General features: G+C 44.1%; 1 protein-coding gene and 1 pseudogene across 1 annotated transcript; one reads left to right on the top strand and one right to left on the bottom strand.

Annotated features, from left to right (window-relative positions):
• Window positions 1-72104: 72104 nt before the first annotated feature.
• SETD7 (SET domain containing 7, histone lysine methyltransferase) lies at window positions 72105-244735 on the bottom strand. The gene is made up of 8 exons (XM_086962101.1): window positions 244425-244735; window positions 167753-167882; window positions 136754-136955; window positions 117080-117269; window positions 112892-112973; window positions 110000-110117; window positions 90467-90624; window positions 72105-75524 (listed from the first exon to the last, which is right to left on the bottom strand). Exons 1-8 carry the CDS (start codon window positions 244462-244464, stop codon window positions 75353-75355), a joined length of 1092 nt encoding a protein of 363 aa, XP_086818227.1. The 5' UTR covers window positions 244465-244735; the 3' UTR covers window positions 72105-75352.
• Window positions 180695-199019, top strand: LOC147728254 (peroxiredoxin pseudogene; annotated as a pseudogene).
• Window positions 244736-288358: the final 43623 nt, after the last annotated feature.

The following is a 288358-nucleotide window of genomic DNA, read 5'->3' as shown; positions in this document are numbered from 1 at the left end:
TTCGCTCCCTGTGCTCTCGTGCCCACCACCAGGGGGCTGAATTGTGGGGCTTTCCAGTGTTCTAATATGCCTCCAGACACTCCCCAGTATGCATATCCTGACTTCCAGGCAATTGGACATCATTTAGGAATTGACATCCATTCCCAATCCATGCCGGGTTTTGTGAAAGCCAGCCTGCTTAGACTTAAATTAAGAATACAAAAGGGGGTTGCTGAACTGTTCCTATGAAGAGCTAGGGAAGATTTAGCTGGCGTGACCAAAGGTGTTAGAGTAACACCCTGGGGCATCCATTTTGTTGGATGGAGTTGCCTCACACACCCAGAAGGGTGTCATGCTTCATCATAGGCGGTTGCTCCTCGTCGGGGAGGCGGTGCTGATGAATCGCAGGCGATTATAACCCATTGCGAGAAACATGTCGACCACTTTCACTCCTAGTCTCATCTAGGGTCACCTGACCTAACTTGTTGACACCTAGCGAGCTAGCCCCTTGTTTTAATTGCAGCCAGGGGACCCCCAGAATAAAGTGAATTCCGGTACCCCTTGCTACATTTTAATATCCCATCCACATTAACACACCATCCTGCCCACACACCCCCACCTCACCATAAGGCTGTTGGATAAAAAGATCTCCGCCAAAGAGCCCCTCTTTGAGGTGAGCCCGTCGGGGATTGCACCGCCTCCCCGACGAGGAGCAACCGCCTATGATGAAGCATGACACCCTTCTGGGTGTGTGAGGCAACTCAAACCAACCAAATGGATGCCCCAGGGTGTTACTCTAACACCTTTGGTCACGCCAGCTAAATCTTCCCTAGCTCTTCATAGGAACAGTTCAGCAACCCCCTTTTGTATTCTCAGTACTAGATACGGACACACGCTGTTACTGGACCTTCCACCACCCTGAGTGGTAAATAGTGTCTGTTGATCAAGTGATCGTTTGTCCTTCCTCCCTCTTTTTGACAATATATGCTTAGACTTAAAGCCAGCCTACTCATGCCTGAAACTCCAATACCCAGAATTCCCTGCTCACTGCTTTGTCTCCACCCCTGCAGGCCAAGGATGGGTGGAGGAATTCAGCTCACCTGTGGCTGGCTGCTGCTAGCCTGCTCACACCTGATGCATATGATTACTGTGAGCACTTTTAAGCCCCAGCTCCCTTCAGGCAAAGGTTGGTCATTGTAGCTGTTTACCGGTGAGACCGATCCTTGGTTCCAGAGTTCCCTGAGCTTTTGCTATTCTTGTTTCCAGTGTTTCCTGAGCTTTAATTATGCCTTGTTCCTGACCTGCTGCTATTTTCCCTGTTCCTGAATTAGCACTGCATGCAGTGCTACCCTGACCTCACAGCCTTGTTATTCCTTGTTCCTGAACTGCAGCAGTTTCCCTTCTCCTGAATTAGCACTGCTTGCAGTGCTACCTTGTTTCCTGAGTTCCTGAGCTATAGCTATTCCCTGTACCTGAATTAGCACTGCCTGCAGTGCTACCTTGTTTCCTGAGTTCCTGAGCTATAGATATTCTTTGTTTCTGGTCTTAGCTATTTCTTGTTCCTGATTTGCACTGCTTGCAGTGCTCTCTTGACTCCTTGTTTCCTGAGCTGTAGCTATGTCCTGTTTCTTTGAACCAGTATTGCCTGCGGTGCTACCTTGACTGCTAAGCTCCAGTAATTTCTCCGTTCCTGAACTAACACTGCCAGCAGTGCTGCTTTGACTCCTGAGCCTTAGCTCACTTCTTGTTCCTGCCCCAGCACTGCCTTCTATGCTACTTTGTTTTCTTGATTCCTTAGCCTGCACTATTCTAGTATACCCTTGTAGCCTCCCCTTCAGTATATCCGTTTCCAGTCCCTGCCTTGCTTCCCATTTCCTTGGTTCCAGTTCAAGTTTGCTGCCTTTCTATTCTGCTGTCTTACTTCTGTTACCTTGTATGTTTGTTACCTGCTTTCTGCCAAGTGTGCCCTGTCATTTCCTTCCTTTCCTGTTAAGCACTCCTCCTTGCTAGCTCCCTGTCTATTGTGCTTGTGTTTAGTTCTACCCTTTTGCTGTTACTGCCTTGCGTGTTCCTGTTTGATCGCCAGGATCCGTGGGCTCAGCTGACTACCTAGGTGGTGTTTCTTGTTCACTGTGAGTTTTGTCTTTGAGTTACATTTATAACATCACTATAGCTCCACAGACCCTGCCTTTGCATGCATATCCTACATGTGGGTATTTGCAGTCAGTATCTGTAACAGCAATTGTGGGTAAGAAACTTACTGAGCTTCAGTCTTACCATGCTGAGCTCCTGAGTGCTTTACCCCACACCCCCCTTTATTGTTAATGTTGTATTATATATCTGTCTTGCACGTCCGTTCTCGGTGTAGTTAGTCTGAATTCTAAATTGCCTTGTGAGTGCCCTTCCTTTCTGAGTCTTACCCATCTTGTTCACTTGTACAGGCTTCCCCTTTGGATCCCTCTTTGTCCTCTGACTCCCTTTATGATCCTGTGCAGCACTGTACTCCTCCTTTCTGTATACATATTCTACCCAGTTCCCAGTCCTTGTCCAAGTCCCTGACTGTGTTCCCCTCATAGTCCCGGACAGTCCCTGACAGTAAGAATATATCCTTTGATTCCTTCACCAGTCTTGAAATGTATTTCATTTTCAGTTGCTATGACCTTATCCTCCCCAGCAAGTGTGTGGAATTATTGCTGTCATTTACTCACACATCAATTAAAACCACACAGCCCGGGGTAAGAGGGTTCGGGGTTGGAAATTGGATGGGAATGGTTTTTTTGGGGAAAGTTTTGTTGAGAGAGGAAAAAACACAGCATGGAGAAACAACAAATGAAGATAAACAAATCTTTGGATACGAAGATATCCATAAATATTTTAAGGGACATAAAGGAAGTGCATGCACTTCTGCAGGCATGAAGTTGATTGCTCAATGGATGGTTAGGTTACTTAAACTAAGTAGTACTTTCTAATGAATGAAAGAATGCGACAGTACAGGCCTGCACTAATTATGCCTATCTCAGCACTCAGAGAAACACTTTGTTCATTAAATTAGTTTGAAAAATAGCAAAGTAAAACTATACAAAGGCTGGAGGGATGGATTTAGAAGCAGAGAGCAAAGAAATGCAGAGTCACACTCATAGAAGTTCACAGCAATAATATTACCTAACCGCATCGCTGCTAAGGATATTTTCCTCATGTGCTGGGCCCCAATGATAACGGGTGTGGTCATGACGGAACCATTCCGTCATCAGTACAGCTCAACCGTGACTGATGACGGAATGGTACCGTCACCAGCATCGAAGGGGCTAAGAGATAAGTAGAAATGAATGGATACTGTTACTGTATATTGTTGTTCTTGTCCTGTTGAATTTGGGAAGTTGCATGCATCAAGCCATTCCTCTTACTTGCGGTACTCCTCCATTCCATCTGACGTTCCGTCGATCAATGTTGGTGACCAGAACACACCCTGTCCACTGCCTGCCTGGCGGATGCTGAATTGCGGGTTGCTAATGTGAAGCCTGACTTCATCCTTTTTTCCATTCCACAGGGTGAAACCTGCCCTGTAAATGTTGATGCAAAAACAGGAAGTGATATTAAAACACCACTGAGAAAAAAATATAAGGTACGTACGCTGTGTAGTACAAAAAGTCACACTTTCAGTTTCAGAATCGACAGTATAGTAGTTTCGAAAGGGCGTACTCTGAGTCTCTTTTTGAAGGATAAATAATTATGGGCGAATTTTGCCGATCTTTCCCCTCAAGCTAGGTGTAGTGTAAACTACGATTTTAGAACACAATTAGACCTTCCCAGCAGTGCTCCCAGACCCTTAAACACAGATGCTAAAATGTAGAATACAACCAATCAGACCACAAAAAACGTGCGATACTGCTACCTGTTTGAGGCCTAGTGGAAAATGGTGACAAAACGTACTTTGAAAGTAAAGAAGGCCCAAATCCCCCCTTTCCCACCATGGATTTTTTTCAAACCAATTGCAACCAAAATTAGACATTTCTCGACAAGTGCTCCAAGAGCAGACCCCAGACCTTAGTTGCCAAAATCTCAAACACCCCAAACACATGCAATACTGCTAACCCGAACGAGCCCTAAGTTTAAAATAGTGTCAAATGCTTTCTTCAACTAGGCCCTAACTCCCTTTTGCCACCATGGATTTTCTTCAACCCTCTTGCAATCAAAAGTATCCATACCCAGCATTGCTCAAAGACCCCAAAACCCACCCACAAACACCAGGAACCCCTTCAAACAGCCCCCCGAAAACGCTAAAGTGAGCGAAAATCCTGAAAATGGAAAAACTTTTTCACCTCCGATTTTCTCGAAACCACTTTTATCCGGTATAGACCTTCACAGCAATGCCCCCAGACCCGTCAACCCAGGTGGAAACAAGTTTGACCCCCCCAAACAGCCAAAAAGGAAAAACAGAAAAATGGGGACTTAGAAATATTTAGCCCTGGTTCCAAAATCACTCCGTGTGCGCTCTGCAGCTAGGCCCTAACTCCCCTTTGCCACCATGGATTTCCGTCAAACCTCTTGCAATCAAAAGTTTCCATACCCAGCATTGCTCCAAGACCCCAAAACCCACCCACAAACACCAGGAACCCCCCCAAGCAGGCACCCAAAAACACAAAAGTGAGCGAAAACTTGGAAAAGTTAAAAACTTTTTCACCTCCGATTTTATCGAAAACACTTTTATCCGGTATTAGACCTTCACAGCAATGCCCCCTGACCCATCAACCCATGCGAAAACAAGTTTAACCCCCCCCCCAAACAGCCAAAAAGCAAAAATTGAAAAATGGGCACTTTGACATATTTCTGCATATTTCCCAGATCACTCCGTGCGCGCTCTGCAGCTAGGCCCTGCTCCCCTTTGCCACCACGGATTTTCTTCAAACCTCTTGCAATCAAAAGTATCCATACCCAGCGTTGCTCCAAGACTCCAAAACCCACCCAAAAACACCAGGAACCCCCCCAGGCAGGCCCCCAAAAACACGAAAGTGAGCGAAAACTCTGAAAAGTTTAAAACTTTTTCTCCTCCGATTTTCTCCAAACCACTTTTATCCGGTATTAGACCTTCACAGCAATGCCCCCAGACCCGTCAACCCAGGCGGAAACAAGTTTAACCCCCCCAAACAGGCAAAAAGCAAAAATGGGCCTACTTCCTTCAATTCAGTCCAAATACGCTGTGCAGCTAGGCCCTAACTCCCCTTTTCCACCATGGATTTCCTGAAAAACAAATGCAATCAACATTAGACTGTGCCAGCAGTGCTCCCAGACCCCAAAACCCACCCACAAAAACCTGGAAGCCCCCCAAACAGCACCCCAAAGACAGGCAAGTGAGCAAAAACGCAAAAACTTTTTCACCATGGATTTGGTCCAAAACACTTGATTCCGATATTAGACCTTCCGAGCTATGCCCCCAGACCCCTGCAGCCACCTGCAAAAAAGCAGAACACCCCCAAACAGGCGAAACGCAAAAATGGGCCTACTACCTTCAATTCAGTCCAAATACGCTGTGCAGCTAGGCCCTTACTCCCCTTTTCCACCATGGATTTCCTGAAAAACAAATGCAATCAACATTAGACTGTGCCAGCAGTGCTCCCAGACCCCAAAACCCACCCGCAAAAACCTGGAAGCCCCCAAACAGCACCTCAAGGACAGGCAAGTGAGCAAAAACGCAAAAAGAAATTCACCATGGATTTGGTCCAAAACACTTGATTCCGATATTAGACCTTCCGAGCTATGCCCCCAGACCCCTGCAGCCACCCGCAAAAAAGCAGAACACCCCTAAACAGGCAAAAAGCAAAAATGCAATAACTCATACTTAGAACGTTTTCAGCTAACCAGTCAACATCAGTCCAAAGGCGCTCTGCAGCTAGGCCCTAACTCCTCTTTCCCACCATGGATTTTCTTCAAATCACTTCCAATAAAAATTATGCTATCCCAGCAGTGCTCCCAGACCCCCACACCCTCCCCCACAAATCTAGAACACCACCAAACAGCCCCCCAAATACAAGCAATACTGATATATTCAAAACATGGCAAATTGCGCTGTTCACAAAACATTGCTGTTTTCAGCACTTCCACTACTTTGATCCTCTTGAAACTCACCTGGACAGTCACTTGTTCCAGCGATTCACAAGAATTTCAGCAAGGCAGAACAAAATCGAACCACTGCGCTCTTTGAAGAAGAAGAAGAAGAAGAAGAAGAAGGTCTACGACTAGTTTTCACTTCGTTTTCACCCAAACACACGTGCCCGCAAAACACCCGAAAAGGCCAAAATTCTGCCAATTCTGGACCAAAGAACACCAAACCCGCCTAAAACATTGCCAACATCATTCTGAACGAGCCCGCATCGGGCCCGAGCCCTAGAATCAGCATGAACCATACCAACTTAAACCCAAAAAGCCTAGTAAAACGCACTGAACCGTAAACCGTAGATATGCTTTGTCTGTCTGTGTCAAAGAGCCTAGGTATGCTACATCAAGAGGATGCTTCACTCAATGGTGCCTGCCTTGACCGTCTGCATGGCCCTGCCGCAAGCATGGGCAAAAAATCCGTTCCGCTCAACAATTTGCGATGTTTCGGTACTTTCGCGAGATTTGCGAAATACCGAAAAACAGCTAATTTTGCAAACATAACGGATGTTTGGTCCAAGCTTGAGGCAGTGCCATGCAGAGGGTCAAGGCAGGCACCACTGAGTGAAGCAACCTGATGTAGCATACCTAGGCTCTTTGTCAGACAGACAAAGCATATCTAATTGTATGCAGCAAGCCACATAGCCCCAATTTTACATGAACTGCTGTCTGGAGTGGACTCTGCCTGGCATAACAACAACAGTACACTGCCTCGCCCTCGACCAATACATACCACAAATAGACAGACATGTAGTCCTGCTGTAGTAGTTGTTGTAGATTGGTTTACCTGTTTGCCACTCACGAATTGGCCATAGTTCTTCCGTAAATCGATGCTGATGATCCATCCATCCCAGTGAGTAACTGTAAAGAAAAAAGATATATTATTTAATCAATCATCATGGTATATTGGCAAGTGAGTCCGCTCCAAGGACATTTTGCATATTTTGTGGAATGAAATATAGTGGCCCCTGAATTTGAAGTACAATTTTAATTAAACAAGGTAAAAAAAAGAGTTGTTGATTGACACGAGTTACAATTACTGTGTGAGAGATTAGATAATATCTAAGACAAGACATATGAATCATCATTTCATGCACAAAAAACAAACAGCAATTGCTTTCATCAGAGCCAGACAGCCATTGCTGTCCAGTGCATGCCATCTTCTCAATTATTCATTACCTGTTCTACTTTTTGTCCACATCTTCTTCGGAAAGTGAGGGCCCACAGGGCAGCCTCTCCTGTCAATTTCAAAGGTAACTCTATCAGCAACCAGCAAGCATGTAGTCAGTCAGTAATTTCAGTCCCACTTGAGGGGACTCGTCGTTATCCATCCATCTGCCTTGAGGGAAATAGATAGGGGGAGTCAGGAGGAGGAGTATAAAGGAGCATGATTGAGTTGTGAACTTGTGAACCTCAGGAATGCAGACTGCGGCACCTTCAAATCAATAAGGAATATATGATGAAGATAGTGCTGCTGATGGACTTGTTGTGATTATGTGATTAGAGTTTTGTTGTGGTAAAAGTTGCAAAACAAAGAAAGACACACAGGAATAAAAGTGAATAAGGACGAAAAAAGGAAGTCATTTTCAGGGCTCAGTGTCAGGGAAGTAGAGCTCGTCCTCCAACTCCATGATTTGAGACGGGAGTAGGTCAGGTAACAGAGAAGAACTTCCGTCGGTGTCCTCTTCTTCCTGCGTGCATTCACGTACTTTGTAATCTGGTGGTATCAAGTGCTGATTCATCTTGATCAGTGTTAACCTCTCCACATTTTTGGCCGAGAGGCGGGACCTTTTTGAAGTTACAATGGCACCAGCAGCACTGAAAACACATTCAGAAGACACGCTTGCGAGTGGGCAAGACAAATAATTTAGAGCCAGGTTGGCGATCAGTGGCCATAGAGCCATTTTCCTGTACCAATACAGCAATGGGTTCGTATGAACAAAGACCTGTGTTGGCTCATCCAGATAGGCCTGCACCATCAACTCAAGGTTCTCCACGGTTGCTCCACTTTGCTTACCATCTGTGGCCTTCTTAGCACTGGACCGAACAAACCCTTGGTGAGTTAGCCAATCCGCTTCCGACAATATTATGGCTGGGCCTGGTGCAGGTGAGGATGATGATAGGGTTGCTGCTGGTGTCGTTAACGGCTGTGAGGGAAAGTGACTCCCTTCGGCCACAGATTCAGAAGTTGAACTTGACGCTGGATCGCCTGCTGATTCAGTTGGACTTCTGACAGCTCCTTGAATTGTCTGCCGATTTTTTTCGAACCGCCTGGCTGACACAGCTATCCAATGTTTGTACTTTGAAACATCTGCCTCATCAAAAGGAATGAATGCTTTACTGGCCACTGCCTTTTTGTACCGTGGATCCAGAATAGTGGCACAAATGTAATGTTGTTCTGTATGTATCTTTTGAAGCCTTTCATTGGCAACTAGGCGGCTTAATAAGTTCTCCGCCAACAGATATGCAGCTTGCTTTCCACCATCATCTCTCAACGTTGAAGACACCGCCTTCAGTTGGTGCTCTAGCATGCGCAACAATGGGATAGCTTTGCTCAAAGAACAGTCCTCCCTGCTGACTTCACGCGTGAAGACCTCAAAAGGACGAAGCATGTCTGTCAGGCTTTTAACTAGCTGCCATTCCTCCAACTCTAGCCTCAGGTCAATAGAACCTACTGTAAAGATATAGTCATTGATTACCATGCACTGCTCAAACAGACACTCAAGCATGTAAAAGGTTGAGTTCCAACGTGTTGCCACCTCCTGGATGAGTCCTTTGACTGGCACTTTACGTACATGTTGAATGCTCCTCAGCTGCTTCCGGGCCTTAAAAGAATGGCTGAAATGTGTGCAGATTCTTCGGCACATAGACAGTAACTTCTTGACTTGGGTTTCAGTTTTCAAGAAATCTTGAACAACCAGGTTTATACAGTGCGCCAAACACGGCACTCTGAAATAGTCACCGTCCTGCATGGCCCTAACTATATTACTGCCATTATCCGTGGAAACATAACCAACTATGCAATTTCTTGGTTGCAGCCATTCAGAGACCTTACTGTTAAACTCATCCAAAATGTTTTTGCAGTATGACTTTTCTCCATGGCAAACATGGCTAATGTTGCATGTTTCCGAGAAGCTTGAAAAACTGTGTCCAGGTCAACAACTGCACTTGACTTGTCTCTAACCCCTGCAAAAGACCCTGCAAAAGAGACCCAGTGTGCAGTGATGCATATGTAATCAAGGGCTTGGCAACTGGTCCACATGTCTTTTGTCAAGTGGATAGTGTGAACAGCACTCTTCTGCAAAGCTGCCCCAATCACCTCCAGCACATCTTGATGTAGTGCTGGAACCGCAACTCTGGCAAAATAGGACCGGCTAAGAACCTTCTATTTAGGGCAGACTGTTGCCACTAATTCTAGAAACCCCACCCCTTCCACAAAAGAAAAAGGGAGAAGGTCCAGCGCTAGCATTTTAGCCAGCTTTGCGTTATACAGACGTACCGTTGGGTGGTTGCGTTCAAATGGTGCCTCCGACCACAACATTGCGCGAATGGTGGACAGGATAATTTTATGTGATGATGATGATGATGACGTCTTCAAACCAGTTAGGCCCATTGATGTAGTTTTTCGCATTGGTGTCTCTCCAACACTCTTAGTGTGCCTCATAGATGTTGCAGGGGTAGAGGGTGTGGGCGATACCACTGCAGTGCTGCTGCCAGGGGTACTGGGTGTACCAGAGAAAATGTCTGTTGCTTCTTCACTTCCCCCCTGCACGATCAGATTCTCGTCATCATCAGATGCAATATCGGGGGATACTTTTGGATTTGTTTTTCTTTTGCCTTCCTCGTATTCCTCATGTGTGCTTCCCACTCAATAGTGTGATGTTTTTTGAGATACCTCTCTGGCCTCCGGTACCATAGTTGGAACCAAGCTTACCCCAACTAATGCATGCTTTACAAATTGAACAAATGACCATGTTTTCTGCCTTTGTGCTAACAGTAAAGAAGTCCCAAACTAGGGACTGGTGATGTCTGCTGAAGGTGGAGGTGCTACTGTGACTTTTAATGCCAGATGAAGTGGAGGATGGGCGTGGCTGAATTCGTTTCTGTTGTTCACTTACAGCACCACTACTTGAGGTCGAGCTGGATGGAGGTACATGCCGGCCCTTCTGACTAAAAAAGATGGAAGCTGTAGGTCGTGTTGGTGTTGTAGTTAACGCTGGTGGTACCAGTGCCACGTCGCCCATATCCCGCTCAGCAGCCATTCGGGCTAGGGTTAAAATGTCTGTCTGCTGCATGCCTGCTGGGGCTGGAGTGACGACTGTGATGACTGGGTCATGGTCAGACTGTTCATCAGCAGAAGTCAACACTTCTTGTTCGTCGTCATCAGCCATAAGTCAAAGCTTTGTGGGAGCCTTCCTTTTAGGCTTAGCTACCTTTGTCGACTCATCATGGTGTGCCTCACTCTCAGACTGCATTTGTGGCTTCCAATCAGGACACGGTCATCAGACGGAAGGGGGCTTGAAGAAGAACTTGTAGTAATAGTAGCCCTCCTTGACCTTTTTCTTGCTGGGGATCTGGAAGACAATGAATCATCATCATGAGGAGTGGCTTTCTCGGGTGATACCTCCTCTTGAATAGCAATTTCCTGATGTGCCCCTACTTCTGGAGAAACAAGCGTTGTAAGCAGTTGTGCCGCTCCATGAACCTCTAGTCGCACCTCTCAATGCACCTGTCCATGCGCCTCTCCTTGCGGCTCTCCTTGCAGCTGTACTTGCGCCTCTACTTGCGCCTCTCCTTCCGGCTGTACTTGCGCCTCTCCTTGCCCATGTACTTGCGCTTGTACTACTTGCACCTGTGTTTGTGGCTGTGGTTGTTGAACATTTGTCAGCTGAGTTACACCCGGCGTTGATTGGATGGTACTTTCTTGTGATGAGCCAAGATCACTGGTCGATGGTGATTCAACAACCAAAGTGGCTGCCGCAGCAGCACTCATGATGGTCTTGGACCTAACTTGGCGTGGTGGCACTGAGCCCAATGAAGCGGAGGTGCTGCTTCCAGCTTGGTCCCCGGCGGACACCGCTGCTACTGCAGGCATAGTCTTTTTTCCCAAATAAGGTGTCGTGGGTACACCAGTCTCCTTGGTAGGTGGTGCCACTTGCTTCTTCTGCTCCTTCTTACTGGCAGTGGCACTGGCGACTTTTTTCGCTGAGGCGCTACGGCCAACTTTCTTTGGGGCCATCTACTTGAGATGTCAGAACAGCAGGCCGTAGTTGCACGAGTTGCAGAGTTGTCTTGTCTGTGGCCACACGTGACGTAACGTGACGTTGTGCTGCACACACCGCTGCAGGACTTCCTCCTGGCACTGGTGGTTCTCTTGTGCACCTAAAAGCAATGGAAGCGGGAGGAACATCAGTTATACAACCCAAAAAGTTGAAAAACACTCAAAAATCCCCACAATCCCATGCCATCCATGCCCTCAATGATGTTTAAATTCAAGACACCCCAGAGAAAGACTAGGCCCATGCACCACTGAGTACCCCTGGGCATAATGGTTGAAAGCAAGGCAAAGTGGGTGCAGGCCTGAGCACATTGCCTGGCTTAAAAATGGCCCCTTGACCCCCACCACATGGCCAGGCCCTGCCTGTCCCAGGCCTCAAAATGGCCCCCACTCACATGGCCAGGCTCCAACACCACCCCAAAAAGTCGAAAAACACTCAAACATCACCACAATCCCATGCCATCCATGTCTCAATGATGTTTAAATTCAAGACACCCCAGAGAAAGACTAGGTCCATGCACCACTGAGTACCCCTGGGCATAATGGTTGAAAGCAGGGCAAAGTAGGTGCAGGTCTGAGCACACTGCTTGGCTTACAAATGGGCCCTTGACCCCCACCACATGGCCAGGCCCTGCCTGTCCCAGGCCTCAAAATGGCCCCCACCCACATGGCCAGGCCCCAACACCACCCCAAAAAGTCGAAAAACACACGAAAATCACCACAATCCCATGCCATCCATGCCCTCAATGATGTTTAAATTCAAGACACCCCAGAGAAAGACTAGGCCCATGCACCACTGAGTCCCCCTCGGCATAACGGTTGAAAGCAAGGCAAAGTAGGTGCAGGCCTGAGCACACTGCCTGGCTTAAAAATGTCCCCTTGACCCCCACCACATGGCCAGGCCCTGCCTGTCCCAGGCCTCAAAATGGCCCCCACTCACATGGCCAGGCCCCAACACCACCCCAAAAAGTTGAAAAACACCAAAAAATCACCACAATCCCATGCCATCCATGCCCTCAATGATGTTTAAATTCAAGACACCCCAGAGAAAGACTAGGCCCATGCACCACTGAGTACCCCTGGGCATAATGGTTGAAAGCAAGGCAAAGTGGGTGCAGGCCTGAGCACACTGCCTGGCTTAAAAATGTCTCCTTGACCCCCACCACATAGCCAGGCCCTGCCTGTCCCAGGCCTCAAAATGGCCCCCACTCACATGGCCAGGCCCCAACACCATCCCAAAAAGTTGAAAAACACTAAAAAATCACCACAATCCCATGCCATCCATGCCCTCAATGATGTTTAAATTCAAGACACCCCAGAGAAAGTCTAGGCCCATGCACCACTGAGTACCCCTGGGCATAATGGTTGAAAGCAAGGCAAAGTGGGTGCAGGCCTGAGCACACTGCCTGGCTTAACAATGGCCCCTTGACCCCCACCACATGGCCAGGCCCTGCCTGCCCCAGGCCTCAAAATGGCCCCCACCCACATGGCCAGGCCCCAGCACCACCCCAAAAAGTCGAAAAACACTCAAAAATCACCACAATCCCATGCCATCCATGCCCTCAATGATGTTTAAATTCAAGACACCCCAGAGAAATACTAGGCTCGTGCACCACTGAGTACCCCTGGGCATAATGGTTGAAAGCAAGGCAAAGTGGGTGCAGGACTGAGCACCTGGCTTAAAAATGGCCCCTTGACCCCCACCACATGGCCAGGCCCTGCCTGTCCCAGGCCTCAAAATGGCCCCCACCCACATGGCCAGGTCCCAACACCACCCCAAAAAGTAAAAAAACACTCAAAACTCACCACAATCCCATGCCATCCATGCCCTCAATGATGTTTAAATTCAGGACACCCCAGAGAAAGACTAGGCCCATGCACCACTGAGTACCCCTGGGCATAATGGTTGAAAGCAAGGCAAAGTGGGTGCAGGCCTGAGCACACTGCCTGGCTTAAAAATAGCCCCTTGACCCCCACCACGTGGCCAGGCCCTGCCTGTCCCAGGCCTCAAAATGGCCCCCACCCACAATGCCAGGCCCCAACACCACCCCAAAAAGTCTAAAAACACTCAAAAATCACCACAATCCCATGCTATCCATGCCCTCAATGATGTTTAAATTCAAGACACCCCACAGAAAGACTAGGCCCATGCACCACTCACTCCACCTGGGCCTACTGACTAGTGAGGCTTTACAGGCACCCCAATTTTTTTTAAAAAAATCAACATATAAGTAGTGAGCTAAATTCCATGACATAAATGAGAATTAAGTTAAAAATCAAATCACAGAAACAGTTGTATCATGCACCCATGATTAACCCTGGGCCTACTGGATACTGTGGCTACCCACCACAATATATATTTTGTTAAAGTTGTGAAAAAAAGTTTTAGAACTGTAGTTGCCTCAACTGCAATGCCCCAAACAAACAACGCCAACTTACTTGTAAAATCTCAAGTCCAAAAGTGATCCAAACTCCAAAGTCCAAAAAGACCTCAAATACAAATCCAGCAGCATTCACAGAAAGTAATCCTTCCAGCTCAACAGCCAAATGAAAAGTGATCAGTACATGCACAAAGCACTGGGAGGAGCCTGCTGGACAGGAACAGGAAGTTGGAGACTCTGAGGCACTTCCTCCCTCCCACCCCACCCCAAGAAATGGACTCCTGCACCAAAAAGTGCAGTCAAATGTCAATCTGAGGAGTTATTCTGATCGAAATCATCATTTTCACAAGGTTCATGCTTCCTGCGGTGGATTTCTTGTGCAGAATTGCAATTTTTGCAATTTCGGGAACACGAGCTGTTCGAATCTCCTGCCGGAAGTCAGCTGCGCGCTGTCGCAGGTTTTTATGACGTACTCGCGTTGTCAAACTCTCGTCGTGCAAGATGGCAAGCCGCGATAAAGTAATTGCGTTCGAAAACTCTAGCGCGATCACGCAGCAAGATCGAAAATGGCGCCGCACACTTAAAACCTGAAGAAAAACAACTCGGCGGACTCAGAATCACGGTAAGACAGCGCCACGCGTGGGATATTGTACTTTTCAAGCATGACCAAGCAAAATAATTTGTAGCTTGCGAATTTGCAGATTATTGGGTAAACTCGCGCCATTTGCGAATCGCGAAATCGTCAAAAATCCGCAAATTCGCCCACGAAACTGATTTTACGCCCACACTTAGCTGAATGACTGCTCGTGACACATATCCCCCCAAGTGTATATCTTAGTTCGGTCTTTAAACTTGTGGAAAAGCGCCTCTTGAAGAAGAGGCATGGCGGGATGATACACCAGCGGTAACAGTGGCGAGTAGAGCATCGGCGCATCCAGCATCTTACTCACATGTGCTCAGGCCGCCACCGTGCAGCTCACCGTGGTCAGTGTCGTATCTCGCGTGGGGATCGGAGTATACACCGCCCCTTCGATGGGGATGGGAAGAGCGAGCCAATGGTCCGCTGCCACCTGAGGCATATAACGTGGCTGATGCACCCAAAAATGCGCATAGTGTGCCTGTGCGCTGTAATAATACAATTCAAAATTAGGTACTCCAAACCCTCCCTAAGAATAAGGCCTTGTCAATACATTCCATGTAATCTCGCGGTTTTGCCCCCCCCACACTAATCGTGTCAGTTCCGATCGCAGCTGTTTAAAAAAGAATGACCCCGGATGAAAGGGTATGTTAAGAAACAAATACAATAGTTGAGGTAATATAACCATCTTAATCAGAGACACACGTCCTGCCATGGAAAGAGGAAGGGTGATCCATTTTGATATATTATCCGAAATACGAACCATAGTGGTCCCGTAATTAAGACGCATCAATTTGTCTCTATCTCTCGCCACACGGATTCCTAAACCTTTCAGTTCGTCCTTGCACCATGCCATCGGATAGTCCAAGAGAAAGCGACTCGTTGCATCAGTAAGGGGAAAGATACTGGACTTACTCCAGTTTATCTGAACCTCTGAAAGCAACCCAAACACTATGAATTCTCGGAAGAGAATATTTAAGTTCTGTTGGGGGTTTCGTATGTAAATCGTAATGTCGTCCGCATAGAGGGAAACAAAAATCTGCTTCATTTTGCATTGCAGTGCTTTGTCACGGTGGTGCTGACGTAATTTAGCTGCCAGTGGTTCCACTGCTATCGCGAACAGTAGGGGGATAGGGGGCAACCCTGCCTCGTACCTCTCGTTATTGAAAAACCCTCAGAGGTTTTACCATTAATCACAACTTTAGCTGTAGGTGAGCAATAAAATAAGCGTATCCAGGAAAGAAAAAGGGGGGGAAACTCCATTCGGGACATCACACCAAAAAAATAGTCCCACTCAATGGAGTCAAAAGCCTTCGTGGCGTCTAAGAAAACCGCCGCCAAAGGTAACTCCGAAGAAACATTGTTCAAGATTGTGAATAGAGCCCGCAAGTTGTGAGATGTTGCACGCCCGGGCACAAATCCCGACTGGTCAGGCAGTATTAAATGTTCCATGAGTAGACTAGCTTAGCTAATATTTTAACATCACAATTGAGCAGTGACAGGGGTCGATACGAATCACAGTGGTGTGGGCTTTTCCCTGGTTTTAACAGGAAGATGATAATCGCCTCTCTCATGGAGGGGGGGAGACGCCCTACCTCCAGCGCATCCTCGTATACCTCACGCAGTATGGGAGCCATCATGTCAATATAAGTTTTATAAAACTCGACTGGGATACCATCTGACACTGTGGCTTTACCCGACTGCATATGCATGATGGCTTCCCTGACCTCATCAAGCTCAAACGGGGCACACAGAAACTTCCGCTGAGTATCGCTCAGCCACCCCAGTGATATATCGTCCAAGTATACGTCTAGGTTCAATTTCTCCATCCTAGTGGTTGTATACAGTGCCGTGTAATGCTCAGTGAAGACATTAAGTATGCTCGCAGTGTCCCTATATAGAACGCCATCCAACCCCTCCACTTCTAGGATTACATTAGAGCCGCGTGGCCTCCGAATCGTTTCTGCCAGCGCCTTTCCAGGCCTCTCCCCCTCGCCATAGCGGTGAGCTGTCCAGTATTTCCCTCAAAATCTCACCTCTCTGCGAGCCTCATCCATATAGGCCGTGAGTTTCGATCTAAACTGGGATTGCGTTATGCCATCCGGCCCAGTAGCCAATCTTCCCTCCAATGACTTAAGTTCAGTCTCAAGCGTACGCAGCGTATTCGAAATATCTTTAAGCACTCCAGCTCCCTTCGCTATGCAAAAACCTCTGAGCGTCGTTTTGAAGGCTTCCCAAATAATTTCCACGCTATCTACCGAATCCTTATTACGTAAAAAAAAATCTTTGACCTCCTCCCTGAGTTCTTCCTGAAACACAGTGTCTAGTAACATAGTAGGTTGCAAACTCTAGCTATTTCTTGGGGGACCAAAATCTGTGGAGGACAATGTAAGCCAGACCGGTGCGTGATCCGAGTATGTCCTGGCTAGGTGTTGCACTCATATGATCGCCGGACAGAGCCCCACACTCAGGAATATATAGTCTAGCCTCGTCCATGTCCCTGCCTGTGCAGTAAAGTGGGTGCCCTCAAGGTCGTTAGGGTGCAAGTGTCTCCATGCATCTATCAGATTGTGGTCCGTGAGTGTGGAGTGTAGCAGGGCGCAGACTTTTGTGTAATAATGGGGAGCCGGGTGAGATCTATCAATATCCGGGCTACGCGCAATGTTAAAGTCCCCTCCCCACACAATATGGTTGGATCCAATGTCCACAATCTTTGCCCATAATTCTGTAAAGAAGTGTGGGTCATCCACATTGGGACCATAGCAGCAGGCCAGGGTGACAGAATCTGACCCCAACCTCGCCCAAGCTAGGCAATATCTCCCCTGGGCATCCCACGAGGCTCCCGCTAGCGTGAAGGGCGTGCCCCTCTTAACCAGAAGCGCCACACCCCTCGCATAGGAAGAGAAGGAAGAGAAGATCCTATGTGCTGCCCATTTACAAGCAAATGTGATGTTACGTCTCGGGTCGAAGTGTGTTTCCTGCAGCATTGCTACGTGTACCTGGTGTCTGTCAAGATAGGATAGTATTTGGCGTCTCTTACGCGGATCTCCCAGTCCTCGTACATTCCATGTAATGATGTTTAGTTTTGTGCTGTCAATGGAGGACATGATCTAAGCATTGTACATCCCCACAGTATTCCATCGGCGAGTAGCGCCTCTGTCTCAGAACCAAGGCCCGCAGCCGCCTAACAACCGTGACTCCAGTACAACAAGAAAGTTGCAAGTGAACATTGATCCTAGTATACAACCATAAAGTAAATTTTGTAGTTGTGCTTATTGACATCCATGTGTACCAAATAACTCCCTCAAACAAAACCCCAACATCCTTACATCTAATCAACAAAAACCGCAAAATCCCTCCCCCCACCCACTGAAGCAACCCAATCTTGCCAGAATCCCACGTCCACCCCCCACCCTGCCTTCCAATTGGAACACCCCTTCCGTTACCACACCCTTATAGTTCAAAATGTGTACTTCGATGGGGGAATAACTGTAGGGGGAACTTCTAGACAGATACGCAGTCCTGCTCTCCTTAAGTTCCCCTCCGAACGCTCCACCGGCCCTAGAAGGAGGAGGGGGAGCGCGCCTGGAACCACAATATCATGTAAGCAATTGAGCCATACAGTATGGATCTCACCTCACATCAGCCAGATTGACTGACCCAGCCCACCAGTCCGTAATAGTTCACTTGAATGCGTGCAGATTACGACACTGGAAACAATAATTCCAAGTCCTCATTTTATTTCATGTTACCATTCCACCCCGGTTCGCCCGTTTCAATGTTCGGAGGAAGTCTTCGACCTGCTGGGGAGACGTGAAGAATCGCTGCTTCCCTTGGTGCGTCACTCTGAGTTTTGCTGGGTAGAGAAGTGCGTAATCAATTTGCTCCGATCGCAACTTCCGCTTGACTTCCACAAACTTGCAACGCTCTTCCTGCATGATAGGTGTGAAGTTCGGATATATGGAAAAGGTCTTACCATCATATGTCAACTTCTGCTTGTTCCTTGCAGCTCTGAAGGCAACATCTCGGTCTCTATAATTAAGTAGTCGTGCAATTATAGGTCGCGGAGGGCTCCCCGTTACCGGGCGTAGTCCGAGGGTTCTGTGTGCCCTTTCCACTATGAACTGTGAGGAAAAGACATCTTTGCAGATGGATTCCAGTAGTAATTTCTCTATATACTCCTCCATTCTGCCAGTATTTGTAGATTCTGGTATGCCTATAACGCGTATGTTGTTGCGCCGACTGCGCGCTTCCAAGTCCTCGTTTTTTGCGGCTATGACACGTGAGTTGCGCTGTATGTGTTGCAGTGACGTCATCAGATTCTGATATACGCCTTTACGCTTCCTTGATGTGGTCCTCGTGACCATCTAACTTATGGGCAATGGCATCCATCCTAGAGGACATCCGGTCCACCTTGTCCACCACTGTTGCAAAGCCTTGCCACATCTCATGTAGTATATTGGCCATGTCGGAGGCCTGCGAATTGGCACTCCCTCCAGCGCGCTCAGCCATGTCCTGCTCCTGGTCGTCAGCAATATACTTGCTACTCTTCTTTGCAGCGTCGAAATTTAGTTTCGGCTGACGAGTGTCGGGCTTCCCCATATTTCAGCCAGAGTATGACACCTGTCGCGTACCTGTCAGGGGGAATCAGCGCCACCACCAGCCGAGGGTGAAGTGCGGGGTCAGCCCAAGTCACCACTTGGACCTCTCGTCGTCAGCAGCTGCTCCTGCACCGCACTCCTGCCGCAACAGCTTTCTCCGTCCACGCTTCACAGCAGTTTCCGCCTCACTGGTTCAGCCACTTGCACCAGTAGTAGCACCACTGAAGCAGCACACCATAATTTGTCCCCTCCATCACCCTATGGCGATTCACAGAGCCACTCTCACCCCACTGATGCCCTGTAGGACACAACAGCTGTAGGTGGCCAGTCCAGAAAAGCACAGCAGCATGTGTCATCCAGCATCCACAATACGGGGGGGGGGTTGAGTACTCGCAATGGCTTGGCAGTTACAGTCCTCGCCTGCTATGTACACAGTGCCACAGTACGTCTCCTTCTCTTCATGGGCATCATCCAGATTGTTCTAGCCTTCAACGGAGGTGAGGGGGTGAGAGCTCAGCTCAGGGTCTCCTCGAAGTTCGTCCCGCACCTCGGAGTGCCCCCCCTGCCACAGGCGGTGTCACAGCAGCCGTTGTAGGATGCCCGGCCACTGCATCACACTTAATATTCGGCCCGGCACACACTGGATCATCACAAGGGTGGAACACTCGCCAATCTTTCGCTACGGCGCTATCCCGGCGCCCCACAATTATACCTGCTCAGTTCTCGCCGCCTCCTCTAGTATGTCCGCATCTACCTGCAGCACCGCGTCTCCATTACGGCTCCCGGCAAGGTCACTCGCGCAGCGGTCTCATGTAGATCTGTGCCTCCGTCCCCAGCAGCAGTGCTTCCACAAGTGTCTCCTTGATGCTCAGTTGCACCAGTAAGCCGCCTCAGCGCCGTATATCAATCCCTGACAGCAGCGCAAACTCACTGTGTTGGTGCCGGACGTGCGGCCCGGTCGCCTCGTGGTAATCCTCGGCCATTCCCAGCCACTACAGCCGAGTCAGGGCTCCTTGCAAAGCAGGCGGGCGGTGCGGTTCGGACTTCAGTCGCCTGCCGCCTCGGCTATCCGCCGCCGATCCTTTCACACTTCACTCCGCTTGTCGCCGCAGGGCAGCGCCACAGATCTCTCGACAATTTAGTTCAATTATCGCCCAATTACTTAGGATAAGTGCAGGATATCGGTCCCAGAAAGCAGGAGCCTCATATCAGTGCGGCCATGCTGCTTGCGCGCTCTCTAGCGCCCCCCGCCATTGCCAGACTTTACTGGTGTTCCAGGGTGTAGAGTGAATACTGAGAAATGTTTGCCGATAAATTTTTTTCAGTTGTTTATGGACGATCTGTTTTTGCCAGATATTGTTGAGCAGACTAATTTGTATGCCAAACAGTTTTTGAGGGACAACAGTGCCAGCCTTAATCCCCATTCTAGAGCTACCCGGTGGACTCCCACAAATCTTGAAGAGATCAATAAGTTCTTGGGATTAACTTTTTTGATGGGCTTGCTAAGGAAGCCATCAATGGCTTCATATTGGTCTACTAGTCCCTTGATGGCAACGGCTATATTTCCGGGAGTCATAAGTCGTGATAGGTATTTGCTTCTGCTTCAGATGGTGCATTTTGTCAATAATGGTTTAGCGTTGCCTCAAGATCCCCCTGATTGTGACCGTCTTTTTAAGATTCGACCTGTCCTTGATCACTTTGTTTATTGTTTTTCTGAGATCTATGCTCCAGGAAATGAAATAGCAGTGGATGAGTCTTTGGTGTTGTTCAAGGGCCGCTTGGTTTTTAGGCAATACATTCCTAGTGAGAGGGCACGCTATGAAATTAAGCTGTATATGCTGTGTGACAGTGGGACTGGATAGGTCTCTAAATTTAGGGTGTACACTGGTAAGGAGTCCAGCATTAACCCCCCTGATTGTCCATCCACTTTTGGAGTGACCGAGAAAATTGTGTGGGAACTAGGTAGAGGATTATTTAACAAAGGCCACCATTTATATGTAGATAACTTCTACACTGGTGTGCGGTTGTTCAAGGAATTAGCCAAAGTGGGCACTGTTGCTTGTGGCACAATGCGCTGTAACCGTAAAGGTTTCCCAAAAGAACTTGTTTGCCAAAAGCTTGTGCGGGGACAGTGCAGTGCGTTGCGATGTGAGGAGCTTCTAGCTGTGAAGTTTTCAGACAGGAGAGATGTGTACATGCTGACTACCATCCATGATGAAAGAACTGCACCTATGCCTGTTCAGGGTTAGGCTGCTAAAGTGCGCAAACCTGTGTGCATTTTAGACTATAATAGGCACATGGGTGGTGTTGACAGAGTAGATAAGAGGTTGGAACCTTTCGCAAGGCTTGCATTTGGTAGAAGAAGTTGGCTATTCATCTTTTCCACTTGGCAACCTTCAATGCTTTTGTTGTGTTCCAGAATTCTTGTCCTGAGCCAAAGATGACTTTTGTTAAGTTTCAAGAGTCTGTAATAGGCAGCCTTGTTCTAGTGGAACAGGCAAGTGTTCCTAGAGTTGGAGTGGTGGAGAATGTGGCTAGACTGAAAGATCGCCACTTTCCTGAATACATTCCTCCCACAACCTCCAAAGACTTTCCCACTAGGAGATGTAGATTCTTTTGGCGAAGAGGTGTGCAGAGGGAGACTCGTATGTACTTCCCCGACTGTCCTTTAAAACCTGGATTGTGTGTGTCAGCTTGTTTTAAATCTTACCACACGCATAAGAATTTTTGGGAGTATCCAAGAGTGGTAAAGTGAACTGCCTGGCCTGTATTGTTCATTTTTTTATTCAGTTTCAAGGTTGGCATTAGTGCAATGTATTTAGTTTCAGATTTTATGTTAGCAGATTTGTATCTATTTGCAATTTGTTTGTGTTATTTTTTGGTTTAAAATAACTCTTAATGTGATGGCGGTGTGTGTGGGCTGGCGCTTGAATGACGATGTACGTGGACTGGCGCGTGGCTGGTGGTGTGCGTGGACTGGCACTTGGCTGGCGGTGTGTGTGGACTGGCGCGTGGCTGGGGGTGTGCCTGGACTTGCGCTTGGCTGGCGGTGTGCGTGGACTGGCACTTGGCTGGCGGTGTGTGTGAACTGGCGCTTGGCTGGGGGTGTGCGTGGACACGCTTGGTTGGCGGTGTGTGTGGACTGGCGCTTGGCTGGGGTGTGTGTGGACGGGCGCTTGGCTGGGGGTGTATGTGGACTGGCACTTGGTTGGCGGTGTGTGTGGACTGGCGCTTGGCTGGGGGTGTGCCTGGACTTGCGCTTGGCTGGCGGTGTGTGTGGACTTGCGCTTGGCCGGTGGTGTGCGTGGACTGGCGCTTGGCAGGCGGTGTGTGTGGACTGGCGCTTGGCTGGTGGTGTGCATGGACTGTTGCTCGGCTGGCGGTGTGTGAGTAGTGACTTGCTGCTGGTCACTACACACACTGCTAGCTGAGCCCCACTCCACGCAATCCATCAGTTGTGTAGTTGCTGTGTCAGGAATGTAGGCGTGTGAAAGTGATGGGCCCTTGAATGGCACTGTTTGCTGGTGTGAGTGTTGTAATGTGATGGGCCTGTGGCTGGCCGTGTGAATGTTTTGTATGTGTCACACGTATGAAAGGTGTATGAATGGCCTTTAAAAAGGTTGGTGCCTTGTCGTGGCTTTACAGCTCACGAGCTGTGAGTCAATGGTTCAGTTTCTCGTCCTTTCAATTATTAACAGTGCATTTTATTTTTGTGAAATCACTTGTTAATACAATTGTGTACACTGAACCATCACTCACCCTTGTGCCAAATCCAACCAGTATGTGTGTGTGTTTGAGGATTAGATGGCTGTGCAATAATATTTGTCTTTTTTGTCTTTCCGAAGCAGGGTGTACCTTGTCGCTTTTTGTGAATGTTGTAATGTGTTGGTTTTGTGTCTGTTGGTGTGAATGGTCTTGTGTGTATCACGTATGAAAGGTGCGTGAATGGCCTGTAAAGCGGTTGGTGTCTTGTCGTGGCTTTACAGCTCACAAGCTGTGAGTCACTGGTTCGGTTTTTTGTGCATTTCATTATTGACAGTGCATTTCATTTTTGTGAAATCTCTTGTTAATATAATTTTATGTACTGAACCATCACTCGCCCTCGTGCCAAATCCAACCAGTATGTATGTGTGTGTGAGGAATAGATGGCTGTGCTGGAATCTTTGTCTTTTGAGTCTCTCTGTCAAGGTGTACATTCCATCTAAGAGTAACCTACCAAATGTAGATATTATTGTTAACCTGTGGGAGTACATGGTGATGGCTCTCTTGTGAATTCTAACAAGTTATTTTATCCACAATTTCCTGCAAACTTAAAAATGTCTGTCACATTTTTCTTGCAATATTGTGCTAAAAATCTCACGCGGCAGAAATAAACACATGATTATGTCAATACCATTTGGTTTTGCAAGGGAGGTCACCTGGGTTTTTGGTCCCGTGCTCGGCGGCCATCTAGGGAAACCTAACATACCCACACACTTCTGTAAACTAGAAACCTGTGGGCTTCCAAGGAGGTATGGCTTGCGTGGATCCCCCAACGTTTCCTTACCCAGAATCCCTTGCAAACCTTAATTTTAGCTGAAGACATCAGTTTTTTCACACATTTTTGTGTGGGAAAGTGTGGCATCACTAGGCTCACACACATTTCCTACCACCCAGCATACCCCCAGGTCTCCCGATAAAAATGGTGCCTCACTTGTGTGGGAGGCCCAAGTAGCTGCGACAGGCAAGGGCCCAAAACGTAGTGAGGCAAGCCATACTTCCCTGGAAGCCCCCGGGTGTCTCCTTTTCATAAATGTGTGGGTTTGGTAGGTTTCCCTAGGTGCCGGCAGAGCTAGGGTTCACAAACAACAGCTAGGCACTTTGCAAAAAAAGGGTAATTTTTCACTGAGAAATTGAGGTGTGACCACGTTGCATTTTGCGCCCTGTTCCTGCTGCGGGCACTAGGCCTACCCACACAAGTGATGGTCCCATTTTTCTCGGAACACTTTGGGGAATGCGGGGTGGGTGGAAATTTGTGGATCCACGCAGATTCAGGAACTTTCCACCACAATTATGTGGGAAAAATCTGTTTTTTTGATAATTTTTTAAGTTTGCAAAGGATTCTGGGTAACAGAACCTGGTGGTAGGGGGGGCGTGGCTTGGATGCCGAGGAGGTAGGCGGCGTGAGCCCGGAGCTCTGCGCCCGATCCCGGATAAAATCCTGTTAAACTGTACGAACTCCGACAAAAATCGATAGCTCTACTGGCTGAAGGCGTCGCGGAGGCATCGGCACCCTGGGTTTGCAACCGCCTGCCGTTAATCACCCAGAAAATTGAATTTGGAGGATACCGGCGGAACGAAAAACCTTGATCTAAGATGGCGGCCCGAGACCTGAGTCGGTGACGCAACGAACAAAGAAGGTCTGCTGATCTGCACCCCAAAGACCCTACACCGACAGCGTTCGTTGGGGAAGCTGCCGGCGCTGATCTCTGAGGGGTAGCTAAAGTCATCCTTCTCTGCGTCTTGAAGAGACGACGACGGCAAAGTGGAAATCTTCCTCAGGGCGTACCTAAAATGGCGGCATCCCCGAGAATTGAAAGCTGATGCCTTTACGAACAAACCGGGGTGACGGGGGCCCCATCGATACTGTTTCGACCAGAGGGAGCCGACTCTTTCCACTGATTATCCAGAAGAGCAGCCCACGCAGTGCACTGCGCCCTGAGGTCAACCCGGACTCACAATTTGTACCGCCCTGGGTGACTGTCCGGAACAGCCGGTCCTGAAACACAGAAAGGCCGACCGGGGACTAGACACAAGGGAGAAAGGAGGTCGGCTACCAGGAACGATCAGATTGCCGAGACTTACGACTGCATGCGCCATTAGCTATTATTGGTCTTGGTCCCTGCGCCCAACGAGGAACCCCCCACCTAATACCCATTGGCCGAACCAGGATGGGGAAACCGAAAGGAAAGGGGGATGGAGCAGCTGGCTCTGAAACACCGGACGGAGCGGATCAAGGCCACACCGACCTCCAACGAATGTAGGACCGCATTCTAGAAGCTATCTCAGCCACGAAGGACGCACTGCAGCAGGACATTGCCCAGGTGGCGACAGGCCTGGGGCTCCTGAGAGCCGAACACGATAAGCTTAAAGATAGGGTCAAGAGCACGGAGGTAACCCTACAGGAACTGGCCCCGGCGCACAAATCTGTGGAAGGGCGGCTGGGAGATACTCTGGACTGGATAAAGGCACTAGAGAGACGAGCGGAAGATGCTGAAAACCGTAGTAGGCGCAGCAACGTTCGCCTGGTGGGCCTTCCGGAAAAAACAGAGGGCGACGACATGACGGGCTATCTCGAACACTGGCTGCAAACTGAGGTGGCACCGGAGGGGCTCTCTCCCTTCTTTTCGCTGGAACGGGCACATAGGGTCCCGGCCCGACCGCCTGCCACTGGCCTACCTCCCCGTCCTGTGGTGATCAAACTCTTACATTATAAGGACCGGGACTGGCTGTTGCAGAGAGCCAGAGAGACAGGCCCCTTCCAGGTTGGCAATAACAAGGTTACCCTGTTCCCGGACTATACATTCGAGACACAGAAACTCCGGTCTAGCTTCATGTCGATTAAACGGGAGCTGCGGGTGGAGGGTATTAAATACTCCCTCCTTTTCCCAGCCAAGCTCAGGATAGTGGTGGACGATAAAACTCTCTTCTTTTCTACCTCGGCGGATGCTTGGGAATGGTGGGACACTTATAAAGCCGGAACGGATGGGGCCAGGTTTAGAGCGGAGACAGAGCAACGGAAACAGGCGACTAGAAAATCTCAGCATCTCCGACAACGCCGACAAAGGCCAGGGAAACCAACGTTGTCACAAACGGAAGAGGAACGGAGAGCCGCTCTTCAAGCGGTGATGGACTTATCAGGGACGGTCAGAAGCCAGTCCGGTAAGGGCTCAGACTCTGATGAACAGGTTACTGGCTCGGAAACGGACCTTTCGGAACTTGGGAGCAGCAGAGGTCCAATTGTGACGCCACAAATGTCAGGAGAGATCATAGAAGCCTGAGGAAAGAGACTTTGGGGAATGGAGTGGCGGTTGGGACCAGGGGGCCGTGCCCGTAGATGCTGAGTATTGTCAGCCAGAAATATGGAGACTCGTGAGTGATCATCGGGGGATTGTGGGGCGGGACACGCGGGGCAATCCCAGTACATCGAGCACCCCCGGAATCAGACCGCGCCCTACTGGCCCTTAAGGTCGTCGCAGTGGAGACTGCGAACTATAGTGTGCATTTTTGAGGGGGGTTTACCCAGTTACAGTTTGGGTGGGAACTACTCTGGCTGAGATAGGGCCTGTCCTGGGGGGGTGGGCACCGAGAGAAGTTTGGGAGACTCGAGGTGGGGTTGGTGGGGATTTGGGACTAGTTGTTGGGAGAGGGAGGGGGGGCCAGAGATGTGCCGTCATATGCGCATGGATGAAGACTGTTATTGATGTGTTCGGGAATGCAGGGGGCAATGGCTAATACGGGGGCTTTAAAATGTGTGACCTGTAACGTACGGGGCCTGCACACTATGGTGCGCAGACACAAGATACATGCTTACTTAGTCCGTAGAGGGGTTCACATAGCATTGCTCCAGGAAACGCACCTAACAAAGCAGGAGGGCATAGCGCTGCAGAGAAGATGGAGGGGTCAATTATTCAACACGACGTACTCAGCATTTGCAAGGGGCGCCATGATATGGATTCGAGCTGGGGTTCCCTTTCAAGTAACTAAACAGTTGATAGATCCGGAAGGTAGATTTGTAGCCGTGGAGGGGAGACTCAGGGGTCGGGCGGTGTCACTGTGTAGCGTGTATGCTCCTAACGTAGATTTACCCGCCTTCCTAACGAAGCTCTCAGGCAAGTTGGCGAGCTATTTGACAGGCCCAATACTCATGGGAGGGGACTTTAACTCAGTAGCAGACACTACATTGGATAGGTCTCACCCACCACTGCATACATCACCAGTGCATAGACTAGCGAAACGTAGATTGGAATGGCAGGAGAGGTGGGATCTGGGAGATGCTTGGAGGGCACTACACCCCACGGCGAGGGATTACTCATTTCATTCCAGTATACACGACCTACATGTCCGCTTAGATGTGTTCTTGTGCTCTTCCCTTATACTCCCGGCGGTGGGAAGCGCGGAGTACCTGGCTCGCACATTGTCTGACCACAACCCCCTATTGTTGTCCCTGAACTGGATGACTGATGTCTCATGTGTTCCGACCTGGAGACTACGACCGGATACCCTGGATGATTTATTATTCCGGGAAGCTCTGGGAGAGCGATTGACTCGCTACTTTGAGGAGAACAGTGGTACCGCATCCTCCAGGGCAACGGAATGGGACGCCTTTAAGGTAGTGGTCCGAGGACATTCATAGGGCCTACTGCGGGCGCCCGTAAGACGTTGTTGGATGATCTCGAACGAGCTAAACGCGGGCTGCGGGAATTAGAACGAGAGCGCCCAAATCATCCCGAGCTTCAGGTAGCAGTTGGTAGGGCCAAAGAAGCAGTGGCGGTGGAATTGGAACAACTGCGAAGCTTTGACCACAAGGTTTATTTGACCAGGGCACACGTGGAGGGCGATAAGGCGGGGACAATGCTAGCCTGGCTTGCCAACCCGATCTTATCCGTTGGGGTGGAGGGGGGCGCGTTTTGTAACACCCAAGCAGAGATCCTGGATAGGTTTAGGACGTACTACGAAGGATTGTATGAGAGCGGGCCGGAAGGCGGAGAGACTGAACTTGACGCCTTCCTTGGGGGGTTGCAGCTACCACAGTTAGAATAGGAAGAGGCAGAGGAACTGGGCCGCAACATCACGATGGGGGAAATAGGGAGTGCGGTGAAACAGATGGCTCAGAATAAAACCCCGGGACTGGATGGTCTGCCAATAGAGTTCTATAGTAAATATCTGGAGTTCCTAGCCCCGCAATTACAATTGGTATATAATGAAGCGAAGTCGAGAGGGAGACTACCCCAATCCATGTGTGAAGCTCTTATGATCCCGCTGCTGAAGCCTGGAAGAGAGTGCAGCGACCTCTCTTCGTATCGCCCACTGTCCATGCTAACGACAGATTACAAGATTCTGAGTAAAATACTAGCTAATAGGCTGCTGAGCCATATGACAGGCCTGATCCATAAAGACCAGTCTGGATTTATCCCCACGCTAAACACCACGAACAACATTCGTAGGCTGACTCGACTACTCGGCGACCAGTTGCCGGAGGCGTCGGTGCCCCTGGTGTTCTCTATTGATATTGAGAAGGCGTTCGACAGCCTGGAATGGGGCTATCTCTACAGAGTGATGCGACATTTTGGGCTGGGCGAGGGCTATATCGGATGGACCAAAGTGTTGTACACGGCGGCCACGGCGAGAGTCCGGGTGGGCTCGCTTATCTCGAGTCAGTATCAGGTGAGCCGCGGAACTAGACAGGGATGTTCATTGTCCACCCTGCTGTTCGCATTGGCGATGGAACCCTTTGCGGCTGAGGCCCGGTCAGGGCGCTATTATAAGGGCCTCGTTTACAGAGCCAGACCACAAGCCATCTCGCTATACGCGGACGACCTTCTGCTGTTTTTAGCTAATGTGGATGAAGAATTGGAGGAAGCGAGGCGGCTCCTCGGAATTTTTGGGAGATTGTCGGGTCTAAAGGTTAACTGGACCAAATCCTGCTTATTTCTGCTGCGAAAGGGGGCGCCGCAGCCTGCCAACATCCGGGCGCTCAAGTGGGAGCCTCTCTGCCTACATTATTTAGGTGTCTATATATATCACATGGCAGCGGATATGTTGGACGGCAATGTTACCCGCTGCATTAATGCGTTGAAGAGGAGCATGGACTTTTGGGCCACTCTGCCACTCTCGATGACGGGCCGTGTCTCCTTGCTGAAAATGATAGCGCTTCCACGGCTGCTATATTACTTCCGTACGTTACCGGTATGGATACCGAGCTCCATTTTCCGACGATTAAGATCAATGGTGATAGCATTCATATGGGGCACGGGCAGGCGACGGATAGCGCTCGACACTCTATTACGGCCCAAAGACGAGGGAGGTATGGCAGTTCCTGACTTTGAGTGCTACTACTTGGCGGCACAGTTGCAGCCCTTTACTCAGGAGATAGCGAGGGTCTACCGGGGTCCGGAACCGGGCAGAGATGAAGGTACTCCGCGCCATGTGCTCGCGTACATTACCCTGCACCAAAGACTTGTCGTTAGAGACTTGTCTGTAGAGGAACAGACGTTTAGACTCTGTTGGAACCGAGCTCGCCGAAGAGCGGGGACTCGGCGAATGTACGCCCCGGAGATCCCGCTGGGAATGGTTACGGCGCTGCCTCACTGCGGAGACTGGTCGAGGCTGCAGGGTTGGGAGGTCGCAGGACTTCAGATGTTGGGTGACCTCTATGAGGACGGGGCGTTGCTCCCGTTCCGGACTTTGCAGGAACGGTTCGACTTACCTAGAGGGGACTATTTGATGCACGCTGCTGTAATCGGAGCCATGCAAGAGCACTGGGGAGAGGGGCTGCAGGAACCTGCCACTTCCATGGCCTGCCAATATACGATGATGGCAGCAGGAACTTATAAGGCTGTGACCTGCCTGTATTCCCGAATGCTGCGGGAAACCCTGCAGCCACTCACCACCCTGAAAGCTAAATGGGAGCTCGATCTCCAGATGGAGATCCCCAACACCACCTGGGGACAATTGTTGCGGCGGGCGAGGAAGAGCACGAGAAACGCCAGATTTCAATTAATACACTTTTATATTCTCCATAGGGCATACCTCACCCCAGGGAAACTGAAGAAATATTTTGGAGATGATCAGGCGGCTTGCCCTAGATGCAACACAGTGGAGGCAGATCTGGGACACATGCTGTGGGATTGCCCCAATTGAGGGACTATTGGCAGGAGATCGGGGAGGCACTCAACAATGCTACAGACAGGGAGTTGCACTACACCAAAGTGGTAGGAGTGCTGCACTGGTTTCCTCACACGCCCAAGAATAAGACAACCAGTAAGTTTATAGACATGGGGCTGATATTGGCGAAGAGGGAAATCACTAGGAATTGGAAATCCAAGAGGGGGCCCACGTACAGGCGATGGTACAATGAATGCCTAAAGTGGGCGGCGAGCGAAAGTACCCTGCGATACCAACTAGCTAGGCGCGCTGCAGACGAGAAGGCATTAGAAAGGGCGACAGAGTGGGAGACTCTAGTGCAGGCACTCCGCGATGGTACTGGGGGGAAGAAGCGGAACATACAGACACTGACATGGATGAACCTACTAGTACGCCAGGAACACACTCTTAGCGAATGTTACATTCCTCCTCGCACACACCAGAACTTATGTTACCTAGGGATCCATTATAGGCGCAGGCACGGGGGGGGGTTTTGGGAGTTCAGGAGGGGTATTGTTAGGGGGAGGGGTGAAAATATAAAAGCAGGCCACTCTATCCTACTGCCCAGGCCAACGAGACATGGAGGAAATTGCAGAGGCTGAATATGTCACTGACGCCGCCCGGCCTTCGGGTTGTGGGCTTAACGGCTGTGTAACGGACTTGCTCAGGCAAACTTTGCATTTAACTGCTGCATTGATAACATACTTACGCTGTAATATATATGTACAGAATTGGTACTGCAATAAAAACGATGTTAAAAAAAAAAAAACAGAACCTGGTGGGAGGCAGTCAAGTCACCCCATCCTGGATTCCCCTGGATGTCTAGTTTTCAAACATTTATAGGTTTGCTAGGTTTCCCTAGGTGCTGGCAGAGCTAGGGTTCAAAAACTACAGCTAGGCACTTTGCAAAAATAGGGTCATTTTTCACTGCGAAATTGAGGTGTGACAACGTTGTGTTTTGCGCAGTTTCCTGTTGTGGGCACTAGATCGACCCACACAAGTGAGGTACCATTTTTCTTGGAAGACTTTGGGAAACGCAGGGTGGGTGGAAATTTGTGGACCCACGCAGATTTCAGAACTCTCCACCACAGAAAAGTGGGGAAAATCAGTTTTTTTGAGAAAAAATAATTAAGTTTGCAAGGGATTCTGGGTAACGGAACCTGGTGGGAGGCAGTCAAGTTACCCCATCCTGGATTCCCCTGGGTGTCTAATTTTAGAAAATGTATAGGTTTGCTAAGTTTCTCTAGGTGCCGGCAGAGCTAGGGTTAAAAAACTACAGCTAGACACTTTGCAAAAAAAGGGTCATTTTCCACTGTGAAATTGAGGTGTGACCAAATTGTGTTTTGCGGCGTTTCCTGTCGCAGGCACTAGACCGACCCACACAAGTGAGGTACCATTTTTCTCAGAAGACTTTGGGGAACGCGGGGTGCATAAAAATTAGTGGATCCATGCAGATTTCAGAACTTTCCACCAAAGAAATTTGGGCAAAATGTGTTTTTTGGACAATTTTTTACGTTTGCAAGGGATTCTGGGTAACAGAACCTGGTCCGAGGCAGTCAAGTCACCCCATTCTGAATTCCCCTAGGTGTCTAGTTTTCACAAATATATAGGTTTGCTAGGTTTCCCTAGGTGCCGGCAGAGCTAGGGTTCAAAAACTACAGATAGGCACTTTGCAAAGAAAGGGTCATTTTTCACTGCGAAATTGAGGTGTGACCATGTTGCGTTTTACACCGTTTCCTGTTGTGAGCACTATGCCTACCCACACAAGTGAGGTACCGGTTATATCTGGAGACTTAGGGTAATTCAGATTTGTAAGGCAACTGTTATTACCTATTGATTTTTGATGCATTTCTGCCTTCCAAATGAAAGACATTGTGTAAAGAAGAAGTCGTTTTGAAAAATAACCGATAATTCTCATGCAAGTATGAGTATTCCCAATTTCGAAAATGTGCAGATATGTACTGTTTCTAAACTCTATAATTTGTTCCCATTTCAGAAATACATAGGTGTCTTTCATACCGGTTTTTCCATGTATACATTTTCCCACAATAATTGCTGAATACCCGGTACATAATAAAAAGCCATTGCAAATTGCTGCTCAGTTTTTGACTCTGGGTTCGTCTGGTTCTTAGTGAACCTACAAGTCCTATATATCCCCACAACCAGGAAGGTCCGGCGGATGTAGTGGTATATTGCTTTCAAAGAGCTGTCATAATTACAAGAAGTTACAGGTGAAAACGTTGACACAAAAGGCTCTTTTTTTCAACTAATTTTTAAATTTTCCTATATTTAACTGTTAGTTTCTGTAACGAAACCTTGATGGATCTGCACAAATGACCCCTTGCTGAATTCAGAATTTTGTCTACTTTTGAAAAATGTCTAGCTTTTCAGGATCGGTTATTTCTTTTACACCTATTTCTACCAATACCTGGAAGGAGGTTGAAAGCACAAAAAGTACCAAAAATAGGCTATGTCCCAGAAAAATGCCAAAACTGTGTAAAAAATGTTGGTTTTCTGAGAAAGGTCTGTCATTCCCTTAAAGCTGGGGAAATTGTGATTTTATCCCCACAAACCCTTTTTTGATAACATTTGCAGGGAAAAACCCAAATGCTTTCATTTGCAGCCCGTTTTTCCGATTTTTCCCCCCCAGAAAATGTTGCTGTATTTTGGCTATTTTCTGAGACCCCTTCAGGGTAATCCACAAACACTGGGTACCTTTAAAATCCCCATGGTGTTAGAAGAAAAGGACACAAATTTGGCATGGATACCTTATGTGGTCAAAAAGTTACAGGGGCCTAAGCGCGCACTACCCCAAATAGCCAAAAAAAGGCTTATCACAGGAGGGGAAAAGGCCTAGCAGCGAAGGGGTTAATGTTTTTTTAACCAAATATGCTGCTATTAATTCTATCTTATGAGACTTTTAAATAACCCTCTGTATTACATGATCTTTTTTTCTTTTTATTGTGCAGATTCTATTTTATTGTATATATGCTATTCGATGCTTTTATGACACTTGCTGTCAAATAAAGTTATTTTGAATTGAATTGAATCGTAAAAGTTGTTTACCACTGTAGTTGCATCATAAACAGGGGCGGTGGTTGAGATTTTAAAGTGGTGGGGCGCATAGTGATTTGCATACATTACCGTAGCGAGCCAGCACAGCGAGCGAGCCCGAACCCCAAAAGGGGGGTTTGGGGGCGTTTCCCCCTCCCCCAAGAAAATTTTGCAAAAAAAGAAGAAAAATCGTGCATTTTCAAGCAAATTTGAGAAAGCAGGAAGGTTAATAAAGCAATTGTGAAAGTGCAGTAATTACATTAATAGATGGCATAACATAGGTTCAGTATTCAGTATAACCACAGAGCTTCATACATACCGTCCTATTATGCTCAGGTGCTGAATTCAGACTATAAGACTGTCATGGAAATCTCAGCTCTAAGAGTAGAAGAAGTTGCACAGCAGTGTAATGGTTGCCAGGCTCGTTCCGCAGGAGCGTCAGGAACTTAAAGAAAAGTCCACAGTCTTCCCCTACGGCCTTCCGACTCTATTAGACTCTAGAGTAACGAATGGCACGCAAGTGGAAAACAGGGAAACAAAACAAGGAAAGGCGGGGGAAGAAAAACAGGTCTTGAGCGTGGGAACCTCTTTGTGAATTCTTGAAGAATAGGCACTGTCAGGCTGTAAAGGAAGATGTTACACTCTATTCTTATCTATACCAGAGAGCGTATGAACCAGCACACACTTGTTTATACAACCTACACAACTTTCAGTCTTGGTTCTAGTAGACAAATGGTTAACATAGGTTGTACCCCTGTGCAACAGAAGGATAAGATTATGAGCACTATGGTCCAACACAATGTCAGTATTTACAATGATAAGGTATGTATGGCTCACCACTCTATTCCCAGAGAGGAGTAAGAGGAGTGCGTATTCTTCTGTAGGTTATACGTTCAAAGAATAATCTGCCAGGAGAGAGTGGTCATAAAGGTCCCATGAAAGTCTTACAATATACTGAATATAAAAGAGGCAGCGCAACGCGCTGTTACCGTGATTCTGGTTGAGCTGAGCTTTGTACACACACTTCACATAGGTCCACGCAAGTACCCCAAACATAAATGGTATAAAGGTTTTCGCAATTTTCCAAGGGGAAAGGTTTGATAGGCAACACAAGCAACGAATCGTTCACCCTGAGGGAGACAGGTCCGGCCAGTGAACAAAGGTGAGCAAATCTGTGTAGTCTCCAAATAGAACAAACGCTACAAAACTTTTAAAAACAGAGATAACAATGCATTTCTTACCTCAATCAGAATTTTTTGTATTCAACAAACAAGTAGCAGCATTCACTTTTTGTAAATGAAATCAGCACGTCTGTCTTTCAGTGTAGCCAACTAGTCAATTACTTTCATGTTGAAGACCGGTAATTTTTTTTGACTAGCTTGCTCTCTACAGATAGCATCGCCAAAGCATTTAGCCTTTCCTCTAGCATGGTGTTCCTGAGGAATGTCTTTATGTGCTTTAAGGCTGAAAAACATCGTTCAGCTTCTACTGTTGTCATTGGAGTCGTAATCACAATTTTTAGTAAAGCCACTGTCTCTGTAAGTGAGTTTTCCATATGCAGTTTATGAATTAAACTCAGCAAAGTCAAGGCGCTTGTGGCCTTTCGGTACACAGGCATTCCGTAGAGTACAGTTAACTCAGTTCTCAGCTACTCTTTTTTGGGCACAGGATATGCTTCCACAGCCTGATTCAGAGCACACTCAGGGAAGGATTCATCATATTGTGCAAACTCTTTACTTTGCAATAAAGTGGCACTCCCCAAATGTTTTGTGAATGAAAAACGTTCTTGTGCCTGCACAATTACAATGTCACATATCTCCTTTCCAATTCGAACCAGAGAGGTGATGTTTTGTCTGCGGTTTGCAAAAATAGAATGCTCCGGCAGTTTGCTCTCTAAATCGTCAACTCCATCTCTCACTTTCATAATCTTTTGTACAAATGTAGATGTATTGGCTTTCACAGAGACAGTATCTATGTCTTTTCTTTGCAACTGATCGTATAACACATCAACATGACTCATTATGTCATGAAATAAAAACAGTAAGGACTGAAACTCTTTGTCTTGTAGTGTTCTAATAAAGCCATGGGCTTCATTCTGACTTGTGTGATCAAAGTCTTCACTGGATGCTATGGCTACAAAACATTTCTCAAGGCCCTCCCTCTGTTCAAAGAGTAAGTTGACTGTACGAATGTGAAAGTTCCAACGAGTTGAGGATCCCCTTGGTATGCTTTTGTCCACAATCTCATGAAGGGTTTCTGAAATGACTGCTAAAATACAGCCGTACTGCCTCCTGCCTCTCTGTGCCATAGTGGTTGCAGCAGCAGATAAGGCCTGCCTCCCCACCGGCTCACACTCTACCCTCAGGAAAGCTTTGTGGACTGGCACTTATAAGTGCAGCTGAGGTCACGATTCAGAAGTGAAGAAAGGCTGCTTGTCGAATTTCTGGACTGTGTTTACATTGAAAGATGAATTAGGTGAGCATTCCCAACTTATCTTCCAAATAGTGTCCTTGGGGGGAGCGAGTGTCCAGTGGCCTAGATTGCACTTTTATTATCATAATTGCATTGTAAAGTTGAGGATAATGATTGTTTCGCAGGAGTGGGTTCTCTTGCCTAGATGAAATTATTTCATCTATGAAAACAACATGTGGCGAGAAAGTTAAACCATGGACTCCAAAGTATAAGCCCATGGCTAGTCGGAGAGCGCACAGTACTGTTCTTATTACAATCGACTGCCTGAGATGCTTTACTAGGTAATGTAAAATGCTAAGGGTCACAAAAGGTTTGGTTTGGCAATCATGAGCAAAACAGTCAAGCCGTAGGGGCCTCAACCATACATGCTCAAGAACATGACATCACAGCTAAGGGCATAAGGTAACATCTCTGTATATAGAGGTTTATTTTTTCAGGGAATTGCCAAATAAAAAAATGCATGGTGAGGTATCAAAACCTTATTGTTTAATTTTATGCTCGAGGTGCATTCACCTACAGAGAAAATTCACAGAAGATTAAATGTCGAGTGAAAACCACTAGCCAGTGTCAACTGAAAGGGACAGGGCATACCTTGGCTTCACAAAATGATAGCATTTCCCCTCGCCCCATTATTGGAATGATCGAACAGTAGGTTTTTACTAAGAGGGAGTGAGCTGGCAAAGAGTCTTTGATGAAAGGCGGTGGGCAGAGTGACATATAAGAAAGTGAAAATCGAAACAATGCAAAAATTAAATTAACAGCCAGCAGGCTCGGATCCAGTACATTTGCACAGATCACGCTAGTCTCGCCAAGTGACACCCGGTGCGGTCCGCACCCCCCTAGTGCAGGTACCAAGCATTCAATATTCACCACATGCAGTTCCACTAGGTCTAAACACCACACAACATATTTTCAACGCCCTAAAGCTATGCATCCTGCTAAGCCTAAGATAGTGTTAGTTAGTTATAGCTCTTCCTAGTGTACATTTTATATTTCATTTTCCACATGTTTTCTTCATTTACAGGCACAGACACGAAGCCAAGATGTTACAATGCAAGTGATGTGACGCCACTGTTGAGAGGTTTCCGTTTTGGTTTTACCCAGGCCCCCCTCCGAAAAAACAACAACTGAACTCAATAAGTCAACTAACACACTCTAAATCTGACAACACCACGTGCAAAATAGGGGTGGGTAGGGAGAGAAAGCGGGGGTGTGTCCAGCTGCAAGCAGCTCCACATGGGGTGGATACTAGCACCAAAAACGACAGCGGCAGGCAGCAGCAACAAAAGCACAGTGCGTTTCATTTTCGCTGCATGCTGCTCAGCGGGGTTGCTGGTGGTTCGCAATAGTGCAGCAGGAGCAGTGGCCCCAAGGCCCAGAGGAGTTAAGGGTTCATGCACCGAAAGTATGGCTCTATTTAAGTGTCTAGGGGGGATAGGGTGACCAGAATTGTAAAGCCAAAAACCGTTTCCGCTGCCCACACCAGAGCCATGTTGTAACGAAACTCGAGGGAGCGCCCCCTGGCCCTGCAAAGTACATGGACGGAGGGGGTCCCAAGCTGCGGACCCAGCCAGGAGTTGTCAGACCCAGGGGCCCGCCGCCCCTGCACAGTGCCGGAGGGCCCCCCCCTTGGAGCTCGTCCCTCCCTCCCCCGCACCGCGGGGGCTGCAGGCGCTATTGTTAAGCCACTAACCAGAGCCCAGGGCACCATTGCTACGCCTCTTATACTAAAAGACAGGAAGCAAGCGCTAGATGGCAGCCACACGCTTCACTCAACGTCGACGCTAGGTTAGATCCTAGACAGCAAGGATTTGTCATTGACGCTTTAATATTGAGCAGCTAAAAATGGATGATACAAACTGTTGACAGCAAAATAACATTACTAAGTAACTAGCCTGGCCAAAATGCTTACGCAGTTACTCCTATCAGAGGAAAAGAACCGACGAGTCAGAGTAAAGTGAAAGGAATGCTGTGATTACCACAGTTTTTAACAAGCCATAGGCAAATCCAATAAGTTTAATGTTTGTATAGTGAATGCATATAGGAACGGGTTTTCCCTCTCGTAAAAAACAAGGACCCCCTGAACAATAGATGAGTAGACTCATAGGTCAGGGAAAACAATTTGAGGAAATAACAATCTAGGCAGTTTATAAGTGCTTGTCTAATCTATAATAGACAAATAAGGGACCAAAGAAACAAGTGAAAGAGCACAGTATTCAAAATGTCAAAACATTAACAAAAATTGGTTAAAAACTCATCTTTTTATTACAAGTTTAAATAAAAAACATACAATAATATATTCATAAAAGAACAAGTATAAACATAAGACAAATCAATTATTACAAAAACCATATGATTAATAAGGAAGGAAAAGTTATTATCTTCCTTTCTTATTAATCATATGGTTTTTGTAATAATTGATTTGTCTTATGTTTATACTTTTTCTTTTATGAATATATTATTGTATGCTTTTTATTTAAACTTGTAATAAAAAGATGAGTTTTTAACCAATTTTTGTTAATGTTTTGATATTTTGAATACTGTGCTCTTTCACTTGTTTCTTTGGTCCCTTATTTGTCTATTATAGATTAGACAAGCACTTATAAACTGCCTAGGTTGTTATTTTCTCAAAATATAGGAACGGGTTTTGCCATCGTACGTAATAGTGTCATGTCATAGAACATTTCTAACCAGGCCTTTCCGCCAGCCCCTGAAAGAAACGTCTTGTGCCCGTACACGAGAATACCTTTGTTGTGCGCGTGGCAGTACTTTCGCTTTTCTAAAACAGGTGCAATTACAACTAGGTCTACAAATTTCATATGATTTTAGTTTTTTCTTCTTGTGTTAATGATTTCTTTGCCTTATTTGTATTTTTTCCAATAAGATACTAAAAACCCTTGTCATTCTTCAACTGCAGTTTATGTTGAACGCGTTGGTCATGTATTAGTGCATTTATTACATGCTACAGTGTCCTAGGTTGGGTCGGTACAGCTGATAGCACACATGTAAATCTGGTTTAAAGATCAGTTACAGAAAGAGTCATATCTCTTTACGTTTACCTTGACATTCCAACAACGCACTACTTTTCTAAAGATGTATGAGCTTTTTCCGGTCATGCCTGGCATGGAATTGTTCGGAAGTTATTTTCTGCTGGCTGGGAACTAGCAAAAGAATGTAGAAAACGCTGGGCTGCCTGCCAAGACTTGTGTTTAAGTAGCAGTTGGTTCTGTAGGCTAACACAATCCACATACTTCAGAACATCAAAAGCCTCTTGAAACAGACAACAGAGGAGCATCTTTGGATTTTCAAAACGAATCCTGGCACAATTTGCCGTTTAGAAAAAACGCGTTATATGATTTGACGGTGAAATGCTTGTCTCATATTTTTGGGGAGATTACAAGCTCAACAATTATTTAAGGCTGTGTCACGGATTGCACCAACATTTCTTCAAGCTATAAACGCAGACATTTGTTCTTTTGACACTGCACTGCAGTCGAACCCTACGACAAGATCTGGCAGTGCCAATAGTTTTGAATTGGTACAGTGGAACGTTATTTCAAGCTATCGAGATACACACGCAGCACAAGCAGGCCCACATTGGCATCAGCAGTGGCAGCTGCCATCTTACAAGCAGATGTATTGCATACAGACTCAGAGCCGGTTCTAGGATTTTCGAGGCCCTGGGATGCGCGAGGCCCCTAAGTGACACCTTCTGGGCTGGGGAACTGAACTATTACTCACTATAAAGAAGAAGTCAATACTGGCCGACGGGTCGAGCAGCAGAAAGGCAACGAACAGAACAGGCAGCGAAAGGCAAGCTGAAGCACAGGCTACCGGCGGTGATGCGCACACTGTCTCCACAGTCCACATGACTCCACACACAACCACGAGGCGAGTCGGAGTGAACCGGATCCAACGTGGTACAACAGCAGCGCCACGCGCCAATGGCCAATCACTGCATGACTACAAGAAGTCAGACACAGTGATTGGCCATTGTGCACTGCGGCTGTGCCACCCACGCGCGACATCCAATATGGATTGCCCCTGCTCTGCGGCGCGGTGACCAGCAAATCCTGGCGCTGCATGCAGCGACAGGATTGGCTTGGAGGGCACACTAACTGCTCACCCTGTCGCCCTTTTAACGCCAGGGCTGCCGCACGAATAAACCTGCCCCCCCCCTAGTCACTAGCTAATGTGGGGGGACTTAATGAGCATGCTCGGGCAAGTTTCTGCCCCAAGCTGTACATGCGCGTTCTAAAAAGGAGGACTCGTCTCGACTCTCGACTCGCCTCGCCTGCTGTCAATCACACCAGCCCGCCCCCCTGCGCACTCCCGTTTCTGTCGGGTGCTGCCCGGCGGCGCTCAGATAAATCATGAGAAAAGTTTTATTTACACACTGTGAGTCAGGAAAATTTATTTAAATTATTTTACTTGGCAGCCGCGGGTCCATGGGCTGGTGGGGCTACGCCCCTACACCCCAATGGACGCACCGCGGCTGATCATAAACAAATTCCAGGAAATGCAGAAGGGGCTCATCCAGAGCCTGTGAGTGCAGCACCTCCTCTATGCTCTGATGGGAAGCACAGCATCAGTAGGAGGGAAGTGGAAGGTAAGGCACAAAAGGTGGTAGGGGTGAGTGGCATGAAGCCTGCTGTTTCCTTTCACATTTGAGATAGGAAGGAGGGGCGATGTTATATATGGCTCCCCCGTTACTCGGCCAGCCCTGTAAAGCAGTTAAAAGCAAGGTAAGATGATTTTTGGGTTATATATAACATAAAATTATATATGGGTAAAAAGTGAATAACAAATGTTTTTTGCCTTGGAATTCTGGGTGGCATCACAACCAATCAAGCTTTATTCTCATTGTCTATTTTATGTCAGGCAGACCCTCTAGTGAAAAGCATACCCTTTATGCAATGTCACTGAAGTAACTACACCACACCAGGTAAAGATGAGGAACACGTAGTTTAATGACTGTTCATTTCCACAGCTTCCAGGAACTGATCTCCTGACATTCAAACCGCAGCATTCTGTAGTCATGGCAATGACATCATTCAATGTAGAACTTGTGAAACAACATTAAAGTGAACCTATCAGCCGTTCCGCGATAATCTTCACACACAATTTCACTCACATCTTGACAGAAATTCTGTCGCACAGAGTGAAAATGACGTGAAGGTAAAAGACATTAAAAAAAAATAGCTCACCAGGAGTACAGTTCAGAGCAGGTGATAATTCTTGTAATTTTAACACCAGAAGAGATGCTGTGTCAGTTCCTTGACAATTCAGCTGGAAGACCTCGTGTACAGCCACTGAAAAATGAATCTGGAAGAACTGGAGACACTGCAGAATGACACGGCACATGTCGGTGGAGAGAGGAACAGTCAACCTCGTTGCCAAATTTGAAGTAACTACACCACACCAGGTAAGATGAGGAACAAGTAGTTTAATGACTGTTCATCTCCACAGCTTCCAGGAACTGATCTCCTGGCATTCAAACCACAGCATTCCGTAGTCATGGCAATGACATCATTCAATGTAGAATTTGTGAAACAATATTAAAGTGAAACTACTATATACCCATCTATAATTCTAAAGGTTATGTGTGGCTCTGTCTGAGAGCCATTAGCTTGAATACCACATTGTATATATAGGTATTTGCTATTATGACATAGGAGCAGTGGGAAACACAAGTTTTTTCCACTGTTTCCATGTGATAATGAAAGTCAAGGGCACATTGACAGAGCTCTGAGCGCCAGTTAGCACAGTGCTGATTCTCTGGTTCGATGGAGAGCAGAAAGCACAGCTACCAGTGAAAAAGAAGAGTGTGGAAACAGAGGAGATACAGGTTGGTAGGAAGACACCAGGTTTAATTCTGGACAGGCACAGGTGAGGTCATGTTATGTATGGCAGCCCATAACTCCTCTGCTCCTGCACAGCTGATGACAGCAGTTGGAGATGAAATGGTTGGGCCACATATAATATAAAAAGAAAGATGGGTATGGGGACTTGGCGGCTATGTGGACTCATGTAGATTTGTTGTTGCTGAGCTCTCTTGATGTGATGGCCCCAGATGCCACTATGGCTGTAACAATGGCAAGGAGTGAGGAAAGCCTCAAAGATTGAGGTAGAGGAATTTCCCCCCTCAATAACAAGTGCAACAAGGACCCTTGTGATGCCAGGACCGTGGAGAAAACAAGCTCCTCATTCGAGGGATACTGGAGTCATTTGTTGCCTCTGAGTTGTAAGGATATGTCCTGGGCCTGTTTCACACCCTGCTGACTGCACTGGAGGATCAACAGATTTAACTTCACAGGGTTACGAACGCATACCAAACTCGAAACCACTAATGTTCTGGTCCGGATTCACTTTTTCCTTATTAAGGACGACATTTTGAGGGCAACCCAGGGTAATGACGTGTTATTCTATCAGTTGCAACTCTACCAGGACATATCAACATATACCCTGTTAAAACTCAAGTCTTTTAAGCCCATTACAGACCATCTTCAGAGCCTCAACATTTCTTATATTTGGGGTTTCCCCTTTAAGATTCTCTTTCACTATGAGGACAAATCTGTGGCGCTCTCTTCGGTAGATGACGCAGTGCAGTTTCTGAGACTGTTATCTAGTGACTTTGCAAGCTCAACCCAATCCGAATGGAAGATGCAGAGCTCCCGGAGAGTGCAACAACACCAGCAAGACACGCCCAACAAAACATAAACGGTGAACTGCAGATGGACACAAAGGAACTTTGATGGCCTGGAGGTCTTTGTCTCTCTTGCCCCTCCCCCACACCTTTATTTTTTTCAAGTCCTCCTGTCTGACCCTCGTGATGGTGTTGCCTGGGATCTGCCACTACTGACTCCTGGGGCTCCGGCCTGTCTTTATGGTGCAGTACGATGCTGGTACTTCATGACTAATGGAGTTGCCTCTTTTGCTATGTATCGCTGTAATTATTTGCTCCTTAGCTGAACAAGCTTTATTCATCAGAGTGGGTGGGGCAATGGGGCCGTAGGGGGCTAGCACCTTTATATTTCTTCCCTCATATGGGATGCCGCTTCGGAAGGATTAAGTTGGTGATGCATTGCTCTGATTTTTAAGTATGATTATTCATTTTTTTGTTGCAATTTTCTTTTTGTTGTTTTATTGTTATTGAAACTTTATTAGTTGTATTGAGAAGGGTGGGGAGAGGCATGGCCTGGTTTCAATCTCATGCGAAGTGGTATTGATGCCTTCTTCGTGTCTTTATTTCCTTTTCCTTCTTTCTTTTTTTATTATTTACTGTGTAGAATCTACCGGGGCAGGGCTTGATGATTTCTGTCTGAATGGGTGTCCCCGCAGGGGTGACTATGCACAGCATTTCTTCTGGGATCTCTCTTTCATGGCAGTTGATCCTACGCTTAACTTTTGGTCTGTCAGTGTGCAAGTTCTCAAATCCTCTTGTAAGCGTAAAGCACTGGCTGTCCTCTGGGCACATGGACGTAGAGCTTTTCCAGGAGACCCGCTTGCTGGGAAAAGATGTCCCCAGGTTCAGGTCCTGCCTCTATTCCTGACAGATCCACTATTCCCCTTGTAATAAAACCAAGGAGGGTGGTGATTCTCATCAGGGCGACCCTCCAGCTCAGGGTGACGGCCACACATAGGGATAAGGTGGTTTATGATTCATGCTTCTGATGACAATATCTCATTCACCCTAGCTTTCATTTATGGTCCCAACAACCACAAGACTCCCTTCTTTGCCTACTTGTTCCCAGGTAAGGTGGCTTCCTCTGGCCACCCTTTGATACTGGGAGGGGACAATAACGTGTCTTTAGATCCAGAGTTGGACCAGTTGACCTCTTCATGGGAAGCGTCCTTCCTTCCACAGTCTCTGCCCCAAGGCATAGCCAACTTGAGCTTGGTGTATGCCTAGTGTCATCTTCACCACCTTAAGAGGAATTATTCATATTTTTGGAATATACACAAATCTTATTCCTGAATCATTTCTTTTCTTTTCTCTGCCGTCTGCTGTTTGTAGTAGATGATGCAACTTTTGGGACCCAGGTTTTGTTTGTTCGCTCACCATCACATTGTTGCTATCGACCGTACCTCTGCGGTCTCAGTTATACCGCCCCTAGAAAATGAACAAGATCAATTTCCACAGTCCATTTGTTCATTGCAACATTAAATAGGCACTTGAGCACTATTTCATTGAGAATCTAACCGAGGATCTATCCTGGGCCACTAATTGGGACGCAGCCAAGGAAGTCATGAGAGGAGAGTTTATAGTGCATACTACTGCCTTTTTCCATCTAAGTAAATACCAACAGGTGAAATTAAAAGACACAATCCTCCAACTAGAAAAATAACATAAATGGACAACCTTATGAATTATGTATAGAAAACTTCACAAAGCGAGGGGTGAGCTAGAATCCCTGTTGAACAAAAATGCGGCCTATAAATTCCTGGGGACTGAACAACAATACTATGAGAAAGAGAACAAAGCTGACAGTGTTTTGGCTTATGAGATCAGGCAAGTCCCGGCCAAGATTTGCATAAAAAGGATCATGACTGTAGAGGGATCCTACTTGACCTCCGATGCAGACTTAAGCAATGCTTTTGTCTCCTGTCATAGGGAGCTCTACCGAAGGAAAACCCTGGACTCCGCTAAGCATGATGAGTACCTAGCAGCCTTCCACTTTCTGGATACCCCTGAAGAGTTTAGGGAGGAACTGGATTCCTTCATTACAGAGGAAAAGATGAGCGATATTATGCAGTCCCTGCCGAACAATAAAGCCCAAAGGACCCAATGGCTTCTCTAGTTATTTTAACAAGTCTTTCAGGGAGTTGCTGATCCCTTCTTTAACAATGGTCATGAATGTTTTTCTAAACACTGGCTCAGTTACCCTGTCAGTGAAGAAATCTATGCTTTCTATGATATGGGTTTGGCCCACGCTTATATCCACGCTCCAGAGCTGTTCCATTAGGCCTAGACATAATGCTATTGAATGATCCACTGTGGACGGTACACAGATGCTTCTCTTGTCTTTGGATGAAGACAAAGCATTCAATATAGTGAACTGGCCATTTCTGACCAAGGTCCTGTCCCTGATGAAATTTGACCCACGTTTACGGTCCTATATCTTGGCCAATTTTGTTAAATCATTCACAAAGATTAAGACCCAGGATCCCATGTCTGACCCGTTTATATTACCCATGGTGCCCCTGTTTCTGGCACTGTTCATCCTCTGTGCTGAACATCGTATGCAGAAAGTTCAGGTGAATCCAGACATACAAGGGCTATGGCTAATGCACACTTAGAAATCCCAATGTTTGCAGATGCCACACTCTTTTTTTCTGACCTACCCTGATGCTTTTTTAGACACAATCAAAGCCACACTAAGAGAATATAGGGAGGTATCCGTCTTTCAAATCAATTACAAAAAGCGGTTGGCATGGGGTTGGGTCCCTTGATGACTGGTCTCTAACAACAGGTTGAGTCCAAGCATTTTTTACATGGATCCATACTGATTTTCAGTATCTAGGGGTTTCTATCCAGAGGGACCCTTCAGATGTATTCCTTTTTAACATTCCACCTCTTCTGGAAACTCTTTTTAAGGTACTCTATGGATGGGGTCAATTACAAATTTCCTTGATGGGCAGAGTCAACAATCTCAAAATTAACTTCTTACCAAGACTATCATATGTAGTTAGGGTTCTCTCCGCTTCAAATTCCAAAAGCAGTGGTCAAACTCATCCCGGGAAAGTAATGGACCCTTATATGGAACAACAAGCCCCTTAGGGTTGCTAAAGTGGCCCTCTTTCGTTCCTTGTGGGAGGGTGGGCTAGCCGTTCTGAATGTGGGTCACTATATTATGGCTGGCCAAATTGTTCGGACTTTGGACTGGGTCTCCAACCCGGCTAAGCCCTGGGTTCAATTTGAACAGCTCTCATGCATACTCCCTCTTAAACATATATCATGGTTACCACTATGTAGCCTTCCTTCTGTTGGCAGCTTGTTATCCTCTACCTGGTCCAGTTTACATCTTTTGGAGAAGAGGTGCCCGCAATTAAAAGTTTAGGCTATACTTCTCCCTGCACACCCCAGTTCCTGGTAATCCTGACTTTCCACAGGGTATACTAGATGGGAGGTTCTGCAGGTGGAGTAGTGATGTGGAACTCACCCTACAAGATTTAAATTTAGTCAGGGTTCCCAGGACCAGGAACCAGTGTGTGGTTGACCTCTCATTACATCGCACTGACTTCAACAGAGTGATGTAGCTGACCCATTGGGCTCACCAGGTCAACACTAGCCAAGGGGGGACACGGAGGCCGCATTTGCTCAAAGAATTTCTGAGTAAAGGTGAAATGGTCAAAAAGATTTGGTGCTTCTATAGAGTATTGGAAACCCCTTAGACGTTACTAAGGTAGGATATATCGTACAGCAGTCACAGGATCTGAGTATGGAAATCAACAAAGGTGGGGAGCAATATGGCGGTGAGCGGCTAAGACCTCTATGTGTATCCAATACAAAAACAATGCATATAAATTACTCCTGTGCTGGTATCTCACCCCTGCTCATGTGTCCCACATGATGGCGACGAGCAACAGCTGTTGGGGGTGTGGAACTCTTGGCACATATATCCATATGTTGTAGGAATGCCTGGTTGTCGCAGATGTTTGTTCCATCAAATCTCTTAGATCATAAATGTTACTTTCCATCCCACCCGCTTCAGGCACTCCTGGGGGCACCAGATGAGGAGGGACCCTGCCTGCTTTACCCCCCTTCAGGTACACTGATCACACACTGTTTTCTGGCTCCAAGACTGGCGATTGCCTTCTGATGGAAGGGCCCTGTTGTGCCCAAGGCACTCCTATGTATTGGGACCACGTGATTACCTTTGACTACCAATATTTTAATTGACTTTAGGTGCTTTCCTGAATGTACAACATCATTGCATGTGCACTTTTCCTTGAAGATTTCTTTAGTTCTCCTTGCAGCTGCAGAGGGGGACTGCTTTCACAGAGTAGCAAAGCCTTGCCAGAAACAGAACATGTGAGATGTGCATTTGAAAGCATGAGAGAGAGAAAGGTGTGAAATGCAATTCTTGGTCTTGGAGTGCAGTGTTATATGCAGTGGTGCTCAAATGTGCATTATGTTGTACATCAGGAGATATAGTGTGTAGTGCTATAGGAAATGGTGCACAAATGTGCACTGTATTGTACATTGGGAAGTATTATGAGGTTCTTACTATTGGCTTTGATATACCCTCATGCCATCCTGAATTCTGACTCTGTCTAGCTTGAGCTTTACACACAGGCATGCCCCCAGATTACTACAGTTGTGTAGGCTATTAACTTTCAAGGTTGTTTTCTGCACTTTTGAAGATTGTTTTCTACTTTCTCAAGCTTCGTTAAGATAAGGGGCTGGAACATGTGGGAGCGCACAAGGATACATGAGAACTCTTTTGACTTTGGAATGCTTGTATGGAGAGTGGCTAACTCCAGTAAGTTTCCACATCCTCTCAGAAACTTCTAGTGCTTTGAGATTATAAAACAAGGGTTTGTTGACTTGGAAACCAAGATTTGATTGGAACCTGAATGGAGGTGGATGCGTCGTAGCAGAACCTGGCTTGCTGAGTCTCTTAACCCCAGCTGTAAATCCCCTAGACTGGAGTGGGTTAAGAAGCAGTGTTTGGAGACGATCAGTTGTTTTCTTTAAGTACTGGCATTATGATGAGTGAGTGTGTTTGTGTGCACATCCAAGTCTCCAGTGGTTCTAATCATCTGAGGTGTTTTCATTGTGATGTGTGAGTATGTCTGTGTGCACATTTAAGTCTCCAGTGGTTATATTCATCTGATATATTTAGTGTATATATTTTTCTGATTTCTTGCAGTGGACGTCCATATTATTAGCTGCTTGTATTTTATTTCATGTATTTTATTCCATGCATTTAACAGTTGCATTTACCTACTTATATGTGTGTTATTATTGCTTGCACATGTATACATATATATCTCTATATACATTTGAATGTTGTTAATTTGACATCTGGGAAAGCCTTTTTGTTAGAGAGTGTTTCACAAATAAAACCCCAATGCTTTTTCTGAAAACAGTCTTTTGATGAGTCTCATTTTATAAGAGTGAAATCCCTTTCCTGGGGTTTTATTGCTTTGCTGTGTTCCTGCCTCCTTATAAGAGGGTGGTATTTTCTATTATTTGGGAGGGCGAAGCAAAACAGGCCCAGAGATTCCTACTATGGCTTTGTGGTTGGTCACAATCTGGGATTTATATGCTATTGAGAGTTTGACAGCCATGTTATGAGAAGCGAAGCTGCGCTTTGGCAAAATATAAACCCCCTTCTTGAGATATGTGAAAGATAACTGACCGGCATTCGCTGGTGCGTCCCCAGGGTCTCATGGCTAATGCAGGCCTTGTCCGCTGTGATGTAGTGGAATCTCTCTGAGTCGGGGAGTGAGGTCTGGGCGGAGGGGGGTCAGGAAGGTGTTGTTGGAATAATCATTCATGTTGGGAATAAGCTTGTCCAGATACATTTTTTACCTGTTTCCTTTGGGTGGTTTACCCTGGGATCATTAACTTTAACCAACAAATGTAATACAATTCCTGTGGCTACTTATGTATTGCATTGCTCTCATCTGCTGGAGATACATATTATTTTTGTATTGGGATTTTCGTTTACTTTTTATTTCCTAATAAAGTGAAAACAACATTTTGGGGAAACTGTGAGTAAAGGGGATGTTTTTCAACTCAGGGTTCTGAGTGACACTAATAGATGAGTCACACATCTCTAATTCTGTATATTCTCTTTTGGGTTTAATAACCAAAATATTTCCCTATGCTATAGAAAAACTGTATTGCCAGTATGTTTTTTAACTGGTATGAACCATAAGTGTAAGATATCTAAAAACATCTAATGTTCATTCTATATTTCAAAATTGATAAGTAATAAATGATTTCAGTGTGCAAGTTTGTTATGTTTCTTGAATACTATAGGGCAGATTTACAATAACTGGCACATCGCAGCAGGAATGCGCCAGTTATTGTGCGTCACGGCAGACACTTCCTGCGCCACCATGGATGCGCCGCATTTACAATGCGGCACACCATGGGGCAAGAATAAACAGGTGTGTGACGCTTCTGCTGCCATAAAGGTGCCGCATTGCTGGAGTCGCGTCACAAGCACTACGCAGCTCCAGCAAGGCTGGGGGTGCCCCTATGCCTACCATGCTGCGTCAATCCTTACGCCTGCTTCAAGCAGGCACAGGGTTTTGACGCAGAATGGCCGTAAAAGTGACTGAGTGAAATCTTGTAGATTTCACTCAGCCACTTTTTGGAGGCGTTCCTGCGCCGGAACACCCCCCCCCCCCCCCGCGCTGGAACGCCCACATGTGGCGCAGGGCTTTACAACGTGACACATCTCCCTAGATGCGTCATATTGTAAATACCCAGCAGCACAGCACTGGCTTTGCGCCGCAGCTGCGTCACAAAAGTGACACAACGGCGGCGCAAATGTGGCGTACGGGGCTTGTAAATCTGCCCCTACGTTCTTTTCTACCTTCTTAAAACTGAAATTCTTAATGGCATTCCCATTCGCAATCAATCAATCACTTTATTTGATGTAAATAAAACATATAAGTACAGTGCAATATTAGTCATCTGTTTCCTAAAGTGTCAGTACATAATACAAAGTTAATAACATGGTTGCAAGGGTCACATGCATGGACATAGATCATAAAAGTACAATACAATATTCTCGTTCCCTCACAGGTTGTGGTTTTTTTCTGATCAACATTTCTTTCAACAAATTATCTCACTCTTTGTGGAGGGCCATGGGTTTGTTCTTTTTGCACTGTGGGAAAACTGAAGCAACTAGGTCATGGAGACTAGTTCAAGAACAAACCAGCACATCTGCTAGTGAAAGACAGTCTTTTGCATTCTCTTTCTCCTGGTTCATTCCAGCTTAATAATCCCTCCAAACAAACATTTTTCCTCTTTCATGTCTCCCTAGGTTTGTTTGAATGTTCAGGCTTTTCCTCTCTGCATTTTTCCGCTTCTTCTCACTGGCCGTCAACCCAGCACCCAGCACCCAGTAGTATGTCAAAGGAGAAGGACCTAAGCTGAAGAAGTGAGTGAGTGGGCATATTTGTTTAGTGTCTTTACAAAACTTACAAAACAAATTATCTGTATGTGCCTTCCAGTTGATACTGGTATTTATACGGCTCACAATGTATGATTGATAGGGGCATTGCAGCTTTCCAATCCAATTGCCTGTAAGGATGGACGGGGCATATTATCAAGCCTGAGCGATAAAATTATCGCCGCTTTATCGGCAGGAAACTGCCGCTAAAGTGGCGATAATGGGCTTGATAATATGCTCTATGGAATTCCAATCGAAGCTCATGTTAAATGTGAAGGACATCTAACATGGCTTCAATTGGAATTCCATAGAGCAGTTTCCTGCCGATAAAGCGGCGATAATTTTATCGCCCAGGCTTGATAATATGCCCGACATGCTTTATAGGGGCTTTTTCTCTGAATATCTGTGTATTGGACATGTGCTCATGTGCCATTTGCCTCTGTCCAGCACTTTTGTTTTTCGGGCCAGACATTGACTTTAAATTTATAGTGTTATCCAGTGCTTAATGTGAGCCGTTGATTGCCAGTGGGGTCCACCAGCACTCATTTTTCGGAACCAACACTTAACTTTCCTCATCAAACATTTACCGAGTGCAAGAGCAGGAACTTGCAAGAGTCATATAAAGGGGAAGGGAGTGTCTGATACTGGATTAAGAACACATGAGGTGTATTGAACACTAAACAGCCTTGGTATTCGGCACTCCGACATTTAATATTGCTGGCTGTGGGCTGCTGATCAGAGCTTTGGGCACTGGCACTCATTCTTTTACAAACTAAGCACTTGTGTTATTGCCATTCCTCCTACATTGCAAGCATTACATGCTCTTTTGGTACCACAGTTGGTTTTCAGCACAAAGCCCTAAATGACTGCCCTTCCATATTGTTCAGTTCCTTGTATGAGCATTTCCCCCCCCCCATTATCCTCTAACTCTGAATTTGCCTTTTGCTTTTCCTTTAATTTTTCTTTCTTCAGGTATTATTCTAAGTACCTACACAAGTACAAAGTGTGTGAGCGACTTATGTGGCATTGTAGATTTCATGATTTTATTACATTAAAGTTCTTTTCATTCTATTTATTTTTCATTTGTAATCATTGAATCGTGCTTAGCAGTATAGCTAATTACATTTCAAAATTTGTGTAAAATATGAAATTTCAAGGTCACCCCTACATGCCTGTTTTGAAGATCATAGTGATGGTAACTATCCACCCTCATGTGGACAACTGTGGAGCCAATTTAGGGGACAGATGTACTAAACAAGTTTGCAGTTGCAAAGCCTGTAAATCACAAAATCATAGGCTTTGCAGCCTCAAAATGGTGTTTTGCCATGCACAAAACCCATTTGGTGATTCTGTAGAGCCTTTCCAAATCACAAATTTCAGAATCGTAAAATGCGTTATTGACTCTCTCGTAGTAAAAAATTGTAGGGGGTGCAAAAGGGGTGTGCCCTCCAATATACATTTCAGAATGAAGTGTATCACTGGTTTGTTACTGCAATTTCAAATCATGTAACTTTACAGACTTTTCAAAGGAGGTGGTTGCCCCTACAGGGAAGGTGTCTCCGTTGTGTGGAAACTGACTAAAAAGCTCCCTTTTCCCCTGGTGTCCCATCATGCACCCTATCCACCCTAACATCGACCAGGCAAGCCGATTCTCCTACTTCAAGCACAAATCCCGTTGTACCCCCTCTTGCCTGCTCTCTTTCTCATAAAGCTGACACATGCAAAGAATAATGTCCAGCTACCATGTAACCTACGGGTATCCGTCCCGTTCGATGTTTTCCCTTAGACAAGAACGGAGTCAGTCGGATGGGTGACTCGGAAAACCCCCCCTCCCTAACTCTGTCACCGAACGAGCAGCTCTCGCTCATCAATGATTTCCTAGTTTGCGAGGACAGCCACGGGTTGGGTTAACAACTAAGGGAAAACCTAATCACGCACACGAGACAGCCACGAAGAAGAATAGTTTACTACAGCCCATTTTTCCTTTTCCCAGCTACACACACATACCATTGTGAGACACCACCGCCCTTGTGTACGAAGTAAAGAACGCACAATGCCTCGTCTTCTTTACCTTCCTGACAGAAATGACCCTGTGACAATGCCTCGATTCTCTGTCCTCAAATACTAGCAACTCTGTAACTTGTCACCACAATCGCCCCGATGCAATATGTTTGTCTATGTGTAAATGCTATTCAGGTTAATCTTTAAACGAGAACAAGTATGCTATGTCTTCTGCATGATTACATCATGAAATGATTGAATCAAGTCTAAGGGAAACTCCTTCTTTTTTTGATTGTACTCGTACTGTATATAAGTGCTGATATGTTTCAAGCAAAGTAGACTACTCCTGAACCCGCTTGGTGAAGGAGCTCTCCCTTAACTCGAGTTCTGGAATAAAACCCTTTCAACTCGAAGACCACGGACTCTGCTCCTCATTTTATGCATTACCATTTTCTTGGGTAATTATAGAAATTCCGAACGGCGTAAATAACTAGTTTTTTATTTACCACATTAATTGGCGCCTGAACAGGGACGCTCCCTCTTCCCTACGCGCCGGCGATGTAAGTCAGGTCCTTGTCCCTTCCATACTTTCGACAGACTTCAAGTGCACAACAGCGGGGTGTTCCCGCTAACTCCCTCGAGACGAGGAGGAGGCAGACTGCGACTGATCATCCACACGAGGCGGTGAAGAAGATAGCGGAGGGTCCCAACCCAGAGCCTGACCAGTGAGAGTGCCGAGTTCGAGGTCTTTGGAGCCCCGAATTCCTGCGCAAGCGTCAAGAGTCCGATGACCAGGTCTTCAAGTTTTGCTTCTTGGTGAGTACCACTGAGGTAGTATAAAGACGGGTTCCATTTTTTGGAAAACGGTAAAGACGTGTTTCATTTGTGAAACCGGTACGGTTGCACTATATTCTAGTGTATAAAGTGTTCGTTTTTGTATATTCCAAGTCTTCTAAATCGTAATTTGTTGAGTTTAAGAATGCCTCTATTTTCCAAATTACGTACAATTGGCACCAAAAAGAATCTGTTAGAAAGACCAGTTAAAGTTCCGCCTAGAGATACCCCTGGATATTTTATGTACAACAAACATGGATTGAGTGCCATATTATTTTTAGACCTTTGGGTAGACTATACCGAGAAATTAGAGATAGTGTATAGGTGGCCTGCCACAGGTACATGGGATATAAAATGCATTATGAGAGTGGAGGAAGAGTTATGGAAAAGAAAGGCGAGGCCCTCACAGACAGAAGCCATTGAGTTATGGCGTAAGGAAGCGAATAGGAGGGCCCAGAAAGAACTAGGGAAAGTCGATAAAAGCAAGAGAATGTCGGAGCAGGCTAAAGAAAAGCAATTACAGGAAGAAGGTGAGAAAGTCCTAGCTGAACAGATAGAGAGAGAGAGAAACGCCCTTGTTACTGGTATTTATCCCGTTTTGTCTGAAGAAATTGTAGAAGAACCCCCCAAGTCCCCAGTGAAAGTAATTCCCACTGCTCCCGAAAATTTCCTCCCTGCCTATCTGTCCGAGCCACCCCCGCTTATGTAAACATGCCTAGAACACGCCCGTCCATACGTGCTCCTGAACTAGTAGCCGGTGGTCCTACCTCTGATTTAGGAGTGTCCGGGAACGGGGCTGAGGATGAAGACGATGTCCCGCCTCTTGAGTGTCCTTACGACCCCGAGCCCAGTAGTGGCCCAATGACCACAATATCAGAAAGATTAAGACTAGCCGTGGGTCAACTCCAAAAGGTCCCTGATATAACGAAGCATTTGGATAGAGTTTACGAATTCATACGGACAGGTGAAGGTCCGGATACTCTGGTCCAGGTCATGAAAAACAGAAAAGTTCCCATCAGAGGACTGCTCCTGCGGTTCATCATAAATTGTCTGATCCGGGAACTAGACCCGGGTAATGGAAGCGTAGACTCTGAGTTAATAGATCTTAGCGATCAGATACACAGAGGAGCACACGATCTGGGACATCAGATCGACAAAATAACTAAAAGACTGGTTAAGAAAATTGTCACTATACACTCTGAGAAAGTCACAAAGGAGGACGACTCAGAGGAAGATGAGGGTCTGACACTAGACAGAATGAATTTCCTGGGTGTAGCGCAACATTGTCCTGGCTCCAAGTGGCGAACCCCACGAATGTCGCAGAAAATTAAAAGAATAGATCCTTCTTCGGAAGATCTTTTTCAGTCCACGAAGAGAGCCCTAGATGAATGGATGGACAATGAGCCTCCCCTTACCCAGCAAGAAAAAGAATTGGCCCGGTCTGCCACCCATTGGATATCACAGCACCGGGTGTATGGCCCAGATATAGTAGCACAAATGTTTTTGGCTCTCCCCCGAGCAGAACAACGATTAGCAGGTATTTATATGGTCCAACACCTGGCTACCTTATACGAGAATAACTCCCACCGACCAGACAAGCTATACAAATTGTTACAAGAAGTAGTGACAGATAGATGGAGGTCTCGGGGACCGGAATTGATCAACACCATTCTGGATCTGCGCCTCCGTTTCCTCCAACTTACCTTAGCCTCATCAGATCATGAACCTTACAGTATAGGCCAATATCCTTTACAAGAAGTCCACCCCATACCCCAGCCAGATGGTACACTGCAACGAATACATGTGTATACTCCCCTAACCAAGTTAGAGATAATGGAAATGAAAAGGATGGTGCCCTCTCACGTAAAAGATCCCGGAGGATTTCATAGGGAGTTGAAAGATATCCTCCAAATGGGTAGTTTTACATATCCAGATATAATAATACTCCTTAAAGTAATTCTACCTACAGGCATATTTGACAAATTGAAGGAAAAGGATTGGGAGGTGGGTGGTAAAAAGATCACGTGGACTGCCCTAGAACAAGAAGAGACAGACAGAAAACCAGGTGAAGGTCTAGGTGAGCGCGTAAGAGAACTGCCCAGTCTCCTCATACAGGTCCTGCCTCTGTTGTTGACCACGAAAAAGGAAGATTTGGATGCCATTTCTGCCTGTAAACAAAAGCCAGACGAGGATACGGGTGATTACTACACCAGATTGGAGAAATGTTTCTCTATAAATAGTGGTCTCGCACATAGCAGCGAGGCATATCCTCATCTTTTTGTGTCCAAATTGGTGGACAACGCCTTACCCCCCATCAGAAATAGAGTGTTGAAAATTGAGAGTACCTGGCAAGCCAATAGTCCTTCACAAATGTTACAGATGTTACAGTACCACCACAACAGAATAAGGGAGGAACAGGAACAGGAGAAGAAAAGAGTAAAAGACACAAAAATGAAGGTACTGGTCGCACAGACGGCACTAGTAAATACGGGCCCCAAAGGGAATGTGGGGGCCAATAAAGGTACTTGCAACTACTGCAAGCAGCAGAGCCATTTTGTGAGGGAATGTCCAGTTTTGAAACACAACATAGCGACAGGAAAGACGAAAGAACGCCCTCACACTCCTAGACCAGGTAACACTCAGCAGCCTCAAACCATTACGCCGCCACAGGTTCAGAAGCCCGCTACTGCCGCCACACAGATGTACCAGTACGCCCAATCAGATTACCCCGAGTTCGAACCATGTGCATGAGACAGCCTTGAGAGAGAAAGCGACTTGCCCCTTATTCCAGTTCCAGTAGATCAGAAAGGTCCATATGCACAAGCTCACTTACTGGGACAAGACAGACAATTCCTCATAGATACGAGGGCGAGTAGGACTACCATAAGTCATAAGGAAGTCCCAGAGGTTCCTCTCTCTGGCTCACATAATATATCTCTGGGCTTTTCAGGAAAACCGATCATAAACAAAGTATCTGAACAAGTCTCTTTAGGAGTAGGCCCTCTGACACGTACTACTGATTTGGTCCTTACAGAAACGTGCCCAGAGAATTTACTAGGTATCAAGACACTCAAAGAACTAGGAGCAGTAATATGCTGTTCACCGGAAGGAGTAAAATTGTTCCTACGAGATTTCAAAGGACATTTCACAGTCAGAGAATTCGACCCCAGACTAAAAGACATCCCACAACATTTGTGGGCAAAAAGCTCGACTGATGTCGGATACATGGACATCACCCCACATCAAGTCACGCTCAAGGAGGGTGTAGTCCTACCTCGTATACGACAATATAAGATTCCACCTGAGGCTGAACAAGCTTTACTAAAAATAATCCAAGAACTCATAGAGCATGGTGTGGTGATCGAGACTGATTCAAATGTTTGCAATTCTCCAGTTCTTCCGGTCCTCAAAAGGACTGACCCTCAGGCACCCCCGGTCTACCGATTGGTGGTTGATCTTCGAGAACTGAACAAATGTGTGATCCCACAATATCCAGTGGTCCCAGATATTTCCTCACTATTGACTGCCATAGACCCCGAAGCTGCATTTTTTACAGTCATCGACTTGAAGAATGCGTTTTTCAACATTCCTATACACCCCGACAGTCAATATCTTTTTGGATTCAGTTTAAAAGGACGAAGTTTCAGGTTCACTAGAGCTCCTCAAGGCTATACAGAAAGTCCAAGCATCTACAGCCAAGCACTAAAAAGACAACTTGACAGTATCAATATGCCTACCAACACTGCATTGATACAGTATGTAGATGACATTCTCATCACAGCAAGGACAGAACCTGACTGTGAAAAAGCATCTCTCACAGTTCTACATTTCCTGACAGACAAAGGTCACAAGGTGTCTCCCTCAAAATTGCAGTTCTGCGCACAGCAAGTGGCTTACTTAGGACATTTGCTGTCCAAGGAAGGTAGGCAGCTAACACAAGAACGAATCCAATTGATTTCGACAATTTCACAGCCAAAGTCACAGAAAGAAGTTCGTGCATTCATTGGTCTCACTTCATATTGCAGACAATGGATCCCTCAGTATGCCCACATAGTTAAGCCGCTCATACAGTTAACCACAGTGGAAGCAGCCACTCATACAACTCTCGCTTGGACATCAGAACACTCCCAAGCATTTGAAGCTCTGAAACTAGCTCTGTGTCAAGCACCAGTTCTGGCCACCCCGAACTATAGCAAGCCTTTTACCCTGTTTGTGACAGAACGTGACGGAACAGCACTATCCGTCCTCACACAAGACCAAGCAGGAAGAAACAGACCTTGTGCTTATTTTTCTAGCACATTGGACCCCGTAGCACAAACTTTGCCTGCATGCCTGAAATCCGTTGCGGCTACAGCCCTGGCCATAAGACAAAGTGACTCAATAGTGTTAGGACATCCCCTGATAGTACAAGTACCACATGCTGTGGAAGTCCTTCTGAACAGAACACAGACACAACACCTGACTGTAGCAAGACTGACAGGATACGAACTAACGCTCTTTCAGCCACACATAGAGATCAGACGATGCAACGTATTAAATCCCGCTACCCTTTTGCCCTCAAGCTCAGATGACACGACACAACATGACTGTGTGGAAATGATCGACGTAGTGACAAAACCAAGACAAGACCTGACAGATGTTGCACTCCCAGATCCTGATGTAACACTCTATGTGGATGGGTCTTGCATGAGGACAAGTGCTGGAGAGTTAGTGGCTGATTTACAAAAGGGGGTGGTGATGAACAGAGTGTCTGAATTGAGCAGACCACTCTTACCCAGTCCAAAGATCAGGGCTTGATCCATCACCGTTATTTATCTCACTGCCCCATCCCAGCTCAGAACCTGGCTATATGCAAATCAGTCTGTCCCTGGCCCAGTGCATCATGGGAACAGGGCAGACTAAACTACAAAGCCAATTCTTTACCAGAAAGGAGACAAGCTACCGGGGACCGGTTTCTGGCATTTCAGCCTCTTCGGCCCGGCTTGCTTGAATCCTGATGGAGCAGTGAGAAAGGGACTCATGTCTGAGTATACCCTGCCACACCTATAGTGGCCAAAATCGATTTACAAAAGGGGGTGGTGATGAACAGAGTGTCTGAATTGAGCAGACCACTCTTACCCAGTCCAAAGATCAGGGCTTGATCCATCACCGTTATTTATCTCACTGCCCCATCCCAGCTCAGAACCTGGCTATATGCAAATCAGTCTGTCCCTGGCCCAGTGCATCATGGGAACAGGGCAGACTAAACTACAAAGCCAATTCTTTACCAGAAAGGAGACAAGCTACCGGGGACCGGTTTCTGGCATTTCAGCCTCTTCGGCCCGGCTTGCTTGAATCCTGATGGAGCAGTGAGAAAGGGACTCATGTCTGAGTATACCCTGCCACACCTATAGTGGCCAAAATCGATTTACAAAAGGGGGTGGTGATGAACAGAGTGTCTGAATTGAGCAGACCACTCTTACCCAGTCCAAAGATCAGGGCTTGATCCATCACCGTTATTTATCTCACTGCCCCATCCCAGCTCAGAACCTGGCTATATGCAAATCAGTCTGTCCCTGGCCCAGTGCATCATGGGAACAGGGCAGACTAAACTACAAAGCCAATTCTTTACCAGAAAGGAGACAAGCTACCGGGGACCGGTTTCTGGCATTTCAGCCTCTTCGGCCCGGCTTGCTTGAATCCTGATGGAGCAGTGAGAAAGGGACTCATGTCTGAGTATACCCTGCCACACCTATAGTGGCCAAAATCGATTTACAAAAGGGGGTGGTGATGAACAGAGTGTCTGAATTGAGCAGACCACTCTTACCCAGTCCAAAGATCAGGGCTTGATCCATCACCGTTATTTATCTCACTGCCCCATCCCAGCTCAGAACCTGGCTATATGCAAATCAGTCTGTCCCTGGCCCAGTGCATCATGGGAACAGGGCAGACTAAACTACAAAGCCAATTCTTTACCAGAAAGGAGACAAGCTACCGGGGACCGGTTTCTGGCATTTCAGCCTCTTCGGCCCGGCTTGCTTGAATCCTGATGGAGCAGTGAGAAAGGGACTCATGTCTGAGTATACCCTGCCACACCTATAGTGGCCAAAATCGATTTACAAAAGGGGGTGGTGATGAACAGAGTGTCTGAATTGAGCAGACCACTCTTACCCAGTCCAAAGATCAGGGCTTGATCCATCACCGTTATTTATCTCACTGCCCCATCCCAGCTCAGAACCTGGCTATATGCAAATCAGTCTGTCCCTGGCCCAGTGCATCATGGGAACAGGGCAGACTAAACTACAAAGCCAATTCTTTACCAGAAAGGAGACAAGCTACCGGGGACCGGTTTCTGGCATTTCAGCCTCTTCGGCCCGGCTTGCTTGAATCCTGATGGAGCAGTGAGAAAGGGACTCATGTCTGAGTATACCCTGCCACACCTATAGTGGCCAAAATCGATTTACAAAAGGGGGTGGTGATGAACAGAGTGTCTGAATTGAGCAGACCACTCTTACCCAGTCCAAAGATCAGGGCTTGATCCATCACCGTTATTTATCTCACTGCCCCATCCCAGCTCAGAACCTGGCTATATGCAAATCAGTCTGTCCCTGGCCCAGTGCATCATGGGAACAGGGCAGACTAAACTACAAAGCCAATTCTTTACCAGAAAGGAGACAAGCTACCGGGGACCGGTTTCTGGCATTTCAGCCTCTTCGGCCCGGCTTGCTTGAATCCTGATGGAGCAGTGAGAAAGGGACTCATGTCTGAGTATACCCTGCCACACCTATAGTGGCCAAAATCGATTTACAAAAGGGGGTGGTGATGAACAGAGTGTCTGAATTGAGCAGACCACTCTTACCCAGTCCAAAGATCAGGGCTTGATCCATCACCGTTATTTATCTCACTGCCCCATCCCAGCTCAGAACCTGGCTATATGCAAATCAGTCTGTCCCTGGCCCAGTGCATCATGGGAACAGGGCAGACTAAACTACAAAGCCAATTCTTTACCAGAAAGGAGACAAGCTACCGGGGACCGGTTTCTGGCATTTCAGCCTCTTCGGCCCGGCTTGCTTGAATCCTGATGGAGCAGTGAGAAAGGGACTCATGTCTGAGTATACCCTGCCACACCTATAGTGGCCAAAATCGATTTACAAAAGGGGGTGGTGATGAACAGAGTGTCTGAATTGAGCAGACCACTCTTACCCAGTCCAAAGATCAGTGAGCTAAAAAACGGTGATGGATCAAGCCCTGATCTTTGGACTGGGTAAGAGTGGTCTGCTTAATTCAGACACTCTGTTCATCACCACCCCCTTTTCTGTATCAATTTTGTCCACCATAAGCGTGGAAGGGTATACTCAGATGTGAGTCCCTAGCTCATTGCACCATCAGGATTCAAGCAAGCCGGGCCGAAGACGGCTGAAATGCCAGAAACCGGTCCCCGGTAGCTTGTTTCCTTCCCAGTATAAGAATTGGCTTGGTAGTTTGGTCTGCCCTGTTCCCATGATGCACTGGGCCAGGGTCAGACTAATTTGCATATAGCCAAGTTCTGAGCTGGGATGGTGCAGTGAGCTAAAAAACGGTGATGGATCAAGCCCTGATCTTTGGACTGGGTAAGAGTGGTCTGCTTAATTCAGACACTCTGTTCATCACCACCCCCTTTTCTGTATCAATTTTGTCCACCATAAGCGTGGAAGGGTATACTCAGATGTGAGTCCCTAGCTCATTGCACCATCAGGATTCAAGCAAGCCGGGCCGAAGACGGCTGAAATGCCAGAAACCGGTCCCCGGTAGCTTGTTTCCTTCCCAGTATAAGAATTGGCTTGGTAGTTTGGTCTGCCCTGTTCCCATGATGCACTGGGCCAGGGTCAGACTAATTTGCATATAGCCAAGTTCTGAGCTGGGATGGTGCAGTGAGCTAAAAAACGGTGATGGATCAAGCCCTGAGCTTTGGACTGGGTAAGAGTGGTCTGCTTAATTCAGACACTCTGTTCATCACCACCCCCTTTTCTGTATCGGAGAGTTAGTGGCAGCCTATGCAGTAACAACGGACTGTAAAGTTATAGAGACCCAAAGAATTGACATTCTGTCAGCCCAAGCAGCAGAACTCATTGCTCTGACACAGGCTTGCATATGGGCAAAGCAATTGAAAGTGAACATCTATACCGATTCCCAATACGCATTCGGTGTAGTTCACAATTTTGGAGTGTTGTGGCAGGAAAGAGGTTTCCTTACCTCACATGGGGCCAAGATACAACATGGTCCCCTGATTCAAGCCCTACTAGATGCCATACACCTACCTACAGCCATAGCTATTCTGAAATGCAAAGCACATACCAAAGCTACAGACACCATATCCAAAGGAAATGACTTAGCGGACCGGACTGCTAAACAGACAGCCCAGAGTCCAGTGAACACCCCAGACTCTCAGGTACCAACACAGACTGTCACTATGGTAGTGAGAGACCCCTTGAAAGATGTGCTAGACATACAGACACATGCCACCACAGATGAAATAAAGAAATGGACTGAACAAGGAGGGGTCCAGACAGATCAAGGTTGGATGACCAAAGACCGAACAGTGTGGTTTCTCCCTGATTCCATGGTACAAGCCATAATTGACACGGCCCATAGCCCCGCCCACCTATGCGAGAAAGGTATGCTGGATAGTTTACGGAATATCTGGTTTAACAAACATCTGAGATCTGCAGCCAAACAAAAAGTAAAAACTTGCATGATATGTTGCCAATTTAATCCTGGTAAAGGTGTATCAGTAGAACAAGGTGGATTCCAGCCTCCTGATCATCCCTTTGAAGTCCTCCAAATGGATTATATCCAGATGGACAGATGTAGAGGGTACAAATATGTGCTAGTGGTAGTGTGTACACTGACACGATGGACCGAAGCATACCCCGTCCCAGACTATGGTGCCCAGACAACCGCTAAGCAATTAGTGAGAGAATTCTTCCCCAGGTATGGGTTACCAAGGGTCATTTATTCAGACAATGGACAGCCTTTCTCCTCCAAATTAATGGAGGCTGTTTCTCTTTTGTTGGGATATTCCTGGAGATTCCATTGTGTCCGACACCCTCAGGCAGCTGGCTTGGTAGAAAGGCACAACCAGACCTTGAAAACAAAACTAGCCAAAGTATGTGCAGAAAAAGGGATAGACTGGGTCACTGCCCTCCCGGTCGCTCTCTTTTATATGCGAATGGTGGCACATTCCCGGACGGGACTGTCCCCTTTCGAAATAACATTCGGGGGACCTCCTAACATCTGGGGTGTCCCTTCTCCTAGAAAACTGACTGACATTGATTCTAATATGTTGACAGATTACCTGGCTTCCTTGATGTCTGCACTCCAATCTTGTCGTTCACAGGTTACAGCAGCATTTCCAGACCACACCACGCCTGGAGAACACACCATCAGGCCCAGCGACTGGATATTGGTCCGAAATTTCGATCGTACCAGCCCCCTGGAGAAGAGATGGACAGCTCCTAAGCTGGTCCTCCTGACCACGAGGACCGCCGTCAAAGTAGAAGGACGCAAAAGATGGCTCCACGCTAGCCACTGTCGGAAATTTTTTGGACCTACACCCACAGACACTGTGCCTTGTTCAACAGCTACAAACGCCCCGGATATAATTTCACCACTTCCAGAACCCACCCCTCAACAGGAATACAGATCGCGGCTGCGATCTCACCAAAAACAGACTAAAGACATTGCACCTGATCATAACGCACCAGTGGCTAATTAAACCCAGGAACAAGCTCTTGGTGAAGCGGCTGCTGGGAGACGTTTTGATCTCGTGTCCAGAGACATCTTGATACTAAATCCATAGACATCATGAGGAGAAATGACGCGGTGCGTCAATGGAAAAAGACTAAATATGTCAAATTACTGCATAGCAGGTTCTCGATCTTTCTGTCTTAATGTTGCTTGTTTGCTGTGTAGCAGCCTGCCTGGGATGGATCTTATGTACAGTTTTCCCTCCACACTCTTCCACACTTGTAAAGAATACCACTATGCATTCCTACGTTGATCTTCCCCCACACCTCGAGGACAGAAGAAAGGAATTTATAAATAATACATTCATTTCCACCCTCCATAAACACCAGCTCATAGTCAACAAGACAAACTGTTGGGTTTGCGGCTTGATGCCACATTCCGTGCATAAGGGAATGCCCTTTTTCTCCCTCCCGTTTGGTTATTCAGGATCCGCCTATGCCTTAGCCATGATATTCTCTGCCTCAGTCAGAAACATTCCCCCGACCAAATTGAAAAACGAAAGTAATTGGAACGAGGTAAAGACCAAAATAGTAGAGGCTGTTTCTAAAATGGTGGATCTCACTGTTACCTGGGGGAGGGCCGAAGATCACGAAAATATCAGTTACTCCCAGTTCCATGACATTGCTTCCTTCAGGGAAATGTTTTCCGTCGAACAAAGACGGACAGATCAAGGAGGTTGGGTAGTACCGCAAAACGGCCGGTTTTGCATAAGGGGGAAGGGAAAAGGAGAAGTAATGGGGAACAGCGAGTGTGATAGGACATACACACTGCCCGCTCCCGATTTTCCGACCATAGTAACTGCCCCAAACACCTATTTCATTTGTGGACCCCATGCGCGCACCTGGTTGCCCCAAGGCTGGTCTGGAAAGTGCTACATCGCATTCCTATTACCACCGACTTACACAGCCCCTGCCAATCACCATCTGATCGACCCTCTGACCCAAGTTAGAAGACAACAAAGGGGGGTCATAGATGCAGAAGATACTACAGGACAAGAAGTAGGAGACTTCTTTAAAGGTTTTCTCCCTTTCTGGGGACCTATGGCAAATAGTCGCCACATCGGGCAACTAACCCGTGTAGTTCAGGCCGCCATAGACGAAACAACTGGCGCCTTAAATAACATTACAGCTGAGGTAGCTGCAGACAGGCTCATGACACTGCAGCACCGTATAGTTTTAGATGTCCTGTTAGCCGACCGTGGTGGTGTGTGTAAGGTAATAGGGTCCAGTTGTTGTGTATTTATTCCAGACAACGCCCCATCAGTTTATTCTGCTATCTCCCGCCTCCATGTTCTATCCGACAAATTGGATATGGACACCGGCACATGGTCCCTGACCGGCTGGTTGTGGGACCTCCTGTCCGCCTGGGGGTGGAAGGCGCTAACAGTCCTGGGCCTCGTTTTTGCCACTATCTTCACCTGTTGCCTCTGTGTCCAGTGTGGCCCAGCCTTTTGTGGACTGTGTGCCACTTCCTGTACTCCTCGTCCACGAAACAGAGGAAGGAAAAATGAAATAATTATGTTGCAGGAGCAAGTATACGACCTGATGAATATAGAAATTGATTAAGAATTTCTGTAATAGGGTTTCTATGGGACAAGGAGGGAATGTGGAAACTGACTAAAAAGCTCCCTTTTCCCCTGGTGTCCCATCATGCACCCTATCCACCCTAACATCGACCAGGCAAGCCGATTCTCCTACTTCAAGCACAAATCCCGTTGTACCCCCTCTTGCCTGCTCTCTTTCTCATAAAGCTGACACATGCAAAGAATAATGTCCAGCTACCATGTAACCTACGGGTATCCGCCCCGTTCGATGTTTTCCCTTAGACAAGAACGGAGTCAGTCGGATGGGTGACTCGGAAACCCCCCCCTCCCTAACTCTGTCACCGAACGAGCAGCTCTCGCTCATCAATGATTTCCTAGTTTGCGAGGACAGCCACGGGTTGGGTTAACAACTAAGGGAAAACCTAATCACGCACACGAGACAGCCACAAAGAAGAATAGTTTACTACAGCCCATTTTTCCTTTTCCCAGCTACACACACATACCATTGTGAGACACCACCGCCCTTGTATACGAAGTAAAGAACGTACAATGCCTCGTCTTCTTTACCTTCCTGACAGAAATGACCCTGTGACAATGCCTCGATTCTCTGTCCACAGATACTAGCAACTCTGTAACTTGTCACCACAATCGCCCCGATGCAATATGTTTGTCTATGTGTAAATGCTATTCAGGTTATTCTTTAAACGAGAACAAGTATGCTATGTCTTCTGTATGATTACATCATGAAATGATTGAATCAAGTCTAAGGGAAACTCCTTCTTTTTTTGATTGTACTCGTACTGTATATAAGTGCTGATATGTTTCAAGCAAAGTAGACTACTCCTGAACCCGCTTGGTGAAGGAACTCTCCCTTAACTCGAGTTCTGGAATAAAACCCTTTCAACTCGAAGACCACGGACTCTGCTCCTCATTTTATGCATTACCATTTTCTTGGGTAATTATAGAAATTCCGAACGGCGTAAATAACTAGTTTTTTATTTACCACATTAGGACAGCTTCCACTTTCGGAATCGTGTCGGGCACCTTGGAAAAGCAAGCAGTGTTCCAATGAACTGATGCCTGGTCCTGCAAGAGTCGTCACAAAGTCGACCATGTGTTTTTTACGGCAACACTGGTTTCTTAAAAAAACGGCGGCTGCTTACATTTTTTTTACTCGCTTGTGAATGGTAATGCAGCCATGGTGGTCCACTGTTTCTTAAAGTGCACCATTCTTGTGTTTTTTTAGCCAATCTCAGAAAGTTGCAATTTGTAACCTGCCAAATTCATTTTCATTATGCAGGTCATACTTTGACCCTCTGCCACTGGAATTTAGACGAAGAGTTGAAGCAGCAGCATCGAAACATCTTAGGCAATGGAAAAACGACGGTCATTAAAACATTAAAGAATGTGCTTGTCTTGGCTGGAAACACAGCAGCTTTTGTTGACATCGCTAACATAATTATAGAGCACAACAAAGTATAAGACAAGAAACGGATCACGAGGCAAAACAACAAGACAGCAAAGTTGTAACAGGGCTCTGCAAAAAAGACATGATAAAAGAATGCAACACAACAATCACCATACAGCACAACAATAACTCAATGGGATATCGCAAAACAGCACACACAACAATTGAAAATCACAATGCGCAAAAATGCAACACGGCAAATATGCACAAATATTGTTCTGACACACAACCATCTCCAGAAATCTGTTTTGATATTACGGTGGTAAAAGGGGTTTGCACTGCCTAACCTACCAACAAGTACATATGATTGCAGCAGCCAAAAATGTTTTGTGACCTTCCCCACATTTGTACTCTAAATATTCTCACAGTGAGAAGATGATGGAAACTAGGCTGCAGTTTCAGAATGACATCTGTCAGAAAATGGCAGAGCACCCTAAAAATCGGGAGAACAATCAAATCTTTGGTGCACTTCTTGACTTGAAAGGATGACCAGCAAAATAGCCATTAGAAAGTGTCGGCACAGACGATTTGAAAAGATGCAGATCACAAGCTAACACAATTTCTTCTCTTAAATCTTTTAATGCTCAAATGTGAATATTCTCCAAATAAAAAAGAAACAAATTGAGTCAATGTTTGTATAATGTTTATTATATCCATAGCCATCACGTTTCTAAAACCGATTAAGCAGATTTTGCATTAAGATAAAAAAAACACTTTTCATTAGAAATATTAGTCATGTTATATTTAAACACATCTATTTCTTTGCACACAACCCCCAACATATTTCAAAAGCTCACATTCGTAAGGGTAGTACTAGCAAACCTCATTCATGTATACTTTTCGAAAAGGCCTAATTTGTTTCACAGTTCACTTCATAAATACATACAAGGCATCACTACTAAGGCTCAAAGATCTAGTATAAGTGCAGCAGTAGATAAATCAGTTATGCATATTAAATATAAAGTGGTACTTGTGGCACAGTGGGTGACCGACTAACAATATAGCTCCTGACTCAGTCAGGTTTCAGTTATGCATGCTGCACATTTTACACAGTGCTTCCTTCCCTACTGTGCCTCTGTGCTTATTGGAGTTCAATGACAACATAAAATAAAATATTGCAGATAAATATGTAGTATAAATACATTTTATATGTTTAACTTTCAAGGTAAAGATATTTTTGATACTTGAGTCATATGTTCATGATAATGTAGAGTTTTGTCTGTATCTGGATTGTAGTCCATCCAGGTTTTCAGAGAATGCCTTACAAACAGACCACACCTCAAATGACTTTGCAGCTATCACAGCTCACCCTCTCAATGCTTACCAGATAATTCCTGAATACTAGCACAATCATGGAACCTACAGATCAGTAAGTAAGCTTCAAAGTCTCCAACGAATGCTGATGTTTGATGTGCATATGAACAAACACATCTTCACAGAATTGCTAAGTTTGTATTGAAATGTTCAACAATAATTATATTTGGAAACCAATGTGTCCCTAAAGAGTATGGCAAAACTGAACATTCATATGTAAGTCATGCTGCTCTTTGGTGCTCTCAAAAAGTGCTGGAGTTGTGTGATTATTGAGAACCACATTTTTAAACAGGGATGACTAAAGTATGTTATAAGGGTTTTGATTCAAATATGAAAACTATTCCTCCATCTGTTGTTTAAAAAATAAATTCATATGTTTAGAAATATGAACTATCAAAGTGGTGGGATTCCACAGCCTTGACAAGCTGTTTGGAACACATACGGGTCCCTAGTAATCTCAGAATCATTAGTTTCCCTGCATTCAATGCTTTGGACACTGACCTGTTGCACGGTTGGGAAGATAATCCTAACGATGCATCATACACAATGATAAAGATATTTATTAAAAATCCAGAACACAAAGCGACATTTAGGATCAAATTGAAAATCAAGAAAAAGAAAATAAAGATATGAACTTGAAGGAAGCCCCAAATAAGAATTATGAAATTCTGAATAATATAGTTAAACAACATCCGATGATTCTAAAGGAACAGAAAATTAATAATCTAATGAAAGATGAGAGAGAATAAAATGATAGTAGAATATTTACCTTTGCCAGAAAATGTGATGATGTCCTGGTAAAGCGAGGACAATCCTCCAATGAAATAATATAAGAAGGTGGGATCTACTTCATGCAGTAGTTCTGAGTTATCCTCATTGTAGGGCGCATGACCTAGTAAGACAGATACTCCACACATGATCAATTGTACCCCACTTTTTCAGAGGATGTTGTAGATGTTGAATCCTTGGAAGAAATGTGTCAAAGAACATGTGTACAGACCCACAATCAACTGAGGAAACAAAGTGAGGGATATGCATGAATGAAGATTTGTACGGACAGGCCAATAAACAGATACCCTCAAGAATGATAGCAAAGATAGTTTTAAAGTAGTGAATTTGTCAAGCAGATACCTATTTCAAATTGAGTGCAGCTTACCCAATAAGAGTCAAGGTTTTTGTAATGTTACCAGGTGTGAGTTTACAAATGTTCATGTTGATTTATTTCAGTTTGTAAGACAATTGAAATTGATGAGTTATTTTTCAATGATAGAGAAGAAACATGTTCCTTTGTCTACACCTGTGGAGTTATCCGAATTTTAGATATCTGATGTAAAAGATATTCACACTTTAACATTAAATGACGTGGGCTGCATTGATATGAAAGAGGTAATGAACGCATTAAACCTGATTATAACTGCTAGAGTTATTTGTATCCATCTTCTAGATTCATGCCACAAAATACTCAATAGAAATAGAAGCATTTGCAAAGAAAGTGACAGGCAAACTATATAAATTGGAAGATTACAAAATTAAATTCTATAGGAACAAATACAAAGACAATATTTCCATTCAAGAAAGAAAAGCATTACATGATCTAGGCTCAGATAATACTGGTTTTATCAAAAAGTCTGATAAGGGCAGAAATATAGTTATTTTGAATAGAATACACTGTGAAAGTGAAATTGTGAGACAGTTAAGGGATACAGAATGGCATAGAAAATTGACCATGAGCCCTACTTATGATGCTAATAATATATCGATTAGAAATTAAGTGATTGGAAAGAAATTGGTCTTTTGAGTGGCTCTATTTAGGTTTCATAAAGTGAATAAGTGTAAGTTTTCATTTATATACATTTTACTTAAGATCCTTAAACAAAGTAGATTGCCACTTGAGTGATCTATCTCCTCCAGGTAAGGTTGTATCATAGAACTTCTATCAGAATTTGTGAACTCGTTCTTAAAACCAAATGTGTATAATTTACCATGATTTGTGAGAGGTACAAAGGACTTTTTTAATACATTTGAAATAAGATCAAAGTATGATATTTAGAACTGCTGATCTGTTTGGACTTTATGCATGTTTTAATGATTAATGCTTGACTGCCATGGGACATTTTCCATCATCAAAACTGGCCAATTACTTAGATCACATTAAAATGTTGTTAGAGATGGTTGATTTGATATTGACAAAAAAAATGTCTTGTTCAATGCAGAGTGGTGCCACTAGTTACCGGGCATGACTATGGGTTTCAGGTTTGCCACTTGTTCTTCCAACCTCGATATTGGGTGATATGAAAGGGGGTACCCCTGGTCCCTACGTGTAAAGGAAGGCACCCCATATATAATTTTCTGGGGCCATTACATCGATGATGTTATTATTAATTGGGTTAGTATGGAACAACAGATGGAGAAATAATTTGCATATTTGAATCAAAACAGTTCAAACTATAACTGTGACAATGAACAGACGCAAAACATCTTTCTACCTTTCTATATGTTGAGTTGTATATTAGGAAAAGTGGAATACAGAGTAGTCTTTTCCCCCAAATATTCTCAGACCTGACAGTGCACATCCTAGGTCTGTGGTTAGGGGACTGTAGCTGGGGGACTTGATTGTATTGTTTATGTTTTCTGTTGATGGTGCTTAACTTATAGTGACATACATGTGGATTAGAAGAAATACTTGAGTACCAGCATATACTTAATTTCTTGAATTTGCATTTATTTGAAAATGGAATAATGTCAAGACTAACTGTGAATAGCTATGCATCTCAGAATTGATAGAAACGTTTACAAAATAACATACAAATTTGTGGGTAAGCAAGGTGAAAGTAAAGAAACAGGTTCATTCCCTATTCTTACGTTATGAGTCAAGTCGGGTAGTTTGAAATTAGTGAGTCATGTACTTGTATGCTCGAAGCTGACACCCTTCCTTGCCACTATGTGAAGAGTATGTTAACATAGCAATGATTTAAGGTATTTCTGAGTCTCATTGTATGATAACTTATGGTGAGGCCGAATATGAATTCTTGGTGGGAATCACTCAGTTATGTAAAGGTTATTTTCGTTAGCCGTTATGGTATCGCACTCGGTGTTCATAAATGTAATCATGGTGCTTGTGCTTTCCAATGAAGGTAGCGTCAACATATTTTGTGTGGTCCTTCGCGTCCACCACTTGCATAATTGTACTGTGTGATTTGCCCTTCCATGATTTATACATTAGCATCTATGATAATGAGAGATAATGATTTGTATATGCTTGACAATGAGTAGAGGCTATTTTAATATGGCACTCATACCTACCATGAATAAGATACACATATTGGTCTTGCTATTTAGCGGTTATGTTAGATGTAACGAACACATATTTGTTTATAGCCACCCATTAATTGAGAATTCCTGACAGACTGCATGATTAAAGTTGGATATTTTCCTTATGAGTAGATTTGATAATAACTAGGGTGTTTATACAATTAAAATGGGCAATAAAGGATGTAGGGTTTGGAAGCAAAAAAAGTGATAATGGACTATGTTTTATGAGGTAAAACAAGAGAGATTAATGTGATCTTGAGAAAGAAAGGTAATAATTTAGATCTATTGCTAGTGAACACAAGTTATTGCACTAGAAACTTTAAAATATGCTAAATAAGTATGCAATGATTATATATAAAGATTTTTTCATTATAAAAATGATAATGGATGCCTTATGAATGTTTTAAGTATTATTTTAGCAAATAAATAATATTTGTATTTAAAGGGCAATACATATACAAGAATGAAATTATATACAAGATGATGTCATAACCTCTGCATTGTGACTATTTGGAACACATCATTGTGTACCTAATATGAGGGATGAAACCCATTCTTTCTTTGGGTTTGAAATATACATAATGTGTGTTTAATTGTATAATGTAATTTTCAACATGTATAAATGAATCTTTTTGCAGTCCTGATAAAGTTACAGTTGAGAGCCAAACCTATTAGCCCAGCTGATTTCATTTTTATGATTGATGTATCAACTCAAAGTATTTGATCAAAAACATAAAAGATTGGCTTGGCATAATATACGAACTCTAACAAGTGGGATTGATTTAATTGTAATGTTCATGTAATAGGCCTTTTGAGTGCTTCCTCCTAGAAGATTTATTTAATATATAGTTTGAAGGGGGAGCTCTTTGACAGCTGAGCATTAAAGTGGGTAACAGCCACAATTGATATTATTCCAATTGCATATGTGCAATGTGGTAAACCATAGCTGCCTTTTGGTTTTAGTATCATGAATACATTATGCAGCAAGGACTGACAATTATGCAGTAAGAGAAGACAAATTGTGTAGCATATTATGCAATAAATAAGCAATTATGCAGCATTTTTATGGTGATTTCTAGAAATCTTGGCATTTTAACAAATATTGATAAAAAATGATACTAGTGGTGTAATTACCTCCTTTTAACTTATGTATAAGCCATGATGAATATACCTCATAGTGTTTTAATTAAGATCAGCCTGAAAAGTAATGATTGAGCCACAAATATCAAAGTAAAGAACCAGTGGAAGATGGGCATATTGTTTGCATTTGTATTGCTATATCAACCTACTTGACCATTGCTTAATATAGTAGGTACGCCAATAGTAAACTTGTTTTTCAACGTGTTTTGCTATATATTGGTAATATATTCCAAAACCAAACTGCAAAATTGCTACAGTGTCTGATTTAGCGTTCATTTTTAGAGAAGTCAAGTTTATGTATTCCTATGTTATGAAAAGTTACACTATTTCATAATTTAAACCCTAGTATTTAGATTTTGTGTCCTTTTTCAGCAGCATCGAAGATGGCATCAATGAGTAAACATAATTTTGTTCTCAGTGTTAGCCCTGACGAGATCTGTTCTTGTCCTTACAAACATCCTAAACTGTTTTTTAACATTAGAGCATTTCACATATTTTACCTTATTACTCATAAATATCAAGTTGACCCATAACATACTTTAATCATGAACAGACAACATTTTGATTGTTTACAAAAGGTATACTATACCATCATACCGCCCCTCTCAGAATACCGTAATATAACTAAACATTAGTAGTACCTTTATTAGCCAAAAGGCTAAACCGCAGTCCACTGTCTGTCTTTTTCCATATGGCCACACTGAAAACCTCTTACAGTAAAGAAGATCATCTCTTACAATTGCATATTATTAGGAACCACGAAGAAGGCCATTAGGAACGGTTTTTAGGTTGCACTTAAAGTGACTCTGGTACTCGAACTGCCTCCTAAAAGGCAGAAGAACTTTTTATCCTCAGTAGTTTTATATTCCTTTGCCATTGGATTTAAAGTATTGAGCTGCCTTGTTGGACTATCGAAATATCAGGTGCCTAGTGCAGGAAACTGAGTACAAGTGAGGAACATGGAAATTTAGGCGCAAAGGTTAATCTCATAGGTGTACATAGTCTTGGTTAGTAAGTAAGGGTAGAGTGGAGCTAATTATGGCTTACAGTCTGCATCAAATAAATGAATTATGGGATTGAGAGAACGTATGCAAAGCAATGTGCAATTAATCAAGGCCATAAGAATCTTTATGTTGGGTGTAGTGAGCAACTTGGTTTAATATCATTAAAAGAAATGGTGTTACCAAGCCATAGACCAGAGCTTTTGTCTGTGTCTTATTGAGATTAAGCAGAGTTGGAGCCTGCGTCAAGAGACATAGCATGCTGGAGGCTGGTGAATGAGAATCTTAAATTTTTTATGGGACTAAAATGACCTAAACTCATATAAATGTACCTTTATTCACCTTTGTTTGTTCTACAAGTTCATGAGCAGCCAACAGCAAATTATATAACATTGGTGTATACGTGTGTCCCAAACTTTTTTCCTTTAATTGGGCTTTAGATGGAACTACAAGCTCTTTTCATGTACCTGCAGACATGGCCTCATTTAGTGTTGGGTGGTAAAGGAAAGTTTCTGATATTTGTAGGAAGTGGTACATCATGAAGAGAATCTAACAGTGGACCTACCTCGATTGTGGAAGGCATTTCCTATTGACCTCTCCTCCAGAATAAAATGTCCTCCCAAAATGTCACGATTTCCATTGCCACCTAACTTTAGATCCATTTCCTAGTCTTCATTTGTGATAGAGAGGGGATACTGTGCCAATATTAGAGGTCTTCAGTGTGTTAACCATGCCAAGAATTACCTTATGTAAACACAAAATGAATTGAAAACAAAAATGGTGTAGAACCATCATAAGGACAATTTAAAAGAAGTAAATCATAAATACAATGGCCACTTGCATAAAGACCAATGATCTGTAACACAAAAGAAATAGTCTTCTTTGAACATTTTTGCTAAATTACGAACCAGGAAGCACATCATTTTCAGACAGGAATGCTCAGTTGCGTTCCTTGCCATAGTGATCTGTTTGTAAACTTGCTGGATATAGTTTAGAAATCAGTCTTTTATTAAACTTGACGGATTGAGACAATATTGGTTTGCCAAAAGAATTCGCTCACATTCTTTTTTATTCAATTATTGTTGGACTGATTCCTGCCTAGGATTGTGTGTAGAGATACAGCTACTAAAGGCAAGTCAACTACCTCCCCATCAGCATCACATCAAGATTTTGGGGCTCACTTACAAAAGCATTTGTTAGTGCGCGAAGTAGCACTATCGTAGTACTCTTTTACGTACTTCCAAATGTCTTTATGAATTGCCCCAGAAACCTCCAAATTCCCTATTAGTATATATGCAAGGCGGAACTTGTTTGTATGATCTGTATATGAAGTTGCCCTGAATATTCCTATGTTATTCCCATTGCAGACGTTTTAGAGTCAATTCACAATATGAAAGACTACATAAAAGAGTACTTCACCCGAACTACTTTACATACTCCAAAATGTCCTTGTGAATTTCCATCACTGAGTGCTCATGGGGCAGATCCAGTTGTCAACAACGTGGGGCTCCTCAATGTGTGCTCTTTCTGAATCACAGCATACAAACATGGAAGCCTCTTTTCCATGAAGAGATTTTAATATTGTATCAACAAGTGAATCATCCATTGTCACTCCACTTTTAAAGAGCCCTGTTAACACTGGTGGGTTTTTCCTCCCCCCCAAGTGATCAGGCCCATGGTGGAAACAACATTGCGGTCAGTGACTGAGATGTGTTTGTTTTAGTACAAAAGAGATGCATTGTGCTTGAAATTGCAAACCTGCTTGCAAAAATTGTTTCCAAAAATACTAAAGATCCAGAATCACTTCTCTCTGAATTATTATACAGGCCAGATATGCTGGTATCAGTTGTAAAGAACTCAGGCCATATTATCAAGGACGGTGATAACAATATCGCAGCTTTAGCGGCAGGAAACTGCTGCTAAAGTGGAGATAAGTAGCTTGATAATATGGCCCTCGGTTTTTAGCACGCCCATAAAACGTATGTTGGTGTTGCTTGGTCACTGTTCAAATTAGTATGCATTAGGTATAGTTTGTGAAGTTATAACAGGCCCTTCTTATGAGGGGGTTGTAGTTTTCTCATCCCTGCGCAAACCCCTATTTGCATAGGGGTCGGAATTCTGAGTTGTGTGGTATTTACCTTACCCAATATCTAATGTTTATGGTAAAGGCTTCACTCTTTGTTACATTTCAGCAAGCTAAACCTGCCAGAATTTAAAAGGGGGAAATTGTATGTTTTTTACCATAACATGCAGATTTTGATGCACTAAGCATAGAAATCTTCATGCTAGTCTCCAAAAACTCAGAATTTGTGATAGTTATCTCATCCAGTAAATTCTGAACACCTCGTTGCCTGATATTTTATCAGATGCAATAACTATCACATCCAAATCAGGCCACTCCCAATCAGGTCCTTAGTTGACAGAAACATCATATTTTACAACCCACTGTGCCATGTCTTCACTACTCTACTTGCTATCCTGTGTTAGTCTCACAAATGCAATAACCATCCTCTTGTACCCTAGCACACGTACAATTTCAGTTTGACAACTCCATCACTTATGTCCAAAAAGAAAGTCAAGTCCAGTGCACTTCCTTAGATTAGTACTGAGAAGTCTTAAACCAAGAGCGATCATATCAGTGATAATAAAATTACTATAGTTTCTGAGTTTAAATATTGACTATAAAAAACATTACTGAATAAATGTTATCGCGCTGCTATGCGTGCATGCTACTATCGCACACTAAAGGCAAATCTTTGCATCTGTAGGAACATATAATTTCCTGCAAAACTTCATTATTAAGTATAATGATCATATTCTAGACAAGGATAACAAAGAGACTGAAACCAACCCTTAGTAACCCACACTAGTACTGTATGTATGAATACACTCTCCTGTTAACCAAGTGAAAGTTAGGAAGATAAAGAATGCACTAGCTGCATTAGAAAATATAAAAATCGAACAACTCCCCTGTACCATTAAAATGTCATAAACGTACGAAAACTGATTTTTCTTTTTTTTCCTAATGCCTGATGCCTAGTCTTTCAAAATAACAATATGTAAACCCATCGACTACAAAATTAATAGACTCTGTCGCCCTTCTCTTCCTGTCTTATTTGGCGAGTGCATTGAATATTTAGATAATATGTAAATACTACTTGACATGAAAGTAACCCTAAGGTGCGACTGTTGCGATACCTGTTGATTGACAGCCACCACCAACAGGCTTATTTAGTATGCAAAAAACTCATCTCTAACGAAGAATGAGAATTGGTAATGAAGCAAGAGCAAAAATGATCCCTGGCCGTCCAGTTTTCATTGTAAACGTAGTGCATAGATCCTCATTTCCACACCTGTGCCCTCAATGTAGGGCTCATTTTCACTTTTTCTGAAAGGCCTTCAGTTCCAGCTGGTACCATTCCGGAGCTTCTGGGCCATTTTTCCCAGGGGGACTGTGGTCATATCCGTAGGCGACTGTCAGTTCTTCGTCCCGCACCACCGGCCTGATGGTCCGAATGCATTTGATGGAGCCAAAACGAGGATGAACAAACCTGAGTAATAAAATGTGCAATGTGAAGGACCAAGGATATACTGAAATTAAACATATGGAAGTTTTATCCTACAAATATGTATACAGCCAAATTTGCAATCATGTTTGATCTATGAAACTCAGATACACAACATAAAATTGACAGATTCAATTTTCCAGCTTTATTGGCGGCATTAACATTTGCATATTGATTGTCCAAGGTAGGAGTGGGTTTCTTAACTAGAAATATTTTCATGGTGGGGAAGGAAAGAAATTTGGATATAAATGCATATATATGTTAGATGTACTCCTCAGCATTGTCCACCCTTCCGATAACATACATGAATCAGGGCAGAGGATGATGTGTTTATATTTTCTTGACTGCTCTTGGGAATATCTGTAGACATCTACTCAAGTTGTAGCAGTGTACCTAGGATGAGTAGATTTTTTACTTTTGGACGTGCAATCCATGCGCCTCCGGCAACCTGATGCGCATCATGCTGTTGCAAGGGCATGCACAGTGGGGACCGGGGACACAAATGTTTCCTGTCAGCATTATAGGTACCTATACCCATTACCCATCTACTAATGTATCACATGAGCAAGTAAATACATAATTACCTTCCTACCCCTGCTGGAAGGTAATAAATCATGAGCTGTCTAAGGCCTGCAGAGTGTTAATGATCTATCTCATCCATATGGGTGAAGGCGAGGCAGATCTGCTGACATGTGAAGTCCCCCAGCTAGGAAATATATTGTCTATGGACCCCAATGCATATTGTGTGCACTTGCTGCTCAGACGTTCCTGAATTATACAATTTTTATCAAGCAAATGGAAAACCTGTAGAACACTGTCTGCCTCATTCCCATCAGGTCAGGTTTTTACAATTGAAATGAATGTAGATTCACAGCATCACAGCCCAAGATTACTTTAGACTAATACACTCATATAAAAGCATGGAACAGAAAAGAGGTTTCCAGACGTGTGCCTCTTTCCTGTGATCAAGAACTTCAAATTTAAAAGTGGAAAATTGTCTGAATTCTGTCTAAAAAAAAAGAATCTTCAAGTTTCATGAAAAAACCTCTGCCTAATATATTCCTCCTCCATAAAAAAATGAGATCTAATGGACCCGTCCTCCGTGACCAGTTCATTTATTTGAATCGCATTAATGGTAAGGTGGCAATAACAATGTCCTACCTTCAACCTACTAGCGTTCCTTATTCCAGTTAGATCTGTAGGAGATAATGCACACACACAAATACAACAAGCATTTGCAATGCAACAGGTCTCGCATTAGTTAGAGTTAGAGAATTTGGTATTGTTTATATTTAGATGGATATGTTTGCTGATTTGTACACTGTGTGTGTTAGGGAATGGCAGGTTTGTATGTATTTGTGGAGTAAGTATGTGTATTATAGTGTTCCCATGCCATGTTTACATTGCAAGTGAGGCTAACAGTAGACATATACACAGAGACAAACATGCAGAGAGACACATGCAACGATACAGAGACAAACATACAAAGAGACACATGCACCGATACACACATAGAGACAAACACACACAAACGTACACAGAGAGACAGACACGCACATAGAAACATACAGAGATGCACAGACAGTCACGCACACATAGAGACTGACACACGTATAGAGACGCACAGAGAGACAGAGACACACTTAGAAACAAAGATGCACACACAGAGAAGAGACGTACTTACAGAGACAAATGCACATATAGAGACGCACACACAGAGATAGAGACGCGCACACAGAAAAATACACCCATATAGAGACACGCACACCGAGACAGAGATGTGCACCAAAAGACAGAAACACGCACATAGAGATGCACACACAGACACAGATACAGAAACGCGCACACAGCAAAAACACACGCAGACAGAGATATGCACACAAGACAGACACAGAAACGCACACACAGAGACAGAGGTGTATACATAAAGAGAGACTCACACACAGAGACAGACATGCACACATAGAGACTGAGACACACACACACAGACTGAGACACACAGAGATACACAGACACACAGATACAGACATACAGACAGATAGTTTGGTAGCTAAATGGGCTAAGGCATTCGCTACAGGGGTTTGTGCTTAACCTTACATTTACAGTTGTTTTTAACTGTATCCCCACCCCTTACTGACCTTGCTCCCACAGGTGCAGATATGTTGCCCCTCTATGTTTAAATACAGTACAAGGCAATAAAAGATAGTTATGTTGCAGGAGTAATAAAAGGTCACAGTATGTGGGGCCTGGAATGTCTAGAGATAGTGTGAAATGTGTGGCTGTTTGCAAAGGACGCATAAAAGTTTTAGGTAAACATGAAAGGGATATGCAAAAGTGAATTGTATTGCGTGTGAAACAGTATTTGTTAGTTTTAATAAAAACGAATATCTGAATAAGCTAAAAAGATGTGTGTAAACACATTGTAAAAAAGTAAATGTGGCACGTCTTATTACAAGAGGTGTGTACATGAAGGGTTCTTTTGTGCTGAGGCGACACTATATGTGTTTATGCAGTCTACCTGGTTTTGGAGAGTACAGAGGAGGTCTGCGCTAATAATAACCAGCACCGCCCTGCTGGATCATCTAAAGCACACTCTACCACAAAGCAAACACTTACAGTACCTTGGCCTGTCTATGTCTCACTGACAAGCAGCTCTGGCCGGCCGTAAACCCACAAACTAGAACCCCCAGCTGCCGGCACTCGGTTCCCTGCCTATGCCACTCAACGTCATCTACGCGCATCCGGCCCAATTACTCTCTGTGCCCGTATCTTCCAAAAGATCCTTATCTTGGGACAGTATCACACAACATGGCATCACCGCAGCTGCAACCGATTCGATTCAAGAGAGACAATGTAGTCCTGGTTCAAGCATTCCCCGCCACAGTCTGTTTTTTTCTTCAAATTTCTGTTCTCGATGAGGGAATTTCACACAGTTAGGAGTGGGACGGGCAGACGAACTTGGAAGTAATGGAGCTCGAAAGCGCCTTTCTGGCCCCGCCCACCAGGCGTGTCCTCAGTGACCCTGGGTACTAGGCAGGGCCTGCCATGCGCCACCACTGCAATACCCTAAGCAGTGTTCGTGTGACTGAGTATCAGGGGAGACACTGATACACGCTGCTAGGCGTCTCCCGAGTTGCTCCGTGGAACAGGGAACCGACACCTCGCCAGCCAGGCTCCAAACTGGGTCTCCCGATACAAAACCTCCAGTTACCGATCTGCCACCACAAGCGGCACGTAATGAGCGTTGAACCGGGGCTTACAACTGGCTAAATCGCCCGTAATTAAAGATCTCCCCAGGGACGAGGAGCTGAAACAGACGAGCCAAAATGGCGCTGCGTCCCTACTTCGGACCCGCCTGAGCCTGTACCCGGGTGCTAAAGCTACTCCTTCAACATAAGTCCACAGGAGAACAGGTGAAGCGGAATCGGAAGCAGCGAAAATGCATGCAGGCACTTCTGCACGGTGAGTGCCTTTGACTTTTGGCAGTTCGTCCATCGATACCTCCACCCCGCCTGACCTCAAAATGGCGGCTGGTATGGACATTTGCTTTGAAGCTGCCCCGCGATGAGACAGACAAACGTTGGTGAGGGACGCCCATCGACCCCATGTGCCTAGATCGGCCCCCTGCTCACTCGACTCCGATGACCACCGGCCTACTGTGCTCCTCATGTGGTGACACAGCTCCTCTGCGCCCAGCGCTATATCCACCGCCTGCATCTTGCGCCTAAATCACGCGAGCCTCTTGAGCCCCTTGTATGAGCAAGAGCTGAGCCTATCCACACCGGAGGTGCAACCCAAGGCTTGACCCCGCATTACTGTGACCAACGTCTCCTGTGCTCACCAGCCCACCAGGTCACCGACCCATCTTGGAGGAAATTGTAGCGGTGGGTGGCGGAGACGAACCAGCCGCGGACGGCACCCCAAACCAGGCCCGCTCTCAAGTAAAAAGCCTTGCCCGCATGGTCCGAACATAGTGACCTCGTCCCCTGCCCGGATCTCCTGGGTAGACCCTGCGGCGGCGGCGGAGAGGATCAGACGCCATCTTACCTTCCAAATAGTGCTTGCCACCGAAGCGGGAACCCCCCATCTCTGCTGCAGACTGTGATCGCTAACTGCCCTGCATCTTATTCACCCGCACTGACTTTCGGAGTGACAGTATGTGGCGCCCCCACGCCGTTACATCCGGACCTACAGGCTGCAATCCCGAGCTACAGCGGCCATTTTGAGGCGGGCGGACGTGGGCTGAGACCGGCGGTGCAGAGCAAGACAAGGTACCAGGTATAGGTGCATACAACAAGGCCCCCCTGCGCCCATGTTTCAAAGCATCTCTACCCACATTGCTTGCTGGCCCGACCGCTGATACTCCCTGGGGTGCCCACAGACTGTGAAAATAGACCATAACACTGCCAGGATAGTCCACGATTTTAACTCTCGCTTGGGCACAATGGCATGGCACTATGAGAGAGCGATTGCTCCTGCTCTTAGTGAGGGTGCCTCAGTGTATGCCCCAGCCACAGCGGAGGGACTTCTCTTGAATGAAAATATCTACTAGAGCAGCCTGCCCTGCATTATTTGCGCATGCAAAGATCCAATCCAGCCTGCACAATGGGGCAACCTGAACGCTGAACCTGACTGTACCTGAGACTGCTCCGGAGAATCAGCCGAGTACCCGCACATTGGCTAAGCCGGCAACTATAGCCCACCAGATCCATGGGAACTTCTTGCCGAACTACCTTCCCCCTACCCCTCCTCGCTCTACTCCTCTCCACTTTCCTGCTTTTGACCTCTGCCTTCACCTGTCCTGGCCCAAGTTCCCACCCTGTTTATCACCTGTCTCTACTCCTCTACACTTTCCTGTGCTGACCTCTGCCTTCACCTGTCCTGGCACTTAGTCCCCACCCTGTCTATCTGTGAATTTTTCCTCATCATTTGAGATCTAGCTATTTTGTCTGATGCCCGATGGAGCTACATGGTTTAGCTATAGGGGAGACAGGTCGGGGATTCCCTCCTTGGACGTCACCTACCCAGTCGGTCTTCAGCCTTCCTTTCGTCTCTCCTTTCGTCTCTTCCTGCATCCTCCCTCTATTCTTGTCTCTCCTTCTCTCCTCTCTCAATGTATTGAGACTGAACTATGTTGTCGAATGCCCAATGGAGCTACCTGGTTTAGCTATAGGGGAGATGGGCCGTGGACCCCCTCCTTGGTCGTCACCTACCCAGTCGGCCATTAGAGAGACTTCATTTTGTCTCTCCCTGTTGTCGCTTCCCCCATCCCCCCCTTTCTCTTCTTCCATGCCCCCTCCCCTCTACGCTCCATTTATTTTGCCCTCTATGTTTCTTTAATTGTTTTTCCCATTGAGACCGGGCTATTTGGCCAATGTCCGGTGGAGCTACATGATAGCTATTGAGGAGATGGGTTTTGGGACTACCCCTCGACTGTCACCTACCCAGCCGGACTTTGGACAGACTTTCCTTTCGTCTCTCTGCCGTATCTCCCTACTATCCCTTTAACCTTACCCCCTTCCCCTCTACACTTCAATCATCTCGTTCTCGATGCTTTGTCTAGCATCTGATGTAAATTGGAACTGATGTAATCTTGTAATGTAATTTTTGTGGAACCTCATGTAAAGCGCTCTGATACCTCCGGGTCTAGCCAGCGCTATATAAAACTCCTGAATAAATAAATAAATAAATAAATAAATATAAATAAATGTTCCTCGAGTTCCCCCAGCGCGGGTTGACATCCATAGAAATGCGCCCACCACAAGATGCGCAGTTTGGAAACTATCATGACATTTATTAAAACATTATAGCATGTCTTACAAAAAAGAAAACAATTTTCCTTGCCCCCTTTCAATTGTATGTCTTTTCCTTTCGAAAGCAGACACCTTAAACATCCAGAAAGGCTTGTCTGTGTCCAGCACGGGAGGGGTCCACGGCTTAATTTGTAAAAGAATAAGTGCCCTGGGCCCAAAGTGTATCTCAGAAGCTTGCAGCCAGTGCCGTTGAGTGCCAGGATTGCCGATGCCAATGCTACTATTCTTGATTCCACCTAATGCCACCTTATTTAACCCGCCTGCTTATTTTTCATTCCTGCCAACAAATTGCCCCTTGTCACTGTTTCTCTTTTGCTAACTCTTCTTTTTTTGTTTTAAAGTCTGAAGAAAAACGGGTATGTTCCGATCCCCAAGTGAGCCACCTGCAACCACAGGCGCAATCTAAGCACGGGGGCATCTAAGCAGGGTTACATAGATATATTTGTGTGAAGGTGCATTGCAAAATAAAGCAATTTTGTTCTACATAAGGATATATGAAAGCCTTCCGATGGGACAGCAGGCGATAACTGACAGAAGCGCTGAATAAATAACTCCTCAAGCCACGGTGTTGTGATTAGTACATTGATAGTGTCCAAAGGAAGAGGTGGCGTGCCTGCACATTTACAAGCCCCTTCTAGCAGCTAGAAGGGACTTGTAAACTTGCAAGCACAACTAGTGGCGGCTCACATAGGCTTTGTGGATGTACCAAACAAAGTAAATCAAATTACAGAGCGATTTATATTGCGCTTTCGTCGTTTCTAGGCACTAAATGTGCACATCTCCGATCTGATAGGCACCTCCAGGTGGGTCTGCCAATAGTACTTAGGGCTGTACAACTGTACGAGCACTGTTGTTGTTGTTCCAGCCAATAAATATGCAGTGTAGGCGGCCGGGCTTGCAGTTCATACAGCGCAGCTTAATTCCTTTTAGCAGCACCCGGGCACGGCCAGACCTCCCCTCTGTACAAGTGAACTGTAAGATTCACCGATATTTATACATCGCGAACCTGTCCATATACACGAACTGTCAAAATACAGTCATGTTTGAAAATCCCTTGTACATGACATGTCCCATTGTATACTCACTGAGGTAAAAATATCCTTGTACAGTTGTCTTGCTGTATAAGTTAGACATAGGAATATGCATTGTCTGTGTACGCCTTTTGTGTCTATCTGCCAGATGTTACCCTCTACGTCTGTACATCAGGTGCACCTGTACACTGCACAAAAGCTGAGGCAGATACATTCCGTGCAGACATTTCCCTAATACTTACTAGACATCTCTATATATGGTACACATCCTCTAGTACAGTCAAGCTAGATGTCTTGCTGTACATTGATTGCGGTAAAGTCTCCCAGTATACTGTTCTATACTCGATAAATGCCCCAGTGTCAGATGCCCCCGTGTACGCTGGCCCCATAGATCTCCCCTTACACTGCTAGATGTCTTCACACACATCACTCGGTGCTCCTGTATATACTATATAAGTTTGAAGTGGGGATGTCTCCCTGTGCATCACACATTTCCCCGCGTATTAATACAGACAGCGTTTCCATGAACAAAAGTTGCAAGTGTCCTCTGTGACACAGGGTGAGATAGGTGTACACAATGCTTCTTGGAACACCACATGTTCCTTGCACCTGGTTGGGGGCAGATACCTTCATTACAGATGCACCTCTGTACAACGCAGGGTATCCCGTGCTCATCAGATGTCCCGATGCCCACTGTCAGAGGTTTCTCTCCGTAGTGAAGTTCACTAACATGTACCTCCCATGCGCTCAGCGCTGTACACCACACTCCAACGTGTACAGATGCATCTCCCTTGAGCTCGGCACTGCATTGTAAAGAGTGTGCGTGTATGTGTGTGTTAGGGGTGCCCATCCCAAAACGATTTGGTGTACTGCACCATTTCTACATAGGTCTGTCACAGCCAGATTTTTCAAGAGTAATTCTAAATAGTATTCAAGGCCTTCATTCATACGATGCCCACAAACTGGAAAATGTGGCAAGGTCAGACACTTTGTCGCAGCAGGGGAAGAGCAGCACCAGGAAGATGGTCGTACTCTTGGAGAACCTTTACTAGAAAAAACAAGCCGAGCTGAGCTTGGGTTATGAGATCGCGGCTTAGCGCACACCATTTAAAAGACGTCAGCGGTTGTTTTATTTAGTTGTTTTGCTGTGAAATAAATTAAAAAAAAGAAGCTCACGAGTGGTGCGCGCGTGCCACAGCGAGCATATGTCTTGAATTATCGCGCCTGTGTCTGCCTGCGATAATTGAAGACATATGCGCGTAACAGACACCAATAGGCCATAGCTGTGTTCTGTTAAAAAACAGCATGCACGCAAAGCCCAATCAAAATGGACCTAGGAAATGCACACGCCCAAGCTGTGTGGAATTTCAAAGTCCAGTTTTAAACCCCTGCAAAAGGGCTCTTCGATCGTGAGCCCTAAAAAGGTATGCTGAAAACATTTTGTTGCATACACCGCTTTCTAAGCAAGTTCGAAAGACCAGAAAAATTCACCAACAACACTCCTGTGGACTGACCTCACCCTCCACCCCAAGCCCCAATTTTATCCGCTCCAAGATCCAACGAAGGTTCACAACTGACTGTTGCCATCTCCCATGTGGCTCTGTGACACTGATCCTTTTTGCTCTCGTACACTCCTCTCCCTGGCTCTGCTTGTCATTCTAAGGCATCCTCTCCCCATTCCCTGAGGTTTCCCTTCCCTTAGAAAGCACTTTACTAATGCCCTTGTGCTCCAAGGCTATTTCGTGCTTACTGAATGCTTTGCATTGATATTTCCCAGCCTAGAACTCTCACTACCCTTTCCTTCACGGCTGTCACCCAAGTCCCACACACACAATCTGGGCTGCCTTCTAAGGCATGCACTGTCAAACCTGCATCCCCCGTTTCAAAAAGAGGTCGAGGCAAGCTTCGGAACTCTGGGGCATATTACCAAGCAATAGCGATAATTATCGCTATTGCTTGGTTAGAGACAAAAATTTACCGCTGAGCTGCAGCGATTTTTATCGCAATTCAACCTTGGTATTACCAAGGTTTATCCCAAATGCGATAAAAATCGGCCGCAAGGCATGAATATCGCTGAAAAGTCCGCAATATTCATGCATTACCGAGCTAATGCTCTTAGCCATGTTATCCACCTCCCATTGGATAACATGGCTAAGAACTGCTCGGGCAGGTGTTAGCTTTTGGAGATATTCGCTCTTAGCGCGAATATCTCCAAAAGTTGGTAATAGGAGATAGCGATGTTAGCGACTGTTTCCAGTCGCTAACATCTTGGCACGCCCACTTTGCATGTCATTAGTGATAAATATCACTGACATGCAAAGTGGGGCCCAAGATGGTCGCTATCTCCTACTAGCTGTCGCTAACTGGTGTTAGCGACAGCTAGGTAATAGGGAGATAATTTTATCTCCGCTTTCTTGGCTTTTAAAGCCAAAAAAGTGGAGATAAACCCCCTTGATAATATGCCCCTCAGTTGGGTGGAGAAGGAACATGGCTTCACCGTAGAGATGAATGGAACTAGTTATGCTAAAATTCATGGCCCTAGAGCAGAATTCTCCAACAAGTAACTACTTTGCTACTAGTAGCTCTCCAGCTTCTTGTAAGTAGCTCTCCTATGAGCTGCCTAGCCTACTAAATTGTAAGCTTTTGCTTGATTGAATTGATATATGTACACCTAAACTGAAAAGCATGTGTTCAGGACCAAATTGTGTGTATTTCCAGGTCTCAAAAGCGGATGTTTGCAGAAACATGGTTGAATACCCAAATATATATGAGGCAGATATTAGAAGGATACATCATGCACTACTGGGAGACCTATTACTAATGGTAATACCTTGGTGCCAGGGGCATTGCAGCTATGGCCTTTATGTATTCCCCGTGTAGAGGCATTCCAAATTGTAAAAGCATGTTTACATTACTACTAGCAGCCCTGTCTGATGCACTGAGGTGATCACTGTTGGGGACGGGCACTAATGTAAACTTCCCTGATGTTGTCATGTATACAACACTACTAATATTAGTGGTTCTGGATGATTTTCGTACGAACATAAGTAGCTCTTATTATAGAAGAGATTGGAGACCCCCTGCTCTAGAGAAACGCTAAGTAGGATGATGGATGTTGCTTGGTGTAGTTTAAACAATCTACTCTCCTGCCAGGAAACCCCCAAACGTCCTGACCTATCAGAATTTAGAAAGGATCTATGAACTTTTCTTGCGAAAATGAGTGGGGATGCTAAGCCCGGGACCCACTACTTTACTGAAGAAGGGCTGCTCCATAAATAAGGAGAGAATGGCTAGCCGCCTACCCGCCCTTCACCCTACCTCCTTTGTCTTCCTCTACAGCACTCCGTGACAAAGGGCATCCTCGCCCGAAATGCATTGGAGAAGAGCTCATGTACCTAACTAATGGAACAATGCTATTCTGACCGATATGCTGCCAATATCAGGTTTCTAGAAAAAAGCATGAAGAAAAACATTGAATAAATAATGAAACTTTATTGACTTTGTGAATCAGATTATTGAACACCCGAGGAGTGCCTCATTGGGGGATGTATCTGCAGTTGCTGCATACACTACCCACTCCATGATACTTTTAATGGTGCCACACTCATATCACCTTCACCCTATGAAGAATAAACCCAGGTGTGTTCTATATTTTCGGCACCTGGCAGACCCACCAGCGCCACCTGCATACAAACACCCAGAGGGAGATGGTTTGCATGAAAAAAAACTGGAGTCTATCAGCAGATTTCAACATATCTTTAGCATGACGCTACCAGCTGTCAAATTTTGTGTCACATAAATACAAAGAACATACAATACAGAGAGCAATATTACTAGTCCTGAAAGAGAAAAAAGAAGGAATCGGAAATACAGAACCATCGTATCCATTTTAATGCACGATAGTCCAGGCACAGCACATATATGTAGGAAATACTGTGCACACATTGGCATTTTTAAACAAGCATTTGCAATGCAATCGGTCTCACCTTTGGGACCTTATACGTATTTAGCTATGCAGCATATTAGCCTGGGTGCTGAAACATCTACTCTTCTTCAACATGGAGGGAAAGTAAGCACAAACTGTGTGACAGCATGGGAACACATGGAGAGAAATATTGCCTTTCAGGGGGAAATGATATAGTCCAAAGCTCTGTTTTTAATATAAAATCAGGGCATCCGGTGGTTGTATCACTGAAAATACAAGATTTGAAAAAAATATTATTGTCTACGGGTGCTTGTGGAAGTCAATTTCTATGGAGTGGAATCTAGAGAATGCTAAAGTGATTCTGGTATTTTACTGACCTTTGCTGGTCGTTTTCTATCGAAACAGTTTAATAGAGGCAGTTGAACAGAACAAAGGTCCCTAAGCGGAAGCATAAAAGTCCTAGGACTGATCTCCAGAGCCCACAAAGTACATACACTTATAAGTATATGCTATGGTATATACAAGAAGTCTTGAATGTGCGACCTAAAAAATGGAGGGCAGTTGCAAAGAGCACATACCAATGTGCCCATTAATCGCTTCCAGAATGGTACCTTCACTTGGCCACCTGCTAAAGTTTGAGCATGTTTCATTCAGCAAGCACCATAGAACCATCTGGGTAATGACTTTACCCTATTGAATTGCACAAATGCACATGGCTGGTTTGTAAATGTATCGATGAAAAATGAAGAAATGTAGCTGTTACGGTTCACAACCCCAGAAAATGAATGGTTTCCTAAACTGCATATTTTTCACATTTATGACTCTGTGCACATGTAAAAAGGTTTACGTGACATCTGCGATGTGTCCAATGATAGAAAAAAAATTACGAGATCATTACATTGGTGACGAAAATGCCACAGGACAAAATTTTTGGAAGGTTTTTATACTGAGCATCTAACAATAGTGGCCTGTTTTGCAGAAATGTACAATTGTCAACCCTCCAAAGGAGGACAGAGTGCAATAACTGATTGGGCTAATTGAGTGTGGCAAAATACATTTCAAATCAAAAGCGGGATCTCATGGGCATAACACAGATCGGAAACAGTTGTTTTTTCTAGGTTGATCATAAGCATAATCTATTACTGGAATACATCTTTTGCCAAAATTCTATTATTAGGCTGCAGAGATGTTTCGCCTACAAAAGTGAAGAAGTTGGGAAACCTGTTTGGCCCCAAGCGCTCTTTCCTTCTCTGAGGGCAGAAGTGGGAGGAAACAGAATTAACAACTAGCGATATTTATCGCTAAATAAGCTTAGCGCCATTTTTTTATCGCCGCACATTGCCGGATTTTATCTCAGAGATAACGTGCTATTAGCAATGTTTATCTCCAATGCGATAAAATATCCGGCGATAGCGGCGAAATGCATGAATTCAGGCATTAACGCCAATAGGGTCTTAACCTGAATATCCAAGTCCCATTGGATATACAGGTTAAGAAGTGGTCTGAGAAGGTGTTAGTTTTAAGCGATATTCGCGCTTAGCGCAAATATTTTAATCGCTACGCCTGTGTCGATAATAGGCGATAGCGATGTTAGCGACTGCTTTCAGTCGCTAACAGGTTGGGTACGCCCACTTTGCATGTCATTAGCGATAAATATCAAAGACATGCAAAGCAGGCCCCAAACCGCTCGCTATCACCTAAAAGCTGTCGCTAACTGATGTTAGCGACAGCTTGCTAATAGGGCGATGAAATTATCGCCGCTTTGCGGCCAAAAACGGCCGCAAAAGCGGCGATAATTTAATTTCGCCTGCCTTGGTAATAAGCCCCAGAGTGTCAAGTTTTGTCTGAGGATATATGTTCACTCCCACCATAGCACAGTGGTAGTACATTCTTCTGGCCGCGTTTGATAGCTGTGGAGAACAGCACACAGGGCCAGACTGTGAAAGTATTTTCTCGGACCAGCTGCTGGGGAAGCACTGCCTGACCTCGGAAGAATGAAAACGCTTGCTTGCTGCTTTTGTTACTAGAGGCCGATATTGCAGCGCAGTGACCGGTACAGCCGGTCCGGCCCTGACAGCACAAGCAGCGGTGAGGATTCCTGTTACATCAGAGGCAGCATGGTTGCTTGCTCCTAGCCCCACATCACCACTTACCTCGCCAAGAAGGAACCAGTGCACTATGTGTGGTGAAAGGTCTCACAGCCTCATCTATTCATGACACAGTCATCTGGCAGTGAGGGTTGCATTGTCACAGCTTGTGTTATTGTCTCAAGCAGAGTACTCAAACGCATCTCCAGTCTCTATCTTCTGAACATCGGGTCCATTGTGGCCTGCTGAACATGTTTGTACCCACATGATGGTCAACTGGTCATCAGGACGACCTCGGCCTGAGTTCTGAGGTGAGTCTGTTGATCTCTGTTATACACTGCTTTCTCTGCTAACAGTGCCTCAATGCCTGTGCTTGTCTTCACTATATCGTGGACGCCAGGTCGGGATCTGTTTATTCCTCAGGTGAATGGTGACCACTTGCTGCAGGACCAAGGATCAATCACGCAACTATGAAAATAGGTCTCCATATAAATAAAGTGACTTTAGTCCAATTCATTCGATTGAGGTGAAGGAGCACCACAATTACTTACCTCCATTGGGTTGTTAAGTCAATGCCCAGGACAGAAACATAGGGGCAGATCTACAAGAAAGTGCCGCAGCGCGGCACCGCAAGCCCTTTGGCTGTGCCACACTGCAGCACTTTGAGAGCACAGGAATGTGACATATCTACAATGATATGTCTCATTCCCTTGATCTCCCCTGCGCTGGCGCAGAAACTGCTACCATGCGCCGGCACAGGCCCCCTTGCACCATTTTGCAAGGATGCCTGCGCCATGGGGAGATTGCTTTTGGGAAGGAAGGAGCCCCTTCCTGCACAAAAGCAATCACTGCAGGCATTTTCCTCTTTCAATGCATGCTGTAGAATGCAGCACGCATTGAAAGAGGAAAAAAACGAGGAGAAATTAAAACATTTCTCCTCGTTTCACTTGGCTATGCCACCTCTAGGGTGGCGTAGCAAACTGACGCATTTCCAGGTTTACGATTTCTCATTAATCTGGAAATGCATCAGTGGACATGGGTGTTGCGTGAAAACACCCACAGCAACACCCATGTCGCACCCCAAAGACGCGAAGTGTTGCGTGAACAGGGGCAATATTTACACGCACAGGCTAAGTCACGCATGGTGACTTTACCTGTGCTTGTAAATATCCCTTAGCAGGCTGCGCCACCAGTGCGTCATGCAACGTGATGCACCGGCGGCGCATAGGGCTTGTAAATCTGTCCCTTAGTGTCCCTGGTTAAATAAAGTCATGTGGTACCAGTATGCATAGTTGAACCACAGGGGAAGGATACCATCACCCAAAGGGCTGCACAGTTTATAAATGGGGCTATCTCAGTAAAAGGAGGTCTGGAGGTGACTTCTGTTTTATTCCTATAGTTTTGATGATTTTTATTGACATTCAATGGGTTTAATAGGATGTATGTCGTTACACGCATACTTTTACAACGCATACCTTTACAACGCATTTTTTACACCGCAACATCCATTACAACGCATTCCATTACAACGCATTCTTTGAAACTACCTTTACAACGCATTCCACTACAACGCATACTACATTTACAACGCATACCATTACAACGCATACCATTACATTGCATGTATGGTAAGTATTGGATAGTGTAGGGGTAAAAATTACTATTCTAACTCCAGGGGGGTGCAACAGTAGGGTAAGTGTTGGATAGTGTAGGGGTAAAAATTACTATTCTAACTCCAAGGGGTGCAACAGTAGGGTAAGTGTTGGATAGTGTAAGTATGCGTTGTAATGGTATGCGTTGTAATGACTGCGTTGTAATGACATGCATTGTAGTGGTATGCGTTGTAGTGACATGCGTTGTAATGGTTGCGTTGTAATGGCATGCGTTGTAATGGATGTTGCGTTGTAAAAGTTTTGTTGTAAAAGTAGTGCGTTGTAAAAGTTGTGTTGTAAGTGTTGTTTCCCGGTTTAATAGGTTTAGTTTATGGTGCAGCGACTGGTCACAGGTGCAAACAGTTTACAATCAGTACATGGACAAGATTGTACTCAAAAGAAAGCGCAAACATACTTACGGGTCATAAATGCAGTTCGGTGAGAAGGAGTGGTTGGCTTTATGTCCTAATGACGCACAGTACTTGGATATATAGCTGTAGGCCTCTGGCACATCAATCACTGTTTCTTCATCCAGAGAGATTGTGTTTCCATTAGTGGACCAGTCCCTACTGTCCACCTAACAACAAAAAGAAGACTTTAGATCAGCAAATGTAAAAAATATCTTACTTCCATAGATTCAACAAAAGCCCCCTCAACTCACCTTTTGAAAGGGATTAGATCTGGTTCACACAGAGGAGTTCTGAGCTACCTCACACAGAATATCTTGGCTTTCTCTATGGGGTATGAAGACAGCGATGCTAATTTTTTTTTCTTGAGCATATGCTAAGCAACATCATGCACATTTGATTAACTTGCACCAACAAATGCATCACGCATGAATGGCAGCCCTCACAATGGGAGATGACTTGGAGGCACCCTTTGAGGAACTGTTGAGTGAATGTGCTTGATACAGCGTACATCCAGAAATTTAAAAAGTATACCAGATTGGAGACATTGTTAAATTGCTGAATCTGTGACATTCATGGCAACGTTCGGGACACGTTATACATTCCAATGGGGTCATGTTAGCCTTCTGTATGAATCTAAATTCGATTTACTTTGTAAATAGGAATGCATATTGTCTTTCTCCCTAAATTAGAAAATGGTCCATCGGCAAATTGCATGTCACATCCTTGTCGTTCTACATTTGCCCCCGACTGTGCGCTGTATCCTAGGTATTTAAAGCCAGCTTTCAGTGGAGTCCTTTCCCTGTCCTGTATTTAGAGATCACCCGTTGACTAGACGCGGGTGGAGGACTAGTCATCTGTGGGAGGCTTGAGTACGCCTACCCTGAGAGGCACAGATACATTTTGTGGAGAATTGATCTAAAGTTTTGTGACCTAGCCACCAATGAGGGGGGCCAGTTGGCTGATGGCTTGCTATTTGTGGAGCCTTTATGAAATGCACCAGCATGTTTACTTCGCTGGACAAGGTCCAAGTTGCCTTAAAAAAGGTTTTTAAGCAGAACCTTTTTTCCAGGGTCAGCAGCAGCAGGAGGCACTGCTTAACCTGCACAATTTGATCTAAGATGAATCATTACTCCTTCTGTGTAGCTGTAGATCAGAAGCAGGAGTAAATGGTTAAGACTTCCAAGGATGACATTTTTGCTGGAAGAAGAGGCGGTGCTACAATTGTCATCAGTGTTTATTAGATTTTTTGGACTGCTGATAGTATATGGTCTTTCATCTAAGGAGCTGTAGTTGGTCATTGTAGTTCTTTTAATTTAACTCTTTGAATTGGTTTATTAATGTTTGGCTGTTGTAATAAATTCAAGAGAAGGATGCATAAACCTTGCCTCTGTGTTCGTAAAAGAATTGAAAATTCTTGTTCATGAATGCTGGAGAACGTTCAGTTCACCGCTACAATATTATTCCTTCTCTCAAATTTCCTAGGAGGTCTTTTATCAAAATCCGTCATAGAGCAGGCACTGCTAGATGAGTGAAGTATGCCCTCTGCATGCCACCTTGCACAATAACTTCATAAGCTGCCCACATTTAACTTATAAGAGCACCACATTTCAGATAATAATTACTGGCCTAAGCCTGGCCTAAAAAACAAAGGGGCATATTATCAAGGACAGAGTTAAAATTATCGCCGCTTTAACGGCAGGAAACTGCCGCTAAAGAGGCGATAATGGGCTTGATAATATGCCCCTGAGTATTCCCATAGAAGACAAGAAATGGGGGGAGAAGGAGGATAAACTAAACTAGGTCGGCCTCCAGTCTATATCAGAAAGTCAGGAACCCACTGTGATGGGTTCAGAGACCTAGTTTGTGTGTATGGTTACTGCCGAATTCTGTCAGTGTTTACCATAATGAGAAAGAAAAATTTCTTTCTAGAGTCCCCTCACTCACCGGGGTTTCCCCACAGTGACATGCTTCATCATTGGGGCCATCCCAGTTCTCTACGAAAAGGGGCGTGCTGCGACTAGCGGCCTACGCAGGAGCACTATATTTGTGAAAGGCTATGTGTGGTGTAGAGTGTTGTGGTGGTGGAGTGGGTGTGTGATTAAAAATTACTGTGCTAGTGGGCCTCAACAATTTATTCTGCTCCTAGTTTGGTATACTAAAATGGGGTAACACTGTTATCTAACCTTGAATTTGGGCTAGATCAGTGTTCTGTGGTCGACATGTTTCAAGCTCCCCAAGCTTTTCATCAGGACCATACAGGGTCCAGCCCTGTATATTCCACTCCTATATTTAAATAAATAGGTTTGTTTTTTACTTATTTTTCTTTGCACTGTTAATTATTAAACATGCGTGTTTATACATACGATTTGTATCTTATTGGCTTATATGTATGGGTGCTAATTTGCACTTCATGGTCTCAGGCGAGGGATCACCTCGTGGAAACATTGTTCCTATCGGCGAAACCGCTCGGTATTACCTGCTCGATCCTCACCCGACCGCATATTGACAATGTCGACCACAGAACACTGATCTAGCCCAAATTCAAGGTTAGATAACAGTGTTACCCCATTTTAGTATACCAAACTAGGAGCAGAATAAATTGTTGAGGCCCACTAGCATGGTAATTTTTAATCACACACCCACTCCACCACCACAACACTCTACACCACACATAGCCTTTCACAAATATAGTGCTCCTGCGTAGGCCGCTAGTCGCAGCACGCCCCTTTTCGTAGAGAACTGGGATGGCCCCAATGATGAAGCATGTCACCGTGGGGAAACCCCGGTGAGTGAGGGGACTCTAGAAAGAAATTTTTCTTTCTCATTATGGTAAACACTGACAGAATTCGGCAGTAACCATACACACAAACTAGGTCTCTGAACCCATCACAGTGAATTCCCATAGAAGCCCATGTTCACACTAGAGCATGGGCTTCTATGGGAATTCACAAGGGCATATTAACAAGCCCATTATCGTCGCTTTAGCGGCAGTTTCCTGCCGTTAAAGTGGCGACAATTTTCAACTCTGTTTCTTGATACTATGCCCCAAAGTCCTGACCAGAAAAGGTGTGCACTTTTAAAAACAGCAGAACATGTTTATCTATTTTGAATAGAAAAGCAATGTTATACACATAATTGAGATACCCTGAATTTCATAATATCTACAGCACAGGTTGTTTAAAAAAATAACCCCAGATTTGCCCAAACATGATTGACATGTTCGACTGAGCCAACATTTAGGTAATGGCCAATATTAACATACATTTCACGATACGATTGAGGAAGCATTAGACAACGTTGAAAAGAATATAATTGTGTAAATTGTATTTATATAGCGCTTACGATCTCAGGTGAGGCGTCGAAGCGCTTTGCGGCGTAATCCGGAGCCCAGGATTAGAGTTGTAATAGTTAGATTAGAATTTTTATAATGTACATTTGTCTGATGTTTAATGGATTTCAGGATATAGCTCTATCACAAAATATTGTGCACCTAAGAGTCGTTTCCTCACCTTGATTATTGCTTAAAGGGGAGGGGTAAAGTCATTCAATATGTTCGTTCCTCTGTTTCAACATTTTTCAGAGTTTAAAGCTTCGGCACTGCACCTGTTTCAAGTCCTTTTAAAATGTTGACGTGATGAAGTTATTCAAACTTGCCACAAGATGTCTCTCTTGCAACGCAAAACTGTGTGATTTAGACTAGTTAAAAACAGTAGCATATGCACAGAATCCATGTCACAAAAAAGTCCAATCTGGCCTTGCACGAATCTTGCAATGTCCACATTGACTCAGTTTACAGATGAAAAGTGCGAAATTTCTGATTTCTTTTTATGTGCAGGTTTGAACGAGCAATTCGTGTCACACGGGTTCTAGTGACTTACAGCCTGATTCATCAAGCTGAATTGCGCTCGCAAAGGGCCAGATTCTGAGAATCTGGCCCTTTGCGAGTGCGATTTTTGCATTTGGGAATCAGCATCCCAAATGCAAAAATCGGTAATATCGATTTCGCTATTTTGGGAGGAATTACATTTAAGGAATCTCTATTTGAGATTCCTTAAATGCAATTCATCATCCATTTTTAAATAGCGAATTCGCAATTTCGGTCCGCTATTTACCGCGAGGTCAAACCTGTTAGAGCCCGATTCACAGAACTAATAAGGGGCATATTACCAACAACTAGCGATAATTATCGCTATGTTGGTTTAGCGGCGATATTTTTATCGCCGAGCTGCGGCGATTTTTATCGCTTAGGAACCTTTATCGCTATTGCTTGGTTAGAGACAAAAATTTACCGCAGAGCTGCGGCGATTTTTATCGCAAATAAACCTTGGTATTACCAAGGTTTATCGCAAATGCGATAAAAATCGGCCGCAATGCATGAATATCGCTGAAAAGTCAGCGATATTCATGCATTACCGAGCTAATGCTCTTATCCGTGTTATCCACCTCTATTGGATAACATGGCTAAGAACTGCTCAGGGCAGGTGTTAACTTTTGGAGATATTTGCGCTTAGCGCGAATATCTCCAAAAGTTGGTAATAGGAGATAGCGATGTTAGCGAATCTTTCCAGTCGCTAACATCTTGGCATGCCCACTTTGCATGTCATTAGTGATAAATATCACTGACATGCAAAGTGAGGCCCAAGATGGTCGCTATCTCCTACTAGCTGTCGCTAACTGGTGTTAGCGACAGCTAGGTAATAAGGAGATAATTTTATCTCCGCTTTCTTGGCTTTTAAAGCCAAAAAAGTGGAGATAAACCCCCTTGATAATATGCCCCTCGCTATCATCAAGGTTTATCTCCTAAGCGATAAAAATCAGCCGAAATGCATGAATATCGCTGAAAAGTCAGCGATATTCATGCATTACCGAGCTAATTCTCTTAGCCATGTTATCCACCTACCAATGGATAACATGGCTAAGAACTGCTATGGGGCAGGTGTGAGCTTTTGGAGATATTCGCGCTTAGCGCGAATATCTCCAAAAGTTGGTATTAGGAGATAGCGATGTTAGCGACTGTTTCCGGTCGCTAACATCTTGGCACGCCCACTTTGCATGTCATTAGTGATAAATATCACTGACATGCAAAGCGGGGCCCAAGATGGTCGCTATCTCCTACTAGCTGTCGCTAACTGGTGTTAGCGACAGCTAGGTAATAGGGAGATACTTTTAGCTCAGCTTTCTTGGCTTTTAAAGCAAAAAAAAGCGGAGATAAACTCCCTTGATAATATGCCCCTAACATAAGACAAAATCCTAAACTTACTACCATTTTGGTATTCACAGAAGGCACTTACTCATTTTGGTATTCACAGAAGGAACTTACTCATCAATGAGTAAGTGCTTTCTGTTAATACCAAAATGAGTAGGTTACTCAAAATCAGTAAAATACTAAAAATGAGTAAGTTACTCATTTTGGTATTCACAGAAGGCACTTTCTCATCAATGAGTAAGTGCCTTCTGTGAATACCAAAATGAGTAAGTGCCTTCTGTGAATACCGAAATGGTAGTAAGTTTAGGATTTTGTCTTAAGTTAGTTCTGTGAATCGGTCCAATTGTTTTGAAAGGTAAAATGGAGCATCAAACAAAAATTCTCGGGGCCGGATTCACAGAACTAACTTAAGACAAAATCCTAAACTTACTACCATTTTGCACTTACTCATTTTGGTATTCACAGAAGTTAGGAGTCCTAACTTTAGGACTCCTAAATGCCTTCTGTGAATACCGAAAGTCTTAAAATTTGGATTTTTCTCAACTTTACTACTACTAAACTGAGAAAAATCCTAATTTTAAGACTTTCGGTATTCAAAGAAGGTATTTAGGAGTCCTAAAGTTAGAATTCCAAACTTTACTACTACTAAATTGAGAAAAATCCTAACTTTAAGACTTTCGGTATTCACAGAAGGCATTTAGGAGTCCTAAAGTTAGGACTCCTGACGTCTGTGAATACCAAAATGAGTAAGTGCCTTCTGTGAATACCAAAATGAGTAAGTGCCTTCTGTGAATACCAAAATGGTAGTAAGTTTAGGATTTTGTCTTAAGTTAGTTCTGTGAATCGGGCCCATTGTAACTATTATTAATTGAAGTAAAAACGCAGAGTTATTAAATTCACAAAGTACTAGTGCTGGGGCCTAAATAGTGCTTTTTTGATTGAAGCAAATGGTTAAAATTATGGCCTAACTCACTGGGAGTATGCCATTAAGTTGCATGACACAGGTGAGACAAAAGTATTGGGGTCGGAATTACTGATTCAAGTTGGTATTCACCCTTAAACCAGAGATCAAAGTGGGCGGGATATGTGGTGCACGACGTGCCAGTACTTTTTTAATGTAACATTTGAAGCAAGACAACTCCCTTAGGCCGGTTATGTCGAACAGTTGGGATGCCTTAGCTGAAGTGGGAGGCAGGGCTGTGAAGCTGAGGGAGTGACAGACAGATAAATAATAGGAAACAGGGTGCCTGCTTCCTAAAAGCAGTGTAAATGTGTACAATTGATTCATCTGCAATTGTAAAAGCTCCTAGGAGGCCATTGGCTTTAACTGATGGAGTCACTGAAGTTTGAGATGGCAAGATGCATGCGTTTTGAAGGGTATTGTAAGGGTGTTATAAGCATAATTGTGAGATTGTTATGTCATTAAAACTTGACCCCCAGCGCATCAGGGATTTGGGTGAATTTTTATGGGACTTTGTATGTGATGTTATCAAGTATTGATCCCTGATTAGGTGTTGCACTGGATCAACTGCATCACCCTACAAGCTTTGTGGCAGGGCCAGGGGTTGTGATGAAATCCTGCCCTGAAGCTACTTGACAGCCGACACAAGGTAATATCTGATTCATCTTGAGGAAACGCAAGGGAATTTGCAGTATGGAGAAACGGAAGCCTACACCTACCCCAAAAACCACTGATACCACTTTTGATGGTTTTCTTCAAAAGGCAGTAGGTGCCATTAGTAAAGAAATAGAATGCGCTGAGCAGAGACTTTCTTTAGCACCCATTCCCAATGCACTTTTACCTCCCTCTAATAATGAACCCAAATTGGACATTCCTGAAATTGTTATTGATCACAGGCCTCAACCTCCAATCTCTCCCACTGTGATAGTTTTGAACCAGGGTGAGGCTCGTGCCATACAGGATTAAGGTGAGCCCCTTACACGCTCAACTACGTCGAAGGCTGGACCACCAACTGTTCCAGGTGGAAAGAGGAAATTAACTGAGAGGACAGGGGTCGCTGAGAAGCTGAATGGCCAGTCGCCAAAGACAACAAAACCAAACAAACCCCTCATATCAGGAAATGTTTGTAAATCTTGCAGGGGAGGGGCTAGCAACATTGTACAGGAGGGTCTGTTATTTTAAATGGAACATTTTGTAAATTAGTCCAGGAGGCCCTGGCACCCATTTTGACTAGATTGACCAGCATAAAGAAGCCATTAGCCCACGTTCTTTCAGTGCTAGCGAAAAAGCCATCAGCAAAAAAAACTGCAAGTTACATAACCAAAGGGCAGGATGTCGTTTTTTCAGGTGCCTCCCTGAACGGGGTGGCCCCTGTACGAGCAACATCTAACTCAAATAGTATAGCCCTTCACAAGATCGTATTTATGATATTTTAAATATCAGTACCCCGGCCACGATACCAACGGACTATGTGCCCCAAGGGGAACCGCCCGTATATAGTCAGCACCCGGGCCATGGTGGTTTGTATCAAACAGCATCTAATCTAGTGTGCAGCGTAGAGCCCTTCTTAGAGATAGTCATACAACCGACCAGGTGGTTCATTAAGTGGGGGGGTCAATGACACATTAAACCTGCCCCCAGAAAGTACACCCTACACTTTGATCTTGACGGGGACAAGAAACCTTCCAGAGTCTCATAAATAATTCACCACATTGGTGCTCCAAGAAAACTCTCCCTTGTTGAAATTGGATTGATTATATTATCATGGCCAGGCGGGTGAGTTGGGTGGGCCGTACGATTAAAAGCATTCAAGGAGAGTGCGTTGTGTCAAATTTTTGTGACTCGAGGTGTGTGCATTTTGCTCAAAAACATCTTAGGGATTCACCTGGCAAACAGATAAAGGCTTGACCATTGTTTTTTTTACCCTCCCAACCAGGTCTCTACTATCAGTCAGCAGTCTATCCAACTAAGAAAAAATATGCATGCCACCACTCGGACCTCCTTTTACCATCTGAACCACTAAGAGGTCCTCTCAGGTCTGACTGAGATCGATTGACTGACCATACAACCTGGATGTGCAGCTGACAATAGAAGTAGGGGTTTCCTACATGCTGATGCAGGGAGAGTGTCAAACAAAGATGTACTTGCCAATATAAAACTTCCAGAATTCCCTGGTTTAAACCTCATTGACCCTACTGTAAATAAAGGAGAACATGAATAATCCTATAACCTGTGTCCACCTTAATTACTAACGTCAATTGCGAGGGTGAGGGGTTGGGCCAGATATCTCCTGTTAGCATGTCTGCTACCACTGTCACACCAGCGGACACGAATCAGGGTCATCTCACCCACTCGTTTCAAATAATCTCCTGGAATATTGCAGGCATTCATCCTAGATTTTCAGATGAGGCTTGGTAGGAACATATCAGGGGATTTGATATCATCTGTCTGCAGGAAACATGGTTTAAAGAGGGCATTGAGTTGGATGGCTAATATGCCTTTAATGTTCCTGCTACCCCTTCACCAGCTGGGAGGGCAAAAGGAGGGTTGGTGCCCTTAATCAGAGTTAAATATGGTTCTATAAAAGCCCACTGTGTAGGTTCATCACCATAGTTCCAACCGATTGTGATTTTGAACCTGATGCAGGTTAAGGTATTACTGATAAAGTGGTATTACAATATTTTTTACGTAAAGAGCTGTCATGTCATAGAAGCCTTACAGACGGAAATTAATAACGTTTCTGGGAAGTGGCAGCCATTATGTGTTTTGTGGGTGGGGGACTTCAAATGTACTTCTTAGGAGCATAGCACTGAACAAGTCTGCGGCCTCTTGGATACAGAGGGAGAGTCGCAGGCACATTTTGTCCATACCCCGAGGGTGACGCATTAAATTCCATTATTGTTGAGAATGACCTAGATAACTTGAGTAGCAGTTCCTTAGTCTAGTGTCTCACTTTTGTTGGAGGGGGAGGGAAAGGTTTATTGACTTTATGTTTTTTTCTAGGGAGTTCTCATCGTTTTTCTGTGATTTCAATATAGAACCCAATTCTTCAAGCGACCACAACCCACTCACTGTCTTCCTCAACGTAATAGCTCAGGCAGGGACGGGCGCCGGTTGCTGGATTTACTGTAACCCCAATAAATGGGGTCAGAATAAACTGGGGTACGATAAATCTTTCTCAATTTGAGGCTAAACAGTTAAAACAAACTACGTCCTGATAAAGGAATGGCTCCAACAGGATTCCCCCTCAAACATGATTGTTCAAAATTTTGAAAGAATCTGCACAAATGTAGCTAATAGATTAACACGCCTGGCTAGAGTAGAAGAGCCTCGAGAGGCACAATGGTTTAATAGTGAATGCTCCAGAGCCCACAAGATCTTAAAAATTGTCCTCCAGGCCACCCCTTGCAATATATTACAAATCAAATGTACTAGACGACTATTTTAAAAGTACCACCAATAAAAGGAAAGAGCAGTTGAGGCGCTTAGCCTGGGAGGACCTGGAAAGAGCAAGTGCCCTCAAAGATAGTAAAAGTTTTTGGGCTATTATTAATCGACCACAATTTATGGAGCGGTTGAAAAAGATGGAATCCTTGTTTCTGGGAGACACCTGGGAATCCCACTTCGCGACCATATTTAATCCAAGCTGTTTAGAGATAATGGCGAGCAATGAGGATCTCTCTGTAGATTTAACACTGGCCTCTCACCTCAGTGCCTCATTCACAGTGGCAGAGTTTGAGCAAGCCCTAGCGAAAGGAATCTGCATGTAGGCCCCAGGATCAGACGGGGTTCCACTAGATTCGTTCACAATAAATAGTTATCTCTGGGCACCCCTGCTGACTAATGTTTTTAAATCAGTTGTGATCGGTCCAATACCAGCTTCGTGGAAGGAGGCCATTATTGTAACTGTGTTTAAAAAGGGGAATAGAAATGACCCGCCTTTACAGGCCAATTTCCCTTATTGACGCTACTGTTAAGGTGCTTGGTAGGGAAGCTCTCGACCGACTTTAGGCCTGGGCAACTAGTAAGGGGGTCATTTCAAAAACCCAATATAGCTTCCACAGGGGGTTGTGCACCACAGGGCAGTGCCTAAACTTGTCCCTGATCCTGGGCGAGTACATGAAGGCAAGGATGGGTTCTATCCACCTTGCCTTCGCTGGAGAAGGTGACCACCGCGTTATTGAAGCGCTGAGCGTTATTTAGACTTGCGCTGTGGTGCGAATCGCGCTGCTCTTTTTAAAACCTGTTTGCCTTTTATTTTTCCTCAATTGCATTTTGCCTTTTAACTTGCTATCGCCGCTACCCCCCCTGGCCCCTCACCGCATATAATAACAAATTCAAGCACCGCTGCTTAGCGGGTCCGGGCTCCTGGGGTTCCGCATCACGTGGTCTCTGACGTGACGCCGCCGCCATCTTGGGAAGGCTGGTTCCTTCACATCGGGGGTTAGCGCGCTAGCGCTTGTTACCGCCAGTCGCCTACATAAGGTGAGTCTGGACAGGGGGTCTGCCTGGAGAAGGTGACCACCGCGTTATTGAAGCGCTGAGCGTTATTTAGACTTGCGCTGTGGTGCGAATCGCGCTGCTCTTTTTAAAACCTGTTTGCCTTTTATTTTTCCTCAATTGCATTTTGCCTTTTAACTTGCTATCGCCGCTACCCCCCCTGGCCCCTCACCGTATATAATAACAAATTCAAGCACCGCTGCTTAGCGGGTCCGGGCTCCTGGGGTTCCGCATCACGTGGTCTCTGACGTGACGCCGCCGCCATCTTGGGAAGGCTGGTTCCTTCACATCGGGGGTTAGCGCGCTAGCGCTTGTTACCGCCAGTCGCCTACATAATGCTCGCCCGTAGCGTAGCGGTCTAGCGTAGCGGTCACGCCTTCGCTACGCCGGAGTCTCGCCAGAGTCCTGCCCGTCTGCGCCCGTCTGCGCCCGTCTGCGCCCGTCTGCGCCCGTCTGCGCCCGTCTGCGCCCGTCTGCGCCCGTCAGTGCTAAGGCAGGGCTAGGGCAGGGGACTCTGGCCCGCTCACGATGATTTCTGCTGAGAATATCCACCTGCTGCGGAGTCAGGTAGTACCCTGCCGTCATGGCACATTGGATCCTCTTAGTGGGCCTTATCAGTGCCCCTCTTGTTTATTTAAACTACCTCCACCGTTGCCCATTAAGAGTTTGCAAACTAGGCCGGTAGCGGTTTGTAAACTGGATACTGCTGTAGTTTCGTCTACTTCATCTTCTCTCAAAATCTTTCATTTAAACGTCAGATCATTATCTTGCCACGCCCTTGAAGTTTTTACCTTGATAACGGACGAGGCTCCGGATATCTTTTTCTTTACGGAAACTTGGCTGCATGACCAGTCTATGGCGGTTATGAACCTAGCCTTGCCTGTGGGATATACTATGCACTCCCTTCCCCGTAACGCCAGAGGTGGAGGTATAGCAGTTGCGGTGAAATCATGCTACCCCTGCATTTGGAAACCCATCTCATTGCCAGGATGTGAGAGTGCCCTTTGTAACATCTCAGTTAATCCTCACTTTACGTTTACGGGACTTCTGATATATCGGCCCCCTGGTCCCGATGGTGCCTTTCGCCAAAGCCTCCCGGAGGTGATCTCCTCCCTAGCTCTGAAAACGGCGAATTTTACTATCCTAGGTGACCTTAACCTCCATATGGACGTTCCACTCTCCAACCCGGTACACACCCTATTGGAGGATCTGGAAGCGCTCCAAATGACTCAACTGGTCCAACTACCGACCCATACGGGTGGCCATATACTAGATCCCGTTATAACGAACCTGGTAACCAATATTTCAGTGCAGCCTCCTAGACCAATGGCATGGACTGATCACCATTTGATTGAGATCCGTATTGCCACTACTTCTTCTTTCCCGGAAAAGAAGATTCCAGCCAGTCTCAGACGTCCCTGGAGAAATCTGAATCTAGAGCATTTCCATCAGCTACTGATGAAATACCATCCTTCACCTCCTACTGAAGTCTCCCGGGGCTATGATACTTTCTGTGAATGGCTCAATCAATCTTTAGATAAACTCATTCCGGCCAAGTGGTGTAAGACCAAATCGAGCCCTTCAAGCCCTTGGTACGATGAATCTTTGAAAGCTCTTAAAGTCTCCTGCAAAAAAGCAGAACGCGCTTGGCGTAAAGCGTATGATACTGACCTCAAGGCGGCCTATAGGGCCTGCACTAGAGTGTATCATCGGGCCATTTGTACTGCTAGGGCTGCTTTTTACGCTCAGGAGATAAAAAATAGTACAAACCCCTCCAAGGTCATCTTCAGGGTATGTAAGGACCTTACCAGCAAGAGGACGGACACTGTTACTATTGAGCCCTCCTTGGCACATTGCGAGGATTTAGCCTCGTTTTTTGTTGAAAAGGTGGAGGCCATCTATAGGTCATTTTCTCAGCTTCCCATCAGGGAGGAAATGCCTACATCTATGGCCCCAAAATCATTGCTAACCATCCCTAGTCCGACCTGGGATGAGTTTTTAGCTCTGACAACAAAAGTTAAATCCGGCTCTCCGGATGATCCTTTGCGACCTGCTCAATTCCGGGAACTTGCTGAATGTTGTTATCCTGCCCTTCATGATCTCATCAACATATCTTTCAGCTCCGGCAGTGTTCCCAAGGCCTGGAAACAGGCTATGGTCATTCCGATCCTTAAGAAACCTACCCTCGATCCGACCAAACCAGAACACTACCGGCCCATTTCCCTTCTTCCTTGGCCAGCCAAGCTAGCGGAAGCTCATGCTAACCGCACTTTATCTGCTTACCTGCAAGAAACGAATCTACTGGATATTTCCCAGAATGGATTCCGTGCAGGTTATAGCACCGAAACAGCTCTCTTGGCTGTGGTGGAACACATAAGGAAGATGCTGGATCAGGGTCAGACGGCGGCACTGATCCTTTTGGATCTCAGTGCCGCTTTCGACACGGTGTCCCATCAGATTTTATTACATCGTCTGATGGAGGCCGGAGTCGGAGAGACGGCACTCGAGTGGTTCCGCTCTTTTCTTAAGGATCGAGGTTTTAAAGTGTCCACCCCCCCTTTTGTTTCTGCGTCACGTCCTATTCTTCAGGGCGTTCCCCAAGGTTCGGCTCTTAGTCCCACTTTATTTAATTTGTATGTTCAGCCTCTGGCGGAGGTAGCCCATAGTTTTGGTCTTTCCTTAGTGTCATACGCCGATGACACGCAGCTGGCGGTGGCACTGAATGGAGACTCCAACATGGACGCCTCCACCTTCCAGTCAGCGTTAAAAGCTGTTGCTGGCTGGATGGCGGACAACCGATTACAACTAAATGCCTCTAAGACCGAGGTCATTATTTTCTGTAAGGAAAGTGGTCTATGGGGAGATCAATGGTGGCCTACTGATCTTGGCCCTGTGCCTACCCCTGTGAGCGAAGTCAGAAACCTTGGGGTGTGGTTTGACGACAAGCTTTCATTTATTTCCCATACCAAACGCGTGGCTGGTGTATGTTTTGGTACTTTGCATGGTCTGAGACCCATTTTTAAATTTTTCGATGCTGAGACAAGACAGATCATGGTCCAGGCTCTGGTTCTTACCAGACTGGACTATGCCAACTCTCTGTTTTTGGGCTTAAACCAGGCCGAACTGTCCCGTCTCCAGAGGGTGCAGAACGCGGCGGCTAGGATGCTTGTCGGCCTCCCGAAATTTGTCTCAGCTCGCCAAACCATCCGCAATCTTCATTGGCTTCCGATTGAGCAAAGAGTTAAGTTTAAAGCCCTCTGCTTAACTTTTAAAATCCTCAACCTAGCCTCTCCCCCGATCCTTGCACAGACTATTCTGCACTATGCTCCTGCTAGAGCCCTTCGCTCTGCTAGACTAAACCTTGCCATAGTGCCTCGTTTTAAAAGGGCTAGAGTGGGTGGTCGCTCGTTTTCAGTGCTGGCGGCTGCTCTCTGGAATTCTCTTCCAGCTCCACTCCGCTCAATTTAAGATCTGCTTCTTTTTAGGAAGACCTTGAAGACTTTTCTCTTCTCCACAGTTTAGTCTGTTTCTTGTCCAGCTTTCTTAATCGTGTTGTGTTATTCAGATCTCCAAGCGCCGGGACGCCTCTTGGCTGCGGCATCCGCGCGCTATATAAAAAATAGTTAACATAACATAACATGGACTTGTCTAGTGCTTTTGATACCGTTAACAGGGAGAAATTGTGGGTGCTAATGGGAGAACTGGGCATAGAGGAAGCATTGATCTTGCTCCTAAGAAGGCTCTACGCAAACACCACCGGAGCCATAAGATATGGCCCACAGGGGGAAAGGACCAGTCTCATTGTCTCCCAAGAAGGTGTTCGGCAGGGGGCATTTTAGCTCCTTTTGTTTTCTTGATTTATACAAATGGTTTGGAGGCTTTTTTATTGAGAAAGAAAATTGCTTTCCCCCACATTAGAGGGAAACCAGTCCTGCTACTTTCGTATGCAGATGATACCGTACTTATGGCCCTGACGGCCAACAGCCTACAAAAATCACTTGATGCCTTTACGGACTTCATGTCGGCCCTTGATCTAAAGGTCAATTTTATAAAATCTTATGTAATGGCATGTGGCCCTAAAAAGTAAAAAAAATGAAACTTTAATGTAAGGGGCAAGAATATTGAAAAGGTGAAAACGTTTACATATTTGGGGAATATGTTTAATAATGAGATGAAGAGCTCAGCAGACAAGTAGGGTTGTGGAGGGGTTCTTCCGTTTTGCCTGTAAGCTAGGCCATAAGCCGGTGTCCGAGTTAGTTACCTTATATAAAGCTAAATGTTTGTCGGTTGTGTCTCATGGGGCAGGAGTGTGGAGCTACCATAAAAGTCACCCGATACAAGTTGTGGAAAATAAGTTTATAAAAAGACTATTGATGACTCCAAATAGCAACGCTAAACTCTTTTGTCATCGAGAACTAGAACTGGGGATGAAATACGTAGAAGATCGCATTGACATTGCCCCCTGCTCTTATGCGCCAAAATATGAGTGTCGGAGGAATTACTGTTCTCTAGGGAGGTGAATGAATATTGCATTGATTTAGACAAGTCATTGATGATCCCTTGACTTTGTTTTGTGAGGGATAGGCTATTTGAGATTAGTTTGGGCAAGTATTTTGACACTCTGACGAGTATCCACACAAACGCTAAGGCTAATATAAAAGAACCACATCATATCTGGGCAACTGCGCGTCATACGCATTCTAAGGCGACAGGTCCCAGTTGCTTGTTAAGGGCTAAACAGCAATTTTATCTAACCTGCACTACTACTATACAGACACGATTCTTTTTAACAAGATTTCATTTAGGCACTGTGCACTTTCTGGTGGCATTTCCAAGACAATCTGGGTAAGCCGACAATCTTATCCCCTGTCCTTGTGACAACACTGTAACCCAGAGTACGCTGCACTACATCCTATTTTGCTCACTTTACAAGGAACCAAGGGGAAGATTTTTAGCACCACTATTAAAGGATATTCGGCCCTGCAGAAACGTTGATAGATTCAGATATTTGCAATCACTGACCAGTTCTACTATTTGTACTGCAGTGTCAAATTTTATAAAAGTTGCAATGTCTATTAGAAAGCTTTATGAAATATAGTAAACAAATAGGATGGAAAAATACCTTTTACTGCGTAATTTTAAGCATTATGAAATTTCATGGTTGATGATGTTTCATTTTTATACATTATTGTATTAACAAGGATATGTAAATTTTAATATGCAGTGTCTGTTTGTCAAACTTTTATAGTCTTTGCACCGAATAAAGTTATTCTAGACTTGACTTGCATACATATATCTATAATGTCTTCTAAAGTCGCCAGCACAAGTTCATGGCAAGTGTTCAGTATTATTTTTTTTCTTTAATGGAGAACACACTTGCTCTTTAGTTCTTGGACATATAACCAACAACATAGAAGGAGTTTGGAAGGTGTCCAATAACCATGTTTTACACCAAAACACATATGCTTCCATGATAGATAGGTGGAGCGGCTCTTAGCCTAAGTGGCTCTTACATGCTTCTTATGAGAAGAATGATGCAAAGGATAATCTGGCTAAATAATCCAATCTGCTTACAGACCCATTAAACAGAAAATTGGAAAAAATTAGTAAAGGAAACGTGTCCCAGAAACAAGCAATACTGACCCTACATCTAGAGTTCACTGGTCAGAAGCTAGACATTTACTTAGCTAGCAGTGCATTTATTTAGTAAGCACGTAGGAAAAAACAAAAGCATGCAGCATTAATTAGATTTGAGCCGAAATGCAGAGAAATCTGAGAAATCATTGAAACGCTCCAAAACTAGGCCATTCCATTATAAGGGGCATTGGAAACATGCCATGAAATTGGATATAATCTGAGATGAAGATCATGTGTGTTCTTCCAACAATCCTGTATTCATTTGAAATTCCATTAAAGCTCAGACAAGAAAAATAAAAGTCAAAAAGTAAAATCTTCTTCCAAGGAGAAGTTATCCCTACTCCTAGACTGCTTGGAAGTGAACACAGTTGCTCACTTGGTCATATCCAAAGAGTGAGATGATGAACGGAGCATTGAAACTTTTCAGACACTCACCCCCAATCACAGATCTGGGGTGAATTCATCATCGTTCTTTAGCTCACTTTGCCACCCCAGTTCAGACACAGCTATATGCCATAAGTCGGCAGGCTATGCCCAGACGCGGGTCCCTTGCTCACCTTGCCACTGGATTCAAGCTAGCCTGGCTGATGAAGGGTGTTACCCAGAAACCGATCCCAGGATGCTTGTTTCCAGCTCAGGGAAGGCTTAGTTTGGCAGTTCGGACTGGACTGTTCCCATGAGGCTCAGGGTCAAGACTGATTCACATATAGCTGGCGAAGTGAGCTAAAGAATGAGGATGAATTCAACCCAGATCTGTGACTGGGGGTGAGTGTCTGAAAAGTTTCATGCACGCTGTCCATCATCTCCTTGTGTTTGCTTTGTTCACCCTAAGTTGGCAGGGTATGCCCAGAAGTGGGTCCCTTACTCACTTTGCCACTGGATTCAAACTAGCCTGGCTGATGAAGGGTGTTACCCAGAAACCGATGCCAGGATGTTTGTTTCTGGTTCAGGGAAGACCTGGCTTGGCAGTTCATGCTGGACTGTTCCCATGAGGCACAGGATCAAGACTGATTTGAATTTACCTGGGTCTGAACTGAGGTGGTGAAGTGAGCTAAAGAATGATGATGGATTCAAACCAGATCTGTGACTGGAGGTGAGGTTCTGAAAAGGTTCTGTGCTCCGTCTATCATCTCCTTGTGTTTGCTTTCTTCGCCCTAAGTTGGCAGGGGATGCCCAGACGTGGGTCCCTTGCTCACTTTGCCACTGGATTTAAGCTAGCCTGGCTGATGAAGGGTGTTACTTAGAAACCGATTCTAGGGTGCTTGTTTCAGGTTCAGGGAAGACCTGGCTTGGCAGTTCGTGCTTGACTGTTCGCAAGAGGCACAGGGTCAAGTCTGATTTGCCTATAGCTGGGTCTGAACTGAGGTGGCGAAGTGAGCTAAAGAATGATGATGGATTCAACCCAGCTCTGTGACTGGGGTTGAGTGTCTGAAAAGTTTCCTGCGCTCCGTCCATCATCTCCTTGTGTTTGTTTTTAGTATATAGCATATGTTTAAAAATAAATAATTAAGTTGAAAAGGCACGTTTCCTATAGCAATTCTGTGGACCAGAGCAATTTCAATTGATTACTTTGCAGTAGGTAATATGGAGAAGGCCAGACCCTGCAAATCCTCTACGTTGACCATCCTTTCAACACACTAGCTATCTGAGTTATCCTACACCCACACACATTCACACTCCAGTAGAGGAAGGAGAGTAGTCAATCTTGCACTTTCCTGACTGCCAAACCTATTGCAAGAGCCATCCAAAATTGGAAGGGCCCTAGGGCAGATCTTACACACCACTCCCATGCAAAAGACTTCCACTTGTGGTGACCACTGCCGTGCCACCACCTGGCTTCTGTGCCATCTGCAGCAACGTTTTCTTAAAGGAAGACTTCACCATCTCCAAACCCAGGGTGCCAAACCAAAATAGTCAGTAACACAGTGACTTGTGTCAGTCAAACTCTGCAATAAATGGTGGGCTGTACTCCTGAGGCCTAAGTCACGCACACAGAGATGACAAATGAATGAATGAAATAACATTTGTATAGCGCATGGCTACCTGGGAGCATCCCAGCACTGAGCAGTAAATAGAGGAAACAGAACCGTAAGGGAAGAGCAAGGTCTTTAGCTGTTTTCGAAAGGCAAGATGGTTAGATTCCTTGCGAAGGTACAGCGGTAGAGAGTTCCAGAGCTTGGCAGCATTATACGAAAAAAGCCGACCTCCACTTCAGGCTTTCTTGACCACTACTAAATGGAGCTCATCAGAGCGCAGTTTCCTGTTAGCCCTACGGGGGAAAGCTACTACACAACACGGAGAGTCCTCATGACAGGAAACTGGACTATTAAAGTTAAGGAATGTTAATTGCCTAACTGCACAGGATACATTATGACTTCTAGTTCTGCCAGATCAGAGATCGGTAAATACCCAACCGCTCCAAATTTCATCACAGATATGCCACCATGTTAGTCAGATGAAACATCGCAATTGTATCATTTTTTTTTCTTTTTGAGTACTCAGTATATTTGATTCTGGCTCTGGGGCTTAACAGTACTCTAAGAGATCTTACACTCAAATGGGAAAGATGCGCTTACAGGGTCATGTGCCTACTATGACACCATTCATCATGAACACACTGAATTCCAGTAGTTTAGAGTCCACATTAGACAGCAAGTATATGCAGAATTGAATCTACAGGATGAAAGGTGAGGGAGGTAGATGAAACATTAGGGAGGCTGATAGAATACTGGAAAATTGAGGCATGAGAGGGATAATTGAGGAATGAGAGGGAGCATGAAGGAGGCTGGCAGGCAATATTTAAAGGTATGAGGCACAGTAGTTGTAATAATGAATGAAACACGTGAAAGATTGGCCTGGAGGTGAGATATCATAATGTTGGAAATATGAAATAAAAATTGCCCACAATTGTACCATCAGGATGTGTAAAATGGATGCCTTGGATCAATGACACCACAAAAAGCAAGTGTGATGTAGAACTGTGATGACAAAGGCCTGTGGAGTATTTTCTGCAAATTGCTTAACTGGTGTTGTGGTTGTGAATCCTGTGTGTCGACATTGCAGTTGACTTTTATATTTTCTTTGTTCATCCTCAGTTCTGGTTAATGCTTAGTCATTGTATCTGTGTAACATTTTGGAAAGCAGCCCGGAGTGCTGTTAAAGACAGACTTCACCACGTTTGAGTAAGTAATACAGAAATAAGGAAAAGATTTGCAGGGCATTGTGATGTATACATTACCTCATGATGTGTGATGCGCACTCCGTTGTAAAATGACATAACTGTATTAGGTCCAGCAGATACTTTAGCATACAGTCCTTCTCCAGCATTTGAAATAAGCGATTCAGCTACATACACCCTAAGGTACAGAGGAGGGGAAGAGGGGGACATCAAGTCAAAATTTGTATGCTTCAAAAATATTACAACTACAGCTGTACAAGAGAATATTGATTTTGCACTGTCCATAGATAATGCACACGGTTAAAGAACAAACATACTACCCTTCCCGCACTAATACACACCCTTAGGTGAAATAACAAAGTTTTGCTTTTAGAAAATCAGTCAATGCAAAGGACAAAAAATGCGGTTGTGGCTTCAGAGCTAAGAAATGGCAGCTGACCCAGCATAACTCCATTTTGCTTCTTTAATTCTTGGATTCCCTTTTTGGAACTGCTTGAGGGTTGGTGGAGCAGTGACCTACTTTGTTGCTCTTTAAATCCATTTTTATTTTTGGGCATATCCACATGTCTGGGGGGAGCGAGAGTGGGGTTCCAAGAAAACAATATGTTTTTGTGACTGATATTTATCTTTAAGCAACTTTAAGATATGTAACTCATTTTAAAACCTGTTGGATTATTTTATACATTTAGAAAGAAAATAATATTAGTGGGTTGCTTTGCTCAATAGAAGCCAATGTCAATGAAAGAACCCTTTTGTATTTTATTTTGATGGCATTTTATTAAATCTGAATAAATCAGTCCAGAACAGATTTGTGGAAAATAGTAGATTTTAAAACCCTTTGTTATAAAATATAAGCGTGTTGGGTTCGCATATTCCCACCAGTTCTTCATAAGCACGCTGTACTGTTTTTGTAGTAAGGAGGTTTGAACAGATATTTACTTAGGTATGATTTTCTGGGACACTTTTCAATAACGTTTTCCAACTTTATGTGCAGCTTGCCTGCCAAACTTAATCATATCCAGAGAAAGACTATAGGGCTAGATGTACAAAGATGGCTTGGAACTGGAAAAATGCTTTTTCAAAAGTGAAAAATGCGATTCGGTAAACTGTTATCAAATCTAATTTTGTATTTATGATTCGGTATTTGGAAGGTGTGTGTTTACCATAACGGCATGGTATGTATGACTGTTTTGTGACTCAATTCGGGTTGTAAAACAGTAATACTTAACCAGGAGTTTAAAACTAGTGGTAATCCATTCGCAAAGGGGTCCCCAATAGAATGTAAATAATGATATTTTTTTAAGAGCAGGCAATGCCTCCATGAACGGGTGCCTGCTCTTTAAAAATTAAACTTCATGGTTCCATTTTTTTCCATTTAAATGCATCCCATTTTCCTTGAAGTAAACTGGGTTGCATTTATAAAAAAAACAAAAAAATATTGCTTTTTTAGAAAGCAATCACAGACATGGTGGTCTGCTGACCTCAGCTGGCCACCATTCCTGTGATGGTCGTGATTCCTAATGTGTCGCAAACTGCGACCTACCTCGTTAATATTCATGCGGTAGGTCGATTTGCAACACATAAGGAATCCATAAATAAAACTTCATGAGTTTTATACATTAGGAAGATTGATTTCCTATTTGCCATTGGGAGAGAATCACAATTAAAATGCTTGTAAATCTGGCCTACAGACTCACTGCTCCCATTCAAATTGATACTACTTAGGAGCACATTTGGTACCTAAGGTGTCAAAATAGAGTTTACATCTTGTATTAATTAGAAAAATCAAGCTACACTGCGTGCTTTGAGAGAGCTTTAGAATGATTATAATGGCTCAAAATGTATTATTTAATTTACCCAGAAATACGTACTCTGTAAACAGTTGTTCAAAATGGCCACCAGGGTAGTTCAATGGTATGCTGAAAACATTGCTGTGGATGACTCAAGAGTGGTGAGATGAGGGGTGTTCCAGTGTCCAGGACTGCACACTCCGCACAGAAGATACTATATAATTTAGGATTTGGTTCTGCCCAAACTCAAAGGCCTCTGTTGACCAGAATATTGGCCAACTCAATTACATATCTTGGGATATTTAGATATTTAAAAGTTGTTGAAATAACACAAATTAATCTGGTTTATTACAATATATTTAGGAATGGTAAACCTATTATGTCATATTTTCTGAAAATGTATGAGAGATTAAGTTTAAACACAGACATATGAGATGTTTTGTGGAAGATTTGTACTCAGGGACTTTCCTATAATAAGCAGGGGCATATTAGCAATAACCTCGTTAAATTATCGCTGTTTTAGCGACAGGAAACTGCAGCTAAAACGGCGATAATGGGCTTGCTAATATGCGTTATAGAATTCCAATAGAAGCCCAGGTTAGATGTACAGGACATCTAACCTGGGCTTCTATTGGAATTCTATAACGCATATTAGCAAGCCCATTATCGCCGTTTTAGCAGCAGTTTCCTGCCGCTAAAACGGCGATAACTTTAACGAGGTTCTTGCTAATATGCCCCTATGTTTGTTTGAAAAATTAAATAAACAACGCACAGCGATAGGGCATGTGTGCCCACTACATTAATGGAAGGCACTTTCAATGAGTCTTAAATGCAGGTCCCTTCAGCTCACCCAATTGCAAAGATGAGTTGACACGAATTTTAGGACAAACAATATCTACTGCACCCAGACAATAACCATGCATATTCATCTCACTTACGAATTATGAAAGATTTAGAAAATGTACCATTCACTTTTGAATGTCCCTAAAAACAATGTAACTCATGCATAGCAGTGGCAAGCTATCAGCTCCAGTTTCTATGGCCTTATCTGTTATGAAGAGAACCGGTTTCGCCACTCATACCTTATAATCAAGCAGGTTAAATGAACTGTCGACAGAAAGAAACACTTAAGAATTTAAAAATCCTTAGGGAATAAAACTACCTCTCTGACTCGTAAGGATCAGGAAGAAGTGTATTTGTAGAAATGCAAGATGAAGTAGACTTATCAAAATTGAAAATTGAGCCTAAAAAAAAGAAATCGATACAGTAATTAAATTGAGTGACCAAACTGCGACATTTGTCTGTTTTATTAAGCCTAATAGTATGTTACATAGCCACAGGAAAAGTAATCTTCAATATTAAAAGGATGTCAAAACCACTTCTATGAAAAACAATAGCTATTTGTGTGTACTTTGTACAGACCCAGATTATTTAACATATTTAAATTGTAATCTATTTGCTTTCTCCGGTTGCCTGAAACACCCGGGGTTGTAACAGCATCAACAGTGGTGGGCGTGGCTCAGTATGCACAGTTGCAGATGTGCTTCTGCCATTTACATGCCTAATGAAAAGTATGTGCAGCTGGACTTGCACAGAAGTACATTTTAATTTTTTTTTTATTTGAGGGACATTTTGTGGAGTTTTTTCTAAGATTCATATATTACATTTTTCTTTGTTTGAGGCACATATTATGAATTTTTTCATATGATGTGCATATTGCATTTTTCTTCATTTGAGGTACAGTTTATGAAGTTTTTCCTAACTACAGATATATAAAACAATTTTTTTTTACCCTTTTCTCAGCTAGGCTGAGCTTTATATAAAGAGCACATTTTGATGTAAAATGTGATTTTAACACCTGCACACAAACTAATGATTGGGCATATAAATAACAGGAACATGGCTTCAACTGTGCAATTGATGCTTGCCCACCATTCATTGCGCAAATTTCAAGTTGACCATGATAGGGCCCCAAGTAGAAATCCTTGTCCCAGTGTTACCATACACATAGTTGCAGAATTTGAAGACACAAACAGGTAGTTGGCCCTCACTTTTTTCAAAGTGTAGCCAAGATAGAATCTTGGCATTCAAGTGTTTGGTGGAGGTAGGCAATGTGACTGGCTGAAACACGTAAACATGATGCTGTTTGTTAGCATCATGCTGTGTTTTTGGGACTAGTCATGGTATGGATTATTTTGTTGTCACAGAATAGTAGACCTAGGCAAGGAAAATAATTCTAACCATTGATGCCCATCAGAAACAGCTTCTTTGCTCCTAAGAGGCGGAACATATCATTGTATGTGATGGGTTCATGCAGCACATAAAAGCTTATGAATGAGAAAACCTTCTGAACTTTTTCCTCCTTAATGCAATGTTCAGGTAAATTTGTAAATGGGTAAAATGAAGAAGTGATTCATTGCCAACTTCACTTTAACTATCGAATGGGTACCATCACTTTTAAGTTCCTATACCTGGTTCCTCTGGGACAGCTGGCCTTAAGCACAGTCTCCACAGTGGAACACAAGCCTTTTAGCACACTGGCTTTCATCTCCATCTTGAGCAAAATAGTTGGGAGCTAGTACTTGCTGTGGATCACCAGAGGCTTCATGGAACTGGAAAGGAATAAGAAATATTTTCCTTGAATAAGGATTGATTGGCCGAATTATTTAGGAATTTCTGTTACCTTATGACCGGAGGGACATTTGAAGAAAAGTAAGTGTATGTTTTAAGGGGGATAGTGCGTAGTGTTATTGTATTGGTCTTTCACTAGGGACCTGGAGAAATCCACTATTGCTAGATATGCTGGATCAATATACAAGGAACTAGAAACATGGTTGCAAGAGGGATGGATTCAAACTTACCTTGTCACATTGCTAGTAACAGGCAGCGATCCAGCCATCCTCTGTTACTTATATCACCAAAAACGGCAAACGCCTCTAAACCCATACGTTGAATGGAATTGGACAACATTAAATTATTATTAAAACATTAAAAATAAGAATAATATTATGTTTCATACATATATAAATATTAATACCTCTTCTGTGTTTATTACATATGTATGAAATGTAATATGTTATTTTTTCAAATGTTTTAGTCATAGTTTGAATGTGGACAGTCATAGGCAATTTGCCATTGGATGTTTAGAGGCCTTTGCCTTTTGAGGTGATATTAGTAACAAGAGAAGCTACTTTTATTTTTATGTTTGCGAACTTTATCTCCTTGTATTTTTGAGAGTTCACTCTTTCTTATAACTTCAGTCTCCATCAGTACAATTACGAATGCCATTGAGGGGATTCTTTAGTCTTGTAGCATTGAACATCAGTTTTGAAGCAACCACATATGAGTGCATGCCCATTTTAAATTTGCAGCAGTTTTAAGCAGTGCTTAATTTGAGCTACTGATTTCCAGTGCTCAGCACTGGCACTTGATTATCAACACCAGCACTTATAGCAGTTTGCCACAAGGTGGCACTCTCTGTCTAACTTAGCAGAGCAACAGTATATTACTAATATAATGTACCTTAAAAATAAGGAATACCTGTCGCCCAAGCCATTCTGATCGGTTGGGAGGGGGGGCTGGAATAGTCTGAATTGTCAGACTTATAAGAGTGTGATGGTTAGAAGTTGTGTTTGTACTGGCATTGGCAGCACTGGCATGGGCAATGGGTGGTGCAAGCTGCAGTGGACTCCTGACAAGGGCCCTGGCACTTATTATGATTTATTTTTTTTACAAATTAAGCACTAGTTCTAAGCTATCATGTTAGACCTACCTTGTGCATTCGGAACCCTGTTAGAGGTAGTACATTAGATTATTAGGGAAAATAGTTTATTGGCATAAATTGGGCTTCAGCGTTAGTGTCCCTTCCACATCTATTGCAAAGAGGTTCTAAATTATCAAAAGAAAGTAACAGGCTTAATTATATTTTTGAACTAATTGTAGCATGGGTAGTGTCATTTTCATTAAGGAAATACTCAGTTTAGAGGTTCATGTAAGAAAACTGAAAGCATGTACAACCTTGGTTGTACTAGCTACACAGAAACATGAAGGACATTTTAAGTGATTTAAATACCATGCAGGGATGTACAGGAAGAAGATTGAGACATGCAGAATATTATTAAAGCCCTATGTAAGTCGCTACGATTGTATTAATTAAAACCCCAAATTGTATGTGAATTTCAAGGCCTGTGTGAAAAGTATATAGAAAAGATTATTCACTAGATATGAGATATGACACATTTCTTTTTCAACTGGTAGCACCACAAAGTGCCAACTGGGAAAAACATAGGTATCCAATTTCTAGAATGCATGTACACCCTACATCGAAAACACTTCTTACACATCCCAGGTTTGCACGAAATCATAGAAAAGGCTACATATATATAGTTTAGGAAAGCACATATGCTGGAAGTTTCTTTCGACAATTAACAGAGAGTAATACGAATAGTGTTCAAAGGAGGAGGGATTAATAAAAAAATTGTAGTTAGATAAAATAATGTATCTGCTGTTATGATGTTTTTATCACACAATAATATATAAATGCTTCTAACGTGGGAGATTGCTCAAGGGAAGGGATGAAGGTGGTACAACAGGGTATTTTATACAAAGTACCATTTTGCCACACTGTTCTTAGTACTCGTTAGATCCAGTTTGGCAGAGAGCAGTGTAGAACATCTTTAAAGACTGCCCTAAAGAGAAGAACTTTAAACCGCAGGGTAAAACAGAGGATATATTCATTTTTGTTGAACTAATTGTCTCGTAACTCCTGCTTTCGAGTTTCAACAAACACAAAACGTTGTTTACATCATTATATCCACTTGTATGGTATGGTCAAACGTGCTTGTTAACACACACCATGTAAAGGATACCGATCCCAAAAGACTCGGCATTTCCTTTCAGCTGGGTATCATATTTTTATATTGATAAACAAATTAGCATATTTATTGTTTCCTGCAACAACTGGCTGAGAAATGTCTATACATTATATAAACGTCTAAATAACATAATGAGGTAGACAATACACCAGACAAGTTACTTGATATTAGTGTAGTTATGTCTGAAGTTTATGTACTTCTAATGCAACAAAATGTTTAGTGTATAGATAACACATTAAGCAAAATGCCATCAACATAATGCACAGATTTAATAAATTAACAACAAAGCATAAAGTGTTTTTTGGACAATGTTATCAACAAAGTTTTCTGTAAAATAAAAAAATTCAAAAATTGATTGCGCTACAAGTAATTTAAATATCACATGCAAACACGAAACCAAAGTGAATTTAGGATACACATTCTGACTACTGTACGGGTTCCGAAAACACAAAGGTTCAGAGATTGATCAAACTTACTGTCTGGCACCACATCAAAATGAGGTCTGCCCTCCTCTATAAATTTGAGGTGGGCTAATTTTCCCTCTATCATCTCTCCATCTATAAACTTTCCATAAAGTGCTGTTTTTCCGTCAGGATACACATAGGCAATCTTCTCCCCAGTCATCTCCCCGTCTTCATTCACGTCTCCAACAAGGCTGCCTCCATCCTGCCAGTAAATGAAAGTAGAATTTTAGAAAGCGTGCAATATTTTGATGTCTTTTACCAATGACCAATTCTTAACTCAAAATGGAATATCTAAAATAATTACAGGGTAACATTTAAGTTGCTTCTTTCACTTTATCAAACTTCCAATACATGGCTAAATCTAACATTTTAAAAGTTAACCTTACACAGTACATGGCAGTCTTTGTTGCATGTGGTAAATACATTTACTTTGTTACACATTAAGCACAACACTGAGTAAGAAATAGAGTGGCAAAATGGGCCTTAAATTATACCCAACATGGCATATATTTTATGACACAAGTACTAGATACCTGTAAATACCAAAAGTCGTTTTTGTCCAATTTATTACAAAGAACCACAAATTAGTACAGGCCAAAATATTTTGTGACAGACTTCTTTAAGAAATGTTTGCCACTTCGGGGCCTTAACCCTGGAGCAATTAAACACATGTTAGCAGCGTTGCATTTTAATATACTGTCACCATGTAGATTGCTCAAGACAAAATACATTTCAGTTATAATGTATTTCTGAAAATGCCGGACCATAAGCTCAATCTTCTTTTACATCTGTCCTCCTTTAGGAATCTGAACATCGTGGTAAGAAGAATGACAGATCTTGTTGCAAGCGTGATGCTGATATGTGTCTCATGTTTCTGATTAACAGTGCCTAGCTCTTGCTTATACTCATGTGGTCCCACCATTACCCCCTCATAGGTTCTCCTAGTCCTAGTCCTAACATAGTGAGGCAGTCCTGCCTCCCAACAGCCAATCAAAACGCTTAAATTTATGGCAAAGGTCACATAAGCCCCTCCCACCCACCGCCATGCCTGTTTTCTTTTGCTGACCAAAGGCGGTCAGAACACTGATGTGCTCCGTGTTTTCTGTTGCCGGTTCCGAGTAGGGCAGGCTGTGTATGCGGTGCTGTGAGTTTTTAATTGCTTTTCTGTGAAATTTGTTTACTTTGATGCATATTCTGTGCGCGGCCGCAGCAGGGTTCCAGTCAGCTGTACTCCTGCTCCTTGGCCAGAACGTGCTCCCTGCGCATGTGCTGGGGCGGGGAGCTTTTTCTTGCATTCTGGCCGCCGGTAGTTCCGGTGCAGGTGTCTTCCAGCAGCATCCGGCTCCCGCGGCCATGGTGTTTGTTCTGAGGCTTGGGGGGAGACTGCAGGCTGTCCTTTGAGGTTTCCAAGTCTCATGTTTCACAGGACTTGGTTGATTGGGGGCAATGTTTATGGGAGTAGCTCGGCCCTTCCTGGTATGTGTTGGGCTTCCTGTGTGGTTTGCTCTTCCTGCTTGCCGCCATGAGTGATGGGGCTTCCTTTCCGATGCCTATGAAATCCATGTCCAAGCAGAATACTGTCCAGGAGCTGCAGGAGGATGTCCTTTTGAACATTTCCAGGGCTGATTTGCAGGATTTAATTAATTCTGCTGTCCAGGCTGGGCTGCTCGAACCTACGGCTAAAAAGTCTAAGGATGGGAGGAGCCTAGCGAGTGACCAAGATGGCCGCGTAGGAGACCGGCTCCGCTCACCTCCCTACCTCGCCACATTATCCAGACCCATATCCTGGGACTGTGCCCCGCTCCCGGTTTCGCGAGAGGAAGCGACGCCTGCGGCACCAACTTTGAGCTGTCTCCGAGGCTCGGAGACGAAGATATGTAGTCCCGTAAATTGGGGCCTGGAGGTCTGGTGAAACCAGGACCTCGTGTGGTGCCCGCCCCGAGTGCGTCAACAACAGGGGCCGGTAACCGGAAGTCCCTGGTCCGGCCTGACCCTCGCCCGAGCGCCCCCGGATCCATTTGGCGCCCCCCCTGCAGGAGTGAAAGGGGGCGGGGCATAATGGACGTGTCTGCTACGGACCCGTAGGTACACAGTGATGCTACCCCGGGAGCTATGAGGGGTTAAAAAAAAAAACCATGCAAACAAGGACAACGAAAATTGCATACCCCCAAAGAAATAAGAGGCCAGTGCAAGGGCAACGTGAGTTGGGGACAGGGGCCCCCCTCCCCAGCCCCCCTGGTCCGCTTGTTGCCATCGGCTGCTAGGCATATCGGGGCTGGATGTGGCGCGACGCGCAGAGTGTCTGCTGAATTCGCTGGGCTGGAGGCGGCGAGGGGCAAACCCTAGGAATTCATCTTGTGGCCTGTGCAACGCGCCGGACGGTGACTTATTTGGCAAAGGAGACTCTCTGCTGCCAGGCCAGCTATCTGTTTTCCTCCTGGGGCCCGAGTAGCCGATCAAGCCTGGTGGAGGCAGTGGAGTCGTCCCGCGGCGTCGACTACCCACACCTGGGCAGACTGAGCCTCGTGACAGCGGGAATGCCTCTGGAGGTGCAACGGGGCATGATATAATACTCGCCTAGCGATAGCCCTTGGTGTGGTGGAATTCATTTGACCTGTCATCCGCTGAAGGATCAGAGCTGGACTGACTTAGGCCCTGGGGGTGCCTGAATGGTGTTCTGATGTTGATAGGTGTCAAGGGGGTGCAGACACACTGTGACACAAAATCTTAGTGTGGGCTCCAGAACGTACCTGGCACTACTACTCAAGGGAGTGAGATGGCGACTAAGATCTACGTGGATAGATCCCTGCCCAGATCCTCCAAGGGATCCAGAAGTGTTCAATCCAACAAGTTGGACCAATATACCATGCCCAAGGGTTCACTGACGAAGGTGAAAAGAACACAGGTGGGCGGAGAAGAGGTTGTGCTTGGCCCCACTGAGCCAACTATGACAGATGAGGTTCAGTCATCCCTGGGTCAGAAGTGGAGGTCCTAAATAATAAGCTGGATACAGTAACGATTGAGATGGGGCTGGTGCAGGTGGATCTTAATAAGGCGAGTGAGAATGTGAAGACACTGGAGGTCAAGACGGCCAGCCTGATCGACGACGTGTCCCTGCTGCAACAAGAGGTGCGGGACCTCAAAGCCTCAAGAGTCCTTACAGATCGTAAGCTGGATGACTATGAAGGGAGGGCCAGGCGCAACAACGTCCGCATTCTTGGGGTGCCCGAGAAATCAGAGCGTCAAAGACCGGACCTGTTCGTCGAGGACATTATTCTTAACCACCTTAAGCCTAATGGACTAAGCAATTTCTTCACTGTAGAGCGTGCACAAAGGGTACCTGGGGGAAAGCCATGAATCAGGACATCGCCCGCCCCAAGATTGCAAGGGTTCTTAATTTCCGCAACAAAGATGCGATCCTACAGACGGAGCGTGCGGGCCCCTCCTGAAATATGAAAACGCGACCCTCTCCTTCTTTCCAGACTTTACTCAAGCCGTACAGAGACAACGTCCGACCTTCTTGACGGTGAAAAAGAAGATGAGAGACAAGGGGCTGAAATATGCCATGCTGTTTCCAGCCCGTCTTCGGTTGGAACTTGACGGGAAGACCTGTTTTTTTTATAATCCTGAGGTGGCGTCGGACTGGTTGGAGAGTGTACACTCGACAGAGGCGGAGAATCGAGGTCGGGAGGAAGCAGATGAACAATAGGAGAACCCATATTGATGACTGCAGGACTTAATTTGCTGTATGTTATGAGCGAGGGAAGGGTGCGGGTCCAGAATGATTCTCCGGGTTAACTATCTTAGATTAGGAATTATACTGGGCCAGCCCGGAGTGAAGAAGTAATGGCAAGATTGGATGGGGGAGACGGGCGGGTCGTTTGGCCCTCCCTCCATTTACTACTTTTAGTTAGTTGGAGACTAGTTTTAGGGCGACAGGCACACTGCTGGTTGGAGATGTGCGCAAGCTACTTGCAGGGGTGCAGGTTGGAGGGTGGGGGGTCAAGAGTTGTGGGGGGGGCGTTTTGAAACTACTAATGTAATCAGTGCAGTATTATTAGCAAAATGTTTATTCCTTTTGCATCAGGTGACAGTTTTGCAATATAATGCTAGCGGTGTGGGGTAAATGTCTCGTACTAGTCCGGGATCAGGGATAAGAGTGTTGAGCTGGAATGTCAATGGTCTTGGTGACAAGATCATTTTTTAAAAAAACATTTTTATTAGATTTTTGTCCCATTTTATGCAACACGAGCAGAGCAGATAACAACAAATGTTACATAAAAAGATAACATAATAAAATGCCAAATCATGAAAATAGATATATGAAAAGATACAGAAAAAAAAGAGGAATGATCATGCAGTTTTCCCTTGAATCCAGTCCATAACCGCTGCCCAGATCTTCATTCCCATGGTCCTTTTTCTTCGGCCCTTAGTCCTATATATAGCCACTTCCAAATTATACATAGCTAACAGGCGAGCACACCAAGTCTCAAAAGACGGGGGAGCAGGACTAATACACTCATGCGTAATACAAGCACGTATTAGCGCCATACAAATGAACAAAAAACGTTTCCTAACTTCAGAAAGTATATCTGACGTTACACCTATCAATACCATCTCCCCCGTTATAATAACTGTTGATCCCAGCAGTACACCCAAAAATTGCTCAATAGAAGAAAATAAGTTAGTCAATTTTGGACACAGGAAAAACATATGTAGTGCATTAGCTGCGAATTCCCCACATCTGCTATACGTGGTGCCCACCGTCGCCCCCCATTTCGATATCTTGCCAGGCGTATAATAAAGGTCATATAAAGCCATATAATGTTGTGAGCGTGATCTTCCTGTGATTAAAATTCTATTTGCTAATCTAATTGATTCCTCTATGTTAATTAAATCCCTACCTAACTTTGTTGACCATTTACTTTGATATATCTCTATATCATCCGGGCATGACAGAATAAGAATTTTATAATATTGTCCTATCGATGTTTTCTTAGACATGCTATCAATAAGGGGAATTCTCCTCAATTGAGATTCTGCCTGGAAGCCTAAAGCATTAATGTAGCTACGAATCTGTAAGTACTTAAAAAAATCAGTTCCTGGTAGATTAAATGTATCTTGCAGTTCAGCGAAAGAAACAAGACGATCATCGCAAGCAGTAATTTTTTAAATACCTAGTTGTCTCTTAATTAATCTCCATGCCATATAGGCTGACTTCAATATCTTGAATTTGTTTTTTTTACAGTAACTAGTTTCTATCACTTTAATCAAACATCCACGACATTCCTCCCCCAATGCAAATTCATAAATGGATGGGGAGTGGCTCGGTAGAATCCATGCCCTTTCACCAATCAGCAAGGGATTAATAAACTGCAAAACAGACGCCAAATAATAAAACAGGAAATACGGTATACCCCAGCCTCCTCTATCCTTAGACAATATCATCTTTTTATATGCCTGTCTCTGACGCCTATAGCCCCATAGGAATCTTGCTGACATCCTTTCTAACTGTTTAAACCAGCTAGAAGGGAATTCAAGCGGTATGGCACGGAACATATATATAAACGTGGGGAGTACCGACATTTTTAAAACATTGGCCCGCCCAAATAAAGATAAATTAAAATGATCTATTCTCTCCAGCATTGAATTTACTTTTTTCAAGACCGTGTTCAGGTTTAATTCCAGGATAGTGGATAGTGGTAGTTCAATTTTAATGCCTAAATATGTGGCTTCTGTCACGGTTCTAATTTGAGCCGGGGGATCCTGGCCAACATACAGTATTTGAGTTTTAGAAATGTTCAACTTGTATCCTGAGAAGGATCCAAACTAAGGTGCTCATTAGGATGGCGGACGGACCTGCGTCCGTCCGCCACCCCAGAGTAGGAGGGACTGTCCGCAGGGGCAGCGGCGGTTCCTCCATGCAGATTAGGATGTGACCGCCACCCTGGCGGTTACATCCTCAATATTTAACATTGCGGCCGGTGCTGCTTGAAGCAGCACCCGCCGCAAGGTTGAATATGCATGCATTGCATTTGCATGCACAAAGCGGCAGGCACCGCGCGGTGCCTGCTGCTTCGTGCATGCAAATGCAGGGGGGTACCATAGGTACGCCCCATGTGCACCCTCCACCCCCCGTCACCCTGGGGGCCCGCAACGGGCCCCCAAAGAAATCTCCGTATGCCTTTCCATGGCGGAGAAGCCGCCACAGAAAGGCATCAGTGTTCCCCCATCCTAAGACCTCTGAGCTAGTTGGTAACACACCCAATTAAGTTTAGCATAGTCAGTGGAGGCCTGGAATATACGCAGTTCCACGTCGATACTACTGTTTATGTTATTCCAATGCGCAGGGCCTAGTGGGAAACTAGGAACTACACTACAATGGCTGGCGGTGTCTGTTAGACACCGCCTCCATATTAGAGCTTTTCCGCCGCGGTCGTAAGGCGACCACGGTGGAAAAGCAGCGGACGGTCTCCCTGACCCCCCCCAGCCATCCTAATCTGGCAGGAGGTCTTTGAAGTCTCCGCAGCGGTTTTTCCGCATCCTCCGGGCCGGTGGACACTTCCGACGGCCCGGAGGATGCGAAAAAAACGCAACCCTAATGAGGGCCTGAGTTGTTAGATCCTCTATTATTGAGATTGCCCTCTGAATATCTGTGGTTACTACAACTATATCATCCGCATAAGCGAAAGCCCTGTAATTCATACGAGAAACTTGAACTGGTTTAATATTCTCAGCATGATTTAGCTTATTTAAAAATATATCAATGTAAAGGGCGAACAATAACAGGGAGCACGGACATCCGACGTGTTCCACGAAAAATAGAAAAAGAATCGGATTCCTTAACAGAGGCTGTTGGGGAGACATACAGAGCCTTTAACACAGAAATCATCTTTGGACCAAAGCCCTTCTGATAAAGCACATCCCATAGATACGACCAGGCTACCCTGTCGAATGCCTTCTCGGCATCCAACAGGGTAATTCCCATTGCCGTCTTGGTCACCTGAGCCCAGTCCATAAGAGCAATAAACCGTCGAATATGATCAGTGGTATCACGATTTGGAATAAATCCAGCCTGAAATAAGAGACAATAGATGGAATTATGCCTGAGATCCGGGAAGCTAAAATCTTTGAATAAATCTTACTATCAGCGTGGGTGACCAGATCAAGAGAGGGATGGTGAATCAGCTAATTAGAAGACTCTCCCCAGAAGTTGCACTATAGCAGGAGACGCATCTTGTTGGGAATCGGTGCATGGCTCTCCATAAAGGGGGATATAAACTAGTGGCGCATGCTGGGTTTACATCCGGGTCTAGGGGAGTTGGTATCCTCATTAAAAATTCCATACCGTTTGAACTGCAGGCTACATGGTCAGACCAGAGGGGCAGATATGTGTGTTTCTTAGGGCAGCTGGGAGGTAGGACGGTTACCTTCTTGTCCATATATGTACCGCCGGGCCTTCAATCGGATACTTTTAAAGATTTGAGTGCCGTTTTTCTAACCCTGCCCCTGGGTCTCTTGGTGCTGGGGGGAGATTTCAACGCAGTACTCGATGGGGGAATAGATAGATTCCCGGCACTAATTCATACAGCATCGCAGAAGTAGCTCCCTGACTTCCTTGAATCGCTGGGGTTGGTTGATAGTTGGAGGGTGCGTAATTTGACTCAGAGGCACTTCACTCATGTGTCCGCCGCAGATTAGACTACATATTGATACCGGCGGCTATGGCAGGCACAATTAGATACGCAAGATACCTGGGGATGGGCCTCTCAGATCATTCCCGATGTGGTTACAGGTTGAGATCTGGCAACCAGCGGGCACCGTCGACTCAGCACAGTCACTGTGGGAGGCATATAAAGTAGTGTTGCGGGGTGAGGTCCTCTCCTTGATCGCAGGCAAAAAGAAGAAACACCACGCGGAAGTAACCAGGGTAGAGGCGGAAGTTGTGGGGTTGGAAAAATGGGTGGCTGAGACGTCTGCTTAGGGAGACCTGCATCTGTTGAAATTGAAACAAGATGAGTACAATGACTTTTCCAGGGAGAGGGTAGTCTCTTATAACAATGTCATACAAAGTTGAGTATACGAACATGGAGATAAGGCCAGTAAGTTAATCGCTTGGTTAGAACGTGGAGAGCGGGCCTCTCGTTTGGTGCCTGAGATAGAAGGGCCGGGACCTGATAGAATTACTGATCCGCAGGCAGTGGCAGATGTCTTTTTGGAGTATTACAAAGAAGTATATACCTCGTCGAATGGTTTTACAGAGACTGAGAATGGCGAAATGATCAGAGATATAGGCATGCCGAGCCTCTCGGAGGACAATAGGAAATATTTAGACTCCTCCATTACGGATGATGAAATCGTGCAAGCAATTAGAAACATAAAGTCTGGGAAGGTAACGGGTCCTAATGGGGTGCCTATAGAGCTATATAAATTGAATGCCTATAAAATCGCTCCGCATATCCGTGCCATGTTTCTAGAAAGTAGAGAGTTGGGGCAACTTCCGTACGACTAGCGGGTGGTGAATATTGTGGTTATTCATAAAGCAGGCAAGACTAGGACATCCCCTTCCTCATATCGACCCATCTCGCTTCTCAATGCAGAGCCCAAGATATTGGCGAAACTGCTTGCCACTAGATTGGTCAAGGTCATTACAACCTTGATACACCCCGATCAATCTGGCTTCCTGCCGCGTCGTAACACAGCCCTGAACGTACGGAGACTCCACGGGATTCTGGGTGGCTCCCGGAGAATAATGGAAACGGCAGTTTTGGTGTTTTTGGGGCTTATCTATTTGCAGTTTTGACTAAGATGGGCTTTGGCTCGGAATTTATCGGGTGGGTTCGATTGTTGTATGCCGCTCCCTTGGCCAGAGTGATCGTAAATAATTGTAAATCAGCTGACTTTACCCTTTGGGAGGGGCACGAGACAGGGATGCCCATTGTCCCCACTTCTCTTCGCACTGGCGTTTGAGCCTCTGGCGGCTTGGGTCCGGTGGGACCGGTCGATACGTGGCCTGAGGTGGACACCAGAGTGGGAGGATAAAATCTTGCTTTACGCGGACGATATCCTGCTATATCTCACTACCCCAGGGCGTCTCTGAGTAATTTCTTGGAAGTCCTGGCCATATTTGGTAGATACTCCGGGTTTGCTATAAATTGGACAAAGTCGGTATTGTTTGTTATATCGGGTGGGCCGCCTGTGGTCCCGCAGTCATGCCCTATAAAGATAGAACTAGTGGGATTTAAATATCTTGGCTTATATATAACACTGGACCCGAAGGCGAGGTATGCTAATAATTTGGAGCCCCCCTTGAGTCAGTTCAAAAAAGATGTGGAACGCTGGAGGGCTCTCCCCCTGTCATTACTTGGGAGGGCGGTGTTGTTTAAGATGATGGCCTTGCCTCGGTTCCTATACATACTCCAAAACACAATGGATCCAGTGCCTATTACTTACTTCAGGGAGATCGAGACACTTTAGAGGCAGCTCCCCTGGGACGGCAGGCCCCGCATAGCTTTTATCAAGCTGACTCTGGTATGATGGCGGCATCGGTCTCCCGGACTTGAGGAAATATTACTGGGCCTCACATCTTGCGGCGGTGAATCATATGATTTATGGCCCCCCCAAGGGGACCCAGGCTATGCTATGGACCGTGGGCAGGCACCAGGTGGAGATATCATTAAAGCCCTGTATGCTAAGCCCAGAAGATTCACGTTGGCGGGCCCGACGGCGCATGCCGTACATGTCTGGCACGCGGCTAACAGAAGTTTGGGATGGGAAGGGAAACTGACATTGGCCACCCCCCTGTTTAGCTCAGAGAGGCTCGGAAGCTTGCGGAAGTCTAAAGGGTTCGATAAGTGGGACCCTATCGGAATTAGTCAGATTAAAGATGTGTGGGGGAAGAGCTGTGTGTAGACTTTCGAATCTCTCCAAAAACAATACAGCCTGAATGACAATGAACACTTTTGTTATCGGCAGATTAGACAAGCCCTTCTTGCCCTCATACCTAGAGGCACAGAGCTTCCGGAGGCTTCTCCCCTTGAGGACCGAGTGCTTGACAGTCACATCCCAGAAAAAAAATCTCCCTAGTATATAGGAAGCTTGTAAATAATATGGAAGACCCACTGGGGAGCATTAGAACAGCGTGGGGAGCGGACGGATTGGAGTTAGATGATGAAGTTAGGGTGGAGACTGTCTCCTCCCCCAAAGTGGTTGCGGTTCAGATGAGGCTTAGGTTGGTGCAACTTAAGATCCTACATTGATCATATATCACAGGGCCTAGACTAGTACACATGGGGCGAGCGGTGAGCGGAGACTGTAGGAAAGGTTGTGGAGAACTGGGCACTTTCATACACATCCTATGGCACTGTGAAGAGATACAAAATTATTGGATGAACGTACACGATGTGATCAAAGAAGTGCTGGGGGAGGAGATACGACCGGAAGCCCGGAGATGTATATTGAATGTATGGGAACTCACAGATTTGAATGTGTATTGGAAACAATGGGTGACGTTGGCATATATGGTGGCGAAGCGTAACATTGCTCAGTTGTGGGGAGCCAGCCAGTGACTGGTGTATGTTTAGGGAAAGGGCAGTGTATGTGGTTAGGGGTTGTCCGGAGAAGTGGGGGAAGATCTGGGGGGCCTGGAATAGTCATTGTGGCAATTTGTGTACACCCCTGACGAGACAAAGGGAAGTCGAAACACAGGACTCCCCGTGATCCCAAAATTTATGCATATTGTAATTTATGATTCTGTACGAATAAGAATTCGAACCCTGCAATGATGTTATATGTTGATCACCTGATGCTAATGTTTCATTTGTTTCTCTTAATAATAAAAATAAATATATATTAAAAAAAAGTCTAAGGATGATGATGAGGACATGGACAATTCCCCTAAGGGGAAATATGTTCAAGGTAAGGTTTTTTCGGACATGTTGGTCCATATTCGGAAAGTGCTGGGTTTTGACCCTCAGTCCTTATCTGATGAAGGGTTTTATTCCCAGTATAGTTCCTCTGTGGTGGATGACTTGCCCTTTCATGCTGTCCTAAAGGATATTCTGGCTATGGAATGGCTTAAAGGAGACAAGCAGAGAATTCCTCGCTTTCTGGGGAAGCAGTATCGCCTGGCAGACTTTGACACCCAGTACCCTCAGGTTCCTAAGGTCAATTCTCATATGTCCTCCATGGCTTCTTCTTCTTCTTCCTTTTTGACTTCGGCGGAGGTTTCCCTGGTGGACCCGGTTGAGCGGAAGGTGGAATTCGCTCTCAAGCGTTCTTATGCTGCTTCTCATTATGGGGTGCGTGCTAGCACCTATTCAGCCTATGCTTTGCAGGTCTTTCTCAAGAATTTTGAGAAATTGTTTGACTGTTTACAGGATCAAGGGGACCTACTCCTGTCTTGGCGCAGATGGGGGTCTTGGCACAGTTCCTCTCTGATGTGACTTTTGATTCTTTGCGGACCTTCTCCTCGGCTGACGGGGCAGCAGTGGCAGGTAGGAGGTATCTCCTGATCAAGCCTTGGCGTCTTAATGCTGCTCAGAAGGCCTTGGTCCTTAAGCTGCCTTTTGAGGGTCCACATCTCTTTGGGGACGATTTGAACATGATGGTGCAGCGGTCTGCGGAGGATAAAAAGATGTTGAAACCTTTTCAGCCTGTACCGAAGAAGAAATCCTTTTTCCATAAGCAGGGGCTTCAAGGGGCTTTGTCTTCTCAGCCCTTTCATGTTCGGGCCCGTGGTTGGGGGACTGTGTTCCGTTAGAAGTCCTGGCCTCAGCAACAGCAGCCTCCCCTGGGTTCTGGACAAATGTGACTGTGCCATGGTTGGGGCTCAGCTCTGGGGTTTTTTGACCCGTTAGTCTAGTCTGATTTCTGACCAGTGGGTCTTGTCTGTCATCAGAATGGGTTACTAGATTCCCTCCCGGGGCCCTCCACCATTTGGACTATTTTCGGGATACCCCTTTATCAAGAGACCCCGTACGGCAATCTGCCATGTTGTCAGGCATCACCCTGTTGTTGTTAAAGCAGTATATTGTGCCCTTTCCAGTGGAGGAGAGGGGCGTGGGGTTCTATTCCACTCTGTTTCTGGTCCCAAAACCCTATGGTTCCTTCCAACCAATTTGGAATCCCCGGGCTTTGAGCAAGTTGGTGCGGCTGGATCATTTTTGGATGGTCACCTTGCAGTCCGTTATTCCCCTCATTCAGGAGGGTGGTTTTTTGGCTTCTCTGGACTTGGAAGACGCCTATTTTCACATTCCTGTCCATCCAGCCAGTCAGTGGCTCCTGAGGTTTGCGGTGCAAGGGATGCATTCCAGTTTCAGGTGTTGCCTTTTGGCCTCCCCACTGCTCCCAGGACTTTCACCAAGGTGTTGGCTCCTGCTGTGGGTGTTTTGCTCCATCAGAATTTCTCTGTGTTTCCCTATATTGATGATTGTCTGATCTCTGCTTCCTCCTTTCCTAAGGCTCTTCTGGCAGTGGAAGCTACGTTGGCCTTGTTCCAGGATCTGGTGTTCAAGTCGAATCTGGCCATGTCTCATCTGGTTCCTGTTCAGAGACTTCAGTTCATCTGGGATCTGTTTGACACCATTCTGGGGTGGTTTTTCTCCCTCCTGTTCAGATCCTTTCCCTGCAGACTCTGTTGCGGGACCTGTTGAGTCGCCCTTCTGCCCCAGTCCCGGGGTTGATGGCTGCCACCACACCAGTTGTTCCTTGGGCTCGCCTGCGGCTCAAGGCCTTGGTAAATCCTCTGTTGGCTCGGTGGGACCCCTCCAGGGCAGGTTACGATACTCTGGTTCCTCTCTCTCCTATTCTAGTTCGGGTCTTGGACTGGTGGCTTTGCACTCCCAATCTGGAGAAAAGGGGTGTGTTTTCCGGTCCCTCCTCCCCTCTTGTTAACTACGGATGCCAGTCTTTGGTGTTGGGGAGCCATGTTGGGGTCCTTGGAGGTCAATGGTCAGTGGTCTCAGGGGGAGAGCGCTCGTTCCTCGAACTGTCGAGAGTTGGCGGCCATTTGGGAGGCGGTGCAGTTCTTTCAGGTTCCTCTCCACGGGGCATCTGTTAGTTTGTACTGACAATCAGTTGGCTTGTTGTTACTTGAACCACCAGGGGGGACCAGGTGGCTTTCATGATTTGTCCCTGGGCAAATTCTCGCCTGTTGGCATTGAGGGCTGTTTGCATTCAGAGGCCTCTGAACTTTCATGCGGAGAACATGAGCCGCAACCTTGTGTTCTCTGTTCTGTACCATCTATCTGTTCCTCTGTTCCGGGACCTTTGTCATCGGTTCGAGACTCCATGGACCAATCTCTTTGCCGCCCCTCACAACGCTCCTCTCCCCAGGTTTTGTTTGGAGGTAGTGTGTCCTCAGGCTTGGGTGGTGGATGCTCTTTCAATTCCCTGGCCTTCGGGCCTTCTGTATGTCTTCTCTCCTAATACCCTCCTCCCAAGGGTGCTGAGTGCTGCAGAAGATTCAGGGGGAGAAAGTGTCTGTGCTGTTGATTGCTCATTTTTGGCCTCATCGCCTTTGGTTTCCTCTCCTGATGCAGCTGGCCATCACCTCTGCTCGGCTGCTGAGTGAGTTGCGTGCTTTGCTTATCTCCTTCCCTTATTTGCAGTTCCTGCTGGCTAGGGTTGTTTTGCAGCTTGGCCCGGCCTTTCTGCGTAAGGTTTCTTCCAAGTTCCATTTGCAGCAGGAGGTGATCTTCCTAATATACCTAGAGAGGGGGATCCCATTATTCCTTCTTCTTTGGATGTTCGCAGGGATCTTCAGATTTACATATAGCGTACTCTGGGGTTTCGGCTTTCTCCTGCCCTGTTTGTCTCCTGTGGGGGTGTGGCTAAAGGTAAAAAGTGTTCGACCTCTACCATCAGTCGGTGGGTACGTTTTGGGGTCTGCCAGTCCTATTAGTCTGTAGGTCTGTCTCCTCTGTCTCAGGCGCAGGGTCGTTTAACTCGTTCTGTGTCTGCTTCCTGGGCTGAGACGGCGGGGGTCTCTATCCAGGAGATTTATAGAACGGCCACTTGGCAATCCTATCACACGTTTGTCTGCATTATCGCCTTGATGTTTTACATGCCTCTGTCGAAAGTTTTGCTGTTGGCATTTTGAACACTGCTGTTCCTTCATCATTTGTTTGATTACATTTTGTATTTTTGCAAGGATCGCTGGTGTCTTGCGTTTTTCATTCTTGGTTCTCTGCTTGTGAGTCCCTCACTATGCTAGGACTGGGACGTGGAGGACCTATGAGGGGGTAATGTCTTGTTACTTACAGGTAATCTTCATTACCCCGATTAGGGTCCTCCTCATCCCAGTCCTCTTCCCTCCTTCCCTCCCTCCCGCTGTGTTTGTGGGCATGGCGGTGGATGGGAGGGGATTATGTGACCTTTGACATAAGTTTATGATTGGCTATTGGGAGGCAGGACTGCCTCATTATATTAGGACTGGAACGAGGAGGGCCCTAATCGGGGTAATGAAGATTACCGGTAAGTAAAAAGGCATTTGCAGCCTTCATCTCCCAGGAATGGAAAGCCGTAGATTGTATATGTCACACTGTGTTTTGGGATGCACCATGTTAGAATGGTGTGCACCCGGAATGTCGACCTTAGAATATCAATGGGACACAATATCAAGGACAAGATATCACAAAATAAAAATATCAACAGCTAAGGAAGTCTAGATTTTCTATATCTAACTTCAATTATTACCTACACAGTACATATATCTTCAATGTTTGTAAATGTGTCATTAGGAATATTAAATCTATACTTCCCTGTATTGCACTTACTTTTTCATAGTTTGTTACTCCATATTCTGTCCTTGATATTCTTATACCACAATATTTTGGGAGTTCATATTCAGTATTACTGTCATTAAAGAAATCACTATCAAACCAACACTCCCTGACTGCACATCAACCCACTCCATGATGCCTTTGTTTTATTTGTTAGAACATTCTGTCCTCTGGTGGCAGAATGTTGTAATAGCCTTAGAGCCCTCCGTAGCATGCTCTACCGGCACTAAAGTCTCTCCCTTGTTAAAGGCCCTTGCCTTTGGCTTGGACTCCAGAATCTATGTCCATTTGAAGAGCAAGCGACGAGTCATATACATTATTTCAATTGTATTAGATTTTCAAACTTGCAAGGGAAGTAAATGCTATCGTTGGGAAGGCTACCATCATTACATTGGGCCCTATTCTGAAAGAAATTTGAGTATCTGAACATATATATCTAAGACCTGGGTGCAGATTTATGACTTTACAGAATTCATGACAATTTCCAGAACTATGCATAAAAACATGCTACAATCACTTGTCTCAAGGTATTCTCTGAAAAACGTTTGTGGTATTCTCTGAAAAACGTTTTTGAATAAAATGTTTGCATAAACAAATATACACCTATGTATGTGCCCAAGGCAATTTCTGCAAAGCAATAGCAAACGCACTTACTAAGTTTCAATTTCCACTGAAGAAATACTTTTGTCCATGGATAAACCCCGTTCCTCAGAGCCCCACCAATGTACTGGCTGTCCCATTCCCATCCTCATGGGGGATTTACTACTGTCCTGTCAGACTTCTTTGTGGGGAAATATTTTTAAAAAGGCCGATTTGAATACCCATGACCATGTACGTTTAAGGGTGTACACAATCTCAAGGATGTACCAGCCAAAGAATACCTACTTCCAACTCACTCCCTGCCCATGAATGGATAATGTCTAATGAAAATTCATTGTGTAAGTAAATATTGTTGTGCTTGCTAAAGCAACTTTTCAGAATTACAAGAGGCTAATTGCGTGTGTAGGCTAAACATGCATATATAAAATAATTTTGTGAATCAGGACCCCCTGAGTTTGAAAGCTAAATAGGGCCCTAGTCACAATCTCTATTTTGTAGTACCTGTAGTAATACTGCAGTAGTATTTTTAAAGTACTATAAATGCAATTCAGAAATAGGCAACTGTAAATCTACACCTCACCTATCTTTTCTATGGGAAGATCCTCACACATATACGTTCACAACTTAGGGCCCAATTACGATCTCGCTAGGAAGGCATTCTTACGGGGTCCGGAACGAGCACATCCGATTCGGAGCTGACGTTTCACACCGAATCGTCCCCCGTTCCAAACAACCAAGTGCGATGCAAAGATCTCGTCCGCGTTGACCGATTCGTTTCCGAACCCGATCCTCTCAGTCTGAGTCGTTCGGAGCCGAATCATGCCGAGATCGTAATCAGCCCCAAACAAGTGAATGTGGGAGGTACCAGGGGTACTGGCTGAAAACTGGATCATATTTACTACAAAATAGGTGTGGTTTAGGGAGGAGTAAGGAGAGGTTAAAAGAGGTTTGGGGGATGCTTAGAGAGAGACGTGCACCCACCCACAAGAGACTAAGCCCATTCTTATTCACAGACTGCACTTCTAAAGTTGCTACAGCCAAAAAAGACTCAAAACTGTAGTAAATATGCTTTAGCTCAGGGCTGGAGTAAGTCCTGCACCCCACATTGCCAATCACTGATACTGAAACACCCTCTTATAGGAAATAATGAAGGAAGGGGCTTAAAATAAAACTCCATGTCAAATAATGTTAAATTAAACTAAACGATTCAAAATAGTAAAACAAATACATTTATTTCAATGTTAAAAAACATTTATGTTAAAAACATATGAAACTAAATTAACATTACTTTAAGATATATGAACAAAGCAATCCTACCTAAATTCAAATATATTAATTATTATGTATCAAGAATGATTAAAAGTGATGTACAGAATTAGACGTAATTTCATTACATTTCAATAACGATTAATGTAACATTGATTTTCAAATGTTAATAAGTTTGTTCAAATACATAAAAATTACATTAAAAAGCATATTTTATATTGATATATTTGTTTACTATTAAATTCACTTTATTTACATGTTTAACTATTTTAAATAATTTCATTTTATTTGACATCATTTGCTCCGGGGTTCCATTTTAAGTCCCTACTGCCAATACTTTCTATGGGATGATGATGCAGTATCAGTGGTAGATCCTGTGTGGCTCTGGAGCTTCCTTGAGGGACATCGCTTGGAAGCCAGAAAGGAGCGGATTAATCCCCCATGAGATCTTTGTTGGTTTCTTTCAAACAATACCACAGCATTGGGTCTATTTTCGCGATAGTAACTATAGAAGGCTGCTTGATTAAATAAGAAAGTATAGTATTTAGCACATTTTCTTCAACATAAGATGAACTGTCTCGATGTCCCTCTAAGATTATGAAGGCCTACACTTTGTCTAAAGGCAATCAGGAGTAACTTAGGCCTGGATGACAATGACTATGAAGTAAAGTTTATAGTCCGAATTCAGATACACTTTTTGAATCAGAAGACAAAGTTAACGATTTAAACATAGAAAATGGATGTAGTTGACATTGGTAACCACTGTTAAAGAAAAACTCTGACGAAGGCTCTGCCAAAACGCGTTGGTAGATGACCATCTTGACCAATGTTCAGAGATTGGATTTTATGATATCATCCTTATTCCAGCTCTTGTATCTATATATTTGTATTGAGTGCTTAATAATTGACAACTATGCTCTAAGTACGGTTGTAGTTTAAAGTAGGGTCTCCTGTTGTGTACTATTCGGTGGTTCAAACTAAAAAAGTTTTTTAAGTATAATCATGCTTCAATTCAACATTGTTTATATACTGTTTTATCATATGTAAATAGCTGCTTTGTATGTCAAATGCCCTAATAATGAATCTAATAAGATATCAAAATAATACATCAAAAATATTTTTTCTATAATTGAGTCTGTGTATTTTGATTGTAATATAGGTAGCCAGGTTGTGAGTTTCTAGTACAAAGATTATCCAGCACTGAGCCCGGTGCAGCTTGTTTTCCAATAATACTGTTTTCCTTGACAGGGTTGTATCCATTAGTCAGGGGGCCCATTGTCTTTCCCATAGTAAAATAATGGTTCTGGAACTACTACTGCACCTTTTTGGCTGTAGTAACTTTACACTTGTAAATTTGGCTCCACTCCCTCTTTCAGAGGGTGAAGGCTTGTAAGACTACACTATTGAGTAACTTTACATTTGTAAATGGTGAATTGCCCAAAATAGTAAAGTTACTCAAAAGTATAAGGGTAAACTTATATGCGTAGATTTAATCATGTGTAAGTTTACCTTTGCAAATAGGCCCCACAGTCAGGCCTACTCAGATTTTCTCAAATATAACACATTGAGCATCGAACTACACACTCTGAAGTAGCTTCTGGCAGGAAACGGCAACCAAATCCAAAGGAGTTGCTTCAATTTTCTTTGGGTATTAATCAAGGAACTGTGTGATAAAAGTGTTATATCTGTGTTGAAGATAATTCTAATTAACGTTGTCCACAATGGTTCTGGAAGTGTTGCCTTGTGGCAGCTGAATGTACCATCTAGCCTGCTCAAAAGGTGCCATGGGGAAGTGGCTAGGCTGTGCAGTGCCAGTGATGCGACTGTTCACCATGATTGAGTGAAGGAGGAAAACACACATTGGGAATGATCCAGTGGCTTTCCCTTTTTTAGAGCTCAATTTCATCTCGTCATTAACAGCACAGAGACCATATGCAGTGTCAGTATGCTGCATTTAAAGACCAAGAGTGACCTGACAGTTTTTATGCCAATGGAAAAGATTCCTTGAGACAGATAGGGAAGTGGAGTGGTCTTTAATGGTTATCTTTCTGATCTTATAACACACAGACAAGGGTTCTACCCTGTAACCACCTGACCATAAAATGCTTAATTCTGAAATTATCACTTTATAACCAAACTGCAAATATGCATAATTGTGTAATGAAAAAGTGTGTTCACAAATATGTAATAATGCACAAGTATAGTGTACAGGCATAATTACACGATCCCACCTCCATGTGCTCTGAATTGCACCCTTGTATTGGTAATCCAGTTTTAACAGTACACCATATAACATATCATAGTATGTAAAGCACCTTGTATTTGCTCTAACAAAAAGAGTCTCTATAAAGTTGAGTGCTGATCCAGAATTGAATATTGGGAACACTTGCTCATTATTGTCTCATTCATGAGTGCCAAGATCTTGGAAAACCCGCTCATGGTAAGGGGTACGGAATCAAAGCAATGGGTGATACTCTTCGGGCAGGTTAGTTGACGGGTAGAACTGTTATTGTTTCTGACTATCTGGATTTCATTCAATATTAAAATTAGACTGTTTTCAGAGGAAGTTTGGGAAGGAATGGAGAATCGGGTTTAGATAGGTATCTTTGTGTTGAGGTCACATTCAGTTTTCTTCACTGTTTATTCGCTTCTTACTATTGTCTTTTATAGGCAAACTGCTTTGGACAGTAGGGCACTCTGTTAGATGTTTACTGGCAGTGTGCAATCATCTTTGCTGGCACCGAAACAGAATCAATAACTTAAATATTGACAGATTCATTTTATGCAAAATATAAACTTATCCTCAGTACCCCAGAACAAAAAAAGGTATATTTTTTGACTTTCAAAAAGTGCAAGACAATTTCTGAGGATAAAATACGTAATACAATATAAAAAGAAATATTTTTTAATATACTTAGAAACCTGCCCAGATATCTTTAGACAGTGGTGTTTGCTGTAATGAAAGTCCCTTGAAGTGATTACCAGCTGAGTACATGGGCACTATATGTACAATGCAATTCCCTGAGGTCTAACTTACTGGGTAGTATATCCAACAGACGCCGTGTCGGTTATTGTCCCTGTACTGTCCTTTGAAGATCAGCCGTCCATCAGTATCATATTCTTGAGCTGGTCCATTCAGTTCTCCATCCATGTAGGTGCCATGTAGAGACCCTCCATCTTCATAGGTGTAAATACCCTGTCCCTGCAGAGCATCATCGACGTAAAAACCTTCCAAGGTACTGACAAGAAGAATAGATAATTTACCAATTTAATACTCATTGAAACATACTTGAGGAACCACACACACATAAACGCTACCACGTCACATTCTATTAAAGCAATTGTGTATGGAATTCAGAATTGAGATGCAATGTCAAAATGACTTTTATATGAAAATCCCTGGAACGTAATATGCAATTTGTCTCCTATCAATAAAAAAGTGACCGATTTAGGCAACCTGCTTCCATGAATGTTACCATTAAGTATGTAGACATACTGATTCAAAGCTACATCATGTAGAGCGAAAAATCTGAAAAGTCTAGGGATGGCTGAAGCAGAAGAAAGTACTCTGGGTTAAAGAGAACAAAATGAACTTACATAGTGTCTGAGTTTGAGCTTTGCTGTTAGGATATCTGTCCACCAGTTTGACAAATGTACCTCCTCTGATACAATAAAAGACGAAATGTCAAGGCATTTTTAACTCTCCACCAAAGTGGGGAAGATTTTGCAAGCAACATGGCAGCTCCTACCTCTAGAACAACCTATTTAGTCTAAGAAACGTAAAATGGAAATTACAATAATGCAAACATTGCACGGTGGAACTTTTATCATGTATGTGGGCATGCAAACTGTACCTAAGGAGTATAGGTACCCTGTCAGTTTCTGCATACCTAGTCTCTCTTATATGCATGGGGGGGGGGGGGTCTTTCTCAGCTTGTAATGAAGACAATGCTTTGAGTGAAAATGTGTTTCCAATGGCCGTCTTTGAGGGAGATAACTTTGGCAGGCATAGCATTAGACCAGCCTTCCTAGATTGTGCAACTGCTTCACGGCCATTCCTGGTGAAGTACCTGCCACACCTTGGCAGTACAGATGGCAAAGACAGTTGTAACTCTGCTGATGGGGTATCTGCCAGGTAGGAAACTCCTAAATAAGGGGGAGTTGACCGCTTTAGACATCAATGAAGTATGTCAGATTTTATAGGGAGGGGGGATCTCCATTAAAGCCCGCTTTTAAATCAGGATGTGTGTGTCTCTTTTACAGTGTCAGTGTAAATCTGTGTAAATTAGATAAAAACTCCTCTACCTCCAGAATAAAAAAAGGGCTGTCCTTCGATTAACTTCCATCAATATAATGAATTAAGAAATGTGTATACCGCTTAAATTTAGATGTCACATTCTTACAGAGTTGTATATTTGTTGACAATCTCAGAAGGAAAAATTACAATATACTAGAGTTGAATCAAAAACGGACACTAGAGAGCTTACAATTCTTAAATTAAAAAAAATATCTTAAAATCCTGTAGAAACCCCTTGAAACAAAGAGGCATCACTGGGCCACATTCTGCATTGATTTACAATACATTCACAGATTCACAATACCAAATTAGAGTTGATGCTGCTGTGCATTACCTTATTTATGTGGGCTAAAAAGTATTCATTCAAAAGTGGTAAACTTCATAAAATGTAAAACTGTAAAAGTGACATTACTTCACTGTCAGTTCTTAATACAAAATGCATTGTCCAACATCTATCTCTAGTGCATTAGTGTATGTTGTGCACATTTGTGGGGAAGCTAAAAAAAGGTACATAAAAATACATGAAGAGTAGTAACTGGATTGGGTGCGATTCTATTGTCAGTTATAATAGTTCAGATATCTGGAATTATATCCTGGAAGTTCAGATATAGATCCTCTTAAGCCTGTCAGTAAACTAATCACTGTTGGGCTTTAACCCGTTCCGTGCTCCCGTTGGCCAACGGCCGACTGGAGCACTCCCGCCCTGGTGCTGCGAACGACCGTTGGCCGACGCAGCCCCTCCCAATCTTTAGAACGCCCTCACCACGGCGGACTTGCTGCAGCGGTTAAGGCATTAAAAAATTATGTCAAACTGATAATTGACACTGGTTGGAACTTTTCTTAGATTTTTACGTTTAAGGAGGAAATATGAATTAAATGGTGTTCATAAATCTGAATCAACAATTTGAAACCTAGTCTCTAAATTTGACAATGAAAATATAGAGGACTGAATGGCAAGCAATTATGTTCTAGTAGTTTATCAACAAAGACATTACAAAAAGTTCATATCGAGTTGCATCAACAGTATTCCATTACTGTGTCACATTTTATTACAATTTCCATACACAACTTTACCTGTGTTGATATATTGCTGATCCCTCACTCCTTCGTAGCATTCATCCCTGCCTGTTCTCCTACCCTATTTGATTTTAAGTTGATGAAATATTTGCGCATGACCATAAATTCACATAGGTAATACATTTTACAAAGCTGTGAAGAGTATCAAGAGGCATGCACACTCTCAGTAGCAGCTGAGTGAAATAATGATTTGGAGGTTACACAGAGGGGAATGTATGATGGAACAAAGATTGCCTTTACCAAGCATGCATTAACAACGCAGTTTTTACTAAGCATCTACCACTACCATGCACATCTTTACCACGCATGTCATTACAGCAAACTTACATTGAGGTATATTATAAGTATTAGTGCCACGCTTACCATAACCACACATGGTATTACCAAGCATACCTTTACAATGCAATATATTTTAAAAATATCAAATAAATAATTTTAAAGTTATAAAAACAAAATTACTAATAAACAATGCAACATGACACAAAAAAGGCAGTATGTTAACATTCTGGTACTCATTTCCAACATTAATTAAATATTCAAAAAAATGTCAACATGTTAACCCTCAGAATACATATGTTTACATTTTTTTTAAAGTACTATAAAAGTCAAAAAAATATCATTTGTTTCAATGACGCAACAGTAAGAAAACCATTGCAGCAAAGTAACAGTTTGGTCTACATTTTCTGCATTAAGTAAATATTTTAAAGTCGACAGACATGAAAATAGATGTGTGTAGATTTTTCCCAGTCACATAGTTGCCCTTCCTTCATTTCAAGTATATGTATGTAACTTGTTGTAGGAGAGTAGGGTCTGCTTTCCTATGGTCACCCCAGATTTTTGCTTTTGCTTCACTGGTTTTAGACATAATGTGGCTGTGGACCTACTAATCAGACCAACAGCCTGCTGTTCTCTCTCTAAATTCACATCCATGTAATTTAGGTACATACCCAATTGGACATTGGTTCACCTTATCAGCCCCTGTACAGTGTACTATAGGTACCCAGGGCATAGGTGCATCCAAGGCCTACCAGGGGCTGCAGCATATATTTTGCCACCCCTGGCTGGATATCCAAACTGACACAACTGGCTGATCACTCAGCTGGGGCAAGGTTGTGTAATCACCCCTTGCTTAGATATAGTATACCTATATCTAAACCTATATCTGGACATATATATACCTATAAGTCACTCCTATGGCAGGCCTTAACAATCCTGAAGGCAGAGTGCTTGGTTTTATGTGAGATGGTGCTCTAGCATGAGCTGAGCCTGTCTGCAGCTGTCGGGACCAACTCCCTTAGCTGTTGCGGGATATTGCCATACCATATACTCTTAAGTGCATTATAATCCTCGCGGTTACTGCTAACTTTGGTTTGGCTTTATCAAAACATGTCATGTAGGGTGTCATACGCTTTGGAATACTACCCCCTCGCCAGTCCTGGTGACGGGGGTAGCATTCCACCCTTCTAGAGGGAGACGACATGTTACATTGCTTAAACGCGGTTAAATCTAACTAAGGCCCCAGCATCAAAAAATGGATGCTGCTGCCACAGACACGAGTCTGGCCTCCTGCTGCTGACCGAAACTCCGGCAGGGGAGGCCTGGACAATAGATATCCTGTCACAGGGAGGTGTCACACCACTCTAGACAGGAGATAGTGGATTGTAGCAGGGAGGGTTGAATGAAACTAGACACTGCCTGGGGAGCACAAGGCTTCCCATGCATAGTCCAGTTCAAACCGGTGCTGGGACACTCCAGTCCCAGCTCTGGCACGAAACTGGACAAAGGGAAAGGGGTGTAACCACCCCCTTCCTGGGTCCCACCCATAGGAGGGACTTAGCAGGTAATCCGGACCCTTGATTTGGAATAAATGTAGGAGCTGTGCCCAGGAGCATCAGATTATCCTGACTGAAACTTATGAAACGAAACTCTGGACCCTTCGACATCCCACTCGACGTGGAAGACTGAAGAATCTCCCTTGTGGTCAAGGAGTGACCACCCTGTGCAAACAGTCACCATCCAGCGCATCACCATTTGCTTTGTTGCAGTTCCCGCCGGAACTCGAGTGACAGAGATGGACAAGACCCAGCGTTCCTGCCTTCCAACAGCCCGATCCCCAGTCCCAGCGAATCTGAGACACGTGGAGGTGACCTGAAGTGTGGGGCCGGCCATCTTGGAAAAACTACAAAGTGCTGACTGTGCAGCTCCCGAGGCTCCCTCGATGCTGTGCATTGGGGGTTGAGAAGCCCCAGCCCGAGCAGCGTTTGCACCAAAGCTCTCCCCTCCACACTCACCGAGTGCTGCATGGGGCCCTTTTGCATTTTCCTGCTTGACGCATTGGTCCGGTCGCTTGCCCATTGGCTAGCGGCCCCAGTACCGATGAACCTTTGAATTTGCTCTGCTAGTTTGGTTGCTCTAGACTGGTCCTCACTCCCCTGAAAAGGAGCCACCGCTCTGACCTTGCTGGTCCGAGTGAGAAGCGATCTTCGAATCCTGCGTGGGTTGCATTTGCCAAGGTTTGTTAGCTCCAATCAGGAAGCCGATACCGCCGACAGTGAGAGTCTTTGTGGGACAGCTCGTGCTCCATGCCTGGTCATTGTCGATGCCCCAGAGTCCACGTGGCAGCGGAGTCAAGCTTCTCGACAACCACCTGATTGCGCCCGACATTGCCTGGTTCCCTCCTGGTTCAACTCTGAGGTAACTCTTGAACACCAGGGCTCCTGTAGTGGTTTACACCTCTAGTCTCGAAGTCTAAAGTTTTGTACTTCTAGTCCAGTCGGAAGACTCCTAAAACTGTAACTCGATAACTTTTACGCACCATTGACTTTGCATTGGTGCATGCTTGTACTTTTAGCGCTGCACCCGAATCCCGCGGGCTATTCCCGTCCTAACTGCTGTTAGTCCAGTGTAGTCCCAGCAATTCCCAAGGCCCCAGGCCTTACCACTGTTCGATTAGTGATACTTATACCACTTTTTTAATATATGGTTTGAGTGGCCACCAGCCTCATCCATAATTGTGCAACTTTCATATGTTTAACTGTGCTTTTGTTTAAACGCTTGTGCTTCTATACTCATAAAGAGTACAGAGGATTATTCTAGTAATAAATACATATATTTTTATAATATATAACTTGTGTGGTGTCCTTTCATTTGATATTACAGGATTGCATATGGTAAAACAGCTGGCTTCACATGCCCTCTTGAGTTTAGCCTGAAGGCTGCTTAGTCCATGCTACCCCTAGGATAGCTTGTCTATAAGGTTGACTTACAACCACCACCATAAGGGATTGTTTGGACTGATACAAGGTGCCCACAGAATTGTGGACATCATACATCAGGCCAATTTCTCACACTTCTCTCCAACCAAAATGGCTGTCGTGAAATGTGACGAAGGTAAAAAAATTGTTTTTTTTTTACCAACTGAATTAAATGTACTTTCAGTTCGATTTTAAACCACAATATAAAATACATTCAAAATCATGTTTTACTGTGAATTATGGAATACCACAAAAAAAACATAAATTCAGCTGTCAACCATTTTGTGCTCAGTGGTTACACTAACTTGTATCATGATCGTACACACCATCATTGAGAGCAGGATAGAGAAATAGAGATCTACAGCCAGTTGCAGACATTGCCATCTAGCTAGAAAAGTATAGGCTTGTCCAATAATGTCCTTAAATGATGCTAACATTATCTCACAAACAAGTTCATATTAATACATTTTTTTAAATGTACAGACTTTGAGAAAACAGACCACAGTGGACGTTTCAAGTCTGGTTACTAATTATACACCACCAGAAGGTAAAAAACTAAAACTTACCTTAAATATAATTATAAAAATGTTATGTTTTGAGGTAAAAAAATATTTGCTTCTTTAGTTTTGATCCTCGATAGTTACTAGGGTCCAAAATGTATATTCTAACTCTGCTGGGTACTTACCTCAGGGAAGGTGCTGGACAGTGACTGGGGGACAAATTTACTATTCTAACTCTGAAAAGTACTTACCTCAGGGAAGGTGCTGGACAGTGACTGGGGAAAAAAATTACTATTCTAACTCTGAAAAGTACTTACCTCAGGGAAGGTGCTGGACAGTGACTGGGGGACAAATTTACTATTCTAACTCCACCGGGTACTTACTTCAGGGAAGGTGCTGGACAGTGATTATGGGGAAAAATTACTATTCTAATTCCACTCGGTAATTACCTCAGGGAAGGTGCTGGGAAGTGACTGGGGGGTAAAATCTAAAAAGTTACACCACCAAATATTTACATTGTTTCTTTTCAAAAGACCCTATTATAAAACAATGATGTAGGAAAATTTTGTTTCTCAGAAATTTCACTGCATAGCGAATTGTGATTTTATTAAAGACAAGGAGGCTAGCATTCTGTGTTAACCTTTTGTTGCCACTTCCAAGCAGCCTTTGAAGAGACTCAAATAGGACTTCAATAACCAAACAATAGAATAAAACTAGGCAGTCCATAAATGTTCCCTGCCAGCCATCTTCTTCCTCTCTTGTTCTGAAGCCTTCACAATCCTATTTTTCATCCTTTAATCTGTATTTTAAACTCAATCATGATTCTCAATGCAGTGAGCATGAAATACCTTGAACAAATAAGAGACAAGAGACATTTTGCAAAACAAGAACAGTTAGTTTAATTAAACAGAGCAGCCGGGAGAACAGTTACAGCTGCAGGGTCTGTGGACTGTCTCAATTTACAATCAGTCGATGGCCTCCTTTTATACAGTTTATTGTAGGTAATAAAATAATTCACGCCGAGATTAGCGAGGGAGACTCCACATTTCCAGTACCCCGCTAAACACCCTGAATGAAAAATTCCATGCATTAAGAGTTTATGAAGTCCCCTGAGGAAGGGCGTTACGCTTGAAATGCATTGGGCAACACTAACAATGTGAAAAAATGTTTCTGAGACATGGAATATGTTGAACAGTCATGAATATAATGACATGCTTTGAACAAAATGTGAAATAAATGAATCATTCAACATCAAAGAAAGATTTGCACGAAAATTTATGAAAGTTTTAAAAGGAGTGCATGGATGGAATGCATCTTGTGTTCACAGGATACATAGTCTAATGGTGATATATCTTGATCTTGGAAGCCCAGCAAGATTACCATCCATTGCACCAACGACAGTATTACACTCATTTAACAACCTTCAAAACAACTACCCAGGAGTGCGGGACCCATAACAAATCATTTGCTTCTGAGATCTAATCAGGGGATGACCATAGATTTTGCTGCTAACTGAAAATACATAGAGGGCCGGAAGGGTATGATTTTCCTTAGAACGTTAATTTGGGGATTGGCTCCTCTGGTGGTTGCACTAATATGATCTTGTATGTTAAGATGATTGTCCAGGATAATGCCTGGAGATTGAGCAGAGTCATTAATGTGGGGGAGCATTTGAAAGCTGTGAGTTCTTTGTCCAATCTTCTATGGGGCCCAAGAGATTGTGAGGGTCAATCAAAATGAAGTCCGTTTTGAGGGTTTGGACATGAGGTGATTGCGATTCAGCCATTGTTGGGTTTTCAACAAAGTGCAACTGAGCACTTTGATATCTTTAGGTGAGGACATTTTCAGATACAATTGTATATCATCAGCATACATGTGGTAATGAATGTTTGAGTTCTTTAAAACATCTATAAGAGGTTCCATGATAAAGTTGAATAGCGAGTGTGGAGCCGTGAGTTATTCCAGTTCTTACAGGTGTAATGTCTGATAAAGAATGGTTGATTTGGATTTTCTGATTTCTGGTTTGAAAAAATTAAGGAAACCAGTTTAAAACCGGAGCAGATAACCCCATCCTAATTTCAAGGAGGTCAGTCATATTGTCATGTTTAACCGCATTAAACGCCGTTGAGAGATCAAGCAGTAGAAGTAGACCGAATTCATTCTTATCAAGCAATCTTAGTACATCATCGACAATATGTGTCAGAGCCATTTAGTGCTATGACCAGTTCTGAAACCAGATTGGTACTAATCTAGAAGTTGGAATTCTTCAATATAGTTGCAGAGTTGTAGTTGTGCACATTTCTTCAGAAGTTTTGCTAAATTAGGGTGACCTGTCCTATCTTTAGGTTATCAGGGACCATGCCCTGAGAGAGAGAGACGCTTTGATAATCTTTGTCCATTAAGGGAGTGTGGAAGATCCAAGCTCTTTGACAATCATAGTGGACACAGGATCATTAAAATGGTTAGGGGGGTTTTGTTGAAGTCATTATTGTGAGTATGCCAGTCTCATCAGGGATTTTGAAGGAGGAGAAAGTAACCTTAATTTTTGAAGTATATCTAGGACGAGGAGAGCTGACCATGTGCTGCACAGGGAGGAGACTGGGCTGGTCAAGGCTAATCAAACACTGAGGGGCTAGTTGCTTTCAATTTGTTGTCTTATTGAAGAAATTAGTGGAGAACTCATCATCATTAAGTAGTGTTCCCTTGTCTACAGAGTGTTGTTTAGAATGGCAAGTTGTTTGTTGTTTTATTTCAAAAGTTTTCAGGATCTGTTTTTTGCATTATGTTGTTGTCACCTGAAGTATTCTGCTTTTAGCCTTCGGATGTGTTTGTTGTAAGAACTTCTTTCTGCCCTCAGATGCTTGAGTTGAGAGCCAGATGGGGAGATTCTCCATGATCTCCCAGCAAGACGTAGAATGCTCCTTTCCTCGTTTAAATTGCCATTGAACCAGTGTTAGGACTGTCTGCTCAGTATTCTTTTCAGCTGTTTCAGAGCGATCTTGTCCAGAATATCTGTCATGGATGGGGTGTAATGGTCGGTAAGCTCATTTGCACTCATCATGTTTGTGGAAGGAGATGGGATGTTGTTGCTAATAGCAGTTAGCTCAGTAGAATCAATATTTCTCAGGTCTCTAGACCATTGTCTGGGTTTTGGTTGTTTCCCCTTTCTAGACAGCACCTCCCTGGATAAGGAAGGAGATTAAGTGGAGAGGTGTGGCTCACTGGTTAGAGGCGGCCGACCTGTATGCAGAGAATGGCCTGGGACCAGGGTTCAATTCCCAACGCGGCAGGGTCGTGGACCAGCGGTCAACGGACTCGATAATTCTCGCCTCAGTGCCTACTCTAACCAGGGAACACACTCGGTAACTCTGGGCATTAAGCTTGCCTCATCTCTACAACGGCCCCCCACAGATGCCGGGGATGCCTGGTTTCACCCTGGAGATACCCAGAAAGGGACCATCTCACAGGGAAAACCAGGACGGGTTCCCCAGCGGTCTACAGCGCCAGGACACTCGGGTAGAGTAACAGTGCGCTTTACAAGAATCCCACATTTACATTTACATTTACAAGTAGTGATCAGACCAGTCACATCAGGTTATGGATTAAAGTTGTATCAGGTTATTCTTGGTGAAGATTAGATCATGGGTAGAGCCTCTATTGTGTGTTGGGCCATTGCAAGATTGGGTGAGGTAGTGGTCCGTAAGGAAAGCCTTTAAGGTGTTATGAATGGGGTAATTTTATTAATTCTAGTGGATGTTGAAATGCCTCAGGAAGATATGATTGGTGTGATCTGAATTAGAGGAGATGGTCTCCATAATTTCTTTAAAAATAAGCAGGTTATTGTGTGGAGTTTACAGCCAGGTTTGTTATTGCTCCATATTTCTATACCTAGGTATTCACACAATGTCATTGTAGCCATTTTTGATTGTTTTAGGATGAGCATGGAGCTGTACAGGCATGCTATGCCACCACCAGTTTTCACGGATCTGTCATATCTGATGTTGTTGCAGTTGGGTGGTACTAAAATGTCAAAAGTGGAAGGGAATGCATCATTGAGCTATGTTTCAGTTAGGATAAGGAGGTCAAGGTCTTGAGCAAGAATGATGTCAGTGATGTCAGCTGTGTGTTTTACCGCAGATCTGCAATTAAGGAAAAAAGATCTTAGATAAGATTTGGTAACTGTCTCATGTTATGTCATGTGGACTTGTAGAAGATTAATATTGTTCATGGATCTATTGTTGTCAGTGGGTTCTTCTTGTGGGTTGGAAGGAATAGTCTGGATGGTGCTCTGTAATGGTGTCAAATCATTAGGTGTATTGGCATTTGATAGCAGAAGGGAGTGTATATCGACATCAGATAGGGGTTCAGTGATCCGTTGGGGTCTGGAGATAGGGTTGGAGTGGGGTCAAGATCTCACAAGCAATTTCAGTAAATTCTATTTAATCATTGAAACCTTGCGAGGGAAGTAAGGCCCTTCCATAGAGAGTGGAGTGAAATGGTTACTGTGAGGGGTTCCATTATACCTCGACGTCCCGTTAAGATTTATATGTTATTCGAACTTCAAGGTTTGTCCACAAAGTGATAGGGTTAATTATTATGGATGGAAACGTAGTGTGCCCTAGGGGGAATGTGTGCTCACTGGGGTAAGGGGAGGCCTGCAGCCCGGCGTGACCATCACTGCTGATGAAAGGAAAGTCTGGCAGTGGAGGGCTAGAAGACGGACTGCTGGGTGCGATGGTAGGATGAGAAGTAGGAAGTCGCTTAATAGATACAACATCAATGAGCATTCTCTGCTGTTGGGAGGCCTGATCTACTGAGTCGAAGGTTGGTGTGGGAGCTGTATGTGAAATCACCGGGTTGCTGCTGTTGATCAATCTCAGACACTGGTCTTCTATGATCTGAGGCCCTGTACCACTCCAGTAAGTGGGTAATTGGAGAAAGGCAGGAATCATAGTTAGGAAAGGTGATCTGGGACCATCAGTGCAGGTTCCGTATTGCCAAGACCAGGGGGGACAGATAGTGGCATAGGAGATAAGATGGAGGAAGGATGGGAAGATGCCTGAGTTTCAGTCCCTGAGTGGGGGGAGGGGTCTTGACTTTGAGAGGCAATGTGCTTTTGATCTTCATGAAAATCTTATCAGAACTCTTTAGATTGCGATCAGAAGATTGGATGAGAATGTTTCCATTGTTGTATAGGATGATGGTTGCCTCCGCATTGAAAACCACTGAATGTATCATGGTGATATCAAGCCCATGTGGTGTTTCCTTGATGTATTAATCTGGAACTTTGCAGCAATAGCTCTCCACCATTGTGCTCTTCTATTGGTAAAGAAGAAGATTAAATCAGTAACCACTGCTCCTTTATTAGCACAAAAATAGATGTCAGAAATGAGTGTTTCAGAGTTTTTTTTGGAATATTATGTTTGAAATTCTAGGGCACACTCTTAGATAGATAGGGGGGTAGATAATCTGACATGCATTATGGCCATCAGTGTCAGCAAACAATCCCTAGGCTTAGGTTGTTAGATTCCATATTAGCAGCGATGTCTAGAGTAGGACATTCTGTTGGTATTCCGGTGACTGGCCTCATACTTTGAGAGAGGAGTAACGCACCCTGGCATACTGCCGGTGAGGGTGAAGAGCTTGGACCAAGAATGGCAGTAAAAATCTCTATATTACCACAGAACAGGTCACTTATGAAAGCAGGCATTGCCCGCGGAAATTCGGAAACATTTGGGGTTACTGGACCCCCCCCCCTAGAGGTAGATGCGGGCCTAAACATACCCTTGAGACATAATTTTTGATCATTGTGAAGTATTGTTGATGTTGTTATGATGGTGTACTGAATTATGAAGCACAGTCACATTTAATTGTTCTGCTGACCTTTCGTGGAATCACTGTTGCTTCCATAATAATGTACTGTAGAAATGTCCTCCAAGCGACAGCTGTTATTGTTATTGTTCCAGTGATGCTAGATTTTTTATGTAAACTGAAAAGAATAAAAATAAAAAGATATTTGGAAGAAAAAATGGCAGTGCAAAGGACTGTCTGTATGAGGTGAGTCGATGTGCAGAGATAGCAACACTGTGCCACTGTAATAAAACCAATTGAATTGAGACTTAGAAAGTACAGAATCCTTCCTCCTAATATTATAGAGGAGTACAGCCAAGCAAGAAATCAAATTTTCCATCATAAAACTTGCGGGGGGAATTATCTGAGGGGTCAACCCAAGTACCCTTTAAAGATGGCCATTCTAGTAACAGTGATGCAAGGAATACTTATTTTATTTCAATCAAATGTGTTTGGCACACTGAGTGGTGTTTTACAATCTGTCGAATCGTGCTAAAAGTCCTATTTCAGTATCCATAGTTGAGGAACAGCCACCATCATGAGGAAGTAGTCGTGTCAATATTTATATAGTGGAAATCCTCCAAAATGATTTGTTTTAAATAGAAAAAAGGGAGCTAGCTATTTAAATTCCAATGCAGAATCTTTAACGTACAACTCCTCAAACAAATCAAATATCATTTTAAAGGGCCCAGCACGTCTAACAACTGGTCATCAAATTGCTTTATTGAATGTTCAAACTCTTTTTCCAGATCCCATCCTAATTTATATAGGTACATGATCAAAGGCAGGGTCCAAATTATGTGTTAGAGTCTCATTCTCACCTATCACAAGCCATGAGCATTCGGCCCTCATAAGCCTACTTTCCTCTCTTTCAAAAGGCTTATTACAAGTAAATTATTTACTATATTTTGCCACGTGAGACAGGGGTCACCATTCAGATCTGTTAGGATGTTTCATCTCCCTTGGATCAAATAACTTCTCACCTAGAGGGTCAGTCACAGTGCTTTTTGATACCTCTTTACTCCGGGTACTTGCATCCTATTCCTCATCAAATGAGTCTTTGTTATCCAAATCCAGAATGTACTCATCCTCATCATCATTATCATATGCAGGGTTTACCTGCCCATCTAATATCTCACGTGGGAAACACAGTCTACACAAGTCACTTGGGACTCCTCTCTTTTCATGTTGCACACCTAAGTGTTTCCTTTTTTTTTAAACATGTACCCCCTGGGCTTCTTATAACCCTATCTTCTCCATCTAATATAGAGAAGTATTCATCTTCCTCATTGCTATTATTTATTTATTTATTTGTGTATTTTGTAAAGTGCACAGCTGCCCCAACGGGGCGTCCCGGCGCTAATAGATCTGGTAACAGAAGACGCAAAATACCGGGTTATAAGCCAAAGAGGTGGGTCTTGAGGGACTTGCAAAATACGGATTCTGCCTGACATGCACGGAGGGCTATCGGGAGCTTATTCCAGCGCTGGGAAGCACAAACCTCAAATGTTTTCCCTCCCGAACGGGTTCGTTTAAATCTGGGGGTAACCAGAAGAAGTTGGAAATTCGAGCGCAGTGTTCGGGAGTTATGGTAGGGACATAAGCTAGTTTTCAAATGGGCTGGTACTTTACCATTCATAGCTCTATAGGCCAGTGTCATAGCTTTAAACTCACATCTCTTAGCGATGGGAAGCCAATGTATTCTGCGGAGGTGTGGGGTAATATGTTGTCTGGGAGGAATTCCCTCTACCAGACGAGCTGCAGCATTTTGGACAGTCTGAAGTTTGTTACATAGACCAGCCGTAAGTCCCAGGTAAATCGCATTGGCATAGTCGAGATGGGAGGTTATCAAGGCGTGGACCACAGTCTTACGGCATTCAGTAGGCAGATAGTTAATAAGACTTTTTATTGTTTTGATCTTAACGAAACAAGAAGCTGCTACTGTTTGCACCTATTAGCCTTTCTCTCTTCCCTCAACATCATTCTCACTGACTCCTGAACTAATTCCCTCAACTCTTTTGATAAAATGTCCTTTACATTGTCTGCTGGCTTGACTCCGCTATCGTTTGATCATCCATACCTTGAGCCAGATGTACGATGCATTGTACCAGTCCCATTTGCTTATACTCTGGTTTCTCTTCAAACCGAATAAATCTTTCACCTTTTACCAGTCCCATTTGCAACTGGTAAAATCCATTTTCCTATGTACCCACCCTATTTTGCGAGTCTGTAACCTATTAACATCTCACAAAATAGGGTTTGCGAGTCGCTATTAGGAAGAGGCATGTAAAGAGAATCCCTTCCTAATAGCGAGTCACATTGGTGTGTATGAATATTTTGCAACCATGAATGTGGTCACAAAACATGGACCACTGCCCACTCTAAAAAAATGAAAATAAAAACTTTTCATTTTAATTTTTGAAATGCATCCCATTTTCTTTTAAGGAAAACAGGCTGCATTTAAAAAGAACTGCTTTATTTAAAAGGCATACAAAAGGGGATGATAGACGGAGCGTTTGAGCAAATCAAATACCCACCCCCAGTCAACTGATCTGGGTTTAATTCATCACCATTCTTTAGCTCACTCAGCCACCCCAGTTCAGACATGGCCATATGCAAATCAGTCTGACCCTGTGCCTCATGAGAACAGTCCAGCCCGAACTGCCAAGCCATGTCTTCCCTGGATCGGAAACAAGCATCCTGGGACCGGTTTCAGATTCATAATCCTCATCAGCCAGGCTATCTTGAATCCAGTGGGCACGTGAGCAAGGGACTCACGTCTGAGCATACCCTGCCAATTTAGGGCGAACAAAGCGATACAAAAGGGGATGATGGACGGAGCGTTCTAGCAAATCAAACACTCACCCCCAGTCAACTGACCTGGGTTTAATCCATCACCATTCTTTAGCTCACTCAGCCACCCCAGCTCAGACATGGCCATATGCAAATCAGTCTGACCCTGTGCCTCATGGGAACAGTCCAGCCCGAAATGCCAAGCCATGTCTTCCCTGGACCGGAAACAAGCATCCTGGGACCGGTTTCGGATTCATAATCCTCATCAGCCAGGCCATCTTGAATCCAGTGGCCAAGTGAGCAAGGGACTCAAGTCTGAGCATACCCTGCCAACTTAGGGCCAACAAAGCGATACAAAAGGGGATGATGGACGGAGCGTTTGAGCAAATCAAACACTCAGCCCCAGTCAACTGACCCGGGTTTAATCCATAACCATTCTTTAGCTCACTCAGCCACACTAGTTCAGACATGGCCATATGCAAATCAGTCTGACCCTGTGCCTCATGGGAACAGTCCAGCCCAAAATGCCAAGCCATGTCTTCCCTGGACCGGAAACAAGCATCCTGGGACCGGTTTCGGATTCATAATCCTCATCAGCTAGGCTATCTTGAATCCAGTGGCCAAGTGAGAAAGTATGAACACCCCCTTTTGTACCGCTTTGTTCGCCATAAGTTGGCAGGGTATGCTCAGACGTGAGTCCCTTGCTCACTTTGCCACTGGATTCAAGCAAGCCTGGCTGAAGATGGCTGTAATGCCAGAAACCGGTCCTAGGAAGCTTGTTTCCGTCCAGGGAAGGCATGGCTTGGCAGTACGGGATGGACTGTTTCCATGAGGCACAGGGTCAGACTGATTTGCATATGACCATGTCTGAACTGAGGTGGCAGATTGGGCTATAGAACGGTGATGGATTAAACCCAGATCTGTTGACTGGGTGTGAGTGTTTGATTAGTTCAGAAGCTCCGTCCATCACCACCCCCTTTTGTACCGCTTTGTTCGCCATAAGTTGGCAGGGTATGCTCAGACGTGAGTCCCTCGCTCACTTTGCCACTGGATTCAAGCAAGCCTGGCTGAAGGCGGCTGTAATGCCAGAAACCGCTCCTAGGAAGCTTGTTTCTGGTCCAGGCAAGGCATGGCTTGGCAGTTCAGGCTGGACTGTTCCCATGAGGCACAGGGTCGGACTGATTTGCATATGGCCATGTCTGAACTGGGGTGGCAGGGTGGGCTAAAGAACGGTGATGGATTAAACCCAGATCTGTTGACTGGGTGTGAGAGTTTGATTATTTCAGATGCTCCAACTATCATCACCCTCTTTTGTACCGCTTTGTTCGCCCTAAGTTGGCAGGGTGTGCTCAGACGTGAGTCCCTTGTTCACTTTGCCACTGGATTCAAGCAAGCCTGGCTGAAGACGGCTGTAATGCCAGAAACCGGTCCTAGGAAGCTTGTTTCCAGTCCAGGGAAGGCATGGCTTGGCAGTTCGGGCTGGATTGTTCCCATGAGGCACAAGGTCAGACTGATTTGCATATGGCCATGTCTGAACTGGGGTGGCAGAGTGGACTAAAGAACGGTGATGGATAAAACCAAGATCTGTTGACTGGGTGTGAGTGTTTGATTAGTTCAGATGCTCCGTCCATCACCATCCCCTTTTGTACCGCTTTGTTCGCCGTAAGTTGGCAGGGTATGCTCAGACGTGAGTCCCTTGCTCACTTTGCCACTGGATTCAAGCAAGCCTGGCTGAAGGCGGCTGTAATGCCAGAAACCGGTCCTTGGAAGCTTGTTTCCGGTCCAGGGAAGGCATGGCTTGGCAGTTCTGGCAGGACTGTTCCCATGAGGCACAGGGTCAGACTGATTTGCATATGGCCATGTCTGAACTGGGGTGGCAGAGTGGGCTAAAGAACGGTGATGGATTAAACCCAGATCTGTTGACTGGGTGTGAGTGTTTGATTAGTTCAGATGCATCGTCCATCACCACCCCCTTTTGTACCGCCTTATTTAAAAGGCAGTCACAAACATGAAGATCTGCTGACCCCAGCAGGCTACCATCCCTGTGGGTGCCGGCCATTCCCAATGGGTCGCTAATTGCAACCTGCTTCATGAATAATAATGAGAAAGGTCCCTTACAACCTTTTTGGGAATCTCAAACAGTGCCTGAAACGTGTTTTGTGACTCGCAAACTGCAAGACGCTAAAAATTGCAATTTGTATCTCGCAAACCCTGATGGTCATACATGTGGCTCCTAACCTAATAAACTTTTTTATCTATAACCTAACCAATAAATGAACACCATAATCTATGCACACTAAACCTAAACAAAGAGTATAATTTTTATACTTTAAAAATCGTAGTAAAAATTCTTAAATTCCTACTCAAAATCCTTTAATCTCCTTGTAAAATGCATCCTCGTAACCTGACCGAAGAAACTGACAGCGCCACAGTACTGGTAAAACCTTTACCTAGCAACACTATTGATCGTCCATCACCACCCCCTTTTGTACCGCCTTATTTAAAAGGCAGTCACAAACATGAAGATCTGCTGACCCCAGCAGGCTACCATCCCTGTGGGTGCCGGCCATTCCCAATGGGTCGCTAATTGCAACCTGCTTCATGAATAATAATGAGAAAGGTCCCTTACAACCTTTTTGGGAATCTCAAACAGTGCCTGAAACGTGTTTTGTGGCTCGCAAACTGCAAGACGCTAAAAATTGCAATTTGTATCTCGCAAACCCTGATGGTCATACATGTGGCTCCTAACCTAATAAACTTTTTTATCTATAACCTAACCAATAAATGAACACCATAATCTATGCACACTAAACCTAAACAAAGAGTATAATTTTTATACTTTAAAAATCGTAGTAAAAATTCTTAAATTCCTACTCAAAATCCTTTAATCTCCTTGTAAAATGCATCCTCGTAACCTGACCGAAGAAACTGACAGCGCCACAGTACTGGTAAAACCTTTACCTAGCAACACTATTGATATATCTATTTCCTCTAGAAAAAGCACTGAACCATAAAATATCATGAAACAACTATGATTTAATTAATTTGTCCTGTCAACTTTGACAATATATTCATTTTTGTAATTTTACTTTTCTAACTCATATAATACGCTTTGCTGTGTATGGGAAAAAGCCTCCGACTTTCATCTCGAGTCATTTGCAAACGCGCACTTGTGCCTAATCTTCTACAGAAATAGCCTTCTGTGTGCCTTTATTAAAGCTGGCCACCCAATCCTACACTAACCATGAAGCTTGAAAGGGCTGAAAATGCCCACTATGTATGTGTGACCTATCACGAGGATAGCAGTTTAACTTCCACTTAAGCACACTCAAAATGTAGTTATAAAGCTTTAATTCAGTATTAATACCTTTTTTAAGCACTCTATCCGCCCATCTGAGATTCACATGCTAATTTCATTAATGCATTTCAGATTTTTCCGCCAAAGATCGTTTTAAGAGCTCTCTCCTCTTATGTACTGTATTCTACTGTATTAACATTCAACCAAATACTTACCTAAGAAATAACATCTTTAGTCTTTTTTTGAATACTCAATTAGCATCTAATTGACCTCTTAAAGTCTAAATAAACTACTAATGCGAAATAACTTTATAAATCCATACATTGGATTATTAAACATATTCATTCATATCTAAAACACCCATTAATTGTTAAAAACTCTCATTAATTTCATACAAAGAAAGAATATCATTAATAAAAATACTGTTAAACACATCTACTTATCTGCTCAGAAACAGCAAACAAAAGAGAAAGAAGATGGCTGGCAGAAAACATTTATGAACTGCAGAGTTTGATTCTATTGTTTAGTTATTAAAGTTCTATTTGAGTTTCTTCAGAGGCTGCTTGGAAGTGGCATTAAGAGGTTAATGCATAATGCTAGCCTCCTGTCTTGTCATACAATCCAATAGGAGATAAGAAAAATCACCAAACGTCAGAAAAACAGTGTATGAAAAGATAAATACATTTTCAGGTAAATATTCTTTTAAAAATCTATGCATAACCAAATGTAACAACTTTCTATCTATAGACAACAAAGATTAAGATTTAAATATCTCTCATTTTTCACAGTAATAATACAAATGTTTTTCTGAATCAAAACAGCATCTGAAATAATCATGCAAAAACATTTTCCCTTTGCAGGTACATTGATCTCAAATAAATATGCACCACAGTTTTACACTATATCACTCACAAAATATCTCTTTTTCAAATACTTATATAGAACACACCAAATCACATGAAGCAAAGAATCAAGCTGCAACAAAATACAACAGAAAAATAACCTTACTACCAGAAACCAGATTAGGAAAGAATAAAAACCAACTCGGATGAATTATTTTCAAAAAGCAATCCATATCCAAATCTATAAACTTTCTTTCCACAGGCTACAAAAATTTACATTTTATTTTCTCTCATTTTTAACAGGAATAAAAAACGTTTTCCCCAAAACAGCAGTGTGTCAAAAAGTTTTCCCTTTGCTGGTGCATTTAAAACAACTAAATTAAACAATGTTTTAGAACATAGCATTTACAAAACATTTCTTTTTCCTTGTTTTTCTGCAGATAACTATACAGTGGCTTCATAAAATCAAGTAATCTACGTACAGTCATGAAGAGGCAATAAGCTGCTCAAGTATGGTGGCTATCTTTATTGTAAAGAGAAGTTAACTAAACCCAGGAGTCATAGGAGGTGTGTGCAATATTTGTTTTCCCATTGCAAAGGCGGAGTGGTTAATCTGGGTGACACTTTGGAAAGGACCACAGAGCATAATCACTCTGCAATGTAGATTGAAGTGAGAGAAAATGTGCAGCAAATTAAAATGTTAACATCCACCTCCAATGAACCCTGTGGCTCAGTTTTGAGGGTGGTTGCCCAAAACATCCACATACATGAAGCTACTAGTATGCCTACAATACCCAGTTTGAGGAAAATGGTACAGAGGCAAACACAGGCAAGTAATCCCCCAAAGAATAACACCACAAACCTATTCAGATATTAGCATTCCCCCTGAACTAACAGTTTATTTTACTAATAAACCTTTCCTCCTCTATGACAACGAAAACCCTCTCAAAGGAAAACTACTAATATTTAACATAACTCATAACTTGGTAACCCTTGAAAATAGTGAAATTTGGATGATGGATGGGGCTTTTAAATCAACTCCCCATCCATTCACCCAAATCTACACTATTCATGCTAACATTTACCACACAACTACCCCATTAGTGTACAGCTTACTCCTTGACAGGGAATCCTCAACATACTCTGAATTTTTATCAGTAATGAGAACTACAATTATGAATGAAAGTCCTAGGAAAATAACTATTTACTTAAAATTAAGAACGATTAATACTATTACAAAGATTTACCCTGACACCCCAATTCAAGGATTTTTTTCACTTTTCCCAGGCATATTGGCAAAAAATAAAAAAACTTTACTTAAGGATTGCATGTCACGCAGCAAACTACATTATGAGTAAACAAAACTAACAGCTTTGTGCTTTGTACAACCTGATTGTGTGGACGAGTTCAACACATCAATCACAAAATCAGGATATTTTACCCAAAACAAGTAAAAATGTGCACCACACCTAAATTACTTCAAGGACACATGGCCTTCTAGGCAGGTCAGGTCACCGGAGGAAGCCAAGGTTTCCCATTTGACTGGTGGAACTGTTACTGGACCTGCATAGAGGGAGGTCCAAAGACAAACAATGCCATAGAGGGGTGGCACAATTCCTTCAACAAATCAATTGTCAGACCTCACCCTAACCTTTGTCCTTTCTTGGAAAATTTGAAGAAAGAACAAAATGTTTCCAAGAAAGAGAATAGCACAATCATTGTCAGGTAGCCTGAACTCTCATGTTTAAAAAAAGGAAAGAGAGAAAAGGATCTAAAAAGTAAAAAACTCATCGTAAGGAAGGCAGAACGCAAATGGAGCCAGACTAAAGATAACATGGATAGACAACACTATAAAACCCTACATCACCACTACATGGGCAGTATAGCAGAAACTAAAAGAACATACTTAGGAAATCGCATCAACCAAGCAGCGAACTCCCATAAGGAATTATATATGATCGTGAAGGAATTTACTAATCCCCCTTCCAGTTTACCATCCCAAACCGCCTCCCAGAAACGGGTTGACTCACTCTTAGATTTCTTTATCACTAAAATCAATGATATCCATAAAGCTTTCCCCCCAACAAACAACACTCTACAACAGAATACATCGGTAGCATCTCTTCCTAGCACTATTAATCACTTAAAAAATCTCGAGGAAATAACAGAGGAATACACCAAGGCAACACTTAGAAAGATGCAATCTGGTTCACCAGCAGATCCAGCGTCCCCACAAATCTAAAATTGAAAGAAGTCTCATCCCTAACCTTACCAAAATCTTAAATTTTTCACTAATGCAGTCCACAGTCCCTTCTCACTGGAAGGAAGCCGTGGTTAGGCCAATCATGAAAAAACTATCTGCTGATCCCAAACAATTACCAAACTACAGGCCTATTTCATTGCTCCCCTTGTTTGGGAAAGTAATAGAGTCAATGATCAATAAGTAATTATCAAATCATTTAGAAAACAACAAAATTCTTGACCCGTCACAATCAGGCTTCCGATCTCATCACAGCACGGAAACAGCCCTAGTGGAGATTGCAGATAACATCAGGCTCTCTCTTGACATTAGACAATCTGCAATTTTAATTCTTTTAGATCTATTGGCGGCCTTCGACACCATATCTCAAACTATTTTTCTGGACCGCCTTAGAGAATGTGCTGTCGAGGGCTCCGCTTTACAGTGGTTTGTGAGTTATCTCTCGGACCAATCTTTCAAAGTGGAAATTGATGGATTTTCTTCCAAAAGTCATATTATCAACAAGGGCGTTCCCCAAGGATCAATCTTAAATCCCACCCTTTTTAACCTTTATATGTCACCCTTAGCAAAAATAATCAGAGCACATGGTTTTGATACCGTGTCATACGCCGTCGACACACAGCTACTGATCACTCTGGGTCCTGACCATATCAATACACAGTACAACTTTATACAGTGTATAATAACCATAAATGATTGGATGTCGAAAAATCATCTCCTGCTCAATGCGAGCAAGACAGAAATCCTGCTCTTCGGAGATGCTCAAGACCTCTGCTCTTCCAACTGGTGGCCACCCTCATTAGGGTCGTGCCCCTCACCAAAGTTAGCTGTCCGCAACTTAGGAGTCATAATGGACAATAAACTTTCAATGGCTGACCATGTAAATACTGTGACTTGTACCTGCTATGGTATAATGCGAGCCCTCAGGAAAATTCTAAATGGATTCCACTGCACTCTCGCTTACCTCTGGTTCAGGGACTAATCATAAATCGCCTGGACTATGGTAACGCATTGTTTGCATCCATAAATGATAAGCTGCTATCTAAACTCCAAGTACTGCAAAACACCGCAGCTAGGCTGGTGTTAAATCTTCCCCCACGCTCACCATCGACCCCCAGCCTAAAGACGCTTCACTGGCTCCCTATTAAAAAGAGGATTAAATTTAAGATATGCTGTCTAGTACACAAAACAGTCAACAATAATGGCCCAACCTATCTGGCAAAGAAACGGAGTAATTATCAACCAGTAAGAACGCTCCTTTCGGTCAGTAAACACCTTCTGACCGTTCCTAAGGTCCGCACGGTGAGAAACGGCAGCAGGTCCTTCTCTAGAACCGCGCCGAGATGTGGAATACTTTACCGCTGCAACTCCGTCCTGAAACAAATCACATTTCGTAAAGCCCTAAAAACGTGGCTTTTCTAAAAACACTCTGTTTTTGATCAGGCTCTCAGCTAGCGCTATGAGACCTCCGGGTGAGATAGGCGCTTAATAAAAACCAATACATACATACATACATGAGACCATCGGCTAAAATCCATCAATTTCCATTGATGGGAGTTTTCATACTACCTGGACAAATATGGTGTGCATCCTACACTTTTAAAACATGCTAACAAACTGTAAAATTACTTGCCTGTTTTGACAACACTTATAATTAAAGGACTTTTGGGGTTCCTACCTATAGTTGTCTTCTTTCTTCAACTCTTGGTGATTTTTCATACCACAGATCACCACGAGATGTCAGTACTACAATTATACAAACAGGGAACCAAGATCCATAGAAAAGAATAACTCCCCAAAAATCTTTTTTGAAAAAAACAAAGTCTACAAAACAATTACAAAAAATAGCAATGCCAAAAATCTAAATCTTGACAGCCAATAATGTTTTTAAAAACTCGCAAAAAGAAAATTCATTCTCCAAAACTAAATTCCCAGAAAAAAATCCAGTTGTGATCCATCCACGAATCTCGAGTTTCTTCAGCAATGATGTGGTCTTTGTCCATGAAAGTCACTAATGTTTTTTTTTAAAACACAACGCCCAAAAATTAAATGTTGCTTTAATTTCAAGTTGATTTTAAAAAGTAATAACCATTTTTTAAAAACGTTTTAAACCTACTTTGAAAAAAAAACAGCCATCACCATGTGGGCATGAAAATACAACCTGCATGAGGATGTAAAAGTGGTTATGACAGCAACAAAATAACAACTCTATACTGTTCAACATCTATCTACCTCCCCCCAAGTCTCCTCACAGTAAACGTAGCCACGTATATGTTTATAAATGTAAAGCAAACTTTTCTAACCTGGCCGCAGACTCATTCCACTGACTGTAAAAACAGACGCACAACAGATGCACAACCCCAAACGTGAAAGTAAAAAAGAAAAAAGGAAATGTTTCTCAATTAAATTCAATGGGATAGCACAGGAAAATACTTTAAAAATTATAATTAAATATGTTGTGCATTGTTAAATAATACGCTATATTTTTATAATTTAGATAAAAAACTATTTAATACAATTATTTTGCTAATTTTAAATAATTGTAAGTTCATATTTTTTAAATAAAACATGGTGTGATTATCTTTTTTATACATTAAAAATATTTTCTTTTAATTAATACCTCCCAAAAATTATTTTCTACAGTGTTCTATATTTTAAAAATAATTTAGATATTTTACACATTTATTCTGCTATGTTTTAATTGTCTAACATAATTAATATATATTTAAATTATCTTTAATCATTAATACTCATGTATTAAAATTCATACCTGAGTATCACTACACTTCCCCACCTAATACCCCTATATCCCTTGCATCACACCCCTAAAGGTTTATGTTACTTTTTTTTAAAGAAAAAATGTAATAATGAAAAAAAATCTATTCATTAAATCCCATTCATAACAATCTATTAAATATATATTATTAATCTACAAATTAATATACTATGTATATAGATATATACTTACCAACATACTTACCCAATAATGCATGGTAAAGGCATGCTTGGTAAATCAATAGTTCTTGGTTAAGAAATGCATGGTAAAGGTGTATTATTCCTTCTCCATCTGAACAGAACATGTGAACAAAGATAGAGAGCCTTACATACACTTTAGTTTGGAGGATCTTTTGAAGATAGGGAAAATTAAAGAGGGAACAAGTATCAAAACAGTGAAAAGTATAGATGAAATCTGATTTTATGGGCAAAGCTATTTAATTTAAGAATTGCATCCTCCAGGCCTGATACACAATTGTCAATGTAGGGCTATTACATTCTCTCTGCTGGTGAGGGGCCTTTTCCTTTTTTGAGGGTTGGGGCAGAAGAGAGAGTTTCTGTTGGGCAAAAAATAACTCAAACGGGTAGCTGGAAAATGTAATAGTTACTGCCCGGGGAGGTGGTGGGGGGGGGGGTACATCGTCTTCCATCCCCACGGGGACTACATTTCCACCTTACCTCTACCTCATTCATAACATTCAGAGGAGAATGAATGCTATTCTAGATCAGGGTATATTGCCTTCTCTATAATGGCCAGTATAGACAGGTACGGCGGGCGAAAATGCTATAGTCTCTCACTCTCCCTTTCTCTCCCTCTCCAGATATGCACAGAGGAATGAGAGAGGCAGAGGCTGTGGAAGAGGGAAACAGAGAGAATCCCCCCTCACTCCTCTCACAGTTCACAGTTTCACTGGAGCCATGGAAGGAGGAAGAGGGGAATTCTCTTTAGCTTCTACATCTCCTTGACTTTTTCAAACCAATAACAGCAGCTTGGCAGAGTCAAGGGCGAATCAGAGGCTGAGTTCAGCCTTCTTTCACCACCCATGTTGTCCATGTTTGACAGTTACTGAGTAGCCCTGCATGCAGCAGTAACTGTCAAACATAAAAAGCACGAGCTATGAAACTGGAGAAGGCGTTTAATGGTTGCAGAAGCCTTCTTTAGTGGCATTAGCTATAAGGCTACGTTTGGAATGGGATGAGCAGCACTGAAGATAGAGAGCCAGAGGTCAAACAAAAGCTGATATAGACCTTTTGTTCCAACATTCCAATGCTTATCTTCGTGTTTCTCCCTATATAATATAGTACAATCTACCACCAGTCTTGGAATGTTCTTACTGCTTTGTATCCACTTGGCAATGGCTATGCTGCTCATAAAAGGCCCCAGACTCAATGACAAGAGGGCATCTAGTGACAAGCCCTCTGCAGCAGGCTATAATGCTATATTACAATATTCAAATATTAAGAGCTCCATTGAAGACAATGGTGTGCCTCTGAGCTAATAATGGCAGCTTCGGCTTTCCAGTGTTTGCTTTTCTGTTTTTTCCTTTTTAATTTAGAACTTTCTACAACTCAGTAGTTGGAATGTTTTTAATGCATTCATGATTTTCTGCATCAGGCTATACCCGTTGTTAACTGCCCTCTCCCGTGTTACAGGCCCTCACTGGTAATCCAGATATATGACTGGTGTTGCAGCAGGCCTTTAACAACGAGTATCGCTTATGAAGTGAGCTAAAATGATATTACAAGGATTTAAAAAATATGGAAATTGAAATTGACACACACTGCCAAATTTGAGGTGTTGGCAGTGTGAGGATATGAGGACCTTGTAGGGAGGTACTTATTTTTGTGCACCACGGCCCAGGGCTGAGAGGGTCTTTGAGGCGTGTAAGGGGCCATTACACCATCTACAGATGCCTTCTATTACACAATCAGTGGAGCAGAAGCCTATTTCCCTTACTTGCATGTGGGCCCATGGGGCCTATGCTACTGCACTGGACTCAGTGACACACAATGAAGCTGATTCCAGTGCCCAATGAGTATCCTTGCACTGAATCATGAAACCAGCACACCTAAGCCAACAAAATATGGGGTGGAATGGTGAATAGGGAAAGTGACATTTCACCTCATGATTCAATCGGGAGATCTGACGTGGAAGGAAAGGACATTGGTGCTTGTAAATCTCAAGAAAACAAATGTTGTGCTTTATACGCTGTAACGGGTAAGCCTGCCCTCACAGCCATCTTTCTGGAGTTTTAGTTTCCTACAGGACATGTTACAAGATACTGTAGCTCAGTAGTCCAAAGATCTCCATAAAAAGTTAAAGAGATAGGCCAGAATGCTCCAAATCACAAAAATGAAAAGGAGAATTAAGCTGGACTCAGAATTAGACAAGAAGAGTCAAATACCACAAATGGAATACAAAGAGCAAAAAAAACAAAGGTGAGGGAACCCAAAGATCTATTGTGTAATGAACAGCAACAAACCAAATCCATATAGCCTGCAATGTTGTTAGACAGTGAGAAAAAATGGGCAGACCCTACTTATGCTGATACTTACTCTGTTGAATTCCACAACATCTGGAATACCGGAATTAAAAACCTAACCGTAGGAAGAACAGGGATTCCACTGAACATGTGTGGAAAACCCTCTTTCCAGAAAGAAAAAATATTTTCTAGAGTCCCCTCGCCCACCAGGGTTACCCCTAGGTGGCATGCTTCATCATTGGCGTCCTCTCAATTCGCTGAGGATTGAGGCATGCTGCGCATTGCGAACTACGTAGGAACACTTAGTTGTTTTGAAAATATGTGTGGTGCAGTGATGTGGAGTGGGAAAATAGGTTAAAAGGCTATTAGCTAGTGAGCTAATATTTTATTCCTGCTCCTAGTCGGTTGGTTTTAAAATCAGGGGTTAATACTAGGGAAAGACCTAACTGTAATGAGTATGGTGTCCCTAGTACTGGGTTGACATGTTTTGAGCTTTCCCCTAAAGCTCTTCTTCAGGACCACACGAGGGCCAGCCCGGTGCGTACCACTCCTAAAGAATTCTGTCAATAGGAAACAATGGGATGCACACCTAATGTGTGTTCACCCGCCATATAATACATACGGTTGTACAGTGACACGCTGTATTTTTGTTTAGGCAGAAATATGCCTCATGATCTGCAGGGTTAGATGGGCACTCCTCTCAGAAAATGACATGATGGCACCCCTGGAGACTGCATCTTGACTTACTCTGTTGACTCAGATAGCTTCTATAAACAGAAACCCATCGGGGGCAGCCTCTAGGTATGAGTGTCTTGAATGTCTTTGAATGTACGCATACTTCTTTCATCAAGGTGCACCCTATCCAGGATTGCCAAACTGATGGGTGGATTCTGAACACACAGGCACTATGCTGCAAATCTTACACAAATAAATTACAAACTCTATAAACATAAATGTTGTACCGGACATCCTTGGCATTGTTTTCCCCAAAGTTTTTTACCCTCCAGCCTCACGATATTCCTGACTTTAATTTTGCTGGCTTTAGGACTCTGCGCTCCTTACCACTGCTAACCAGGGCTAAAGTGCTTGTGTCCTCACCTTTAAAAATGGTAACATTAGCTTAAACTCAATTGGCACATTTAATTTACTTGAAAGTCCCTAGTAAAGTGGTATGACATGTACCCAGGGTCTGTAAATTAAACGTAAATAGTTGGCCTGCAGCACTGATTGTGCCATTCACTTAAGTAGCTCCTTAAAAATGCCTCAGACTTTCCATTGCTACCTGTGTGCAGTTTGACATTGCCATTTTGATATGACAAGATAAACCTTTTGCCGGCACAAACCCCCTTTTTGTTACATATATGTCACCCCTAGGGTAGGTCCTAAACAGCCCAGATGGCAGGGTGCAGTGTATTTAAAAAGTTGGGATATGTGCTTTTAAATTTTACACATCCTGGAAATGAAAAACTCCTAAATTCGTTATTCTCACTGTGAGGCCTACCTCTCCCATAGGATAACACTGGGTTAACTTATTACATTTAAGAAAGTGACAACTTTCAATTGGTAGCAGGTGGGGATGTTGAGTTTGGTGTTTAAAGAATTGTGATTTAAAACCCTCTTTAATGATGAAGTTGGATATTAAGTCACAATTCTGAAAATGCCACTTTTAGAAATTTGGCATATTCTTATCCTAATCATTTGGTCCCTGCAGCATTTTTACTGGGTCACATGATTAGGTGTAGCTAGCAGTTGAACTTTGTGTATTGCTCTCAGACAGTGATCCCAGCAGAACTGACGTAGCGTGGTTGCATCACTTTGCAAAATTCTGCATCGGAAGCGCTGTGCAACACATCCCTAAAGCAGAACTTCACATCACTTCTCAGCAGCCCATTGTAAGTTCTGCTGCACGGCACATCCTTGATGCAGGCCTTTGCATCAAAGTAGGCATGGGCGGAAAATCCGTTCCTCTCGCGGATTTTGCGGATTTTCGGGAAATCCGCAATCCGCGAGATTCGCGAATCTCCCGCAAAATCCGCAAATCCGCGAGCAGCGGATTTTGCTCGCACTGCTCGCACTGTTCGCGTGAGTTCGCGCCCCGCGAATAAGTGCAAAATTGCAGAAATACGATCTTAGCAAAACTGAAAGTAACTACTTACCAGGTTCAAAAGTTCAGGCTCATCATTAGTAGCCATTTCCTGTAGTGCTTCCTGAGGGGCCCCTCCAGAGTTCAGTTGCCAGTTGAAACTATTATGTGACCCTGCTCTGAACCTCAGAATAGTTACACATATGCCACAAAGGTCCTGAATTACAGCTAAGGGAGACAAGCAGGAGCCAGGCTGGAAGTTAAAATCCATTAATCAGCCCCTAATTCATTATTGTCAGTTGGGGCAGGGCAGGTGTTGTAACTAATTTTGCAACAATGAAAGCACTTAGCAAGTGCAAAAGATCACTAATCAGGGCGCACTAAGGAAGCAGGTGCCAGCTAAAAAAATATTCTGTGACACATTAATCAGCCCCAAATTAATTCAGGTCACTTGAGGCAGGGAAGGTGTGCTTTGCTTTGCCGAAAATAATGTACACTGGACAACCAGAGGGTGTGGTGATGAAACAGAGGGTGGCATGGGTGGGCCAGAGGGTGGCATGAGTAGTCAGAGAGTGGCAGTGGTGACAGAGAGTGGCAGTGATGAAGAAGAGTGTCCCAAACAGGCTGGACACGTAGAAACAACAAGTTCGCAAAACTTGCGACCCGACAGGTAAGTTCGCAAATTGCGAAATTGTAAAAACCCTCGCGAACTGGCAGAAACACGGGCGAACACAAAAAAAAAAAAATTGCGGGAATTCGCGGATTTTGCGGATTGCGAATCCGCAAATCCGCAAAATTCACGAACGCGAGATCCGCAAAATTCGCTCATGCTTACATCAAAGGCCCTTCATCGACGGCATCCTCGGTGATGACGCAGGACTCCGCATAGCAAGACCCACAACTTCTTTGGAACCAGCTGGTGCGTAACACATCTTCGAACCAGAACTTGGCATCGCAAGCCCGTCGTCGACTGTATCCTAGAGAACAATGCAGGATCTTGAATCACAGCCTCACAGCTCCCCGGACCTGCCGCTGTGTGATGCATCTCCACCCAAGGACCTTGCATCGTCTCTACTGCACGATGTATCCTAGACGCAGGACTTCACATCAGTCCACAACCAAGATTTAAAGTACTTTGTTCAGCGGGCCTAATTGGGTCTCTGCAGCTGGCAGGCATTCCATTGCGGTTGGCCTGTACTTGTGACTTTGTCTCGGTCTGGCACGACCAGATAACCACAGGTAACATATTGTGATCCTAGGCACTATTTCATATCTCTGGTTCTACTGATCGGTTTTTTGTTGTATTTTGGTGTCAAATAATTTATTACATTTCACTCTATTTTTCCAAATTGCTATGGGATTTTTCTTGTGTTGTGTCTTAATTTATAACTGTTTGACTGACTGCAGAAATACTTTACACATTGCCTCCAAGTTAAACCTGGTTGCTCTGTGCCCAGCTCCCAAAGGGCTTAGCACAGGTTAATTTAGGGTTTGCTTGTGACTTCACCCTGACAAGGATTGTAGTTGAAGCTTATATAGGGTTTCGCCTCCTCAACTAGTAACCCAATTTCTTCTAATGATGTATTTCCTCACAGTGAAAAAATACGTAAGACTTTAATATAAATTTTTGACTGCAAACACGCTTGTTGATGAAGAAAAATCTAAAATGATCACTAAGCAGTTATTGACTGCTACAAGTACTCTAAGTAGTTATCAATATAAGTGTATCGTTGTTTGATAGAACTCTGTGAATAAGACATACACTATTCGATAAAGAGACTGCTCTATCTAACTTTACCCATTATTATACAATATAAAAATTAAGATTGACAAATCTTGGTGTTACAAACATACTACTGAATTGTTGTAGAGCAAAAGATAGTTTTAAAATTGTTATCGCCCTTTTATTAAAAAATGATTTTAAATATTTTTTTCCACCCATATCTGCTTCCTGCACTTTTAACATTATTATAAGGACCTTATAATATTTTTTGAGGAATTAGATGTGGTACTTTGGTGAGTGTTAAGTCTTTAATAATAACTACAAAGAGAGATTTGAATTCTAGTTAATCATGAAACATAACAGATGTGCTAGAACCCCCAGTTTCTAGGTAAGCACTGACTGAAGGTTGGTCTGACTTGGTCCTACTGCACTGGCACACATCCTATAGGACCATTTGGAGGTGGAAGGACCTAAATTACTTATTTACTTCACAAAGTGTATATCACCATAAACAAACTTTTCTACTTTAGACATGCTATCCATATCCCTAGATTTTGGATTAGGTTGCTTCAGGAGCCGTAAAAATTTGAGTTTACATGCTTCACACTCAAAAGAATCCTCAAAGTAATTAAATACACTAATACTTGGATTTGTTGCACCGTATATATCATATATGCACTTTAATGTACATTACCTTTTTCACTTTAACTTAAATATTAAATATTTGAAAACTATTAAGCGTCAATAAAATTAATAAAACGTCCCACAATAAAATTGTCACACACAAAAATTATGATCTACCTTCCATCAAAGAAGAAAAACTTTCCACGTCCATTTTTTTCTCCATGAATGAAGTACCCCTCAAATCTGTCGGTACTGGAATAGATAACGGTACAGAAACCATGGGGCAATCCATCTTCGTCCAGAAGACCTATAATTAAAAAAAAGGTTATGTGATATATTTACTGGGATGTGCTATCACCAATAAATCTATGTCTACCTGTAAAATTATAGGTTGTGATTGAAATACATATGTATTGCTCTGTGGAGTGATCTTTATAACTGTACATGTCCATCCAGCTATTCTTCCACTCTCATATATGCATAGATAATACGTTCATATTTCTTTTTTTTATTTCAAAATATTTTTATTGAGTTTGTATGAAAAAGAACATAATAAACGGTAAAAACAATGATATTAACAATAATAATAATAATTACAAAAGAAGAAAACACTGGAAAAACAATAATAATAATAGAAATAATAATAATTATTATTATTATTAAGGGAGATTTGTATAGCGCATGGTTACGCTAAAAGCGTGTCCCCGCGCTAACTGAAGCACTCAGGAGAAGCAGTGGGGGATGGAGCCCAGCTATTTTGAAAATAGGTGAGTTTTCAATTTCCTCCTGAAACTGGATTCAGAAGGTTCCAGACGGAGATTAAGAGGTAGAGCATTCCAGCTCTTAGCCACCAGGTAGCGGAAGGATCTTCCTCCCATGCGAGCCCTTTTCACCCTCGGGACCTTAAGTAGGCCTCCCTGCGAGGAACGCAGAGTGCGAGATGGTACATATCTGGTGACTAGGTTCGGAAAAGTTTCTCAGATGATTCCCCCCTCAGGGTCAAAGGAAGGGAGTTCCAGCTTTTTGCTGCCAGATAGCCGAAGGAGCGTGCTCCCATTCGTGCCCTCCTAATCCTTGGTACTTTCATCAGATGTGTGGATCTCAGTTGTCTTCCTGTCTTAAGGTACAGTGGACACCTGCCATGCAAGATTCGATGTCCAGTGCACAGGGCCTTAAATGTGATTCGTTTCTGTATCGGTAACCAATGCAATTAATGTAGTGCATTCTTTGAGGATGCTCTCTTTGGCAGATTCAGAACAAGACATGCTGCCGCATTCTGGGCATACTGCAGCTTTTGGAGCCCTTTTTTGTTATCACCAAGGTACAGCAAGTTTCCATAATCCAGCCTAGAAGTGACTAGTGCATGACTCAAGGTCTTTCTTGCCGCCAGATGTAGGATATCCAGGGTCTTCCTCAATATTCTTAGGATTCCAAAGCATCTGCCTGTCACCCTTTTGATTTGGGTCTCAAAATATAGTCTGTGGTCAATCCAAATCCCCAGGTTCTTTACCTCTGTCCTTGGTGTTGGAGTCTGACCTAAATTTGCTGGCCACCAAGCCGATGACCAGATGGAAGGTGTATTTCTGTGTTGTTTCCGTTGAACCTAAGACAGTTATCTGTCATCCAACCTGCTAATTCTTTTAGGTAGATCAAAAAGCTACTGGCCGCTATAGCAGATTTTTGTGTTAAAGTGACCACAAGCTGTGTGTCATCAGCGTATGACACTATTGTTACACCATGCTTCTCCACTATTTCGGCCAAGGGGGCCACATACAGGTTAAACAGCGTTGGGCTCAGTATTGACCCCTGTGGAACTCTTTGTTCCAGTTTGATGTGTTTGGAGGTGTGTATGTCTTGTGCTACCTGAAAGCTTCTCCCATGTAGGTAGGAAATAATCCATTTCAGGGCCGTCCCATCCACACCCCCTCTTCTGAGTCGATGTACTAGCACCTCATGTGATATTGTGTTGAATGCTGCGCTTAGGTCTAAAAGCACCAGCGCAGTAGTCTGACCTTCGTCCACTCTCTTCCGTATCGACTCTGTGGCGAAGAGCAGTGCTGTCTCTGTTGAATAGGATGATCTAAAACCAGATTGTGTTGGATGTAGTAGATCATGTGTCTTAATAGAAAGCCCCTAACTGTATATTGACCACTTTTTCCACTATTTTTGAGAAGGGAGTAGTGAGACTGGACGCAGATTTTCCATGATGTTCCCAACCGCTCTCAGCTTTTTTTTTTAATGGGCGGACAATGGCTTGTTTCCATGAGTCAGGTACTATCCCTTCTTTGAAGGATATTTCTAGTAGCTGCTGGATGTGGGGTAGTATTGTACTTAGACCTGTACATACTACCTTAGGTGTAGCTGGATCAAATGGTGATCCTGATTTTAGGCTACGAGCTATCCTTTCGAGCTCTTCTAGTGCAGGAGGGGTAAACTGGGAGATACTATTTCCCCCCCCCACTCCATCATTTGGATGTACGTTGCGTGCACTGTCTGGGAACGTGTCATATATTTTAGATACCTTTTCAGCGAAGAATTCTGCGATTTTATTGCAAGAGTCTTCTGAACAAGGGGCAGGTGTTACTGCTCTGTCTAATGAGGATAGTTCTTTGAAAATGGCAGATAATTTCCTAGAGGAATTATCCGCTGTTTCAATCTTCTCTGTGTAGTATTCTGCTCTCGTTTTCTTTGAGTGCATGGTACTGTCTCAGCTTTAGTTTATATGCTGTTTTATCAGAGTCTAAGAAACACTTCCTCCATTTCCGTTCTAACTTTTTACAAGCCTGTTTCGCCATCCTTAAATTCTGGTTGTACCAAGGTGCGCTCTTCGTGTTCCTGCGCGGGGTGCTGGTGGTCCATGGGGCCACCACATCCAGTGCACCTTTAATCCACTTATTTACTTCCTGACTCTGTTGATTAATATTAGTGTGTAGGAGGGGGGTATTAGTAGACAGAGCCTGCGAGAAAATGCTTCCCTCAAAATTCCTCCATTTCCTATGTCTGTTGCTATATGCTGGCTATTTTCTACAAGATATCAATCTGTTAATGGTACCAGGTTTCTCAAATGTAGGGAAGGGGACCACAGTTTTCCCACATAAGCTTTTCCTTGATTTCCTTTGGCATAGTAACTGATGGAGTTGCTTTGCTAGAAGTGAATAGAGAGCCTTGGTGATAGAGGGATTTTCAAAGGCAAATATAACATAGCATAGTGTAATGTAACACCCCTCAGAAATTATGACTAAAAAGCAGCCCATCCACATGACACCATTTATGGGAAGCAAATAGAAGAACTTATGACAAATTAAAATATTTTCAGGTTCTGAAATCTCCAGCTCTGAGAGTGATTCCAACCTTTGCCCCTGCCATCCTGTACCCTACAAACCCAATGCTGACTCCTAGCACCACCACACACAATACATACAAGGTGTTTTCTGCAAAAGAGAGCTTAAGGACACAATAGGTGCCACTGAAGACCTCATGAGTGATACCAGCTACGGTGAACACCCTAAATATCGATTCCAAAATGTAGACTGCCCAAAATATCGAATCAAAAATATAGACAGCCCAGAATATCGAATTACTAAAATATAGACAGCCCAGAATATCGAATTTAGGGTATGAAATATCGAATTCCATAATATCGAATTTAAAATATCGATTTCGATAATATCAATTTTTTTTTAGGGCTATGTATGGTAGTATATGTATTAAAATTATGTTTTAATTTTGTAATGTATGTTTAATTTTTTTAAGTAATGAATGTTATGTAATTTAATGTTTGCGTAATTTTATTCCGTAGTGGGTTGTGGGTTTATAGGGGAATAGGATGGGAAGTAATTTAATTATAGTAAATAAATTAAAAACATTATTTATATGTATTGATAATTAATTGATTGATAATTAATTATTAATTGGTAATTATTTTTATTAATTGGTAATTTATTTTTATTAATTGATTAATTAATAATTAAGTTAATTGTATTTATTTGGAGTGGGTTGTGGGTTTATAGGGGAAGAGGGTGAGAAGTGATTTAATTGTAATAAAGTTAAAAATTATTTTTATTTATATTTATTGATAATTAATTGCTAATTAAGTATTAATTGGTAATTCATTTTTATTAATTAGTAATTAAATGTTGTAATTGGTATTTCATTTTTATTCATTAGTAATTCGTTTTTTTAATTGGTAATTAATTTTTATTAATTGGTAATTATTGTTAATTATTTTTTTATTGGTATTGAATAATTTAATTTAATTTTAATATTAAATCATTACTTTCCCTACTGTTGCACTCTCTGGAGTGGGAATAATAATTTTTACCCCTACGCTATCCAACGCTTTCCCTACTGTTGCACTCACTGGAGAGGGAATAGTAATTTTTACCCCTACGCTATCCAACGCTTTCCCTACTGTTGCACTCACTGGAGTGGGAACAGTAATTTTTACCCTCCCACTATCCAAAGCTTTCCCTACTGTTGCACTCTCTGAAGTGGGAATAGTAGTTTTTACCCCCCCCCCGCTATCCCACGCTTTCCCTACTGTTGCACTCTTTGGTGTGGGAATAGTAATTTTTACCCTCCCGCTATCCAACGCGTTCCCTATTGTTGCACTCTCTGGAGTGGGAATAGTAATTTATACCCCCCCCCCCCGCTATCCCACGCTTTCCCTACTGTTGCACTCTTTGGAGTGGGAATAGTAATTTTTACCCCTACGCTATCCAACATTTTCCCTACTGTTGCACTCACTGGAGTGGGACTAGCAATTTTTACCCTCCCGCTATCCAACGCTTTCCCTACTCTTGTACTCTCTGGAGTGGGAATAGTAATTTATACCCCCACCCGCTATCCCACGCTTTCCCTACTGTTGCACTCTTTGGAGTGGGAATAGTAATTTTGACCCCTACGCTATCCAAAGCTTTCCCTACTGTTGCACTCCCTGGAGTGGGAATAGTAATTTTTCCCCCTACGCTATCCAACGCTTTCCCTACTGTTGCACTCTCCTGAGTGGGAATAGTAATTTTTACCCGTCCGCTATCCAACGCTTTCCCTACTGTTCCACTCTTTGAAGTGGGAATAGTAATGTTTACCCCTACGCTATCCAACAACGCTTTCCCTACTGTTGCACTCACTGGAGTGGGAATAGTAATTTTTACCCTTTCACTATCCAACAAATTCTCTACTTTTTTTTACATTACATTTATTATTTTTGTATTTTAAGATTTTTTACATTATTTTAAGTATGTTTTATTTAATTGCTTTTAATATTTTATTAATTTTATATTATTTTTAATATATTTAAAAAATTCGATATTTTAGTTAACTATATTTTTAACAATCTATACTTTGGATTCGATATTTTAGTACTTACTTGTTTGTAGATAGGGATTCTATATTTTGTCCTTCGATATTTTGGGCATTCGATATAATGTCCCTCGATATTAAGTCACTGAACCACCAGCTACACAAGGAGAGGCCATGCAGGCATCTGCACCCACAACAAAAGATCTGGTACCTGGAAATCTGCCCAGTTTCCCTAAAGACACATTTCCCAGCTTTACGCAAGATATAGGTCATCGTATGAAGTTCTTCTGCAATTCCTATTGTAAGGAAATCAAAAGGGGGAGGAAGAGGTGGTTCTGTGTGGCACCGAGGTGGGCACGTCCTCCTCTTGCAAAAGTAACTGTAATCAAACAGGTCCACCTCAAACAAAGAGGTCAGTGCGTATCTTGATGACCTTGGGATACACACATGTGGTTAAAATACCCCTCACACACCAAAAGGGCCTTTGGTGTCATGCTTCAACATCGGGGTCTTCCCGCCCGGCTGCCGGACGGGGCAGTGCTGTGACAAGCGACTACGCTGGAGCACCTTTTTAATTGTGGGTGCTATGTGAGTGAATGGAGTGAGTGTCAGTGGGGTCAGGGGTGATAGGTGAGTGATGTTAAAAAATACCTGGCCTAGTGATACAAAAAACTATTTAATAAGCACTGGCTGGTATTGTTAAAAAAAGGTGGTGTCGGAAAGAGTAAGCGGGTTTATGAGCTTACTTTCCTGTGTGGGTCGACATGTTTCGGGGCGACATGCCCCTTCGTCAGGACCGGGGTAAGAGATCCCCCTGTCACTCACTAGTGTGTCGCCACGGTGGGTCTTATTTTTACAAAAAAAAATGAAAATAAAGGGATCAATGTGTATGTATATATATTTTATATTACTAGATACACATCCCTAGCTATGAAGTAAAGTACTCATGTAGTATGCCTAGAAAGACAAAAGCATGGTGTTACTAAAGCGCGGATCCCAAGGCGCTATTTCTAAAGTACCTGTAAGAAAAAAAGGGGGGACAGACATACATATAGCAGTGGTCATGCCTTGAGAGCTCAGAAAAGGATCCAAAATGTTGCTTTGTAAATCACACACACACACAATAATCACACATTATATATAGTTATGATATAGATGGATTGGTTGGAAAATCTGTACATTATTTTCAATACATACTCTTTACGATGAGGACCAGTGCCTCATGGGCCAGCGCTAGATCAGAGGGTATAATAGGGGTCCAACTGCAGGTGGAGAAACAAATAATACAGAGATGCGTATGTAGAGGGTTCAATCTAAGTATTATCGTGGTAAGAATGCTCGAGTAGGTAGCATCCCATATGCCTCTGTCTATTCGTTTTCCCAAACCGGCTATGCCGTACTTACTCAACCCGCAGCCTCGTTGTGCTTCCTCCTCCGTCCGTGGCCTCCGTGGAAATGAGGATGGAGGAAGGGGCGGGTGCTTTTATAGCTGAGGTAATTGGTTAATAGGGATTAGTCTGATTGATAGTCGATAGTTAACTAAGGGCACCTGTGCTCAGGAAATGCGCCGAGATCTGGCTGGTGTACTGGCCGTTGTTAAAATGATCGCTGACGCTAGATTTTTGATTATGGCCAGAGCGTGGTATTGCAAGAGGTACATGCCCCGTGATAATGGTCCGGACTTATAATTTAAGAGATTAAGTGGAAGCCAAGTAAAGATCGGGCGTTGCCGCTGGCCGCAGTGTAAGAAGTGTTGCTGAGACGCGCATGCGTCTATCTCAGGTTCAGGTGCGCATGCGCGGAGAACGGGACGAACTCCGCGCATGCGCGTGTGAACCCGAGACGCTGTGAGGCGAGCGCCCCGGGCACTTGTAATGATAGAGGTTGTATCACAAGTTCGTGCAAGGTATGCACAGGGTGTATCGGTGGTCTAGTAAAGACCAATCCATTTATACAAAAACGGGGACTGTTGGGTTAAAAGTTACTATTTGGAAGAATGGAAAAACTTGAAAAAAATAACTATTTGGAAGAAGTGGAAAACTTGAAAAAACAGCACTGATGGGCTGGTAATCAAGGCACTGATAGTCAAGGCTGATGTGGGATGCCCATGTGTCACTTGGTTGCATCATGTTGTTTTTTTGGGTAAAGACACGGGGGGTTGGATGTAAAAGATTTATGCCAAGATAAGGACAACTGATTGGGCAACTATTATGTCAGAGCGCTGGTCAGGGGTTCACATGGGACCAGGGTATATGTAACAGATGTAACAGATTTATGCCAAGATAAGGACAACTGATTGGGCAACTGTTATTTCAGAGCGCTGGTCAGGGGTTCACATGGGACCAGGGTATATCATCGTTAAGGCCAGTGAGGTGTGTGCCCAGCCGATGTACCCAGCGTTGTTCTTTTGTTAGCAGGTTTTTGTCACTTTTGAAGATTTCGATGACTGTCCATTTCAGATCGTGAATACTGTGGCCCATGGTGACATAATGAGTGGCCATCTTTGTCGTAGTTTTTCTGCAGTGCACATTACTGCGATGTTCATTCATACGGATTTTTACTGGTCTGCTTGTCATCCCCACATATTCTTTCCTGCAGGGACACGTGATTAAATAAACCACATTGCGACTATTACAATTCGTAAAGGCGCGTTGTTCCCATGTGGTTTGGTTAGAGAAAGTGATGATGCGACTTTTTTGTGTGTATTGGCAAGATGTACACGTCCCACAAGGGTGGTGGCCTCCTATTTCAGAAAGTCTGGTAGGGGCGTTGGACTCTGTGTTTCTTGGCCTAGTGTGGACCAGTATATCCTTCAGATTTTTGCCTCTTTTGTGTGAGAACATTGGTTTAGGAAAGTCTAGCTTCCCGCAATTTAATATTCTCCAATGTTTATTGACAATTTTTGTGATGTGATTAGAGTTAGTGTTATATGTTGTAACACAAATTGGTCTCTGGTCAGGCTCTTTGGTCTCGGTTTCTTCTAGCAGTGCCTCCCTGTTGCTGTTACGGGCTCGCTTTTGGCCCTTCTTGATAATGGCCTTTGGATAGTTCCTGTTGAGTAGTTTGCACTCCAAATCTGTTGCTTGGCTTTTAAAATCGCTGATGTTGCTGCAATTGCGTCGCAACCGCAAAAATTGCCCATAGGGTAGGTTCTCGCGTAAATGGCGAGGGTGGAAGCTATCAAAAAGGAGCAAGCTGTTCTTAGCTGTAGGTTTAAAGTGTGTGCTGGTTTGTAGTTTCCCCTCAGCCGGGTAGATGTTCAGGTCAAGGAATACAAGGTTTTCTTTGGAAACTGTGTGTGTAAATTTAAGGAACTGATCTTGTTGGTTCAGCCATCCCATAAAAAGATCGACTGAGTTCTGATCTCCCTTCCAGATTACCAGCACATCGTCGATGTACCTCTTCCACATTACTACATGGTGTCGGTAGGGATTTTGATTGGCTAGGATCTTTGACGTTTCCAGGTGGTGTACGTACAACCCTGCCAGACTAGGAGCACAGGTGCTGCCCACGGACGGAGGAGGAAGCACAACGAGGCTGCGGGTTGAGTAAGTACGGCATAGCCGGTTTGGGAAAACGAATAGACAGAGGCATATGGGATGCTACCTACTCGAGCATTCTTACCACGATAATACTTAGATTGAACCCTCTACATACGCATCTCTGTATTATTTGTTTCTCCACCTGCAGTTGGACCCCTATTATACCCTCTGATCTAGCGCTGGCCCATGAGGCACTGGTCCTCATCGTAAAGAGTATGTATTGAAAATAATGTACAGATTTTCCAACCAATCCATCTATATCATAACTATATATAATGTGTGATTATTGTGTGTGTGTGTGATTTACAAAGCAACATTTTGGATCCTTTTCTGAGCTCTCAAGGCATGACCACTGCTATATGTATGTCTGTCCCCCCTTTTTTTCTTACAGGTACTTTAGAAATAGCGCCTTGGGATCCGCGCTTTAGTAACACCATGCTTTTGTCTTTCTAGGCATACTACATGAGTACTTTACTTCATAGCTAGGGATGTGTATCTAGTAATATAAAATATATATACATACACATTGATCCCTTTATTTTCATTTTTTTGGTAAAAATAAGACCCACCGTGGCGACACACTAGTGAGTGACAGGGGGATCTCTTACCCCGGTCCTGACGAAGGGGCATGTCGCCCCGAAACATGTCGGCCCACACAGGAAAGTAAGCTCATAAACCCGCTTACTCTTTCCGACACCACCTTTTTTTAACAATACCAGCCCGTGCTTATTAAATAGTTTTTTGTATCACTAGGCCAGGTATTTTTTAACATCACTCACCTATCACCCCTGACCCCACTGACACTCACTCCATTCACTCACATAGCACCCACAATTAAAAAGGTGCTCCAGCGTAGTCGCTTGTCGCAGCACTGCCCCGTCCGGCAGCCGGGCGGGAAGACCCCGATGATGAAGCATGACACCAAGGGCCCTTTTGGTGTGTGAGGGGTATTTTAACCACATGTGTGTATCCCAAGGTCATCAAGATACGCACTGACCTCTTTGTTTGAGGTGGACCTGTTTGATTACAGTTACTTTTGCAAGAGGAGGACGTGCCCACCTCGGTGCCACACAGCACTACCTCTTCCTCCCCCTTTTGATTTCCTTACTCTTTTGACAGCGCGCAGCTGTGGGAGTACTCTCTCAATTTTATATTGAGATTACCAGTATTTCTGGACCAACACAGAACTACCTATTGTTGGTTTCTGTGTCACTTTTACGTACACTTTACCTGTTTGTGCACATCACAGTTATTTCACACACATAGCCTTCTCACACATTAAGCTAGTTTCCCACCATGGAAGACGCAGCAGGCCTCACCTTCGATGACGAAGAAGTGGATAGGTTACTAGCTAACCTCCGCCCTTTTGAAGGGCTGTGCAACTCAGAACCAGGCACCAACGATAGCGATTGGGATGAATTGGCAGCTCTAAGGAGAACACAGATAAAGACAGCACTTCACGGTCTATTGATGTCAGAATACCTTAAATCTAAGACTGCCCCTTCAGGCCTAATAGTAAAGAATGAACCATTCATTTTCACACATGACCTAGAATTCAAGAGGGACTGGTCATTGATAAGCTGGAGATGTACCAGAGACTGGCTAGTCCTGATTATAAAAACCGCCACAAAACTTACACAAGAACTAAAACTAGAGATAACTAAACTGGAGGTTAAGATTAAGAGCTATCTCTCTCCGGCAGCTCTGAAGAAAAGACTTGAGGAACTTAACCAAGAAATGACGGAGTTTGAACTTACCCTCAAGAAAAACAAATATAAAAAACATAAAAAAGATACAGAGGGATTCACTCAGGAACGCATATATCCATATATCAAAAAAGACTATGTGTCCAAGGATCACAACAGTGATCAAGACACAGATAATTCTGATGCAAGCTCCAACAGTTCAGGTTCCAGTAGGAACAGTAATCAAGGAGCGAGAGGAGGGGGGTGACCCTATCGAAGACCATATCAACAAGGTGGGAGAGGTTGGACACCCTATCAAGGGTATCCTGGGTACATGCAATACCCCCCAATGCCACCCTATATGGACAACCAGTTCCAACTTTGGAACCAACAGGCACCCTCATTCAACCACTATGGCCCTCCGCCTTTTTTAGGCCAGCGCCAAGGCCCCCGAAAGGGAAGAAACCGAAAGGGCACTCAGGTACACTGGAACCAACAACCAACAGCACCCCCGGGTGTGTCAACTCGGAGTCAGACAGCATCAACCAGCAGGGGAACCTAGTGGTAAACCTATCTGAGCTTCAACTTACTGAGGCACAAGAGAAAGTCCTATCCAAGGGTTTGGGTTTCGTCCCAACCAATAAAATGGACAAGTTCAAAATCTGTCAGGAAATGAAAGAGTTCATGCGGAAACTAAAGCTACGAGCATTCTTCCAGAACTCTGAGAATAAATCTGATGATCAATCAGACACAGGACTAAAGAAAAAGTCCACATTTACGCCACTGGACTCCACTATACCAGTCGAACTCCTAGCTTTTGAAAAAGCAGTCATGGAGGACCTAGAGAAACTGCCAACGGATACAAGTACCAGATTTCAAAACATCTCAAGAATAGAGAGAATTGCACTACAAGAACTTGCCAACAACCATGATATCGTGATAAAACCAGCCGACAAAGGCGGAGCCACTGTTATACAGGCCTATGAAAACTACGATAGGGAATGTAGAATATTGTTGGAGGATAGACGCAATTACGAGGTACTGAGGGATGACCCAACTGAAGAGGTCAGAATCAGCATCCAGATAATGGTCGAGGAAGCAATTGCTTTCGACTGGATCTCCAAAAAAGAGAGCGAATTTCTAATACAGGACAATCCTATAACACCTTATTTTTACACGATACCCAAGATTCATAAAGTGGCCCCATACCCACCTGGGCGCCCGATAGTATCTGGTATCAACTCAATCCTGGAACCTCTATCAAAATTCGCCGACGCATTTCTCAGACCTATTGTGCAAGCAACAAATACCTACTTGAAAGACACGAAAGCTGTCTTACAGCTATTGAGGGACATACAATTCGACCCAGAACAACACCTCTTAGTAGGTTTGGATGTAGAGAGTCTCTACACGAGTCTCCCCCACAAAGAAACTCTGGAGATTATAGAGGAAGTTCTTTTTTCCACCGCCTGGGAGTATCACACTCCTAGACAGGTGGTACTTGAATGCATCTCTCTCACACTGACGAAAAACTACTTCCAATACGAGAACACATACTACCTACAGAAACATGGCACGAGCATGGGCAGCACCTGTGCTCCTAGTCTGGCGGGGTTGTACGTACACCACCTGGAAACGTCAAAGATCCTAGCCAATCAAAATCCCTACCGACACCATGTAGTAATGTGGAAGAGGTACATCGACGATGTGCTGGTAATCTGGAAGGGAGATCAGAACTCAGTCGATCTTTTTATGGGATGGCTGAACCAACAAGATCAGTTCCTTAAATTTACACACACAGTTTCCAAAGAAAACCTTGTATTCCTTGACCTGAACATCTACCCGGCTGAGGGGAAACTACAAACCAGCACACACTTTAAACCTACAGCTAAGAACAGCTTGCTCCTTTTTGATAGCTTCCACCCTCGCCATTTACGCGAGAACCTACCCTATGGGCAATTTTTGCGGTTGCGACGCAATTGCAGCAACATCAGCGATTTTAAAAGCCAAGCAACAGATTTGGAGTGCAAATACTCAACAGGAACTATCCAAAGGGCATTATCAAGAAGGGCCAAAAGCGAGCCCGTAACAACAACAGGGAGGCGCTGCTAGAAGAAACCGAGACCAAAGAGCCTGACCAGAGACCAATTTGTGTTACAACATATAACACTAACTCTAATCACATCACAAAAATTGTCAATAAACATTGGAGAATATTAAATTGCGGGAAGCTAGACTTTCCTAAACCAATGTTCTCACACAAAAGAGGCAAAAATCTGAAGGATATACTGGTCCACACTAGGCCAAGAAACACAGAGTCCAACGCCCCTACCAGACTTTCTGAAATAGGAGGCCACCACCCTTGTGGGACGTGTACATCTTGCCAATACACACAAAAAAGTCGCATCATCACTTTCTCTAACCAAACCACATGGGAACAACGCGCCTTTACGAATTGTAATAGTCGCAATGTGGTTTATTTAATCACGTGTCCCTGCAGGAAAGAATATGTGGGGATGACAAGCAGACCAGTAAAAATCCGTATGAATGAACATCGCAGTAATGTGCGCTGCAGAAAAACTACGACAAAGATGGCCACTCATTATGTCACCATGGGCCACAGTATTCACGATCTGAAATGGACAGTCATCGAAATCTTCAAAAGTGACAAAAACCTGCTAACAAAAGAACAACGCTGGGTACATCGGCTGGGCACACACCTCACTGGCCTTAACGATGATATACCCTGGTCCCATGTGAACCCCTGACCAGCGCTCTGAAATAACAGTTGCCCAATCAGTTGTCCTTATCTTGGCATAAATCTGTTACATCTGTTACATATACCCTGGTCCCATGTGAACCCCTGACCAGCGCTCTGACATAATAGTTGCCCAATCAGTTGTCCTTATCTTGGCATAAATCTTTTACATCCAACCCCCCGTGTCTTTACCCAAAAAAACAACATGATGCAACCAAGTGACACATGGGCATCCCACATCAGCCTTGACTATCAGTGCCTTGATTACCAGCCCATCAGTGCTGTTTTTTCAAGTTTTCCACTTCTTCCAAATAGTTATTTTTTTCAAGTTTTTCCATTCTTCCAAATAGTAACTTTTAACCCAACAGTCCCCGTTTTTGTATAAATGGATTGGTCTTTACTAGACCACCGATACACCCTGTGCATACCTTGCACGAACTTGTGATACAACCTCTATCATTACAAGTGCCCGGGGCGCTCGCCTCACAGCGTCTCGGGTTCACACGCGCATGCGCGGAGTTCGTCCCGTTCTCCGCGCATGCGCACCTGAACCTGAGATAGACGCATGCGCGTCTCAGCAACACTTCTTACACTGCGGCCAGCGGCAACGCCCGATCTTTACTTGGCTTCCACTTAATCTCTTAAATTATAAGTCCGGACCATTATCACGGGGCATGTACCTCTTGCAATACCACGCTCTGGCCATAATCAAAAATCTAGCGTCAGCGATCATTTTAACAACGGCCAGTACACCAGCCAGATCTCGGCGCATTTCCTGAGCACAGGTGCCCTTAGTTAACTATCGACTATCAATCAGACCAATCCCTATTAACCAATTACCTCAGCTATAAAAGCACCCGCCCCTTCCTCCATCCTCATTTCCACGGTGGCCACGGACGGAGGAGGAAGCACAACGAGGCTGCGGGTTGAGTAAGTACGGCATAGCCGGTTTGGGAAAACGAATAGACAGAGGCATATGGGATGCTACCTACTCGAGCATTCTTACCACGATAATACTTAGATTGAACCCTCTACATACGCATCTCTGTATTATTTGTTTCTCCACCTGCAGTTGGACCCCTATTATACCCTCTGATCTAGCGCTGGCCCATGAGGCACTGGTCCTCATCGTAAAGAGTATGTATTGAAAATAATGTACAGATTTTCCAACCAATCCATCTATATCATAACTATATATAATGTGTGATTATTGTGTGTGTGTGTGATTTACAAAGCAACATTTTGGATCCTTTTCTGAGCTCTCAAGGCATGACCACTGCTATATGTATGTCTGTCCCCCCTTTTTTTCTTACAGGTACTTTAGAAATAGCGCCTTGGGATCCGCGCTTTAGTAACACCATGCTTTTGTCTTTCTAGGCATACTACATGAGTACTTTACTTCATAGCTAGGGATGTGTATCTAGTAATATAAAATATATATACATACACATTGATCCCTTTATTTTCATTTTTTTGGTAAAAATAAGACCCACCGTGGCGACACACTAGTGAGTGACAGGGGGATCTCTTACCCCGGTCCTGACGAAGGGGCATGTCGCCCCGAAACATGTCGACCCACACAGGAAAGTAAGCTCATAAACCCGCTTACTCTTTCCGACACCACCTTTTTTTAACAATACCAGCCAGTGCTTATTAAATAGTTTTTTGTATCACTAGGCCAGGTATTTTTTAACATCACTCACCTATCACCCCTGACCCCACTGACACTCACTCCATTCACTCACATAGCACCCACAATTAAAAAGGTGCTCCAGCGTAGTCGCTTGTCGCAGCACTGCCCCGTCCGGCAGCCGGGCGGGAAGACCCCGATGATGAAGCATGACACCAAGGGCCCTTTTGGTGTGTGAGGGGTATTTTAACCACATGTGTGTATCCCAAGGTCATCAAGATACGCACTGACCTCTTTGTTTGAGGTGGACCTGTTTGACTTCTGCAATTCCTGCCATACCAGTGTGCTCTGCAGAAAGCCACATGGATTCCATCTGCTCTGCAAGCAGTTGTACATTCAGAAATGATGCAGTTGAATGATGACATAGCACCAGATTGGATACCATGTAATAAAACTCTGTCCAGAAGCTTCTGCAACAGAGACAGTCTTGGGTGACGTGCCAGAAACTTCACCATAAACACAAAGTGACATGACGGAATGGGAAGATGTGACTTCCGCACTCATGATGAAACATATTGCTGGGATCACAACAGCTGAACAAAAACAAAAACAAAACCAAGGGCTTGTTTAAGGGAGACACATGATTTCCACTATTTTCTTGGGGTTTGGGGTTCAAAGCTAGAGGAGCTAAAAGGAGCAGTAGGGTGGGTATTGTCTAATCTGTGCCTGGTGCAGGTTACTTCAAGCCACCAACCATCACACCATAGACAAAAATGTGTCACCTTAGCCCATGTGCAACGTTAGTGCTCGGACTGATGGAGGTATGTGTCAGTGCTTGTGTTTGTGTGAGTTATTGCACTTCAGTGTATCTCGTACAGAAGGGGGCAGCTGTGATGTTAAAAGGAAATGTTTACACTGCTGACATGCTTTTAACCTCTGTTCGTAGGAACACTGTCTATGTGTAAAACTGATCAGGGCCTACTAGACGTAGATAATATGATGTGACAGCTGTTACGAAGGGAGTTTCTGACATAATATTCCACCAGCCACACCAGTGGCAGAGTACTCAAGGATAATGTATGCCATGGAACCAAAGGACAGTATTGCTTAGTGTAAGGAAATGCCTATTTTACCATGATCACCCCAAAGGTTTTGGACTGATGCATCTTGATGACTGTACCAGAGAGATGTACTCTTTGTGCTGGGTGACTTCAATCATAAATTAAATCTGCTGGAATAGATCCTTCGTGTAAGGAGCTGTTAGCCTCATATAATATAGAGGATGCCATCTTCCCTAGGGGAGATATTTCGGCCCAAGATAAGTCTTTAGGTCAATTATTGGGCTCTTTGGGTTTGGTATGCGTGAATGGAAGAATGGAGACTGATCAACCGGCAAAGCTCACATTCATGATAGGCCAGCAAGCCTGCCCAATTGATTATGTGTACATACATGCCTGGAATTTCAAATTAATTAAGTGTTTTGAGGTGGTTCTTGCGGAAGGTAGTGACCACTATCCTCTTGAACTGGAATTATACGGAACAAGGGGTAAACAAGGAGACATCGCTTTTCAGGTACATGTGGACTACCCAAGGCGGCTTACACCCTGTATATCGGAAGAATTTATTGGGAAATTAATCACCGTACAGCAGACTCTTCCACTAGAAAGCATTCGGACTAATAATGGAATTGACTGGTGTTGGACTTGGCCCTTTTGGCAGGTTCACCCCTGAACTTCTTGCTTTGAACTCTGACATTATGGTAGTGATTTCTGGTCTCTGCGCACTTTTGCACTGTGGCCCAGTGTAAAGTGCGTGTGCTCTCTGAGTGCGTGTGGTGAGATTTACCTGCCCTCCCATAGGAATGCATGGGGAATATGTGTGTCCATGGTAGTTCCTAATGTGTGAGGAGTGCAGGGGCGAGTTTGGTATGTGAGAACTTGTGAGATTAAAAGCTGTGCAATGGTGTGCGCAGATTTAATGTGTCTAGTGTAGAAGTGCCACTTTTAGAAGTTGGCATGTCTGTGCAGTGAATGTGAATTGACTGTCTGGCTTGTGATTGGCTGGAGCTGGCTGGTGTGCCTTGCTCCAGGAGTCAGGATGGGTCTGCCCGTTGGTGAATGGGGGGATCTGCATGTTGATGGGAGGGAGGAGTGCACCTGGGACCTGAATAGGGATGGGCCTTCCCTCCACAATGCTGGCTCCACCCCCTGTGGTGTTTCTGATGTCCCTGGTCTGTCCTGTGAATAGGGAGAGGGGCTGAGCAAAACAAAGTGCTCCAGAACCAATTGCATCTGGTTCGCCCCTTGCCTGTACCTTTGGAGATGAAGGAAATGTCTGTATAAAAAGGGGCTGAGAACCCATAAAAAATGTTCTTGTTCCTGACTTGAATCTACCAGGGGCGTGCTGCTGCTGGGGCCCAGAGGAAGGCTTGCCTCCCTGGGCCCTGCCCAGCCCCTGGATGCTTGGAAAACCTTTCTTTGCTGGGAGGTGTTGTGCTCCATCTTTGATGTTCAGGACTTCTTGGGCCCCTTTTTCTCCAGTTACCCTGTTAGACTGGGTGGTACTTGCTCCAGGGCCTCGTGAGCACTTTATTTTGAGCCTGGGAGCTTGGCACGTATTACCCAGCGTAGGGATTCCCTGCACTGTCTGCCTATTGCGGGTGCCACCCCGCTTATGCAATTCTTTATCTGCACGGGTGCCCACCCCGCGACTTTGCCCAGAGTCCTATATAAATTATTGCAGGTACCCACCCCGATGTTTCTTTTTTTTCTGAGAGAGCCTACCCCTCAGTTGATGTGCCGAATGTTGCTGCAGCGTCCGTGGCCCGCCTGGTTGTGGGCGGGGCCACTGGACAGAAGCGGAAGTGCAGCCTGCCGTCGTGGGGCTCCTATGGGAAGGATAGAGAGCCCCGCGGTTGCTGCGGGTAAGAGGAAGTCCCTGTCCCGAGATGGGGGACCGGGTGAAGACGGGCACGGAGAGAGGGCGGGGCTCTGATGAGGTGAGAGAGAGCCCCGCTCGCTGCCCTGAGGACGTCCGCTGAGGCCCCCATGAGCAAGGGAGAGCCCCGGCAGACTGCCAACAGAAGACAGCGTCCGCCGCTGCCTCCGGAGAGCAGCCGGCGAGTAGAGCTGCCCGGGGGGGTGAGTGCGCGAGTGATTCCTGCGCAGCACGGAGCGGCCCCGCTTGACAGAGGGCCGCTCCCACATTTCGCTAATCGTGCTCGGAGCCAGATGGCTCCAACGAGGCCCCCAGTTATCTTAGAGTCCCCATGAGGGACTTGAGGGCATCTGTTGTTTAAAGCCCCGTGTGGCTCCACCATGGGTCCAAGGGTGTAAAGCACCAGGGCGCTCCCCAAGAGGCGCAGAGTTGTTCTAGGAGCCCATGTGCTCCAGTGGGGCATTTATTTCTTAAAGGGTTCCAGAGGGGCCCATGTTCGTGCCCACACTTTTGCCTCACTATCCCTAGAGCCTGAGAGCTCCAATGAAGCCCCAGTTGTTTTCGGAGCCAGGTGACTCCCAGGGGTACCTTATTGAGTTACTGAGCCCCGTGTGGCTCCAACCTGTGGCGCAGTGTTGTTCTAAGGGCCAGCCAGAGCCCATGCCGCAATTTTTACTTTCACAGCTGCCCAGCAAGTAGTGGGCAGCTGCACCGTTTAGGCTCTTTCTTTCAGGGGACCTGTGCTTTTGAACCTAGGAGTGAGATGCACTCCTTCGCCCTACCTTGGCCTTCCACAGCTGCGCAGCACTTAGAGCCAGCTGCAGCGTTTAGGCCTCCAGTTCATTGTTCTCAGCTGCCCAGCCAGTAGTGGGCAGCTGCAATGTTTAGGTTTTCGCGCAGTGGCGAAACCTTGACTTTCGCTGCCTAGGCAGCGGCCCTGACTCTCTGGACCTAGGGCATTTGAGCCCCTTTTTAGATGGCCAGTTGGCCAGAGGGATGGTTACTTTTATAGGGCGCCAGGCCCTAATGTGATTTATGTACTAATGCTATTGGGTGCTAGGAAATGTATTGTGTATAGTATGTTTTGCGCACCCTGTTTCATACCACTAGATATGGTTTATGCATAGGAGGTTGTTTTACCTGTTTAGGTTTGTGTTAGGGAGATTATACTTCCCTGTGTGATTTATGCCCCTAGTGTAATTCTTACTTATGTGGTTAGGGTCTAATGTATTTAGACTTGTGGGATATTGTGCCTGTTAGGATTTATATTTCAGGATGATACGGAGTATAGTGTCTGCCAGTGATTACTGTCTGTGTTCTAAGTTCACTTATATTCTGATACTATTTCTTTACCAAGTGCTGATTCTGACAGTGGCCTACGTGGCCCTGTCATGTGTAAATAATCCCTTGTAAATATTGCCCATGCCAATTGGCACAACGTATATTGTGTGATTACTATCTGATGTGTTTTGAGAATACAAAGGCTATTTCTGATATAACCTTGTGTGGAGTTCCTTTTGTGGGGGGCCTGGGATGTTGTTGCTGGTGGGTGCGTGCACAGATGCTTTACACATTGCCTCCGGGATAAGCCTTACTGCTCATGTCACGTTGCCAAGGGGGTGAGCAGGGGTTATTCTTGGCGTGTAACTCCCTTGCCCTGACTAGAGTAGTGTTTTCTGCCTGGCTTTGGCGCAAGCCTCAGCCAACCAGAAATCCCATTTCTAACAACTGGTTTGAAAACACAATAAAACAATTGGTGGAATGTTTAAGGGTGGAAATGAGATTGGGTCAATCTGGGTTAGGAAGTAAAAACAGAGCCCATAGTAAAGAATGACCCTGGTTTGATGACGAATGTCGTAAAGTAAAAGCAAGTATTAGACACAGGGAAAGAAAACTAAGAGTAAAATACAATGCTGATTTGGACCACACTCTCTTGAAACTAAGGAGAAAATATAAAATGATTATTAGGGATACAAAAAGAACCTATAGAGATAGTTGTTGGGCAAATATGCTAACTGTTATAGAGTTCAAAGATGTGAAAGGCTTTTGGAAACTGGTCCAAGACAGTTCTGGTAAAACCTTAGGGTCTATGCTTTGTGCTGTTCCTGCAGAGGATTGGGTGTGCTATCTGGGGGAAATCTATGGAAAGTGGCAGTTGGTGGAGAAAGTGAGAACACGATCTTAGCCGGGAGTGAGGGAGGAAATAAAGGAGTATTTTACCCCCAGTTATATTAGAAAAGTTAAATCAAGCTTGAATCTAACCCGTGCAGCAGGCCCAGACAATTTGTTCTCAGTGATTTTAAAATCAAGGCCTGAGTGGTGGGCTGAGTTTTTTGCAAAAATGTTCCTGGGGATTCTTAATACAGGCATTATCCCAGGTAATTGGAGAGGAGCAATATTAAGACCAATCCCTAAAAAAGGAGATTCAAAAAACGTGAAAAACTACAGATTAATAAACCTGCTTGACATAGGTGAAAAAGTCTTTGCCAAAGTAATTTTGGAAAGGCTTAAGGACTGGGCCAAAGTAAATCAAATTGTACCCACGCAACAGGGGGGGTTTAAAGAGGGACACTTAAGGATTGACCACTGCTTTGCACTTTGGTCTATTGCGCGGAAGTCGATAGAGCAGAGGGGAAGTTTGTTCTGCTGCTTTGTGGACTTCCGCGCAGCATTTGACCTAGTGGACCGTGAGTTGCTGTGGATTTGTTAGGGTTGATCCAAGCACTTCATACCGATAACTGGGCCCAGATAATTGTAGATGTAGAGGGGAGCTTATCCCAGAAAATTTAGATTGGTAATGGGTTGAGGCAGGGATGCGCATTGGCCCCCTGCTTGTTTCCTTATTTATTGCAGACCTACCCTGAATCCTAGGTAATGAAGGGGGTAAGTCCTAAGCTGGATGAGAAACATATCTCATGTCTATTATATGCGGACGATCTTGTTATAATTGACCAAACAGGGATTGGCCTACAAAGAAAGCTAAATAGGTTTATTGAACACTGTGGTGTAAATAAACTTGTGGTCAATATGGACAAGACAAAGAGTCTATGCTTTAGTAGGAGGAAAATAGGATTTACATGGTTTCTGGGTTCTGAGTAGTTGGAAAAGGTAGCTGAATACAGGTACCTGGGGATGTGGTTCGAGAAAAGTCTGCATTGGCGCACCCACCTTGACGATTTAAAGCTCAGGACATCAGCATCCGTCAGTGGATTGAAAAAATTTAATGGGGTTTATGGTGAAATGTTGGATAGACCGGTCCTAAAAGCCTACATAGCAATGGTACCACCACAATTCCTATATGGTGCTGAATTGATTTATTTGAGTGATAAAAACAGTTGGGACATTGAGGAGGGTAAAACCCTAAAAAATGTATTCTCATTGCCTAAGTCTTCAATGGTCCAGGCGGTGAGATTAGAACTGGGAACCACCTCATGGAGCATATCAGTTTGTATGACCTTATTACGTTTCTGGCAGCGCCAGGAAATGGGTGAAGATTTAAACATTTCAAAATGGTGCAGAAACGAGATATTAAAGAGTGAGCTAACATGGGCAAAATGCATAAGAGCTATCATTAGTAAGGTGTGTTGCATACTGAGGGTTAAGATGTGCCTCCAGACCCTCCAAATTGAGGTAGATAAGAGAGAACTTAGGGCCCGGGGAAATGAGATTTCCCGAGCACAGGACCAAGATTATCTCTGACAGAAAAGTTCTGTGCGTTTTATGGCCACTGCATGGCAAAACGAACAACAGTTCCCCTACATTGATAGGTTACCCTGCAGCTGGTTAAGAAGGGAAATATTAAGGTTAAGAATTGGGGTTAACCTTTGCTACGTCAATAGCGCAGTAAAAATATTTATGATTGATAATAAGGGTAAGTGTGGCTGCTGCTTGGGAAAAACTTGTGACATTTTACATATAGTACTAGATTGTCTGAAGGTTGTAGATATACAAAAAGAACTTTTGCGCCCAATTTTTAAAAAGTACGATGTAATAAATAGAGGCCTGGTAATAAACCTTTTAACAGAAATGAGTACCTTGGACATAGCCTGTGCCATAGGGAAGTTTATTCAAAAACTTAAAGAATTACTCAAAAGTGAATATAGCTGAAAGATTGTTTTATAGTTTTAGGTGATCTGTGTATTTGTATTGTGGATAGGACAATTGAGTGTTTTTCACTTGAAATATTTATGATGTTTAAGAATTGTAATTTATCATTTGTGTTAATGTAGTTTTAAGAACGTTTAAAGACCACTGGTCTACATAAACTTGCTTAGAACTTGACTTGACTTGACTGATGCATTTTACTCAGAGTGCACTGAGGCCTGCAAATCAGAATTCAGTGCAGTTCTCTGACCTGCAAAAGTGTATGTTTGATTGCCTTATACCCATTTGGCATAAGTTAATTAACTTATAAGTCCCTAGTATATGGTACATGGGGTACCCAGGCCCTGTAATTTAAAGTGCATAGCGCTAATTTAGCGTTAATTTAAAGTTGTATCTTGATTTGTGCCTGTGCGTTTATTTAAGGTTTTGCCCCTATCCAGTTTTGCTTTTGGCCTGCAGCCATTTTGTTATTTGTTGTTGTGCCTCCCTGCCCGGACCTCCACCCCGCTACCGCCTCCCAGCTGCTCCTCCCTCCCACTAATACTGTAGGCTCTTCCTTCCTGCAGTTAAGCTGTGGCCGCCCTGAAGTCTTCGGAAGCGGTCGCTCCCCACGCAGCTCCCCGCACTGCTGTGGTATCGTAGCGCTTTAAACTGCAAAATTAATATAATCGCATTGCTCCTACTCCCACTGCTGCCTGTTTACCTTTAAGTCATTTATTGTAGCGCTTAAATTGTATAACGTGCATTATTGCCTGTCTGCTGTTCTCTCTAAATATTTATAGCAGCGCTACTTCTCGAAAGCGTACACTCATCAGCATTGTATTGTGCTTGCCTGCCTTGGCTGAATATTTCAGTTGTGCATAGTGCTAATTTAGCGTTAATTTAAAGTTGTATCTTGATTTGTGCCTTTGCGTGTAATTAAGGTTTTGCCCCTATACAGTTTCGCTTTTGGCCTGCAGCCATTTTGTTATTTGTTGTTGTGCCTCCCTGCCCGGACCTCCACCCCGCTACCGCCTCCCAGCTGCTCCTCCCTCCCACTAATACTGTAGGCTCTACCTTCCTGCAGTTAAGCTGTGGCCGCCCTGAAGTCTTCGGAAGCGGTCGCTCCTCACGCAGCTCCCCACACTGCTGTGGTATCGTAGTGCTTTAAACTGCAAAATTAACATAATCGCATTGCTCCTACTCCCACTGCTGCCTGTTTACCTTTAAGTCCTTTATCGTAGCGCTTAAATTGTATAACGCGCATTAGTGCCTGTCTGCTGTTCTCTCTAAACAATTATAGCAGCGCTACATCTCGAAAGCGCACACTCATCAGCATTGTATTGTGCTTGCCTGCCTTGGCTGAATATTTCAGTTGTGCATAGTGCTAATTTAGCGTTAATTTAAAGTTGTATCTTGATTTGTGCCTTTGTGTTTATTTAAGGTTTTGCCCCTATCCAGTTTCGCTTTTGGCCTGCAGCCATTTTGTTATTTGTTGTTGTGCCTCCCTGCCCGGACTTCCACCCCGCTACCGCCTCCCAGCTGCTCCTCCCTCCCACTAATACTGTAGGCTCTACCTTCCTGCAGTTAAGCTGTGGCCGCCCTGAAGTCTTCGGAAGCGGTCGCTCCCCACGCAGCTGCCCACACTGCTGTGGTATCATAGCGCTTTAAACTGCAAAATTAACATAATCGCATTGCTCCTACTCCCACTGCTGCCTGTTTACCTTTAAGTCATTTATCATAGCGCTTAAATTGTATAACGCGCATTAGTGCCTGTCTGCTGTTCTCTCTAAATATTTATAGCAGCGCTACATCTCGAAAGCGCACACTCATCAGCATTGTATTGTGCTTGCCTGCCTTGGCTGAATATTTCAGTTGTGCATAGCGCTAATTTAGCGTTAATTTAAAGTTGTATCTTGATTTGTGCCTTTGCGTTTATTTAAGGTTTTGCCCCTATCCAGTTTCGCTTTTGGCCTGCAGCCATTTTGTTATTTGTTGTTATGCCTCCCTGCCCGGACCTCCACCCCGCTACCGCCTCCCAGCTGCTCCTCCCTCCCACTAATACTGTAGGCTCTACCTTCCTGCAGTTAAGCTGTGGCCGCCCTGAAGTCTTTGGAAGCGGTCGCTCCCCGCGCAGCTCCCCGCACTGCTGTGGTATTGTAGCGCTTTAAACTGCAAAATTAACATAATCGCATTGCTCCTACTCCCACTGCTGCCTGTTTACCTTTAAGTCATTTATCGTAGCGCTTAAATTGTATAACGAGCATTAGTGCCTGTCTGCTGTTCTCTCTAAATATTTATAGCAGCGCTACATCTCGAAGGCGCACACTCATCAGCATTGTATTGTGCTTGCCTGCCTTGGCTGAATATTTCAGTTGTGCATAGCGCTAATTTAGCGTTAATTTAAAGTTGTATCTTGATTTGTGCCTTTGCTTTCATTTAAGGTTTTGCCCCTATCCAGTTTCGCTTTTGGCCTGCAGCCATTTTGTTATTTGTTGTTGTGCCTCCCTGCCCGGACCTCCACCCCGCTACCGCCTCCCAGCTGCTCCTCCCTCCCACTAATACTGTAGGTTCTACCTTCCTGCAGTTAAGCTGTGGCCGCCCTGAAGTCTTCGGAAGCGGTCGCTCCCCACGCAGCTCCCCGCACTGCTGTGGTATCGTAGCGCTTTAAACTGCAAAATTAACATAATCGCATTGCTCCTACTCCCACTGCTGCCTGTTTACCTTTAAGTCATTTATCATAGCGCTTAAATTGTATAACGCACATTAGTGCCTGTCTGCTGTTCTCTCTAAATATTTATAGCAGCGCTACATCTCGAAAGCGCACACTCATCAGCATTGTATTGTGCTTGCCTGCCTTGGCTGAATATTTCAGTTGTGCATAGCGCTAATTTAGCGTTAATTTAAAGTTGTATCTTGATTTGTGCCTTTGCGTTTATTTAAGGTTTTGCCCCTATCCAGTTTTGCTTTTGGCCTGCAGCCATTTTGTTATTTGTTGTTTTGCCTCCCTGCCCGGACCTCCACCCCGCTACCGCCTCCCAGCTGCTCCTCCCTCGCCCCTCCCCCCTCCGCTACCCTCTAATGACAGATGCACTTATGCGCAGCGTTCACGCACAGCGGTCGCGCCCCATGCGCGCCAAAGGTGCGCCAAAGGTAAGCCCGTCTACGCCCGTCCGTGCCTGGACCGCGCCCAGCGCCAGACCCCCTGGTCCTCGCAATACCCACTCTACTCGCTTAACGTATGACGCCGCTACTCTCCTTGCCCTCAACCCCGGACGCACCCCACATTGCTGCGTAGCTACCTCAGGACACACCCACGGACCATTCGCCTGCCACGCCTGCAAGTTCGCCTGCATCAAGACCCACACCAAATCCTCCTCCTCCAAACACAGCTCTGACTCTAACCACCTGAAGTGCATCCTGCTGAACACCCGCTCGGTCCACAAACACTCCACTGAACTCTGGGACCTACTCGACACTACATCACCGGACGTCGCCTTCCTGACAGAAACCTGGATGAACGCATCATCAGCGCCCGATATCGCCATAGCCATCCCGGACGCTTACAAGATCATCCGAAAGACCGCACCAACCAAACAGGAGGAGGCATCGCCATCGCCCATAAAAACACCATCCGAATCACGACCAGCTCCGACGATAACCTCGCGACCGCCGAACACCTTCACTTCCAGATCCACACCGACCCAGGACCACACTTAGAGGCACCTTCATCTACAGACCACCAGGAACCCGCACACAATTCAACGAAGACATCACTGACTTCATCAGCCCACATGCCCTCACCTCCGAGAACTACATTCTACTGGGAGACCTCAACTTCCACCTGGAAAAGAATAACGGCAGCAACACCACCACCCTTCTGGACAACCTGGCCAATCTCGGACTCAAACAACTTGTTGACACCCCCACCCACTTAGCCGGACACACGCTCGACCCTATCTTCCCCTCCAGCAAACACCTCTCCTTCGATCACACCACAGCTCTCCATTGGACGGACCACAGCTGCGTTCACTTCAGCTACAAAAAGACCACGACCCACATCCCACCACAACCTATTCCTCGAAGAAACTGGAACAAAATCACCACCGACCAACTCTTCACATCGCTTAACCACAACCCCCCGCCGTATCACCGGACCCAAACCAAGCTGCCACCAAACTCACACAATGGATCACCCACAACGCTGACGAATTAGCACCCTTGAAAAACCACCAGACCAAACAAGGTAGCAAAAAGGCCCCCTGGTTCAATGATGACCTTAAGAAATCCAAGAAGTTATGTTGTACCCTCGAGAAAACCTGGAGAAAAAACCCAACCACTAACAACCTGGCCACCCTCAAGGACGCCACCCGCAAACACCACCAATTGATCCGATCCACCAAGAAATCAGCATTCAAGGATCGACTCGACAACAACACCCAAAACAGCAAGGAATTATTCAACATCGTCAAAGAATTTACCAACCCCACCGCCGGCACCAACGACATCACTCCCTCCCAAGACCTCTGCGACTCTTTCTTCTACAACAAAATCGCCGACATACATAACAGCTTTGAAAACCAGTCCGAAGAACAGTCCACTCCACCCACCTCCGAACCTAAACAGCACCATCACAACCTTTGCGCCTGGAACCCAATCACCACTGAAGACACCATACGCCTGATGAACTCCATCCACTCAGGATCGCCAACCGACCCATGTCCCCACCACATTTTCAACAAAGCAGACTCCATCATCGCACCCCATCTCCGCGATGTCATCAACTGTTCCTTCAACTCTGCTACCTTCCCAGAAAGCTGGAAACATGCCGAACTCAGCGCCCTTCTGAAGAAACCCACAGCAGACCCCTCTGAACTTAAGAACTACCGCCCCATCTCACTCCTCCCATTCCCTGCCAAAGTCATTGAGAAAGCCGTTAATAGTAAGCTCGCCGCCTTCCTTGAATCCAACAATTCCCTCGACCCCTCACAATCCGGCTTCTGAGCCAAACACAGCACCGAAACCGCCCTCATCGCAGCTACAGACGACATCCGAACGCTACTGGACAATGGAGAAACAGTTGCCCTCATCCTACTTGACCTCTCTGCCGCCTTCGACACAGTCTGCCATAGAACCCTCATACAACGCCTCAGCAACATCGGAATACAAGGAAAAGCTCTGGACTGGATAATCTCGTTCCTCGCCGGGAGAACCCAGAGAGTCCGCCTCCCCCCATTCAAATCAGACGCCACCGAAGTCATCTGCGGCGTACCACAAGGATCATCACTCAGTCCCACCCTCTTCAACGTTTACATGAGCCCCCTCGCATCCATCGCACGACAACACAACCTCAACATCATCTCCTATGCAGACGACACCCAGCTGATCCTCTCCCTCACCAAAGACCCAAACACCGCCAAAACCAATCTTCATGAAGGAATGAAAGAAGTAGCCGAATGGATGAAGAACAGCCGTTTAAAACTAAACTCAGACAAAACGGAAGTCCTCATCTTAGGATCATCCCCCTCTGCCTGGGATGACTCTTGGTGGCCTCCGGCCCTGGGTACAGCACCCATACCTACAGATCACGCACGTAACCTGGGCTTCATCCTAGACTCCTACCTCTCGATGACCAGACAAGTCAACGCCGTCTCATCTTCATGCTTCAACATCCTTCGCATGCTCAAAAAAACATTCCGTTGGATCCCCCCCGAAACAAGAAAGACAGTCACCCACGCACTGGTCACAAGCCAACTGGATTATGGAAATACCCTCTACGCCGGAACCACAGCCAAACTACAGAAAAAACTCCAACGCATCCAAAACGCCTCAGCCAGACTCATATTGGACATCCCCCGTCAAGCTCACATTTCCGGTCACCTGAAAGACCTCCACTGGCTCCCCGTCAACAAGAGAATAACGTTCCGTCTCCTCACCCACGCACACAAAGCCCTCTACGACCTAGGACCCGAATGCCTCAGCACACGACTGTCCTTCTACACACCCACCCTCCAACTACGATCATCCAATCAAGCCCTCGCCGCAATTCCGCGCAATTATAGATCCACCATGGGAGGAAGATCCTTCTCCTACTTAGCGGCCAAAACCTGGAATTCTCTCCCCGCTCACCTCCGCCTTACACAGAACCACCTCTCCTTCAGAAAGCAGCTGAAAACCTGGCTATTCGATAAGTAATGCACACACCCTCCCTCAAGCACCTTGAGACCCTCTGGGTGAGTAGTGCGCTATACAAATTCCCGAACTTGAATTTGAACTTGGACTGCTGCACTGATTGTGTCACTATGAGTGGGACAAAGTACAACATGTCGCCCAGACTGCTACTGCAGATTGATAGAGCCCTTTTAAACTGCTAACTCAACTTTGCCGTTTAAACTAATGACAAAGTATAGATCTCCCTTTTTAAAATGTATATGTCAACCTAGACGATCCCTAAGGCAGGGTGCTGCATATCCATTGACTAGTAGTTACCGCATCCCCGAGGGCAAGCTGTGAACATTAAAAGTGGCACCCTTGGCAACCAGACCTCAGATCACAGCTGTACTGGAGAGATGACCAAACCAAAGAAGGACAGCCCTGCTGTTCCCTGAACTTGGCAACGAGAGGCTGCACTAAAGGATGGACTGCAACTGTGAGGTTGCACACCTCACCATGTAATAAACTGAATTTCCTCACACTTCGATGCTACTGGCTGCATGTGTGGGCAAGCAGGATAATGTGGATGAGGGGGACATTAGCAATGGGTCCTATGGGGATGATAGTCAGTTCCATGTCACACAGTCTCAGGGAGAGGCTGGGGATTGGCAGGACATTGACAACATTGATTCAACTTTAGAGCATACTGTGTTTAAAGAAAAAGGTGCACGGGTGGATTTCAGAGCACTATAGGCCACTCATCAGGAGACAGCAAGTGACAGTGGGCAGGCAGGTAGGCATGCTAGGGGAAAACAGTGGGGAGAGCCAGATATAGCTTCTGTGTTATGTTGCAAATAGGGAGGATGGGGGGTCCGTTACATATGAGCAATGTGTATAAAATTATTGAGAATCGCATCACAAATCATATATTACAATTATTGCAGCTACGCATTTTGAAACATATTGTAACTGAATAGATTTGCACAGACATGAATACTATGGAACCTAGATCAACATTTTCATAAAACAGATTTAGAAACTTAGGGGCCTATTCACAATCTGCATTTTATAGTTCTTTAGTAGTATTACAATAGTACCACAAAATGCTCTTCACAAACCTATGAGTAGATTACATGAGTAACTTCGTACCTTTATGTATTCAAACCATTGAAACTGATTCACAACGATTTTGCCATGAGTAATCTTACTCTTGTATTGTATTGTATTGTAATTGCATTTGTATAGCGCTTACTACCCCTGACGAGGCATCAAAGCACTTTTTCAGTGAGTAGCATGCTACTCCGGGTCCCATAGAGGATTAGTGTTGAATTAGTATAGTGAAACATGCAAGTAAATTTTAAGTGGTGGATATGTTAGTCAGGTATTTGGATTCGGAAGGATAGAAGAGGAAAGAAGGTTTGTATTTATATAGCGCTTCTAACCCCTGATGGGGTGTTGAAGTGCTTTTTTTGCCAAATAGCACGCTACTCCGGAAACCCATAAAGGATTAGTGGTGAATTAGTATGGTGAAATATGAAAGTAATTTGAGTGGTTGATATTAGTCAGTTATTTGGAGTGAGAAGGATAGCGGAGGGATAGAAGGGAAAGAAAGGTTTGCATTCATATAACGCCTGTTACCCCTGATGGGGTGTTGAAGCGCTTTTCTGGCGAGTAGCAGGCTACTCTGGAACCCATAAAGGGTTAGTGTTCAAAAATAGTATATTGAAATATGAAGTAATTTGAGTGGTGGATATGTTGGTCAGTTATTTGGATTGAGAAGGGTTGAGGAGGGGTAAAAAAGGAAAAAAGGTTTGCATTTATATAGCGCTTGTAACCCTGATGAGGTGTTAAAATGCTTTGTTGACGAGTAGCACGCTACTCTGGAACCCAGAAAGGATTAGTGGTGAATTAGTATAGTGGAACATGGAATTAGAGAAGTGAACATGTTAGTCTGTTATTTCGATTGAAAAGGATAGTGGAGGGAAAGAAGAGTGAAGGATTTCTTTTTTCGGTCATAGCAGTAGGAGGAGGCTTTTGGTTGAGTAAAAAGGGTTTTTGGAGGGGGAGAGTCAGAGTAGTAGTTCTGAATTACTCCTGAAATCCAGGAGTAAGGCAGGAGTTAACCTGAAATATTTTTGGCTTACTTCTGGAATTCTAAAGCAAGTGAGAAGTACTATAAGAGTAAATTGGAGAAAATATTTTGTGAATCTGGCCCATTATATTTTTTCAATACTGTGCCTGATGCTGTGATAACTCGGCATAATGGATATCAGTCAACTCCAACTATCACTGTCCTGGAATCAGTGCAAATGTTTGTGTTACAGTCAGTGGCGTAGCTAGGGGGAGGCGGTGGTGGCGGTCCGCCCCAGGCGGCACTATTTTTGTGGCGGCGGCGCAGCATTGGTGCCCCGTTGCGGCGGGCTTTATAATTTTTGGGGAGACACTCACTGACACTACTGTTAGTCACAGTAGTGTGTCAGTGTCCCCAAATAAATTATAAAGGCCGCCCCAACGGGCCACCAGTGCTGCACAGCCCCGTTTGAAAGCTCAACAAGCAAGCAGGAAAGGACACCTGACCTGCTTGTCAGTTGTAACTGCTCCTGCAGTGGAGATCTGCTTCCCTATAAAGCTGAGCTTGGCCGGCTGCCCGGCAACCCGGTGACAGGATCCTCAAGAAGCAAAGACCGCATGGAGAGCAGGAGCCGAGGTGCATAGCAAGATTTCTGCAGGCAAGGTACAAATTGGGAAATTTGTCCCTGAATTCCAGGCTACAGCCGTCATGCCTGGCGGCGAGGTCAAAGACATCAAGCTTACGGACTACAGAGGAAAGTACCTGATTTTTTCTTCTACCCTTTGGACTTCACCTTTGTTTGCCCCACATAGATCATTGCATTCAGTGACCGCACGGAGGAGATCACTGCGAAAGATCAACTGTGAGCTGATTGTCGCCTCTGTGGACTCTCACTTCTGTCACCTGGCTTGGACCAACACCTCGCGGAAACAAGGCGGACTGGGCTCCATGAACATCCCATTGGTGGCTGAAACCAAGCGCACCATTTCACAAGACCATGGGGTTTTGAAAGAGGATGAAGGGATCTCTTTCAGAGGGCTCTTCATCATCGATGGCAAGGGGATCCTGTGTCAGATCACCATCAATGACCTGCCCGTCGGCCGATCTGTGGACAAAACTCTGCGTTTGGTGCAGGCGTTCCAGCACACTGACAAGTTTGGAGAAGTGTGCCCATCCAGCTGGAAACCCGGAAGTGATACCATCAAGCCAGACATTTCAAAAGCAAAGAGTACTTCTCCATGCAAAAAGCATGATAAAAAGCGTGATAAATGTGATGTACTGTAATCACATAAAATGTCTGTCACTGTCATAGGTGTGCTGCAACAGTATGTGGGGAGCCATGCGGGTCTACTCCAGGCTTCTAGTCCAAGACCTAGGTTTGTGTCTAGTGTTGATCCTAGTTTAGCCTTACAGCTGCTGTAACTTTGGTGCTTAGGCATTTGATAGGATATTGTCTAACGTGTACTGTAAACGCTGTAGCTGTCCGTACATCACGGCCTTTGATCTACTGTTGTGTATACAAAGGGAGCAGATATTTTACAACACTTTTAAACTGTGCCTGCAGTGCTGTGCTGCCGATTGCCACCGCGACCATTGTGCTTGTTGTGGAATGTTGTTGGTCCGTCCTAGCCAGGGCCGTCAATCTTATGAGGCTCGCGAGCGCTACCCAATGACAGCCCTGGGCATCATTTTAGCCAGCCCTCGCTTCTCGCTATCAGAATGTAGCAGTGACGCGTCACGCGCTTCACCGCTACGCACTCTTGTGAGGAGTAATTCTGGGTGGCAGTGCTGGGCAAATTGCCTGCTGGTGACTGCTGCATTACCCACCCCTGGAGTGCCATAGAGACAATGGAGTGAGGTTAGAGTAAGACTGAGCTAAAAAAAAGTTAAAGTTGCAGCTAAACGTTTTCAGAGGGGTGCTGCTGACTCCAGAGCCTCTAGGGTAGAGGCCCTCAAAGTCTCTTGAGCAGAACTGTGAGCGAGGATACTTAAGTTTATCTTCTGTCTAGGACAAGGCCATTTGTTCAAAGCTACACAAACGAGATCGGAAGGGCTCAGGGTGCCCCTACTTCTTTTATTAAAAAGATTCCATTCCCCTACTTCTTCTTTTCGAAACGGTGTCCCAGGATGGCCGAAATAACAAAGGCATTCAGATAAGGCTCGGCTTGCTTTTGTGGACGTTCAGAGAATGTATAGGACTCGGACAATGTCCTCTTTTTTTTGTGCTGGCAGCTGCCCCCTCCTCTCTTCCTATTATTCCCTCTCTTTCTGTTTTGCTCCTCACGTACTGAAAAGCGTGACTTGAAGAAACGGTTCTCAACCTCTCTTTCCTTCTTTCATTTAGTTGCTTCCCTGTGAAATGGATCTAAAAAAGAAAAACACTCTTGCGGGAAATGCCCTTTTTCTGACATTTTTCTATTCCAAAGTGCAGCGTGAAGGGGAGAAATAGAAGGTTTTAAATATGAAAAATAAATACATAACTAAATAAAGCAAGACAGAGTGGTTGCAAAGTGGCCAGATTGGTTTTATTCACATCCAAATACATCAGTCTCACTTTACAGAGTTTGCCAGTGAAGCCCTACTTTTTTTTCTTGTCTTTCTTTGAACAGCATTGTTGGCCCCAGGTGGGGAAGTTTACCATTCCTGGAAGTACTGCAATACCTGGTTGATGGGTGGATTGGAAAACAAAATTTGTACCATGGCTCTGTGTTTATGGATGTGGTCTTTTTAAACCATACTGCTTACGTTTTGTAAGGATATAAGCAATGGACATTGAAACGGTTCCCTTCAGAGCTCTGTAGTCATGTCCTTAACTTTTCAGGTAAAACCATGTGCTGATTTCTGAATAGTGAGTGAGAGATTGTTAAAGTAACCATGTTGTTTCTGCTTACATTTCACATGATTTAATTAATCTTGCATTCCCTATGAGTGTTTGCTTTTTTTCTTAGGCAGCATATCACTCTTATCAAGTGCATAATTTGAATTAAGCCACATCCAAGTGCTTATAGCAGTCACAATTAGGTTGTAGCTGAAGGCAGTGTGAGTTTCTCTCAGTGGGGCAGTATGGTGTTCAGTGGGGGAGAGGATGTGGCACTATGGCCAGAGCTGTCAAATTTGGAACTGGGGAACCGGGTTCAGCCTTCATGAGCCTTTAACCTGTCCACCACAATCCATACTGAAGTTCATCTCCAGTCTTGCGGGCAGGCCTACAAAGCAGCACACCCTGGAGCAACAGTGATCCAGTCACTGTGACTCTGTCACTGAGGTCACATGAACCTTGAGCAGGTTAGGGCGATGCGAATGATGTGACCCCACTGGGTACCTATTTCGGGTGGGTGCGTAGTATTTGCAAGTATATTATAGTTTAAAAAAAAACTTGTTGCCTCCTTCCTGGCTTCCAGCAATGTTCAGGAACAATAAAAATGTAATGATAACTTTGGTGATTAATTTTCTTCCTAGAGAGAGATCGGAGTTTTGTCTAGTAGAAGTGTTGACTCCTGGAAAGGTAGTACAGAGGGTTAATGTGCCTGCTGTAAAAAACATGTACCATGCAGATCACAAAGTGCACTGCTTTAATGGGGGGACCATGATGAATGGTCATTTAATGTCAGCTGTAGATGATGGATCCCTGAACTGTGTCATGTATGTGCATGTTTGCATTGTGCTGAGGGGATTACCAGGTAATTGTTCACGCAGCTCTCTGATGGATGTCACATGCGGTTTTTCTGAGTCCCCAGATAGATCATGCAGTCTGTGTGTTCTCTTTTGTACTATCAGTCACTGCCAGTTGCCGGTGTATTCAATTGTGTAGCCTTGGACCGTGTAATGTATGTGCATGTAACTTGCATGATCGAGGTAACTATTAGCGGCGATACTACGTGTCTCTAGGACCTCTTTCAAGTGCTCGCCGTCCTTTTTCCCCAGCACCCCCCTCAGGGGCGGCAATCTGAGGGATAGCCCCGGGCGCCACAAGCTCTAGCTACACGTCTGGTTACAGTTGTTATTGGGTGCCAGCAGACAACTGAATAAAGCCTAATTCTTGTGAAGCTTAGACACTTTGTGCAGATATTTTAAGGTTGAGCCTGGGCAGCGCATTTGCTGCTGCAAGGCATGCAGTATTGCAGTATGACTTTGAAGCCCCACCCACTCTCTGCCCATATTTTTAATTGGCTTGTGTCATTGTCCATTGTAAATGCTGGCTTCGGATTCGTTATTAGACTTGTTAGTCCCTCCTTGGTACACCTTGTCTGCATTTGTAAACTCCCATGAGGACTGGCCCTTTTAGAGGTGCGAAACAGTATTTATTATTTAGTCTGTAAGTACTATTTTCTATAATGAGTTTCTCCGACTGCAGGCATGAAGTGTTTTCCTCGCCATGGGCGCTTTCCCTTTTAAGCAACCCTGGACAATGGTGGCCGCTTCTTTGAAGTGAAACAGGTCTCACATTTACAAAAGTTTGAGCTATTGCCACTGTATGGCAATAGCTTAAACATTCGTAAACGCAAGACCTATTGAATTGCAAATGCTTGTTTTGTTCTAGAGGGCATGGACCTAGTACGTACCACACTTTCACTGATTGTCCATTGAGGGGGTGAATGCGTTAGGAGAGTACTGTTGAGGGAGCCCATTCCCACAGTTGCAGATAGGCACAGTGTAAGGTTGGGTTAGGAAGAGTGGTCTTCTAAATTCCCTGTGCCTCTCCGCCCTTTCACGAGTTACACCCATGACGAGAATGCTTGGGATGCTGGTACACACTGGTACAGCATATGCTTCTGTGGTTGCGTCAGGACGTAAAGTAGACACTCGCATAACAAAACCACACTTATCAGGGCTAACCACACTGAAGAACTGGCATCACAGCCAAGTGCACACCCTAGTTTTGGCATCCTCCCAGAGACCTTCATATTCCACGGAATTGCTTGCTTATGAGTACAGTGGATGTGGTGCCCTTGTTTTCTCCCTCATGCTCCATGATTTTTGTCTGTGGTGGAAGCGGTTCTAGGATTTGTATTTCCTGTATGATGTTCTTCCCTTTTAACTAAGAACAAATACCTTAGCTGAGCGAGGTACAGCGATGTGTTAATAGCCTGCACTCAGGCTGTCCTGTCAGCAAAGCCACTGGACCAAGGTTAAGATGACTGTAGGCATGCGCACAACAAAGGCTTTGGGTATGATCAAGAATGGTAGAATTTAGCCATGGCCTATTTAGTAACCCCGCAAAGTGGCCCTTTGTTCAAAAAGTATCCCCTTCTCTTAGCAAGAAGCCTACATAAACTCGGTGAGACCTGGTTGAGTGATTTCAAGCAAAGAGAGTTTACAATTCACCCATTGTGACTTTTGGAGTCGTTTACTACTGTTGTTTTTACCCCTAGATTTGAAAAGTTTGTGAAGTACGGCCAGTATGCAAAACTAGAGAGAGAAAAACGTATTACTTTTCACTGCACTTTCTCTCCTGGACTGCAAATATTTTTTAAATAGATGTCAGCCCTTTCGCTAGACATCTTCTCAAACACGTACTTTTTCATTACACTCTGCACCACTGACACCTTATTATATTTGGGTGTAAGTTTGGTGCAAAGATGGACGTCAGAGGTGCATGTCTACCTGATTATGATTGCTTTGTTGGAGTTCACATAAATGCCACTGATTTCTCTGGTCACTTGTCTGTCACTTAACTTAACATAAAAGGGGTATTTGTCGAGCATGCATTCCTTTCCAGGGGATCTATGACCTCTGTTGATAGATAATAGGAGTTTATCATAGACTTACTCAATGGTACTCATTGTTTTGACTCCAGAAAGATGAAAGGTTACATAAACCCACCAGGATTCAAATTTATGACTCAGATCCCTGCAGCACTGCAGCAGTCACTGAGCTAAAATATTGGCTTTTGTGGGTGGGCTTGTGAATCTTTCGAGTGACTTACTATTAAAATGAAAGTCTAAATTTTGATGTGCATGCCATATACAAATGCTGTTTTGCACAGACAAAGGTACACAGTTAAGCGAGTATATCTGCCTTAAATGTTTGTGAATCAAAAGCACTAAGCGCATCCATACATTACGACTGACTACTGATGTAAATATTGACCTACAACTTGCAAAAGCTTTGTGAATTTGTCCAACGCCATGACAGCGAATTTTGAAATAAATGAGAGGAAATTGATTGTGTGCGGTGAAGGTCAGAAGGTAATTTTTTGGGATAAATGATAAACATTTGTGTAGACACCAGAAAACGTAGCTCTTGTTAAGTCTATTTCCTTAACCCGGTCACATTTTTGACAAACATTCCGAAAAGTTAGGAATTACCAAATTGCTACCTCACACCCGCTGAAATATTTCAGTGAATGTGAGTCTACTGTATACCCAAGATGCCTCGATCATTTTGCGACAATGGGGGGCTCGCAGGAGATTAACATGTATTACAGTTTATCGGACAAATGGCACATCCCGCACGCAAATCCATTATAAGCAGGAAATTATTATGAAACTTTTTATTCTGTCATCATCCTCAAAAACAGTAATGTTGTAAACGCTGTTCGATGTTACATGTTTTTTTCAAACCAAGCTTTTCGCACTCCACCTGCTGCGTGACTTGTATTCATTAAAATACAGTCGATGTTTTCCACGCAGGCTTCTTGTTTTCCCCCCGCACAAGAACAAACGTCCCTAAAATAATTTGCAAAATGGATAGTGCGAAGGCTCTGACAATATCTGTGTGAAAATAACAGATGGCAGCAGGTCTGGATAAATATTACTTATGTAGAAATAAAGAACCACCTCCAGATATAAGAAAGGTGCCTTGATGTATATTATATTTTCCCTGTTCCATGTGCCTTGACACATAGTTCGGGGGTGTAAAATTCCTCAGCTGGTGAAAGTCCATTTTCCAAAGCTGTATTTCTGTATGTTAATTCTCACTTGGCCACGTGTATCTTCCTTCAGACTTTGACACATTTCAAAGTAAAATTCAAGGGAGTATTTATTTCTACGCTTTCAAAAAGCAAAAATCATTTTTTATGTACAGAAAACCACTCCTTCCAGTGGAGCAAAGTGAGCATGGGACCAGCACCAGCCTAAAAGGGAAGGGTTGCCAGAAAAACCCTTACGGCTCATTTGTGGATCATAATCATGTCTAGCATTGCAAAGTTCCAACACCAACATGGTTTGAACATTGGCCCAATGATGATATCTCAAATGAGGCCATGGTAGTCTGTATGGGCCTTTCCCCAACCAAGTGACCCTCTCATTTAGACACATGTCTGCCCCCATCCGTACCTTTATCCGCCCCTCCTGATTGTGAACCTGTTTTTCCTAGGATCCCCAGGTCATGAAATATCGACTTATCAAGGTAGGAGGAGACCCTAACTTTAAACCAGGGGACACATATATGTTCCCAGTCCACAACTCCTGACTGTAATTATTAAGACACTTGATTCTCTGTGTTGTAATCTTCTTCTTCGCTACACGTTGAGCCTTTTGTGTGGAGTGTTTCTGAGAGTCTTCTGATGTTCGCAGTGGTTTACTGAGGACAAGAGGTGTTGAAAGCGTTATCAAGACTTTGGCGGGAAGATTCAATCTTTCCTGTTCTCTTTGTTTAAGAACAAGGCATTTCTGCTTAGGTGGTGATCATGAACATTACCTACACTTTCCTCCCCTCGCTTGAATTCAGCACTAGTGAGGCTTTCCTGCCTCCACAGACCCAGTCCCCAGCTATCTTCAACCTTAAAAGGTCCCTCCTCCCCACCACCAAGCCTCCTGTACCTTTCTGTCTGCGGACTCCCATGTCTCCTCATCAGGCCCAAGGGAGACCTTCTGCAGCTGCTGAGCATGAGCAGTTTCTAGTGCTGGGAGGTGAGTAACTCCTTTACTGCACTAACAGTCAAGCGACCTTCTGCCTGTTTCTAAGCTGAGCCTGGGACGCAAATGGGAGCGGGGATGCTTGGATGGACTTCAGGCGGTCCTGAGTGGCTGGGGCTGCATGCCCGGGAATAAGGTCACATGGGCAAGTAGCCTGCTCGGAGGAAAAGTGGAGCTTACTCGGATGGATCTATGAAAGTTAGTTGGCCCAAAATTGTAGTGTTTATAGTTATTTTGAGGAGATTTGACACTTTTGTAGCTATTAGCCATTGGTCTACTTCCTGGGGATCTTCAGTGATTGGATGTTTGGGATTTTGTCCCTTTCTAATTGGTACCCTGTTAAGCTGATTTTTATACTTTGAAGGGATGCCAACACTAGGTTTTGGTGTTATTAGTCAATATGGAAGGCAAGAGGGCACCAAAGAGGAGGCATGTTTTATCTTCTTTTGAAGAGGGTGCTAATCCGGCCAGGTGACATAGAAGGAGTAGTGATGCAGGGAACATGCTGCCCTTGATGTTGAAAATGAAGATTCAAGCCACGATCGAGACTGCGCTCTCCATGGCTATGGCTATAAGTCGCTTCCTGCTCCTAAACCTACCAAGGCTGCAACATTGGCAAATGCAGATGATTCTGCGTAGTTGGAGATGCTATTTGCCTTCAACATCATCTGGCAAATATGACAGAAGGGAGGAAATGTGGGACATTCTTTCCCATGTGAGAGAGAATTTAGGTTTTGATACTTTTCACTTTGAGGATAGCGATGATTCTCTCTTTCCTCAGTATGTAAAGACATCAGCATTGCAATGCCATTCCATGAGCAATTTAAATATATGGTGATAGATAAGTGGAAGGAGCTTGATAAACTCTTGGTGCCAAGGTATCTCAAGAAATGATATTCTATCGAGGGAGAGGATGCATTGCCTCATGCTGTCAAGGTGGATGCGATTATCCCAGAGGTTTGTCCCCCATCTGATTCTACAAATAAAAAGGTGGAGTCTAATCTCAAAAAGGTTTTTGTCGCTGAGAATTTGGCTTTGGAGGCTAGTGTGTCTGCAGTCTATTCAGACCGGTCTGTGGGGCAGGACTTTTATAAGCTGCCACAACAATTTAGAAGGATTTGGAGGGTTCGGCCTTTTCACATCAATGGAGCAGCAAGCCACATTGATGACAGATATTTCATTGGATGTGATTTGAGTTGCAGCGATGGCATCTAGGACTGTCATTGTAGCAGGGTGGAATCTCTGGATGAGAGATTGGGAGGATGACCCTGCTGAGAAGCCCACACTTTTTAAGCTGCCCTTTGAGGGGCAGATGTTATCCGGTGAACAATTGAACCCTATGTTGTCAAAAGCTTTCAAGGATCAAAACCATGATCTGCCCTATAAGGGGAACTTCTCTGCTTGAAAATTTGGGGAACAATCACCTAGACCCTCACAAGACAGGATTCATCTTCTTCCTCCTTTAGGAAAAGGAGGGTTCAGCCCAGGTCCTCCTCACCAAAAAAAGAATTCACTAAACCCAAAGGGCAGGGTAAGAAAATTTCCTAACTAGTCTTCCTGCCTGAGTTACTGCCTGTGGGAGGAAGAATTCAGCACTGCTGCCAGGTTTGGGAAGAAGATGTCATGGATTATTGGGTGCTGGACATTATTTCAAAAGGGTATGCCATCTAATTTTTGGAAACTCTGAAAAATACAGGGGTTATTCATACTCTTCTCCCAACTCATGCTACAAAGAGACAGACAGTCCTACAAGGTGTAGACACTTTACTGAAAAAGAGCGCAATCTTCAGGGTCCCTTTTCCAAATTGGGGGATGGGCACTTATTCCATTTTGTTTCTAGTACAGAAGGTGTCAGGGTCTATCAGCCAGTCTTGGATCTGAAAGGTGTAAACTCTTCAAAACAGGGAAGTTAATTTTCGTATAGTGACTCTTCAGGCCAATACTCCCATGGTGCAGCCAGCGTACTTTTTGGCATCAGTCAGTCTCCAATATGCCCATATGCATGTACATATTAGTCCCACTCATCGAAAATACCTTTGTTTTGCCATTGGAGACGATCATTTACAGATCTGCATTCTCCCCTTCGGATTAAAATCCTCGCCAAGACTTTTTACGAAAGTTCTTGCTCCTTTAGTGGCAAATCTGCTTGGGGAAGGTATCTTTGTACACCTCTACCTAGATGATTGCCTGGTGCAGTCTTCTAGAAGAGATGTTCTTTGTTCTCACGTTCAAAGGATGCTCGAAATTCTCCAAAGGCATGATTTTCTATTCAACTAGGAGCAATCTTCCCTGACTCCTACCCAAGACTTGGTGTTTAAAGGGCTCGTTTCCAAACCTAGCAGGGCATGGTGTCTCCACCAAAAAGGAGATGGATGGCATGGTGTCTCTGCCAGAAAGGAGCTGGATCAACCTGGAGACCCATGCAAGGCTGCTACTGCCTCACAAGCAACCAAGGATTGCAGAATGTGTATGGAGTCAGGGCGACTTTGCTTCTACAATTTTCTTGGTTCCATGTGCATAATGTCATTTACACAATTTCATTGGAAAGATGCTAGGCAGCTGGTCGCCCGACAGCCAAGATCTAATTGTCAGGATGAAATTGAGCCACCAGATGAGGAAAGATATCTCTTGGTAGCTGGATCAGGATGTGATGTTGAAGGGGCTTCCTCCCATTCCATTGGTCATTACCACAGATGCCAGTTAGTTCGGTTGGGGTGCTTGGTTGGGAGAGCTAGATGTGCACAATTTGTAAACAAAGGCTCTACATCTTTGAACTGGAGGGAGCTCAAAGCTGTGCATCTGGCTCTTCTAGTATTCAGCTGATCTAACACAGGGTGGTGCTGGTACAAATGGACAACATGGTGGCAAAGACTTATCCGAACAGACAGGTGGGACTAGAACTCGGTCTTTCAATAACATTGCTAATCAGCTTTTCTACTGGGCTCAGCTGTCTCTGAGCACTTTAACAGCAGACCACATTCAGGGAGGGGACAATGTGAGGGTGAATGGGCTCAGCAGGTAGATTCCATCTTCTCTGCACTTCTTTTGTCTTCCGAAGATGTTCAATCTAATTGGGGGGAAATGGGGCAGGCCAGCAATAGACCTGCTTGTCGCACCAGAGAATGCCAAGGTTCTGTCCGAGGTGGCGGGGCAAGGCAGCTTGAGCAATAGATGGTTTGGCATATCCATTGCCCCAGGGGCTGATTTATGCCTTCCCACATTTTCCCATGCTCAGGGCCTTTCTGGTGAGGGCGAGGTGGGAAAGGGTGCTTGGTGATGATAGCTCCCCTCCGGCCCAAGCAATTTGGTTTCCTCTACTGCGGTCATTGAGTGCGTCACAGGAATGGAAGCTTATAATAGTGCCCTCTTCTCTGGAATTTCTGGTTCTATCCAAAGAAACTCTTCTCAGGCTCATCCCGATGACCCGGATATTGAGCGTAGAGTGTTGGGGGAGCAAGGGTTGACTCAAGGGCTACAGTCACTGTGCAGGCATCTGGGAGGCCATCAACACTTCGATCATATGGTAGACACTGGGCATCTTTTTCTCGTTGGTGTGAAATAAGAAATTTAGATCCAACTTTGGCCAGCTTGGTTAAGGTTATGAAGTTTTTGCAGGAGGGAGGAAAATTGGGATTGACAGTTTAAACCCTTAGAGTACAGCGGGCTGCAATAAGAGCTACCTGAAGTGTAGGGAGAAATGTAAGTGATGAGGATGGTTTGATCGACAGATTTGTTAGAGGGATAGCTAACTTGTTTCCCATTTCCTCTTGTCAGTTTCCTACTTAGGGTGTCTCTGTGGGTTCGGAGGCTTTTACAGTTTGCCCTTTTGAGCCTTTAGATCAGATTGAGTTGAGAATTCTAACGCTTAAGACCTGTTTTCTCATTGCAATTACTTCAGCTAGGAGGTTGGGAGAAATAAGAGCTTTGCCATGCAGACATCCTTTTTGAAGGGTTTTTCAGGATAGAGTGATGTTGCTTCCAGTACCGTTTTTTTGCCTAAAATAAATTCTGCATTTCATAGACAGTAGGAAATTATTTTACTCCATTTCTTCCTTACCGCCTTTTCGGGATGAAGAAACCAAACTTCATTGTCAGGATATGAGGTGAGCTCTTGTCCTTTATCTAGAGAGAACAGATGTTTTTAGAAAACCTAAACCTTCGCTAGTGAAGTTTTGCCCCCCAAGAAGAGGAAGAAACCAGTGACATCAACATTAGCCAGATGGATAAGGAGCTTGATTGTCTCTGTCCTATGAGGTGATGGGTAAGGTGCCTCCGGCTGGAATTCAGGGCATATCTACCCAGAGTATGGCTTCCTCAGTGGCAGAACTGCAGGGGGTGTCAATTTCTGAGATATGTAGAGCAGTGACTTGGGCTACTCCTTTGACCTTTGTGAATCATTAAAGGGTGGAGGAGCATCAAAATATCTCAGATATGTTTGGCAATAGGGTTCTTTCATCTGTGGCACAATAGAAAGAAAATACATTCAGGAAGAATAAAAATGTTGATGCGTGTGCATTCAACTCAGTTGTCCGGTTTTGTTTTGTGTGCATGCTTGCTGCATCTCATTCGTGCTGAATTTAAGTGAGGGAGGAATTTGGACGTAATGTTTCAATTACTTACAGGTAATTACATTACTACTCGTCCTATTCCCTCACGCTAAATCAGACTCCCTCCGCCCACCCAGTCCGAAGCAACTGAGTTGGGCTTTTAAGGTTGAAGATGGCTGAGGATTGGATCTGAGGAGGCAGAGAAGCTTCATTAGTGCTGAATTAAAGTAGGACAGAAGGACTAGGAGTAATGTAATTACCGGTAAGTAATTAAAACAGTATACACGGTTTATAACTTGGGAACCTAGTGTTTGAGTGTTACTTCTTTTGATACATCAAACAATTAACCATTGTCCACTCATTTTCCCCTTAGTGGGTCAGTAGCACTCTGTGTTTGATTTCAGTAAAGGGAATTAACCCTTGGAGAAGCTAAAACATTTGAGAAATGGAAGGTTAGGATTCCATTCTTAGGCACAATATTATTGCCCATCAAATAGAAATTAGATTTTGCAAGGAGAGCTGTTAAAGCTGGCAGAGCTCTTTGGTATTGTTCCTATAGCTTGGAAAGTCACAATACCACTGGTTTCAATTCCTGTTTTTTGTACAGAGTCTATCTCACCACAGGGTTTGAGTAGCATCATTGCTGAAAAGAGACCATAAGAAGAAATTATTTCTGTGAGACTTTTAACCTGTGGCAGCCGACACTGAAAAATAACAGCGGGCGGGTGGGAGGGGTCGAGGAAGCCAGCAGGGAGCATGCAGGGGAGGGCACGTTGAAGGGTAATGATAAAAATAATTTTAAAAACACTTACCTGGTGCTGCCGGCCGCCTTGCCCTCCTCTGCTGCAATTCATGCCACTGGGAAAGCATAATAACTCTCAGCCAATCCCCGCGCTGCTCTCAAGCATGAGGGCAGTGAAGGATTGGCCTGAGCAGGCTGCTTGTTTCTCCAGTCTGGCTGTTCAATACAGCCGGGTTGGAGAAACCTAAGTGTGCATGTGTATCTGGCCGGCCTTAGGTGACTGGCCAAACACACATGTTCACTTAGAAGTGCAGAAACCAGCCCTCCTCTCCCTCCCATGCCCGGCACCACCCCCTCCTTACATTCGCTGGCTCAGAGCCAGTAGCTAGCAGTAGTTGTATTTATTAGCTGCTGGCTCTAACCCAGTGGGACGACACTCCCCTGCCATTGTGGAAGAGCTGCTGCTGCTTTTAATGCTGACTGAAGGCATACAAAAATGATTTTTTTATGGGCAGGATAAATTGCCCCCAAAGAGGTACGGTCTGTGAAATTCACTATACTTATTTGAATGAGCTGTAGTTTATGAAGCTGTTGACAGAGGGCTAGTGGGAGGCCAAAGAAAAATGTCTTTATATCACATTCCTGAAATTCTTGATTGTTATGGCTATTGCTGTATTAGGAAAGAAACTGGCAAACAGGATTATAATAATCATCAAAGCAAGGGGGCAGTTGTGAACAGTGCCTACCAGAGGGCTCTTAGTTTTTGCTAATCCCAGATCTGAAATATCCTTTAGGAAATACAGCATGAAGGGAATTCAGTTCAGGCTTCTCCACTGAGTGTCTCGTGAGCTACTGGTACCTCTCCAGCTACCTGTAAGTAGCTCTTTTGTGTGCAGTTCAGCCTACTAAATTAGAATCTTTTGCTTTGTTGAATTAGTATATGTATACCAACATTCAAAAGTGTGTGTTAAAGATGAAAATGTGAGCATTTTCAGAACTGATATTATTATCCAAAATATATTGAAAGCTGATATTTGAATCATAGATCATGTAGCATTGGACACTTATTACTAATATTGTTGTGATGGTGCTAGGGTCATTGTAGCTGTGGGTGTTATGTATTACCCTTGTAGAGGCATTCCAAAACCAAATTAACAAAGCCTTTCTTACATTACTTTTGGCAATGCTGCAATGAAGGGATTACAGCTAATAATCTTTCATACAATAGCCACTTATGTAACTTTGTCTGCTGTGTTAAACACTAATATTATTAGTAAATTTGGGTGACTTTTATTGAACATAAATAGCTCTTGTTAATGAAATGGTTGGAGACTTTGTAGTCAGAATGTTGCTGGTCCTTGATAAAGAGTGCATATCCTACTGCAACAGCAGAAGAGCAGTGGGCCTACTAGTCTCTAAAATTATTAATGTGCTAATAGTGACCACAACAAACAAGTTTAACATCAGTGATCTCCTCAGTGCATCTGGCAAGGTTACCAGAAGTATTGTGAAGAAGGCTTTATCAATTTAAAATGCCACCTCTAAATGGTTAATACATGACAGCCATAGCTTCAATGCCCCTTGCACAACGGCAATAATATTAGTAATGAGTTTACCCAGCGGCTAATGACGATCACTCAAATGTCACCTTTAAATATATTTTGGAAACCCAATCATTTTTCTTCAAACATCAGCTTATCAGTTCTGAAAATACACACATTTCCATTTAGGATACATGGTTTTCAGTTTTGGGATGCATATGTAATTTCAGCCAAGCAAAAGCTTCTAATTTAGTAGGCTGACTGCACTAAGGAGAGGTACTTACAGGTAGCTGGAGAGCTACTAGTAGCTCACAAGCTACTCCTTGGCGATGCCTGCTGTAGAGGAACAGTGAAGGATATGACTTGCACCAGGGGAAAAAGAAGCCAGTCTATGAGGATAATCCTGCAGACGGGTGGGGATTAAGGCAAGAGCAGAGGGACTAAAGGGGGTAGGTTATCTAATGACAGAACAGTGGGAGCAGGAGACAGAATTAGGTTAGGACAAGTACATTCAGCAGGATGCAGATTTAGAAGGGATCTTCTACAGAGGGAAACTGGTGGTCCATCATTGCCTGATGAGGTCAAATGTGAAGACCGTGAAATAGGCTTAAGAAGAATAGGTGCTAAGATTGTGGAGCAAACACACATGTGTTGGAGTTTTTCAATTATAGATAAGAGGCTAGTTGCATGCCATGTGACTCCCACTTACCTTTCAGGGTCAGCGGTACCCTTGGCTAGTTTGAGGGAAATGGCAGAGTGTCTGAAATAGAATAAATTGGTTGCGATACTGTAGCATACTAAAGAGAAACTAACATCGAATTTTCTACATAACAGCCATCTGTGATAATCACTGTCATCTATTTTATTTCACTGAATCAAAATTCCTCCAGTAACAGACTCAATGAGTCAATTCAATCTGGTCACTTCTCATAGGAAAACTACATTAACATTAGAAGAATTAATCAATCAATCAATCAGCATTTGTAAAGTGCAACACTGTCACCCCTGGGGGTATCTGGGCACTGTGTCTCAGTCGAAGGGCCAGGTATTGAGTCTCTTTCTGAAGTCTGCAAGAAAGGGGGTTGTACAGAGCTGGAGAGGAAGGTCGTTCCAGGTCTTGGCAGCGATGTAGAAGTATCGGCCACCGCTGTGGCTGTGACGGATGAAAGGGGTGTGTGCGAGGGCAAGAGAAGAGGAGCACAGGTGTCTAGAGGGTAGTTGGAAGTTCAGTCAAAGGTTGATTTAGGCAGGTCCTAGGTCTTGGAGGGCTTTCTATGCATGTATGAGGAGCTTGAACTCACATCTTTTCTGGATGGGGAGCCAGTGGAGGTCTCACAGGTGGGAGTGATGTGAGTTCATTTGGGGAGGTTTAGGATTAGTCTGGCTGCAAAGTTCTGTATGTTCTGGAGTCTTCTGAGGAGCTGGGTGGAGATGCCGGCATAGAGGGCATTGCTACAGTTGAAGAGGCTGGTGACAAGGGCCTAACTGATGGTCACATCTGGCGTGTGTTGAGATCCATCTGAAAATTCTGCAGAGCACGCGAAGTGTGTGCAAGCAGGAGGAGGCAACTGCATTGACTTGGCATTTCATGGTCAGTTGGCTGTCGAGGATGATGCCGAGCTTGCGTGCATGGTCAATAGGTGTGGGTGTAAGTCCGAGTTCTGCATGCTACCAGCTGTGGTCTCATGCGGAGGTGTTCTACCCGAAGATCAGTACTTCAGTTTTCTCAGAGTTGAGTTGGAGGCAGTTGTCATTCATCCATTTGGCTATGTTGGACATGGTGTTGCAGAAGTTTGCTTTAGCATTGGAGGGGTCCTCGGTGAGCGAGAGGAACAGTTGAGTGTTGTCTGCGTAGGAGATTATGTTGAGTCCATGGGATCTGACGAAGTCTGCAAGGGTGGTCATGTATATGTTGAACAGGGTTGGGCTGAGGGATGATCCTTGTGATTTGCCACATGCGATGTTATTGGGGACAGAGGTTAAGAGAGGCAGTTGGATGCTCTGAGGGTGTCCTGTAAGGAAGGAGGCGATTCACTTGAGGATGTCTTCTTATATGCCTATGTTGTAAAGTCATTTGATGAGGGGGTTGTGGGAGACCGTGTCGAACTCTGCGAAGAGGTCAAGGAGGATCAGGGCCTCAGTTTTTTCACGGTTGAGGGGTGTTCATCTGTGGCAGCAATCAGCCCAGTCTCAGTGCTGTGGTTGGCATGGAATCGTGATTGTGAGGCATCCAGTAGGTGGTTTTATTCCAGGAATTCAGGAGCTGCTGGTTGATGGCTTTCTCAAGTACTTTGACCGGGTAGGGAAAGAGGGAGATCAAACAATGAGTTTTTGAGATCACAGGGGTCGGCGGAGGCTTCCTTTAGGAGGGGTCTGACATCTGTGTGTTTCCATCAGCCCAGGAAGGTTGCTGTGGAGATGGAGGTGTTGAGGATCCTGGTGAGTCGTGTGGTGATTTGGTTCATTGCTAGGTTGTAGAGGTGTTGGGGGCAGGGGTCGGTGGGCGCCCTGGAGTAGATGGAAGACATGAAGGCTAAAGTGGTCAGGGCAGTGAGCGGAGACCAGATGGTATCGGTTTGTATTATGTTCGCTAGTTGGTAGAGGTTGTTGCGGCTGAGGGTACCCCATTGGAGTTTGAAATTGTTGTAGATGTTGTTCATCTTGCTGTGCAAGTAATCTGAGAGAGTGTCACAGAGTTCTTGGGAGGGGTGGATGGTGTTCTCTGTGGCTGTTGAGTTGGAGAATTCTTTGACTAGTTTGAAGGGTTCCATAGTGTGGTTGGCCACGGAGTTGATGGGGTGGTGATGGCTGCTTTCTTGGCTTCCTTGATGTGCCGGTGATATTTGCTGAGGGCTGTTTTGTGACCTGCTCTTTCGGCTGGGTTCTTAGTGGCACGTCATTGTTTCTCCAGCTGGTGGCAGTTACGCTTAGTGGTGCTGAGTTCTAGGGTGTACCAGGTGACTTGTTTGTATGTTTTGTTGCATTTTGTAGGTTTCAATGGGACAACTCTGTTGACGTTGTCGATAATACAGATGGCGAATTTCTGGATCGCCTGGTCGAGGTTCGTTGAGGCCTCGGGTTGGGAGGTTGTGAGGGCATGTGACCACTGAGTTTCAGTGACCTTTCCCCAGCTGAGGTGGGGGAGCTGATTCCTGCTGATGGTGTGCTGGACATCGGTGATAGTGAAGTGTATGATGGTGTGGTCTAGGTGAGTTCTGTAGTGTCGCTGAATTTGATTCTGTCATTGGAAGTGAAGATGGGGTTGAGTATGTGTCCGACTTTGTGCATGGATTTAGTGACCAGTTGGGTGAGGCCAATGTTCAATTTCTCCAGGAGGGCGATGGAGTTGGCATTGTTAGGGTCGTCTGTGAATTTGAGATCACCTAGTAGGACATAGTGGTGAGAGTTGAATGCCAGGGGGGCGATGGGGTTGGGGATTGCGTCGCAGAAAATTGCTCGGGTCTCGGGGGTCTGCAGATGAGAGTGTCTCTTACCGTAGTCTTTGCGTCAGTTTGAAGTAAGAAGTTGAGGTGTTCCATGCGAGGCCTGGGTTCGTCATTGGTGATGGAGTTTCTGATCTTTTCCTTGAAGATGATGTCGATACCTCTGCCTTGTTTGTTGGTGCAGTTTTGGCGTATAATCTTCTAGCCTTCGGAAGGGGTAGTGGGGATGACGGAGTTTGAGGAAGGGTTGAGCCACGCTTCAGTGATGAAGGCAACGTCCGTTGCGAGGGTGGTGATGGTGTCCCAGATTTCTGTTGCGTGTTTGCAGCAGGAGCAGGCATTGAACAGGATACAGTGGAGGGTTTGCGGGGTGTTCTTGGTTTTGTGGGCAGGAGTGGTGCTGGATCTTTCGTAGGTTGTGTCGCAGAAGAAGTGGCAGTGTCAGCATGTGAAGGGTCCTTTGGTGGATAGCGGGCAGAATGAGACACAGCTGTTGCTTTGGCTTCCGGGGTCCAGGAGTTTCTTGGCAGTGTACTGTCGGGTAGGAGGGTCAGGGGTTCTGGCGCAGGGTGTTTTCCAGCTGGTGGTGCATTTGAGGCACGCCTGCGGCACACGTCTGCTGCATTGCAATGCATTAGCCTCCATTGGTGGGCCTGATGGGTGACATGCAGAGACAGCAGGCAGCACAGGGGCAGCGGCAGTGTAGGGACAGGAGGCAGTGCAGGAACATTGCAGGGGGAGTGGCAGTGCAGGGGCAGGAACAACAAGCATGTGCAGGGACAGTGCAGGGGGAGCAGCAGCACAGGAGCAGGGACAGCAGGTAGCGCAGGGGGAGCGGCAGCGCAGGGACAGTGCAGGAAGAGTGGCAGTGCAGGGACAGAGCAGGGGTAGCGTCCGCGCAGGGGCTGGGGGGCAAGTACAGTGCCTTAGGCTGGGTTCAGGTCAGGCAAAGAGGGGTGGCCCAGCCTCCTTCAGGCTTTGATGGGGGCGAAGGGCCTGCCTTTGGTCCAGGCTTTGCCCGGGCACTGCCCACATGCATCCTATAATACGGGTGCTGCAATGGAGCTATAAAGGTGCAGAGATGTACAAAGTCTTGAACCCAGCTGGCTCACCCTCTGGGGCCTCTGGGAAATGTAGTGCAGTAGTTGGGTGGAGGGAGGGAGGAGGTCCGAGGTGCTTCCCTAGCGGGGTTCAGCAGCAGGAGGATTACTCCATCAAGCTGACGTAAGAGTTCCCCATTTTAAGAACTTTTCAAAATGAATCATAAGGAAAAATATTGCATTTTATGCAATATATATTACTTTCCTGTCAACTGGTCTTGCCAGAATGTCTTACCTAAATCATACTACTAATAAAAGCACTCATACTGTTGATATACTCCCAATGTAAACACTGTTAGTATTGCTTATCCCACTACAATCATTACAACTAAATTGCACACAAATTCTAATACAAGTGTTACTAGTGACACTGTATATTCCCAGTTATTATTGTCTCACTATTATCAGTAGCAGCATTATTCCATGTCACACTACAACATATATTGCACTATGTATCACTGCAACTACTGATATAAGCAAAGTAACTGGAACTTAAACTATACATACTGTTCTTACTACTGTTATTACTCCAACACTACTGATCCTTTTAATTTGTAGTACTGTAAATATAAGTACATCTATTTCTATAAATGGTGCCAAAACTATTGCAAGGTATATTTATATTGCTACACAAATTACTAAGACTACTACTGTCACTACTATTATTGATCACACTACTACCACAAAAACTACTGCCAGTAAATCTAAAACTGCCTCTCAACTAGAGAAGACCCACAAAACCCCATAATATGTTTTGTCTTCCTTAAAATCTATGCATAGGTGTCTATGAGTGGGCTAATCAATGAATAGGTTGCTCAATTATATGGGCACAATGTAAAGTGCATTGCAAACTAGATGGGTTTACCCAATACAGAAGGGGGATTTGCAGGCATGTCACTGCTGGACAAACACAGCCAAACTCTCAATGCCGATATTTGCTGCTCAGGGATTGCTGTGCCCCGTTGCCGTTCCCACCCTTCCCACAGGCATCTCGCCTCCTCCAACTGCAGCACTATTATTACAGTATAGGTGACGAAATGTCCGTCAGCAAAATAAATGTGGCACGAATCTGCATATTCTAAGGCGGACTAGCAACTTGATCCACTAATCAAAGGGGGTTCGCAGTGGATAAAGGGGAGTGGTCAAAAGTAGCTATGGTGTTAGAGATCACTGTAAGTCTGATGTGGCTCTACAGCCATCAACCAGTCACAGTCTAGGAGAGTGTTTGCTTTACAGTGCAGCACACATGCAAAGTTTGAAAGGTTTGTAGAAAAAAATATTTTCTTCAACTTTATGTATGCCTCATGGAGGCATAATGTTGGCAGTCCCTTTCTACCAAAGTTAGTTGATGGGGATTAGCTTCAAAATCCCTTGGTAGGTGCATGGGAAAGTGCATGTACCACCCATTGTTTGCCTGCTTGATGAAAAGTAGCACATAGTGCTACTTTGTTTTACTTTAGGGCTACTTTCCAATGCAATTTACTATTGATGCTGGAAAGTAAATTCCAAAACAAAACTTTACACCAGGTTTGCATCACTTTTGTGATGCAAGGCAAAGTGTTATTAAAACTACCCCATTAACTCGGGATTTGAACGTAACACAATGACAGAGAATGTGTATACGAACAAAAATGTATTACTATCCTAAGGAAACTTTTATAGCCAATTGAAAATAACTAAAGATTGAGAAAAAAAAACTGTGAGGTTCTAAACCAGGTGTCTCAAACCAGTCGATTACAAGCTACCGGTAGCTCCATATGCCACAAGTACATACGACACAGACTCTCAGTCTCCCATACGCATATATCCCATTCATACACACAGATGTTCATAAATACCCAAAGATCACGCTCTCATTGACACACATGGCAGCCCTGTCCTACTGCCCTTGTCAAAGTACTTTGTTCAAACTGTAGTATCTGGCTCTATGGGCATTTGGCTTAAAGTCAATTAAGCTTAGCGTGGGAGTGCCTGACAACAATGCGCGAATTGTTTAGCCTTCAGTAGCTCACGATGATTTTTCTGATCAGAAGTAGATCTCACTACAGAAAAGTTTTGAGAACCCTTTGCTTGCAGCTCTTTGATGCCAGTATATAGCCCACTGTGCTGTATTACAAGGATTGCAACTTATGAACTCCAAGTAACAGAAGGATCTTTGTGACAACAACAGTACCCACTGAGGTATCTACATAAAATACACATCTGTGATCTGCATTTTACACCTGTTCTTTGCAGTGAGAACATTAACTCTCTATGGTGCTCTATCATGAGTCAGAATTGTGACTAGACAAATCAGACCTCTCTCTATCAAGCGCATTAACCACCAGAGTTACCATGCTGTTGTTATTATCTCCTGAAAAATTACCATGCACGGAATGCGAATAGCTCTTCTGCAAGCTCAACGCCCTGTGCAGCAGCACAGGTCCCATCGACATAAAGTCGGCGCTGTATGGCATTGCCTTTAATGGTACAATGTCGATATAATACACATTGGTAGTGATAGCTCTATAATGGTATGGCTGAGCACGAGGATCCCATGTCTCTCAGAATCAAGGAGACTAGCCTGAGGCAACATGAACAAATTTGTAGCAAATGAGGAAGTTTGATTTTTTTCAAAACGTCCCCGGAGACAAGCTTTTGGATGAAAGGAATTGCAAGATGTATTCATAGACTATTAACTCTAATATTACATAACCTGGCTGCTTAAAAGTGACTCTGTTTGATGCACATCTGTAAACCTCAAGCAGCTCAACCGTCACCTCTCGTAGGCCAAACTATTTACAACATCTCACTAACCGTGCACTCCAAAAGGAGACCATTAACCTGAAGTAAACTGTAGCCCTTCGTGGCATTGCCTGAACTGTAGTGTGTTACATAAATGCTACAATAAAGTACAACACACTACAAGGTAAAAGCATGTCAAATATGACAGCCAATCACTACTAGTGCAATGACATGTTTAACTTTTGTGGTTTGACAAATGCACTGGGGGCCTGATTCTCAAAGGCATACTTACACTTTACAGTAAGTTTTCTCATTTTCGGTATTCACAAACTACGTTCGGAGTTTTACGGCTCCACACTCCCTATGCTACTGTGTGCGGAGTTCTCCCCACCCAGAGATTCCGCAGTCAGGGCACAGAACTCTGCACACACATGGTCTGGGACCCGACCACCCCCCCGCCCTATCATGAGAACTGCATTAAACATTTCAACAACCAACAACAGAATTCTTTGGAAGGCAGGGGGTCTTGCGACCCCCCGGTCGTATTTATTAAAATATAAAAACAAACAAAAATGTAAATAATAGAACATTATTTACACAATTATTAAATGCAAAATTAAGACATTAGATTTACAGCGAGTTAGACAGGTATGATGGGCTAACCTTAACAAATGTCTAATACAGCGTGTTTCCTAACCGAATCTAACATCCTACATATCAATTTAGCATTCTAATAATTTCTGGTCCTACGGCAAGGTCGTTAACCGGTGTCAGATCCTTTTACCCAGCTACGCCCTCACGTCTGAGTGCGCATGCGCACAAGGGCCCGGTTACCGGGAGAGTTCGTCCCTCTCCTCGTTGCCCTCGTACGCTCCGTGAACTCCATTTAACCTAAGAGGAGGGCCCTTACACTCGCGCCATTTGCTGACGTCATAGTGTATGTGCGGGGTGGCTACCAGCCCGAGGAAAGTGTGACCTCCTCCCCAGCACCCTTCCAAGCAAGCGGATATCCTGCCCCTGAAGTTCTAGGAGAGACCATAGGCCCCTCCCCCTGGACAGCCCCATTCGTTAATGGTGCCGCCCCCTAAGGACCTTAAATTGCTGCTCACCGATTATGACCTTACCGCCTGACCCATTTAATAAATACGACGATTATGCAACTAAAGGGAAAGAAGGCCTAAAGAAAACGATTATGCATATTAAAACAACCATTTAAGCCAATCAACTTTAGCTTTTGCCTGTGAGCGAGGAAAAAGGCCTAAGGAAGAAAACATATTATGCACTTACAGCATTGCAAAGCGTCACTGAGGATACCTACCAATGTCCTCAACCTGAATTCTGTAACAAGGGATGGTGGGTGGGAAAAAATTAAAAAGCCCCACAGCGGGGCTGGGCGCAAGCGAGCCTGGGGAGCGCGGGACACAAAGAGGGCGCCTCCCGCGCTCCCCAAGCTCTTAAACCTACCGGTCCCGCCCCCTTGACCCGGAAGCGCAAAGCTGCTTCCGGGCCAAACGGCGGGACCAATCAGGACGGGCAACAAGGGGGGGGGGGCCGAGCCCAGCCATGTGTGCGTGGGGGCCGAGCGGCCCCCCATTTCCTAAAGCAGTGGCCGCTCCTCTGCTAAGGCAGTGGAGCGTCGCCCCACTGCTTTAAAGCAGTGCAACGGAAAACAATAAAATGGTAATAACGGAAGTTATCATTTTATTTTTTTGTATTCCAGTTGCCGCCAGATTAGGGAGGGGAGGGGCTGCTGTTGCATCTAAAGTGCACATGACTCTTTGGCTGGCCGTCTCGTGCTGGACAAATAATCATGCGCACTTTGCATGTTCTCCACCCAGGCTGTAATGCAGCCTGGGTGGAGAACATGGCCAGGCTCCCCTTCCCTCTTTGAGAACTGAACCACGGCGCTCAGACCTATCACAAGCAGTTATCAGCAGCGTTGTGATTGGTCAGGGGAGTCTGGAAGCCTGGGTGCTTCCTGTTCCTGATCCCTGAGAGGCAACCAGCAGGTAAGTTTTATTTTATTTTTATTTCCTAATCCCCCACCCTCCCACCACCTTCCCCTATCAGCTACCACAGCACAAAGGGTTAAGGAGTGCAGGGTTGTAAAACTCCGCACGTAGTTTGTAAATTGCATTTTGTAGCATGAAACCTAGCACTACAGAACGTACTACAATGTGCAGCTTGAGCAACAGGGCCAAATTCGGTATGTAATTGCAGTGCCAGCCTGCCAGGGGTGTTTGCTATGGCAATGTAGAAATTAGCTTTAGTACCCAGGGATTAAGAACGGCATCTGCATTTGGGGGCTCAATGTTCTTGAATGTTGTTGTGTGGTTCTTAAAATCACGTAGTCTACGTGTTCAGCACATCTGTGATTGTTTTCTAAACATAGTCATGACAGTATGGAAATTAAATACATTCTGAAAATAAATATATGTTTATTATATTTTAGGACTGTTTCTTTATCATGACGTTCATGTAATAAAGGGCACATGATGCCTTGTGTATGTTAAACATTTTTAAACATATATACATTGCATTTATTTTTTTTTAAAAAAAGGCAGCCAGGGAAATGGGGGATAGATCTCTGCAGGGCCCGTGTATAGATGATTTTTGGCACCCAAAAACAAAATTACATTTTGACTCACCTTTTCCTGGCAACGGAGAGCCATATTTGATGCTTGAGGGCAATATGCCCCCTAGCTCCTCCCTGGTGACGCCCCAGGATGGTGCCTAGCATTGATTCTCTGTCTCAGAACCACGCATTGTGAAGCAGTGAAGATCTTGGTAGAAAGCAAGTGATACATACTCCAAGCTGATGTCATACCCATTATGGTAACAATGATGCCATGCACCCCGGAAGCCACATTCTCGGAAATGACTACAGCACGGAAGACATCAGTCGGAAAATTATCCATCAGCCTTCCAGTTATTCTTGAAATGCCGTCATGGCCTCGAGGGGCCCGGCACTTATCTGTATGAGGAGGCATAGACGCCAGGATGCCAGGCAACATTCTGTAAAACTAGAAAAACATGCTCTTCTGCAACCTTTTCACTCCCCACAAACGAGAGGAATGTGCGTTTTACCTGCCTGCTTTGTTTTCGCCGACACGATGTAAAGAGAAAACGAGAACACGTCATAACATATAAGTGTTGGAAGTCTAACTAACTGGTGACGAAGATGTAAATGCATAATTTACAGCGGGTTGTTGGAGGTGGTTGGCACCGGTGCTCATGCTCAGCGCTTCGAAGCCTAGCAGACGGCACAGCTAAGACTTCTTTGGTACTAGGGGAGATTTTTCACCCGGAGACTTTGCAGCAGAGCGAGAGAGAGAGAAAGACAGAAATGGGGAACAAAGAAGGATCAGGACTATAATGACTAAAGGTGAAAGCAGGGGAAAAAAAGCACCGATGAGACAAAGAGACAGAAAGTGCAGGGTGGTGTAAGAAAGAGACATGCGGTGGAGACAAGGCGTGGCAACCTTGGTATCCAGATTCCAGCAGTCCACGAATTTTGCAGCAGCAGTTATGGTCTCATAAAGAAAACTTTGGATCACTGCACTTATAAATTTATAAATATATATATATATATATATATATATATATTTTTTTTTTTTTTTTTAAATAACTACTACTGACCAAAGAAGAAGTGCATACAAATAGTATGTTGAGCAAGCCTAGATAAAATATATCATTTAAAACACACCATACAATATCAATGCAGGTGTGTTGGGCAACACCTACAGAAAACGGTACGTAGCCATAAGGAGGCTATTCAACTTATAGTGTACAAACAGAGCAAAAGGGTGCCGCAGGGATATTTCCAGCAAGCATACAAAAGACCGGTGCGTTTGCAGCTCCCAGATGCAAAGCAGTGCCTTCAGCATAACTAAGACTGCCATACTTCTATAATAAAAAATGGATTGGTAAACTTTCCTTTGAATACTTGTTTGCATAACTGCAATGATGGAACACAGCATCAAGCTTTCAAACACACTGTAAATGTAAACATGTGGCACCATGTAGCGACGTTTTTTTTTTTAGAAAAAATGCTATCAAGGAAATAAAATTATAACTTCCATTCATTTTTTCTCTGGCATGTTCCGAGCCTTAAAAGACAATACTATTCTTATAAAGGAATCAACTAGTCTGAACGCACTCCAGAAAATATTGCTCCTTCGTCAGAAGAATTGATCATAAATCAACCTCAGTAGTAAAGAGGATATTTACGTCGTCCCCTATCAGAATCTTCACCTACAACATCATGTTCAGTTTGTCTTCTCAACTCAATGGTGTAGACTTTTTTATTTGAATCTGTTCACATTCTATGGCAAATGCATTTCCTAAAGACAGTTGCATGAATTGAGTGCCCTTTACTGGCTAAAATGGAGCCGGCTGCGGGAAGACTGCCGCTCGTTGCATAAGCTTTGGGGACTGGCTAACCTTAGGGCCTAAATCCTGCCTTCAGCTTAGTACCATCATGGCAACTGTTCCCCCCTCCCCTTATCATGCATCCCGCAAATAATTACACACTACACAAGTTTTAGACTTGGGAAAAACTGCTGCAGGTTTATTACATACCACATTATGTAATCTGGTGGGTTACCTTACCGACGATCCAAGGGCAGGCAGCCTTCTCGCCACCTGCTCGCCTGACGCACCGTGGCGAACCACCTTTCTACTGCACGTTCTGGTGATTCCCTCCCCGGATCACCTGACCATTGGTCCCTTATACTCACGCCCCTTTCAGGGCGGAGCGTAGCTAGGCAAGCCCCCGGTTGCTCAGGCCCACAACCGCCCGAAGGACTAACGGGGCGCCGACACAGATTCCCGGAACATCCCATGAGGCTCCTGGGGTTAGGCTCTGGCACCCCTATGTGCCGCGCAGAGGTACCTTTCTGTACCCATTTGCTTCCAGATCGCCCTGTAACTCCGCCTGCAACGAAAAATAGAAAATTACAAACTTCTTGCCATTTCTCCCTATGCCAACATACCGGGTAAGCGGTAGGGTGGGAGACAGCGTGTCCAGCTCCTGAGGCACCCGCAGCGTGTCCGGCGCAGCAAAGAGGCTGAAAACATGGCAAGGGGCACATATGTACACCTCACCCTGCCTGGCGCCCTGGACATGACGCGGACGCCCGCGACCTCGGAGGGGACTCCTCCCCAGATCCTGCCCCCTTTGGGGGGAGGGGGAGGAGGGAGGGGGGAGAAGCCCGATTACACTACAGGGCCGCCTTCCTGAGTGGCCCCCTGCGGTGGCCTCAGGCAGCCGCATTCCTGCTACTTCTCCTTTCTTTGTGATACGATGTCTGGTCTTCTTGATGTAGCTGTGGGAAAAGCATGACCAGGCCGGCCAGGACAATGATGGCCACGTGATATCGACTGCCCTCTTCCCCCTCGGCCACCATAATGCTTTGCCCTGTCTCCGCAACCTGAAAGCCCAGAAGGGAGGTCGCACTGATGCAGTAACAGTGCACAGTGGCATAGACTGCAGCGTAGCGTTTAATTATTTAGTGATCCAGCCAGTCCTGGAACATGGAAATGGGACCGATCTTAAAGACATCAAGACCTGCCGAAGAGGACAAGTTTACCTCCATTTGCGTAGTTTCTGGGGGGAGGGGTGTTTGTTTGGGGGACACTCCACTAATACATATATTTTCTGGTTAATAGTTGGGTACAGGTGCTTTCAGTCAGGTTTGTCAAGGAGTCTGTCGGATTTCATCAGAACATTTTACATAAACATAGACAAAAAACGCATAGACACTCTCTCCCTCTCTCTGTTTTTAAAGTTCTCAAAAATTGTGGGTATTTTACAAAATATTAGCACCCCTAAAAATTTACAATTCTCTTCCTTTTTACTACCTGTTAAGACCTTCTCAAGCATGCTGCTTGGGGCACAATGTATTTTTGGACTATATTTTTGGGAAATCTGAAGCTCACTCCCCCCCCCCCCCTTCCCCAATTTTACTGACCAAGCTACGCACCTGCTCATCTCCCTTCGATTGCAGCAGCGAGTCCCAGCAAGGCAGCTGACTAACCGCGGCCTAAGTCATGGGCTGACAGAACTTGTGCCTCATGCTTACAGGTGCACTGTTGCTGCCTCCTGAATTGGGGACCCTAGATGAACAAAATACCCATCCATCTGGCCAGGTGAAAGACATCACCATTGGAAATTTGTGCTGCGCCGGGCTATAAACTCATAGGACCCGGTGAGTCTTCCAATGTGCTTAATGAGCACTGCCACAACCGCTGCACTGGGAGGAGTGCTACATATGAATGAAATGCTGCTCTACTTTGGGCCACTTTAATATGTCCAAAACAACTCAAGGTGACAAACTACCACATATGCTCTGTGCAGTTTCCAAGGTGATCCTAGACTGCAACTGTGCCTGTTGGAGAGATCACTGCATTACCTTCACATGGCTGGGATCAGCTAGCCCATAACACAGCCACCTAAAACCACAGACACACAACTTTAGTAAGCGATTAGCCCCTTCTTCTGAACTTTAGCTGATAACCCCCCAAATCACCTATACGGCGCTTTGTCAGTCTGTAACCTGCAACTCCCTTGACACTGAGGTTCCCGTTCAAATAATACTGCTGATCATTGGAGGCGTGTGGGCGCACACTGCCTCACACTCCAGCACTCAGTTTGCCCCGATGCATCATAATACATGCAGTGCATGATAACACTTATTTCGGTGTAAGGCTTTAGTTTTTCATCCTTGTTGGTGCAGCCAGTGCTGTGTATCTCTAGACACGTGTTTCAGGATAATTATCCTTCTTCAGTGGAGAGCAACACTTTTTTGGGGGGTGATGGAGATGCTGCCCAAAGTCTTCTCAGGTCTCCGTACCACTCGCTGGGTGCAGGTGCATCAACCAGAGCTCGTCAGCTCGTTAGCTCAAGGGAGCCTTTTCAAATAGGAGGCATGAGGGGCGGGCGCATACTGTTGATCATTGTTTGTCCTCCTATGCCAAGCATGTTGACTTCTCTCAATTTCAACAGTATGACTCGTTTCATAACACCTAAAAAGGTGTCACATTACCTCAACATGAAACACTCCAATGTTGCTCTGATCGATGTGCTCATTTGTCATTTGCAGAGTCTAGAGTTTAGAGTACTACTGCCTCTAAACCCAACTCTTGAGAACATGGAGTATCAAAGCTAATGAGGAAATTTCTCCCTCAATGAGTCCTCCGCAACTGCATAGATGCAGACTGTAGGTATGTCTTTCAAAAGCTGCAAACCCTAGGCACGGCCCTGACTGTAGGCTCAAACCACGCACCATACGCCTTTTCTCCCAACTGTCCACACTCTTTACGGAATGTGACTCCACACGAGCCACAGAATGTGGAGATTGGAATCTATCACTAAACCTGTGCCTAGGCAAGACAAGACCAACTGACAGGTGCACCAACAGTGACAGGGCCATAGTGATAAATGTTATTGTGATTCTCGGTCTGCTGGACAATTTGGAAAGTGCTCAACCCCATTGAACATGACTAGACTATAACATCATAGACGCATAATCTGTCCTACCATATCATCTATTTTCTGATACAACCCTTGAACCTCCTGGAAGTAACAGCATGTGAAATCTTCGAAGGAGGTATACATGAGCATTCCCTGGTGCATCTAGAATTTCATCTGGCCCCCTCCTTACTATGGTTCTGCTGGTTAATTGGTACGAATTTCCCAATGACAAAAAGATCTTAAAGTCTCAGATCAATATACGCAGGACTTACAATGCAGGTTCAGTTTGAGCAGAACAATTACTGTGTGCAGTCAGGAAAGCAAGCTGTTATGGTCAAATTATAAAAGATTCAGCGATTTCTAGAATACATAACTAAGTTGAATAAGAAGGGCTAGAACTATCCATTAGAGCGCTCACCACACAATTTCTAGCTAGCCCATTGTGGAACCGTGCTATGTAAGAGGGCTCTAAAAGGTCCAGTTACTGAAAGAGCAGTTGGTGGATGAGGTGAATAAACCTGACTTAAGACTTATCAGACTTATCTGTTTTCTCTTTTGCTGTGGAAGGCACCACATTCATTTGACGACGAGCGTGGGTTTGAAGTACCCTTTTACTTCAACACAAACTTGAGCTGGTGGTCCACTATTTGGTACAGTAGAGAAGTAGTGTATTAATTCTTCTCCGGCGGCTGACTTCTTAAGCAAAAGAGAAGCGGAATGTACATCCTTCTCCAGCGGCTGTTGAAGAAGTGGAAGAGTCATGCAAGCGAAATTGGAAAATAAAAATCAGCCGGTGAGGAGTTTTAAGGGAGGGCCAAGTGGTGAAACACATTTCATTTCCAATGTTCCAGTACGTCTCATCTCCGTTGGACACACAGGCCCAAAAGTCACTGGGGGAGGGGCATGCGCTGAAACACATTTGCGTTCCACCTCATTAGCGTGTTGCTCCTCAGACGTGCGTAGTCACTCACAGGTGCCATTTTAGTTAGTTAGGAAGTTTGTGGCTTTGAAACAAGCTTGCCCACTTCCAGAAACGTGTACCACGTCGTCTGTGACACGCACAGAGGCCATGTTGGTTGTTTGGGTGTTTGAGCCTGTTTAACACTGCTTCCACGATGTAACCAGCCAGAAGACTTCTACGTATGTCTGTTGAAGCTTCTGCTAATCGAGTCTGTCGTATTTCATGGTGACAAACATTCTACGGTGGTCTCTGTGTTTTTGTTTTAAGGTGTATTTTTCATCGGTGATTGGCACACCTCTTCGTCAAAAAGTGCAATTTTTGTTGTGTGCTGATTTGAATTTTTACTCAGTGATTAGCGCACTCTGTTGCCCACAACTACAGTAAGTTTTAAATTGGTGATTGGCACTCCACTTCAATACAAGTACAATTTTGCTCTGTGTGCTGTTCAAATGAAATAGGTCATTGGCACACTCTGTTGCTCACAAGTACAGTAAGTTTATACTTCTATTGGGCTTACTCCAAAACTTACTTCAAGACTCTGGTATTTGCTGACAACTTATTATTTTTGGAATACAGAAGTGACTTTGCTTCCTGCTATTAACTTTAATGTGTCTTACTTCTCCTTGCAAGGGTTTTAGAAAAATAGCACTTGTTGTTCATATTATTTGTAATGCAGAAAGTAACACAACCACCATTTTTCTTGAACAGTCCTGGTGAGCCGCCATTAAGTGGCAAAAATGGGAGAAGATCTTTGTGAACTATGCGAGAGTGTGTGGAACAAACTTAAGTGCAGAACGTAAACATTCTTTGTTACTTCACTGCCTTGGAGCAGAAGGACAGGAAGTACTTGAAAACTTACCTGAACTAAGTGCAGCTGACCAGAGAACTTTAAATGAGTATGAGTTATGCATTTTACAGTTGGATCAACATTATCTCCCACGTGTCAGCACTATAATGGAGAGATATCATTTTGGCTTACGTGAACAGAAGAATGATGAGTCTGTTGAAGAGTTTGTAACAGGGTTAAGGTAATTAGCTGCCACCTGTAAATATGGAGGAGCTATAGAGGAAAGTATCAGAGATCAATTTGTTTTAAAGTTTGCGCATGATAAAATTAGAGAGGAGTTATGGTTGAAAGATGAACCCCCCTTGGATGAGGTTTTGGTGATTGCTAAACGGCTTGAACATATGATGAAATGTGTTGATGAATTAAGTAGTGCAAAAAGCAAGGCAAATGCATTGTCTAGTGATGTTGAGGAGGTGGTTTGTCAAGTTAAAAATAAGACATCTGTTGATGTAGGAAATGGCAAACCTTTAGTGTTGCAGTTGGCACCAGTATGCAAGATAACAGGTCTATCTGTTTTAGATGTGGTAGGTTAGGTCATAGAGTCCCTTGCAATGCCTGCGGGAGGAAAGGTCACTTTGCAAAATGTTGTAAGAGCAAAGTTAAAAGAACAGAACAACCTCAAGTTAAAGAATTTATGTATCAAGTAGATGATGGCAAAGCAAAACATCCATCTCATGTGGTCTTGGTTGGAGGAATCAAACTTATGATGAAGTTTGATTCATGTTCACATCTCAACATGACTAGCAAAGACACTTTTGATGTTCATTTCAGGAACAGTGTTATACTTTTAAAAGCTGACGTTTCCACTGTTGGTTATGGAGGTTTGCAGATAAATTTGCTGGGCTATTTCATGGCATGTATTGAATTGAGTGGAAGAATGGTTGCTGGAAAGGTATATGTTGCTAGGAGAGGAAATGCCCCCTTAGGGTGGCATCAACGTCTTCTTGGTGTTCTCCTTTATCCTAATGCTGATCCACAAGTTCAAGTACAAGTAGTTGACGATCCATTAGCTGTTCAAGGTGAACAGTTTTCTGATGTGTTCCAAGATAGGTTGGGATGTCTGAAGGGGTACAAACATCACATAAAACTTAAGGAAGGTACCATTCCTATTGTTGCCAAAGTAAGGAGAATACAGTTGAATGAGCAAGCCAGTGTGTAGAAGGAGATTGAACGTTTGGTTGATATAGGAGTCACTGAGTCTGTTGAGGCAACTGATTGGTTGGCTATGATTGTTATCGCGAAGAAGGCTAGAGGCGAGATTAGTCTTTGCATTGATTTGCGCTCTCTTAATAAGGAAGTGGTTGTAGATAGATTTCCTCTACCTAACAGTGACAAGATGATTATTAGCACTTTAGCTGGCGCTAAGTACTTCACCACTCTAGATTAAGCATCCGCCTACCATCAGGTGGAGTTGGATAAAGTATCGCAAGACCTGACAGCGCTTGTGACGCCCATGGGAACATTTACATTTCTAAGGATGCCATATGGGCTTGTATCAGCAGCGTCTGTGTTTTAGCAGATTATGACAAATGTGCTTAAAGGAGTATCTGGAGTAAAATGTTATCAAGAAGATTTGTTAATTTAGGGTAGCACTAAGGCTGAACATTTTTCTAGGCTTTGTGCTGTATTAGAAAGACTGAGGAAAGCTGGTTTAACAATTAAGTTGGAAAAATGCAAGTTTTGTGTAGAGGAGGTCAATTATCTAGGACATCGCATCACGGGGCAAGGTATATTTCCTAAAAAAGAGTTAGTTGACACCACTGTGAGATTGAATAAACCTTGTAGCAAGGAGGAGTTAGTGTCCTTCTTAGGCATGGCCGAATATCATTGCAAATTCATTCAAGGTTATGCTGACAAGACACAAAGTCTTAGGTGTTTGACTGGTAAGAATGTGGTTTTTGATTGGAGTACAGAGTATGCAAGTGAATTTGTTTCTTTCAAGGGAGATTTCGAGAAGACACCTTGCTTACAGGCCTTTGTACCACGAGATGAAAGTCATATTTTGACTGATGCCAGTGCCAAGGTCATCGGTACGGTGTTGCTTTAGAAGAGTTGTGGAGTTGAACGACTTATTGCGTGTGCTTCGAGATGTCTGAAGGGCTCTGAACTAAATTACTTTGTAAATGAGAAAGAGCCTTTGGCCATCTTTTGGGCTTTAAGAAAGTTTATGAATTTGATTTGGGGCACAAAAATAAAAGTACTCTCAGACCATAAACTGTTAAAGGATGTTTTTTCTAAAAAAAAAGGACTTGATTCGATTTTGTAGAGAATTAGGAAATGGATCATTTCACTACAAGAGTATGAGTTTGAAGTTGATTATATTCCAGGTGTGAACAACAATTCTGCAGATTGCTTATCTAGTTTGGTAGATGTCAATGAAATTGATAAGCGAGAAGTTATTGGTGATGGACAGTATGCTTGTTCGTGGTACGAAACTTGTTCCACTATTATCTGTACGGAGTAAACTTCTCAAGCTTGCTCATGTTTGTCATCTAGGCATAGTGAAAACCAAGGAGTGTCTGAGGATGCAATTTTGGTGGCTGGGGTTGGATAAAGAAGTTGAAAGGATGGTCAGAGATTGATTTGATTGTTGTTCGATTGATAAACTTTTGTTGAGAAACAAGCCAATGCCCATGGTCTGCAGACAGCTTCCCATTCATCCCTGGGTTGAAACTGCTATTGACATTGTTGGTCCGTTACATGGTGTGAGTGATACCCCTTATTTGATTGTCATCTTGGATCTTTATTCAAGATGGATAGAGGTAAGCTCTGTAAGAGATATTTATTCTGTAAGTGTGATAAAATTCTTCGAAGAAATCTTCGAGAGATAGCTATCCTAATTTCATTCTTTCAGATAATGGCCCACAGTTTTGAGAAGGTCTGCTCCTGAACCAATGGGGCTGTGGAGAGAGTGAATAAAACTCTCAAAGAAAGCATTCAATTAGCTAGGGTAAGTAATCTCAATTGGAAATCTGTCTTGCACAACAGAATTACTGCCTATTGTATGTCTCCTCACCCGACTACTGGGAATACTCCCTTAGAGTTGGCAGCCTTTCCTTTGAATAACTCAAAGTTGTGTTCAGGTTGGATGATATTGAACAAAGGGTTGAAAAACAATGAAATTGGTGAATGGAGGTGTAAAGAGCTGGATTAACAGAGAACAAGGAAAATGTACTTTGATGAAAAGAAATGTGCACAAACTAATGAGGTGACTCTGGGTGATTTTGTAAAAATCAAAGCACCTGTTGTTTGTCAACCATGGTCAAAATATACCAAAGTAAGAAAAGTTATAAAAATGTTCAAGAATGCAGTGAAGACTGAAGATGGTAGAATTTGGAATAAAAGCAGAGTTGTTGTTGTTAGGATTAATTCTTATCCAGTGTTCATGAAGGAGGGCTGTTCTGGCAATTATTCCCCTTCAAATGATATTGTTTCTTCTCAAACAGGGTCACCCTCTTTACCTGCCAGCATTAGAGAGAGGAGCCACAGGGTGCGTAGGCAACCCTCATATACGAAAGACTATGTTAGTTAAATTCTTTCATCAGATTTGTAATTTTCTTCATGTTTATTATTTATTATCTACCATACTTGTAATTTTTATGCTTTGTTAAGTTTCCTTTGCAGTAAAGAGGGAAGATGTGTGACATCACCTGAGGTTCCATGTGGAACTGTGCTATGTGAGAGGGTTCTAAAGGGTTCAGTTACTGAAAGAGCAGTTAGTAGATGAAATGAATAAACCTGACTTAAGACTTATCAGACTTACCTGTTTTCTCTTTTAATGTGGAAGACACCACACCCATCTCTAAATGTATGCTACCACCTTAAAAAGGAACCTCCCCTTTATCTCCGAAATCGAGTGGTAACTGGTGAAGCTCAAAGGACACCACTACAAGAGAAGTGGGCAGATTATTAGCACACCAAATACATCAAAGGGAACTGCGGTTGGTGACCGCTGCTATATAAGGCCATAAGGGCTCTCTGTTGAACCATTTGATGGCTATTTCAGAGGCCTTCACAATCTTCTATAAGCCATTATACCATTTGGACCAAAATGTCATAACACTAAGTGAAGAAGAATTCCTTGGTTACCCATGGCTCCTCACACAATCTACTTGGAAGGGTGAAACCTATTTGGAAGAGAAATAACCAAAGAGGAAATTACTCAGGCCACAGCAGCCCTCCCAACTTGCAAATCCTTGGGAACAGAGGGATTTCCCCGTGAATTCCATTAGACTGTCAAGCAACAACTAGTATCAGTGCTGCATGAAGTTGCCAAGATACCAAGACAACTGGTGGCCTGGGACACATCTCAAACACAACAATGACCTTGATACCAAGAGAGGATAAGGACTACCTAGACCTCAGTAGCATCTCTCTATTTAATAACCATATTAAAATATTTGCTACCTTATTGGCCATTAGACTGTGCAAGGGGATCCCTTCTCTCGTACACACTTCACTGGCACAGTTTTTACCAGTCTTCACTCATAATCACCTATGCAGCAGGGTATATCTCCTTTGGCCGACACGTGACAGTCCAGTGAAAACACATGTAATCTCGCTCGACTCTTAGAAAGAGGTTTCACGAGATGAATGGGGCCACCTCTTACAGACTAGCGAGAGATCAGCGCTGGGTCATGATTTCATTAATAAAGTCAAATGGTTATATTCTGATGTTACTGCTTTCTCTAAAAACTGTTTAACATTCATTGAGGGACTAGACAGTAATGCCCACTCTCTCCACTGCTCTTCCTTCTGGCTCTCGAGACCTTGTTCACTGCCATAAAGATGCAAACAACACACAGATGGTGCAAGAGATCGGGGACCAACACAACATATGGTCAGATGAAGTCCATCCTATACTCTGATGACATGCTACTGACAGTTAGGGACCCTGAGGCACCACTCCATGCCTCAGTGTCGATATTAGAAACCTTCTTTGCCCCATATGGTTACAAAATTGACTAGAGGAAGCGTGAAGCACTGCATATGTCACAGGTCACCACCAGAGCCTGACACGGCCAATAACTATACTATGGGTAACCAAGGGTCTTAAATACTTAGGAAGCAATCTCAACATGGGGTTTGCTTATACAATATAGTTTGCTGGACTCACCATAAGTTCTCCATGGAAACCAGGTGGTGAAGCTGATGACTGCTCCCTGTTACAATAATATCCTCATCTAAGGTTCTTTCATGAAATATCTAAAAAATATGATTAATCTATGTAAATAACCTTTTCTGAACCATAAATCCTTGTACATTTCAGTCACCTTTTCACATTGCGCTCTCACTGTTTTTTTCACTAGTCTCCTGTGCCGTTCACCTTTGGGTGTCACGAGCACTTGCGTGCACAAAGTCTTTGGGTTGCCCCTTCAATAATTGCTTACAGTGCTAATACAACTGTTCCCAATCGTTTATACGACCATTGTTGTATTTTCTCTTTCAAAATATATGATACCTTGAACACATTCAATCAAACTACGAGTCTTCCTAATTCTCTTTTGTTGTAATGTCGTGTACATACTTACTAATTAGCTCTGTCAATAATACCGGTTGAGACATTGTTATTTTTCTACACTTCTTTACCCAGATCTCAACCTGGTCTATGGGTTTACTCCTGTTGTTTATTGCTGCTACAATTATATCACCACCCCCTTTTGTACCACAATTATATCCTCGGCATGCTCCTCCTCTTGAAACAACATTATATCAAAGCCCGCATTGATAACAACATTAGGCCTTTGTATATGGTAGAACTTACCCCAGAATTAGGCAATGCACTCACGTATACATGCCAGGGCCAATGGCCTACATATGCCTCACATGCACACCTAGCACTTAGCTCACATTCCGTCACAAGTGATTCATTATCTGCCTCACGCGGTGCCGCCTCCGCGTCCGGTGCTATTGGAAGAAACCAGTATAAACAGAGGTCATGGCCCTTTTCAGCTTCATGTACATATGTCTCGGGTCATGACACTCAGCTCCCTGTGCTAACCTTGCCAACTGGAGGCAAGCACATGAGAGAACTGGTGCAGCTCCACTCATACACCTCTGAGCATCCCTCTGGAATAATGCAGGCATGCGTACAGGGAATACTGGGATACACTGGGAATGTTGGGAATATTCACTTATACCAACTTCAAGCCAGAGACACATGCAAACCTTTTAATGCACTGAGCGCTTAATTCGCCCTGTAGGGGTACTCCCAGGGGCAACATTGCCAACTGTCTCACAGCCTTCACAGCAGGCATAAGGGGCGACCAATGACCCTGACAGTTTCACATATTTTACTGTATGTCAGGCTCGGGGGGGCATGTGTGGGGGTGTAGTGTCAGCATTATACAATGTTATTATTGACTGTTGTTTTTTCCAAACAGACCCTAGACTTTCTGGGAGACTAAGCTTAATAGAGCTTGCGATGAAGAAGACTGGTCATTATTACTGGAAACCCACGATAAACGCATCAGAAAGGCTCAAATGAAATTCCTATAATTAAAATATTACACACCTGGTACTGGACCCCTATTAACCGCAACGAGCACACATGATACCCAACTCCAATTGCTGGTGCTATAACCCGTTACATGTCCTAGTGCACTGGCCTTTACTACACCACTGGAGACCCCCCTTCTGATGCCCACAATGTCTGAATGGCACACAGAAATGACACACATTGCAGCCGGGAACACGTAGTTAGTTTATAAACTCTACGATCAACTGGACATGTTTTAATGACATATAGGGAAATCACCTAACTGGCCACGATACTCCACCCTCACTTTAGTGTGCCTGACTTTCACTCCCAAATCCTCAGCATACATATTGGCTTCCTATAGTGAACCTTACCACACCTTTCTCCCATCTACCTTTGCCCAGCTTCAGACACAGGGCACTGCACACTTGCGTCTGCACTTTTTCTCCCTATAGGGAGCCGGAGAAAACACAATATAGGGCGGTTACTGAAAAATCCCTGATCACAACATACAAATGCATGGACACCTACAAGTGTGCTGACAGTGATTACGATATATTATTCTTTCCACTATAATAACCCAAAAGGGATTACTTTTTGAGGGGTGTTTAAGGGCCATTTCATAAAATGTTAAAAAAAAATTAAAAGCATAATTTTATTACAAAATATGATTCTGTTGGATAAACAATATTACATTAGGAATAAGTGAATTTATACAGATTTTTTTTAAAAATTGGCATAAGAATAAAGTTTTTTCTAACTGGCCAACTCGTGTTTCGCTGAATTTCTTTCTTTCACAACCTCAGGGCAAATTTTAGTGCTGTTTAATATTATTTCTTTCTTGTGACTCAACACCTAAGTTCTCTCAGACAGCATATTTTGATTGTATCAACGCTCATTGCAGAGTTCGAAATCTTGCCATGTGGCCACACTGTCATAAATGGAAAGCATAATATTAAACAGCGCTTTCTTGTGTCATGGTGTAAAAAATCTGTATACATTCACTTATTTTTTATTTCAAATTGTGTATCAAACAGAATCCCCAATTTGGAAGACAGTCCGTAGGACCCCATCCCGAGAGAAATTGCAACAAACACCAGTGGCGCTCCACATCACGGACAATGTTACTTCTTTGGCCACCAGCTTACATGTGACACCACCTACACTTTCTAAATAAATCCCACACTTGAATAGCGACTGCCACTACTTCCGAATAACTGCATCCACACCTTACCCCCTGCCTACGCTTGTGCCTGCTCCCATTCTTACTAAGATACAGTAGGTACCCTGGGCTTCCATTTTGTTTTTCTAGTCCTTTCTCCCCTCTTAAAATATACTTAATTCACTGGCAATGCCCTTTCTTCACCCTACTCACACCCCTAGGGCCTTGTTGCTGTTCGATAAGAACTCTCCCACAAACGCAACACTCCCTATGAATGATGCCGGGAGATGCTGTTGATTTCCCAGCCAGTGAGAATCAATGCTCACCCACCTATATTGTGGCTTGCTCAACGCTAATGTTTTGAAGCATGCCCCAATTATGTACTGTGGTGTTTACGCATGTGGTTATACTTTTTTAATGTAATCCGACATGAGTCCATGAACTGAAGCTTTCATGATGGGCCTGCTCAAAAGGAAGACTGTTTTACTCTTTGCATGTCTAGAATTAAAAAATAAAGAATTGTTGCAAAAACAGTGAGCCCTCAAATGGCATGTAGGGACTATTTCCTTGACATCATAGTACCCCTGTATGGGGCTACATCCTCTTGTAAAAGAACTGTTTGGGGTGTAGCATATCAAAGGACAGAGGGGCGTATTAATGGGGAAGTCACGCAGGGCAGCATGTCAACTCGCTTTGCTGCGTTGTGTGACAAAGGAAGGGGAGGAATGCACCTTTTTTTAAGGCAATATGGCAAATTTCTGTCCTTTCCCCTGCACTAGCGCCCTTTTTGGCTGCTGTGCATGAATGCAGGCACCCCTGCACAAAGGTGTAAGCGTGCCTCCGTTGCATGCAGGATTGATTTTGTGCAGAAAGGGGCACCTTTCTGCACAAAAACAATCCTGGGAGGCACATTCCTCTTCCTATGTGTGCTGCATGCAGCACACATAGAAAGGGGAGGAAACTAGGAGAAATAGAGATATTTTCCTTCTTACGCCTACCCTGGGAAGGTGTAAGATTTTGGCACATTCCCAGTTTTACAAGTGCTTGGAAACTTGGGAAGATGTAAAAAACCATTGGAGTTGTGTGGGAACACCCATGCAACGCCTATGAAATGCCTTCCCAGGGCAGAGTAACGCAGCGGTTTTTAGCTGCATTGTGTTACTCCTGATTTTTAGAGCCACTCAGAGCCACGCAAAGCGACTTAGCGTGGGTTCAAAAATCTGTCTTAATCTTTACACTACTTTTGCCCCACTTTGTGTGGTGCAGGAGAGCGACGCAAATGGCCTCATGAATAGGCCTTACCGCCTCCAAAGGTCTTCCTTTCCAACCCTAACTGCCCCTCCTCATCCCCAAAGACTGGGCATATTCACTGAATATTTGTCCACTGTTAACTCTCGTGGCATAAATGAAAAGCTTAAACAATACATATTTCAGCCTCAGCAGGCGAAATCCCCAGTTTATATTATACAAAAAAAAACGTTATTGCCAAAGACCCACAGTATAATGAGGTTTAAGAACACTAACCCTCCAGTTTCATGTTCCATGTCATGGCACATTAGCACATAGCTTGCCACAGTGCTCGTTTCAATGTGTCCTGTGTGCATTCCTTCCTTCACACATTCTTAAGAAGGGACAGGTGGTTGAAAACTGAGCACGCGAATCTCAGTCCATGAATAGCGTCATGTGACTGCAATCTCCTGCAGCCAACTGTGCGAACCACAAACAGAAACCTCGGGGCAGGTCTACAAAAAAATAGCTCAAGGCACCGACCATGTTAGCTTGGAGGAGCAGTCCTACAGGGAGAGAGCAGCACAGAGACATATTTACTGAACAAGGGCCTTTCCTGCTCTCTTCCTCTTGAGGCTGCCTATCTCCACTCACACACCTTTACAACACACTACACATGCGTGTGCATGCTCTCTTGCATACGTTTTGCACTGGAAGGGCATCCTTTCAGTGGAAAATCCTATGCCTAATCATTTTTAAAGCTTTTCACCAATTGGATGTGTGCTATAGGGGCAGCCCACATGCAATGTGCGAAAGTAAGGAGTTTTCTCCTTCTTTGAATCTGCCTCAAGGAAGAATTATGTTTTAATGCAAAACCAGGTCTAACAATTAGTAGGCAAGGCTTTGCACCAAAAATAGTGGGTGATGTCACTGGAATGCATAAGCAACACCCATGGAACACCCCTTGGATACAAAGTAACACAAAGTTGTATAGAGCAATAGTTGTGCTACAAAAAAGGATACTTTTCATGCGCAAAAAAGTTTCTCACTAGAAAGTAATTACCATATCAAGTCTTTGAGTCCCTTTGTGGCAGTGCAAAGTGTTGATAAATGTGCCCACTCGTTTTCACTTCAACTTTAACTATTGTTCCGTGTACTGCAAACCTGCCAATTTTTTTTAACGTTTTCATGTGTGAGGAGAGCCAGGGTTTAGTGCTGAGCACAGCTCGATGCACTTTTAAGTGTACTGCCTCCAAGCAACCGCCAGCCCCCTCCACCCCCCCCCCCCCCCCCCCCCCACACACATACACATTTTCTGACCTGCCAACACCGAAAACAAAGCGGCTGCCGCCAATGTTCTGAGGAGGTTTTACACCTCGTAATGGCCATCCGCTGTGCAGAACCTCAAAACAATTAGTTAGAAACCTGCTCTCTGCAGGGGTATCCAGCTAATTATGTGCACACCGTGTGATATTTGCCCCTCAGCGGATGACATGTGAAGGAAGTCGATATCGTGTGGCACACGGTGACGCCCTGTGAGCTGGAGGGTCTGACACTGGTGCATTCTGCCTTTGCGGAAACACATCTTGGATTTTGTTTTAACTGAGGAAGACATTTTGGCCACAAATAAATGCGCATGTACTTGTCTGTCTGAGTTGCATAGAAATGTGACTGTGAAACAGCTTGACCCAAATAGGAGACAATGAACGTCAAATTGTCTTAGTTCTGGAGAGACAGATTCTACACAAACCTACAAAGCAGCACACCCTCTACAATTGAATTAAGAGCCTAGAGCTTTGTCCACAGAATAAACGTTGTTGTTTGACTGGTTTAATAAAATATAACATTTGAAAATAATAATCAATACATTTAAAAGAAGATATTTTTTTTATGTAAAAGAAAGCCGCTCAAAACCTCCAGGGTGTGAGCACTGTGTAAAAAAAAATTAGGAAGAAAATGTACACATGTGATATCTTTTTGTAATGAGACCCTCTCAATTGAATTTTACCTAACTATATGAAAATACCTTTAAGTAAATAGGGAGTGTTCCAAGATGTCCAATGAGCTAGTGTTCGTGAAACAAATTAAGGCAGCATTGAGAGAACAGTACAGATTGACTTTCAAGGAACATTCTTTTCTTTATCGAATGTTCTTCCGAACTCACAATTTGATCTCCAGACAAATGAAACATTCGAAAAAAGCACTTTGTTGTAAAAACTGCTGCTCTCATTAATAGCAAAAAAAAAGAGCCGATATTAGTCTAATATTGGGTGTTGCCTTTTAGTTCATCAACACAAGTCACCCTCAATGTTCTTTCCTTTTGCAGTGCTTAATTTGTGACAATCATAAGGGTCAGGGGCCAACCCAGCCGAAAATGTTCTTAGAAGGTCGCCACTGGAGCACCGGCTGCTGGTGCTGACCACTGCAATCACTGGTATCGCCCTTTTGTTCTGTCCTTTTATCACATAGTTCTCCTGTCGGCCCTATTGCTAGGTACAGCTCTCCATTGATGCAAAGCTGGATTTGTGTAGCGCTATACAAATCCCAACACCCATTTTATAAAATGTGCCTAGCTTCACATATATACTGTTCCACATACATGCAGAGAGATTTGATTTGCACTGCTCCATGTATGGAGTGAGTAAACAGCGCAGCTGTTGCCAGACAATTATGTGAACATCCCTAGAGAGGGGCTTTCGCTCCTCACACGTGATGGGAGCAAGGTGCTCATGTTTTGATTGGGCAGAAGTTGTGCGCTTCCAAAAAAGAGTGCTTGCCTTCCCCGCAGCTGGATCATTATGTTTATCTGGCTACCTAAGCTTTAACTTTCAGGGGCCCCCACAGCACATTGGAATGCTATGAAAGTGTCATAGATAAATAACTAATTTATATTGTTTTTGTCTGGCAGCGGCACAGATGGAAGGAGGGCAGTCATTAACTTACGTGGACTCTCACCTGTCCTTTTCACCGATACCAATTATATTCTATAGTTATTTCTTCCAAACAATAGATATATATTCCCGTACTATTTACTCGAATGCTTCACGTTACAATACAACATGCCCTGAAAGCCAGACCTATTGGTATTGCCAAGGCTTGTTTTATTTTACATTCTGTTTTTGTATTCCAATATTTTTAATTCACAAATAAACTACAAATACAAGCACAGAAGCACTCCATGAAATAAAGAAAAAATTGATAGGATACTTGCCTACCATGGGTCAACTTGAGAGCTTCTATTTGTTTTTTACTGGTGTTCTAAATCTAAATGTGCCCCTATCCTCCTAATGTCAGCTGTTCCCACATGATTGAATAGTTTAGCATGCAGAAAGTATAATGCTGGTCTGGCCTTGGCTCAAATTGCCTAATTGTGGGGATGCCAGTGTCTCACCCTGCTTGGGGATATGGCATGGCCTAGTCAAAGCCTTGGGGTCACTGATACCACTGCTCCCTTATTGTGGTAGATGTAAAATTCTTGAAATTAAAATTTGTTTGTCTCTCATTATTAATGTTGCTTAGCAACAGCCATACTTTGATGCAACATACACTACTACCTGGCCACAGCTCAATTAGTACAATTGTGACTGCAACCCGCTCAAAAAAGTCTTGTTTCTTTCAAATACATCCTAAAACAGGGCCCTGGCAAACACCTGCTCAAATTAAGCACTGGATATGTGTGCATATAGTTGTCACTAGAATGTCTTTAACTACTGACTTTTTAAAATGCAGTTCTAATGTCAAAACAACAGACCAAATAAACTACATTCAAAAGGATTTCAAGACTATGCAAACCTAGGATCACTGGCTTCATAAGCACATCATAACGGAGATGAACTCCCTCCCTTCAGAAAAAAAAACTTCAAACCTGCCTTTACTGAGTTCCCTGTGCACACTCCTACAACTTAAGTAGCACTTGGAGTAAATTCAATTTACAGTTAAAATATACATTCAATTTGACAGGCTGTGTTATAGAAACATACCTCACAATACTAGATGCTGTATGTTTATACTAATCCACATATATGGGGTAGACTGTAAAACTGGCTTGCTTCTAGTCGCTTAGGCAAATTAGTGGTGAAATTCATAGTAAGAAGTACATGTTCAGCAAAACAGGATAGAGGGGTGCATACTATTTTTGATCAGGATCAAATTGCAAATTTCAGGATGTATGCCTGGTGTTTACATAAAGCAGCTTGGACAGATGCTTGTTTCATTAAAGACATAAATTGGAAGACAATTTGTCCAGACAGGTTGTTCCTGAGGCGAACTGTGCATCATACAGTGTAGGGGATGAACAGAGATAACAAAAGAAGGATATGTGCTCCCCTACTACTATTCTTTATAGTGGTTTGCTCCTGCACGTTTAGTGAAGCTCGCCACATTACTCCATGCTTCTAGAGGAATATATACAGGGGTTACTTACAGTACACTGCACTCCAGCAGAGCCACTTACGAGCACATGTTGAATTAAATCAGCTACCTTAGACAGAGACAACAGGAAGCAAAGAGCAGACAGACAGGGAGTCTGCTATCGTGTTCTCTTCAGCAGGAAACTAGATGAAATAAACAAACTAAAATGTAAAAGGGATGGCATTGGACCTTGCCTTGTACCTGTGCTACCACCTCGTGAACCCAGAATGGAGCTAAACCATGCTAGTTAAGGTTCTGGAGCTCCTGCTCACACTCACAGGCATTCCTGGGCCTGTGCCCTCTGGAACGGGATATTTCAGTAATATAGTGTCAGCTTTAAAATAAGCAGTTATTTATATACTGCTTGGATATGGGCGCACAGTGCACTGCAAACCTGAATGGGAGTAAGGCCATTAGCACATAGCAAATGTTGGCTTTGTGCATGACGAGGACACCGGCCATCAAATCTTTACATACTCGTGGTCCAACAAAAAAATGGGGAAATAATCCTGAAAATATACTCTTGAATTTAGTATGTAATGTAATGGTTCACTGCCAAGGATGCGACCTGGCACTTTACAGTGGTACCTGAATCTGTGAAGAAGCAAGGTCCAGAACAGGTGGAATTCCCTCAAAGAACCCCATCCCTGCTGTCTTATTTATGCACATGCCCAGCCATATGTGTCTTGGAATACTAAAGTGGCTACCCTTTAAAATAAATTTTCTATGAAGAACCTGCCTCCGAAAAGGGTAATATAGTCTCAGTCTGAGAGCACCGGAAGTGAGGGCTACTCCATAGATCTCAAGTTACCCTTGTCCGGTGGGCAGTCTTGTTCAGCTCTAAAATAGGCTTCGGGATCAGTCCATCAAAATAAATGTAAAGTGCATACTGAAGAAGCGTTTTTACGCTACAGTGCCAAGATCACATAGAAAGGCAAAAGACAAGTTGTTAGCGGCCGTGGTTCTGACCCTCTTCGCCCTTTTCTGTTCTAAAGGCATTTCCTTTCGTTTCTCCATGATACTGAGCATGTCTTGCCACGTGCTGAGAAGGACGCAGAGCTCGAGACCCTCAGGGGTGAAGCAGCCGCTTTACAAATTCTGATTGATTGATTGATTAATTGATGCTCGTGCCCACTACGACTACCTGTTATTTCCTGATCCCTGCTGTTGGACAATCCGCAACACTTCCAGAAATACCTATAAACTCTCGCTGGGAGCTCTAAAGCCAACCAGTAAATCTATGGGTTTTTGTCAATAATAACGTGAAAAAAAATATTTGGAAGGGAAACAGTCACAAAAAAAATTAAGACGCACCTACGAGGAAATGTGAGAGTTACGTGTATGTGTCACATTATTAAGTGTGCCTGTCAGAAAGTTACGAGTGTCTGTCAGAAGTGTTGTGGTATTTTCCCTGACAGGACAGAAAGCTCTCCCGCGCCGTGAGACTGCATGCGCCGCGGGCACGGCGCGTTGCACTTGGCATGACTTTATAGCTGCAAAGCTGCCAATTGTGACAAAAGAAAATGTAAAAAAAAAAAAACTAACAGTGAAGCGACGCCAGGCCTGTCTGGGAGGCAGACTGGTTACTCTGCCCCCTCCCCATGGCAGACTTGTGGCTGTACTGGTACTGCTCGGAGACTGGCACGGTGGCAGCATAGGAGTGTGGCATTGCACTGTAATTGCATTTCTGCAGCACAGCGGGAGTGTTAATTACAGCGAAGGAGGGACAGCTGAGGGCAGAGAAGCAGCCTGACAGGAGCAGGAAATCAGGGGCACGGCACGGACAGTGCACACACATCACCAATGCCATACATGGACCTGGCAGGGCAGCTGCGGGGCCAGACATGGCATAACACAGTTCCCTTTATGGTAGGTTCCTTGCATGAGCAAGACAGCAGCGCGGCAGGGCACGGGAAGCAACAGGGTACGAGAGGCAGGGTCAGGGTGGGTCGCCTGACAGGGGCAAGGCTGCAGAAGATTAGGGAAATGACGCGAGCCCTGAAGAGAAGGACACACGCAGCTTATCGTCAGCCTGGCCTACAGCACGCACGCACGCACGCACGCGCGCAGGGCAGCAGCAGACCCCCCTGCCCTCTATGGAGCTGTCAGTGCGGCCGCAGCTGTTGCACGAGAGCCCTGGGCGCGCGCCCCTTCTCCCACAGAGGCTCTGGTACCTTCCACCGTCTCCTCCAGCGTCTCCTCGTCGCTGTCCATGGCGGCCGGGTCCCTCGCGCTGTTCCAGTGAGTCGCGCGAGCGAACAACTCTTTCTTCTTCTCTCTCGGTCTTCTTCTGTCAGTTCCTGTCTCGTCTCCCAGCCCGGGGGTGCGAAGGGGGAGGAGAGCTGCTATTCGCGCTCTGGCAGAGTGCCGTCCGCGCTTTCTCCCTCTGGGGCGTTGCACCCTTAATTCCCCTCCTCTCTTGTTTATTGTTACACTTGTCTCTCTGTCAGTGCTTCTCCCCCTGTCTCACTCTCTCCCCGGCGCTGCTGCCGGACTGTAATGTCTCCTCTTTGTCAAGGAGCAGCTGATGCACTGACATCATCCCGCACGGCTGCCCGTGTTCTTTCGCTTATGCAATTCCAGTCCCCCAAAGACTGACAGCTCTATGCCGCCACCCAGGAGCCAAAAATATAGAGCACAGCTACACCGGCCCTCCCTCTACAGCATAATATCGTAGACTGGGCACAGACAGGGGCTTAGCTAATATTGGTGTAGCAGGTGCAGTGGCACCAGGGCCCTGAGTGGCCCGTTAAACCCTGATAATTGCAGTGTTTTCATAATAGCAGTCAAATGGGCCATTTTCTTTGCTTGCACCAGGACCCATGGTACCTTTGCTAAGCTAAAGGGGGCAGACCAGGAAAAGTTAGAAAAGGAACACAATAGAAGATGGGTGAGATTCTCCAGAGGGCATGACATGTCTACCACTATCCTGTCAGGGTTCTGGCTGACTATATAGTTGCCTCTACTGAGGCATCACAAAGTGATGACAGAGTGGTGTTTGTAGGTGGAAGAGGTGATGTGAAGGTTTATACAATCATCAGTCCTTTACATGAACAAGTACTGTGCACTTCTTTCAATTGAGAGGCACAAGGCCTCTATCTCTCACCTCTGGTGCGATACTTGCAAAAAGAACAAATAATGGACAGAATGCTGAACAATGCCAAACATTCACCGCAGTACAAAGATCTGGGCCTAAATCCATCGTTATTTTGCTCCACATGCTATTCCAGTTTAAACGCAGCCATATGCAAATCAGTCTTGACCCTGCTCCCCATGCCGAACAGTCCCTCCCCAACTGCAAGGCCAGGTCCTCCCTAGGCTGGAAACAAGCATCCTAGAATCAGATTTGGGGTATCACCCCTCATCAGTCAGGCTAGCTTGATTTCAGTGGCATGGAGAGCACAGGACCCACGTCTGCGTATACCGGTCCTACTGGGTTTGACTAATGCAAAAAGTACAATTGGTGGACAGAATTCTGAACAATGTCAAACATTTACAAAGATCTGGGCTAAAATTCATCATTATTTTGCTACCCATGCCATTCCAGTTAAACCCAGCAATAAGCAAATCAGTCTTGACCCTGCTCCCCATGGGAACAGTCCAGCCTGAACTGCCAGGCCAGGTCCTCCATGGACTGGAAACACGCATCCTGGGACTGGTTTCGGGGAATCACCCCTCATCAGCCAGGCTAGCTTGATTCCAGTGGCATGGAATGTTCCCAATGAGGAGCAGTGTCAAGACTGATTTGCCTATGGCTAGGTCTAAACTGGGGTGGCATGGTGAGCAAAAGAACAAAAGTTTTAACCCAGATCTTTTGACTGGGGGTGAATGATTGAATTGTTCTGCATTCTGTCCATCATTTGTGTGTCTTTTGCTAAATTGCCCCAAGTGTGTCGGGTATGCCCAGACGTGAGCTCACTGTGCCACTGGATTCAAGCTAGCCTGGATGATGAGGTTGATACCCCGAAACCGGTCCCAATATGCATCTTTCTGGTCCAGGGTGGACCTGGCTTGGCAGTTCAGGCTGGACTGTTCCTATGAGGAGCAGGGTCAAGACTGATTTGCAGATGGCTGGATCTAAACTGGGGTGGCATGGTGAGCAAAAGAATGACTGGGGGAGAACGTTTGAATTGTTCCGCATTTCATCCATCATTTGTGTGTCTTTTACTTTTAATGGAACAGCACTTCTCTGTAGCAAAATCTACTTTGGGTTACTGTAGGAAATCTGCCTTTTCTGCATAGTCACCATGTATTTTTTGCCTTTTGGTGGACCCTATATTTTTCCTGGCGTTAGAACTCTGTGCACTTTAACACCGCTAACCAATGCTAAAATGCCCCAGCTCTTTCTTATAACATGGTAAGACTGGAATATTCCAAGTTGATATATTTAACTTAAGGCCAGGACATTAAATGTCATTACTGGACTGCAGCACCTATTATGGCATTCACTACAGAGGCAGTGTAAAACATGGCTGCAGGCCTACCATCATACCTTAATTTTGGCAGTATAAACACTGCAATCCAACCTGCCAAAATAAACCAGTTTGACAGGCCAAAACTTCCCTTTTACATATCAATAAGTCACTCCTATATAGGCCTTGGAGCCCACAAGGCAAAGTGCATGGTATTTAAAAGTAGGACATGAAGAACTTTAATGTCAACATGTCTTTACAATGACTAGCACTAAAAGCTGGTCTTCACTTTGGCAGGCCTCGCTGTCCTATGTAGAAAACTAGAGTACATATACAAAATCCTAATACTCCATCTGGGGAATAGGACTAGCTAGAAAGTAATGAAAAAACTATTTTTAACAGTTATTAAAAATCTAATGCAGTGGTGAAGTCGGATTTCTAATAAATATGAAGGGGAATAACTCTTAGAAAAATAAATTTTCTCTGCCTGAAATTCAGGGAGGTTGAACTTGCATGAGCTCGCCCACTTCTGCCAGCCAGTAAGTAGCATTTGGATAGGTGTGAAATACCTCTCAAGAGCAAACAATAGGCTGAACTGAATGGGGCTGAATTAACTACACAGAATATGCATGGTGGGGCTGCGAGCATCCTTTTTGGCCTTACAGTGTCAAAGCCTGCTTGAAAATCAAATCCTGCTTGAGAGGTTTGTAGAATGTTCCCTTTCTTAAATGTATCCATGCTCATCCATCGTGCCCCGGACTGGGGTCCAATCAAGTCTCTATGATTTATTGAGGAGATAATTCCACGTGGGCACTTTTAGAAAATGTGTGTGTAAGTATTTTTGATAAAGTGCCTGCAGGCAAACGTATATGCTGGCAAAACAATGTGAATAATAAAACACCTGATGGAAAATATAACAGTAACATCCACTTCAATAAGAAATACACAATTATTTTTAGGTAATCATTTCTTGGAAGTCAGTCATCATATCAGCCAGCTGAACCTTCATGATCTGGAAGCTGTTGAAGATTGGTCATTGGGTAAAGAGCGAGAAATAAATACTCCAATGACAGATGCGGAGGCTTCAATCAATTTCACCAAAACGTCTTAATGAAAAATTGGGCCTATGCTGCTGCATTTGGTTTTTTAGCCTAAGCTAAAGACAACAAAAATAAAGAAAAACACTTTCCACATGGTGGACTTTGAACTACAATAAAGAAGATAGAAATACCTAATAGGAAATGAGGGAAAGGAAGAACGAGGGAAAACTGGTATGTAGGAAGGAAGAAAATCTTTATTACAATGGTAGTTCAACAACACTCAAGTGCTGAACACATGAGTGGTCATGATCATAAAAAATGAGTGACTAATAGATGTTTAATTAAATGTTATGAAATGAGTGGTGTAGGGCAAAATATTTCAAGTACAATAAGGAAACGTTTTTGTTGCAGTGAACACTGAATATATTTTAAGTCTCTGGTGAAGGAAACAAGATTCCAGAAATACATAAAATGGGTAAATAAAAAAAAAAGTGACCATGTGTTAAGCTGAAGTCATATTGTCTAATTTAACATACAACCAAATTAATAGAAGACATAAAAAAGTCATTGAACTTCATGTAGAATTATTTATCAGTGAGTGTCAATTAGATTTGTGAGAATTATCTCTCTCAAACAACATGCAGCAGCCTTTATCAAACACAGGTTACTTAACTTCATGTGCCTTGGAAAGTCCTAGGGCAATGTAGTAGCAGGTTGCTGAATAGGGTTTATAGGGTGCTGCCAATACGAGGTGCTCCAATATCATAGACAAAAAGCAGAAGGGGAAGCGTCGTTTACAACGCGGTCGTTACATCGCGATGCCATTACATTGTGGTTTTTAGAACGCAAGTCGTTACAACGACTTGCGCTGGATGGCGCTCTAGGACAAGGTATAGTATAATTTACTATCCAACACCTTCCCTACTGTATGTAGACTGGAGTTGGAACAGTAAATTATACTACTCCTAAGTCCAGCGCCCTCCAACGCAAGTCGTTGTAACGACTTGCGTTGTAAAAACCGCGATGTATTAGCATGCGTTGTAATGTCATACAACCCCGTAAATGTGGCCACGTTGATGCATGAGGGATAGAGGTGTTATAGGTATGACCACTGGAATTATGCTGCAGAGGAGGACCAAATCATGCAACAGGGTTGACTAAATTATGTGTAAAGAAAAGGCATATTATGCAGTGTAATGCAGTACATTATTTTTCTTTTGCTTTTACAAATATTAACATTGTCTAGGCAAAGGTTCCACCTCAATAGTAACACTTTAGCACTCACATACAGCAATAGTCATTAAAATGGTGACCAGTCAACTATTGGGAAGGCCTTGTACTGTGCAGCAACATGTGTTGTCATATTGTTTGTAGCTTTTGATCTGTTTGAGCTAGAATTTGTTTTGTGAACTATGCAAATTATGCACCAGATGATGGATTATGTGGCATATCCATAATTATGCACAAAAAGCCACCTGAGAAGAGAGGTCTGCTACTGATAAAAGGACAGATGACAGCAGTACCTGGGGAAGACAGAGAGCGATTGTGTGTGGTTGTCTATAAAAGTAACATGGAGGTGGCTGATGCCTATGGAGAAGCTAAAGGATTAAACAGTTCTCATCCATCTCCATGGAGTTGATTGTCTGGAAAGCACATCACTCAAGTCAGAGAAGCTTTCTTGGATTCTAGCCTATTTAGTGGCATCACACCATCGAAGCAGTGGTTAATAGCTAGAGAAAGCCCACAGATTCAGCATGAGTCCTGATTAGCCTTTGCCATAATCCTAAAAATAGTAGTTGACAGGATTGGCAGTAGGCTGAAGCCCAAATATGTTTAAAAATAATGAGAGAGACCCCTTTAACTGACTAGGGAAGTAGGATACTACTTTCAAGTAGGGAAGGTTTTCCCTTGGTGGACAGACTAAGCCAATAAACAATTAAACACACACAATATAACGTTGAATACATTTGTCAACATATGATATTATCCATACATTGATAATATACTGAAAGTTGGTAGTCAACAGCAGTAGGGTGCTCAGCAAAATTTCGGGGAAGGTCATAAAAAGGAATCCTATTATAATGGTGCTACCAGAGGAGAGGGTGCGGCTACCAAACACACCCCGATATGACCCACCTAGGCGGATCTCAATACAATGCCTAATTCCCCCCGAGCACTCAAATGTACTATGAATTGTATCTATTAAAGTTAAACAATCAAAATGGCACAGTCACAAAGTATATCAGTCCATATATAGATCCAATATGCCAGATCCTCATGTTCTTGGAACAGGTTTATTTTTCCACGTTCACTTCCAAAATGCAGCCATAGTCTTTTCCAAATTCACAAATATTTACAGCAGCCAACACGTGTTTCGTCGTGCTGGGTAAAGCACATAGACTTCGTCAGGGCTGCAATTAAATAAACAATATGTAAAGTTCCATATCCAAACATTACTATCTCAAAGTACCTAATTAAACTCCATTGGTTGGAAAGGAATCCCGTGTAGAAGATAGAATGGAATCAAAACCCAAGTATTTAAATCACCCGATTTGAGTGCCAAACAAAATTATTTATCCATCACCACTAAAGAAAAATAAGCGATATATAAAATAAAACCATATAAGATAAATCACTTGATCTCACACTCCTCTATATTGTAACCTCTATTGCAGCCACTGGGTCGTTCCAATATATAATCCTCTAATAATGATTAACCTACATTACTCAACGGTAGCCACCCTGATAGAGTTCACACTACTCCAAGTCTTCATAAAGTTGAAAATCAACATCCAAAGAACAAATTGATTACTAAACACATGCCCCAGTATGATTCACTACACAGTACACTGTACAGTTCCCTCAAATTGCCACATAATGTGGTTGCCCCACAACACTTCTCTAATTATATATCCTCACTTTATCACATAGTTACCTATTGTTGCCCCAAGCACGTAGAGTCAACATAAAATGGTAAAGCGGTGAAATTACCGTAATATTTCGGTCCACCGCCATGTATATTGTGTTCCAATTATCCAATATTAACGTTGATTCCTGAAACATCAATATCAAAAGAAATAAAAAATCTACTAATAACGTAGTGCAACCCACTCACTCGTTAATTATAAAAATTACTGTGAAAACACTACCTACTCACCCAATGTCTTCAGGTAGAAGGGACTATAATCTCAGTCGCTTCACAAAATTCAATTCCTAGTCAGTAAAATTCGTAAACCTGTAATAACACATAAAAAAACAAAAAAAAACGGTGGTTATTGAAATAACCCATCCATATAACCTGGTATGCAAAAGTACAATTAAAGACTAATACAGACAAGTCATCCGCAGGAATCCCACTCACCATATACATTTCTTGTCGGGTCGTGTCTATCAACATTCCCTCTCGGTAGCCGGCGTTCTACATTGGCGCCATTATGGAACGGTCTATATATAGTCAAAACCGTCGGCGCCATCTTTTAATGTGCAATACGAGTAAACATGCGCATATATTGAGTGAAAGTCCTAGTTTAAGAAAATTGAATTAAACAAATGGTGGGATGCTGTGACTCTTAAGCAACATCTCACGTTAAATAGGATACCACGTGGATTAAGATCACAAATCATGCCCACGTATGAGGACCTTAAACCCGATCTTCTGAATGCTTGGGAGAAAGAATTAACAAATAGTTTGAGGAACCTTATGAATATGCTAATAGAGAATGCGGAGAGAAAAATAACTAAACTTGTAGCTGATATTCAGAAAATAGAGGATGAAATTAAGAAACTTAACCTTCCTGAAGCGAGTATTAAGAATTATACAATTTTGGATGACTATTTGAATAATTTACAGGCTGATATTAAACTCAAGAAGGCCAGAAAGCTTAAGCGTGATGAAAGTGACTATAAGTCAGGGCGAGTTTTCACGTTCGCCAAGCGGTTTGATTACTTGGTGAAACAAGATCGTGGTTCTAAACAAAGATTGGCTGCCCCCTCTATTAGTGATGTGGATGCATCTTCAAGCAATCTATCTAGTAGTGAGGGTGAGGAGACAGAGGGAGTTCAAGTTACGACCAGTATTGAGAATACTTTTTTAATAGAGGTAAAGAGGTTGAAAATAGGGAATCGAGATACCGGTGCCAGGAACTGAGACACAGGTATCAAAAGACTAGGAGAGGGACCAGAGGAAAAGGTGCAGCAAGGAGAGAGATTGGGAATGAGGACCAGATCCTGGAAGGTTTAGCCAGTGCTGGTGATGGAAGGTTTAGCCAGCGCTGGTGATGATATGTCAGAAAATGAGATTGAAATCATCAATTTGTCATCTTTGGAATTGTCTCAGGATATGATTTCCTTGTTGAGTAAAGGTTTAGGTTTTTGTCCAAACATGACACAAGATTGGTACATGACTAAAATATAAGTTTGTAAGACTATTGAAACTTAAGAAATATTTTGTAAATGTACCTGAGAAAATCAAATGTATGGGTAGAATAAAAGACATGAGTGACATGAGAATAGAAGGGATTCATACCACTAGGCTACTTTTATCTCTGACTGAGAATGAAGATGATCCTGTTACGGTTGCAAAATTACTTGAGGATCTTGAAGTGAATAGATTTTCAAGTGAAAGTAGTTGTTTGAAATTGAGGTCAAAATGGACACCACAATTAACAACAGTTAATACTATTGATGTTTTTTATCGATCTGTCAATAATGAACTTGATAAGATTATTGATAAGAACAGAAGCTCAATACCTTACAGGAGGACTGATAATTTATCTGTGGTTGAGAGATATGCACTTAAGACACTGGCTGCCAACAAGGATATAACAATTCGAATGGCGGACAAAGGGGGCAATATTGTTGTAATGGACACAAATAAATACAATGAGGAAATTCTATCACAAGTAAACAATGAGATGTACTATGAAGCGTTGAGTGGTAACCCCTTAGAAGATTTGACAGCTAAAATCAACAGTCAGTTGAAAGTATGGTATGATCAGACACTTCTGGACTTTGATGAATATAATTACCTAGTGGTATCTACCCCTCGGGCACCATGTCTGTACACATTACCAAAGGTGCATAAGAAAAGAGAATCTCCCCCTGGTAGGCCTATAATATCAGGCATAGGGGGCCCGATGGAGATATTGTCTGAATACATAGATACTTTCCTTAGGCCATATGTACAGAATCTCCCGTCGTTTATACAGGACACAAAACATGTATTGAATATTATGAGTGATTTGACCTGGGAACCAGGAATGTACCTGGTGACCCTAGATGTTGTTTCTTTATACTCTAATATTCAACATCATCTGGGTATTCAGGCTACGGGATCCTTTCTCAACAAACGACCAGTAGAGCTCTTTGATCACACAATGATGATTCTGCAGATGACGGAATTGATACTCAAGAACAATGTCTTTTTGTTTAAGAAAAAGTGGTATCAACAATGTCTTGGAACAGCGATGGGTTCCAGATTTGCTCCGTCTTTTGCCAACCTCTTCATGGGGTGGTTTGAGGCGGAGTGGATCTGGGGCCGTCGTGGGCACAGATGGATAGAATATATCCACTATTGGGGTCGCTTTATTGATGACTGCTTGGTGATTTGGACAGGGACATTGGAAAAAATGAAAGAGTTCTTTGTGTATCTGAATGATAATGATGTGAACCTATGATTTACTACTCAATTTGATCAACAAAGAATAGCATTTTTGGATATTGAACTATATGTTTGCGATAACAAACTTTGCAGTAAAATGTACAGGAAAGAAACGAGCTGCAACGCATTGTTACATGCTAGGAGCTGTCACCCTAAGAATCAGATTAATACGATACCTTCCAGTGAAATGTTGAGAGCCAGAAGGAATTGTTCAGATGAGAGGAATTTCTAATGGAATATGGCAGACATATCACGTAGATTTGAGGCAAGGGGCTATGACCGGACGGTCATAGATAAAGCGAAAAAGAGCGCATGTGGTCTCAAACGAGCACAAACTCTACTCCCAAAGGAGGCTAATACTAAAGACAAGGGAGAACAGAAGATATGTTTGATAACACACTAGAGTGTAGAGAGTCAAAAACTCTATACTATTTTGAATAAATACTGGCATCTTTTAAAAGTGGATAAGGATCTGAAGCTGTACATAGGTGAGAAACCAAGTATTACATTCAGAAAAGGCAAGACATTAGCCAATACTGTGAGTCCAAGTTATCCTGCAAGCAGCTCTAGTATATGGTTGAGCAATAGACTGAAAGGTTTTTATAAATGTGGACGATGTAATTCCTGTAGGTGGGCTAAAAAGAAGGTAACAAACTTCAGTTACAATGGAACTGGTATTCATGAAATTGATGTTTTTATTAACTGTGATACCACATATGTGGTGTACGTGATAGTCTGTTCATGTGGTAAAATCTATGTGGGCAGCACAATTAGGAGGCTTAAAGACAGAATGGTTGAACACTTTAGAGCGTGGAAGAATGGTGATATGAGATATCCGATTGCAGCACATGCTGTTCAAAATCATGAGAATAAGGATGAAGACAATTTCTGCTTTCATGGTATTGATCATTTCAGACAGGACCCAAGAGGAGGTAATAGACAATTGAAACTGAGGCGTAGGGAGGTTCTGTGGATGATGAAGTTGAAAGCAGTGGAACTTGGGATGAATATTGATAATGAATATCAATACTTTCTGGGACAAGAGTAGAGTGAATTGCCCAGTGAGTAATGCTGTAGAAGGATTATTGATTGTCAACCATGCTCTATTTTATTAGTATGTGATCTGTATAGATGATGTATTGACCGTCCAATCGGATTAGAGAGAATATCTACAGATGTATCGTTATTAAGTTGATTTGGATTGTTAAAAAATTCTTGTGAACCACTGTTTTGAATATACAGCTCCTCATGAGTGTGAATTTAATATGAGATAGGATTCAGAACAATGTATATATTTGTATTCCCAGTAGGTTATTGAAGTGTTGAGATAACTATGTATGACATTTTTGTATACTGCTATGTGTATTTACAGTATATTCAATATTTCTGTTTACCTCTTCACTATATATATATATATTCTTTTATCTATATATATATTTTTTTTCTTATTTTGACTTTTCCTATGTTTATTTGTCTTCTTCTGTCCTCTCCCTGCTACACTTTAATTGGGAGCTACTAATTTGCATACAGCCAGGTTCTGAAACTGGGATGGTGCAATGAGCTAAAAAACGGTGTTGGATCTAGCCCTGATCTCTTGACTGGGTGAGAGTACTCTGCTTAATTCAGAGACTCTGTCCATCACCACCCCTTGTTGTAAATAATTTTGTCCACCCTAAGCGTGGAAGGGTATACTCAGATGTGAGTCCCTTGCTCATTGCACCATCAGGATTCAAGCAAGCCGGGCCGAAGACGGCTGTAATGCCAGAAACCGGTCCCCGGAAGCTTGTTTCCTTCCCAGTGTAAGAATTGGCTGTTGTAGTCTGGTTTGCCCTGTTCCCATGATGCACTGGGCCAGGGACAGACTAATTTGCATACAGCCAGGTTCTGAAACTGGGATGGTGCAATGAGCTAAAAAACGGTGTTGGATCTAGCCCTGATGTCTTGACTGGGTGAGAGTACTCTGCTTAATTCAGAGACTCTGTCCATCACCACCCCTTGTTGTAAATAATTTTGTCCACCCTAAGCGTGGAAGGGTATACTCAGATGTGAGTCCCTTGCTCATTGCACCATCAGGATTCAAGCAAGCCGGGCCGAAGACGGCTGTAATGCCAGAAACCGGTCCCCGGAAGCTTGTTTCCTTCCCAGTGTAAGAATTGGCTGTTGTAGTCTGGTTTGCCCTGTTCCCATGATGCACTGGGCCAGGGACAGACTAATTTGCATACAGCCAGGTTCTGAAACTGGGATGGTGCAATGAGCTAAAAAACGGTGTTGGATCTAGCCCTGATCTCTTGACTGGGTGAGAGTACTCTGCTTAATTCAGAGACTCTGTCCATCACCACCCCTTGTTGTAAATAATTTTGTCCACCCTAAGCGTGGAAGGGTATACTCAGATGTGAGTCCCTTGCTCATTGCACCATCAGTTTTCAAGCAAGCCGGGCCGAAGACGGCTGTAATGCCAGAAACCGGTCCCCGGAAGCTTGTTTCCTTCCCAGTGTAAGAATTGGCTGTTGTAGTCTGGTTTGCCCTGTTCCCATGATGCACTGGGCCAGGGACAGACTAATTTGCATACAGCCAGGTTCTGAAACTGGGATGGTGCAATGAGCTAAAAAACGGTGTTGGATCTAGCCCTGATCTCTTGACTGGGTGAGAGTACTCTGCTTAATTCAGAGACTCTGTCCATCACCACCCCTTGTTGTAAATAACACTTTAATTGTATAGCGTGTACTAGCTATGAAATGGCAAACGTGGCTGTGGATATTGGAGAAAAGTGAAAGCACTCCACACCTCGTTGGAGTAGGGGGGAAAAGTACTTGTATTTTATTTTGGTCATGTGCAGGAGGGTGTGTTTCTTTGTGCTGGCTATGTTATGTTAATACTGTACGTGTGGTACAACGCGAAATGGCACGGCTGTAGCAAAGATATTGTTATTTGATTTATTATTAGGTAGCGGTCTGTAGATTTAATACCTTGAGGTAGTTTACTTAATTGTGGACCCGATATGATGCATAATACATGGGTCGGCATCATGTTCCTCTTGATACCGAACGTATGGCTTAACGTGCGGGTATAGTTTATTTTGTTACATAGGAACGATATTTCTTATTAGTATTTTGATAGAGAACACAGGTATGTTTATGTGAATTGCACATTATAAGATGGCGCCGATAGTTTTTAATAGATACTAATCATTCTAATATGGCGCCGGAATCTAACACCGGTTACCGTGGGGAATTTTGCTATATGTGATTAATGAGTAAAACATAGGAAGAGTTAAGTACATATAGCGTACACAGGGGTATTTTATTCATATACTGTCCTGGTACGACATTGACTTTTTAATACTCGGATCGAGATTATGTAGTTTGGGATATGGAACGTGGCTCAGCACGCGGGGACAATGTATCACGTAATACAGGATCGGAATATTTTCTTAAACTAGGACTTTCACTCAATATATGCGCATGTTTACTCATATTGCACATTAAAAGATGGCGCTGACTGTTTTGACTATATATAGACCGTTCCATAATGGCGCCAATGTAGAACGCCGGCTACCGAGGGGGAATGTTGATAGACACGACCCGACAAGAAATGTATATGGTGAGTGGGATTCCTGCGGATGACTTGTCTGTATTAGTCTTTAATTGTACTTTTGAATACGAGGTTATATGGAAAACGGATGGGTTATTTCAATAACCACCGTTTTTTTAATTTTTTTTATGTGTTATTACAGGTGTACGAATTTTACTGACTAGGAATTGAATTTTCTGAAGCGACTGAGATTATAGTCCCTTCTACCTGAAGACATTGGGTTAGTAGGTAGTGTTTTCACTGTAATTTTTATAATTAACGAGTGTGTGGGTCGCACTACGTTATTAGTAGATTTATTATTTCTTTTGACATTGATGTTTCAGGAAGCAACGTTAATATTGGATAATTGGAACACAATATACACGGCGGTGGACCGAAATATTACGGTAATTTCACCGCTTTACCATTTTATGTTGACTCTACGTGCTTGGGGCAACAATAGGTAACTATGTGATAAAGTGAGGATATATAATTAGAGAAGTGTTGTGGGGCAACCACACTATGTAGCAATTTGAGGGAACTGTACAGTGTACAGTGTAGTGACTCATACTGAGGCATGTGTTTAGTAATCAATTTGTTCCTTGGATGTTGATTTTCAACTTTATAAAGACTTGAAGTAGTGTGAACTCTATCAGGGTGGCTACCATTGAGTAATGTTGGTTAACCATTATTACAGGATTATATATTGGAACGACCCGGTGGCTGAGTAGAGGTTACAATACAGAGGAGTGTGAGAAGAGGTGATTTATCTTATATGGCTTTATTTTATATATCACTTATTTTTCTTTAGTGGTGATGGATAAATAATTTTGTTTGGCACTCAAATCGGGTGATTTAAATACTTGGGTTTTGATTTCATTCTATCTTCTACAAGGGATTCCTTTCCAACCAATGGAGTTTAATTAGGTACTTTGAGATAGTAATGTTTGGATATGGAACTTTACATATTGTTTATTTAATTGCAGCCCTGAAGAAGTCTATGTGCTTTACCCAGCACGACGAAACACGTGTTGGCTGCTGTATATATTTGTGAATTTGGAAAAGACTATGGCTGCATTTTGGAAGTGAACGTGGAAAAATAAACCTGTTTCAAGAACACGAGGATCTGGCATATTGGATCTATATATGGACATATATACTTTGTGACTGTGCCATTTTGATTGTTTAACTTTAATAGCTACAATTCATAGTACATTTGAGTGCTCGGGGGGAATTAGGCAGCCCATACATTGAGTCTTTCCTACTACTGAGTATCACCAGACAGTGTATAAAGTGTTATATCTTTTTATTAAAAAATATAATGTTGTATATGCAATAAAAAACATTTTTAGACACAAAATTCATGACAGCTTTTCCTCATATCATAAAATCATATATTCTCACAATATATAAAAACAAATTAATTCTAAGTTGCCCTAGGAAACCGAACAGGCAACAGTATACCTCAAATGCTTGTGCAAATGAAGGGCAAACCTTGTATCTAGATACTAAATATAGTATCAACAGTACACACAGAGAGACATAGAACAGACAGTGCAATTTGTCATTCAATAACACATCAGGGTTTAAAAAGTTTTCACCAGTCCTAGTAGCTCACTCTTAGCTTTTCTACAGGATAGTTTATAGTCCCATTGATTGTGTCGGTTTTATGCGTCAACGCGATTCGATGGTTAAAAATTTATTGTTCCATCTTTTTCAAGACAAAGATTTGTCTCTCTTTATAGGCACTGGTTGGTTGCCATATACCTGACATCCTATTAACAGATACAGTATATTAGTTACTTGACTATTTAAATATTTTATAAAAATTATAACATTGTCAACATGCATCAGTACATATCATTCTAAGAGTCCCTTAACACCATCCTAGTCTACTCATTCTCTTTCATATTCATTAGTGAGTCAAGGTATGGGCTGATATACAGATACATCATGGAGATTGGCGGTAACCCATCTTTTCCCTTGGTGCCAAAACTTAAAAAAAAAAAAATCTAGCATCTATTTTTAAAAATTGTCTCACAGGGTTTAGATTGTTATAACCTTGTCATATAATGTTAAAAGTTTTGTTAAAAGGTTTGGTTATTGTTACCTTATCGCATAATCCTATAGTTGGGGGTCTCCTTGATCTATAGATGTGTTTATTTGCATGGGTTTAGTGGATCTAAAAAATATATTATGCAGACATGTCACCCATGAGTTTTTTTGAATAACATAAAAGATGAGCACATTAGTGTGAGGGTAGTATCTTTTCTTACCTTAAACTGACCATAAGCTTGGACTGGACGTGATCATGTCCTTTCCTATCATGCTTTACATCTTCTGTACAATTTTCTGATCTATTGGGTGCAACAATACCATTTATTATTATCTGTGTCTTGCTTTAACGGTGCTAATGAGTAATTTTAATCCTATTTAGCATACCTTATAATCTCTAAGAGTCAATGCTTGTGTTGTCCCACTTAACTGGAATACTGGGTATTTCCTAGTTTCCCGCTTCCTCCGTTTTGGAGCCTAAACTTAATAGAAAGCTCCCATTAATCTATATTTAAGGTGCTCTCTCTTACGTTTATTGCACGTCTTCCTCACTATTAGCTTTCCGCATACCTTCAAAATGTCCCTCTTTCACTTCGCCAGTTGTGGAGATCAGTTTGCAAAGAATTTCCCACACTAGTCTTCTTTTTAGAGCTTCCTCTTCTTGGTTCCCAATTAAAGTAACTGTAATTGAAATCATAAATGCCTGTATTAGTCAATGATGTTTATACTACATATATTCTATCTGAACGCCTGCTACCTATCCTAGCGACACCCTATTTACCTTCGAGAAAGGTCCCGCTGGTCTGCGTCTGGCTAGCATAACGTCTTTCTTTTTCTCACTGCTGCTCCAGGTTGTCTGTTTGGGGCTTCTTTTTTAAAGCCTGATTTCTACCACCTTATTGGGTACCACATTTATTTACTTAAATGCTGGCAGCTGCACACGGCGTTAAACTTAGAGTGGCCTCTACGCTGCCCGTCTTAACCCTGAATCGTTCGTTTACAGTGTCTCTCGTTGGCTTTTGCTCTCGCTGACCTGGAAGTGGTCCAATTCATTCACTGGGCCAACTCCCGCCCCTAGCGTCATGCTATGATGTCACTGCGGCAGACACCACACCTGTACTCAGGTTGCCCCCACCGTCCTGAGGAAGACCCGCAGGCCGAGGCCCATAAATTCCCCTTGAGCAACAAGACGGGTTGAAACGTCGACGCCCACATTGACCCTACCTGGATCACGAGTCCCTGACTGTAATGTGCCACACAAGAATTGTATTGTGTTTTGCAGTATTAAATACAAATTGGTTCTGCATGATATAAATGTGACCAGGTTCAGACTGAGAAGTTGTGATCAGTCTAAAAGTATGAACCAACTCAAACTATTCCTCTTATCACACTGTCTGAATTCTATTCACCCTCCCCACACCAGATCACTACCTCTTCTTGCACGCACCCTTGGAGCAACCTCTCCCCTTTTCCTTCCAAATATTGCAGAATGCAGTAAGGAATATATTGTTAAGACAAATAGGATGGAATAAAACCTGTTGAAGTCAATTATTGATGGAATTAAACCGTTTGTAATCAAATATTCTTTTACTCTTTGGTTGTTGCGCCTCAATATATTGTGGCTACTAATTACTATGAGCCAACAAGAAAAAGCTTGAGATTAATTAGCTAAATAACCATTTTAGGTTGTGATTTGTTTCATCTACTGAACAAGGTCTAGGACCATTGTCTTGTGTGTAAGGAGGGCTTTCCCTGCATTGGAGATGGGGAGGGAGGGTTTGAACTCTTTGCATGCAGAAATGAGAGGACCAAACTTCGTGGACCTGGGTGAGATCTGGGTGTAAAGAGTTAGAGCCATATGTACTAAATGTGTTGGAAGTCGCAAACACTCAGCTCTAAGGGCCATATGTACGTTCAACTGGTCGCAAAATGCTGGTCGTAATTTGTGACCAGCATTTTTGCAACCACTGTGGTAATTTGCAAAGCAACCTATGGACTAATAGGGCAGTTTGCAAATTACCAATACATAGCGGGATGCAATTCGACCTACGAGGTAGGTCGTAAATTGTGACCCACTAGGAATCGCACTCGTCACAGGAATGGTGGACTGCTGAGGTCAGCAGACCACCATTATCGCTGGTAGAACTGGTATCCTAGGAGTGGTTTCCCATAACAGTTTGCCTTCAGACCTCCTGTGTTTGATGACTTCATTTTTGCTGGCCTTAGGATTCCGTGCTCTTTATCACTGCTAAACCAGTGCTAAAGTGCTTGTGCTCTTTCCCTAAAACATGTTAACACAGGCTTATCCACACTTGGAATATTTAATTTCCTTATTAGTCCATAGCAAAGTGCACTACATGTGCCCAGTGCCTGTAAATGTAATGCTGCTAGTGGGCTTGCAGCACTGATTGTGCCACCCACTTGAGTAGCCCTTTAAACATGTCTCAGGCCTGCCATTACAGAGACCGTGTGTGCAGTTTTAACTGCCATGTCGACCTGGCAAGTTAAACCTCTTACCAGACCCAACCCTTCCTTTTTAATACAGATAAGTCATTCCCGAGGTAGGCCCTTGACAGCCCAAGGGCAAATTGCAGTGTATTTCAAAAGTACGGCATGTACTTTTAAGTTTTACTAGTCCTGGCAGTGAAAACTCTTAAATTCGTTTTTCACTACTGCAAGGCCTATCTCTCCCATATGATAACATTGGAACTACCTTATTACATTTTTAAGTCTAATTCCCAATTGTGCAGAGATAGACTTTTCAAGTTTGGTGTCTCTGGAATCACAATTAAAAATCCTAACTTATGGTGGAGTCAAATTTTAAATTGTAATTCTGAAAATGCAATTTTTAGAAAGTTGACATCTTCTTACATTAGCCATTTGGTGCGAGCTGCCTGCCTCTGATTGCATATCTAGGAAAGGTGACAGCTGGGCGTTGTGTATTCCCCCTAGACAGCCACACACAATGGGAGTTTAGTGTGACTTGATGGGCCAGCCTGGGAGGTTGTGAGGGAGGAGCTGGGCACAGACTCACATTTACACAAAGGGCTGCATACCCCCATGTAGTGAGTCTGGGCCAGGGCAGGAAGGGAGGACACCTGTGCACTGCAAAGGCATCTCCTTGAAGTCCCCCACTTTAAAGGCACAATTGAGTATAAGAATGGGACCTCAGACACCACCACTTCAGCACACTTCTGGAGCTGTGGATAATCTACTAGGAAGAAGGACTGCTGTGCTGCTGAAAGGACTGCTACTATGCTGGACTGCTCCTCTGCTGGACTCCTACTTTGCTGTGGTGCCCTGCTGCGCTCTTGCCTGGGTGAGAAGGACCTGCATCACTTGAACCCAGAACCCAGAGTGACTCTAAAGGTTAGTCGGCTGGCCTCCCGATCTGAAGTCTGAGGGACATAAAAGACTTCCAACTTGCCTTCCTCTGCACCTGCACTCGGCCATCTGTGAGTCGGCCCAGCCAAGTAGTGCCACCCCAGTCATGGCCCACTAGAAGTGATACCTTAGGTGATTGCTTCAGCACAACCCATGCCTTCTCTCTAGGATCAGTGCATCTGTACCATTGCATCGATCAGAATCAGCGCATCACTCCTGTTGCATGACTAGAACCAGAGCATCACCTCTACTGTGTGGAACCCAATTGCGCGACACTCTACCGAACGCAAGGGCTTCACATCTCCGTCAACGGCAGTCATGTCACCGAGAACTGCGCATCGCAGCCCCTGAGCTCATCAGAGTCAACGCATCAATGCTTCTGCACTGATCAGAACAGTGCATCGCTGCCACTGCATGGATCAACTCTGATGCATAACTTCAACACCCATGCATCGCTTCGACTACACCACGCATCTCTCAATATCGACACATCCAGGGTCAAGGTACTTTTATTCAGTGAGCCAACCCTGGTCCATGTAGCTGGCTGGTGCTCCATCGCGGTCAGCCTCAACTTTTGACTTTTTTGAGTTTGGTGCGACCAGATATCCCAAGTAAGCAATTACTGCTTCTAAACGCTATTGTACAGTTTATTCTTTAAACATTCATATCTCAAGTTCTACTTAATGGATTTTTGTCGTTTTGGACTTGTTTTATTTATTAAAATATGTGCTATTTTTCTAAATTGGTGTAGGATCTTTTTGTGTGGTGTTTTCACTGTTTGAAATGTTGCACAATTACTTTTCTTATCGCTTTCAAGTTAAGCCTGACTACTCTGTGCCAAGCTACCAAAGGTTAGAACAGGTTAATTTGGGGATTGGTAACTAGGGTTGTGGTTACTGCTTGACCAGTGCTCACACCCCAGTCAACCAGGAACTCAAGTTCTAACAATCATCATGTAGGTTATTTGCTTTTAAATAAAGCATGTTTTCTTTAAATGCAACCCAGTTCACTTAAAGAAAAACCGGATGCGTTTAAAACAAAAAAAGAAAAGTATAATTTTCATTTTTCAAGAGGCCACTACTTACACTTAAAAAATACTCTTCTCAACATTCACAAAGGGGAAAGGGTCCGTTTGAGACCCATTCCCTTTTGCGAATAGCTTACCACCTCTTTTGAGGGGATGGTAAAATATTAATGTTTTGTGACCAGAAATCGGTTGTAAAATATTAATACATACCATTCCTATTCAGCATTCGAAAGGGATGCCCTTAAAATGCCCCTTCCAAATACTGATTCAGTATCTGGTCACAAACCCAAGTTGCTATTTAGTAATTTGTTGCTGAATCTCTATTTGAGAAGATATCTCAGAGGAAGCCTATATGATGTTGCAAACGGTCTGACTCTACGAATCGGGCAGTTTGCGACTGCAAAAAGGCTTCGTACATCTGGGCCTGAAGGAGAGAGTTTGGAACTGCTAAAAAGTTATTTCTTATGTACTAAACACATTTTAGGTGTCAGTAAAGTTTACCCAACTCCTAGAAATGGGTTTTCAAATGATCTCAGAATCCCATTTGAAAGGGGTGTGTTTTGGGCATCCTTTTCAAATTACAATTTAGTGCCGTAGGTATAAATGATTTGCAACTGAATATCTATTGTTGGTAAGTTACTGATTTCAAAGTTGCTGTGGTAAATGATTTGCAAAGGAAAAGGAGGATCCCATTAGGACTCCCTTCTGCTTTGGCCGCGCGGCGCTCCCATACTCGTGACGGAACCGCTCCATCACGAGCCTCGGGCGCGCTGTGATTGTGACGGAGCGGTTCCGTCATGGCCCCGCCCGCTCAATAGAACGTGCAGGCGCGCCGAGCGGCCCGTGATGGAAACGCTCCATCACCAGCACAGCGCGACCAAGGCTGGTGACGGAGCGGTTCCGTCACCAGCATGGAAGGGGTTAAGGATAACTGCCTGCTTAAAAAAAAATTTCAGTCTTGAAATGCAAACACAGGAATGGTGGTCTGCTGATCCTGGTAGACCACCATTCCTGTGGAGTAAGTGGCAGTTTGAGACCTGCCTAATGAATATTCAGGCATGTTGGTCTGTTACACCCCCCCCTCGCCCCCTTCCCCGATTCAGCATTTTAAAAACTGACCTAATAGTGCACAACTTGGGTCACAAAATAAGATGCTGGTCGCCAAAAGCATAGTCCCAATTAGCGAACTCTTTTTGAGAGCAGTATCTTCATAACTCTGACTCTAATCAAAAATAATACGCAGGTTTCTTCCTATGGAACTGGGGAAGGTTGAACCCAAAGTGTCATGCCACAGCCTGCTGGCCCTGACAGAGGCAGCCACTCCCATAAGCAGGCCTTTGGTTTTATCAACATTTGGTTTCAGATATGTTTGAGGAAAGCTGGCAGACTAGTTGTACATGCTATCCATGTGTGTTTATAAAGCTTGAGAAAACGTTATCATTTAACAAAACCGAAACCTATTGGCTTTGTCAATGCTTGTTTACATTTATATTCTACCCATAGAGGATGGGGCACATCGCCCAACTTTCATAATCAGCATTAGACTCACAGCTCATGTGTGTTTAACCCCACTACTCAGTTCACCAATTACTTTGTATTATTTCATAATCTGTTTTGACAGTGACCAACGGATGCTTTCTTCACCAGTGTGCATATTTGGTAGCATGGGTATTTCCAGGGAAATGAGCTTACTTCAACAGAGATACGAGGCAGACACTTATGTGGGTTAGGAAGATTTGGGGGCATATTACCAAGGAATAGCGATATTTATCGCAAAATGCACTTAGCGCATTTTTTTATCGCTGCCTATCGCTGGATATGTTAGCGGAGAAAACATGCTATTAGCAAAGTTTTTCTCCATTGTGCTAAAATATACGGCGATAGCGGCGAAATGCGTGAATATTGCTGAGAATACAGCGACATTCACGCATTAGTGACAAAATGCTCTTAGCCATGTTATCCACCTCCCATTGGATAACGTGGCTAAGTACTGGTCTGGGCAGGTGTTAGCATTTGGAGATATTCGCGCTTAGCGCGAATATTTCCATCGCTACGCCTGCCTTGCTAATAGGGCATAGCGTCGTTAGAGACTGCTTTCAATCGCTAACAGGTTGGGTACGCCCACTTTGCATGTCTTTAGCGATAAACATCGCTGACATGAAAAGCGGGTCCCAAACCGCTCGCTATCGCCTAAAAGCTGTTGCTAACATCAGTTAGCGACAGCTTGCTAATAGGGCGATAGAATTATTGCTGCTTAGCGGCCGAAAACGGCCACTAAAGGGGCGATAATTGCCTATCGCCCTGCTCGATAATATGCCCCATGGTGTTTGTATTTAAGTCAAATATGAGCAGTACAGTGACCAGCGAACGTACGTATGAATGGCCTCGGGTTGCTTTTACAGTAGTTTTGTAGATTGCAAAATTATGAGACTTTAATCTGGCCAGACGCAGGAGGAGACGAGCAGATATAAATGGCATTTTCCCTCTCAGACCCTTTTACTCTTCAATGGTTTTAGGGGGGAGGTGTATTTCACCCAAGCAGAGTGGCCATAGCGTTTCTGACACTTGCAAATAGTGAGAGAAGCAGTCAGAGTAGCTGCAACCTGAACATAGGAGACCGTACATTGAAATAGAGTGGCCAGTCAGTTTCCAGACTCGTATATGGGATGGGATATTTGCACATGTACCGCTGTGGCGATGCTGCAGGCTTCTTTGAGGTAGTTATGATAGAGGGTGGTGTGAGACCAGAAGTCTTCTATGTTGCAGTGGTGCATGGAAATGAGGCAACCTCTTTTCTTTCCAAAAACTGCTGGCTGCTATACCACACCTGCGGATGGCGACAGGGGACAGGAAGAGCTTTGGACTTTGGGAAGGTTTTCCTTGGGGAGGAACATAATGGCCAGAAACATGGTGGTGATGCCTCTTATCAGGGGTGATATCATTCGGCTGCAAAGGTTCTGAGATAATGAGGACAGTGTGACCCAACTGGCAGATGGATTATGCCACTTTGGAGTTGGTAGTAGGTGACAGAAGGGATATGGGACCTTCCTATCTGCATTAGAAGCCATTCAAGGCTTGAAGGAAGCAAATCAGAAAGAGAATGAGCAGTGTGGAGGGGCTGGAGGTACTTGGTAAATCCTTCCAGCTTGTGGCTCCTAAGTGGGAACACGGCAGTGTCCCTACGAAGTGGGGTGAAAGGGGCAGCAAGACGGACGTCCATGGAACTGCACTAAACAGTTGTAAGTGGGACCCCGATAAAGTGGAGCTCACCATTCCTTGGCAGTACGTACCTGGGCCATGACAGGGAGAAGCAACAGACTGCCTGAGGATCCCTTTCATTTTGAGGTATCCTGATTCTTCTCATCTGAACTTTGGGGTAGTATTAAGGTGTTATGTGCAGGAATCATGTAGCGCTTCTTTGGCGCGCTGTGCCCATCCTCTACCCACTGCCCTTCCCACTACCCCTTGCACATACCTTCAGGCTGCAACCCTCATTTCTTCACGACCTCCCTCTCTTAGCACTTTGTTCATGCACAATGGTCGAGGGGTCGATTCCCACTCTCTATGCATTACCTTTCCCCCCTGTGGTTACCTGTGCTGTTCCTTTAATTACTCGTCCCCCAAAACTGCCATACATTTCTCACAAAGTCAACCCCACAACACTGTATCATTGTTTTGTGATTCAGAGAATATTCTAAATAATAATAAAGTTATAAATAAAGAACATGCAAACACTCTGTAGATCAAGCAACAATTTTACGCAACTTCAATTATCATGTTTAATATGTCTTTGAGTTACTGGTGAAACTTTTAAGGGCAGGGGCATTCAGTCCTGAATGCCTACTCCCTACAAATGCACTTTCTTCTTTTACTTCCTTGCTTATGCCCGGCACATTGCTCTCAGTGCGGGCAGGCTGGAAGGATGTGTACGGGTGGTGGTGATCTGCAATGATGTTTCTGTGGAATGCCTGGTACATGTGTGGTGGAGTCTCATGCTTGGATCACTGCTGGATGTTAAACCTTCAAGGCCCTTCAAAAGGGAAAATATGTCCAGTAAGATCTCTGTTGTACCTAACTACCCAAGCTTTTGGCGAACAAAGGCTACTCGCCCCACTCCTCTTAGTTCCAAGCCTTTTTTTGTTGGAACTCTGTGGTTTACTACAAATTTAAGGCTGGCTCAGACTGGCTACCTGTGTTGTCTGGTTACACCACCATGTTTTAAAGCTCACACTGATAACTGCTCGGTGCCTTTAATGACATGATACAATCTTACCTGTCAACAGATCTTTCACTCATACCATCCAGTTCCTGTATAATCAAATGTTGAAATACAAGTACTAGCGACCATTTTAACACCTTTGTTCTTCAAACACCACCCACTCAAGAGTTCATGAAATTCCACAAACTTCCACCCACTAAATTGCATAAACCGTCCGCAAAGCAAAAATGGCCTGAAGGCCATCGAATACCTATCATTATGGGCATGTCCTTCTCCACTTACTCAACTCCTATTCAAAATGGCATGGCCTTATTCAACTCCTACTCAAAACTGCAGGCTATCTGATCAACATTTCTTTATCTATTTGTGCGAATTGCGCACATCCCTACTGTGAGAAATTGGGTTGTTGATTGCCTGGTGTTGGAGCCCTGTTCAAGCAGTAACCACAATCCATGTTAGGGTAAGGCACAAGCAAAGCCCAAATTAACTCGCACCCAACCCCTAGTAGCCTGGCACAGAGCAGTCAGACTAAACTTAGAGGAAATGTGTAAAGCATTTGTGCAACATTTCAAACAGTAAAACAGTGCAAACACAACACAAAAATATCCCACACCAAGTTTAAAAAATGGAGCAAATATTAATAAATAAAACAGGACCACAATAACAAAAGTCCAATCAGTAGAACTGGAGTTATGAATTTCTAAAGATTTTAGGTCAAATTAGTGCCAAAATGCATATGGTGCCAACCATGGACATCTGGTTGCCCTAGACCGGTTCAAAGTCACACTTTGAGGCAGACCATGATGGAGCATAGGTAAGCTACAGTCACCAGGTCAGGCCTGCCGAAGTTTTAACTTATCAAGTTCGTGTCAAGAGTCCTGATCACCTTAGAGAGGACCGTAGTGAGCAGGGAGAGTGTCGTGAGAGGCTATTGGCCAAGCACGAGGAGCCAGCTGATGTCATGGACGGGCTTTGCTGGAACTTATCAGTGGCGGTCCTTGCAAGAGCTAGATGCCGCAGTGCAAAGAGTTGGGCTGATGGAGCTTTAGGATGATTTGCAATGCGAACGGCAAGGTCTCCATGCCAACAGGTCCATTCGCAGTTGTGAAGAGCCTAAAATCTTGATTTGAGCACCCTAGAGCCACACCAAGCATCCAGGACATGAGAGGAACCACTTTGGTGTCAGGAACTCCCTGCAGGTGGGTCAAGTGACTGGTGCAAGATGTTGAGAAGGCTTTTATATCCTTGAGGCTCAGATCAAGAGGCCAGCAAACTAGCCGTGGAGTCACTCTGAGGTCCTGGGTTCAAGATAACGTTTCAGGCCCAGTTCTTCCTCCTCTGAGAAGAATGCAGCTGATCACACACCAGAGCACCGTTTTCTTCAGAGAGGAAGTCCTTTGAGCAGCACAGCAGTCCTTTCTTCCTCGTAGTATGTCTGAGGTCCTTTTTTTATACACAGTTGTGCCTTCGAAGTGAGTAGAAGATTCTATAGGCAGGCCTTTGAAGTCCACAGATTTCCTTCCTTCCTGGTCCTGGCTCTAGATTAGCTATAGGGGGCATGCAGCCCTTTGTGTGGCGGCAGGACACAACCTATTCAGTGTAAGTGGGGCTATGCCCAGCTCCTCCCTCCCATCCTGCCAGTGATGGCCCATCCAGTCACACCTAAGCTCCCTGTGTGTGGCTGTCTAGGAGGAATACTCAAAGCCCAACTGTCACCCACACCCGGTCATGTGACCCAGAGACAGGTTGCAGTCACCTAATGGCTTAGGCTTTAAAATTCAACTTCACCATACATTAGGATTTTAAATTGTGATTCTAGAGACACCAAACATACCTGTTCCCTCTTGGAAATTACACTTATAATACATAATATAGTAATTTAATTCCAATGTTATCCTTTGGGAGAGGTAGGCCTTGCAGTACTGAAAAAACAAATGTGAGTTTTTCACTACCAGGACATGTTAAACTTAAAATTACATGTCCTACCCTTTAAATGCACTGCGCTCTGCCATCTGGGCTGTCCAGGGCCTATCCTAGGGTTAACCTATATGTATTAGAAAGGGAGGTTTGGGCCTGGCAAAAGGTCTATTTTGTGAGTTTAACATAGCAATTTAAAACTGCACACACACACACAGGCTGCAATGGCAAACCTGAGACATGTTTAAAGTGCTTCTTAAGTGGGTGGCGCTATCAGTACTGCAGGCCCACTAGTAGCATTTAACTTACAGGTCCTGGGCACAGGTTGTGCCACTGTACTAGGGACCTACAAGTAAACAAAATATACCAAATGAGTATAAGCTAATTTATCATGGTTTAAACCCTTGCATGCTGCCGCGATTCTGCGCCTGTGCGCCAAAATCGCGAGTGGGCGGGTTTATGACGGCCCCCAGCCGTCATCAGCACATGAGCGCCGTAGTGCATGACGGATGGGGGCCGTCATCAGCATGCAAGGGGTTAAAGAGAGAGCACAAGCACTTTAGCACTGGTTAGCAGTGGTAAAGTGCACATAGTCCCAAAGGCAACAAAAAAAGAATTCAGAAAAAAGTGGAGGGTAAAAAGCAAAACGTCTTGCGATGTCCCTGCAGAAAGGGCCAAGTCCAACACCTACTGATATCCCATAATCTTTTCTTTCTCACAAATTGGTAATTACATACTTTTAATCTATCAGTACCCTAACACTTGTCTCACTCTAGCTACTCCCTAATCAGTCCCCCCAGGATGTTGTAGTCCAGGATTGCAAATTTTGCAACAAAAAAGCAAAACTTGCAGTGCAAAACACTAAATTATTTTGTTATTTTTGTGTCAGACAGAAAACGTGGCTGTGGTATCTTTGGTATGTCACTCCTGGACACTCTGCCAAGTCACGCTCTGTGACTTGGCAGCTCTCGGGAGGTTGCCAGAGAGTTTGAAACTCTGCTCTCTCTGGCATCTGACACCCCCCATCCCAAAGATGCACAGGACAGCAGGGGACTGAATGGACAGGGCACAAGAGACTCCTGGGGTGCATGACAGCTCATAATAGACAGTCAGCGATATATAAAAATCAATTACATTGCAATGCGTGTTTATGAGAAACAGTTCTCAATTGGACAAGCGTTTCAGGGAACCATGGCTTCTCATTCTATCCCTGCCACAAATTCAGGGAGTGAAGTGTCTTCTGGCATGCACGGTCGAGTCCACGTTTATCTTTTTTTTCTGGATCCCAGGGGAGTCGCCAGGCTTAAATGCCAACCAACAATCTGTGGATTGTGCAACGATCAGCTGTCTTGAGCAAAGCTGTGAAACATTACTCAGCACAACCATTTACTGTTGTCAGGTAATGTGCGCAGTTCTACACTGAAGACCAAAGTCTCAAATAGTAAATCCAAGTTATAAACCATCCGCATTGTAATTTGAATTAGGAAATGTGCCATCAATATTTTTATACCAAATTCTGGCTTTGGTTTATGTATGCCATATGCCCATGTGAAGATATTTTTGAGAAATGTTGAAAAAAAATGTTTCTGAGCAAAGTAAAAAAGCTCAAACTTTTGAAAATATAATTTTTCCAGAGCCACCGTTTTCAGTAAAAAATAGTGAAAAACCCACAATTCCGACATCAATTGACATAGGTCAGGAACTATATATACATTTATAAGGCAATGAACAATAATGGGCCACATAAATCATAATTTCAAGTACCGATTACCTAATTGCGATTTTCTCCGAATTGCAATTAGGTAATTGCTATTCTTAATGTATGAAACTCATTCATTAGCGATTCAAAATGGGTGAAAATAGGCCTGACTCATGCAAATTAATGAGGTAGGTTGCAATTTGAGATCCCTTAGGAATCTACGCCATCACATCTGGCCTGCTGTCTGTGATTGCTTTTAAATAAAGCTTTTTTTTTTTTTTTTTTTTTTTAAAGGAAGACCGTTTTCCTTAAAGGAAAACAGGATGCAATTAAAAAGAAAAAATGAAACTTTGCAGTTTCATTTATTAAGAGTAGCACTGCTTGCTCTTAAAAAAAAGAACTCCGTTCTCAAAAGGGAAGGGGCCCCCTGGGGACTCTTTCCCAGTTGCGAATTTGTTACCACCTTTCAAGGAGTCGATAAAATATGTGTGTTTTGCAACCATAATTCTATTGCAAAACATTCATACATCCCATTCAGATTCTGTGTTTTTCCCTAAACACGCCCCTTCCAAATACCGAACCGCAAATACATATTGCGATTTGGTAACATGTTACCGAATCTCAATTTGTGTTTCATACATATGTAAAAGCGTTTTTGTGGTCAGAAACTGACTGATCGGCCGGTACTTACTGCAAAAATGCTAAATACATGTGGCCCAATACATTGGCGTATTGTAACATAGGGCCAGATGTATGACCCTACGAATTTGCAAGTCGCAAATTGCTTTGTTTTGCGACTCGCAAATAGGAATGTATAACAGTGTCTCAGACACTGTTTGCAATTCCTAATGGGGTCGCAATTTGCCTGTCTCATTAATATTCATGAGGCAGGTGCAATTTGCAACCCCATTAGGGATGGCTAGCACGCCCAGGGATGGTGGCCTGCTGGGTTCAGCAGACCACCATGTCTGTGGCAGTTCGGGCTGGACTGTTCCCATTGAGAGCAGGGTCAAGACTGATTTGCATATGGCTAGTTCCAAACTGGAATAGCATTATGAGCAAAAAAACAATTGATTTAGGCCCAGATCTCTGTACTGGGGTGAATGTATGACATTGTTCCCGATTTTGTCCATCAATTGTTCTTTTTGCTTTTTAAATAAAGTAGTTTAAAAAAAAATGCAGTCAGTTTTCCTTAAAAGAAAATGGGATGCATTTAAAAAAACAAAAAATTATACGTTACTGTTTCATTTTTTTAAGAGTAGGCAGTGGTCTGTGGGAGCATTGCCTGCTCTTAAAAAATATTTTCAATGCCTTTCACAAATGTGGAAGGGGTCCCCAGGTGACCCCCTTCCTGTTTTCGAGTGGCTTACTACCTACTTAAAGTAGGTGGTGAACTGCAAGTGTTTTGCAAGCGCAATTGCAGTAGCAACCAATCATACATTGAAGTGCGAGTCACTATTAGGAAGGGGTGCCCTCGGCATGCCCCTTCCTAATAGCGAGTCGCAAACCCTATTTTGCGACTCGGTAATAAGTTAACTCCTCACAAAATAGGGTTTGTACATGGGCCAGACCTTTTTTGCAGTCGCAAACGGGCCAATTTCCTATTTGCGATCGCAAAAAAACGATCATGCATCTGGTCCATAGAACATTACAACTGCATACTGATTAAATAGATTTGAAGTAGTTTAAAATGGATAGAACTTTACCAAAATGTCCTACATTTTCAAAACTACAGATATTAATTGTCCACCAAGACCAAAGCCCAGGACTTAGCAAATAGCCACACCTCAGTACATGACCTGTCGCTACGAATGGTGCCCATGTCCCACAGCTGCTGTGTCGGATGTGCACTTTCAGTGGCCATGTGCAGAGGGCTGTTAACTCATTCACTGCACTATGTCCCCTTTGCCACAGAACCCAATGCTAATGGCCTTTGGCTGTGCAAGGGGTTCTGGAAGTTCTTGGCAAGGCCGCAAACCATGTAGAAGAGATGACAGCAGGCTCTTCCCTGCGCCCACTCACCATAGGCCCAAAACTAAATGAAAACTATGAAATCCACTCAAAAAACACAATTAGAGATGAGCTCCGTGGACACAAAGCCAAAAGAAATCACAACTCACGCCACCCACCAGGTTTTGCTTTTGGTTGTCTTCACTGGTCTTCTCATCTACAGACCCCCTGGCCCCAGATCCTGCTTTGGCCTCAATCCATTTAAAATCTTAGAGCCCTATTTTGGCAAACCCCATCTTACGGTTCTAGGAGATTTACATTTCCACTTAGACAATCTCTGTTCCAAGGATACTCTCTCCTTGGTGGAGCCCTTGACCGCATGTGGCCTTCTTCAGTTGGTAAAAAGTCCTACCCACCTGGATGGCCATATTCTTGACGGGTGTTCTCTAACGATCCCAGACTTTCCATGGGCCCCCCTATCCCCCTAGTCTGGTCAGACCATCTGGCAGTTCCTTTGGAACTTAATTCCCCTCCCTCTCCCCACCACAACATGGTTCCAGTAACATGATTACTAAACGGAATTATAAGGGTATTACAAATGAATCTCTTGTCCCCCTTATAGCGCAGTTTCCTATCTCCCCTCTGAAGGATGCCAGTGATGCTGCACGGGAGCTAACCAATTCCACCTCCAAAGCAGTAGATCTCTTAGCCCCTGCCTCCCTGCGCTACTCACCTAGGCGGAAACCCTCTGCTCCCTGGTTTACGGAGCCTCCTAGACTTCTGAGGCAGGGATGTAGGAGGCAGGAGAGGCAATGGCGGAAAACTTGGAACCCCACTGACAGAGAAACTCATAAGCTTCTGCTTGGAGAATACAAGTCTAGGGTCGTTAAAGAGAAGCAGGACTATTTCTCCAGACTCACGTCGTCCTTTACTTCTTCTAGGGAACTATTCAAGATCGTTGACTCTCTGTGTTCTCTTGAAATTCCTGACCCCATTATAAGTTCCCAAGAGCTGTGCGACAAGATCGCACAGTTCTTTTATACCAAAATCGCTGACATCTCTCTCACCCTGGAAGCACAGAGAGATCTAATCTGTTCCCAGCCCTCCCCGACTCAACCTGTTTTAGAATGCTGGACTAAAGACCCCTCTAAGACCTTGACCAACTTCCCGCTTCTCACCCTCAGCCAATTAGACTCTCTTTTAAACAGAACAAAATCAGGCTCGCCACTGGACCCCTGCCCTCTGAAAGTCCTGAAGGATTGTAGGGAAACCCTGTTGCCCCCTCTTTTGGAGGTGATGAATCGGGCCTTAACTCAGGGCTTATTCCCAGCACCCTGGAAAAAGGCCATAGTCAAACCATTACTTAAAAGCCTACTCTGGATCCGGAGACTCTTAAAAACCTCCGACCGATTTCCTTATTGCCTGTTCCTGCTAAAATGCTAGAATCACATCTCAATCAGCATTTGACTGCTTTCCTTGATGCCTCTGGGTTCCCGGACCAGTCCCAGCATGGCTTCCGAAAATACCACAGCACAGAGTTGTCGCTCACTGTAGTGATAGACAATATTCGTTCAAAGGTCGACCGAGGCCAGACCACCCTCTTGGTCCTACTAGATCTAACCGCAGCCTTTGACACCCTGTCTCCCTCGACTTTAACAGCTCGTCCGAGGGAGATAGGGGTGGAGGGCCCAGCATTGAGTCTTCTGTCCTCTTTCCTCAATCAGAGAGAGCAGAGGGTCAAGCTGGGAGAGTTCCTCTCCCCTGCTAAACCTGTGCAATGTGGGGTTCCACAGGGGTCGGCCTTGAGTCCGACCCTCTTTAACATTTACGTGGCCCCACTTGCCTGGCTAGTAAGATCGCAGGGGATGGAGGTGGTGTCATACGCCGATGACACCCAGATCCCTCTCCCACTCGGTGAGTACCTCCGCGCTCAGCTTCAGTCACTGCATGCAAGCAGTCTCCGAATGGATGATCTCAAATGCTCTGAAGCTGAACGGAGAGAAAACCGAGGTCTTGATCTTCGGTAAAGATCAAAGCATATGGTCCAATGACTGGTGGCCTCCATCTCTTGGAGCCTGCCCCGTGCCATTAAACTCTGCCCGGAATCTTGGCGTGATCATTGACACATCATTGGCCATGACACAACAGGTCAATAGGACTGTGTCCACTTGTTGGGGAGTTATCAGGGTGCTTAGGAAAATCTCCCACTATCTCTCCCCTCAAGCTAGCAAACAGACCGTTGTTGCCCTAGTGGCATCACGGCTAGATTATTGCAACGCACTATATGCAGACACCAATAAAGGCCTTATCCAACGCCTGCAGACCGTCCAGAACGCGGCTGCTAGATTTGTACTGGATGTCCCTAACACCGCCTCTGCCACTCTTGCTAGGAAGAGTCTCCACTGGCTCCCGATCCAGTCAAGGATTTCCTTCAAAATCCTACGCCTGGTCTTCAGTGCCTTATCCGCCGGCTGCTCTGAAGCCATAAGTTCACTCTAGAGTCTCTATTCTCCCAGTAGATGCCCACGTTCTGCTAGTAAGAACCTTCTTTCCGTCTCTCAGACAAACAAGGTCAGATGGGGCGGAAGGGCCTTTTAATCTGTGGCCCCTAAGCTGTGGAACGCTCTTCCTCTTGAGATTAAATCCCAACCCTCTATGGCCCTCTTCAAGAAAGCCCTAAAGATGTGGTGTTTCACTAAGGCCTACCAGTAAGCATGCTCTTGGACCTTACACCCTATTTGGTTAGGCGCCTTGACGCACGTTGGGCTAAGTAGCGCTATATAAATATGGCTTCATTCATTCATTCATTCATTTTTCCATGTTCTATTAGCAAAGTATGTATTGATCAGGGCAAGCAGCATACACAATATCTTGGAGATTCTAAATTACTGGACTCAGAAGACAATAAAGACCCTACGCCATGGTTTAAATTTAATTTGGCCACAACATATATTTGACTTTTTACATGTAATCATAATGGAAAATTGTGGGAAGCTTTCAGGCCCTGATGGTTCTGCCCTGCGCCCATTGACGGGTTCTATTGGTGAATGTAGAAACCAACAATACCAGGATTGAAGAATATCAAGTGACGAAATATCGAAAGGTAAGTGCATATAGGGAAGTATAGATAACTATTTACCATCTACGTACCTTGAAGATATATTTATCACATAGGTACAGATTTATGACGTTAGGTATATCATAATCGAGACTTACGTACCTATTAATATTTTTTCTTATATTTTGGCCTTGATATTCTTTCACACCGATATTGTGGTTCGATATTCAGGGTTCACACCCATTGACTGAGTTGGGATTCACACACATTCCTCCCTTACGATGCACTGCCTGCAGCCAAATTCATAACCCTAACATCAAAAAAGGAGTCGCATGACATTTGACTTTTGAATTTTTACCTTCTGTGGTCCTGCCCATTCTTCTCATCCATATATGCTTAATTGGTGTAACCTGGTAACACCCTGGTGCCACCATGGCCGAGAAGTTAAAAGACAAGCTCCAAACATTTTACCCTGCGACACATGCCCTTACCGCAGGACTTTCAACACATCCATGCACTATTCCACTTCTGGTGAGGTGCGCTCCCTCACCAGTGGCTCTCCCTTCACTGTCATTAAACAAGGCCAAATGCGCAGCACGTGGGCGATGAGGGAGGCGTGTTTCTCTTATTGTTCACCTGGCCAACCCCCTGTCGATTCAGAGGCCTGAGTAGAAACTGTGCCTTTTTGCCTGCTTATGGCTGCCATTCACACCTAAGCATCTCTGCTCTTAATACTCTGAGTGCGAGCCTGCCATGGGCAAAAATTCATCTGCCCAAAAAGCACCATGGGTGAAAATTGTAGGTACGGGAATGCCCTCAGAGCCCCCTAAAGGGGAATAGTATGGCCCAGACTGGATCTTCATTCCAATCATCCAACAACAATTAGAAGGCTCCCTTACTGTACACATTTAGTACCTGGCGACATTTCACAAGAAAAGTTGTACGACCTTCCATCTTGGCACCTTACATGATAGAGCTCTCACAGCACTGGAAACGACTGGACCTACAAAGTCCCACTTCTTGGTGGCTTTCTGAGGCAAACCAGCCACTGTCACCTATAATGCAGTACCTCTTTCAAAATCAAAATGTCCTCTGTATCTTTAGAAAACCTTTCTGAACGCGCACTAGGTCAATGGGTCCCCCTCTCATGAACCTTGAGCCTGTGCAGCCCATGTGAGGCCTGTTACTTCAGAGCGGTTACCTCATGCACTCTGCCATCCTTGTTTCAGCCCAAAATGACCCATGCACCCTTATTAGTCTGAGATGTCTAAGTGCCTGACTCTTAGTTTGGCGTGTTGGAGCTTGGCCGCATGCCACCACCTAGCTCCCACACCACCAAAGCTCACCGCCAGCCGTCCACCAGATTACAAGCTTTAGCGTTGTCTAGCGGGTGGTCCTTTGGAGTTCCCACGGCACTCCCATTGAAAAAGGCACCGTAATGGAAACGTCAAAGGGCGTTACTGGGGCTCTGCAGTCCATGCCCTGCAGGAAAGGGTGTGTATGCACACAGGGGGGCACAACATGTGCCCCCATGCATGCACAACATGTGCTCCCATGCATGCATTCCCATGGCCTGAGACAACAGGGAGCTCTGTAGAGCCCCTTAGTTCCCTCACCACCAGCTTTTTCATGGCGGGCTCATCGCCATGAAAAGGTTGGCAAGGAGGAAACTTGTAATATGCTTGGCAGTTCCGCAATGGCACAACCAGTATATTACGGCCTCACACCACTGCAACACCACCAGGAAACAGTGGTTCTCTGGCGGTTGCAGTGGGCCTGCTGCAGTCCGACTGCCAAACTCAGAAAAGGGCAGTCGGACCATTGGTGCAGGGGTAGCAATCAACCAAGGGTTTGGCGATCCTATGGACCACCAAATACGTAATCACCCCTTCAACATTGGAATATTCAAACCAACACCTTTGTCCTCTCTCAAGCACTGAACCCTCTGCACCCCCCTCACATCTTCTGTGTCTTTCCTCTTCCTCTCCAACTCATTTACTGAACTTGCCCCATAAACGAACAAGAAGAACGTGCCTCAGATCAACAGGGTCTCACACAGAACAATGCGTACACTGTCCAGGAACACTACAATTCAGACCAGCATTTCCAAATTGACTCCTTTCCTCTTGTCGGCCGGCACGACCATGGATCTGTTACACCCTGCCATCATCTTTCTCACCTTGAAACCTTTCAGCAAGGCACCCCTTCACTCACCTGTGCTACAAATGTTAAAGCAGAGACCTTCAATTCTACCCAAGATTGCGACTTCCCATTCAACCTAGCTCTCATCACAAAGCCCGAACTTGAAAAGCCTGACAGTCAATGTACAATACCGTGTACACCATTGTGTGTTATCTCCTGATATCCTCAGTGCCCTCCTCATAAGTCCACTGAGCCCACTGTGTTAATCACTAGCATATTCACCGCATGTATCCCAATGCCTAAAGAAAATGTGTCATTTCTTCCTTCAGTGCCAATCTTCTGAAAGTCTTCCATTTATCAAAGAAAGAGATAACAAGCTCTGTCATTTGTGTACACTTCCACAAACTTCAGTGAAAGCAATATTTGTCTTTAGCCATCTAAGGATGAAAACCCCGAGCAACCTTAGGATGTGTGTCATCTCTCTGAATGCTTCTTTACCATTTGATCAGTCAACCAGCTCTCAGACCAAACCCAATGCTTTTGTTTGCCAAATACTCACCCCAAATCTCAAATGTCACCACCACGAACAACAGATCTAAGAAGCTAATTTTTTTCCAAGTGCCTTTCTCTCTTCATTACCACGCCCATTCTTCCACACACCTCATACCGCCCAAGAACGTTCCAAAGCCCCAACTGCCCTACACATGTGTGAGAGGCATCACTAACCTCTGCCTGTCCTCTAGAGATTGACAGCCTACTGAAGTTCTCCAGGAATTAATCCCAGTCTTTACGGCCATCCTTCACATCTTTGCTGAGCTTTGTGGAACAGTGTTTAAGGCTCAGTCCCTCTGTAACTCTGGGCAGCCGCCTGCAAAACAGACTGCCCATAGCCTAGGTATCGCGCACATTTCAAAGTTGAGCCTAACCCAGCAGGAGCTGCAACTGCTACCTCAAGACTTTCTTTCTCCGTAAACAAACATCTGAAGACCTCTCTGAGGGGCATATTTGCAACAGGCAGCGATAATTATCACTGACCTTGTATACCGCATTATTTTCTATCGCTGGAATATTTCACCAGCTAGCGTTGTATTAACAACGTTTAGTGCCATGGCGATGAATATTCCAGCGATAGCGCCCTTTTCCATGGAACATCGCTGGTTTTTCAGCGATGTTCCATGTAGAACGATGATATGCTTGATAATACGACCCTGTGGTCGTATTACATGAATCCACCTCCCATGTTAGGTATCCCTCAGTCAGGAATTTAACAGACGTTAAATTCCTACGTTAAGGCATACTTAGCGCAATTAAAATAATCGCTTCCCCCAGTTGTAAATATCGCGAAGCTGCCTTCGCGAGATTTACCCATTGTTGTTTTCACAGATGCGCCTACTTTGCATCTTATTAGCGATGCAAAGTTAGGCGTGCAGGAAACGGGAGCAAAATCAGTAAAACACGAGATAGCGTGTCTTTGCTGATAAGGCGATAAAATTATCGCCGCTTTTCGGCCGAAAACGGCTGCAAAAGCGGCGATAATTTTAGATCACCGCCTTGTTAATATGCCCCTAAATGCTTCTATTTTCTTCCTAGGTTCCCAGGATTCTTGTCTCAACATGTCCAATTCAATTTCCAAAAGTGGGCCTTCACTCTTCTACGCTGCTAGCAGTTTTCTCGGTCGCTTTGACAACTCCTAAAAAATGCTCATGAGCTTGCTGCATTGACAAGTCCCTGGCAGTCCCACAAACAAGAAGCTATTTAATCAGACCGTGAGTCCCTGCAAGCCACTAACATGTTTGCAGCTTCATTCCAGGAGCATGCTGAAGTGTGCAAACTATGCGCAGGAGATTTTGCACCCTATGGAGAAACATTTGTCAAAGAAGAATTGTCTTCCACCTCAAACCACAATAGTGGTGAGCTTTCTAGATGAACCAGCAGCAACCTAAAAGCTGACTTGATGTCTGCTTTCCCTACCAATGCCCCCTTGTCCATCACTCTCACCCTCAGCACAATGAAATGAGGCATGGTACGCCACACAAGCCTCTTTGTCCAACTAGTGGGTCACTAAGTTCACTTTAGGTAACAATAAATGCTGTATCATGTGGTGCCAGTGGAATTCACTATTCTTTCTTTCTTTGAAAACTTTCTTTCGGCATTTTTTTGCCGTAAAAGCGTTATTTTATGTTATGTTATGTTATGTTAAAATGTGTTTATATAGCGCTCGGCTACTCTAAAAGAGTGTCCCGGCGCTTTCCACATAAAGCTACAGTGTATAACAACATAACAAGAAAAACAAGAGCCCAAGAAAAAAACAAAGAAGAAAATCCACCTAAACAGAGAGATTAAAAAGCCAAGTCTTCAAATTCCTTCTGAATTGAAGCAGATTGGGAGTGCTGCGAAGTTCCAGTGGAAGCGAGTTCCACAGCTGAGAGGCCTTGAGGCTGAAAGAGCGCCCCCCAATCCGGGCCTTCCTCACGCGTGGAACCACGGCCGTGAAAAGGGATTCCGAACGCAATGAGCGGGCAGGGCGATAGAAAGCCAATCTCTTCTGTAAATATCCTGCGCCTGAGCCAAACAGAGCTTTATGCACCAGCGTCAAGGATTTGAACATAATCCGCTTACGGATCGGGAGCCAATGCAGCGACCGCAGAAGACCAGATGCCCGTGCGCGTCTATGCAGACCAAAGATTACGCGCGCTGCAGAGTTCTGTGTCACCTGCAGACGCTGGACCAAGTAAGCTGGAAGACCCAGGAAAAGAGCATTGGCATAGTCTAGCCTGGATCCGATAAGCGCCTGCACCGTAATCCGTCTATGCTCCGCAGAAAGTAGTGGAAGAAACTTGCGGAGCATTTTCAGAACGCCGAAACAGGTGCCAGCCAGGCCAAGAACATGTGATCTGAGAGAAATCTTGTTGTCAAGCTTAACGCCAAGATTTTTGGCCACCAAGGAAGATTGTGCCGGAGGACACATGGCGGCCGGCCACCACTGCCGCCACTCGGGATCGGTGACACAGCCAAAGAATAACACCTCCGACTTACTGGAGTTGGCCTTTAGACTGTTCCGCTGGAACCAGCCAAAGACCATATCCAGACAGTCCCGAATTCTCTCCCCATCAAATGGCTGGTCTTTAGCACATGTGAAAAGGAGTTGCGTGTCGTCGGCATAGGACACGATCTGGGCTCCGTAAGCCTCCACCGCTGCCGCCAGGGGGGACATAAAGATGTTGAACAATGTCGGGCTCAACACAGATCCCTGTGGAACCCCAACTCCCAATGGCGGCATCTCGGCAGAGCTCTGGGAAACCCAGACCGTCTGGCGGTGGCCCTCCAGAAAAGATGAAAACCATCTGAACACCGTCCCCCTTAGGCCGATGTCATGAAGCCTAGCGAGAAGCGCCTCATGAGGGACGGTGTCGAAGGCCGCCGACAGGTCCAACATGACTAGCATGGCCTTGCCACCCACATCCAAGGTCTCCCTGATGATCTCAGAGACCTCCACCAACGCCGTTTCCGTACTGAAGTTCGGACGGAACCCGGATTGGGACGGATGGAGCAAGTTGTTAGATTCTAAAAAGCTCAACAAGACACCATGAACATGTTTCTCGGTGATCTTAGCCAGGGCCGGGAGCAGTGAAATTGGCCTATAATTGGCCAAGACCTCGGCATCAAGACCAGGCTTTTTCAGGAGGGGGATCACCATCGCCCTTTTCCAGGTGCGAGGGACACTCCCCTCTCTCAAGGAGGCATTGAGGATAGGGTTGACCAGGGGATTCACCACTGCCGCCATCCCGGCCAAAAATTTGGCAGGGCAGGGGTCAAGCGGGGAACCAGATTTGAGACTGGCCAGCAGGGCCCGGGACATATCACTTGAGACAGGTGGAAAGTCAGCCAGTACTGCCGTAGGCAGGGACGATGTTCCAAGTCCTGCCCCGGGGCCACAGCAGCCCTCCACAACGCTCTCCGAGAAGGAGGCCTGAATAGCCTTAATCTTGTCAGTGAAAAAAGTGGCAAGATCACATGCCCGCGCATCCGAAGAGACAGGCGGGGGAGAATAGGAGGAAGGGGCCGTGAACTCCTTCACAATCGTGAAGATCTCCTTACAGGAGTTCGCCGCCGTCTCAATCCTCCTGGCAAGATATTCCCGCTTGGCACCAAGAATGTCACGATGATAGGCCTTCACCGCCGATCTATAGGCGAGTTTGGCCTCCCCATCATATTGAAGGCGCCAGGCCCGCTCAGCAACCTTGCATTTACTGCGAGCCAGACGCAGCGCCTCCGTAAACCACGGTGCCGACTGCCGTATCACCGAGGACCGGGGGGTCACCCTTGGTGCAAGATCATCTAACCTCTCAGTCAGCCATAACTGCAGGGCCTCAGTGTCTCTTTCCGGATCCCCCGAGAGGGGACAGGGATGTTCCGTGAGCGCCTGCTCCAACATATCTGGCGTCACTCTGTGCAGCGCTCTCGAGGCCGTTCTGGGCACCGTGGGGGCCAGATGTCAGACCGCCCATTTTCCAACACGGAAAACCCAATCAAACTGTGATCCGACCAGAGCACCGGCCGTGTTTCGATGTCAACAATTGGGACAGAAGAGAACACTTGATCGAGGGTATGCCCTCTCTCATGTGTGGGCCCTGACACAAACGGTGTCAAGCCAAGCGGAGTACAGATAAAACATATATTTCCGGAACACATATAAAATAATACAGTTCATACAGTCATAAAAGATAATTAAATCACCCCTGGCATTCATTAGCAATTAAAAATTGTCGCTTGGACCACATAGCTGACAAGTACTTTGAAAGTGCAAATACAATGTGTCCAGACGTATCGGTCTTAAGGATTCTCAAAGCATGCAAACATTGGACGAAACCCATGTTTTTACATAACGGTAGTAGCCAATACTTCCTGGCTTTGCTATAGGCTGGGCAAAAAAAGAAATATATGCAGTTCATCCTCTAGGCTACAGCTACACCCAGGACAAGATTTGTTTGTAGAGGCAGACCATTTACTCGTAAAAACCCTTAAGGGTAATGTACCATATCTCCATTGTATATAGAGTTTCCTTGACCCAATGGCATAGATAACGTCCATGAAATCCTCAAAGCAGGATGATATTTTAAATGTTAAAAACAATTTAGTCAGGGTGCCAGCTTGAGAATCATACAGTATAGTATTAAGTTTGTTATCCATAAAAGACCTCGTAAGGGTCGTGCCTGAAACCTCACGGCACGCCCTTTCAGGATCATGCCACAGGGCGGCCAGACACATTTTACCAAATTCCTGTTTAACGAAAACGAGCCAGGGAATTTTTGCTGCACTATTACAATGTAATATTTCCTTCAGTTCTAGCCTGTAGTTCAACAGTTCTGGCGTTATCCAGAGCCTGCGCCAGAACCTAAGAGGTTTTAGTGCTAGCTCGTCCTGGATAAAACTCAATCCCAGATCTAACCTTAGCGGAAGAAGCGGTGTACTTTGGGGAAGCGCCAGTAGCTGGCGCATGAATTTATTTTCCTGTTATGGCTGGATTTTCTGAGTAGGTGGGATCAGCCCCTAGGGGCCCCTCCAACCCAGCCAGAACGTAATCACATCCCTCCTCAGGACCAACTATCCAGGCACCTGGTACCTACCTGAGGATGGGGAACTCGCAATATACAAGCTCATATTATTAAAAACACCACTAAATCTATAGGGATACTAAGAATACTCACTGATTACTAGGGATATCCATACCCTACACCACACTTATTCACATCAGTTGGTCTCGCGGCCACCCTGACCCAGACCGTTCTACCCTAGGGCAGATATGACACACAATCCGGTGCGTCTACACATGGGCCTGCAGAACCCAATGCTCCCTTTTCCAAACTGTTTGCAATCCTGCAAAACTACACACTAGTTCGACCTCCTAGTGCTCTCACTTATTCAAGCCACAATCTAGTGGGTATACACACTGGTAATCCTCCCCAGTGTTCTCACTAACGCCGTATATCAACGACGACCACATTCCTATGAACACCTATATATATATATATATTGGGAAGTCTCTTCACTAAGGGTCTGCTACTACAATATTAGGAGTTAGATTATGGGAGGGTGTGGTCCCTTAGTTGCAGGTCTCCTCTCTCCCTCACTATTACTTACCTGATCAGGGGTAGCATCTGTTCAAACAGTAATACCTACCAGGAAAGATTACCCTCACTGTATGGGGACAAAGATATACACACTATGTGATTGAGTTATTTCTTGATTTAAGCGCTCCTACTCCCTTCTGATCCATCAGTGGCTCAACAGCAACTGGCTAGAAGCCAGGATAACTTTATCATAAAAGAACTCATGCACACTAATTCACTAATTAATGGGGTCATTTATTTTATCAATAATAAACCATACATATACACAACTATGGGGGGTCTCTATAACTAGCAGTAACTTTAACACACCGCTGAAAGAGAAGGATTAAACATAACAGGAACACTCCGCTGAAAGGGAAAGGATTAGTTAGACATCCTAGGGAATAAGAACAAGATTAAGGTGTTGTAAGTGTAACTAATTCAGACTACCTAACCTATTAGAAGGAAGATTTCTCTCTCTGCCTCTGGTGGGATTAGGGCTCTCTCTCTGCCTCTGGTGGGATTAGGGCTCTCTCTGTCTCTCCCTCCTTCACCACATCACCACGCCTCTGGTTCAGTTGCTCCAGCTGACAGCCTTCTTTGATGCTCTCTGCACTGCTTTCTCTCTCCTAATCATCAGCAATCGTCTGCCTTCTTTCTCCATTTAAGAACTGCACTCTATTCTGCAGCTCCAGCAGACATCCTCTCTCTCTCTGCAAGCTGTTCTGAGCTCCAAGCTGTTCTGAGCTCCCAGCTGTTCTGTGCTCCAAGCTGTTCTGAGCACCACGCTGAACTGCACACCACGCTGGACTGAACTCCAAACTGAACTGACCACTCCTCCTCTCCTGTAGCTCACTAATATGGAAGCTTGTCCTTTCATGGAAAGTTACGGCCAGTAACCTGCCGCCCACCAAATTCTTGTACCTCCCCGTACCAAGGACACGTTCCCAGCTGGCAGGCCTGAAGTTGTGTCTTCGGAGTGGAGAAAAATACATTCCTTCGATAGGGGCCAGCCCGAGCCGGTTCTCTCCAAGTGAACAACAGCCTTAACTATAAACTTTGCCTTTGCCCTGAAAAGCCTCTCAGCTTCATCAAGATGGAGTCCCTCTAGCTCTAGGCCTGTAGGCCTGAAAGGGGTGAAATGCTCCTTAGCTCTGTCAGAATACCTACATAAACCATACCAATGTGTCTAATATGTCAAAGCCAATAGGCAATAGACGGGTTAAAGTCAAGAATAAAGGCATATTAAGCAGCTATCCTCTTCTAGGTCTGGAAAAGGGGCTTAAAAGGGCCAACACAGGCTAAGAATACCTATACTAGATGCGAGCAAGATTAATGATCTATATCACTGCTAAATAAAGCCAAAAACTCTGCCATTACACTCCACCCTTAGATCCTTATCTTGCGAGCATCAGTAAACAACAACAACCATCTAAACAAACATCAACATAATCTATCAACAAATCAAAACCTAAAAAACTCCCTAAAAACAATGACAACTCAAGGAAATTCCACCTGAAACTCAATGGTAGGAAATACAAACCTAACAACCAACTGAAAACAAATCAAAGCACCCTTGACTTGAATGCCGAAACATATCTGAGATTGGATCTGATAACAACAGAAACTAACCAAAGCATCCTCAAACTAAATGTGCCTCAACTTCTAATGATAACTGGTGAAATCTAGTGATGTAGGGACTTATGTGTTGAATGAAAACAGCAAGGGGCCTAAATGGGGCCTACTTCGGACAACTTAAGCCTAAATGAGGCCTACCTACTATTGTCAACTTAAGAACTAAATGTGTTTCAACTCCTAATGAGAAAACAAGAAAGGGCCTAAATGAGCCCTACCTACTATTGTCAACTTAAGCTAATGATGACTCATGAAATCTATTGGTGTAGGGGCATGTTTGTGGGATGAAAATAACAATGGGCCTAAATGAGGCCTACCTACTGACATTTGTCAATTTAAAGTGAAATCTGAGAAGTAGACATGACAAACTGTGTCAAGGTTTGGGCAAACATCAATACATAATCATACTAAAAGACACACCACCCAGAACAATCCAAAGTTTAAGGTAACCACCCTTTGATCAATCAAGGTGAAAATGTAAGAACAATAAAAAAAAAAACCCCATTTCTAGAAGATAGCTGGTGTAACACCAAGCCAAGAACATCCATTTTACATCATACTGTGGAACACATGTGTGCACCACCATTCAAAAAAAAAGTCCTTCATTGGCAAAAACTGTTTTGAAGAAAACAGAAAAACTATAATAGGTGACATGTTTTTTTTTGCTTTAAAAGTGGGGCCTGCTTGTCCAAGGGATTATGCAACCAAATCCCTGTATGATTCTGTCACAAATAAAACATGTTTGTGTTTTGTTTTTTTTTAAAGTGGGGCCTGCTCGTAGTGATGTCAACAAAAAATGCAGGCCAAGGGAAAAAAAGTTCAAGTCAATGTTGTAGATCAGTGTAGGCCACCACCCTGCATCTTCGGTATCCGGACACTTCCTCCGATGCAGCCATCCATCACCCTTCCGGTCTGGTCTGGTCTGGTCTTGTCTGATTCCATCATCCAAAAATAATAAACTAAAATAAAAACATGAAAGTAAAAAACTAAAACAAGAAAGGAAGTGGAAGGGGGATCGACCCACACACAACCACAACCCAGCAATCCTAGGAACAAGAGAACAAGTATCATTAATCTTGCAAAATAAAATTTTCCATTTAAAAAGCACCCCGGGTGCCTTTCATTATTGAAAAGAAAAATATCCTAATTAATTAAAAACATTCAAAATTTAATTTTTAAGTTTATTGAGTAGGGCCTAACATACCCTAATCCTCTCTAAGCCAGCCCCTCCCTTCAGAGCAGGAGCCAGGCTACAGTATGAAGCTATTTGAATCACTGCCAGATGATGATCTTACAGCAGGAGCAGGGCACTGCAAGCCTCCCATTTCCCTGGTCAGAGAAGCCCGCCCAGGCCCACTGCAACTAACTAACTCCAAGGGCAAGAGTCTGCAAGAGTCCCTTATCAGCAGGCAATGAAGCCGCCTGCGTCAACAGCCAGGAAGAGCGAGGTCCCCCGCCCTTAAATAAACAAGCCATCCGCGGAAGAAAATTGGATTGTAGCCAATCATAACGAACAGGGACGTGATCGGAACCTGCAGAGGGAAGGAAAAAAAACTCATCTGCACAAACCAGCTGGTCTGCCAAGGTCGACAAACAAATTCCTTGCCTGTTCCCAGGCCTGATTGTGCTAACCAACGAAAGCTAGCATTTTAAAAAAAAACAATTCTGTTACAGTGTACTGCTAATTAAAAGCTCCAGTTTCTAAAAAGACTTTTGTCTAACTAATTCAGCTAAAGGCGAGACATTTAAAATATGGGCACTTATTTAGAAAGGGGCAACTAAGTTTTGCACACAAGATTATACATTCTGCATTTGGAAAAAAAAACGAATTAACATGGACCATTGTCAGCTGCTGAAAGAGAAATAATTTTAAAACAACATAATTGTACATTACAATGTAATTTAACATGTAAGCCATTTAAGCCAACCTAATAAAAGGGCCACATTCATACACTAATAAACAGCGTATTATTTTCTAACTGAGTTGGTGAACTTATTAAAAAAGGTTTTGCTGACACATTTATAAAAGAATACATTTTAATTTACATTTGGGAAAATAATAATGTTACATTTAACATTTTTTCAAAGGCACACGGTTGCCTTTCACTAATTAAAAGCACATGTTACCATGCACTGTCGGGCAAGATTGATTATTCTCAACCTGTGATCATTGCAACCAGCACATTCCTATCTAGATGGAACCCCTCAAAGAAATAATTAATGAAAACAGC

Source organism: Lissotriton vulgaris, chromosome 3_1, assembly GCF_964263255.1.
Source record: "Lissotriton vulgaris chromosome 3_1, aLisVul1.2, whole genome shotgun sequence".
NCBI classification, from domain to species: Eukaryota; Metazoa; Chordata; class Amphibia; order Caudata; family Salamandridae; genus Lissotriton; species Lissotriton vulgaris.
Note: the sequence above shows the minus strand (reverse complement) of the source record. Positions and strands in the feature narration are given on the sequence as shown.

Bases quoted from the DNA above. Each gene is read 5' to 3' on its own strand.
- SETD7 (XM_086962101.1), bottom strand. From the start codon at position 244,464: ATGGACAGCGACGAGGAGACGCTGGAGGAGACGGTGGAAG. The intron at 90,625-109,999 runs GTAATGTATACA...TTTTGTTGTTAG, and splicing joins TGCGCATCACACATCATGAG to GTGGACAGTAGGGACTGGTC. The intron at 75,525-90,466 runs GTAAGTATGTTT...TTTATTACTCAG, and splicing joins CCGAACTGCATTTATGACCC to GTTTGTTCATCCTCGTTTTG.